This window comes from Platichthys flesus, chromosome 14, assembly GCF_949316205.1.
Source record: "Platichthys flesus chromosome 14, fPlaFle2.1, whole genome shotgun sequence".
NCBI classification, from domain to species: Eukaryota; Metazoa; Chordata; class Actinopteri; order Pleuronectiformes; family Pleuronectidae; genus Platichthys; species Platichthys flesus.
Window position 1 is genome coordinate 17677846 of NC_084958.1, and position 288358 is coordinate 17966203.

Consider the following 288358-nt stretch of genomic DNA (forward strand, 5'->3'; position numbering starts at 1 on the left):
TTATAATCTGGCATAAGAGAATGATAACTATATTAATATTGTAAAATTATTCAATATGCTGCAAGGGCCAACACGTGTGTGCCCCATACAACAAGAGGGTTCATGTTAGTGTTGACACCTTGAAACGTGTGATCCGCTGGAACGTATTTTGACTCAAAGTCAGAATCGACCTGGAATCAAGAGTTGTGGCACCCCGCTGCCTTGGTGACAGACTGACAATTCATTTTCTTTCAATCAATTAATTAAGGAGTAATGATAATTCTTGAAAAATAAGTTAAAAGTAAAGTGGCAAAACATTTTTATCTTAACCCAGTTATCACATTATTATTCATACCATAATGCTCTTGATGATATGATGGCAATACAATAGAGGAGGATGCCATGTTTTTTTGTAAACATTTAAAAGTATGGGCATATTGGACACACACATCATCATACAGTTCTACTCAGAAGTATCATCATGAAGTAGTGCTTAAATCCATTGGTAGACACACACGTACATGGAGGCGCACAAACACACACACACACACACACACACACACACACACACACACACACACACACACTCACACACACACACACACAGAGAATACATATCCAGACTTGTGGCAATCATCCTGCAGCGAACGTGCAATCCACTCTGACAAAAGCCCGAGATGAGACCGAACCTTCAGCCAAGCAGCAGCAGCAGCAGCGGCAATCATACTTTCCCACACATAAATGAAGGTATAGGGAGTTTATGGGGCTTGGAAAAATGCAATAAAAAGCCTTTCCGTGAATGCAGCCATCTGTGGAAGTTTTAAAGAACTTCCTGTAAACAAGACTGAAGAGAACAAATCCTCTCACACTCTTCCAACACTCCACTACGGCTGGAATCACCCTTTCATCTTTGTTTTCATCCATCTCTTTTTTTTTTTTAGCTCTCTGCCTCAGATCTTTGACTCTCAGCTTTCCCTCCCTCCGCTGGTCTCTCCGTCTCTTCTCCCAGTCTGTGTCAGTGTCGCTCTGCCTTCCTTCTCTCTCTCCCGGACTTGTTCTCACAGCACCTTGCTGAAGTAAATGTCTTAAATCAAATGACCTAATGCCAGGATGTAGATTTTACTTTTTTATTTACGTGAAATTGAAAAGTTAGAGAAGCTGTCATTGCCTGTTATTTTGAAAATAAGTTCCAGCTTTGTATACATTATATTATATTTAACAGGATATGACAGATAGAAATCAAAAATTACTGAGCACTGAGGGCGCTGACATGAATTTATACAGATTTCTTGCTTATTATTCATTTATGTCAATCCAGTAAATCTACTGTTGGTTTTAGTTTTTGGTATAAAAGTATATTTCCCATAGTTTTTCAAGCTGTTCTTTATAAATCACAAACTACACAATTCGTGAAACAGCCTCATGACGTATCTGATTTACGAGAATTTGCCCAGTTTCCTCTGTGCCCATTAAATACCAGGCTTGATATAATTCAATGAGCCGGGCCTGGACGATGTCTCGGTGCACCTCCTCTGATGTGTTGTATTTTATTAGATTCCAAGATGATGTAAAGCAGTTTTAATGAACAGTACGCTGCAGACAAACTTATAGTGAAGTTCAATCACTATGAATTTGTTTATTTAACATTTATTTGCTTTTATTTTCTCTCTCTGTGACGATGAAGCAGAAATCCCCCCCCCCCCCCCCCGCTGGAATAAAAAAAAAAGAAAAGAGAGGAAATTTAAAACGGAAATTTGATGTTTCTGCTAAGATAAATCCTGTGAAGAAAAGCTGCAGACACGTTTGAGTACAACGACTTTTCATGTCAGCAGTAATTTGTCACAGTGAGTCACTGCTGCTGCTCCCAGCCCTTTGTTCAGTTTGTTAGAGAAGTTAAACCGAGTCTGGACTGTCACACACTCCCCTCCCCCCCCCGACATATAGGCTGAGACAGGTGTGTTTTTACAGTCCGAGTTCTGTGTGTGTGTGTGTGTGTGTGTGTGTCTCCAGTTTTCTGGACAGTATCAGCTTGATTTTTACTGCTAAATGAGGAAACCCAGATAGACTCGAAAAGCTAAATGGGCAGGCAGTGAATCGGGGGGGGGGGGGGGGGGGGGGGACTGGTGCTAGTGTGTGTGTGTGTGTGTGAGTGTGCGCTTGTGTGAAAGAAAAGTGATGTCAGGTGAATGAGACTGGCCACTTCCTACATCTGTGCCAAGTCTCAACGTGCGGAGGAAGGAAGACAGAGTGAGGACGACTGAGAGCAGAGAAGCCACATGTTGCAAGTGATCTTTCTTTGGATGTTTTCTTCCTGAATTAACCGAAACTCCGAACGAACATATCCCTCCAGTTAAAGTCGCGGTGAGGCATGATCGGCCTCCACTGACACTGAACGTGAGATTCATCCTGAAGAAAGGGAATCCGACTTTTTGAAAAATAACATCTGTTAATTGGCGAGGAGAGCGGAGGAAGGCCGGAGACCCGATGAATGGAGAAGCTAATTATGCTCCCGGGTCCCGGAAGACAAAGGAAACTTTTCCAGTTTTTGCAAACGAAACAAAAAAAAGGAATCGTAACTGAGCCCAAAGTAATCACGAGTCTGAAACTGATTGGAAAGTTAAAAAAAACTAAATTTGCTAGTTTTAAAGTGGTGAGAGTTGAACTTTCTCAAAGCCGCCACGTACAACACTGAACTGATCACTATTTTCTCATCTACAAACATCGGAATGAGTTCACGCTTCCACGTCATCGGAGTTTCTAACAATTTAAGCAAACTTTCTGATCAGGAAATCTGTTTGGAAGTGTGAAAAACTCATGTTTACAACTATTGATGCTCATTTGTTACTTCTTTTGTTTCGTCATGTTTTAATTTCTCTTATGCAAGCCTCAACCCCTAAAGTCATTTCACGTGCGTGTTCCCTTATGAAACAGCGACTGTGTAACAAAAGACAAATCTTTAAATATAAAAAAGACAAAAAATTAAAGATAATGTATCAAGGGATGTAATATTCATAATTGGAAAACATAAAAAGGACAACATTCTTGCTTTACCTCAAACTTTGAAAACTATTCCGCTAAATAAAGTCAACAAAAAAGACAGTTTTATTAAAGTTCCCACTTCCTTAAAACTTCCTCAACTTTCATTTTCACCTGAACAACAGCCACCACCTGCAAACTTCACTCACCTCTGAAATGCCAGTCGAGCTGAAGTTATTCTTATACTCACACGTCTTAGAGTGAAGGCTGTAAAAAAGAGAAGAAGAAAAAAGAAAAAAGAAAGAAAGTGTGTAGCAATAAAAAAAAAAGAAGCCTCTTCAGGCTTTAACTGACGAGATCCAAAAGTCACAGAGTGCAGCGGAGAGACAGCTCAGGTCACAGCCTACGAACACGCTGCCTCCAAAAGCCTCCGAGCTCAAGACCGAGCTCAAAGTGTGCTCCGAGCGCTCCCTCCGCCCCACCTCCTCCAAACTCCTCTTTTAGCTGAAGGGTGTGGATTGATTCAAAAAGCTATGACTGTGGGGAGAGTCCACATCATTCACCCGAGTTTGCCTCTTGCAAAAAAACCACACCCAGTGAGAGAGAGAGAGAGAGAGGGAGAGAGAGAGAGAGAGAGAGAGACAGAGAGAGAGAGACAGAGAGAGACAGAGAGAGAGCAGTGAGGGAAACACAAGTTGTCCTTAAATAACAACAGAGGAGGAGTGAGGAAACTTCTGGTTTCAGGGTCACCCAGAGCCCTGAAATAACCAGGGCTCTGTTATGAAAAAGAAAATTAGGACGCGGGGCAGCGGCCATCTCAGGATGTTTACGTTACTCAGCCGAAGCTCTGCACTTTTTGAAAAAGGGGGCGGCAGTGGGAGAGCGGCGGGTCCTGACGTTAAACAGCAGATTACCCAGATAAAAGGGATAAGGTCTGTGAGTGCGTGTGTTCGTGCCTCCACATGCTCCCGTGCGCCTGCACATCCGGCTGCACGGGCTTGTATAGTGTATATTTTTTTGCGGAACATGTGCATACGTTGATGTGTGTTTGAGAAGGCCCGGCTGCGGCCTGCAGTGGCTCCACGCTGATGGCTAACAGCTGCCATCTCTTTCCTGTCTGAGTGGGTATACAATCCATGCTATAATGCAGTAATCATACAGTACGAGCGACATCTGTTTGGCGTTAACCAAAACACGTGCGATCCCCGAGCAGTTCCTCTGGCCCCCGCCGTCTATTTGATCTCGCTTTATTATAGCGTAACATATAAGGGACCCTCAGCCGATTGGAGGCCTTAACAATGCCGTGAGAGCAAAGTGTGGCCTGGCGGGAATCCGACTCCTCAGCACCTCATTGTACCTTTTAGTTTCCCAGCTATGGATTAACATCGTCAAAAGTTAACAATCGTTTTAAAAAAGAGGGCTGAATACCAGGTACTCTGACTGTTTTCCTTTTGGAGGATAACTTTGACGTTCTTTCAAAACTAAGAGACGCTACTTTCTTTTTCTGTATTTTACTACTTCCCTTCTCGGCCTGTAAGAGCCAGTTGTTCCTCGACTAAAGATTGTTTGACATATATCTCATGTTTAAAAAGATACAGCCGGGCACTGTCATATTTAGCAAACATGACTAAAACACAATAAACATACTATTTCCTGTCGAGGATTTGTTGTCACTCCAGTGAGGAGTAAGTTGATTTGACGGGAACATGTCGCAAAGTGCAAAGTTGTGGCTCAGAGGTGTTTTTGATTTTTTTTTTACATTGAACAGGGAATGTCCTTTTCCTCATGAGGTCTAACCCCAACATGGATACTTAAGATCTGTGCCACAAGAAAGTAGAATCATTTTCTTTTGCATAAACAAAGAGAAACTGCAGAATTGTAATAATAATAATTTGTTAACAACACTGGAAAACCTAAATTGTTGGACCAAATAAAAAAAAATACTTTAACTGTACAAATACATGAAGTTAGTTTATTCAACTTACTTCGACTTAGAGTTAACAAGTTATTAACTCATATGATAACTCTTTTCATTTGTCTGGTACCAAGCTGACCACCTTAATGTACGTATTTTATTTCCTGATGAATTCATTTTTTTATAAATGATAACTCAAAGGATTAATAATGCTGACTCCTTCATATTTAATCTGCAACAGGGATAAATATAGAAATACATTGAATCATAAGGTTTGAATTTCTATTGTGTTAACCTCTCACTGTGTGATCTGATCCTCCTTCATGTATAATATGAAATAAACCAAATTAGATGTTTCAATTAAGCCCAGATGTTATTTATTAGTGTTAAATCAAAGCAAAAACATAATATTTAATACAAAAAATGACAGCGACTCCAGACTGATGACCTTGTAGCTCCAGTGTGAAAACAAACAACCGATTCCTCAACTGTTTAGTATTTCCTTTTCACTGAGTCCCATAGTATGGCACAGTTCATAAAGCCGCTGCGCTTCACGAGCAATCATTCATAAAAATGGCCGTGGAAGCCTAGAGGCGGGGTCTGGAAGGTGGCCGAGCATGGCCAATGTTTGTCCATTAGTTTCTATTTGCGGCCAAATATTATGTTGCTAGGGAACGGTCGGCCCTATGGTTATTATCAAATTAACATAAGCAGCTCGGCAAGTGGCAGCAAAGCACACGTCACATCTCCGAGGCCGTGACGCCTCGAGGAACTCAAACAAACGTATCAGGGAAGAGGACATGGAAATCTGCCACTGGTAGTTCGGCTGACCACCAGCAGTGACACAGCAACCGCACCACTCCGCGTTAACGCTGTTTATTTGTCTGGCCGGCGTAATTTAGTGTGACTTAATGGAGGTTGAAACATTGACAGAGCCTTTTCCACGGAGCCGTGGAAAGTGCTATCTCACAGGGGAGGGCTCTAGAAACAGAGTGTAAAGAGAAGTCTGAGGCTATTTGGTCTGGCACGGTGCCTGGATGGCAAATGAAAACAAAGCACGCCTACACACGCACACGCACACACACACACACACACACACACACACACGATCAGTGACGAGAGACGGCCAGACAGGCAATCCCACCAGGAGCACTTTCACCTGCGCCGCAGACAAACCCGAGAAAAAAATCAACGTGATATTTCCTTTGACGTTTCCATTAAACGTTTCCTCGCGGTTCTGCGCGGTTGCACTTCTTCACCTTGCCCGACTCAAGTCTTGAAGAGAGTTTAATGTGTGTGAACAGTTTATGCCTATAAGCGCATTTGTGTGTGTGTTCCTTGTTTCCTGTGTGTGTGTGTGTGTGTGTGTGTGAGAATGAGTCATCCCGGAGTGACCCCACCCTGCGTGGGCGGTTGATTTGGCGGGCCGGGAGTATTTGGCCTCTGTCAGTCTGCCTGTCCCAGAAAGAACAGCTCACATAACTGGCCTCTTTGTTCCTAATGTCACTCCCCTCACAGGAAGAGAGGAGATCCCGTCGCTGCGTCTCGTGCCCTCTGCTCGTGTCTTTCCCCGCTGCCGCCACGACTCGGCCTTGAACCCACGCCGTGTGTTACTGAGGCCCGCCCGTCACCCGGGTGCAATACCCGACTTGAACCAACAGCATCAGTTGTTCATTTCAGGTTGAATAAGACCGTCTCTGGGCCTTATTAACCTTCACAGAGATCTATCACTAGTGAGGAATTATTGCACTTTAGGTCCTCTGCTTCCTTCTGTAATAATGTGCTGCTCATTTCTTTTGATGCACTTCGGGCACATGATGAAACTCGAGCTTTCGAGGCAGCGATTTGAAGTAGGTTTTTGTTTTGAACCACTTTTAGCTGCGACTCATGTAAATGTCAAATGAAACACAAGTGTTGTACTCGAGTCGAGGAGAAGCAGGTTATTTTACTCTAATGCTCGGGTGTCACACTGGTTCAGAAGCACTCTCATGTGGTTTGACATCAGATTATAACATCAGATAACCTTGTGCAGCATCAGATCCGCATTTACAATTTGTTCTCTCCCGGTTAGAGAGTGAGCGCAGCGCTGTGGTGGTTCATTTACACCACCTCATCTAAAACAAGTGAATTTTCCTTTTCACTCAGGACCCGTTTGCAACAGTAACAGGAACGTTGCGTCCTCAGATTCTTTGTGGATGGTCATGGACGATAATTATTGTAATGATGTTCTTCCATTCAAAATAATGAAATCAGAAGAATTCATCATGGTAATATATTGTATTTGCCTCTACTAATGAAAGGGCTGTGTTTCCACCCCTGTCAGTTTGTTGGTTTGTTGGTTATAAAGCAAAAAACAGCCGTGAAGCATTGTGAAAGGATTTGGCTCTGGTCAGGATCTTTTTAACACTTTATTTTACATTGCAAAATATATTTTCATTGATTTCCCAGGTAATGAGTCATGGTCCTTTAATAATAAATTCACTTTCAGGGACCTGATGTGAGTGTGTAAAAGTTTGTTCAGCTTGTTCAGCCTGATTGAATTTAATTGGACTGTTGGGCCTTGGCAGAGGTGTGTGCTCTGCTGACTCCTACTTTAGGTTGTGGGTGACGGTTTATTATGTCACTTACACAAACACATTTTTATGTGAACGTTTTTCTCAAATGTTATTTTCTCCCCTGCTCAACTTTGTCAGAGGTCAGCTCTATGCCTCGTGGTTCTATTCTGCTTCCTCGGCGTCAATGAGCGGGACCTGAGTGGACTCACGTCTCTGAAGCTTTTTGTTTTCAGAGCAATGCACATGAAAAATCCAGTCTCTTAATTATGCAACAGCAACGGCGATTGAAAGCAGAGATCAACACATTAATACATGCGACTAATATAAGCTATTAGTGGCCCGGGTGAATAAAATGTTTTGGCAAATGGTTCGATCAGATGCAGATGCTGCCGTCACCATCCCGCAAAGTCAGCTTATTAGGAAAAGGTGACACTCCGGTCTGTTGTGTGTTTCTGGTCTAATTGAGCACACTCGAGCAGAAGCAGGGGCCACTTTGCACCGACTCTCACCACAACAGCTGCACTTTTTTCCAGCGTAGTTAAAGACGATTTACTGCATCGGGTCAATTATTTCCTTTCATTTCCGTGGCAATAACTTAAGTAAAGTTTGTGTCAGAGCTTCTTAGGAAGGAGGTTTACTGCAGCTGAACAGATTAGAACAAGGTTGGGTTCCTGTCCTTATCAAAACCATAAAGAGGAAGGGTTAGAGGTAAGTGTTCTGGCTTTTGTGACTAAGTCCTCAGTCACAAAAGGCACGCCCCAGTAACACAGAGATGAAGATTAATTTGGTTGTTCTTGTTCCTCACCATGAAAGAGAACAAGGCTGCAGAACAGGTGTGACCATCAACGTCTGAATAATCATCCAATATTTCAACACAGTGATTCAGAATCAAAATGATCAAGAAGGCTGGAAAGATGTTGCACAAGTAAATGAAGAAAAAGATTTAAAAAATCATGAACTAAATGTAGTATATTCGTCTTCAAAGAACTGCATTAAGGTAGGTTTCTGTTTAAAATAGGGCCAGGAAATAACAAATGGTGAGTGTGTATGGCAGCAAGAATTTATAAGAAACCCAGTAAAAATCAGAGCGCATGGGTTTTTCCTGGGACATTTGTAAAAATGTTTAAAAAAAAAAACCCTAAAAAAATGCAAGGGAGTAAAACAGATAACAAGTTACTGAGCAATATTTGGATAGGGGAGTGTGCTGAGTGATCACATTTGTAATTGGTTAAAAGAAAGACAAGGCAATGATTTAAATAATGTATCTGCCGATTAAACTTTTCATATTTCAAATCAGGAAAAACTGTTTTGCTGCTTTGCTTTGCTATTTTTTTTTTTTTTTCGCTGATGGTTCAGTTACATTTTGTCTGTCAAGAGCTGCCCCAGTTTCACTTGTGCTCATGTCATATCATGCCTTTTAATTAAGATTTAACAGGGAATACAGCAATGCATGTCAACATGAGGTCATAAGCCGGTGTCCTGTTACACTGACATGTTAACAAGGCAGGTGTTAACCCGTGAACGTCCGACAAAACCCTGACTTCTGCTCTGAGAATCTGTCAGTGTTGGTCCAGATCTACTGTTCACTGCAGCTTTTAAGGGTTTTTTTCTTTCACAAATGACTTAGTGTATTTCGTGCTGTGACAACCAGTGAACATGCCGTGTTATCTCAGCACGTGTCCGAGCCCCACTCGACCGAGCCGCCCTCTGCTTGTGGTTTGCAGGCTGAATGCATCGCGGCCTAATCGTCGTCCCGTCATCGGGCGTCTTTGCGCTCAGCAGTTCGCTGCAGCTGCACTTTCTGCTGCATGAGGGCCTTGTCTATTGAAATCCTCCCGCTTCAGCTTGGCACCATCTGTTTCTCGAGGGGGAGCCGTTTTCAATGTGTCAGCGCATCTAACTATCACCGCTGTAAGAAAACACAGGGAAAAAGTCTCAGACGCACAACAAGCTGCTGCGGGAGCCGCGTGGCTCCAGCTCGTCCTGCTCCCAGTTATGAGTGTGTGCTGCTCGTGCTCTGCGTCCTCGTCTTTGATGTTTCATGCGAGCACAGAGGGTGAAGCCCAGAGCTGCTGGCCTGCAACCAGATCAAGTAAGTGTGCGGCCATGTGGGCCTCTTAATGTCCCTTTAATGCCCACAGTTAGGTTTCAGCCTTGAGCGTAATGCCTGCAGCTACCCTGGGGCAAACAACATTTAAGTGAAATGTTTACTGGAGCAGCTACCAGAAACTACTGCATAATGTTTTTTAAATGTGCTGTTTATTCCTAATATTCACCCCCTCTGTCCATTTGTGCATCACTCATTCTAATTGGCAAACTTGCTTTTTGTCTGGGTTTAAGGCCCAAAAACCATGTTGATACCGTTCCAACAATACTGAAACAATATGTATATGAGAAATCCTCAAAGGACTCCATAAACAACACAGCTGGAAGCACAGAAAAGTCAATAAATCACCAAGATCAGACCTGCCCATTGAAAGTCACAAGCACAGTAATATTCTGGCAGCATGTGCATTGAAAGAATGGTGCTGTGTTATTTTATCTGTGTTCTAGTGCCAGGGAACATTAAGCTTTCCTAGTATTTAATGGCACGTGAGCTAGCGAGGCAGAGAGGTCAAATGTACAATTTAAAGGCAATCTGGAAATATGGAAACACTTAAATGGGGGCGGGTCTGCTCCATTAGTCCTGTGCTGTGTGTACAGCCGCCGAGCCGAAGCAGCAATCGTCTCACTGATCAGATTCTAGGGAGGCAAATTGTCTTTGACACCCTCACTGGATTAAATCTTTTAAAAGCAAAAGAAATGGCCAAAAATAGTCAACACCATGGTTGGAGGAGTGGATGAATGTAAAGAGTCTGGAGAAAATCATTTATATTAACCAGTAGAGTGTAAAACAAGGCTCATGTTTCATGTATTTTCTCTACGCAACCCTCTGCAGACAATGTTTTAATTATTCATTACATTTATTTATGTATTTATTAGTTATTGATCATTTATTCAGTTGAGGGAGTTATGACTACTCACTTTATTTTTTATAAGGACACTTTCTTCTTTTGTTCTAAGTGTTTGCAATCTAAAGAGATTCGATATCAACTGCAGGATAAAAAGCAATAAGGCCAATTGGCTGAATCGGACAATCTCAACCAATATGCTGATGACTGGGCGCTCTGGGTCTGTGCTGGCCAGTCACACCTGACGCCTCCTTCCACTCGTCCTCTTCACTGAGGGCTCCAGTACAGACAAGAACGTGGTGGAAACCGTCCACTGCATGTGAGAAATGAATACGCCCATTCACTCGCGGTGAATCTCCCAGAGAATCTTCTGCCGTGTTCTCACATCGACTCGAGTTTTTACAAGGCTCTCACGCAACCATTTTACAGGATGTACGGAGATTACCCAGAGTTCAGTGCAAGGCTGAAAGCAGCTACAGAAAGGTGGTGTCACGTGTATCTCCATGTGCATGAGAGCAACAAAATGTGTAGCTGCAGACGTTCTCTTGCTGCAGTGAAGGCACTTTGTTTTTTCAATGGAGACAGACAATTATGCAATTAAGCCAATTGAGCTCAATGTGGTTCAAACAATAAGCCGATGACTGTGCTAAGTCTGTGTGAACTGACCAGTCACACCCAACGCCCACTTTCACTCGTCCTTTTCACTCTGTGCTCCAGTACAGACAAGAATGTGATGGAAAACATAAACAGCGTGAGCTACATCAGGGTTCATGTCGGGCTGAAAAGCTTTATGGGAACAAGCAGCGGCAGCATGATGGTTTAGTGACTCACAAATTGGAGCCATTTACTCTCCACTTTTGTTTATAATGCCCACATTGTACGTCCTGCTGCCCGCTGACAGATGCGTGTCAGGTCCCAGGTGTCCAGGTGACTAATCCTCAACTGAAGCACAGCGGCTTTAGATCAATCATTTGAGGAAATGTCATCCAGTGCTGCGCTCCGGAGAACCACCACTCAGGAAAAGTCATGTCCTTTAAGAGATAACACGGGTCATCCGGTTCGTGTACACAAAATGCACATTATGATTCAGGATTGCTTTCCCCTCCCATGGTGTGATGATCCATTCTGAAATGGTAATTACCTCTTCAAGCACAATGATTAGTTTCTTCCCTGTTCTGATTAATTACAAATGCTGAATCATTTGAAGGGCCTTGCACATTTCTGATTATATCTATCTTCCTGGTCCATGTTCTCCAGATGTACGGAAGTGTCTTTGATATTCTATTTCATGAAGCCCCACCCATAGTCGTCTATCTTTATATACTCATTTATACAGTTTCATGTGTGGTGCCCCTTACTTTCCCCAAACTTCAATCACAATCACTACGATCTTTGCATAATGAAGTGTCGTCACCCGTCTACCACACAACCACATTGACAAATAACCCATTATCTTTCCTGCAGAATTGTTGATTTGCATGATTTGTCGCTATTTTCATATTTTGTTCTGGCAACCACTCTACATTCCTCACATCTGCATCCTGTTCATGAAGCCACAGTGCGTAGTCTGTGACCTCCTCCCTGTTCAGGCTACAACTCTTGTCATTCCAGTTTAAACAAACCGAATAACTGAATGAACGGCCGCCGTGTCGACTTTGTTTAATCACTGACAGTTTTATGTTCCGTCTTGTTCACCTATCGTGCCTCATAAATAACTAAAATGGATTTTGACAGATGCTGTGTTCTTTGGCCGACCTCAGCATACTATTATTCACCCAGGGTACAAAGTGATAGATGGAAACTTTACATGCAACAGGAAAAAAAATCTAAAATAAAGCTATTTCATGAATGAACAACGCAGCAGGTGGTTATCGGTTCAGACACTTAAATTTAAAATGGTGTAGCAGGTAGAGCCAGGATGTAACGCATTCATTCTGCGGCGGAGATCACATCACATCACCGGGATCGGCCCTTATCACTACTAACTCCCTCAACATCTTAGTTGGTATCTTCTACGTTTGAGATGTTAGAAGCATCATCAACTGGCTCAAGGTGATTCCTCCAGGCGAGCTGCTGATGTTTCCTTTACGAGGAGCCAGGCAGAGGAAGTCTCTCTCTCTTTTGAATTCTCACATACTAGTGAATGTCTAAAAGTAGCTTTTGAGTCAAAATGCAGAGAAATTAGTAAAAACCCTGTTAAATCTGCACTTCCTAAAGACCAGATCTTCATCCTCATTCCTTGAATCAACTTTTATAAGCAGATGGTGAAAGTTCCAGTTTGGTGGATCTTGTTTTGTTTGTTATTGTTTTGTTTTAACAATAATTTACTGGCAGTACACCACAGTATATTAAGATATTTCTGATGGAAACCAACATCTGCACCAGTTCTCAAATTTCTAAATGTTTTCCTTCCCTCCGAAACACTGGAAAGAACATAATTCATCCTGAGACCAAATGACAGGCTGCAGAGTAAACAATTAGAAGCCATGATTCCTCGTACTGTACACGGCTGGTATCTGGAAGTGTGTGTGTGTGTGGGGGGGTGTTTTAGATCTTGTTTTGGTTCTTGAGTATTGTAAACACAAGACGTTGACGTAAAAATCACCACTGGAAAATCACACCTGAATCCTTTGTGTAGACTTCTGGGAACACACACACACCCACACACACACACCAACAGAGCGGGGTCTGTCGCATTGAGCCATGTGTTTGTGGATATCTGTTGGCATCTGGCTCCTATTTCCTTTCCTCCATGTCACAGGCGCAAAGGCTTTGAGCATGAGTCACAACCCTCAGACCTCCGGGGCATCCAGGCTTGCCGCTAAAGACACAATACACCATCACACAAAATGTCACCACCATTTTGCCAGACTGCAGTAACACAAGAATCCGACTCAACGCTTACAAAACGTCACTGTGGGTTAATTTACCCCCACGATTTGACACCTTCCTCCTTGTCTTCTGTCTTTTTTGCTTCTGTTCTACAGCTTTGATTTGTATGATTTCCCCCACTCTTCGTTAGTTTCAAAGATGCAACAATCCGCCCCCCCTTCCCATGAAGTATTTGTCTCCCCGGCAGATCACGAATGTGGATTTCGTGTCTGCCTCGCAGCCGTGATGAGCGGGATGTTTTTTTAATTTTTTTTTATTTTGTGGCTCACAGGATCTGCCCTGATTGCACAAGATGTCAGTGAACAGTAACACAGGAAAGTAAACGCATAAACAGAATCCAAAAGAATTTAAAAGCAGCTCTAAGAACGGCTAACGGGTCTGGATCCAAACAACGCTGGATCTAATGTTCCAGGGAGAATAGAAAAATGGGCTTCATATGATGTGTTAACGCCATCCCACATTGAGTTTTACTCAGTTCTCTAAATTTATCCTGATCTCACTGTTTGGATTACTCCTCATTATTACAAACAGATTTTTCCACAAATATCGTTTTCTGATGCAGACATGCGAGCCTCTGTGTTTTGGACGCTGTGATTAGTAGTGGAAGTGGTGGAACAACACCGGGGCCAGAGGCCATGCTTTGTTCTGCTGCTCCGCTCCAGTCCAGTCCCGCCTGGAGGGACCATTCTGAGGAAGGTGGCCAAAACAATGAAGCGCCGACTTGACTGTGAGTTGCACATGCAGGCGATCAGCCCAACGTATTCACATCTGCAGCGTGAAGAGGATTGAGGCAGATAGCAGAGAGGCCATCGAGGCTGTGGCGCTGGCAGGCGTTCTGAGTTGATGGGTTGATGAGGATGTTTGAGTTCACTGTGTTTCACTGACTCTGCTCTTATCTCATCCAGGTCTGAAAATGTAGCCACAGACCTGAGAGCTGCAAAAGTCAAAAGTCTCACGTGAAGACACAGTAACTTTCTGTCTGTTGTGTCCAGTGGTGGAGGAAGTACAGAAACATTTTACTCAAGTAAAATTACGAATAAATGGACAAGCAGTAGTACTACATTGATTATTCTACTTGAGTATAAGTAAGTACTTGCTTTTAAAAACACTTGAATTATGAAAAGTGAAAGTACGTGCTGAATGTAGCCTCTTCCACATATGCAACACTATACTACATCATTATGGCCGATATATAACAATTTACTTAAGTGCAGTAATAGTGTAAATGTACCTGTTGAATCCCACCGCTGGTTGTGTTTCAAATGAATTGTACAATGTGATCTATTTTCCAAGATCTATGTTTTCACAGGGAAAAACTGACGGATATTATTAAAAACAACTACATCACATAAGAAGAATGGTAATTATTTAGCAGGTGCAAGTGGAGCTAATTTAAAATTACAGTACGGTCATATATATATTATTTTTTAATTTTTTTATTTTTATTAATTATTATATAATTAATTTTATTTAAATCTTAATTTTCTAGATAAAATCTCATAACATGAACTTTTAAATCCAACATCTGATTGAAGAAATTAAGAAAATTTAGAAAAGTGCACTCACATATAACATAGTTTATTTATGGTCAATGTTCAGTAAAACATGTCTCTTATTGAAGTTTTGCACATACAAAAATATATAGAATATACATATTTTAAAAAGTATTTTAAAAGTAAGAATGAATCATCCTCAAATGACAAAAAGAAAATATTTGTATAAGTATATTGTAGAAAAAATATGCCATTTTTTCCACACTACACAAATGCACAGAATGACTGAATCCAAAGAAACAGGAAAACAGTGTTTTCTCCCGCTGGGGTCAGAAGCAGTAGGAACCTGCCTCCGTCTGCTCTGCTACAACTGTACCGTTGTCCAGTCAGCCAGCTGGTCCCGACTGTCAGCAGGACCTCGACTGGAGCAGCTGATGGCAGCCAGATGGTGAGATGCAGAAACACACACACACATCCACACACACACACACACAAAACAAGATGCGTGAGTATTACATCCTCCACTGCGAACGACTCGCAGCTACCTCACTTGAACCCCGGCTACATGCTGCTTTTATTTCACAGGCATGAGGAAGAGCTCAGAGGGAGGAACATGAACTGTGGCTCAGATGTGTACAGTAATGTGTAGCGTCAGTAAAACACTGTTCCAGATTAGAGAGAAGTCACAATAGCAGCACTACGCTCATGAAACAGGTCAAAGCAGTTCTACACTCAGCAAAACTCAAGCTCACATTTCATCTTTTTTAAGGATTTTATTTTCCTTATTCAAATTCAAGGTCTAACAATGTGGGATAGAGCCAAACATTTTATTTTTGATAAGATAAGAAAATCCTATATTAGTTCCACAATGGCAACATTTCCAATATTACAGCAGCCAGAGTCCAAAATAGGCTTCAGTAAGTACTAGTTAGTAACATGCACTACTTAACTGTAAGGAAATATAACAAAATACAGAAAATATAAATGGAATGAAAACTAACACATACAGTGTGAAAAAAAGTAAATACTGATAATTATATATATAACAAACCTGATGTTATGTGTTGTATTTCATCACTTTGCTCATATTGCCATTTATGAACATTTGTATTGTGATAATCATTATCGTGTTATCACCCGGTCCAGCTTTTTATAGATATTCACTCTACTTTTTTTGTGTGTTTTGCTTGATTAATCACACCTTCAATGGTATTAAGAAATATACCTGAATGATCACTAAACATAAAATCTTAGTTTAAGTACATATAGAAAGAAAAAAAGAAAAAAGAGGAAACTTTGCAGCTGTCACCACAACTTTTTCATTTTGGATTCAAGCTCTTTCTCGAGATCACACTAAGTTTTTATTTTTATATTCTTACCCAACTGACTAGTATTATTGTGGAGGCTATGGCAGCAACATAAAGCTGGTAGGTGTGTGTTACTAGTTTCTCCTCTGTAAAAGTTTTAAAGTTAAAGTTTTAGTTTTTTTAACATAGTTTTTTTAAATATACATGGCAATAAAAAGTTTAGTAACTAGCATAAACTAATACCTGAAAAAAGTAGCATTTGCTCATAATACAATTTATGATGATAATTTATCCACTTTAAGGATTTGGTCTAAAATGGTTGAACCTAACTTTGCAAATAAGAAAAAGAACTAGAAACACACAGTTCGAGTTTTAAGCAGATGTTTGATTCAGCTCAGATGTTACACTGTTAAGTCTGAAACCTCCGACAGGCTGTGAGTCATGTTTGTCTTTTCTTTGTCATCGCTTCATATTTACCGTCGTTAGTCACGTTAGTAAGAGGTTCGGACAGTTCCCTTTCACTGGGATGTTTGAGCAGCTGAAACGTTGCGTTTGTTCCCCGACAAACGGCTTTAACCTTTAAACCACGTGTATGGATGAGAATAAAAGATCAAATTGTTCTTGGTGCATTCTATTATTGTCATTTGTTCTACCGGGGGGGGGACATAAAAATAGTCTTAAATTCTGATGTGTGGTGAGTTAAAAGAACCTGAACTCGAATCAAATCAGGTTTCTTTGTTCACTGTGTTGTTGTTTTTTTTACTTTCTACAGGAAAATCTCAGAACCTTCTCTTCTTCTTCTGCTGAGGAAGGTGAAGCCTCCGGTGAAGTGGACTGGCAGAGAGCGGCGTGTTCATCTCCAACCATCTGGTGGAGGCTCGAAACATATATAAAAAACCTCTCCCCTACTACGTGCTTCTAACTCCCTGGAAGTGTTTCAGAGCGTGTTTCTCAATACTTAACTGTTTTCAAGCAAATAAAAGAAGTTAAAAAAACATGTGCGATTAGTTTCTGCCTCCTCATACGATGTGGGGGGGTGGGGGGGGCGGACACACAGGACTCGAACCCCAACAGAGAGAAAGAGGAGCTGGTTTCATCCCGTCATCATTTCTTTCATTAGGTTCTTGTTGATATTAGGTAACAATGAACGTCACATTAATCTCATGAGAAACCTGAACTTTTTATAGGAATAATAGAACAATTATAAATCTCTGCTTTGTGCAGTAACAGTAACCACACTGGGGTTTTGTGGTAATCGCGTAGGCTGAAATCACAATATGAAGTAACAATATTTAGTGAGCAATTATTGTTATTGTTACATTCTTGTTATTGCCAAAAAAAGAATCATTAAGGCCATGAAATTAAAAGCCAAGAACTGGTCTCTTTAGACTGTCTGGTTTTTTCAATCCTGTCTGAGACATGAGACCAAAGTCTGTTCCTTCTTTTGTTTTGTTACCTCTGCCAAGGACATTATGGTTTCGCCCCATGTGTGTCTGTTTGTTGGTTTATTTGTTTGTGGACAAGAATACGCAAAAACTCCACCCAACTTGGCAGAAAGTCCATTAAATGAAGGTGCAGATCACTTGCTTCAAAGGTGCAGCAATCTTTTTCGATTTTGCTTTGACAGTTTGTGGCCGTGAAGCTCGACTAACCCAGAATCGGCGGATTGCATTTGCCGTTGTCACGAACGCTCTGTCATTGATCGACAACGTTGATGAGTCCCTGCCGCTGCTGCCGCAGAGCAAGTTTATTAATATCGAACGTATCAAAGGTCCACAAATCCAACTAAATCTGACTCGGTTCTTCCTTTAGCCCTTAACAACACGCACGCCAGAGTGTGAAGTTGGTGAGATGTTGTCGAGACATGTGAGCCACAGAAAGAGATGCTTGGAACTACTACATCTATTTATTGAAATCGCTGCTCACTGTAGATTTACCCATTACATTACTCAAACATGATAACAGGCCTATCTGGTGTGTTTTCTGGAGGGACTATTTTCCTCGGCAGATGAATACATATTTGATGTGGTAGTGAGTAGGGACGGCACCTGTGTAATTATGTGGGATTGACTCATAATAAAATGTGTTAGTCATGGTGTCAAAACAAATGTTCCTACCGACTGAGACGGAGACGGGTCACAGATCTGCAGCTTTATTAAAATGTGTAGACGAGCGGTTCCCTGAATCACGGCTCCTGAGTCGAGCGTCACTTTAACAGACTAGCTGGTGCGTTTGTTTTCAGTTCTCTCGTCTAGATTAAAAAGCACAGCAGTGTGTGTCTGTGACTGACACAAAATGAAGTGCGGTGCCCACGTCCTTTGTGATAAAGGAACATGTCCCCCTGTGAAACACTGAAGATAATTGATGTGTATGTAATCGTTTCCTGACAGCCCATGATGCAGAGGAATAAAGCGTTATATCCAGATTACAAAATCCTCTTAAATAAAAACTGAACCTGGAGTTCCCCCGGTTGTACAAAGCACTGAATAACCGGGGGAATAACTGTCCCTCTGATATCTCTGAATGAAAGCAGTGTTTCATATTGTTCACTTTAGTTCACTACTGGTTAACTGTCCCCTCTGGACACACCCTGGACGTCTTTCCTAAACCTTTGCAGAATTAAAGTGAAATGAAATCTCCTCCCAGTCGTCTCTGGAGAGGGATCCTCTATAAAAGGGCTTCACAGTGGGGACCACCGTCCGTGCTCGTCATCCTGACAGTCTCTGTTTGTTATTCCAGGCAACTGCGCTGCCAGTGGGCTTCCAGCGCCCACTGGCAGTCTGCTTCAAAACGCGTCTCTCTGATTCCCCGCCACAAACTGTTCCCTGAGACTTAATCTGTCCGTTCTCTGCACCGCCATCCCCACCCCATCCCCTTGCTCATTTACCCGTGAGTCATCGCTGTGGTTTGGGCCGGGGATCAAGCGAGCGCAGACGGATGAATGTGTCTAGGAAACAGAAATGCAGTTGGACCCGAGGGTTTGAGGGAAGCCGGGATACAAACCGCGACAAAGTTTCTCGTCTTAATCGTGTGCCAAAGTTACCGTCCAGTCATTTCTTATTCGGCGGTTGAGGAGAAAGTGAAAAACCAGGATGTATCATTTTTTAATGTGTGTGTGTGTGTGTGTGTGTGTGTGTGGGGGGGGGGGGTTACTATGTGAGGCTCAGAATTAAAGAGGCAAAGTGAATATTTGATTCTGGTTTAGTGCTGAAAAACAAGGTTCAGAGTGGGTATCAAGTCCGACCGCAGTGGGGGAAAAAGTACTTATTGTCACAGCAGCAACAAATACACAACTCATCATGAGTAGTATATAGAAACGAGCAGTAAAAGAACAAATGTGAGTGACTTGAGTCATTGTTTACAATGTGAGATGAAATCTGCAATATGAAGAAAAACCAAATGCACTGTGGATTAGTCTTGAGCTAAAACGTTAAACTAAATATTTAGTTGCTCTGCGTAATGGGCCTTGTTATGAAGTCTTAAGTTGCAAATGATTTCTTTATATTGACTTAGTTCTCAGCTCAAAAATGTTAAATCACTACTTATAGCGAACTGAACCAGACGTTCAACCGTGTTTCAGTTTGAATCTTTTATTCCAAAGTCCGATCAACTGCTAAGAGAACGAATCTTCTGATGATGTGATTACATTCGTGTGATTCAGAGCCCTGAAAAAGATTTACCCATCAGTACACTATATATATGTATATGCATTCTGGAATTTATTACAATCATTGTGTCCCTGTCATTGTCCTTCTACCTTCTACCCTTTGCATGTTAGATTATGGCATAAATTACGTCTATATGAGTATAATTATGTCCAACAATCCTGCATCTAATTGTGCATCACAATCGGTGTGTGTTAAATGTGTATGATATATGTGCATATCAAAATGTAAGATTTTAATCCCACTTCTTCATGTACTTTTGTTTATTTATTGCTTGTGTTATTTTGTTTGTTTATTTGTTTGTTTTATAAGTGGGTATAAATCTGTAGTTTTGAGAAGAACTCACTACAACACAACTAAACTCCAGTTTCACCACAGTTACTTAGAAAAGAAAACAAACACAAATGTAAAAATTATTACAGGAACAGCTGGAAACATCTGTTGATTTTATAGTTTTTCCTACAAAATCAATATTTGCAGTGTAATGAAGTTTTCACAAACACTCATGCTCAAATTTTGGCTCTGGAAAATAATATGGTAAACTTAACAACCATTTTTATGGTTCCTGAATGATCTGGTCATTAACCCTTCGGCAGTGGGTTGAGGTGAGGGAACACCACCAATAACAGCCCTTTTTTTTTATGGCTAATTGCTGGTGCTCTGAGTTTGAGCTTTTACTTAAGTCTCAAGTTATTTAGAAATGAATTTCATTTTAGAAGAATCCATCACTATGTGTCTCGCGCTGGTTCGGGTTCAGACTGAGTGGTTTCTGGACGCCTGCTGATCGTGATGCCAGCGCACTGTGGTGTTCTGGCAGTGAGATTTACAGGCCTCGTGCTTCACGTCTTGTTGGGCTGCGGAGCTGAGGGTGAACTTTAAAGTAGAGTTTACAAGCCACAAGTGGCAAAATGCTTCTCATTATTCATTTAAGCGTCATATTCAGCTTTGTTTGCTTCTGGCTCGTCGTAAATCTGCAACGCCAGGTTGGGTGACATCTCAAAATTAGCTGTCAGACTGTTATACCTCGAAATCCAAGGCTCTCACTCACACGGAACTAGACGACTTGGACACACTAACTCGTTTTAACACTAATAAGGTTTCCCTCCTGGAGACATCCGTCTATTCTCCTGTAATTGGGTGTAGTTTTCATGGCCGTCCATTCAATTCTGCCTAATTGGTGTATTTTTCACGAACGGACTTGACAAACCGGCCGAATCAAATAACCACCCTCCCTTTAGTCCCATGTCAAAATATTGAATCTTTATCTGGAGCACGTGAAGTTGCAGGGGGTTAACGTAAGCCAGATCGTAGTTAATCTCAGCTTGAGTCAGGCCTCATTATAAGGCAACGGGGGAGAGATGCTGCAGGCCCGAGCCCCGGCTTGCAGCCCTGTCGTCTGCATATATTCCTGGATGTGGGAACATTAGTACTGACAGGGACATATATTGTTACGGCTGAAATTGCTGTGTAGCACAGACTACCTTTGTTTTGGTGTTGTTTACCATCACAAAACCAAAAGGAACCTGGAGAAAAGAAGCCAGTTATAACTTGTATACGGATACTTACCTGCTATGTTTCATTCTTTTGATATATTTTCCACTTATTTTACCCCCCCCCCCAAAAAAAAAATGTAGAAACATGAGGCCATATCATGTTGCACAATTTTGCTGTGTACAAGAGGATATCATTTTCTTCTCACGCTCTTTTTTACAATCCAATCCGAGATCCAACCCTTGAGCCGACTGAGATCCCAACCTCGTGCAACCCCCCTGAGGTTTGAATTCATTACACTATGAGGGGGTTGACATATTTTTATATCTGTAAGCCTCCAATTATTTTAGTTTGTGGCAGTGGGTGTGTTATAGATCTCGTTAGCTTTGCTCGATAAAGAGGAGGTTTTCTTTTATGGACCACTGCCGTGCTGGAGAGGCTCAGTCAGGGTGTTCCAGTGGTAAACTGCAGAAGCTACTGCAGATGAATCCCAAACACTTACACCCTTAATATACTTTCTGTTCATTGTCATGTTTCAACTTTGGACAGAAACACTTTTTCTCACACAAAGCAATGCAATCTTGCGTCTGCACAGTAAACGTAGCCAAATGGGTAGATTGAGCAAACTATATAGATTAAACAATACTATAAAATGTCAAAAATACCTTAGTTCATGGATCTTTTTATTCTTTGGACAGGCTACCTGTTTCCTAACTGTTGGTAAGTAAATGAATATTTCCCAAAATGCCTCACTAAGAAAGAAGTACCAAAAGGGTAAAATATAAACCTGTTGTATTGAGGCGTCAAAATGCAGTCATACATTTTACAATTTGCCACAAAAAGTGCACAAGGCCTAGAACACTATCAATTTCATGATCACAAGTTTCATTTTGTTCACCACAACTGAATAAAAGCAACAAATCAATCTTCTTTCTTTATTTGTACTGCCAGCGTGGCATTAAAAGTCTATTTAAATCGTCCACACCCTCTTTCGGATTTTCTCTCTCGGTGGAAATAAGGGAAGTGTGCCATCCGGTTACTGGAAGTGCCAGCCGGCCATGTGGAAAGTCTGCTTCAGAGTGGTGTTTAAAAGAAAAAAAAACTGTGCATGTACTCTCATTCTTTCGTGTGTGTCTCAGTGTGTGTGTGTGTGTTTGTGTAGACTTTTGGAGGTAAATCTTTCTAACTTGAGTCACTGATCTCATTCTGCTCAGGGCCTGTAACTCTGCCCTGTTGCACGTTTGAAAAAAAGCATCTGAAATCGGTCCATTATTGATTTTAAGCCGAGCGAATTTTTAGGGGAAGCTAATAAGCTCAACGGCCAAGCACCAAAACAGCACCTCTGCGTCAAATTAAACATGATCATTTGTGAATATGATAACTTACAGCTAATAAAGGCTCCGTGTGTGGAGTGTGTCAAGCTGCAGGACTCCTGCTAATGGATGTAACATTAAGAAATAAATTGAATTAACCTCATTATAAACGATTGAAATTGGGGCTGCTGCTTTTACTGGAAAGTAACTTGTGTCTCAATGGAAATAAAAGAAAGAAAAGATCCAATAAAGAGCATTAACTCCACAGAGCAGAGGGATATTGCTGCAATTCATGCAACAAATGTAGCGGTGGTTTATTAATCTCCATGTGCGTTAACAGATTTCCATTTTGTGATAAAAAGGACACATTTCTTTAAGATTTTCCAGATCACTGTTCATTAATCTACGTGGAAAATACTAAACTATTTGTGATTCGAGTTGAAATACTTGCGGTACAGTTTGGGCAGCATTTATTTACAATAAGTTGGTCGACATACACAGGGCCCCTGGTAGAAGGATGGGGGGGGGGGGGGCAATAGCTTGCTTTGATTATCCTGTTGCAGCGCCCCGGATCTTAATTATCTATCCAAACACCAAAAAGGTGAATTTGTGAATGAAAGCATGATTCCAGCCAAATTATTCCATTCTATTCACTTTTGGTAAATGATTGATTTTTTGGGGGGGCATTTGCATTATGTTTTCCCCATGTGTGTGTGTGTGGGGTGTGTGGGGGATGGGGGGGGGGGGGTGGATGGGAGAGAAATACATTGAGATTTCACATCAAATCACTCACAGACACACACTTGTATTTAAACATATCCATGCGATCAAATTACATCGGTAAAAACACACTTTCAAATGAAGCTGATGACACATTGAAGACGCATGTGGAGAACGCTGTGTTTGAACCCCCATCTGTTTTCCATGAGGTACCTCTCTGCTGAGAGGAACTTGGAGAGAAGCTATAAAACGGAAATATATGACATAATTTCTATCAGATGTGTATCTCGTGTGGATTATCATTTCCAAAGAAGCTTGAGTCAACTCCTCTTGTAGGAGATCTTCAGTCCTTTTTAAGGTGAAACACCGATTGACTCGCGTTAGACTCCACGTTCCTCTCATAGCCTTTTTATTTTTTGTAATGGTGCCGTCAACATTCAATAAAAATCAGCGCTCCTTTCAAGGTCAATGGGATTCTCCACCTGCAGGAACCTGAAAGCCTGAGTCTGACTGGGGACCCTCGGCGAACCTATTCATATTTAACAGTGTAGAGTTGTGTTATTGAGATGCAAATGCATGGAAATTAAAGCTGCACAAAGTGAGTAACGCAGCAAAATATGTGACCGTGAGGAAAGTGAAAGGCGGTTTTATGCAGAGTAGGGAGGATATTGAGGGATTTGCTGTGCAGCCAGAACTGTGTAACGCAACAAATCAACGTTTATGAATTCAATCCACACATTGCTTTTTTTGGAAGTCAAAGCATCCACTTCACTGAAATACTCTAAATCCTGGGTTTTAAAATATAGAGGGTGGATCACTTGAACCGTAAAGTGACACTCAGGAGAATTACGTCCCCATTGGTTTGACAAGTGTCACTAAATGTTGCTGCTTCAGTAATTTACAATAAACTGAAAATCGGGATTTCAGCAGCAGCCATTAGCACGTTCAACTCTTGCTCAACGCTGATTTATGTTTGTTTTTGAAATGTGGATTGGCTACAAAGAGGCGATTGACTCCTTTCCCCATTGGCAGTGGCAGAGTTTACCTTTTTCTGTTTTGTGTTTCCAGTGTGATCATGTTGGTTGGCACGAACGCACTGGACAAAACTGCTTCTCACTACGTTGTCTTGCCAAATGTGCCAATCACCCAGTTGTCATGTTTCCATCACTGCGGATCAGAGCAGAGCCAATAGAATGTGGGTTTACTGCACAGTCCCCTGACCCGGGAGAGAATGCTGATTATATCCATTTCCATGGCAGACAAAAAAAGAAATGTTGATGACGTTTATAGATTTTTTTAAACGAGACCCATCAGCTAGAGAGAAAAACAACAAGCTTAATGCCTTAATGACTTAATGCCAAGCTAAGCTAACTTGCTGCTTGTTGCAAACATGCCCCAGTCGTCTCAGCTAAGATAGCTGTCAAAACATTTCTTTACTTAGTGTAAAATACTTATAAATATTGCTGAATGATATAATAGATACAAAAAATAACTAGTTAAACTATATCACAAAAGAAAAATGACCACATTTTATTCATCTGAGAAGTTGTTGAGTGAGAGCGTTCCAGTGTGAAGTGATGGTGTCTTTAGAGAAACCACAAATGTCCAGATCTCTCTGTGAGAGCGTAGTGCAGGAAATGAAATGCCAAAAACTGTGTGTGTGCGAGTGTGTGTGTGCGTGCGTGTGTGTGTGTGTGTGCGTGCGTGTGTGTGTGTGAGAGAGAGACAGACAGAAGGAGAGACAAAAAAAAGGGGAACTGGTTGAGTGACTGCTAGGTGTGTGTGTGGGGTGTGACCCTGGTGACTCAGCCACCAGCAATGTTCTTCTTCAAGGTGAATGAGTCACAGCCTCCCTCATACGTTTCTCTTTCCAACGGATATTTACTTCTCCCACAAATATCTGCCCCGCTGCCGGTGCAGCATTTGAACACAGGCTGTCGAGAGACATGTATCAGAGTTTAAAATAAATGTGTCTTGTGAAATTACATAGGAAATTGTGTGATTTCTAACCCTGAAGGTAAACAAGGAGCCAATCAGGAGCCAACTTCAAATTACCATTATTATGAGGGGTTTTTTATGAACCAAAAGGTCGTCCCAGTTCATCCAAAACTGAAAGGTAGTAGCAGTCACCTGGTCGCATGGAAAAAGATGATGACCATGATAAGTAGTAAAATCTGCTTAATTTTCACTTTATATTCTCAAATTGCCTTTTTGTGTCATAAACTCTATAAAGTATAAACTGCTGTCAGCAAAGAAAAAGTAGGTTTATATACCGTACACTGCATTCCTGCTGGGCTTACTGAAAATCATCAGATCCAATGACTCATGTTGGGATTCTTTTCAGGGAAATGAGCAATTCAGTTTACTCCACCTCTCTCCATTTATTCATCTCTCCTTCTCTCTTTCCTGGCTTCTCTCCTACTCAGCTCTATTCTCGAATTTAAAGTAAAAGGGCTTTGCAGTCTGAGCGTTACTCCAGCTCAGCCATCGCCACTACACCTTTAAAAAGTTCACCTCCACCTCACCACCATCGATCGTCGTTAAAGAGTTCTCATCTGTTCTACATGACATTCGCCCCGAAAGGTAGAAATGGAATTCATTTCTTGCTCTTCCTCGTCAGCTCGATATCTGGAGTACGTGCAGAAAGCACCATTTGTGTTTGTTTGCGTCTCAACCTCCATTTAGAGCAGGATGTGTGTTTCAACACATCAGGCTGGTGCCGCTCCAGCGGCTAAATGAGCCGCTGAGAGTACCACAATGCTGCCCTGCGAAACACAGGAAGAGAGCAAACAAAGAACAACGAGCAGCGGACCTGGATTTCTGGGGTCGGCATTTGGCAAGAGGTCACACGGGAGGCTAGTGTGATCGATGGCCTGGTGGCCTCCCTTTGTCCTTAATGGGCTGAGGGATGGACAAGATGAGGAGGGAGGAAGGAGAGATGCTCCAGCCCAAGAAAGACTGAAAGGGAGGATTTTGTAGTTTTTCTTCTGTTTTATGTAAATATATGAAGGTCCTGCAACTCATGTCGATCTTTCAACAAGATAGATTTGATTTTGGACATGTCTCATTTTCAAGCCTCTGGGTAAACGTTTCACATCACAGCGATTGACTGACTACTTTGCTGGACGTCATCGACTATAGATCATGATACACCATGTTTTATTTAAACATGGTGTATCATAAGAGTTTAACACACAGCAATTAGGGATGACGAACTACATGAATGCACTTGTCCATCTTACAGTGAAAAATGCTGCAAAGTCACAAAGATATTTGTCTAAAAGCAATATAAGTTCGGTCAAACTGGTGGAGCTGTTTTATTCTAGTCTCTTCGTATTTTGTCTTTATCCATGTGCTTTCTTCAAGTGTGTAGCATTGTGCTCTCTGTGTCACTGTAGTTTTGTACTATTAAAAAACATAAAAATACACATTTTTTCCCAACAAAAACATTGACCATTACTGTTTCAGAGTACAGTACAATACCATGGTATACAATTTGGAAAAACACGTGCTGTTGAGTCTGAGCTCAACTTCAAATTTGGAAGCTAGCAACTAATGCTAATGAGCATCCACTCAAAATTAGGTTAACCTAGCTTGCTGATGTTAGCGCTTAATACGGCTGTCTATCTCTAATGTGTCCAGTTGCTTTGACTAATCACAACAATTTGTCGTCCACACTCGCCTTTATGTTGGTCCCGGACTCAAATTATAACACAGGTAACTTTTCGCTTATAAGCAAACAATGGATAAAGCTGACGATGTTTTAGCTCCATTTGTTCGGGATAACCAAAAATCAATTCTCTTGGACATAACATCAACATTCAGGGCTTTAAATACTAAAATAATTGATTTAATTTTAATAAAATCGCATATTATTTATAATTTTAGCTTATTTTTTACTTTAAAAAGCTTACTTCAGTTCATTTTTGTGTTTGCTTGTCTCCTAAATACATCTTGGTGTTTTCTTTATGGCAGTGGCACATCATGCAGTGTCTTAAAAAAAAAAGGAAACGGTTAAAAACGAAGAGAAACTCCAAGAAAGGAAAAGGAAAGATGAGAAGCGATGTGGATGACGATTTAAGGGATACTTAAAGGGAAGCAATTATAAGGACAACGAAACAGGGCGAGAGAGAACAAACCGCCTGCCCTCTCTAGCCGCTGCACATATTGAACTATCTGGTAATTTGGTTTGCATGTGGCTCATAGCCACACTGGAGCTTTACAGGTAATTAATGTTACTATTACCTCCCAACAGTGGCTTTGATCAGAGTCCTTCTAATTGGGCTTTTGACTTTGCCTCGTATTGCTTTCTTGGCACCTGAAGTGATGGAGGCTGGAGTCACTCGTAGAGAGAAAGGCGGCACTATTGGTTCTGACTGAACAAGCCCGAGGCAGATCGATGACGTGAGAGTGAGAAAGTTTTGAGCTTAAACGCAGCTGACTCTCTGTCGACTGTGGGGAGTCAGTGTTTGCTTTTAGTAAAAAATAATTGCTCGACTTGTTTTATTAAAAACGACTGCAAAGGGATGTGGTTTTCTCTGCTGCTAATGAACCAAACTCCCAGATCAGCTTGTGAGGAACAACAACTCTTTGTAAAACTCTTAAATCATCATCAGTTTGTAGTGACTTTACTTAATACCAATTATGATTATTCGTCCTTTGATGTAGTTATGGACAGACACGCTGCACATTCAGTTTTCCCAGTATTTCATTCTCATAATGTTAATGTCATCACACACTTATTTGTTTAGTCAGGCCCTTGAGAACAATAAAGATTAGGTGTTTATTAGCTGACTAACTGTTAACACTCTCTCATACATTCACATCACCCTGTTGAATGTGGATCTTCTGTTTGTTATGCAAACTCCATTTATACAAAGTCCCGTATTTTGGTCCTTTGCCTTCCTCCTGCGTCAGCCTTAGTTAATCAAAATCATTTGTGTCTGCTCCCTGCGGAGGTTTTTCTGACTCACAGAATCCTAAACTCTGATACAATGGTGACTTTCTAAAGCTGATCATAATGTTTAATGTATTTCACAGCATGAACTTGTTGTTTCCATGTCTTCTGGAAATCTCCCAACAGGAAAAGTCATTTCAGGGCACGCTCTGAGGAATGACACCTGGGCGACCTGTTGTGTGTGTGTGTGTGAACTGCACAGTCAAAACAGAAGTGCACTATTACCAAAAACCACACGGACACACACATGTATGCCAAACTTGTTCCATTCACGTGGATGTGTGGGTTGTGTTTAGCATGGTTGCTGGTTGTTATTATCTTCAGGTTCAAGTTAAAACAGACGATGGCTGTTTTAAGGGTCAGTTCAGCCAGAATATGATTCCCTCCATTTGCTCATCTGTCCGTTCAGATATTGTGTTTCCCTCTTCGAGGTCTGGGACTCCAGTCGCTGCTCTGCATAAATTAAACAAATGTTAAGGAAACAACGTCTATAACGTCTAAAATAGTATTTATATATTGTAGCTTGATTCGATTTACTAACAAAAATTGCTCTACAATTAAAAGTTATACAAAATATATTGAACTTTAACACAGCGACAGATTTTACTGATATGTCAAAGGTTCTTTCTTTAACATGAATTATCATCAAGTGTTTTTAGGGTACTATTGTTTCCAAATATATTTTGTACTGGTTGGAAAGCAGATATCAAATATATATATAAGTATATCCATCAAACAGCATTGATCCAAATCACAGGGTTTGGCTATAAAATTGTAAAATTATTTTTTTGCCATTTGGTTGAACTCACCCTTTGCCGTCTGTATTCTAACAGAAAGTGCATTAGATTTGTTAGTGAGCATTTTTTTTTTATATATATAATCTGATCACTGTCTTGAAAAAGAAACACCATTATCATTATCCTCCCTCCGAACTCTGGCAGCTCCACAGAAACGCCATCTGTCTGAAAATCAATACTGATCTTTGTGCTGCACCAGGGACACAAGTGAATTTATCAACTTTATATTTAGACCTCTGTGCTGCTCCTTACACTGAGCGACTGTGTACAAATATGACTAATGTGGTTGTTGGCAGACTCAGAAAACTGAATGTTGCCTGAAAACCCCGGTGAGTATTTTCTCATAGTTTATTCAGATGATTAACAGCCATCTGTTGTGTAGATGAGGAAAAAACATTTGAGTAGATAAATGAAAAAATGTCTAGTTGAGTTGACACATGTTGACAACAATGTAGAGGAGGATGTTTCAGTCGTTTTGACCATTTTCAGCAAACTTTGAAAAGTTCACTTCTTTGACATGTTTTGTGATATTTTGTTACGCTTTACCTGAGCATTACATTTCAGTATTTTTGTGTATAATTGATTCTGAAGCTTTTTGTCAGTGGGCAGCATTTTATTGAAAACCCTGATGTCACAGAGCACAAACACTTTCACAGTTGTTTATTAATAAATAAAATAAATCAATAAATTGAAATGGAAGAAAACTTCCTGACACATTTTGTAATACTTCATGTAACATCTCCTGTAATTAGATTTAGATACAAAATTAGTTCTAGCTATTAATTAATATAAAAAATAGTTGTTAAAAGTAAAAAATAACAAATTTAATTAATTATCAAAAATATATAAGTGTCTGCAACTAAAAACTGATTAATTATTTTAATGAAAGTACGCTGTTGAATTTATTTCAATTGTTACTTAACTTTTTTTTTTTTAATTCAACAAAAATGTAAACTCCCCAAACTGTTTTGCCACAGAATTTTTTTTTAATTTTTAGAAGACTACAAACAGGCATATACACAAACATACAATAAAGCAAAGAAGAATTGACAATACATTACATTTATACACAAAACAAGAAATCGCGGATACACAACAACAAACTACTGCTGCTGATCAAATCGTGAATGAAAATGTGTCTCCGACACCAGAGGCTCGTGTGTGAACCCGTCCTTCCTTTAATCCTCTTCCCTGACAAAAGAAAAGAGATGAATCCTCAGCTCAGTCTCAGTTCTACAGGAAAGTCGACACCTCGGCTGCACAACACACGCGGTGCATTGTGTGATGAAAAATGAAACAGTGTATCAGGTTGATGGCATCTACACAAATGAGGCAATTATCAGGACCACCCTGGATTACACAGCGGATGGAAAAACACGCAAAACAAACGCGTGTAGTCATAGAAGCACGATATTTCATGTATGTTCTGCTCGAGTGAAAGTGACAGGAAGTTCAGGTGATACAACCCAGAAGGTCCTGACACCTGAACCAATAGGTGATTCATCCTGCGTTTCATCACCTTGTGTTTCGTCAGCTCCGCACATTTTAACACTTTATGTTGACGTGGACACAGAGACGTGTTTGCAGTGGAAAACGTAGATGTGGTCCTGCCAAAAAAAACCTAAAAACTAAATCCTACTGTCGCTAGTAAATGTTTGCCCCTGTTGGCTGAATTCTGCGCCTCACAATTTCCATAAATTTCATCCGTCTGCTTTGTGTTGCGGGCGGAGAGAAAACAGTGGAGGTGACTGGAGTGGCCACTCAGCATCTCTAATAGGAGATAAAACACAAAACGCACAATGTTGGGTTGAACCCGAGAGGTCTGAATTACCTGAGCTTTGACAGGCTTTCATGGAGGTGTAATCACACACACACACACACACACACGCACACACACACACACACTCTCCCTCTCTAATCTCTGCCCAGACAGGCGTGTTTATACTAGACAGAGTGGCTGCATTTTAAGTGTCTCTTGGCACCAATCATTAATGATACCTGCCCTGCTCCAGGTGGCTTGGCATGCTCCCCTAAACACACACACATACACGCACACACACACACACACACACTCACACAGACACACACAACATATATATATATATATATATATAAGCATACACAGACATTTGTGCAGACAGTGAATACACAAGTCCTGAGCGCTGTAAGTCAACTTAATCGCAGCTTAAGGAGTGACGTGGAGGTTACCTGCTTAGCTCAGGACGCCCAGAGGGATCCCAGGTAGGAATCTCAGTGGTAATGGGTCATAACTGACATTGCCTCTGTCACATCAGTGAGATTTACGCCTCCAGCCGCGTGCACATCTGTGTGTGTGTGTGTGTGTGTGTGTGTGTGTGTGTGTGTGTGTGTCTGTGTGCGTGTGTATGTATATCGAAAGCCGCAAAATATGAAACAAATGCGAGTCATGCTAATCCCTGTCATCTCCACCTCGGGTCTCACACAACGAGAATGTAACGAGTGTCACTCACACTTATTCATTTATTAAAACTCAGCCAAACACAGCAGGTACGTTCCTTTAGCTTTTAATGAGAAGTGGTGCAGGAAAAGTTCACAGTCGTCGGGAGACGAACAAGAAGGTTAGACACCGAATGTAGTTAAAGAAGATTCCATCTAGAGGAGTGAGTTCAGAGGCAAGTGGGGTCTGAACTTTATTTTCTTTCAATTAAACTAAAGAATGTGGATGAAAATTAGTTTGAGTGTTTTTTTTTATTATTCTTTAATGTCATTGCTTTTTTATTTTGTCACTCTGTATTTATAACTGTTCACTGGCAACACTGTTAGTTCTTAAGTATATGACACATATAGACTAAACTGCAAATTTTACCTAAAATATTAAAAGAAAAAAGGATAATCGATAAAATTGGATAAAATAAAGAATTGCAGTTTAAATAGACAGACACAAGTTTGGGTGTGTAAACATTTTTTTATATGTTATGCCAGTGTTAGAACTCAGAAGTGGATGTGGAGGCAGCAGAAATCAACGGACTCATCAAACTCATAACGAGCCCACTAATAATAACCTCAGAGCAGGAACCAGGGAATTAACAGCCAATAGAGACGATGATTAAAGGGAGGAAATGATTCTGATTTTAATTATTTATTTTGTTCAATCAGTGTTTTCCTAAATATCCATTGTGATGATGTGGAAGTCTGGTGAAAGGTGGATGTCTCAAAACCTGAATGAAACAATACAAAAAGTATTTTGATGCACATCGAAGGAAATGAGACTTCACTGAAGTATTTCCACTGAATGTTTACAATAGAAGAAACCTCTTTTTAATTAAACTTTCATGTATGTTACATGTATGAAGTCTACGAGGCAGAACACGTCCTGAACAGTCGGCTTTGCACCAAATGCTACATCCTAGTGAATGATCTGTCTTTACTTCCATGCTCCAGCATCTTCCACAACTATGACGCTAGAAAGATTTTATTCACATTCAATTTTTCATTCCTGAACCTTTGTCTTGAAAACTCCGTCAGAGAAGGAGAAATGGTATTAATACTCACTTTCCATGAGTCATTAGCAATTATTATACTTTACAAACAAACACACACACACACAGAGACACACACACACTCTTAGAATAACACAAGGATATGAAGGAAGAGAATGCAGCTCTAAGGTTTCAGTTTAATTACTCACGCCCAGTCTACCATTTAATTGCCTTTACAGCGGAGAGTCGATGGTTTGCGTAGTTTCCGTAATCGAACCGGCGTCACCCCTTTACATGCAGCTGAGCACCTCTTGATATTACCTCACCTTGTTGAGTGTGTTGTGTGTGTGTGTGTGTGTGTGTGTGTGTGTGTGTGTTTGTGTGTGTGTGTGTGTGTATGTGTAGGTGTGTGTGCCATAATTGAGGCAGCATGGGGATACAATATTCATTTTCAGCTCAAATAAACCAGGGAAATGAATACAGCTCTCTCGCACCTCTCCTCCGCACCAATGAGTCTATACATCACTCACATCACATCACACACAACCACACACAACCACACACACACACACACACACACACACACACACACCTACACACACACACACCTACTACGTTGTGTTTATGTGCTTGTTGCTCCTTTTATTTTTAGACCAGAGGCAGGATATTGGGTTTCATTAAATGTCCCAGACCCCCTTCTGTTCCTCTTTTCCCTCCTTCCCCTTCCATTCCTCCACCTCTTTGTCTCCCTCCCTCCCTCACACACACACGCACCCACACCCTCTCACACACACTCAGTCCCAGGGGCAAGGTGGTGGTGGTGCGGTTTCCTGCTTGTGTTGTGACGTGAGGCAGTCGGGCTCGCTCGCAGAAAGGCCCCTTTGTGCCCGACCGGCTCTGCCTTTCTCCACTTTCCACCGCTGACAATTATTTTCCCCTCCAACCCTCAGCTGACGATTTGGTGCGCTCGGCCGCTGTCGTCATTCTTCATCGGACGGAGTGAAGGAATCAAAGAAACAAAGGGGGGGGGGGGCAGGAACAACTGCAGATTTGTATTTCAGCTGCTGCACCTGCACGTGTGGTGACGGCTCACGGGCTGGAAAATGCGTGAAATAGTCAAGGCTGAGGCTTTTTGTGTTTTGTCTTTACCAGGCCAGACCACCCAGAGCTACACAACTCTCATTTTACCTGTTGTCATTTCATATTTATCAGGACAAATACCACAAGGGCATGCCCACACAACAAGGGAAACATTTAGCTTGTTAGGCCCCGATTTTGAATCACCAGTCGTTTTTTTTTTTTACAATATGCACTAGAGCGTCCGAGGCGTAAAACCTTTCAGCCGACTCCAGTTGCTCCATTACACATCGCCAGCCCCTCGTCTCCTGGGGCCTCCAGCATCATCTGAAGTGGTTTCTGGGTCCAGAGCACAATCTGTGGTGTCAACAGCCGTACTTGTGTTTCTGCTGCAGTTTGAGCAGAGACTAGTTTTTTCCAATCTGTCCTCGCAAACAAACTTGACTCACATGCACGGCAGCTCTGCACCACAGAACGTGCACCGCTGCCAAGAAACACTGCCACAGATCATTAGGGCCCCTCCGCCAGACGTCCTTTGTTTCCAGTTTTACTCCGAGTGATTTTGTCAATAGTTTCCCCCAGTGACTCTGGCTCTCTGTCTCCCTCTTCAGGAGCCACGACTCGTCAGCTCTCAGGAGATCAAACCTCTGTCTCTCTTTTCTAAGTGGTGCTTCTCTCTGCTTAAATCTTGTAATTTGCTCTGATTCACTGCTGTGTATCCATCAGCTGCTGCAGAGCCGAGGAGCAACACGGGTAGAGAAACTCTCCGGTTAAACCCCTTGTTTCAAAATGAGCTCAGCCAAAGCACCGGCACGCTCACCACAGTGGCAGGAACCAGACAAGAGATCTGCAGCCAATGGAACACAGGCGGCTCTCCAGAATCCCACAGCGACACGGACTCTGGCTCGTGTGACACGGAGCTCGGCTGCAGCTCGTGACTTTGAGTGACTTCCATTGATTCGGACTTTGCTTCACAGCAGGATGCAAATAGTGAATTGTCTTGCAGCTGCACACTTGGTCGCCGAGCTGCATGTGATGTTGCCGGCTGTGGTTTGTCCCCGGCTGGAGTCAGATTCCATTCAGATGTAGGATTAATTCAAACAGTTCCAGAGAACCAGTCAGAGGAAATGCATTTGAATGTTTGTTTTTCTTATTTGAGATAAACAGCTGCTGGTCGGGGGATTCAACCATAGACTGTATCAATATAAAGATGGCAGACAAGGTGACAGCTAATCATCATCTTGATGGCCCCCTGGTGGCTGGCTGGAGTAAAGGTCATAAACCCTGCCTTTTCCATGTTACTAGATGGGATATTTCATGTAATATAGACCATGTTATATGTTTCTTCTTGAGGTGGTTTGTGTAATGTTTGAGACTTGTATCACAATGTTCAAGTTTTAATTGAAGTGATGCGATGAAATGGCCGAAACAGCGATCTCCCGGTTTTAATGTAGCTACACACATCACTACGCAAAAGACTACACACACACATATCTGGATATTGTAGATACGCGTCATCCATCAATCTTTGCAGTTTACAGGTGCAACAGATTGTCCTTATAAAAAGAGCAACAATCAAACCTCAAAGAGTGGAAATGTTCTTTAAAAGTTGTTTTGAGGAGTGTTACTCTCGTGACTGCGCTTCATATCTGGTGATTTTGTTTGGCACTACTCTACGTTGGGGCAGAAATTTATCACAGGTGCATCATGTGTGTCATAGCATCTTCGCTGGATCTGTTTCCAGAGCAGGTTGTTGCCTTTCTGCTAATAAACATTTTATTTCCGTCGTTTTACTCTTTTCCTCACATTTCAACGGATGATTTTTCTTTTTTTCTTACCCAAATTAAAAATACACATGAAATCATATGGATGGAAACTTCCAGGCCTAAAATGAATCAAATGAGTGATGTCTAGGAGTGAGTGGGAAACCATTATTGGACATGTCAACAGATGAAATTGCTTTTGGCAGTAATTTCCTGGTAACTGCTTTGCACTTTACTCTGAGGGAAACACTCGATTCCTGAAGGGGTTCTTCTTCACAGACAAATTGATGTTTCATTTCTCGTCCTTCTCCCTTCTCCAGGTCTGAGACTGTGATATCGGGACAGTTACACTCAGACACAATGAGAGTTTGAACGTTCATTGATTGCCCCTCACTTCACTCTGTGATTGATGAATTACTCTGTTGACGCACTCATAAAATGAAAACTCATTCAGGCTTAAACACAGCTGCATTAACCAGCAGGCGCTCTCAGGGGAGTGATGGCTGTGTGTGAACGACATTAAAAAAATTGTTTTAATTCTCTATTACATCCCCAGTTGATTGTCAAGTGGCGAGGATTTCAACAGGATGGCAAATAAGAGCCTGTGCCTCTCTCCCCTGGCTTTACTGCAAAACAATTTTGTAATCATCTTTGTTATATTTTCTAATCTGAAGGTTAATTTCCTGTGGGAGCCGAGCGCCCTGCCAGGTGAGATTATTAATCACGTAGTCACAGTTTGTGTTATGTCTGAGGGACAGCACAAGAGCTTCCTGAAACCTCCAAAGTCTCTCAGACAAAAGCCAAACACTTCATTTGGACTTCATTCCCCACAGAGTGACACATACATCTTTAGATCAACATGATTATGTTTGCGTCCGGCTCCTTTCAATAACTGAGAACACTAGCGGAGATGCCTCAGTCCATAGAAACAGGAGAGGGGCTTGAGAGGGCACATAACAAGTGCGGGCAGGTTGAGGAGGGACAGCAGGGATGTTGATGGATGATCATCTGTCGGGAAGGTGAGAGTCTGTGGATATCAGTGTCATGTTGTAGCCCCCCCCCCCCCCCACGTCACAACAGCAGAGACAAACATCGACAACCTCACTCGTTAAGCAGTAGTGTCATAATTCTCTTTTAATTAAATTTTGAAACAAAGCTAAAAAGATACAAATATTTATTTATTATAATTCATTTATTCTTATGACAAGAAAGATCTTTGAAGCTTGTTAAAGAAGGACACAAAAGTATGACAATATATATTTCAGATGTAAAATCGATCTGCCGTTGTACCTGCCTCCATTTATTATACAATTACAGATTATCTTTTGAGGATAATCCCAGTTGCCGTTGGATAAAACCCTTGTCAGTGCATTGCAGGGCCAGCACACAAACAGATACTCAGTTACACCTGAGGGAGGAGGCCAGAGATAAAAATGCAAACTGGGAATCGAACCAGGAACCTTATCTCCACCCTACAATCCTACATCCACCCATTCAACCCATATTTATCTGGTTTATACTCGTTTTTGGGGGGTTTGGAGGGGTGCGAGTGCCAATCCCAGCTGATATCTGAGCTCGTCCAATAAATCTAGCCAACAAAGAACCAATCACACATCATACAAGTGCTTTTGAGCATTTTTAAGACTGGAGTATCCCGAAAAAAAATGTATAGGGTAAAGATGCAAACATTACTGAGCTAAATTGGGATTTGAACCATCTTGCCAAGAGGCGACAGGATGAACCAACCACACCACCATGCCGCCCTGCATTCTAACAAATGCCGCAAATACAGATTTTTTAGTATCATTTGTAATGTACCACTAACATGTTAGCTTTTCCGGAGACACCAACTCAATAAAAGCTGCAAAAGGAGCCAAACGGATGAGTTGCTTCAACCTTGGTAAACAACATGAACGCTATATATTTGCACAGGTGACACCATCGATGACTGAGAGAACTAGTTCAGTCATTGTGTTGCTCTCTGTTCATTTATCTTACAGAGGCCCGTTTTTGTCCCCCCAGTGTGCTGACTTAATGTCCTTCCTTGACAAGATGAAATGGTTCAAACAAGAGAGGATGGCTTGTATGCCGAAAAAGTACAAATGGAAGGTTGTATAACGGCTAAATGAAACGATGGAGCTTTTTAAAATTGGAGGCAAAGACGTAGCGCCGGAAAAGCAGAGATGTTTTCTCCTCTTTTCATTCGTTCAGTGAGTGATATATAACCGTTGGTGGAAATAGGCAGCATCACACATCAGCAGCACAGTGAGGGATGAGAGTTTTAATGAAGGCAGTCATGCAGCAGTAATCAGACAAACAAGCCCCGTCATTGGACCGTAACGTGTGGATATCAAGCTGCTGGTGGTTAATGTTGGGGACGTGCTGTTTGTTGGTGAACACTCACGGGGGGTGAGGATTATTCTGCTCCTCTTCATTTTGAGTGAATGGACTGAACCACTTAGTTAATGAGGAATGACTGGTGGCATGGGGTTATACCCACAATGTTAAAGTTATCAGAGTGATAACATGATGAAGCATGCAGTTTGCACAAGTTGCATCATATTTATTGTCAAAATTCAAAGCAACAGACAGTGTAAATGGACAATTAAGAACAACAACACAAAAGGGACCAGCAGTTGTTGCACTGGGTCAGAACTCTACAATAATAGATCTACACAGGGCTGTGGACACAGAATTGACATATCTAAACTGCAATGATGTTTAAAAAAAAGTGTAATTAAAATTATGTTAATGACCTGTATTACATATTTTTTGTATAATTAAAACAATTGCTCAAAAAAGAATCACATTTTTTGGTCTGTGTTGCTATTTAATTATAATTATAATTGCATGTTTGCACACTCTCTTCAAAAAAACAGCTCAGTGGATTAATTTTGAAGTGAAAAAGTTTCACAGGAGACAAATCACTGCATTGTCTCCTGTGAAACAGAAATTGAATACAAAGGCTCAGCTCTTCCAGCCTTCACAGCTCAACGGTCCCTCGACATCTGATTTGCAGACTTTAAAGGAGCGAAATGATTAAAAACTATAAAACAGACTGAATATGACTAACGTGGATTTTTTATCTCAGCAATTAGGACGATGAATACATCTTCAAAGCCTGACGCTGCTGCTGCTGCGTTCAGGAAAGCCTCAGCTTCCACACGAAGAGAATCTGTACGAGGCGAATGCATCATGGCTGACATCACAAACATGTGTCACAGACGCAAGGCTGCAATACGACTGGCTTCGAGCATTTCGGTGAATCAACCCTCCCACATTCTCACTGGTCATCTCTTCCTGCCGGCTTTATTTAGCTCGACCAGGCCCAGTGATGTAAAAGCCTCATTAACTGAACATGTTAACAGTGGAGTGGAGTTTCCAAGGTCACCAATGGGACGGTGTGGGCAGATCCATTGCCCGGCATCGATGAGTCACGGTTGTTGGAGCGTTTTGTCGGAAAATCAACAACGAAACGAATTGTGCGGTTTTCCATTAGGTGCCGTAGGAGGGCTTTATTGTGCGCGTATGACACAGGGACAGAGGACACACACTGAAGGAAACAACGCACACATGTCCCTCACCGCAACATCAGGGTCAGTCCCTGACATTTAAAGATAAAGCTTTTCTTTATTTACTGTGGAGCCGTCCTCGCTGAGCAGCTTACGGCCAAATCCCACTGAGCTGACAAGATATTAATATTACCTCTATGCCTCTATGAAAAAAAGTTTACACATAAACAACTGAATGGATTTTCCGTGAAGCCTGGTGGAGGGATGTTCTGTGGGTCAGGGTCCCATCCATCTACTGACAGCTGCATTTCATTGTACAAAAACTCAACTGTACATATCGTTAAACAGGCGTTGGTAAGAGTCACAATATCAGGATACGTGTAGTAGCAAGAAAACACTGGATTTTTAAGCAGAAAAAGTACATATCATTGATAACTTTGGTCCTAATAGATGTAAAGCACATGGCATCATGGGGGGGAAATGCAGCACAATAATTAGCATACATTAAAAAGTAATTAGCAAAGTAATTAGCATTTCATTAAACATGTTATGTTTCACAGCAACACTCGGTTAAAATGATATGACCCTGCAGAAAAGTTCAACCCATGGAATTCATTATCGCCGCCGAGGAGGTTATGTTTTCACCTCTGTACATTTGTTTGTTTGTTAATTGGTTTGTTCTTTGGAAAGCAAGATTACACAAAAACAACAGATTTCACTTGATGGCGGAATGGGTCAGAAAAGAACCCATTACATTTTGGTGCAGTTTGGGATCACTGGGCAGAGCCTGTCCTTGTTTTTTTCACTTTCTTTACCGTCACGAAACAGGGATGTTTTCAATGTCTCAGGGAATAATTCATGGTTCCTAGTTTGAATAATCAGGTATAGTAAGGATACTGATATTTTTGTGTGTGCAATGTGGTGCAGCTTTATTGAACTGAAGGGGGCTCTCTACTGAGGGACAGTCTTGTTTCATGAATGAATTTCAGGAGAGTCAATCTCCTCATCTCTCTTCATATCTGATGTTTTCGCCCGCCTGTCTTTTCACTGGGGCAGAAACTTAAACATCATTTCCACTTCTCATCTTCAGGCTTTTTTTTTTTTCTTCCAAAATGTTCACAAACATTATTTTTACAGAAATACACTTGAACTTATATGGACTGAAACTTTCAGTGTTTGTAAAGGGGCCCTGCAACAAACACTGTGACATACCAATGATATTTACGCATGTGGGTAAGTTGCAGCAGATCCAAATGAAATCCAAAGTCAGATCACGCTGGGTGACGTTTTCTCTTATAAACCTACAGAGTCTGTTGTGCGCATTAGTCCACCGCTCTGTGTGCAAAGTAGGGCCAAATGTTTTCTTGATGAATCCCAATCCTGTAGCCCCGCTCTGCTGCTTATTCAAGGTTAATTAAGGAGCACTGGTTTTCCTCTCGAGACACTTTGATGCCATTCAACTTGAGACCTGATGAATGCAAGTCCTGCCGTAATCTACAATTCAAATAGGTTTTGCATTAGCACCGCTTTGGAAATTGGAGTTTTGAATTTTTGAAAATGTCCAATGTGAGTGGGATGGACAGAAAAAAGAACTGAATCTGAATGGTGGAGAGCTTTTCAGGGACTCTGCAGATTAACTAACAATGATCTGCTGTTTTCCATTACCAGACGGCTGAACAGGTCTCTCAACAACACTGAAAAGGCCAATGTAGACCTTTAAAAATACAGTGGACAGGTCCGTCACAACAGGGCCCAGGCCACGCCAGGTTGCCTGCTTTGGACTTGACTCCCCCTGACAAGATTGCACCGGGGTACACATGTGGCGACTGGTTCCAGTAAACAACACCTGGATGTGCCAAGGCCCGGTTCCTCCAGTAATGAGTGATTGTGCGAGCAAAAGAAAAGAAAGGTAAACACGGTGTATGCTTCACCTGCTGCAACAGCTGCCTGAACGTGGTGTAAAAAGAAGGAGACGATGAAGTGGAGGATGATGAGGAAGAGGAGGAGGAAGGAAAAGATCATCTTTTCTAAATCTTTCAGATGTATTTGCACTTTAACAGCGAGATACAGAGATGGATTTTCAAAGCGTAGTTTGACATTTTGGCTTGTGCCACAGAGTTGGAGAAGAAGATGGAGAATACTCACAGATATGTGTCCTTCTTTTTCACATCAGGAGAGACTTATGGTCAAGATGGAGAGTTAGGAGGAGTTAATTTTTCGGTCCAACTCATTAAAAAAATCTCATAAAACAACGAGCAACATTAAAGTTTACTTCTCAGTGGTTTGAAAAAGTAGAGAGAGAGAGGTAGAGCCAATTGTGGGCCGAGCCGCACATAGTGTGAATGGATGAATGTGACTTAGACAGAGACAGGCTAGCTGTTACCCCTTGAATCCAGTGTTTGTGCTAAGCTAAGCTATCACTCTCCAGGCTCTGACTTCATATGTAATGCTGAGACATGAGAGTGGTATCAATCTTACCCTTACACATGACAGGAAGTGAATTAGGTAATTTCCCCAAGTGATACAGTTTTTAAATAATATGAATTACAGATTATTTATGTGTCCCCCGTTGAATTATTGTATGACAGAAGCAACCACATACGTTTATAAAAATAGCATGTCCATGGGCATCTATTCTAGAATATTAATAATTAATTCAAAAATGTACATTTAGTGTTCAGAAACTCTCTGTAGTCATCATTCGTCCAAATGCTGGACACTTGACAAGCTGCTGACATGCTTCCATTTCACAGGAACTGGGAATCTTTTCTCCACGTTTCCAACCCACCTTCCCTTTTTCTTCCACAGACATGAACGTCTGTCCTCGGTTACGTGCCGGAGGTGTTTGGCAGCTCATTGGAGGACACGTCGTGCCAAAGCCGCCCGGCCTTGGCAGTGGAGGTGCTGGCATATTGTGCCAAAGCGTATTATGAGTCTGTGTTTCTCCACATCGGTTCGTATTCATGAACATAAATAAAATGTGTCTGCCAGACGTCTCAGTCATGTTCCTTTCGAAATCAGTCTTTTCTCCATCAGAACATCAACACAATGGTCTGGAGGCTGATGCTTATCATCTCTGTCTTTGTCTCCCTGCAGCGACGGCTCTGGACAAAAGCAGTAATCTCATTCCTCCTATCTTTAATGGTCGTTTTCAATTCACTGCGTTGTTATTGTTGCCTTCCTCCGCCGCAACGAACTTGATCTCGGCGTTGCCGGTCCTTGACGCCATGCTGCTATCTCTGACTTTGTGCTTGAACAGGAAGGGGAAGGTTTTCCTGAAGGACTTCTGGAAGCTGGCTCCCATGAATCCGTAAACGATGGGGTTGACGGAGGAGTTGGCGTACGACATGCAGTTGGCCCACGTCTTGATCTTGTAGGTGACGTAGTTTGGTCGGTAGTTTGGATTGAACGACTGGAAAAGGACAAAGATCTGGATGGGTCCCCAGCAGATGGCGAAGAGGAAGACAATCACAACCACCATCTTGGACACTTTGCTCCTGATACTTAACGTTCTCTCAGACAGGAGGTTTACCTGAGGAGCAGAAGGAAGGAACGCTTTTACACATAAAACCATTTCGATTTGCTTTAACCCCTTGTAGATGAATGTCGCGAATTTGCCTCAAACCCAATTCCGGTCTTAATGCCGCCGGGGTGACGATTGTGACAGATGGTGCAAATACTACACATACCAAGGAAGGTATTGGAAGCACTCTGCCACTATCTAGTGGTCGGAGTGAAAAATACATACTAGCCCCTTGGGACTGTGCAGCAAAGTTAATTTGAGGTATTAAACTGTATTTGAAATACTCTGATAATGGACCAGCAATGATTGTACAGAAACATATGTTGTTATTCAATTTCAAGCAAAAGCAGCAATAATCTACATACCAAAGACTGGAAAATTTGTTAAATTAAGGTCATGCCCCATTATGCCTGATGTCGCTAATTTGCTTCATACCTTAATTTTATAACGACTGCGTAGTTTTTATTGAAATTAACAATCTCCACTGAATTTTTATATAATTGGAAATTAATTCAGGCAGTAAGGGGTTAACTCTTTTTAGCCAAATGGGGCACAAAAAAAAATTGTATTGTTTAAAGGAAACAATGGACTATAGCTGCAGAGAGGTGCTTCGCCTTTATGTTCACAGACAGTCGACATCAAAAGCAGAAAAAGAAGACGGACAGGTACCACCCTTCAAAGAAAAACTTTTAATTAGCTCACAATCAGCACCGCTCAGCCATATCCTCAACTCCATTAATTAGACACAAAACAAACCTTTACCTGGTAGTTGTTGTCCACCGGCTCCACCGTGGGCTGACCCACCCTCTTCACCATCAGGGTGTAGCAGAAGGAGATGGTGAGGACGGGCAGCAGGTAGGCGGCAATGAACTGGTAGAGGATGAAAGCCCTCTCGTGGGTTTTAGAGGGAAATCTCTCCATGCAGTACTGTCTGGGACCGTACCAGTAACCCTCCTCTATGCGCTGGTACATCAAAATGGGGGTGGACAGGATGAAGGAGCCTGGGACAGGACGAGGACCGCGTTAGTTGAAGGTGGAGAAACAATGCATGTATATTAATTTTGTATCTATCGGACGAGCAGGACTGACCGATCCAAATGCAGACGCTGACGATCATGGCTACTCTCGGGGTGCGGTGGCGGAGGGATTTCAGAGGGTAGATGGTGATGTAACAGCGGTCTCCACTCATGGCAGTCAGGGTGATACAAGTGGCCTGGACCGTCACCTAAGAAACACACATATATTATAGGTATACATAATGTATAGTGTACTTTAACGGATTCTCAAAAGCGATGAATCATGTGCTAGCGTCAGACTTTAGTTATCCACATTTTCTCATGGTCTAAGAACATCTACACACTGTAAAAGAAAGAAATGCGCAGTAATAACACATCATGAATAAAAACAGTGTGACAGAATAATATCTCAGAGTAACTATGGCCCGGTAGTTGTCATATTTATCAAACTGACAGTTGGTTGACATCTGACCGATATGTTTTTTCTTCCATCCCCTGACCAACGTAATGGAATATTGTCGAATCAGAAAAGTGTAGTGGATTTCTATGGACATTGGATATTAGATAAATAGATATGACATTTTTATTCAGATTTGAGACAACACCAAAAATGACTTGGTTTGTCTATATTACATATTAATAAATGTGTTATCTTTATGCTTCTCTTATTTGTTACCAACACATTTTTTTACAGCTGACAGAGCACATCATTTTCCTGTGAGCTAATGGATTTATCCATGGAAGAAGTTACGCTACACAATCAGAGCAGAACAGTTTTCTGTTGAGATCAGGCGATTACAGAGTCACTTATAGTTGCTGTGACCAGACAAGTCATTGGATGGAGTGGATAGCTTTCCCGAGGAGACAGTGTCTTGTGGGGATTACTCTTTTCAACATCTTTAATCGAGGAGTCAACGTCATATAGAACATTTGATCGTCACTTTTGTCCCACTATGACGAACCATCCATTCATCACACAGAGAGAAACAAGCATTCACACTTACGGACAGTTCTGAGTCTCCAGTTGACCCTAACCCCAATCTGCATGTCTTTGGCCTGGAGGATGGAGAACCCAGAGAAAACCCATGCAAACAGAGGGAGATCATGCATCTGACAACCTTCATGGTTTACTGTCTTGCCCAGCACGGATTTTTGTTGCTAGTCTGTCAGCTGCTTCCCTATCAGACTTAAAAAACACCCTAAAAAACTGCCTCTACTAAAAAAACACGTGCAAAAAAATATGAAAACAGGGTTTTATTTATCATTGAATGCTGAATTTCCTGATTTGAACCTCCTGGTGCAAATTGCATTCTCCAAAAGTCCATCACAAACTTTTAGGAACTTCTAAACTCTGCTCTAATGGTGTCCCTGCGTCCCTTATAATTAATCGTACCCTTATCACAAAACAAAGAAGAAGAGTTTGTTTGTGCTCGTTCAGCCTGCTTCATTCCAGCCTCTCTCCCAACTGGTGTGAGGCTTTTGCTAATGATTCTCTGGGGCCATTAAAGTGACAAGCGTGCAGCGGGAAGAGAAACGTCGAAGGAGGAAATGGAGAAAGCTGCGTGTGTGATAATGGTTTTCAATTAAGATGTGAATAAATCACTCAATACAATTCTAATGGGTTTCAATAGGGCTTGATTCAATTAAAGGCTGCCACATCGGAGGGAATGCTAATTCGAAATAATTTGAAAATAAAAAATTATACTATAATAAATATTTCCCAGAGAGAATGTTTCTTATCATGTTTTTCTTTTCTTTTCTTTTCTTTTCCATACGATGAAGCAGACAGGCCTCCCACTTCTTTTCATCCTCCTCTGAAAAACAGTTTGTTCACTTCAAACCGCTTCAAACACACGGACCACTGAGGTCTCCTCTGTGTTGTATGTATAGGTAAGATGAAGCATATTGCTTTGAAAGGTTTGCAGCAGGGTGAAAAATGAGGGGTCTGAAGGTATCCCTGTGCTCTTTTCCAAATAGCATCTAATTGTGTCCCTCTTTTGTACTTTATCCGCCTCTCTCTCGCTCTCCTCCTCCTCCTCTTCCTCCTCTCAGCGACTGTGAAGCCAGCATCCATTAGCCTCCAGAGGTTTTGAGGAGCGCATCAGGGTTTCAAAGGATATGATGGGAGCGACACAGAGGGGTCAGGTGGAGTTCAGAATCAAAGTGGATTCTGCGTTCCCTCAATTTTCGAGAAATACCTGGAGTGTTGTTATCTTTGGGCCTTAAATGGATAGTTCACAAAAAGAGTCAACATTTTTTTTGGGGGGGGACACATCCACCTCAGACGTAATAAAACAACATAACAGAAACATAACATGCTTCCATTCTGCTCCTGTGATGTCATCCAAGTGTCCATAAGCCCCGACTTTCATATTCGACTGGAAACATGGTCATTTACACCGTGTTTTAAGTTTAAAGTTATTATTTAATCTGTCCAATCCTTTTTATTTACCTATATGGATTTTATTGATTGATTTTCTCTGCTCAAGTTCCATTGTTTTATTCCTGTTGTTTGTCCACTGTAAAGTGAAATTTGCTTTACACCTAAAGATTATATAAAATAATGATAAACTTTTACCAGGAATGAATGAAAAGCAGCTTTTGGGCTGAATTTGAGAAACAACTTGTGTAGCTGATGGTTCTCAGTGAAACCATCTCACCATCTGATCATCTTTCCACAGGGGTTGATTCTTGGTCTGTTGCTGTTTACATTCCACACAAATAACCTGATTACGTTCATCCTCATCAACATCCAGCGGTTAATCCCTCTGTAAATGAGCTCATTACAGCTGAAGAATATCACGCTCATTTCCTGTAACGCACCATGGGTTCAATCTCCCTACAGGCGTCTCACGTTATTCATTTCAATTTTTAAGCTCTAACTTCATAAATCAAAGCTTCCAAACAACCTCTCGTCTCTCCTCTCATTTTAAATCTAGTATCTAATCCAGCTACTTTATCCCTCATGTCTCGCACTGATGTTTTAATTTGATTTCAGGAGCTGTGCAACGTTTTAATCATTTTACCGAACTTCGAATTATCCCAAAACTAGTCTCACATCTTTCCTGGCAGATTTTTAAACTTGATATTCACATGTTTATTTCATTTACTTCTGTTTCGGAGATGATATCTCAAAAGTTGCCGGGAACCAAAGCTGCACAAAACTGTCATACGAGTTCTCTGTGGCTTTGAGACGAATAAAAACTACTGGTATAAAGCCGGGTGAATAAATTATAAAGCTTTGTTTTAGTTTGTCTTATCAACACTGGCTGCGGCCGCTGCAGGGAACAGGATTAACGAGAGCTCTGAGACCGAGCTGACGCTTTGGGCCCTAGGAAACGAAGGAGCTGAAATGATTCATAGATGTAGAAGTCTCCATTGATCACACAGAACCATTGACTTTAAAGCTGAACGTTGAAGGGATGAATCATGTCGGCTCTGCTCCAGTCTCCTGTCATTCTTCATCCGTCCACCACCTTTCCCCCGTCACCGCAGTGTTTATATACCAGACGTCTTCCCTCAGGAGTGTACCACCTTGATTTGTATCATTCATCGCCTGCATGTTGTAATTACCTTAATGGCCAAGGAGGTTAGGTTCTCATGGCTTTTCATCGTTTTCATTGAAAACTACTTGTTGGAAGGAGGCTTTATGGGTCAGGAAGGACACATTTTATTTTGGTAAGGACATTAAACATAGAAGGATATGTTTTTTTTACTTTTACATTTACACTGTTTGTTCTTTCCGTCCTGTGTCCTGTTTTGTTCCTTTGACCTTTTCCTGTCAATAGCCTGAACTGTCCCCGTCTCCTCTGTTAAAATCAATGGAGGACTCCTGTCATCTCTCTAAGTGTCGTACAAACCTACAAACATTTCTCCGAGGTTTTCAAATACCTCTTGGTGAGAGAACATTAACCAAGTTTCCTCCACTGTTGAGCTATAAAGTGTTTGAAAGTAAGTGGAAAACGATTTATATATTCTGAAGAGTACAGGCGTTACCGGCAGCTCCTCAAGCAGCAGTCGCTCCATTAGTATCGATCACCAAACTTATCAAAGCCTCGGTTCACGACACCGGTTGTTTCCCCACCAGTGTTTTTTATTGAACTGTAGAAATTAAGAGGAAATTCTCAGGTCCATGTTTCCTTGAAAACAGAGCAGCCAGTTCCCCCCGACTCGTGATAATCAATAACATAAACCTAATCACCCTTCTCTCAAGTACACAGAGTAATAAATGGCGAAAAGGTTTCCCTTCAGAGAAATGATTTAAAACATTTTAAAACGCGGAGCAGCGGCAGAGAAAGTAATGGGAGTCTCTGAGTCTCCATGTGCCGATGAATGAGGTGAATCGCGTTTTTGTGATTTCAATTTAAAAATGCTCTTAGCCTCTCTTCCTGCCTGCGAACGCTCCCGTCCTGAGACTTACTGACGGGTTCGATCTTTTATGCTCAAATTAGCCTCGTACATCTCGTCTGCCTCCGTCTTCATTCATGAGCCTGACTCGTTGTCTCCTCCTCCTCCTCCCTCCTGGCTTCCTTGTGATGGAGGTACACTTACAGCTCACTCTCCAAACAAAAGCTCACTTACATTTACAGCATATCTCAGCCAAGCTCAGTTTTCTTTGAAGGAAAGTTGCTTCTCATTTTGCGTCAGTTTAGCTTTTAGCGGGCAGGTTGCGTATTATCGAAACAGGAGCTGCGGTTTTCTGCCTTTTCGTTTCGACCCTCAGTGACTGTGTTGTTTTTTTAATAATAGTCATTAGTGCATGGCATTTTAAATAACCTTTCTAAATAAGCTACATGGAGCCAGATGGTGCATTTGTGCACAGAGAGAGAATACTCTGTCCTTGACAAAGTGCAGGAGCTAGATGTTGTTTCTGCGGCAGAGGGCAGAACCCCCGTCAAGAGCGAGGAAGGTTTTTTTTAAAGCTGCACAAATTGATGTGTTTGCAGACAGGAGTTACCACTCTCTCATCAAACTGAGGCACCAAGACAACAGAGAGGCAACATTAGGGAGCGTAGATGGAGAACAGGGAGAATACAGATGTGGGCCACTTCATGCAGTGATGGGGTGCTTCTGTTCTACTTGTGGCCCAGAACAAATGGATGTGAGCCCATTTAAACAGCACCTGGTCCTATTTTGGCAAACGTGAGGTGCTCTGGTCGAGGTGTTATATGGATGGATCATTCAACACTGTATGTGGGCCGGATGCCTGTGTTGGGCAGTCATCAGAAAATGTGTGGTTTGACTTTGAACCTTGGAACAATAATCTTTAATTCCAGATGCACAAATCAATATTTTCACAATGGCTGAAATTAATTCATGTGTGAGGGAGGATGCTCTGGTTAATACATTTCTAGACAAAGAAATCGCGCTGCAACTTGGAGAAAACTTTATATACGATGAATGACATGACAGCTTCCCAAAGGCGAAAGCAGATTCTTCTTGCTCACCCCCTGGTGGCCGGCTTCGGTATAGTTGCTAAACCCAACTTCCTCCATGTTAACTGATGGGGACATGGACCGAAACTAGAAAGTCCCAGTAGCTAACTACTCCTGCTTTCTTCAACCGATTTCTACTGTTCGAACAGGAAATCGTTCAGCGCGCTCATTCCGTTTTTCTGCTCTAATTTTTCATGGGCGATGGGTTTACCTGCTGTAGGAAGGCGACAAACTTGCACATGAAGTTGCCAAAGATCCATCCAGGGAGAGGGTAGAGGGTGGCAGTGAAGGGGACGCAGCACACCAGGAAGATGATGTCAGTGGCAGCCAGGTTTGCTGCACAAACACAAAACAACAACCACAGTAAGGAGTGATTCATGCAGCACAGTCTGCTGCAGAGTGATTTACAGACGGTGGGAGTCGGGTTCTTATCACGTTGATTCTTTCAAAAGGCCTGGGGATAAAAGAGACAAAGAAACATCAAACCACAATCACATTCATTCACCGCTGTGATAAACCGGCCTGGAAGTGAATATAGAGTTTTTACTTGTTTTCGCTCTGAGCGAATACGCTGATAATTATCTGGTTCCAGGTTCTCAAATGTGACTTATTTAAACATTTAAATCCATCGATCCATCCATCGATCCATCCATTCATTATGTATAGCCTCCTAAAATAAAACGTTAATGTAGAACTGAAGGAATATTGTGTGCGATCTGTGAAATCGGATGAGATTTGGTGCATTTCTCTTTGGTAACTGTTGTCTCCCTGCAGGTGATGATGTTCCCTTTTTCATCCAACTCGTTGACTGAAGCAATGATTTTGTTTCCACTTCAGGATTGTGTCCATTTGCGTTTGGATTGTTTACTTGCTGTAGGTGGTTTAAGGAAATCAAGCAGCTGATTGACAACAGGTCGAGCAGAACACCTACAGGCACACACACAAACACACACACACACACATACTTAATTCAAATTCACGGTGGCTGCCCAGTATCTTCATACGAATGCACACTCACAAAAAACTCAATTTCATGTTTGGATAGCGCACCACTCAGAGATCAGGGAGACGTGCAGTCAGATCTGGTTCCCCCCCCCTCTCCATCAGATCTGTCATTGTGACACACGATGTCCTGTTTGCTTTACCTGCAGATCTAATCACATCACAGCAGCAGGGCCATTATGTTGAAAGGACGGGTGCAGATGGTGCAGGCGCTAATCTAATGCTACTGCATATTAAACAGTTTCCATACTGCAGCCTGGAAATATCATAAAAAATGGAAACCTAGTCACATGCACGCCGCGCTGTGCGAACGCAGAAACACGTAATCATACAATTAGCTAATTTACATACATGTAGTGTCCGTGTGACAGTTTGACAGGTGACATCTCATTTTCTCTGGACTTGACCCTCATTAACCGGTCACATTTTAAATTCTCCACACTTCACAGGTGGCGCCACAGATCCGTCAGATGTGCTGTGATTGACTTGATCGGCAAAAATCAATCACACACGTTTTCTTGGCACCGAGGGGGACGTACGACGGGTGCAGGATGAATGTCCTTCTTTGATTTCTCTCATCTTGTCGACACGTGGACGATTAATGCATTCCTCTTTCCAAATACTAATGGTATGGATTTTTACGTCTTTAAAAAAGTAAACACTTCCACTGGACTCATGAGACAAAAACTTGCAGTAGATGAAAACGGCAGATCTGTGGAGCGATGAGAAGCCGGTGATGTTTCTAAAATGAATATAAGAAACAAACATAAAAACGTAATTTTCACAACATTTTCTTCACTTTTTCGGCGTTTTGAGGCTGAAACTCTTTGACTTATATCATCTCGCTGTTTCCTCCTACTCTTTAATGGTGTATGGAATAAGCACCGTGACAAACCAGCTTTAAAACACCAGTGGATGGAAAGGCACATTCATTTGCATTTGCTGATTTTCTGGATATTCTGCCAAAATGTGCACAATTTGGATGAAAGCCTAACCTTCATCTCTCATACTTCCAGCCTTAATATTTCTCCTATTACGCATCAAAGATGCAATCTTATTAGAAACGTTATTATTGATGACTTTAATATCTTTAATGCCCTTGGCTTTATGTGCAGAGGTGCGAGACATTATCGAATATGCACAAACACATGAAACAAGCTTGAGACCTGAGCACTTATAAACGATAAAAACATCCCTCCTGAGCAATCCAATAATCCCATATTATGTCAGCAACACCTGCTCAACACCTCCAGCAGATCATTATTATACCTGCTTCCTCATTAGGGAAAGTAAAAACCTGTAATGAACATGGCCATTGATGCTAGCTGGTTTCTAATTGGATAAAACAAGAGTGTCTCCTCGTGCACCCCCGACAGTCTTTTGAACCCACCATATGCGAGGGAGGTTCACGGGGCAGATGAAAGAGATGCACATCATAAGATCTGAAGCATTAGATGCACAGAAGATGAATTTGAAGCTGAGTCCGTGCTCCGCTGTGCATCCTCTCCCACTGAGAAGAAACTCAGTCCTCTCACGGAGCTTCTTCTGCAAACAACCAAAACACAAACTTACACACACACACACACACGTGCTTCTCCTCTCACTCACCGATGTAGAAGTTAGTCGCCGTCCTCATCTGCCTGTGCTTGGAGATGACGTAGATGATCAGCGAGTTGCCCACCAGTCCCACCAGCATGATGAGGGAGAACAAGAGGGGCACCAGCCAGGCGTCCGTGAGGAAGGGGTGCTGATCCCCGTCCCCCTCCTCCTCGTCGCTCCCGTGTCCTCCCAGAGAGAAGTTCACCCTCTCCGTGCCGTTGAGCCAGACCTGCTCGGTGGAGTTCCACGGCTCCTCGGAGGAGAACATTCCGACAGGATGGATGCGAGGGATGGTGTGAGAGAATGAGTGCTGGGGAGGAGGAGTGGGGTGCGAGAGGAGTGGAGGAAAGGGCTTGTACTTAGGAGGGAGAGAGGGCAGAAGGTGCACACTAAGTCCTGTCTGCCCCTCGGGCTAAGAAAAGGAGAGTGCTGGATATTGGTGGAAACAAATCAAAACAGAAAGACACATGAGGGAGAAATGTAGAGAAAAGTGCAGCTGAGAGGAGGAACGGACAGAGAGACGACTGAGGAGAGAGGTGAAGATGTGAATGAAATAAAAGAAGGAGTGGAGGAAAAACAGTTACGTGTGAAGTGGGAAAACTTAGGAGAGATGAAGAGGAGGTGGAAGGGCGGACGAGGAAAAAGGTTCCTGAAGTTGCGGAGTGTTCATTTCATCTTTCATTCCCATCCCAGCTCACAGAGACAATTCAGATCAGGAGAAGCAGAAAGGAGAGGAGGAGGAGAAATTGCTTTTTTTTCTTCAGGCTGAATGAAAACTAACCCCCCCCCACCACCACCACCACCCCCCCCCCCTCGCTGGCACCACATCAGCCCTCAGAGCTCTGAGGCGCGCTGCGTCTCTGCTGGTTATTTGTGGAGTGGACGCTGAGAGGCAGACGGATATGCCTCCTGCAAGCTTGACCATCAAACACCCCAGAGTAAAACAACCCAGAGGGCACTGGCAGCTTCCCCTCCTCTCACCTCCCTCTGTTCCGCCGCCCGTGGTGATGTTCCAGCATGTCTCCGCTCCGTCTCAATCTTCCGCCCAGGTCTTTTGTTCTGGAGGAACTTGATTCACAGAAGACGTGTGATGTGTAGGAGGCGATATTTGCTCTGTAACCTTGACAAACGCACGCTCGCCAAATAGCTTGGTATTAATGAAAAATCTGAGGTATCATCCGCTGTTCATCCTCCAGGCACAACTGGCTTAACTGGGATTCATGTTTCGGCAACAGCAGCCTTGACTAAGAGAGAGATAGATAGAGAGAGAGAGAGAGAGAGAGAGAGAGGGGGAGAAGAGCGAGGGAGATGCTGATGGCTTTATAGTACGAGCCGGAGCAAGGACACACAGACGCAGTGGGAAGAGCAGCCACACACACACACACACACACACACACACACGCACACACACACACACACACACACACACACACACACAATTCAGCTTCAGCATGATTCCGGGATAATAGCTGATTTCAGGGGGGTCTCCTAGCAACGTTATCTATCTTGTTTGGAACTTTTTGCCCCAAAAACTCGCTCACCTCTTTCTCTCTCTCTTTCTGTTGTCTCCATTCATTCTGCTCCACAGGTAATTTGAATGAAAGTCACTGAAGCAAACACAGGTTGCTTAAAGAGCGAGAACAGGAAATAGCAGCTGGGTCGTTGTCAGGTTAAATCTCAGGTTTACAAAAAAATGTTTAAATAACTTTGGTGAAATAAGAGTTGTTTTCCAAAACGACACTAAAAAATAATCATGCCTAAAAAGGTGATTTATGTACTTTAATTCAAATTGAAATAAATTAAAAGAATCTAAATAATATCCATCCATTATCTTTGCTGCTGATCATTCTGAGTGTTTGCAGGGGAAGCTGGAGCCAAGGACAGCTGACATTGAGCAAGAGCAAATCCCATAGACAAACAACCATCACTCCCATTCCCACTACCGACAACCTCAAGTCTCCATTTCACCGGATTCCAAAATGTCTTTGGACTGGAAGAGGAAACTGGAGAACCTGGAGAAAACCCAGGACACGGGGAGAACATGCAAACCTCACTCAGAAGAACAAACCAGCAGATCCTTTGAAGAACACATGAGTGTGTGTTTCAACATGGCTGCAGCACAAGGCAAAGAATTGTGATGTATACAGCACCAGGCCAACATGCTCAACCACACACACACACATGCTGCTTCCTCAACCCAAAGCAACAGACTCCACCATGAGCTCAGAATCAGAATCAAAGAATGTGTTTATTGCCAAGTAGGAGTAGAACATAAAAACATAAAAACACAATAAATACAACACACATAAAAAAAAAAAAAACAATATATAAAATACAAATATATAAAAGATAAAAGATGTAAAAAGTGAAATGCAAAATGCAAAATGCAAAACAGGAGAGCAAAATACAAAACAGCTGAAAGCAATGTCAATTTGCAATATGCAATGTAATGCAATATAATATAATAGAATAAAATATTAATTTAACACATCCTTGAGGCTCTAACAGTTCTCGGAACAAGATAATAGGAACAGCAGCGTTTCTCTGATCTCGCATAAGTAATTAAATATTCAGATTCTCTTTGGCAGGGGGAGTCAAATGAATTGTTTAACACGCCACAGTTCCTGCAGCAGAGATGAAGGCTGTCAGGAGTTTCACTAGCAAACATTTTTTGACATGAGATGTGCTGATGACAAACGTCTGCTGAACACGCATCCAGCTAACGGAGCCGTTCATGCGAAAGTGCTCTGAGAATAAAAACAAAGACTGGACTGTGCAAGGTCAAACCCATTCACGTCATTGTTCTGCAAAACTGCTGGGCACTTTGGATACAGTACAGACGTGCTCCATGCTTTTATTTCTCTCCTATTTCTGAGACAAATGAAAATATAAGACCTTTTATGACACTAGACTGGCACTCAGATGAGGCCATGTGCAGGGGAGCCGTTGAGGGAGATGGAAACAAACCCACACACACATGCACCCCCGCTACAATTGGACGATGGGACTCGAAAACTAACACAAAGAGAAACAAACTGTCCACAAATCCCCGAAAAAGACGACACACAAGATGAAGACAATTCATGATAAATGGATGAAAACATTAAGAGACACAGTAGAACTATAAAGTGACCACACACAATGTTTCTTTCCAGGGGAGCTTGGTCCCTTGTTTAGGGGATGAGGGCCCTTCACTATAGGGCGTCATTGTGCAAAGTTACATTTTGCTTTTTAGTTTAAGATCTCTGCACAATTACACAATGTTCCTACTTCAGAACAAAGCTTTCATTGTGTATTGATTGATTTTTTGGGCCAATATGAAACCTTGTTATTTTATACATTCTCCGATGCGTCACTGTAAATAAAAGGTTTGTTTTAAGCACCCTGCTTTCAGGGATACACAAAGGCAATCCTGTTAGAGTGGCTGTTGTCTATTGTAGGGATAATGAGACCTGACAATCATTGATGAAGTGGAGCCTCTTGTAAGATCAGGTGGGTGTTTTGTATTTTGTGTATTGTTGATAACGGGAGAACGGAACATACTGTCCCATATTTCAACTATTGCAGTTAGTGCAATAATATGAATATCTAATAATAAACCTTATTTGTGCTTGACGATAAACAGACAACAAATCAATGAAAGAGACAAAAGTAAAATAAACTAAAAGGCTTTCTGGTAGAAGTTGACTTTTTATCAAGCTACAAATAATAATGTTATTATTACTAGAAGTATTACTAGCAGTAGTAGTAATAGTGGTAGTAGTAGTAGTAGAAATCGAAGTCATAGTAATGCATCTTAAATGTTGAGGATTAAGAGGTTGTAATTGTATCAGTCTAGTTTCCTGTAATCCCCTTATAAAGCAAGGGGGGGGGGGCAGGGGCATGTGGAATCTTTTATATTCTGTACATGTACAAGAATATGTACAGAAGGGGGGGGGGATGTGGAATCTTGTACATTATGTACATGCACAAGAACATGTGACAGAAACATATGGAATCGATGGGAGGAATTTTTGCTGAAGCGTCTGTGCAAGCAACGTGATTTAAAATCTAAAGCAAACCAGTCAGTCAGATGTAAAGACATGAGGGGAAAAAATACCTGGATAGACTTACATGTGCATTTTGAAAGTAAAGTGTGATTCCCACAGCTGACGATTCCACCGGGACGTGTTTCCCTTTGGCCTCCGAGTGGTTTGAAGAGATCAGTCGATCTGACCAGGGAGAATTTAATAGGTTTGAATGAGTTTGACAGCTTCCTCACAGGAAAGGCTGTGGCTCCCAGTGGCTCTCAGATATCGTTCTGCATTCAGATGGATAAAGGCCATCATTAATAATCATGATCAATCATTGATGGGCCGTTGGGAAAGTAAGAATCAAGATGAGAGTAAGAGGGAAAGAGAGACTACTACCATTCACATAATGTTTTATTAATTAACTGACATAATCTAATCATAACCTACTTTGGATTTCTAAAATGATTATATATACAGATGACATGTAGCTCTCATTTCTATTATTTAAAGAATGAAAATGAAAAAGAAACTACATTCGTGGTCATTTTTTTATTTCTCAAAGGTGGATTTCAGTATTTGCCTCACAAAGTCAGTACCGGCCAGGCTCAAAGTGCTCGGATTTAGACTTGTGACATGTGTAGGCATTAAAAGCCAACACTAGACTGAATATATCGATCTCTGGTGTTCTGTGGAGGGTCCGCGATGGCACAGCTTTGGACACTGTTTGGCATTCTGAGGGCCGAGGCCTTGAACTTTAGGATCCATCAATAGACGACGCAGAGGCAGAAGTGGAAAGGGAATGAGTAAACAGAGACAGTGGGGAAGAGACAATAGTGAGAAGGGGAGTAGAGGCAAACAGGGAGGCTGAATGGAGGGAGACAGACGAGGGGGTAGTTGCACTGGAGAAAAGTGGATAACTTTTAAAGCGGTGGTTGGCTTGTGGGCAGAGAAACACCAGCAGCCTGCAAATATAGTTGAGTGCTGTGTATAGTTAGAGTTGCCCGGCCTCCGAGGCAATCGACGAGTATGACTGCGGAGGGGTTCACATTTAAATCAGTGTTTCTACTTTGTATCAGAGTCAAGGGGAAAATAAATCTACTCAATTAACCGAATCATAAAGTTAAGGATTTAGGGGAAGAAGGAAGCAAACAGTGTTTTCAGTGCCTTTCAGCTCCTTTGTTTTGGTTTCATGATCCACACCTGAAAAAAAGACACACACCATTCATTCACAATTCTTTCTCACTTTCCCAACCTCCTCTCATCAGCTGATTGTTGGGTGTTGACAGTAAAGCAATCGGATTGTGCCAGGATCTCGATCGGCCAATCATGTCGTTGCTTTTCAAACTTTAAATCGATTTCTCCTCTCTGTCGCTGTCATTTCATTGATTTGCTCCTTCTCCTGCCCAATCACCTCCTGTCTCCATATCAGCGGGGGGGGATTTTTCAATTGAGGTCGCTCCTGATTGAAATAAAGTTTGTTTAATGGCCTTATTCTATGCGTAGATTTTACACATGTTGTACTCACTGAGAGAGGAGCTAGCAATTTCACCCCAGTCTGGTGTAAATCGTTTTACCCTCACCCCAGGACAGGAGTGAATGAAGTTCAATTGGGTTGAGTACCTGGATCAGGAGCATTGTCCTTACGGCCCCAATTTGTCCAGAGATAGCCGTGCTGAGCAGGCTGAGCTAACTGTCTTCTCAAAGCTTCCCTTTCTCTGAGCTCATCTATGAAAGGGAAGTATTTTCACATATATCCATCCGAGAGAGCGCTGCCGGATCTCATGTACACACATGCGTTGTTCGGCATGAATGATCAAAAAACGTTGTGTGGGGAATTTTAAGTTGATGACATTGAGTGAAGTGTCTCGTGCGGGTTGTGATGACCTTTTGCAACCAATCCCAGAGGACTGTTCCTGATGTTAAATGAAGGAGCGGGGTGATGCAGAAGGTCCTTCTATGTATGAGGATACAGAATAAATAGATATTACCTTGTGTGTTTGTGTATGTGTGTGTGTAAGTGTGTGTGTGGAGGAGAGAGTGAGAGATGTGACATGCATGGTAAATGGGCCTGTGCGGGTCGGACCAGTAACAACATCCTCAAACAACAAGTATCTCCACCGTTTCCCTGTAATGACTCACCGCACTGTTGTTTTCACCTGTGCTGAACACGCTGAAGCATCTCAAGTGCAAACGCGGGGGGGGAACCTTGTCTCTATCAAAGTCCCTTTCATCCTGAATAACATCCTTTTTGCTAAATTATTTAAAAGTGAATTTGCTACAGGTGGAACTGCATCTCTTTGCTGAGGCACCTGATGTCAGAAGATTGTCAGGATGATGCTACTCACGACCGATACTCCAGGTTCTCCAGGGCTGCTTGGTGGAGCATCCTCTCTCTGGAGCTCCGACCCCAGGCAGGGGTTTCAGGGGATAGAACACCTCACCAAACCAAAGTTAAGACAGTTGGTTCGACTGAGCCGTGTTGGTAGCATGGCTGAACAATCCACTCACCTTCATTTTTAGGCTCGTTTTCTACATGTGTTCAGGGTGTTTCTCTCAGATTGACGTTTTTACAAAATGTTGCACAAAGACCTGCTTTATATTCCAAAAAGCCAAAAGATACCTTTTGTGATTAATAGACAGACACGTCGGTTGCTACCCCGTGACAAAGCAGAGACGCTCAGTCTCTGTCTGGACTTGGACTAGAGATTTAATTATTTTTCCAGCGGCAGCAATCGCCATTCATCGAGCATCTGCACTCTGTATTCACCTCTGTTGAAAGATGACTTCTGTCTTGTTTTTCTTCATCTTTCTTTTTTATACCTCATTTTAAAACCCAGTTTCATAATGTGAACGGCATGACTCACTGTGAATCAAGCACTTTGATACTATCAGAGCTAATAGCACCTGGGCCTGTTTTATAATCCTAAAAGTCATAGAAAGCCCGATTCCCGGGCGGCACAGAGGCGCAGTGGTTGACACTGTTATCTGACAGCACAAAGGTTCTGGGCTCAAACTTTCTTTCCGAGGTTTTTCTCAGCGGTTTGTGTATTCTCCCTGTGTCTGTGTCTCCAAATACATACCAACCAATCCCAGAAGTAATGGGACTGGTTGGTATGTAACCAATCATCCATTCAGAATGGTTGTTGATCCATCTGGCCCGGTCTCAGCTGGGACTGGCTCCAGCCACTGAGCAACTTATTTCCTGGAGTAACGTTAATAGGTTCAACAAAATGATATCATCTCCTGCCTGAGATCCCTTAATTCAAACTTTAAATACAAACTAATCTGCCCCAACCCGCTCTTTGATTCCAAACCAGATTCTTGCCATTTAGAGTCAAGGTCTTAGAACTCAGACAGTCTGGTTGCAACAGAGCGCTGCTCTCATGTGCTTTACATTTCCATCCACTCACGGCCGTCCACCTGTAATTGTTGATTCAGGTCTTGTGGGCAGTCGCCACGAAGTGATTCCTCTGCCTTTCAAATGTACATTTTTTAAGGAAGAGCTTCAACTCACAGCCTCCAGCGCCTCACTAGAGGCTTCAGTGTGAGTCAGCCATAGCCAGGTGATTGTCTGAGTCTCAAGCTGTTTCATCCACCACTGTCTCCACACCATTCTCCGTTTGAAGGTTTGTACCGTTACTCTCATTTCAACCATTAGTTGTGCCTGGCCTCTGTTTTTCACATAAGGCCAATTTTGCCCCTGGCTGCTCAGAACAGGGATAGTATTAGCCCCCCCCCCCATCCAAAATGAATTTCTACGTCAGACACAAAAAAACAATTTTTGATAAGCAACAATATTTCCTGTACTATATGATAATTGTTTCTTAAACAGCATGAAGGCTCTATGATATCAGTTTCTACCACTCAACAGCACTAATGGGAGGCTTTTCCTTATAGTGACTAATGCTGCAGGATACATGTTAATAGTTAATTAAGGATTTGGCAATTTTTCTTCTTAAAGAACAGAGGCAGTAAATGATTGGCCCTAAGTTATCAGCAGCAGACTTTCTGCCCCTCATCAGCCGCTGAGCGCTTGACTTTGGCTCATCAAGCCCATTTAAATCAATTAGGAGTGAGCGGGTGCGTTGCTGCCTGCTGACACAGCGCAGGAAGGAGGGGGGGCAGACAATAGATTCAATCTAGTCATTTTCTCATTGTGTGCCATTAAGGCTTTTTCCTTTATATCTCAAATTTTTTTTTATTTTAAAAACTCTCAAGTTCCTACATTCAGGCATTTTTCTTCAAAGCATTTAGTGTCACAGTGATTTGCTTTATTAAATCTGACTGAGGTGATGTTACATGAGTGATGTCAGGATGCAGAACAAACACGTGTGAAGGGGCAGGTGACAAACACACGTGCAGGGCTTCATCGAGACAAATGAGCCCCGTAAGACCGACTGTGATTTGTGAATACGGGCTGTACAAATAAAATTTGATTGATTCATGACACACACCAAACATAAAATATTACACATAGATGAACAAAATCATCTATAGATACAAGATATAAGGAGTAACAGCATCCAAGCTGAATATATACATATGCATCCTTGATTAAACCATCAATGTGGTAATATTAATAAATTATACACAGAGATTTGGGTATTTGAGGTCGCAGTATATGGTGGTTGATTATACAAATATTACTTCATGTATCAAGTGTAAGTACCATCCTTTTATTGTCCAGGGTTGCACTGAAGACTGCATTAAGAAAGGATGTCATGTATTTAATAATTCATGCTCTTGAAACCATCAATAATACCGACTTTTGATTATCTAGAGAGCTCATTTCTATATTTAATACAGAAATGAAGGCACAAAGGCCTTCATTAGCTCAGCCATATTCAAACATAATACTAATGTTATAACAGATTATGTAAAGAAATGGCAGATAAGGCCTGCATGAGATCATTTGAACTTGAGAGGAGAAATGGTGTAGATAAAAGATGCATGGATAAGATTATGAAATGGCTAAATGAATAGAATCTCTCTGAACATCTATTTTCTTATGAACCTGTCACGACCATATTGACCCTCTGTGTGATAAGGTTTAAAGCAGTTTTGTTGTGTTTCCCTGACGTCTTTTGCCCTGGATTCAACCTCACAGGTTACAGTACATACAGGCGGCTCTCCCATAGAGAGGTTTGCTTTATTGCAGTTAAAAAAAGACAAGCCCCGTGCTCTTTATTGCAAAGATGAAACTTCTTTGCCTTTAAACAACCATGCTCCTGTCCCCTCCTCCCGGTGCTGCATTTTTCATGCAGGTATATATTTTCAATAGTGCGACATGTAACAAGCAAACATTGTACAACGTAGCTTTATAGAAATCACCTTCAGAATCATGAGACACAAGAAATGCGAGGGACCAACGCAGGCGACGAACCCAAGCAGAAATGTGTTGATCTCATAATAAAGATGCTGCTGCAGGTTTGACCTCTTCAGATCATTTTCACATTTCATGTACAAACGTGAGGAAGCAGCACAGCACGGAATTATTGTTTTCTCCCGACATTTTGTTATGACAATTTTTTTATCGAAATAACAACACATTTAAACAAATTGACTGTTTCCTGCTCACATTGTAAAGGTTAAAAAGTGTGTGGGTTTTATTTGTGATTTTACTGGGTCTTTACTTGTAACTGCTCAGGAGGACCTAGATGTGGCAGGGGCTACAGATTTGGTTTCTCTTGTAATCTAAGAATAAACTAAGATTGTTGCAGTTGCCCCATTTGATAACTTTGCAGCCACTGTCATCATGTCCCTGCTGCTGGCTGAGGCGATCGACGGGACCCACTGCAAATTGTTTTGTACCTTGATTTCCCATTATTACCCCCCCCCCCACTCTCCACCCATCCATGAAAACAGACTGTTCAGAGTCGGGTTTGTTTTCCTGATCAGAGCCAGGAAGCGGCAAAACAAAAGAGCCCGAGCTGAACAGAACGATATGACCCATACCCACATGAGCACAGTTGATAAGCAGGTAACTAATGCACAAGCCTTTTTTTGCCTTTGAAACTCAATGTACTTTTCCAAGGATAGTTAATTTGTGTGGCTCAGGGCAGGACGGACTGATTACTGGATATGCAAAAGGGGGGGGCTGCATCTGTAGCATCCACACACAAAATGATAGACTCACTGATGTCAATGAGTGATGATTACACACACAGAAACGAGTCTGGGGAAATTTCATGTACACACCGCTGTTTGAGTGGAAGCTGACATCCTTAGTAAACCTCATTTTACAACCGGCCATGTTATTTTCCTTATTTAGGAAAAAAATAAAAAATAATAATCGCCCGTGTTCATGTGAGGAGGAGAGGAAAAGCTATTATATGCATGTTTACGTTCCTTTTCTAGTGCATCACTGTGATGTTTTTCATAATCAACTATCCCAGAGAACCACATGCATGCAAACACAATCACTTTAGGTTTGTTGATGGCCCTGATGGCTGTGAATGGAAAATGTTCTCTCTGTCTCGTCTCTTTTATTAACCCTTTGGCATTTGTCAGCATCTTAAGGAGACATTTGTATTTAGAGGGGGAAGACGGTGGAGACATTTAAATAAAACACGTGGGAACACTGTGTGCTTCCTGTTAATAGGATGTGAAGAGAACCGTCTGTGCACGTTGCATTTGTGAATAAATGGTGCATTAATAATTGGGACCATGTTCCCACCTGACAAAAGAAACAGAGAAAAGGAGAAAAGAGAGAATGTGTTTTCACGCAAACAATTTCTTCATCTTCAGGACACTTAATGTCATTTTAAAAGCTGTTGTTTAGATCACACAACACACTGTCTCAGTGTTTCTGAAATTAGAGCACAGAAGAACAATTTGACATTAAATAAATAATTCTAATCTATTTTTGTACATATTAATCAGCTGAACTTACTTGATGTTCTGTCGGAAATGGAAATCAAACACTGTTCAGAAAATAAGTCCCAATCCTGTTTCAAATCAAATTAATGTTTTTATTTGTAAAGTCCAATTCCACATTTTTTCCTTATAGGGTTTGAAAAATCTGTGCATGGTGTGAAATTCTCTGTTTTTAACCCTTGACTCGAAAAAAGCCAGAAACCTCTGGGAGATTCAAATCTGTTTCATATCGCTTCACTCGCAGTTTTAGGTCTTTAACCTTTTCTGGAGCTGTGTTTGTGCCAAACCATGAAAAAAAGTCTTTACCCCAAAGAGTAATTTAACCATTTGGTGATTATGAGTGTTTCATATGGAGGAAAAGTCATTTTTAAACTGTCAGCAGTTCAAAGTTATGGATTCAATTTCAGTAAAAAAAAAAAAAGGTTGAATGTGGTTTCCAAAACTCCTGATGAGTATTTTGAAAGTATATATTTCAAAATGATAAGTGTACATTTCATATTTAAGATCACAGTTGTGAATATATTCAAAAACAAAAGGCGATAATATCAACAAAATGTGTGTATAACTTTAGGCACTGATACACATGTGCACGTCATCCTGTATATTAAGTTATTTTTGTATATATAGTATTGTACATGATCTGTTTCCATGACACCCATCCATAATTCTATTTACACAATGTGTTTCAGGGCATGATGATGCATTAAACAGAGCAATATGAATAGGAGCTGCATTTGGTTTACAGAATACTGTGTGCATGTAAACACATTCATACACACAAACCCTCCGGGGCCACTGATATGTGCAGACGTGCCTTGAATAAGTACAGGTCATTTTGGACAATATGGCGTTTTTAAACTGCATTGCATTAACATTAGAGCTGATGGGGTCAGTTATAAAAGGAAAATAATGATCTGTTTTTATGTAATGCGCAGTCAGGCATGCACAGGCATAGTTTTGGGTTGTCTTTGGATGGAAACGGAGATTCAATAGGTTTTTCGTTACAGATAAGTTGGGAAAGAATCTACTCACTGTTGGTGTCTGCTGCACTACATGGCCAAAAGTTTGTGGACATCTTGAGGTTCCCACATCAGTGTGGAATCAGGGAATCTCCGCTGAGGTCGGTGATAAGGTCCGGTTCAGTTTGAGGCTTAAGTCCTTGAACTTTGCACCAAAACATGAAAAGCACCCGACACTGAAAGTAAAGAAAAGTATTTATCCACACTTACTTCAGCCATGGTGCGAATATGATGGTTGGTGTTTCATATTCAGGAAAAATCCTGAAGAAATGTGTGGGAGCAGGACACAGTCACACCTGTGAGTGTGAGGTGAATATCGCAGGTCAAAGTTCACCAAAGTTGAACTCTATTCAAATCCATTCTGCGTTTCCCGCCTGCTGCCACAGACTGGAAGTGAACAGGAGGCAATGGTTCGCCACTGCTACGTTTTCTTAATTGTGACTGTGCCCTAACTCTGTGTTAATGTTAGACTTTCTCAGAGCAAGGACCCAATCAAAGACCAAGATGCACATTTTTTTTCTTTATTTCAAAAATAGGTAAACCAAGGATCCAAAAAGGAAAAAAAAATGACAAGAGCAAAAAACTGAAAATCCAATTCAATAATTTGGCAAAACAGAGTTCCAAAAAGGGAAAAACAAAGAGGCTCAAAAATCAAAGTCAAAAAACATAACAGAGCTAAAAAATTGTAGTATCCTGGAATGGCTTCTTCACAGTCAAAAATGATACAATCCGACAGGGGACAACAGAAAGACTGGGCTTAAATAGAAGGGGGAACAAAGACAAGACACAGGTGAACAAATCAGGCAAACACTCAGAACAACAGAACACACATGGCCTGACAACATAAACACAACAAGCACATGACAACATAAATAAACAGGGGGAAAGACATGACGTTAGAAAACACAAGCAGGAACCACAAGCGAAAATGTCTTAAATCACCAGGGTCTTAACGGTTAATCTTTAAACATGCCCACCGCTCCATTGCTGGTGCTGTCGTCAAAACAACGACAATCACAATTGCATGCTTGGTAAACGTTACAGAGCTTTCTTGGCAATGTGCCATTGGAGCTTTCAGTCCAGAGCTACAGAGAAATAAAGGATATAAATAATAAAATCCATGACCTGATGAACACAGGGTCACCAGCTGCCTCTTCCTCCTCCGGCATTGATGTGATGTGATTGGCTGGTGCCTCCGTTGTCGCGCAAAAACGTTACCTTTGCTCCACATCTAATGTGCCCAGGAACCACACTGCAGCTCAGCCATGCAGGTTGTCACCCAATTCAAAGTGAATGAGCAGCGTTTGATCACTCCAACTCTCACAGGAGAGCTCCTTGTGTAAAGTTGATATAGGAAGGATTTCATTTTTATAGCCTACACACCAATATGGAAACCATGGGTAACTGATTGGTTATCTCTTTCCAGCCACAGATCAATTTCCAATAAAAGTTAAAATCCCATTGCCGTCAAACACAATCAACAGAAAAGGACATCACGGTCACCGTTCAATACCAATATCGTCTCAGAAACCACTGGATGCAACTAACCTTTCCAATCCGCTGAGGACTGACGCAGGCTTCTGATTGTTGGAACAGCTGAGTTCAAATACCAATGTTCCGATTAGAAAAACAGAAGTTTAGACGAGCGTCATGTTGTTTCATTTTGTGGCCGAAACCTTTTAGAAATGCCCGAATGTTGCTCAAGGTTAAGACCCAATTAAACGGTTAGAGTTGAGCAGCAGGTGAGAATAAAAAGAGAAGCCACAGAAGGACGGGCTGAAAGAGACCTAGGTCAAACTGACCCCGGAGGCGGTGGAGCAGAATGTTACCTGGAGGTATGAACAGATTGATTCAGGGAATAGACAGCAGAGGGGCTGATTTAAGTTTAATCAAGCACACACACATATAGTTGAGTAAAGAATCATGCAGACGTATATAAGCAGCTTCCCTGGTTCTTGTGGTGCATACCCTGGATAATTAATGAACAATACGGTGTCGCAGCATAAACAGAAGTGCAGCTGGGGGTGATTTTTCAAAGGCTTGGCGACGGGGCACCGATTAATTCAAAATTAGATGAATTTTTAATCGTTTTAGACGTGCGTGTGCTGAGGAAGAAATCAGGGAAATCTATCATCTAATATATTAGAAATGTTGCTTCAAGTGTTAGTTTTAGCTCCAGCTCTAGTTTGTAAAACACTGTCAGTGTCTCCTTTCGAATACAGACACGTTTTCATTCCAGTAGTTACTTGATTAAGCAACCTGAATATTTCACAGTTGTAATAAGCAAATACTGACGTAAGATATGTGGCGTATTCTGACCTTAATCACATTATGACGTCGTTTTGGAATTACCAACAGCTTGAAGACGCATGCCCTGAGTTCCAGTGTAAACAAGAGAGTAAAAAAGACTGAAAAATAAAATCAGTTGAAGCTGTAGATGTAAAACACTGTGGGCACCCTGACTTTTTCTGGACATCGATAAGATGTTTTCTGTCTTTTCAAACTTTGATATAATTTTAATCTTTTTTGAGACTGAAATATAAAAGATGTTTCATTGATGTCCACTCTTCTTGAAATTGATTCCTATGGATAACATTTGCTCTGTGGACATTTAGTTAAAGTTATTAACGTCAACACAAGCAGATAAATTAACCAAACTGTTGGAAGGAGCTTGATTCTTTTTTCCAATAAAGTTTTGGGATTGAACATAAATGATTCAACGCACAAATGAAACATTTATGAGAAACTTCACAAAATATAGGCAAATATAAAGTCTTGAAATGTGTTTTTTTGTTTTTCTACAAGCAGAACTCCTGACAGCGCTATGCAGACCGACAGGCTGGGCAGAGAACAGGGAGCCTTTTGGCTTGGAGAAAAACAGCCTCAGGTTAGATGCAAAACAAAATTCAACAGTTGTAAATAAAACCCAGAATGTACTACATTCACAATTTCCACAGATGTTAATAAACATGCAGGGCTTCTGAGTGCACAGCAGCTGCATACTAATGGAGGGGAGGTTCTTGACTCCATTCCAAACCCTCTGGTTTAGAATGGACGGCTGAGAATAACAGAAAGTGTTTGGTATGATTGCGGCTGCCTCTTCTCTCGGTCAATTTCGATTCAGTCTCACAAGCACCAGAAGAGCGAAGCATTCAAATCCACAGTGGACTTCTGAATGAGGAGGAGCACAGCTAGAGGTCGAAAGATGAAAGAGGAATTCTGAATTCAATGAGCAATCAGAGAATCCACAGCGCCTCATTACATAAAAAAAACATTTTCATAGAAATATAAGACAATATTCTTTTCTCCACTGCTGCAAGTGTTTCCTATCACACTTGACCCTCAGGCACGTTGCAGCTCCCTGAGCAGAGTAGAAATAGTTTTCTTCTTGTGATATTTTCTTCTGTCCAGCGTCATTCAATCCGCATGTGTATGATCTTGGATTTGGATCCTTTTGTTTTTATTTGTACAGCGACCAAACCACCATCTCTTTACCTCGCCAGGTCGAGACTCGAGACCTCACAATATTATAGAGAAAACCAACAGTTAGTGCACAAAGCCAACACCAAGCAATCCTGTAGAGTGAAAAATCATCAGAACAGGACTCAGTGTGAACATCTAGGTAGATGACTCAGTGTGTGTCATCTACCTCCACTGGTTAGGGTAAGAGGAGAGATAGGAGGCAGAGACACAAACATAAAAAACAATAATTATCTTATTATTATTGTTGTTGCAGTTTTTTGCTCTGAAGGAAAGAAAGAAAGAAAGAAAGAAAGAAAGAAAGAAAGAAAGAAAGAAGAAAGAAAGCAAGAAATGACGCATACAACCTCGTGTGACTGCTCATAAGTTAACGACCAAGCTGATCAACAGTGACATCTAGTGACCACTATCCGCTATCGGTGTGGAATGCGTTGATCCACGGACCAGGGAAATTCAGGATGAGGTAGACAAGAAAAATTGATAAAGAGTATATTTATATATACTAGTATACTTATTATTATATTTAAAAAAGGCAATAGAATAAAAATAAATACAATTTTCAATGTGTATATAATGTAAAACACTTTGAAATCTGAATTTGAAGACTGCTCAGTAAATATGAATACTTAGGTAATAGGTAAGTAATATATAAAGTACTCGAATCTGCGTTGAGTACAGTACTTGAGTAAATGTCCTTAGTTACTTTGAGTCCTTGTTATGTATGGTGAGTAACCTTCGTGGTTTCCTTGTTAGGACGCGCACGATCCTCAGAAGGGAACGCGGCCCCGGTCACATGCTCGTGTGTGAGGATCAGCTGACAGACTCTCCTCTTCCTCCTCCATCAGACTGACAGCTCCTCCTCACACACTCGGGTTCCTCTCCACCTTCCCGTCTCTGGCGTCTCGTCTGTCCCCTGAGTCCAGCGTCCCCCCCGCCGCCGATCCAGCAGCCTGGGATAGATGTTGTTGGAGTGGATGATGAACGGACACGCCATTCTTTACACGGGGGTCACTGTGGCCTTCTGGACCACCATACTCGTCGTCGGTAAGATCGCAGTTCCCCCCGGAAAAATGAGTCAGGATGTGGAATAAAATGAATGCACACGTTTAATCCCTGGACATGTGAAGCAGTTATTATACAGTCGCTTTTTGTGTCTTCGTGGAAACGTGTGTTTTTATCAGCATCTGACAGGGAAGATTAGGGACCAGGCTAAACCATGGAACCACAGCGGCTGCGGCTGTTTCCGTTTTTATTAGCTAGCATCCGCTGGCAAGTGGATTTAGCGGCTAGCTAGACAAGGTTATATTTGCACAGTGTGCCGTGGGCACGTGACACAAGTGACAACACGTTACTGTCGTCGTTTTGTATGTTATCATTTGGTGCAAGCTTATTTATCTTGCGTGCTAGTTAGCATTTCGCTAGCAGTAGCGTAATGTTAAGCCACTGTTAGCTCGCTAGCTAGCGTCTGGCTAATGGCTAACCGCTAGCATCCTCAGCCTCAAGCAATGAACAACAGTGTTAGAAATGGACGATGATGAATTCTCCTATTTGTCGTTATATATTGCTATATACATTATTTCCCCCCCGCATGTTTGATGAAGCTAAGCTAGCGCTAGCTGGTTTGCAGCTCGCACACACAGCTGACCGGATCCCGATACAGGAACTGCAGCGGTTTTCACGTGAGAGTGAACAATCACACTGAAGCTGCAACTTCTCTGCAGGACTTCAACACGTTCATGTGACTCTGCCTCACACACTGTGCAGAGGAAAGGTTCCTTTATACAGTCAACACACAGTAAATAGATGAACTGGAGTAATGACGAGCTTTTAGTTCAGTGTACTTGTGCTGTCTGATCCTTTTTTTATTTACATGTCACATGTGAATTAAGAAGTTCTCTGTTTCCTCAGGCCTCTGCTACACCATATTTGACCTTGGTTTCCGCTTCGATGTGGCATGGTGAGTAGTGTGGGCACAAACCCACAAAGTAAAAGATGTGTAAGAGTGTATTTGTCTGATAGCCCCATCTTTTAATTCACAGTCTTAAACAATGATAAATGCTTCATTCAAGAGTGTAAACCCTGAAACAATATGTGACACACCAATCCTCTTAGTGTTGTATGGTTCAATAGATTTTTGGACAAAACGATACAAACTGGACTTAAAAAATTGCCAAACATGACAATTCACTCTTAAATGCATGTTATTCTGTCATCTCACAACTTATAAGTGTGAGTGTCTGTTGATTTACTACTGACTGCTACCCTGACTCTATGGCAATGGCAAAATTATGCCAACTTTTCCCAAATTGCGCAACTTTCTTCACACTGTTAAAATGTTGCCTTTACACTGATGTGACAGATTCAACCCCCCCTTCCCCTTTGATAGTTTGATAAAGCAGCACTAAACCTGTTTACACAAGACTGATTTACAAGTCATCTTTTTCAATTACACTGCAAATAACCAAAAATATGAAGATATAGTAACATTTTGGTTGTAAATATTGTTTGTAAAATTGCAAAAAGGAGTGTGTTACTGACCAGCTTCAATATACAACCTAAGACAGTTATGCGTTAAATCTGACACTTAAATGTGAAACAAATTGTGCTGCATTGTAAAATAAATGGCTGTACTTTTTTTTTCCACATCGGCATGTAGCTCTAAATATGACACTAACTTTTGCTGCTTGCATGTGTTGATTATTCAATATACTGTGAACTGGCTGTGTTTCCTAATTATTCAGATTCCAACCGCTCTACTTCTTTCCTCGCAGGTTCCTCACGGAGACCTCTCCCTTCATGTGGGCCAATCTGGGAATTGGTTTGGCCATTTCTCTGTCAGTGGTAGGAGCTGCCTGGTGAGTAGTTAACATAAATCATGGTTTAAAGTGTGTGTATGCTGCAGACTTCTGTCAGGTCATTTCAATGTGTAAGGCAGATGTTGTTGTGCTTTAAAGTCCTTTTTATCATTTCCTCTTTCTTGAATCACTCAGGAAAAACCTTGTGTGTAAGAGAGGAAGTGGAAAATCTCAAATTTAGTCACATGGGAACTTTTGTGTTCTCTTCTGAATATTTGGACAGTTAAAACTTGATGCTCACTTTTGTCTGATGCATTTGACTGAAGTGAAGCACAGATTGCTCCCGTATCATGAACTAAAACCAGTATGTGACTTCCATCAAAAGCCATACATGACCAAGCAGAACCATCACCAGCTGTGTATTGAACTGAATACTAATATTTGTTTCCTTTTGTACTACACACGTCTGTTTCCATTGTTTTGAGGTTGAATAGTCCAGAGAACTGGGCCAGATCCTTTTTGTATGTTGTTATGATATGAATTTTACTTCTTTCTTTAGTAAGTTGTTTATTTTTGCCAGAATAGATTCTCTCTATACCTTCCCTATTCAAACTGACTGAAAACTCCACCTCAATTGAAAATGGCTTTTAATCCTCAGTCAACTCTTAGAAACACTGCGCGTTACTCCAAAGAACAGTGCAGAGAGATTAACAAATACTACCCAACCTGTTTGTATCGGATTTAACAGTCTCATTTTAAACTTGGAATCCAAATTGAGAATTGGTTTTGTGAATTTTAAGTAGAAAAGATAAATAAACCTTTGCCTTTGCTGTCAGCCCATTGGTGAGAGCTCGTGGAAGAAGATTAGTCAGAAATGTTCTGTTTCCAGAACAGTAGATCTTTGATGAGGCTTCATCCTCCACCTCCTCATCACCTGGTAGTTTTCTGTGATGTTCAATATGTCTTTCTTGTTGGTGTTGTGTTTCAGGGGGATTTACATCACAGGCTCAAGCATCCTTGGTGGTGGTGTCAAGGCTCCACGAATCAAGACCAAGAATTTAGTCAGGTAGGTTTAATTTAGAACAGAACCGGTTTCAGTTTCTTTTTGTAAACACCAGCAAACAATGTTGTAACATTAGTAGGAACATCTCCGATTATGACTGCAGCGTTTTACTGTTTGTTTTGAATATCACACTGTTAAGGGATTCCCAAACAAATGTATTTTCAAATTTGTTAAATAAAATCCCAAGTTATTAGCAAAACTAACAATTAGCTGCCATTGAATGAGAATCCCTGAGTCCCTGTCAGGTTAGACAGTGAGTTACAGTTCTACCTTGCTTCCATGATTGCAGTTTGATTGTTAATCCACAGCAGTGCTGTGTAGAATTAGCTGCATGATTTAAAAACAAAACATTTATTTCTGATTGTGTTTTTTTTATTCTCCCTCCAGCATCATCTTCTGTGAAGCTGTTGCGATCTATGGGATCATCATGGCCATTGTTATCAGCAACATGGCTGAGGTGAGCAATGAGCGTCTTCATCGTTAATGTTCATAAAACAGCCAAGTTATCCATTTTGTGTCTCCAGGGGAATTTCAGGCAGCAGAACTGTACAGGAGAAAGTACTTCCATAACCTACTGCATTGTACACATGGGATGTGAGGGAAGCTGCACAGCAGAACAATGATAGTTGGTTGCTTCTAAAAATACATCTTTTGATTCTATAGAATTTCAGTGGAACAACCCCCGAGACCATCGGAGCGAGGAACTATCAAGCCGGTAAGAAACGGACATAAAGTTGCTGAGTGAAGCCGTAAAAGAAATATCCACCACTTAGTTTTAGTACGTTTTCAAATGCCTTTTATGAATTTGTGAATATCGCTGACTCGTTTGATCTCTGTTCTACAAGGTTACTCCATGTTTGGAGCCGGTCTGACTGTGGGCTTTTCCAACCTCTTCTGTGGCATCTGTGTCGGCATCGTGGGCAGCGGAGCGGCTTTGGCAGACGCCCAGAACGGCAGCCTCTTCGTCAAGATCCTCATCGTGGAGATCTTCGGCAGCGCCATTGGCCTGTTCGGAGTTATTGTAGCCATTCTGCAGGTGAGTGTGTCCGGCTGAGTCGTTTTGTCTTCACTGTTCTTTTTTCCTTTGGAGAGGAATCTATGAGAAATGTCGGTGCTAAGTAGAGTGTGGATACCCAACCGGATGCCAGGCTGTGTTTAGACAAACATTTCAAATTGTTCGTGTTCAGGTCGCGTTAGCTGGGCTTTACTTAATTGACCCCCCTCCCCCAGGCTGGAGCTACACTCTAAACAACTATTTTTTCCACAAATGTCTACATAGATGTATATTCCTGAAACAGGGACTCAAGCTGTGTTTGCTTTTCCAATTCTTTAATAATTTGTATATTTGTTTTTGTTTTCCCCCCCCCATAGACGTCGAAAGTAAAGATGGGCGACTAGAGGGCTTTCACACACTGAGAAGATGAAATGACACTGCTGGAAAACAAAAAAGATGGATTATTGTGTATATACATCGTAAATTATTTAAATGTCTCTATTTGCCTCGTTATCTTTAACCATTATTCATTCAAGAGTGGTTGGTGCATCGGTTTGAAGTTGAAGCAAGAAAATGTCAATTAGTGTAAAGAAAAACCTACATTACCTGAAGGATTGTACATTAAGATCATCATAAACATTTTCTGACCACTCTTGGACGAATGAGGAGTTAAAAATTACACTAGACTATTTGAAAATATTTGTGTGTGTGGCTGTGTGTGTGTGCGCGTGTGTGTACACTGGATACGTGATTTCTTTTTTTCTATTTTCCTGTGAAGCATGAGTGTTTCCCTTTGTGTTTGTAGCTTGGTCTGTCATTTTTCTTTTTGTTGTTGCATCTGTTTTTTTGCGTATGAGCAAGTGGCCCTTACTTCACATCGTGGCCCAAACCCAGTATTTGCCAGCTCTCTTACTTTAGTATTCAGACAGAATCTGAGGGGTTTGAATTAAAAATCATTATAGAGAGGTAAGAGGACGGATCCCAGCAGCAGATCTGCTCTGAATATGTTCTCCTGTCATTCACTTCATTACTTGCTGAAACTTTTCTTCATTTGAAATCCACGAGATTCTTGAACGTCAGCCACAACTCCCGTTTTTTCCCCAGAGTGTCCTCGACTTTTTGAGTTCAGTTGATGTTAAGAGGGAAATAAAGATGGCCGCGCTTGAAGATGGCTTTAGAAAACCTGATCGGTCACAAGAACAAACAAACAAACTTCTGTCCTCTCTTCTCTGTAGATTTGTCAACCTTATCTGTTCTTAGACTGGAAAGGAGAATCATTTATTTTTATATAGCTTAACCTTGGTTGTAAGTGCATGAAGTCTTTCAGAAATTAATACTGTATAGGTGCACGAGTCCCCTGACTTGTAATTTTAGCAATCTCAGGTGCTCTGGTTGCCAAGACTCTGGGTAAAAACTATCACCTTGACTTCCTCTTCATGTTACACTAAAATCCACTGCTGACATTAATATCAAATGTAAACTGTTCACATCTGTTTTCCTTTGTTTTCTAACATTCCTTTGTTCGTGTAAATCGGAGTTGTGTGAGTGGAGTCCACATTGACGATAAGAACCCCCTGGTACATTACAACAAAGCTGTACACTCTTGATGTTATTATCAACTGGCTGCTGTACAGTATTTCAGGTGTAATTATTTTATGTCAACTTATAAATCTGGATAAATAAGTTATGTTTCCTGAGGTTCCTGAACCTTGGGCAGCCAGCTGACGTCATAGAATAGAGTGGATGTGGACTCTGAGTGCAGAATGCTGCAATATTCAGTCTCATGTTTGTTGGTGACACACATTTTGTTCTTTAGGCATCATTCCACATGGATGACAGACCACAGCTCATTGTGACTTGTCTGATATCTTTCTTTGACCCTTCTTGTGAAGCTCTGAAAGTGAATAGTGAACATTGAATCTAACAATGGGGGGGGGGGGGGGGACTGAGTAGACTCAAGAATATGTAGACCCCAAGATGAAACTCCACCAGGCTCTGTGCCACACCCCTGGCTTTCAGTGACTGTAGTTGGTACTGTGTGTTTACTTTGTTGATGTGATGGTGATGAGATAATAACTGATGTTTTTGACGTTGTGTATAATAAGAAAAACAGATCATCCTTCTGGCTTCATAAATGTCCTTGAGAAAAATAAAAAAGGTCCAATCAAGATCTCTGATTCAACTCCTCTTGCGTGGTCCTGCTCTGTTTGATCTGTCGCGATTTCATTGCGTCCATGCAGTCCACGTGCGTTTCTTCTGATCTCCACTAGATGGAGCAGTACACCGCAACATCTGTAGTACTTAATCAAACTGGTACTGTACATACATACATTTCCAATTTAAAGACCAAACAAATAATGATGTTGATTTAAAAGATGAAATGATAAAAGTAATCAGTCAAATTAATTAGACTGAGAACAAAGAAACTGTTAAAATAAACCTTTCAAAAGTGTTATTTAGACAAATTTAATGAAAACCAAGAGGTCATATCTTCTCGATGGTTATTTTGTGATGTATAGTTAAAATAGCTTATTTCAAATTTCAGAGATATTATTCTTAACATACAACATAGTTAATATACAAAGTTGAAATTTATTTCTATACAAACAAGAACAATTTGGTTGGCTCCACATAATATTGTATTTTACATTTTTTTGTGCAGATTAAAGCTTAGATAAACGTTTAAACAGGGGACCAAATCATTTGCTGTGAAGCCAGAGTAAACAAATAAGGTAGAAGTATTCAAAGTCAATTCAACACAACTTTATTTGTCCCTGGGGAGAGCAATTCTAAGGCAAATAGGGCGTGTGATCGTTGGAGTGTAGATAAATACTGAATGATTGAAGAGAAAGGAGTGCAGGCATAAATTATGTACAGTTAAGTGATATATGTACAGGGTATATGAAGAAATCGAATTATTTACAAACACTTTGATATTTTGTCACCGCCTTGTGAGGTTTGTTATGAAACGCAATGTAAATAACATATATATGTATTATTATTATTGTGATTTTTTACGGGATCATAATAATAATGGGTCATCAAATCTCCCCCTCTCTGATGATATCAAAATAACAAAAAGGCGAAGGGGCGTGTGGCCCCTCCCAGCTTCCGTCGGCAGCCGGAGTGAAAGGACCTGCCTCGGAGCATCCTTCCTCCTCGCTTTCTTCCTAATCCTCACCCAAACACAGCGGGATGACGGAGGCATCGTGAGGATGGCGTCTCTCCTCTCTGCGGTTTGCTGTAGCACGTCGTTGCGGGTGATGTTAGCCGCTGTGCTAACGTAACATCACGCTTTCCTCCACCAGCGGCGGCGGCGGCAGCAGCGAGGACGAGCAGACATCACCGGGAACGAGGAGAACTGGACTGAGCCTTTTAGCTTCTCTGATTTATTTTATTTTGTTTACTCCATCGTTGCAACATTTTACGCCTTTGACACTTTATTGCCGCCCCCACCACCCCCCGCTCCACCTCCTCCACCTGAACGCAACCAGCTCCAGGAAAACACCAGAGTCCGCCTGACAACATCGAGGTAGGTGCATCGTTGGGTTCTGCATCGCATCCTCGCTTTCTTTCTTTCTTTGTTTCCACGCGTCTATCTCTCCATCCTGCACAGCTCCAGCCTCCATTGAAGACGTGGCTACTACAGAAATGTGTTTGCATCGCTCTGCCCTCCTTTTGTTATCATGCACACACACAACCACAAACACACACACACCGATCAGCATCCTTTCTCTTTTTCTTTATCTCTTTTTTTTTTGTACACACGCCATACTAGGCTTCACCCTCCACAGTAGATGATCCCCTCACGCTGTTGGGAGGTTTCATTCAAAGAAGATCTGCCTCTGTTTGCAACAATCTCCTCCATCTTTTTATTTTTTTAGATAAAGGGAAGGATGCTGAGGAATACAGCATCTCAGTTACATTACAGTGAGACCACCAGGATGTGCATTACACTGGAGGAGTAAGAGAGGAGGAGGAGGAGGAGGAGGAGGAGGCTTCCACATCATGAACTAACCAGGCGTTTACACAGAAGCTCTGCACCTAGACCGTAATCCAACCTGACATCTCTCCCATTTATGACAAAGTATCCCTCTACAGGAGCAAGTGGACTGGAACTACCTTTGCTCTCAGCATCAACTAAGTTGCAGAGCAGCTTCAGGCAGGAGTCTCCAATGTTCCCTTCGACGCACAAAACATACTCTTATCGTGTCCAGGCCCTACTTTTATTTTGAAGTGATATTTGGTTGTTTTTTTAAATTGTAAGTCAGTGAAAGAGCAACGTGTGTGTTCATAGGTTTGTGTAGAAGTGGTACATGGTTATTATCACTGTTTATTTGTAGTTGATTGGCTGATGGTTTCCTTGGTTGATCATTCTATTTGTTATATACATGTTAGAAAACAGTGAGACACGTCCGTCACTGTGTCTTCAAGCCCAGGATGATGTGTTGTTTAACCAACAACACAAAACCTTCAATACTAAGAAGCTGGAGCTAGGTTTGGAAATGATGATGGGGCTTTTTATTCAATTAAAAGTTTATATATTTCCTGTACTGCGCTGACTGATTCGATCAGATTCTGTTGTAGATAATGTATCCTGTGAGATTAACAACATTATTTCTTTAGTAGTTAGTTATTTTGAAACAAAATGTTATTCTGTCCAAAACCAAGTTACCACTTTTGGTAGTTTTGAAAACAATGTTTTAATTACGAATTTGACTAATAATCAAAATAATCAAAAGATTGATAAACAATTTAAATAATTTTCAGTTGCACTCTTGCGATTATCATGTTGTCAAATGAATGAATACCAGTTTTCATTCACTGATGATGTAATCTGTACATTATGTACCCTTTTGTATTTCATATAGCCTCCATGAAAGTTTCTCAAAGTTCTCATCAGCAGATTGTATTTCCATGGATTGATAGAGCATGATACAGAAGTAAGAAGGTGCATAACATCACTGCCACATTTAATTCAACTGCTCAAGTTTCCGGGTCCTGGTACAGCGCACGTCGCCTCTCGCTGGGACACCTGAACAGAACGTGATGAGCAGGTGGACCTTGAGTTGAAATGATTTCCTCGGCTGTTGGATTAAGCTCTCGCTGCTCCAGCATTTCCACGCACACTCGTCTGCAGAAGGGTCGTCCGGCCATCTGCTGTGGAAACCTGCGCTGTCTGTGACTTAACTCCAGGCTCCTCAGATGGAGCACAGAAATGGCTGTGGCGTCAGGCTGTTGAATTACCGGTGGCAGGGTGGTGTCTGGGTCTGTGGTTAATCAGGCTGATCTGGAGCCAGAAGGTCACAGTCTCGCTCGCACTGTAAGTGACGTTAAGTTCTTGGTAACCGTTAACTAGTTTCAAACTAGTGATGTACGTAATCAACTAACACCGATTATCCATTGAACAATAGTCTAGTAAAGACTGAAAGACTGTGCTAAGCTTTTATTTTGGAAACCTTTTAGCACCTTCCAATCAACTAACTAACTTAAGTTTTAGTAATTTTTTTAATCGAACTTCCGATTTGTAAGAGTAGTTTTTACAATATTTGTTTACAAGGTGAGATATGTACTTCGGAGATGTTTCCGATATATTGTTTAGTCATTAAGTTAAGTATTTTTTTTGTGACATGTGGTTAAGATCTAACTGTTTACATGATCATGAAACTGAATTTTTTTTGTGTCAGGTCAAGTAATGTATGTTGACCATATTTTATCTAAACTTTAACTTTAAGTTTAAAGGGGTCTAGAATTGTTGGTAAGCTCAGTAATCTATATACCAGTTAGATTTAGCAGTTAAATAATTACTAAAGAACTGGCCTGTGTGATGCAACCTGTTTGAAGGTAGTGAGACACAAATCACACAAATCACCTCATCACAGAAGGTTTGTCTGGAGGTGAACCTGCCTCCATCTCTGGTGAAGCCCAATGATGCAAACCAGTGAGGAGCAAAGAGCATGTTGCTCACTGGTTTTTCTGCAGGTGTCTCCTCACTGGTCACTCTTTCATGTTGGGATTTGTTGTCATGGGAACTACTCGGGCCATCCCAGAGCAGCCGAAGGGGCGAGTTCAGAGAAGTACACATCTGTGTGTGTGATTGTGTGTGTTTGTGTACTTGTATCGTTTTGAGACCAGGTTTGACTTTCGGGCACCATGGACTCTGGATTTATTGTTCATTCAACAATTCACAAGTTTTTAAAGCTTTTTCATGGTTAAGATATATATATTTTTTTAAGAAGTTAAACCGGGAGTAAACAAGCTAAAAAGTGAAGTCAGTAAGTTTACTTGCAGATGGACAGTGACATGTATACGTTAGAACCTGTGAGCTGCAGAGGATCTGTACAAAGACTGGCTAGCTGGTTCCCTTTGTTTCCTGTCTCTGTGCTAAGCTAAGCTAAGATGGCTGTAGCTATGATGTGAATTATATAGATTGTTTTCGTCTCAGGACGAAACAGAATAAGCCCAAACTGTCCAAATATGTTAGATGTTGTCTTTGTATAGAGGGCTGTCCCTCCCCTGGCAAAGCAATGATAAGTAAAGTCCGTCTATTTAAAAGTAAATAAAGCAGCTGTTTGTCAAGTAGTTTTTTTTTCTGTTTTCATATATTATTGTAAAAGCAGTATTCCAATTTTTCTCTCTCTATAGTTTATCTTTTGGTTTCTATTTTCTATTAAACATGACTACAGATAACTGGGTGCATGTTGTTGTTTCCCCCTTTACACTTAAACAGATTAAACACTGCTTTTCAAACTCAATAGAGTCACAAAGAAAGATAACTGCCGAGGGCCCAAGTTGATTAAGTCGACATCCATTGAAAGCGTAATTGGACGGTAGTGGCCTTAAGCCTAAAGTCCCACAAGCCGAAAAAGGAGACTCTTGTTTTAATAAACTGTCTTTAAAACCCCTCACCAAATCCTCATTGCACTCCCTCTACCCACAATCCCCCAAGTGACGCTTCCCTTCTTCTGAAGCACTTCATTTATTTATTTGCTCCGATGCCAAATGAGCAGCTGGATTAGAGAGAGAGAGGGCGAGAGACTGAGAGGAAGAGCACACAGAGAGAGAGAGAGGCGATGAAGCTGAAGATGATAATGGTGATGATGACGTTTTTCAGTGTATGGATTGTAGCTGCAGACGGGACTTTGTTGTACTTGCATATCTCGGCCTGCGCGCTGAGAAACGGGCATTCAGCATCTGACTTACCGTGGAAACACGCTGGCATTTCATCAACAGCCTCTTCACGCCACGCCGTCTCGTTGCTTTCCCTTCGCGTTGTCACTTTCATCTGAAAAAACAAAGCGAGAGAAAGAGTGGAGCCTCGGCATCAAAGCAGGGAACTGGGCTCCACAGAGAGAGAAGCAGGAACAGCAGAGATGCAATGTGATCTCAGACTTTAAAACAGTTCAAACCTCCTTCAGATGAGAGACAGCTGAGAGGCAATTTAATATCCGCACGGACAGAGCTGAGTGGAGCCGGGTTGAACACTGGAGTTGTGTTCTGATTTGGTCGGCTTTCTACTCTCTCCTCCTCTGTTCTGCCTCTCACCGCTCGGCTCTTCTCATCTCGACTACTCTTTTCTTTTTCTTGCTCCATTCCGATTGTTTCCTGTTGTCTTTTGTTGTTGCAATGAAATCCACATAAAGCACCAGGCAAAGGTTTTTGGGCCCTAATGATCAAATGGATGGGTAGATGGATAAAAAAAGTTAAACTGAACTATGAAGTTAGATTGAAAAACGTAGATGAAGCTTTGTACCTTTCCTTTGAAATATAATTCACTTACAGAGGGTTATCCTATATAGTACAAACTTGATTGACATGTGTCTTAAACAGTCAATGGTTGTGTCAAATTTTGACATTTACTGATTTACTTAATATATAACATTTACTCTTTTTTTGTCGCTTTTCCTTTGCAGGGATTTAGCCATTTTAATTACAATGATCACCTCATTTGCAAACCCGGCAAAAGAAGTTGACCCATATTATTGCGTAAGGGCACCATCCCCTGTGACCCTGGGAATAAGAAATACAAACTATACAAACTATCAGTCCCCTAAATATACCAGATTTATTTCATCAAAATCGATTAGATGTTTTCTTGGTATTTTTTAATGAAAAAATAATAGCTGTCAATGTTAAAGAAAGTGATTAAAAAAAGATTCCTGGTCTCTATTTTCCAGATCTGCACTATGGACGAATGTGTCCTTCTTGGCCTATGTCCCCCCCGATCCACCGAGTTTCTCTCTAATCTGTTCAGTGCTGCTGAAAAAAACAACAAACAAACAGGCGGGGGTGAAAATATAACCTCTTTGGCGAAGGTAACAAGTCAGAGCATTTATTTGTCCTCTATCTCAGAGTGATGGAGAATTCTCCAGTGCTGTGAGACTCTAGTTCGAGCCATGTGAGACTGGTCCAGAGGTCAGAGGCACTCATTTCCTCTTCTGAATTGATGTCTCTAATCTTTGCAGCATACTGTGATCTTTCCTTTGGCCTCGAGTTATCAAACCCATCTGGTGGGACGAATCCGAGGTTATCACGGGACGCCTCTGTGCTGCGAGCTCCACTTTGGACTTCCCTGGTCCCAGATCCTCTGCAGATAAACATTTATCTAGTGAAGTACCAGGGCTGAGGGCAACAGTAATTGTTATTTCAGCAGCAATGCATGTCTGGGTTATCAAGTGATTTTCTTTTTCCCTGTTGAAATCAATGTTTCTTCTGATCAGTAGACAAATATTTTGACAATGCAAACATATTTACAAAAACATAAAACATGAAAATCAGCCATTTCTTACTTGTGAAAGCTGTAAAAGATTTTACATTTTTGCGAGTGATAAACAAGTTATTAAACTGGATGATAGTCCACAGAACCATGAAGCTGTGCCCCCCCCCCCCGCTGCTGCACAAAGAGCTGTTCACCTGTGTCTGGTGAAGCTTGACTCTGTAGAACTCCGATTCATGATCCACAATGTCACTTATGTTGATGAGTCCCGGCTTCACACACTCTGTGAATAATTTGTTTTCAATGTTGATTCTACCCACGAGTTGTTTGGGTTTTAAGAAGATGTTGATTTATTATTTACTCAAAGATACGTACATACAAGGTGCTCTGATTAAAAGCTTCCTTGGAAGGGGGAACAGTTTTATATTTGTATGTGTGATAGATCTCAGCCTTATAATGGCATAATTTACTTTGGCTTCAGGCTGTAATGTATAAACTGTGTACATATTTTATGATCGCACAATGGTGCAGTCGGACAGTAGGTCATTTTCACAATATGTTGTCAGTGCCATCAATGCCCTCCTTCTAAGTGACATGACCCAGATCCTTCATAATGACTGTGTAGTGTGCTGTGTCTCTGTCTCTCTCTATTAACATCCTCTCTTTCCCTTTCTCTGTCCTCTCGGTCTTTATTTTTATATCACTCACGGCTTTGAGCTTTCAGAGCAGGGATGTAATACTCAGCCAAGACCCGGGGTAACATTGGCTTTCTTCGATAATGTATCTGCGTGTTGAGAAATTAATTTAGAAATTCAACACGGAGATGATTCAGTCAAAATTGTGTCACTTTTATGAGAAAAAAATATTTTTAAAGTGTCCTCTTTTTAAATGTAGAATGACCTGCTTTGTCTAATGTACATTCCCAGTTGGGGGCTGCCTGTGCCGAACCAAACATAACTTCTGTACGTCCCACTGTGCACCAGTTGGTTTGTGGGAGATGAACTTGCCAACAGCAGGATGTGCTGGAGCCCTGACAGAGCTCCGAGGCGCCATACGATCGAGTGTAGCATGGCTTATGCATTTTTGATAAGACTGGGAGGGCTGGCTTGTAGGTTAACACACAACAGGCCCCGGGAAATGTTCTATTCTGTGACTCGTTTTTATACAATGATCATCTGTTTTATTTACTGTTTTGCTAGTTGGACTATATATGACATTCTATTATTGTTTAGCCGATAATGAAATACGTTTTTTTCTGGTCACTTGGGAGAAGCAGGAACAAGCTGTAAACATAAACTGAATTATTACCTTTTTAAATCGTGTTTCTGTCTAACTGGTCATTTGGTTTGGTTTTGGGTTTCTACCGACTCCTGTGGGAAATATCTGTCTCTTTAGCAGCTAAATGTTCCCGGTGAGATCACTACCAAGTTGCCAACTTTGTCTTTCTGCTGTTTGGTGCTGAGCATCTACAGGGCACTGGGGAATGATTATCGGCTTGGCCTTATTGGAGATGATGATCAGGAAGTCAAGGACCGTGTACAGGCTATTACCTCCGCCAAAGAGGTTATATCTTCACTCTTATTTGTGGGTTGGTTTGTGAGTAGGATTATGCAAAGATTGTTAGATGTATTCCCCTCAAAACTGTTGTTCATTTGCTTTATTATTGGCTATGTATCGCTTGATGTGTGACTTTTTCCTTTTATAGTATTGATAATTGTGAAATGGTGGTTTTTCTTCTGAAAAAAATCTTGGCACCAAATTTTCATATAGTGAAATCCCTACCCTACCCAGGGTGGGTGAAGGTAGCAGCTGTAGAGCCGGCAACCACTGGACCAGTCCTAGTGCAGCGTAGGCAGGTTACAGCTGTGGTGGAGACTGGATGCTGCAGCATGAAGGATACCAAGCTGATCATAGGGTGACACGTTGAGATGAAAACTGTGTTTATCTAACCTTGTTAACACTGTTTTCTTAGTGTGTGATTTCAGCTATAATGGTGCTAATAAAGTTGTTTTGTATTGTTGTTATGCAAACATCAATGCTGTGTGGCTTTTTGATTTAAAGATAATAAAAAACTAAAAGATCAGTTAAGCCCCCGGTTGTTGCTATTAATTGAATTAGAGATCGGACATACTGATACATGTCCCTTTACATAACTAATCTGACACTTCCGTTTTGCAGCATTGCCGACAGCAAGAGTTACACTAATGTCCCTATCTTCCTGCAATAGGTCGTTTCTTGGGCTGAAATCAGCAAATAGAAGAAAAACATAAATAAATAATCTGGTTCTATCTGCTGATGTACTCAATCAGAATACACTGGAAAGAAATCCTACTTTTTGTTTTGTGCATCTGTTTTTAGATTTCTTAACCAGAGCAACTGATTATACATAATTTTGTGTCTCAAAATAAATCCTATGGTTTCTTGTCTAGATACACAAAGGAAAGATGCACCACTCTAAACAATGTTGTTCAGAATTGATCAAAACTGCAAGACGTTGCTTTTTTTTTACATTTCTGATGGAAATAATTTATGTTGGGAAACATGTTCCCTTTGTGTTCCTGTCTCTGAGGAAATTGTGAAGCATGGCTGCACTTTTGAATATTTGACAAGTCAGGTTGTTTAGTCGGAACGAGAAGTGGTATTGCATAATCGAAGCAGAACGGTGAAGAAGGGACAGTCCACAGGACAGAATGTAGAAATCTTACATTTGCTCTTAGAGATTCAGACATTTAATGAATCTTAATAATTGCTGGTAAACGTAAGTCTCCTTTCTGATGCTTTGACTCTACTTTTTGTATCGGCTGGATAAAATCATTAATGTTGGATGTTTTGTTTTGAGTCGTCCTTTCCCATTCAACACCCTGAGTTCAGTCACAGTCCATCTCTCCTTCAAACATATGCTTGGCCTCGACTCAATGAATTATGTACCCTCACAAATTAGCAGTCTGGCCACCCGTCTGGCGACCAATTAAAATGTTAAGATGCAGATGTTGTAGACATGCGGGCGAACTTCTGAATGTTTATTTTGACGTGTCTCGGCGTTTGCGTTAAGTTTGAAAGTGAGACAAGATCAGACCTCATCAAACAACAGTGTCTCTAAGAGTTTGCTTTTAAAGTGCATATTTTCAGAAACTGAAAGAAATGCGGCGATTTCATGCCTTGATTTGACAGACAGCACCTCGTTGGGACAGATAGGTGTGAACATGCTCACACCATGACTGAATCATGAAAGTCTCTTATCGCTTTCCTTTTAATTCTAAATCCCAGTGATAAAATAATTCATCTAGTGTATTTTATTATTCTGGTCTTGCAGCATCACATCTGTAATTGTAAGTATGAACAACTCTGAAGCAAAGGCAGAAACCACTGCACTGCAACTAAGCCCCAGGGTGTTATTAAAATGTAAATTTCAGGACCTGTATCTTAGAGGGTGAACTTTGGTAAAAGTTTAGCTTTCAGCAGAGCATCGTAATCCTTCATATAAAACCTATCACTCACATGAGTTTGCTGTGAAAACAGTTGGAGATTTATCACTCTGAAGCAGCTGGTGGTCAGAGAAATATACACTTATTAAAGATAAAACTTTACAAGTTGTTAAGAAAATATTATAATATAAGCAACATAAAGGTCACAAGATTGTAACCACAAGGTGAGACCAAGGCCGGGTTCAAGGAATGAGTCTTTAGCTCTGGTCTTCCTATAAAAGACCTGAGTTTCCTAAATTGTAATAAACATGCACTTGCTAACAATGTAATTTGTTCATTGAAGTGAAGATGCTGATCAAATAATAAAGATTTCTCAGATTAGGGTGTAGAGGGGAGTAAAGGGGACCAATAGATTGAGCAACCTGGGAAGCTTTGCTATATAAAATAATGATAAGGACCGTGGTCTTATCTGCAGCTTATTGTTGGCTGTAAAAAGTCGTTAGCCATCCAGACCTTTAGGCCAGTCTGATAATTGTACAAAAAGTGCATCATTCTTATAAGAAAACAGCAGAAAATCATCAGCAAAGCAGCGTAACTTATACAAAGAAAAAGGAAAAATATTGAAAGAAAAGGGGCCAAGTCAGAAGCTTGGGGAACACCACAAAATAGAGCATCAGTTTCAGACATGTTGGTACCAGACAACACAGAAAAGCTCCTATCTGTAGAGATATGGTATGAGAATCAGTCCCTTACACTCTCATAAACCCCCACCCACTGCCTCAGCCTTTTAATCAGTATGTTGTGATCCACAGTATCGAGAACTGCACATTCACATACTTCAGAAGACACCATTATGTCATCGGAGACTCTAGGAAGAGCTGTCTTAATGGATTGCTTCTGAGGGGAGCTGATTGGAATTGATCTAAAATGTAAAGTGTGCAGTCGAGACAGTGAGCTTCTTGGCTACAGCTTCCTCTAAAACGTCTCGGATAAAATGCAGCCCTGACAATAGGTGGGCGAGGTTAGGTCAGGCAAAATAAATGCATGTTTAAGGTAAAATGGGATACGACCAGATTACAGGTACAAATTTTATAGCTTTGACGTAGGTAAGATACCTGCAGGTATGTAGGAGGGTTTCATACTGCCCACCAGATCAATGAGGTCCTGCAGGGAGATGGAGGAGAGGGACTACAAAATGTATTTCCTAGTTGGATCAGCAGAGAAGGCTGTAAGGGAGGGGATGTGCATTGCACATAGCTGTGCAATGCAACATGACGGACATTGTCTCTGGCGTCACTTACCTTATTGAGATATCACTTCTACCTCTTGATCCACTTGGGCTATACCCATTTTAGAGAATTTCCCTCTTGCAGTCTTATAATTAATCCACAACCCACTGAACAATGAGTTAGCTTGGTTGTTAACCTCTGTGAGCTGAACTTTCTATAGCTTCTCCTAGAGATTAGTCGGCTCACTAATCTCTGTGATAGGAGACCTACTGGAATGTGCTACACAATTTACAAATTGGTAAATGTCTACACTTGGACATACCTCTGGTCTAATTTTGATGAAGGTGTTGCCTTATGCAGGATTATGCAAAAACTACGAAATGGATAACCATGAAACTTGGTGGAAGGATGGGACATGGGCCGAGAAAGAATCCGTAAAATGTTGTTTTGGATCTGAACAAAGAGGGAAGATCCTGGTAGGGTTAGGGTGAGGGGAGAGTATTTTTTTCTGACATTTTTACTAATTTTCCAATAATTCATAGATCTTGATAAAACGAAAAAGAAATAGGAACAGGCATATTTAACTGTTGGGCCTCGGCAAAGGTATTAGCTCTACTGAATGCTCTCCTCGTTATCTTTTTATCTAATCGCTCTCTGACCTTCTATTACCCCTCCCCTCTTTGGCTGCCTATAACGTACTATTTGTCAGTGGTAATGATGGAGATACGGGTCATGATGAAGATGGTGGTGGTCATGATGATAATGATGATGATGATGGTGGTGGTGGTGGTGGTCATGATGATAACGATGGGGATGGCGGTGATAGAGGCTGATGATTGACGTCTCTTCCTCAGGATGTCTGGAGTGTCTAGTCTCAGGTTTGCTCATTCAGAAGAAGCCTTGAAACTTAATGGAGATGGAAACAGCTGATTATATTCCACTTCACATATTTTTATTGCATTTCTCCATAGCATTCTTGGCAGACATGCTATGATAAGGGACTGTTCTTGAATTTATTGCTGTTGTTAAAAAGACAGTTACGGGGATTGTTGAATAAAGTGGATACTTAAAGGGTCTATTCTCTCCGTCAAGCGGAGGCCATCTTTTCTTGTCTCGGCCTTTCCTTCACTTGCAACCTTCAAACTGCTCACAGTCTTGAGTCCCCGGATTTGTTGTCGAACCCTCAGCTGACATTTACATATGAAGGTCGAAGTAAACAAGTGTGCAACCCCTGTGAAATGTTGCAGATAATGAAAGAAACTCAAGGGCTCGGGAGACGTAAACAACAGATCCAGTGAAACAGAGATTTCCTGTGCACGGTTTCATTGTCTCTTGTTTTGGTTTGCTGACCTTTTAGCGAGACAAAAAAATCAAATGAAATCTCAAGATTGCAGTGGAAGTCTCGAAAAAACCCAGTTGAGCAAAATGTCAGCAAGTAAAGAGGCCGAGGTGCAGATGGATTTCGACCTCATGGACTTTGTTTTATACTTTGCACGAGAGAAAAAGCACTGACATGCATTTTATTTACATTGATATGTGAAGTCCTGCGGTGGCTGGACGTCCAGGGCAAAGCAGGTTGTTAATCCTGTCTGTGGATTTCCTTCTTCTGTTTCCCTGCTGCTGATTTTCATCAGTGCCAAACTTCCCTCTTACACGGTTTAACACATGTTGGACACAGAGGGCAGCCCACTTTGCCCCCGAGCTCTGTAGTCGAAGCGGTAAATGAGGCAAGCCTCCTCTGTCCATCTGACGGCCTGAGTATCTATCTGGCTGCCTGACTGCATGTTTGAAACATTTAGACGCGATGTATTACACGGCAGTGTGTTAAGTCGCTGAGGAACAGCACAGCTGGAAAATAAATCCTGACCTGCACAAGTATTTTGGTGTGATTGGCGTGCGGTGTCTGGGTCCTTGGGTCGAAAGAAATCCATCTCATTAACACACACACACACACACACACACACACACACACACACACACACACACACACACACACACACACACACACACACACACACACACACACACACACACGTCCCTCAAGGCTCAGTCTTTGCAGTCTTGACTTTGCTGCCCACAGACAAAAGACAGATGCAGGAAGCAGCAGCCAAATATCTGGACGGGCAGCAGCCATCAGCTCCATCACCGGACATATGTTTCAGTTTGCTGCTGGATATAATTCAATTTGTACCAGTTGTATAAATAAAATATCATACCAGGTACAAACACACATTTTAACGCTCGACATCTGTCGTGATAACAGAATGAACTTCCCAGTTATACCCAGTAATAGGTGAGGATCCAAACACAGATGATACACGAGGAGATTTTAAATCAGACTGGTGAACTACATTTGTTGCTATCTGCGATTCTGGTCTTGATGACCACTCATAGCATCTGGGTTCAGTATCTTGCCCAAGCATACTTCCGCATGCCGATGGGGAGATCGAACCGCCAACCCTCTGGTTAGAACGCAGTCGCTCTGATGTCACTCTGTTTTGTTTTTTTTATCATCTCCTTCAAACTCATCTGTTTCTTTTCTCCAACTAATTGGAAAAACAATAAAGCCGCAGAAAGCATCGCCTGTAGAAAACGCTTTTTAAACCACTTGCCTGGAAAATTGACTTGGCATGTAAGTTTGGCTGAACAGTCAGTGCTGCTTGTTTGTTTTCATCTGCAGATGCTTTTTTGTTGTTTGTTTGGTTTCTGTCGAATATCTTTCTACTGAGATCTTTTAAATTAATTTTTCTAATGCTATTCAACCATGCATTTAAAATGAGAACAAGGGCAGTGAGAACTCTTAAAATGCCACAGGAAGACCGATGATGTTTTGGTTTGATTTTGCTCAACGAATAATTCAACAAGTCACTGCACTGAAAATCATTCACAGCTATAATGAATCACCCTTCACCTGCTTTGGTTCAAGTAAGCAGTGAAAACAATAACATTTACCAGCACAAACTGTCCATTTAGTCCATTTGATAAATCTGTGTAATTAACAAACATTTCCTATTGATTAGGCCTCATCCTATCTTTTGTCTTTTATTTTCCTGCAGGTGCCTGAGACTTCCTGGTTTAAGGCGATGAGCGAAGAGGCTGATCTCAGGCCACAAGAAGGCGACTTCCTGACTGAACTGTCTGCAGGCCCACACATAACAAACTGATGAATGTTTCTCAGCACCAGTCAGACATGTGCCATCACTGGAATCACCTAATTCTTGGAAGTTTTGGAACTAGCTAATTCTTGGACTATCTCTTAACACTGGGCTACCACATGGCTGCGGCATCAACACGACACTGGGAAAGTTTCCAGCGCAACATATGATCACATGTCCTTGTCTGCATTTGGGGCCTTATGTCTTAGATCACTCTGCCATGTTGGTAATAAAATAATAATAGTTCTGGGACCAACAGAGCTGATGAAAACATTTCAGTACGTGTCATGCATGGAACCTGGGTACACATAGAACAAGCTGATTTCTCAGACTCTATCTTCCCGATTGAGCCCATGATTCCTGCAGAAGTTGGGTATCAACCAACCCCATGTGTCTAACAGAGATCTAACAGCAGCTCATATTGCCCCCACAGTCGTGGCTATGAATGCATAACCCCGCCACGCCTGCATTGTCGTGGCTGGCCGTCGCAGGACGGTCGGCTTCCTCGGCCATGCCCCGGCTGATGTTGGGCCGGACTCTGGAGCGCATCTGTAAAGGCGTCCTGCTGCTCTGCCTGCTCCACTTCCTCATCATGATGATCCTGTACTTCGACGTCTACACGCAGCGCTTCGACATCTTCAGCCGCTTCAACAATGGACGCAACGGATCCAGGAATAACATCAGCGGAGCAGCAGGGAGTGGACATCATTATTACTATTTCAACCTCTCCAGGCCAAATGCAACGTTGGCCAGCTACCTGGCCACGGGCGAGCAGCTGATGCCGAGCGCTCAGCCGGAGACCAATCAGACGCCTTCGCCCAAGCCGCTGCCGCCGTGCCCCGAGAACCCACCCGGCCTCGGTGAGTAATGATCTAATAGAGTACTCATCCACATCCGCTACCATGTACAAGGGCTTTTAATATGGTTTTGTTCTGAATGTGATCATCACAAGAATTATGATATAACAACACAGGTACTCACAAGTCATAAAGTAATTTAGATGATAACATGTTAGTCCTGTTAACTGTTAGTTGAACAGTTTCACTACACGAGCAAGTCGTCTCCCGGTCTTCAGGCGTGTGTCGGTCCTGCAGTGAATTTAACAGTCGCATCCATCAGAGTGACGGCCAGTAAAAAAACTCAGTCTGTGCTGAGACTGATTATTAAAGTGGACATCTGTGGTCTACTTGAGGCATGTGGCACTGACGGTCCTCAGACATATGGGATAACATTTTAATATTCTTACAACAGGCTTGCAGGTGGTTCAGGTCTTTTATTGTTGTAACTCATCTTTCACATGGAGTCATAAGAAATAGGAAGTTGCAGTCGCTCTCTAGTTTTTGTAAAATTGAAAACATGGCCCTTTATTTCATATTGCCCGGACCTACATTGCCTGTGATACATTTTTCTGCATCCCAATGGAAACCAGGAGGGTTTTCTCCTTGTGTCTTGTGCTTTGCGTACACTCTGTTTTGTGCTGGTGTGTAATTTTAAGCAGTTGTCTACCTTCCATTCTCTGCTGTAAATTCCTGTTGTACTTCGTTACAGTCCTTAAAAAGTCATATACAAGTATTTGATGTGCATGAATGAAGTTGAGATGAGTCTTTTCTGTCTTAATCACTTTCTGTCCTGCTGAATCACCTCATCCAATGTCCTCTTGGCTTCATTTGTTTATCCTATCGGCTCGTTGTATTTGTTTTTACAGTGTATTGTACAGCCGATAATGTAAACCAGGAGGATTTGCACATCATTGATTACTGTAATGAATAGGCGAGATGAGACCCTGATCTCAGCTCGATGCTAGAGGCTACTGTTTTATATGCAGGAAATAAATACATCTCCAGTCTTTTTCCAATTAAGGGGAGAGGAAATGTAGCTATAATTTAGTTGTCCCCCCCCTCCACCACCCCCGGTTCTGCCCACTAATAAAACGGATTTAATGTCAACGATTTACACGGCAGTGTTTCAGCCTTATGGACTCACAGCGGAGCTATTAGCAGAGATTCATGCAGCCGGACCAGTAAGCACACATTACCTGGAAAGCTCGCACACAGAAGCAGAGGAACACACCAAGGCTTCTGGAAGATTTCTATTGTGTTAACTTCTTCAGAGAAGGCAAGACATTAATTCTCTGGTTTACTATTGGAAATCATCTGCATTGAATGTATGAGCCAGCGCAGCACTTGGAAAAATTGCCTCACTTAAATGTAAGGAAGAATTTAAGCAAGGAAGAATGGAAGCAGTTTATATAGCTGTGAGAATTGATACTTGCTTTTAGACACTTGACTTTTTTGCAGCAATTTTCCCATAACTTTCTGTAATTATCTCTGTGTATATGATACGTTTATGAAGCAGAACTCCAGCACTGTGCAGTGTCTGGATGTGGTATATTCATCAGTGAAAAGCTTTTGAAATAACTAGCAGTGACAATGAACACACACACATATATACACACACACACACACATGCATCAAATATGATCGCATTATAAGTCACATACTCGGGTCATTAATAACGCTCGGGAAAAAGGTGAATCAGTACAATGTGCCATGTAGACGTGAGTGTGCACTTATGAACACACACATTCCTCATTATCATCAGTATCCATCCACCCAACAAATCAGAGGTTGATTGAGTCACACTAAGCCTGGGGTTTGCTAAATCTATAATTACACAGTGGACACACACACACACACACACACACACACACACACACACACACACACACACACACACACACACACACACACACACACACACACACACACACAATCTCCCTCTTTGCTCCCTGTCATGAATACTCCCTCATAATGGTTGCACAGAAAGGAGGAACTAACTGCTATCATTATTTCACATTAGCTAAAGTACAGGCCTGATCTGCTTCCTGTTTGTCTCGGCATTGTTATACCAGTCGACTCATCCTGATGCCAGTGAGGCAAAAATAATGATGTCTTTTGGCATTCATTGAATGAATAGGGAAAGTATTTAGTGGATTCTAATTAAGTAAAAGACAGGCTAATAGAAAAAGCTAAAATGTGCTAATCATATTTGTTCAAATATATATATCTAAGTGTGATTTCCTCTTTAATTAGTTAAATATGATATTCTGTATTACCACCATCCAGGAATCTCGGAGTACTGTATTAGCATGATGCTTATTGAGATATACACGGACAGATGACAGAGTCTAATTCTCTCATCCTTCAGTCGTTAACCGTGAATATTTTTTCTTTTATTTGTCATTCCAACATAGCCCAGTGTGTTCAAACCGTGTGGTTGTTAATATAACAGATTCACATTTCAGCAGAGACTTTTGCCGATGAAATGAAAACATGTTTCTCATTTTCTCCCACCTGTTCCATCTGTAAAATGAGCTCTGCAAACTTAATCCCGTGCGAGCGGCGCATTGTGGCAGTGTCTTTCTGGCAGTGCACTTTTTTTCTCTTTACTGATTGCTTTTCTCATTTGATAATGAGGTCTGTAACGTGCTGTGAAATCGGGAGTCGGGAGATAAAGCCGTCAGGTTGATTTGTCTGAAGCCGGGGTGTGCTGATTCCATTATTTGGCCGGGAATTGGCTGTCACTGGCTGCTCCGGATTTGGCATTCATACCAGGCACAGGTGTACTCTTGTAGCTTATCTCAGCCTTTTTTCTGTGTGATGGAGTGGCTGCCTGGGGCCTGTAATGAGCAGCAAGACAGAGAGAGGAAGACTGAGCGAGTCTGTTTTTCAGTCACAGGTGCAGAGAAAGAGGGGGAGAGAGAGAGAGAGAGAGAGAGAGAGAGAGAGAGAGAGAGAGAGAGAGAGAGAGAGAGAGGGGAGAGGGAGAGGGATATCTCATGGATGGTGGTATGATGGTTGGTATGAAGTGAGAAGGACGGAGGCGGAATGGAGTGAAGGAAGGAACAGCAGGTGGAGAGGTGAGGGAGTGTGGGAAAAAAAGAGGGGGACCTTGAATGAAGGTGCACACACACACACAGACACACACAGAGACACACATGCATGCATATAGGAAGAGAGAGAGAGAGGGAGGAAGCCCTTGGCTTTCCCAGTACACCAGCTGACAGGTGCTGCCTGTATGAGTGGCTACCATCCACAGTTTATATCCTGGCTGCATGTGTGTGTGTGTGTCGGTGTTAGTGACATGTGAGACATACAAATCAGCCGCTCATCAAAAAAACTGTGACCGAGGTATTGATGAATGTCGGCAGAAGCAATGATCCTCGTTGTTGCTTCTAGTTCACAGTGGATCGATGAGACCAACTTTAATGTTTGGTTCTGATATGCAAGTTATTATAGCCGGTGATGCTCAGACATCTGTGTGGGGGGGAGTGTAGTTTTCTGAAGCTCGAACCCTGTTATTTATTCTTGCTATTAAACACTACCTTCCACACAAATCACATGTGGATGCTTGAGAACACGCACACACACGTATACACAAAAACACTCACACACACACTCGGTGGGTGTTTAAAAGCTATTTTACAGGCCTGGTTTTAATTGGATTCTCTCCAGGGTTTGATTCCCCAATCAAATGTAATTAGCAAGAATTAACTGTCTTCTTACATTGTGTAAAAGTGCAGAGGCCTGGTGCAGAGCAGGATGCACCTGAGCCGCGCTTATCCAGACAGGCACGGAGATAATGACTGAACAGAAGTGTTTCACCGTCAATCTCTGCATCATATGCGCGGCATGTCGTAGTGCACATTCCCTTTGTTCCATCCTGAAGTCTCATTCCCTGCAGATACTATGTTAACTGTAAATCCTGAAATGTTTGCTCTTGGGAGTCCTGTTGTCAGAGGATGGAACTCAAACGCTGCACACTTCATTCTTTGTTTAATTACTTTCTTTGTCTTGACGTTGTCATTTTCTTGCTCCTCTTTTTCCAACGCTCTACCTCAGCCTCCGTCCCTGCAGGATTGAATTTCACAGCCGGCCGTCACTCGACCAATTCACGCTTCAAATAAGTTCTTGATTTTCTTATCCTTGTCGTGAAAACCAGCTGGAAACTGTAATTCCTTCAGTGTGATGTCCCTGGGGGTTACCTTCCCAATATGTAAGGAAACGAACAGCGGCTCAATATTGAAATGCTGCTGCATCACAGAGCAGCTCATCTATCAAGTGGTGTGAGAGAGTCTGAGATCTCACTCCAGAGAATCTCGTCTTTGCTGCTTCTGCCTCTTTCATGCAATCCTCGTCAAACGAGTGCAGAGTCTCTGAGGTTCGGAACAAAGGTATGATAAACTGAGAGCTTTGCTTCATACCCTCGATGTTGCTTTAAACCTTCCCTTATAATTTATGTCATTAGACTTGTATCAGTTACTCTTATATACTCATACTAATGTGAGTGATGATAGAATACGGTGAATATATTCCAGATACTAAAGGAAGGAGTGGGATGAGAGGGATGATTGTCACTTTCTCCTCCTTGGGAATCATTGAGACTGGTCTACGACATGAGAGCTTGGTACTGTGGCTGGAAAACACTGAGCCTCTGACAGAAACTGGATTAATACACAATCCTGTGACTTTCACATTGTTGAACTTACATAGGCCCTGGTGAGATATGTATTTATAGCCTCCCACATTCAGGAATCAGCTGGGATTATTTGAGAGCTGGAAGGTGTGCTAACCTTCACTGAAGCTTTCCTGTGAAGACGGTCGAGCCCACAGGGTCAAGGTAGTTGTTTGTGGTTTTAAATTGTTACTTGTTTTTGTTTGTTTGTCAGTAAGAATATGCAAAAAACAACTAAACTGGTTTCCATAACACTTTGAGGACGGATGGGACATGGATCTTGATGAAGGGTCCGATATGTTTTGACATTTTCCAAGGGAATGATTAATGGTTTAATTTCATTTTTTTTTTTTTTTTTTTATAATAATAATTTAGAGGACTGATATCTATGACTTTGTGCAATTTGGTCCAGGTCAGTTAAATATAAGGGACTGTTGGGCCTTGTTGGAGGTTGGCTCTCTCATGACTGTGATCATTTGATGTAATCTTTTTGACTTGCCGACATATGGACATGCTTGTAACCATGGTCACCATATGATATTTGGGCACAGTATGCATCTCTCATACACATTAAGACATCACATACCAGACAGGTGAGAAATGGCCGTGAAATCCCCGGCGGGGCCAAATTCATGACAGTAGCTGTGCTTTTGAATTCCTGCAGAAATCACAGAATATCCTGTGGCTGTTCTGCTTCACATCACAGATAAAGCTGAAGAGTCAGATTTGAGCTGAACCGAACTGAAAGCCACATTTTCAAGCTGGATGCATCTGGTTGTTTAGTCCTCGCCAGAGGTTGAACATTACCTCTGACACCAGTGTGAATAAAACAGTGTGAAAAACACCCTTAATGTGTTGTTTTTCATGATAAAAACAAGAATCACCTGACGCACTAAGATGCTTCTAATATTCTTCAATGGTGTTATGTTATGAAAGGAAGTTGTCCAAAGGCATGATCACTTTTTCATTTGATAAACTTAAACTAATCATATATTGTGTATTCGAGTCTTATTTTCAGGAACTGCTGTTGGTACAGTACATCCATATCTTCCTGTGCAGCCCATAATATACCAGTGCTTACAAGTTTCTGCTCAGAGCTGACCAGTAAATCACGCTTGGGATGAAGTTATTCACGTAGACTATTTATAAAAATGACCTGGAGACGAACAGAAGTGTAGAAGCTCAGGATTCCCACCTATCGCTGTGTTTATTAGATGGGAACTAACATCAGTCCAGTCAGTGAGAAAGGAAATCTGCCTATTTCCCTCACAGCTTTCAATCAAGCCACTAAACAAGGCCTTTCCCTTCGCCTTGCACGCCCACACAGCGAGGAAACCAATGCAGCCATGACTGCTGAGGCAAAGGGCTCTTGACAACATGATGGCTGCCATAACTTCATTAAAACATCCCTGCTTCCTTTGTTCATTGACGTTCGCTTGTTTCTACAGGCTGTGCTGTGGATGAGAGTTTCCATCTGTGAGTTTGAGCGTCCATCAGTCTCTAAAGATATCTGGCTATTACGCGTTTGTTTGTGTTATCTGTCCTTTCTTCGAGATTTATTCGCTAATCGTTATCCTCTCCACTCTGAATACAAACAAGAGATTGTGCAGCATCAGCGACGTCTGTGCTTTCACACAGCGAAATATGAGCTGCGACTCAGCACCAGTGCGTCGCTGTGAGACTCCTCTGGAGCCACCGTCCCGGCGACTTCATCACCTTGACTGATCTCTGTGGCAGACGGCAGAATTAGTCCCTTTGCCAACACTGTGTGGAGTCAGGGAATTTGATGCGGCGCTACAGAGAGAGAGAGAGAGAGAGAGTTCACCTTCAGGATTCTGAGTTTGTTCTTGAATGGGCTCGAACTGATGTTTGTTACAGCCGAGTTTGTGCGTGTGTGTGTGTGTTTGTTTTATTAACCTCCCTGCGATGAAGCTTTCCACCTGCACCAAGCTTTTTTGGAGCTTGAAATCTGTTGGACAACCGTTGCGATGAGATATTGTTGTTAAGTTCTGACTTTTCTGTCTCCACTGCTGCTTCACATTCACTTTTTGTATTTTTTCTCTGATCTTCCTTTGCCCTTCACTTGTGCTGCTCCCTTTATTCCACTCAACACATTGTCGGACGGTTTTCTAAGTGTGTGTGAACACGAGCGCAGTCTGAGAGAGCAGTAACCGGGAATGTCTTGAAATTTGGTAAAGACATTTATTAAGTGTGTGTGTGTTTGGTCTTGAAGGAGCAATAAAATGCCTCCTCTCATTCCAGTTCTCTCGGTGCAGAGTGCCTATTAAGATGTGTGTGCTCTAACTAATAAGCTCTTCAAATGATAAATGGCATTACACACACATGCTTCCTTACACTGTGGGTCTCTCTCTCTCTCTCTTTGTCTCTCTCTCTCTCTCTCTGTCTCTGTCTATCTCTCTCTCTCTCACACACACTGCTCTCTCTCTCAGATATTGGATGTTTTTTTTCTTGCTCACAAATATAACAAATATTGAGATGTCGAAAAGATTCGCAGAAAAAGCAACTGCTGTGGTTTTAAATTGAAAACACAACAACACGGCAGGAAGCAAGTGAACAAAAAGATAACATTTCTGAAAACGGAACAAAAAACCAACACATTTCCATAGATAGAATCTGAATGTGAAGATAACATGGACCTGGACATGGTCTCTAACAGAACATATTCATACTCTACATAGTTTTTACATATTATTACATTACATTACATAACATGTCATTTAGTTTTTGTCCAAAGCGACTTACATTTTTAGTACACTCAACATTTATGAGGGGCCATTCAGGGGTTCAGTATCTTGCCAAGGACACTTCGGCATGCAGATGGGGAAGAGTGGGGATTGAACCGGCAACCTTCATGTTGGAGAACGCCCGCTCTAGTACACATATATATATGTGTACTTTAGCTTTTTAAAATCATATTAAAATAAAATAATATAGACGATACTAAAACGCAGCCTCTGCTGCAGATGGGGAGCTCCTGTGTCAGCCTGGCAGACAAATTCAAGTGTCGACTCATCAGCCCAGTTTATTTTGTCATGTCCTTTTCCCTCATTTTTATTGCACTTTATTGCCTTTTGAGTTTGGGATGCTCTTAACCCATTGAGACCTGAGGCGCTGTCTTTAAAAGGATCCTAAAACCCAAGCATTAAAAAACAACCTCCTTAATCCTGAGGGTTTCCTGAAAAAACTTAACGTTCTCTAAAGTCTTGACTCCTCAGCCTCTGAAGCAGATAGAAACATGGGATTCAAAAAACATCTGAAAGCTTTTATTGTAAACTGCCCTCATTGTTGAGTTTACTGTGGTCACTTGGACTTGAGGATAAATTGGAATCGATTTTCTTGGTCATAGGTAAAAGTCGCTCAGATGTAGTAACACATGTTTCGGTCTTTTCATTTTCACAATTTATTATACATTTTTAAAAAGGATAGAGTAATACGGTGAAAGGTCAAGTACCATTCTAGTTTGCCTCCATTTTTCCTCCATAGAAATCAATCTTCTGTATTAATTCGATCCTCAGTATAAGTATAAGCGTTGAGGGATCACATGGATGTGTGGCCACGTTCGTTTAATTGTGTCTTTGTGTAATTTACGTGTGCATATATGTCGCGCTAACAGCGGATGGCTTGAAATGATCAGAGGGATTTGCTGACATCCATATGGGATAATCCCTCAACCTGGTAATACAGTAGGTTTATCTGACCGGTCATGGTGAGAGGAGAAGGGCGCCATTGTTTGACGATTCGATCATGACCCAAGCTGCAACACAGCACGCTCCAGTACCTCAGCACTACGCCACCTTTGTTCGACTTTCTGTCATGACAAGAGAAAGTGGGCGGTTCACAGGTTGGACACAGTGAATTAAGAATACAAGGTGCCCAAGGTCAGGCGACTGTCTTTGAGCACAAGGACACATGCAGAGAGGATTCTGTTGAGTCTGAAATAGAGCTAAATAAATATAAAGCTATTGATTCAAACAGTCAATCGATTTTTGTTCTGTGCTGTGGCTCAGCATGATTATGTGTGAAATGTGTATCTGCACTGCAATGTGAGATAATAGTGTCTGCATTTGAATTGCAAATGATCTCATTATCTATTGAGGGACTTCTCTTTTCTAATGTTTAAGTGTCTAAGTGTTTTCAAAGCCACCCGATCGCCCCCTGAAGTACAGGTCATAAACCCCACCTCCTCCATGGTAGTGAATGGGACATTGTTTCTGGGATATGGTTTCTGTCACTAAGGTTTTTCTTTATCTCTTTGATTGTTTGTCCATGTCATAATTTTTCTGGTCACTTTGGTTTTATTTGAAGCCCAAAAAATGATTGGCATCTGAGACTGACTCGGGATTTGTTGAGTTTGTGTACCGGCGGGACCTCGATACCGGGGCTACATCCCCCGATCACTACTGCTCCAAATGCTCAAGATACTGCTGTTCGTATTCTAGAAAAGTCTAGATTCATTTCTGGATATGGGGAGGAAGTGAAGACTACAGTCTGTCGTCCATACTGAAATAGGACAACAACTAACTGAAAAGACCTAAATGGCGGAGTTTGCTGAACAAGAGGCTCAACCTCTCTCCAGGTCACATGTATGATGCAATGCATATAAATGTGAATTTAATCTTATACTGTGTCACCTATGAACTGAAGTATGTTAAACATTATACCTGCTCACCAGTAGTGTATCAGCATTGTCTTTGTGAGCATGGCAGCATTGCGGAGTGCAGCCTCACAGAGCAGCTCGTTGTATCATCATTAAAACCCTTCAGGTTTGTTTAACGCTTTGACATGTGACTATGAAATACAACAAAGTGTAGCTACAGGCATTGTGTGATTGATGACAAATAGCAGGCATGAACCTGTTGTATATGCCTCTGCCTCACGGAGGATATTACAAAACACACGTTCTGATATATGCATGTGCTCAACCTGGTTTGATCAACGTGATCTGAGGGAGCAGGCTCAGCATCAGAGCTCCAGCGGGGGATAAGGGAGCAGTTTCCAAAAGTCAAAACTCGTGTTTGGATCAATCTCGTCAGGTTGCTGAATCCCTCGCGCACTCCTGTCGTTACAGGAGAGACGATGAATCCACGAGTGGGCCGACGTTTTGTCATATTTTGTCGTAAGTGGGCGGATCCTGGTGCCTTCGACGAGGGATCCACTGCGTCTAGAAACGAGCGCACAAGGCGGAATCTGTGCATGTATTCACTCGCAGCTGTATGATGCAGTCGCTGTTCCAATGTAAGGTCCCACAGAAACAACTGCCTGGATGAGTTTCATGGAGAGGTGGTAAAGAACTGCAGGGCACTAGTTATGTAACCTTGAAAAGGCATGAGAAGTTGATCAATATTTCTATCTCTAGGTCTATAATATGATAGAGATCTGAGCTTGTGAGGAGGTTACATCATCACATTAAAGACTCGAGGGAATGAGGTTGGACAGAGCAGGCAGACTCTGAGGATGTGGGTGTTGGTGTAGACAGGTGGGTTTCTTTCTTTAACAAGCTGCATTCTGTATCTTAAAGCTTCACGGATTTCATTACAGCTGAAATAAGACATGCTTAAGAAGACGTTTTCTTTTCTTCAATTCAGCGTGTATTTTAATGTCCCTTTATTATAAAAGCAGAGAAAAGCAAAAAACAGAACATTCACATATTGGCTGAATTGTTAGCTGTTTGGATTTGTTGACAAACTTTAAACTTCTTAGGTTGATGTTTTTGACCGTTGTTAGGAAATGATGGTAATTATTAGTGCAGGTCAAGAACATCAGGAAAAGCATCTGATAGCATCTATCAGGTGTTAATAAAGTGGTCAACACACCCCATTACATATATTGTGTTTTATTTATTGTGTGTAACTTTTTAATTCTCCTCCCTTTCTACGATCAGATTATCTTTCTCTTGTTTAAACTGCTGTTCTATTTAAACGTTTTCTTTGTTAAGCCTTTTGTAGCTTTGTTCAGAAAAGTGCTGTGAAAATACAGTGAACTATTAATCTAGCTAATTAACTTCCCTACTCTGTTTCATCCTGTTATCTCATCCATTTAAGTCGTATAGAATGTTTCTGTTCATGTTTGATAATACATGTTTAATTCAAGTGTCTTGAAGACTGAATCGCATCCTTTTTAATTTGACAGGTTGTAATTTTCTGTCTTCCTCATTCTCGGTCACATCACGCTTGTCTTCTCCATAATGCACAACTGCAGCGTGTCCTTTCCCCTTGTGTGAACGTGTGAACGTGTGAACACCCAGCACGTGAATAGATGAACCTTTTGGCCGGCAATTCAACAAATTACCATCACAATTTAATAATGCATGCCGGAGCACAGATGAACGGCTGCCGTGGACCTTCATGCCTGACCGATTAGCATTGTAAGAGATTTGATGTGGATTAGTTAAAAGGATTATTACTAGTTGTCGTTTCACCAGTGGACTACAAATAAGGCTTTTGGTTATATTTGGAATGTGTGTGAATGGGATGAACCTGGAGAATTCACGTTTGAATAGAAATTTCACCTCGTCCTGCTGTCTCTATTTCTGTCATCTGTGGTGTGATGTTTCATTGTGCTTTTGCTGCCTACTGCAAAACACGCAGCTCTCTTAAATTCCCTCTGGACATGTACTACCTTCTCTTCTAATTTCGTTAAACACGTCTCTAAAATGAACTATAAAGTGGATTGAATAGGTCTTATGAGGCGACTGAAATCTGGCACAAAGGCTCATATCTGTCGGCTGTTATTCGCTCAATTGGCCATTCTGTACAGACATCCCCTTACGTCCTGTAGCGCCACCATGAGGTTGACCTCTGTGGTGAGCGAATCGTCTATTTGTTGTTATGTTTGTGTTCCTGCCTTCATCGTCCAACACTTTTGTGTCCAAATAACTGCACAACAAGATAAATTCCCACCAGCCTCGGCTGTATTTTGTGTTTAGCATTGATTTGATTCCAGTGTCTCGCTGCTAGCATCCCTGCAGACTCTTCTGGAACTTTTGCTTTTGTTTTTGTAGTTATGAATGTCAGTCCATTTAACCACCAGGTTGCGATTATAATAGGCTTCACTTCTTATGCGAAAAATATTAAATTTATTTGACGTGTACTTTATTTTAACTTTTTTCAATGTCCCATCAACTAACATGGAGAGGGCATGTTGGTAGAAGAGTTATGTAGATGGGTTATGTGGCTGGCTATACTGCAGTCAGCCACTAGGGGTGATCCAGATGTTTTGGCCTAACTTTTAAGGACCTTTCACTGTGTTACCATAATTGCAATGATCACCTGTATGACAAAAGTAATAAATTGGCATATTTCAAAGTAACTCTCACCATAGAAATATCAATGGATACTGTTGAAGATATAAAATCAAAAGTTGACAACTTCTTACGACTCGAACATTTGTAAATGTTGTGCTGCCATATTTAGTCTCGAGCTGCAGTGAACCTACACAATAACAGGACCTGATATATGAGATCAGATAATACATCATATCTTTTGGTGCTTCATGTTTCATGTTAGGTGCGAGGAAGTCTTCCAGGTTAATAATGTGCGACGGAGGAGAAGGAGACAGAACAAATGAGAACGGGGAGCAGAAAATGAGCGGGGAAATGAAAAGATAAGTAGAGGGAGGGCTGGAATAGAAAGATGAGCTGATGATGAAGAGATTAAAGATAAATAGAGGAGTCGGTGTGGAGGACGAGAAGGGTGGGGGTGGTGAGAAGAAGGCGGAAAAGATGAAGAATCAGGGTGGATTGAAGAAGAAGAGTTTAGTATGCCAGAGGCAGCGGCGTTGGGGAGAAGCCACATCCTCTCTGGGGTGAATAGGTCCATTTAGTTGGTTCGGTGGACACACACTCACACGCACACACACACATTGAGGATATTATATTCTAAAATTTGCATAATCCATCCTGTATGGAGAAGAATCTTTGACATCATAATAAGAACACATTTTAACATAGAGACATTCATTTTGCAGCTCATCTAATCTTCTTCTTGAATTTTTAGTTAAAAAGTTTCAGTAACATTTTCCCATGTTTGGAATACTTCAGTATTTTACCTGTTATGCCTTCTGATGAATCATCTTAATAGAGCCGTCGAATGCATTAGCTAACACCTCTATTCAGGCTTTTAGGTGACTCACACAAATGTCCACGTGAGGGGGAAGAGTGTGAAAGTTGATTTATTTCACTATTTAAATTGTTCTGTGTCGCAGGACATAGTTTGATGCGTCATCTCCGGGGTTTGAGGGTTCGAAAAGCACTCAACAGGTCACCAGACGTCTGGTAAATTAGTTGAATAGCAGACAAAGTGGCTGCAAGAGTCAAAAAACCAAGATGCAGGCGCTGAACAAACTCAAGGCTTCAAACAGCTGCTCATGAACCAGTGGGCGACGTCGAGGTGGGTTGCCTCTTGCCCTTAATTCAGCTAAGTCACCAGCAATAAGTTGGAAAGATAAACTTGGAAAAGGGAGGAAACAGGAGCTGGACTTCTGTTATCAAATTCTTATTAGTAATAGGTGTCATTTAGAGTTTGAGTGGCCGTCAAGGCTAAAAAAGCTCTATGTAAATACAGACAATTTTTATTTTACATTGGTTCTGATTCTTTTTATCAGTTGCAGTTCTTTGCAATGGAGCATAAACCAAAATAAACCTATCACCTTCATTTCCATCAGTTGAAGGCTAAACGATTAATTTGTCTTTAAAGGCTAGATTCCATTTAGTAAAAACAAAAAGTCAATCAGGTCAGGTTGGAGGTTGCAGCGGGCCTCAGGTACGAGCTGTAAAAGGCACAAAATGTCTATTGTTTTTTTCAAACCCATTATAATTTGCTGGTGCACATTAGCGATGACTGATAGCCAAGCTGATCCTGGAGGATATGTCATCAGCTCTGATCCGGCAGCGTGTCAATCATCTCAGAAGCAAGATGAGTTTTTTTATGAGGGGAAGCCGATGAAATCTGTTCCATCAATTCTTAAAAGCTATTGATCCTCGTTTTGACAGTGGCTGTCTTTTGACCGGTCACAAATCAAGCTGCTCTGTCGCGTCCAATCCATTTTGTGTCAGTTTAAAAAAAAAGTATTCTGAGATGCTTATTCGTCTTCTGATACATTTTCTGTTGACTGATTGATAGAGCAATTAATCCACTGATCATTTCTGTATTGATTGAACGATCAGTCTGCTGGATCGATATCAACTCTCTTACTGACCTTTTTAACGATGTTTGCAGTTTTTTCAGGTGTCCACTTTAAATACAGTTTCTCTGTCAGTGTCATAAAAAAAAAATCTGAATTTCTGCCATCAGTACCATTTTTTTTTCCCGAGCTGCTGACTCAGTTCCTAGTGTCACAGCGATCCCCTGACCTCATGTTGCTGTATCCGCAAATACGCTGAGTCAAGGTAACGGCTGGGACTGTTTTCCCAGAGAGAAAACCGTCGGATTGGTGCCTTCGTAAATCAGAAGCAGTTTTAGCATTTTTTCACTCGGCTGGAGGAGTGTGTTGCATACTGTATGAATTTATGTGTCGGTTTAAAAGCAAACGACGCGGCGGCAGTAAGGGGGCGATGCCACAGATTGACAATAAACGATTATGTCGTGATGATAAAACTGACAAACTGTGAGTTGCATAAAGTTAATGACACATTTTACTCCTTCATTTGAAACGGCACCGCTCAGTTAAAGTGCATGTTTTCATTTAAAGAGTGATATTTTCCCCTTTCTTCTTATTCACAGCCCCTCATTCACTGACGGCCAAATGTATTTGGATGAGACTGAAATTGTGGGCGCAGGTAGAAGTTATTAAAATGTGTGAAGAACTCTGGCCGTGCAGTGACGTGCAACCGGCCGATAAACACCACTTCCCTCCTCATATCTCCGCTTATCTCTCAATTTCCTCCGCCAGCCGCAGTATTTCTTCATCCGGCTTCCTTCGCGACTCCCTGTGGTGCTAAATTATTGTTGGGGAGTGATTAGTTGAGGTGATGTTAAACACGTCAGGCTTGCTCCCAGGCTCCGTGCTGCTGGGAGAAGACACTTTAAAGGTCCGTGTGCCTTGGACGAAATTGCCGTTCATTTCAGAAATATTAATCTTATATTTAATGTCTAATGAGTGAGGCCATTATTTAAACTGTCATCTTTATCGCCGGCGAGATGACACGTGTCGGGGATGGACTCAATCAGGTCAGTAGTTAACTGATTGATCAAACTTATGGTACGTTTGCTTTGCAGTAATGACTCATCGTAATGTAAGGAGATTAGTGACACTGTAATGATTAATCAAGTGCATATTAAAACGTATTGAAACAGACAGAGGGAGAGTCAGAGATGTGGCTACCTTGATTTATAGGAAGAGGTCTGTTTCATATTCTACACAAAGAAATATACGCCTGGAGAAAATACAACCTTTATTGCGTCTCTTTCTTCCAATGAAGGCCAAATGCTCCTCAACAATATCCCCCCCAAAAAAGGCTGAACCCTTTAGTCATGATTTATTCATTTAGTTATTTAGTCTGTCTCCATAACAATATGTTGTTGTTTTAATCGATCCACATTTGCCACCTCAACCCAGCATAAAACATTTAGTAATGCTGGCTTCAGGTTCGTTTTTTTCCATTAGCTTTTTTAGTTTTCACTCAGATCTCCATGCTCATACTGAAAAGACTCATATTGTGCTTCCGTGAACGTCAGTCTCTGCGGTGAAAGAGGCCCAGGTGTCTCTTTCACAGATATATTGGTATCTGCATTTTCTGATATGAAAACGATAGAGAAAAGATGTGCGTTCATGTTTACCGAAAAGGTCATACGTCTAGAGCGGTGTAGTGAAACCATCCATGTGCAGAGAAGATGATGCTGCTGCAGCCAAAGAGGGTTTCGATCCAGCAGCAACACGAGAGATGCTGCTCGACTGCTTCCGACTTGTCTCAAACCAAAGTCACCTGTTCACTGTGGCTGCCACTTCTCATCCCACGCTCCCTCTCAATATTTCAAACTGTCGTGTTCTCCACGGATCCGATGTGATCTTCATTCCATGTCAAGCTTTACGTAGTCAACAGTGATCATTGTCACTGATAGAATTCGGCACAAGTGCCTTTCACTGCACAGTCTCCACAAAGAAGTACTTCATGTAAGTGCACAGTCGCTGCGTCCTCTGGAGACCGGAGGCTCATTGACCTCACTGTCAGTCAGGCCCAGACACACTCAACACACATACACACATGCACACACACAGACACACACAAGGTTTTATGTCAGTTCACATAAATATAGAATAGAGGTATTTTGGTGCTGTTCAATTGCTAGACAAAAAACAAAAGCTCTGAGCACAGACCCAACAGAGACTTTTACCCTTTAACGTGTGTGTGTGTGTGTGTGTGTGTGTGTGTGTGTGTGTGTGTGTGTGTGTGTGTGTGTGTGTGTGTGTGTGTGTGTGTGTGTGTGTGTGTGTGTGTGTGTGTGTGTGTGTGTGTGTGTGTGTGTGTGTGTGTGTGTGTGTGTGTGTGTGTGTGTGTGTGTGTGTGTGTGTGTGTGTGTGTGTGTGTGTGTGTGTGTGTGTGTGTGTGACTCACACAGACTCCCTCAGACAGTAAGAAATCACTGCACTGAACAATCCTGGTACTTCCTTGGAGTTAGTGTAGGCTGTCAGTTAGGTGGATGTTATTTAAAGGTTCGGCCTCTTGGTTTTCCTTCATTTCTTTATTTATTTACTTCCTTTTAGCTGCAGCTACTCTGGGACTTCTTCTCCGACTTTGTGCATCTAGGTGCTTGCCATCGATTTGATTGATCGCGCCTTGACGTGAAAGGAAAAGCCACCAAAGAAAAAAAAAACAGCCGCAACACAGCCTTTTATTTATTTCGGGTGGATGTTAAAGATCCATTTCTCTCGCTGTCATCTCATCATCTCATCCTAAGATCTCCTCGCGGAGGAAATCTAAGCTGCCTCGCCCTTTCTTCAGGCTTCGGTTCGGGAAGACGATTTGCATCGGGAGCATTTCATCATCGTGGCATCATCTGACCGCTCTCGGTTTCGAATGTGTCAGAGTCAGTTAAAGCTCACGGAACCAACCAGTGATCTCCGAGATGGAATCTTTGATCAGTTGTCTGTCATTGATAGCAGCCGTCACGTGCACTTGCCTGTGCTGCGATGTTTTAATGTTTCATCCACATTTAAGATGAGATTGCACTGCATGCAAATTAATTTATGCTTTAAAGTTCTGATGTTGCTTATGTGGCTCCGTTGCCAGCTCGCAGTCCTCTCCCAGCTGTCAGAAAATAGCTATCTAGAGGGATTGTGTCCCAACTGTCTCTTAAACCTCTTATGCCTCCTGTCCCCCTGCTGGTGGAGTTCAGTTCCCCTCCCGCTGTGCCCCGTGTCTAGTTTATTTTGTAAAGCCTTCACGTTCCCTGTGGATGATCAGCCACTGTCTCTTGACAGTAGCCTCTGACATGTGCAACATTATTTAATCTGAAATTAGCCTGTACATGCTTGACAGCCGGGGGTTGTTTTTGTCATTTTGAAATGTTCAGCATGGGGAGCAGAGCAGCTCTGGTCTGTGTGAGGCAGCAGGTCCAGTCAGCCTGGCATTTGAGCTGATTAGACCTGATGCAGCTGAAAGCGTGCGACGTGGAAACAGCATTTACAAGTCTTCGATGACAGCAGAAATTGGACTTTAATTTAATTTCTTTTTAATTTGATGTATTTAGTGTGCAGGATATTGGAAAGGGACAAACATTTGATGAGTAATGAGGCAGCAACATCCACCGAAAAATCCACAAGCAGATAGGAAACACAAAGTGCATAAAAATACAAGGCACACGTACATAGCAGGAAACTTAGGACTGCACACTGGAAGAGCCTATAGGATCGAACCAATGACCTTGTGGGTAGTGGATGACCCCCTCTACCGCTTGAGCCAGTATAGAGCTGTACATCTTTAATCTTAACTCCACTCTACAGGGTTGCCCACTCATCCTTTCTTCTATCTAACCATTATTTTTCTGTTTGTTCTTTATGGGTCGCGAGGGGGACGGAACACAATTCCAGATGGTTGAGAGGCGAGTTAGACCTTGGACAGGTCACAAGGCTGATAAGAGACGACCATTAATATTTGTTACTCAGTTTAGAGGACTTTTGTGTCAGTGACTGCAGCTTCCAGCAAGCTGGGCCTAGAAGGCACATTCAATTAACTCTGCAAACAATGAATTTCCTTGATTAAAATGTTAAAAAAGTGAAATGTGTCAATCACAACCAGCCAAAACTTTAGCTGACATCTTTAAATCATTTGCCTTTTCCTACAAAAAGCCATAGTTTCCCAGTTTACTGACATCAACCATATATAGAAAAGAAAACTGCAAATATTTGGCATTTAGCTTAGCAGGTTAACTTGGCTCAGCCTTCCAGATACATGATGAGGAGCTTAGATACCCTGCTAGAGCTGCTGGAGTAGAGCTGCTCCTTCTTCATGTCTGGGTGAGGGGGATGTGCAGGCACATCCCATTGGTCAAACACCCAGAGGGGATCGACCCAGAACACGCTGGAGAGATCATATTTATTTCATTTGGCCTGGAGATGCCTCAGGATGCTGCAGGAGCTCGGGGCTGGAAAAGGTTGCTGTGGAGACGGACCGATGGACTAGTTTGCTTGACCTGCTGCTTCTGCAAACCCGACCGCAGATAAGCGAGACAAAGTGTGTAAAAGGTTGTGAGATTAAATATGAAGGTTTGTGTGTACTGCCGCCTCGAAAGGTCTGCGGCTCCCTGGAAGTGGCCCACTTTCTCTGGTGTGTAATCCAGCCTGGGTTATCTCCTGCCTGGATCACGGAAGGATTGAAAAGTGTCTGCTGTTGTTACCTGGACAATGAGGAGGCAGGGATGTTTGTGTGAGTTGGCTCCTCAATTCATCCCTCCACAGACAGCAGAGCTCATTGATTAAAACCCTTAATTTAAACATATATATATATATATATATATATATATATATATATATATATATATATATTTAAATGTTGCTGATGCACTGGGCAACTGTTAAACTAAGCAAATTTAAAGGATTTGTTGGCACCCTCCAGGCATCCCGTCTCTTTTCATGAGCCCTTTGAAATTCAGCTGACTGATGGATGAGTGTGTGTTTGTGTGGGTCAGAGGAATAAAGTGAGGAAACGGCTTTGTAAGCGATCCATCGGAGATGTCGAGGACTATCGGTTTAATCATCGTGTTCCTTTATTTTCCAATATCTTTGGTGTTCACTAATTGCATTTGAGCAACAATTTCTTCTTGATGGACGTCAAAATATCTAAAACTGTGGACTGTTCAGTTTATCTGAGAAAGCGGTTCTACTAAAAGTTTCCTGGAATTCACAAACCAAATAACTGACAGAAAAATATGAGATTCCCCCCCCCCCCCCCGGGCTTACAAAGACCGGGAGCGTTTGTGTTTATTTGCACACTTGTTTTAGAGTCAGATGCTGCAAAACAACATTTTGGGTAAACGGCCACCTTCCTTTTCACTTTCATTTAATTCAAAGTGGAGCATAGATTGAAAAAGACACACACATGCACACAGAGAGGATGTGCGGTGCCTCGTAGCTGTGGCTTGCCACATCTGGTTAATTTCATCTCCAGCTCACCAGTCATGAGGTAATTATTTATAGTTAAAGGGCTCCGCTGGTGAGGGTTCTCTTCTGTGTGTGTGCTCGTAGTAACTTATTCTACTTCTACAGTGTGTAAAGTTGCTCGATCGCCTCTCTGCTTGTCACTCCACTAGATAGCAGAGTTAATACGTTGGTGGGGGGTGTATAATAACACCACAATGGTGAAGATACAATTGGGTTTAGGTGCAAAAATTACTTGGTTGAGGTTCAGAAAGTCTCATGGTGGAGTATAAGCTTGAAACAGAAAGTGAGCGGCCGCTCGTAAATCTCTTTAAGGTTTTACTAACTCATTAATCCACCTTTTAAACTCTCTCTTTGCAGACAGTGGACAGTGTGTGATCTGACCACAGACTGTAAATAAAGATGGACGACATTAACGCCCCTCAAAAGTGAAGCCAAATAAATCCTGTCTTCTCCATGTTAGTGAAGGGACATGGAGCTAACTTAAAAGTCAAAGTACACTTAAGTAAAATGTTCCTAAAGTGTTAATTTAGTTATATGATGTTGATCACACAATATCACACAGCATTAATTGGTTCTCCATTAATACATATACATATGTTTCCTGTTGTGCCTCTGACCGACTTGGAGGAATTTGGTAAAAAAATAAGATGAAGCTTGATTTTCTTCATAGTCAAAATTAGAGGACGATTTATGTCCAATTTGCTTTCTTGTGATATTTTGCACAACAAAGGGAAAGACGGAGTTGAATGGACAGATCTGCAGGAATAAATCCACTGACACTTACAGTCATTTTTAAATGATATGTCATGCTTATGCCAGTTTTACCTGCTGATAAAATTCAAGGTATTTCCTACATGTGGCCATGTTCTCCTCGTTGTGCTGTGTGGGCCGACAGCAGAAGCCTAAGTTGTGGTTCATCACCTCATCCTCTCTGCTTTGTGCTCGTTATCTCTGTCTATTGACAGAGGGGCTGGCAGATGTAGTGCTGACCAACAACATGTTGTAATTCAGGATATATGGCTGTAATATTCACTTAATACATTTTTTATCATTTGACCTAAATGAATGTTCTTTTCTGCCTTAATTTCTGAATAGACATTCTGCAAAGTGTTAAACATTGTTCAGTTTAGTGTGTTTGGAGAAAAGGCAGCCGGTGCAAAGTACACCAGGAAACATACAAGAGTGAAGGGAAGAAAGGAAACGGCTCCGAATGTGGTTTATTTCAATGGCTCCTGAGAGGAGATCCAGTATGGTACATTAACATGGTACCTGAATTTAGGTCACCGCTTTGAACTGTAGAATGCTTTTATCTTTACCTCTTCCACACTCACACAGACACACTTACACAGACACACTCGCTTGTGCACGCCTACCCTGCACAAATGCAAAGTATGCATACACTTACACATGTATTGGGTCCATGCCACAGGGGGAAAACTCCTGAACAATTAGCAGTTACAGTAATCGGTAGCAGCAGACATGAGGGGGAAGCTGTATGAAGCGGTTGGAAGCGTATCCATCACATTCAAAACCTTCAATAGCACAATGTCTACTTCTTTAGTATTTTGCTGTTGGTTCCTGTTGAGCCTTCATGAACTACAGTTTAGAAATAGAGTTTGTCAATGTATATTTTTTCACATTTTCAAGTATTGTCTGAATAACCAAAGCCTGATTTACAGTATTTTATTCTTCTTTTCCATGTATTGCAGTATTGTAAATACTCAAAACTAAATGATTCAGTTGCCCGAAAATGGTCAGTTGCTGCAAACACTACAAATGTGTATTAATCTGCTTCTGAAAATAGTTCCCTATAATAACCAATCTCCTCCTCGTTGAGTTGATAAAACCGCAGAACCCAGCTGTAGTAGGAAATCGCAGCAAATAGCATAGTTTTATAAACAGATCTGTGTTTCTCACCTTCACCAAGAGATTTTCAGCCTCAGAGAGTTTAAAGTCTCAATAGGGATTTGAGATTTGGCCAAAAATATTGATAGTTATCACGATAAATTACACATTATTATTTCTTTCAAATTTAAAGACTGATTGTTTTCTCCTGAGTGAAGGTAGTGGTTTTAAATGTGCCTTTACTTTGATTGAAGAATGAAAAACACTTGATAAACAACACAAAACATTTCACATCTGAGAGCGATTTGCAATAGTTTTTACCTCCTAAATGTGCGGCACAATACTTAAACAATATATTGATCTCTGTTAATGAAAACTATATTGCAATTATGAATTCTTGCCCAGCTGTTATTTAGTATGGTGTATTTTGACATAATAAAATGTAAGGACAATGTCAGGCTGGTTCGTCCGTGCAGCCTTGTCCAAGTGGTCCAGTGAATCTGTTAGTGGCAAGAGATTAACACGAGGAGCAATTAAGTGTTAACTGAATTAAGTTTGTTTTAATTAATGATATTTAGCTGAGGACATTAAGAGACTGAGGAGACCAGACTTTTGGTTCTGGTCCACACTTGGGCTAAAACCGTCTGGTTTGGAAATGATCCTTCTTTCCTCTGCTCCAATTAGGCAGAGATCCTGGATCAGCCTCACAGCATTTGGAGTGGGACCCGGCCATCTGTGTGTTCAGCTCCGTTGTTCCCGTGCCACGACTTTTTCTCTTTCAGAGGCTGCACGCGTGCTGTCGGCTCTGCTGTATTGTGTTTTGGGGTTTTGTGTTTCCCTGTGTTCTCCCACATCCAGAACACACAGAGCTTTAATCAAGTTCTTACAAGATCCTACTTCACATCATTTGTCCCGTTTAGTCTCAAATTATTAAAATCATCTCATCTCCGGCACCAGCACTTGTTTGCTTTGATTCAATTTGACTAAGTGTTGCAACTACTGAAGCAACGAAATGGAGCTGCAGTAATAACTCCACCAAAGGAGAATCAATCTGCAACTGTTTAATATTTAATTAGCAATTTGTGTAATTTAAAAAATAAAGTAAAGTTTCACGTTCTCCCTGTACCTGCGTGTGGTTGTTCCAGCCTCCTCCCACAGTCCACAGATATGTTGGGTCGATTGGTGTTTCCAAAGGTGTGAGTGTGAACTGGTTTGTCTCCATGTGTTGGCCCTGTGACGCACTGGTGAACCTTTCCGAGTGTTACTCACCTCTCGCCCAGCGTGAGCTGCGATTGGCTCCTTCCCCCCCGCGACCCTGAGCGGGTTCAGCGACTAGTTGGATGGAAGAGGGAAATCAAACTACTATTGCTACAAAAAGCTAAAATAAGACCTCTAATCAGTTTATGTATCGAGCTATTCAGGTCTGTTTACACTCGTAATCTCTTTCTCTCCGCGTTCCCTCGTTTCCCTCCTACTATTCACCCTTTGCCGCTATTTCCCTCTCTGTCAGTTTCACTTCCCTCCCATCCGTCCATCCATCGTGTGTGTGTCTGCCACGCGGCTTATCGGGTCTCGCAGAGCTCGAACTATGCTAATGTGGTGCTTGTGCTGACATAAACAGTCTGTGTTCCCTGTTTGCATGGCTTAGCAGACAAAGACTGATGCCCCTTTACCAACCCTGCACTTGTCTGGCATCTGTTCTCCTCAAACCTCCGGCTCTGGGTTTTGTTGTTGTTGTTTTTTGTTTTTTTTTTCTGCGGCTACATTTCCATCCCACACGCAGACGTTTCGCTGCTTATTGTTTCCAAAGTGGTGAAACCCTCCCTGGTGTGTTTGTTGTGCTTTTGTTAGCGGCTCCAGATACAGTATTTCATATCTGTATCTAAAACCTGCTCGACTGAATTTTCATGTATTGTGCTTCAGCCGACTCCCGTTCAACATGAGGCCACACTGACACAAAACGCCAAGTTACACAACAGCCACACTGTTAAAGAAAAAACACACTACAACATTTTGCAGAGTGATGAATTCCAGCAGCGGGGGGGGGTGTATGTGGTAGACTGGCATTTGAATATCGGCTCAAAACACCTGCATCAGCAAATGTCTGGCAAAACATCACATTCAAATTGTCCTTTTCTTCATATTGCTTTCATGCAGCTGCCAGAAATGTTTCATACAGCAATGAAAACTCATTTTTCCTGGAGACCAGTTGGCATAATGAGAATAAGATTACACTTATTTATGTTTTTACTGTACTTTTTGCGTCTGGCTTTCTTCTCTCTGTGCAGTCAGGACCTGGTTTATTCAGAAGTCTCCATGTCTTGCTCAGCCCGTCTGTCATTTCTGTGGCAAATGCTGCATCATGCTGCCTCAAAAATGCCGAATGCGTTTTTGCTGAGAGAATTATTAGATGGAGGAAAGTACAAGAAACAATATTAATAATTCATTCAAATTATGGGAGGAGGAAAGAAGTAACCAGAGGAGTAAAGTCTGGGATAAACAAACCGTCACGTCGTGTATCGGGGCCCAGGTTATGTTCAAACAAGAGAGGCCGAGACCCGAAGGCTTCTGTAGTCGAGAGGAGCCACTGTAGCCGGCGTCAGGGGGCGGGAAGATCGGTTTACCTGGAGATGTCATTAACCCTCCTCTTCTCCTCCCCTCTCAATATTTAGCTCTTTTTCTCACATCTTTCATCTCTCCTCCTCGCCCCGCCTTCCGTCTCTCTCTCCACAAAGCGGCAACGCAGGGATGATAAATGTTTTACACGTAAATTCGGAGCGATTTCTTGCTTGTTGCAGTTTTTGGTTATTTTTGTATTCATCGCCAAAATGCCTTTTGCAGAAATGCACCCTCTTTATTAGCCTGAAACACAGAGCAGCCACAGAGGAGCTGATTCTAACTCCACAGATCTGGACATTTGTGGACATGAATATCTGTATAAATATATGTGGGAGTTGTGAACCCCCTGACCGTTATCGACTGCTCCCATCCCAACACAGAGTTTCACCTCCTTTTAAGCTTATTGTTTTGGTTTGGAGGCTTGCTTTACTATAGGAACTCAGGAAGGTGTGACTTATTGCGCTGACCCTTGAACTGTGTCTGTGTTAGCAAGTGTTAAAAAGTGGAATTTCACTAATTCCAGAAAGTCAAACTAAGCATGAATGCATAATTCAATGCATTATTTAATATTTACTTACTAATTTTTTTCTTACTTTTGCAAACTGTTCCCTCTCCTCTCGAAGTTTGTTGTGAGCAATGTAGTTCACTTGTTTCCCATCGCCGCCGGTATGATAAACAGAGTTAAAGTCGTGCTTTGGCAACTCAAACCAGAGAATGAGGCTCGGTTGAACATTTGACCTCAACACTAACTTTATCAATATTCCACCCAAACTGTTTTCCTGACCTCAAGCACTTGTTTTTAGGAGCCTTCATCGTGTGGGATGGTTTGAACCCTAGACATCCGCTCGACCTCCCCCCCACATCCTCTCCAAGAAGGAGATCCATGATCTGAACAGAAGCTCCAGGACAGTGTGATCCAGGCAGCTTTTAGAAACTCTGAGGTGTCTGAGTTACATTGCTTTGCATTATGGGAGTAACAGGAACTCTTCAGATAATATCTAATCCCAGGAAACATCTTCTATTTTAATTTCAAGAAGATAAAACGTCTTTTCCTCCTTATTTCTTTTCTTCCTGTATACATTTTCATTTTCTTAACACCATGCATTTCGGTGTGCAGGGACGTTTCAATGGACTTTGGGGCCTCCTGGATAAAGGGGTGTAGGGGGGCCCTACACATTACCTGCCTGGCCCCATTTCAATGCCCCTGCCAATATCGTATGTTGTTGCATTAAACACAGGAGCATTGGGTACAACATGTGCTTCATTCAAATGGTGACCACAAGAGTTTCAATGGATGAGGGATAGCTTCCTCTCCTCCTCTCCTCCCTCTATTTATCTCTGCACTGCTGGAGATGAAAGAGCATGTTGAACAGGGGGGGGGGGGCAGCTGCCGATGAGGAGGAAACAAAAGAAGCCTTCTGTCCTTCCTCTGTCCTCCTCTTCCTCCTCCTCTGTGCATGCATTCCCCATCTCCCTCTATCTCTGTCACCATAGTGCGGCCTCTCCCTCGTCCATTCATTCAATTCTCTCTCTCTCTCTCTCTCTCTCTCTCTCTCTCTCTCTCTCTCTCTGCCGCTCTGTACTTTGCGTTCTCCCTCTCGTTTACTAGACATCTCTCCCTCAGCTCATTGTTCTCTCCCACTTTCAGCAAAGCTCTCTATTTCTCCTCCTTTCACCTCTCCCACCTCTCCCGCCTCCCCCCTGCAGAGTTCTCCTCATCCCTCTCTTCTTTCAGAGCACGGTGTTGAAATCAGATCTGTCACTGTGTCTTTGGAGACAGATCGCGTTGCCAAGGGCTTCAAACCAGCGGGAAAGCAAAACTGTGGCTACATCAGTTAAATTGGCTGTTAGAGCCACAGCCAAACTTTGAACTTGGTGTGTGTGTGTGTGTGTGTGTGTGTGTTGTCCATGGATCCCAATACTGTATTATAGCCTACTTTTTTTAGATCTAGCACAAAATACAGTTGAGGTTGGTTCGACTGCCATTTATTGGTATTTGGTCAATAACCAAAGTTTCGGACTACTACAATTTTGACCCAATGATGATAAAGATGCAAAAATGTAAAGCTCATTTAAGTTCCAAATGTAATTGTCGCTGCCCACACGCTTCCATGTGTCTCTTACGTTGGCAATACATCAACGAGAGATGTCAAGAGGATTCACTCCCTGCGGACCGTGATTGTCAAAGATCAGAAAATCAGCTGGCAATCCCCTGCTAACGTTTAACTTCACGCGTTCCGCTGTAACCTGGAAACGTGGCACATATTCAAAGAGGTCTGCATTTTTTTTTCTTCTTGAACCTAAACAAGAAACCGACAATCGAGGAAAAAGCCCATTAGTTTTAATGAAGAAGGAATAGACCGGGAGTAAAAAGGTTAATTTTGAGATACCATAATTGCATGAAGTGTGTCCACCATTAGCTGACACAGTACAACAGTTTCCACACTAATAATCAGCTACTCAGTTTCATAATGGCTAAGTAATTACTCCTCGAAAGACTTTTTTTTACCATTAATTAAAGAAGACCATTTTTTTTTACTTCAGAGCCGTGAAATTAATGAAATGTGGCTTTCACATTATAATTGTTGTTACACTTCAAATGTTGCTGCACAATATGCTCGACTGCTGTTGGAAAATATCTCGCTTTTCCCCCTTAGTTTGCATCAATGCCTGTTTCTACATTCATTAATGAACTATTGGAGTATTTCTCCCTCACGCGGTGAAGAAGCCGATGTGGCTGGTGGTTGTTTCAAAACACCCCCCCCCCCCCTCATTTCTGAATTCAGTTCTTGATTCGGTGACTGCTGCTGTTCAGGGCACAACATGAAAAGAACCAGAGGTGAAAAGAGCTGATTTGTTATGAAGGCAAGGATTTATTGTTTATTGAGCCTGCTGTGGCAGTGCAGTGTGTAGTGTGTAATTGAATTGGCAAAGGTGTGTTTATTGTGAATTGCCAAACCTTGAATGGAATCGTGGTTAACTGACTGTTCCCATTCCCGCAGATAGATATCATTGTCAGCTGCCGTCAGCACACACTAACACCCACACACACAAATCATGTGTGGTGTGTGTGTGTGAGCGCCTATTACTCATGTAGTGGGGACATAAACTGGCCATTATGGTTGGGCCGTGCTTGTGCCAGAGACTGTAAATAAAAACGGGCAGCGCGCTTCTACTTTTCCTACCATCCAGAAACGAAGCCAGAAAATATCCCATGTGTGATCGCTGCCATCTTGTGCATTTCAAGCCAGAGTCGGGGGGGGGGGGTTGGAGTCAATTCACAAGCTCGACCAATTACGACTCGGCCTCAGTCGTCAATTATGCCATCTTACCTAGTTTTTAAAGCATCAAACAACATAATTTACGTTTTAAAACTAAACACTTGGAGAAACAGAAAACATCCAGTAACATGGAGGAAGCTCAGTTTTATAACCTGGTCTGCAGCCAGCCACCAATTGGCAATCAAAATGTCGTCCATCTCCAATAGTCAAAACCGACATGTCCAAACCTGACCGGAATATCATTTCAAAATTTGTGTCCAAACTCCTCCCGCATCATCGGGTACCAATGGGTCCTGACAGCCTCGAAACCATGTGTGTGTGTGTGTGTGTGTGTGTGTGGGTGGGTGTGTGTATTTTGTAATTGTTCCTGCAGTTGGAGAAATGCAATCTGAGACTTCGAGGCCAGAAGAGAAAAGGTTTAAAAACAAGTATTATCTTTCGTTCTTTTGTTTGAAAAACTCAACAGAAGACTTGACAGCATGAGTTTGAAGAAAATATAGAAATTCAGAGTCGCTGCAACAAACAAAGAGTCTGATTTTGCTGGCACAGTGAAAAAAATTGGCTTTTAACAGCAGCTGCTGATTCAAGCCACAGCTCGCAGCATAAATCATTAACCTGTGCAGGCTCGCTGCAGCGGAGGTTACTGAATAAGAGAAATGTACCTTTATGTTTTTTCATCTGGGCTGAGGAGCAGGTCTGATCTTTGAAGTCAGATTTCTAAAAGGAGAGGGGGGGGGGGGGGGGGGTGTCCGCAGCAGCCTGTCAGGGCGTCCGGCTGAGCAAACACCGGGCGGCTGGACAGACTGAAAACATTCCCCTCCCTCCTCTGCTCTGTGTCTGTGATGCTCCGGCCGTCCCTTCATAATTGAGGGTGTTATGAGCCTGAAGCTACAGACGGAGCCGGAGACTTCCTGTCTGTCTTCTACCTGCAGAGCCACGGAAACAACATCTCCTGAGGGGAGCGATGACTCACTTCATTATCCTCTGTTCATCATAATGAACTTGTTTCCCCTTCACATCCATATTTGATTTTTAACCACCTCATGCTCTTATCTTATTTCAACCGACCTCTCACAACAAAGTGTGCGGATTAAAAAGCAGTTGTTTACGTGATCCTATTATTGGATTACTCTGCCACCTGTGGCACTTTATGGGATTTTTTGCCACCACAAAAAACCTTTTGCCTGTTTAGCTTCAACAGATCACCTTTGATGCTGTGGTCAATGTGATAATACTTTTATAAATAAAAATCAGAAATTCAAAATATCCCATATAATAAAAACGCAGCAGGACAGTTTCCATCTCCTTCTGTTGATATGACTTCTCTTGTGCATGAATATCAGTCAACTGGTCACGATGGACCTCCCACCACTCTTCTTATTTCTGCTATTTACAAGGGTCTGACTTATCGGGCAGCTTTTGATTCATTGTGCCCCCCCCCCCACCCCGGCAGTTGCTTTTGAGTCTGGAGACAGGCACGGACGACTTCACTCCTAGTTTTTCTGTGCTTATTTCCCCTAATTGAGCTAAGTCAAAGAAAAAAACAAAACAAGAAGCCATATGGTGCAGCGCTTTCCAAACTGCCTCTGTTGTGTTCATATCTTGTAGCTGCAAGGCACTCGACCTAAAACACATAGCCTGCTTTTTACCCTCACAGTCATTAAGTCATTTTACACCCAGTCTAATTGCAATGGAGTGAAAAATCATTAGACAACGAGTCGCAGTGCAAACACTCTGCGAGGTTAAATTAAGCTATTTGCAGGAGAGAAAGACTTTTTATGTTGCAGGGATGATTTAATGGAGGATTATGTTCAATCGGAGGATTCGGCTGCAGCGTATTTACGAGGATCTGTTTTTGAGACGTGGACTTATTCGGTTCTTCCAAAGTAGTAAAGTACATCTTCATCTCCGTGTCCCTCTATGAGCTGAGTCCCTCGTTCGTTTCCATCTCCTTCTGTTTTTGCATCACTCATCTTGCTCCATCCCGTCTCCAGCTTGTCCAGAAACATGATGCAAGGCTTTTAATGAGCTCAAAAGACAAGATCCTATTAGGCTGGTTCTTGCAGTAGCCACATGATTTTTTTCTCTCCTGTTCTAAATCACTGAATGCATCCTTTGCGTTTCTGAACTCCTGCCATCATCAACTTCAGATCCCCTAACTAAAGGCTCCTTCCTGTTTCCACCTCCAGGATTCATCAGCAGCCACTAAACCTCACTTAGATTCCTTCCTCTCACTCTGTGGATGCTTTTAAGATTCCACTTCATTTGTTGGAGTTTCTTTCATGAAATTCAGGTTCACCAGGGTGTGTCTCTGGTGTCCGTGTGTGTGTGTCTGCTATCGGTCTCCACACACAGTTGGACGTAGGTGAACGACTTCCAGTGGTGACGAACAGAGAAAAAGGAAAACGCAGGGAGAAGAGAAAGAGAGGAGATTAAAGCAGAGGGAGATCAATACAGATGTGAACAGAGGGACACTGATACTCTCAGTGTGAAGGTGACTTTGTGTTTGTGAGAGTGTGAGAGTGTGGAGTATGTGTGTGAGTGTGTGCAAATACAAACAAGCATGTGCATAATTTCTAAATGTCATATCTGTGCATATGTTCTCAGTAAAAAAAAACATGTACTCAACTTGAACAGTATTTTTCTTTCTCCATTTAAACAGCTGCTAAAAAAATATCTGTTAATTATCCACATGCTGGTAAATTCATGTTTGTCTTATTTATAGTTGATCCAATCATCCGGATTGACCCACAAGTAGCCTCCTGCAAATCTTATTAGGATTTCGAGTTCTGATCTTAAGGTTTTATGAGAATAATTCACAGTTTGTGTTCAAATTGCTGAAAACAGCTATTGAAATGAGTGGTCTCATATTATGGGGGGTCAGACCGGATTGCCAGCAGACGTATGATACTGTTAATGTGACGCTGATTCAATGAGTTCTGCCTGAGGCAGGTCTGAGGCCTGAAAGTATTTTTTTAAATATTAACCAAGCAGCTAAGATGAGTGTAACTCAGCTTGGCTTCAGCTTTTAAAATCAAGAGCTTTGAGTTCTTATTATTAACTGACATTTTATTTTATTCACACTTTGCCTTCATCATTAACAAAGTCAGTCTGAGTGAACATGACTGAGATGCAGTTTGATCTTCACACGAGCCCATTTGACGGACAGTATTTCTTTCTCGGTCTGTCTGTCTGGCTTGGCTCGAGACAAATCAAGACGATTTTCAGTTCAGTTCCGATTTATAAAACTCTGATGATATGGATGCTAATCCTCTGGCAGCTCCCTGCATCATTTCATCTCTGACCACAGCCTCCTCGTGGAGCCCTGGCAGCGTCGTGACCTTGGAGCCGGAACGCGCTTGGCAGCAGTTGTTTGAGGAAACTGATTCTTCTGAGAAATGTGTTATTTATATTTTTGGGGGTATTGGTGTGTGTGTTGGCAGCAAACGTGCCAACATCCACATCTGTATGCCAGCTGGACAGTGGGAGTGAGACCTGTAGCTGTGCCACCAAACAGGCAGACACACTCACATGCACACACTTACACATGCTGTCGTGCCTGCGCTGCTTCTTCTGCCAGTCGGGCAGATTTGATATCATGTAAGAGGGAGTCCACAGTCCACATCACACCAACAAAAAATGCATCTAGGGAAACGCACACATTTGAATTGCTGGTGGAGCCAGATCACATCTCGGCTCCTCTGTGGCTGATGTCCCTCGATTACTTGGGAAAGGTTAATTCCAGATTAATAGGATGATGATAATCTGGGATTACATTCACATAATTGTCTGTTTTCTCTAAATTGAACAACAATTCATGGGATTAAAAACAACACTGGATTATTGTCCCTGCCTCTTCCTCCTCCTCATATAATGTATTTATGATGGAGCTGACACAATTGCTGCGGCTGTTGCGAGGCTACTGCACATTTAAATGTGTGTTATGATGTTCTTTGTCTTTTAATCACACATTTGTGTATCATTATCATGATTATTATCCTTATTATATATAATTATACTATAGCAATTCCAAATAACCTGTTAAATAATAAATTAAATGTCTGACATTATTCACTACTTGAATAACCTCTTATTCATATATAAATATCACAACCTCCAATTTAAGAGAGTATTGCTTCACTCTTGGGAAGCAGCCATGTTGTTCGTCTTTATTTAAAGTTTATGTAAAATCTTTAAAACTGAACATGAAACTATCTCCACTGCACTTACCTGCATTCTTTGTGTGTTTGGGTCCTTGAGCACAACACAACTTAAATAAATTAACACAATACATGAGTAAATGTTAGCATAAACTAGAATAATTCATTCTTTCAGTGGCTCATCCATCCATGAATGTTCTCTGTATCATGATCCGGGTCATGTACAGCTCAAGTGCATTATTATCTCCACTGGCTTTGCATCATTCTGTGGTTGGCGCGGCCTTCAAACAGGTATAAACTTAATAACTATTCAAATGACCCCTGACCCTGACCTGGTAAGGGCTTTGCTGATACAGTAAACACAGCTGGTGTGAACCACTGTGTTAAATTCAAGTGGTAATTGAGCCAAATCCACTCTTTTATCATTAGTACTGCTCTGTGTGTGTGTGTGTGTGTGTGTGTCTGTGCGTGTGTGTGTGTACCTGTCACATCTACATTAACTCTCTGGCTAGTTACATGGATGACAGCCTGTAATAAAAGAAAAACCTGATAATCACAGTAAAGAGCCGCGTAGTGAAACAGCTCTTTCATTTCGCCGGAGTTATGTTGCCATGGAATTTGGCTCACACACCCAGCCCATCTGTCACCGGCTTCACTTTGTCTCTCCATTGTTTTCTTCCTGTTTCCTCAGCTCTTTTGTTCTCTCTCTCTCTCTCTCTCTCTCTCTCTCTCCTGCTGCCGTCTTGTCTGTATCTCAAATCTATATCCGACTCCTTTTCCCTTCTGCCACGCTCCTAACTTTTTGATATTTCAGATATTGTCTTCGTCCACCATCTTCACACGCTTTTTGCCAGGATACATTGTGTTCCGCTCCTTCCTCCATCTGTTTCTCGCCCTCTACCTCCAACCTTCTTCCGTCTCCGAACAGAAACACACCGGTGAACATACTGCGCTCATGGATCGGAGCCCCTGAGTGCTTTTGGCCTTGCTTGTTTGGGTAATGATCCGCAACACTGGTATTGAATAGAGGATTGAGCAGCACGTCAATAAATGCTGACAGAAGTACTGTTACTTGATGCGAGGAGAGCACTACAACGAAAGACAACTCCACAATGAAGGTCTCTCGCTCTGCAATCACCTTCATCCGCCTGATTATGAATTCACACTCGTTAAAGAGATTCGTTGTTTGTTGTAATTCTCCGTCTTCCTGCCTGCGAACCCGTCTCAACCTGGGAACAGAACAGATCTGAGGGAAAGGGCCAGTGGCAGAGTTGTAGTCTTTCAATTAAAAAAAATTACTAAACTTAAAGTGGATTTTTCGATGAGAAGCAAAACAAACACCCCAAATAAAATCCTTTTATGAAGTGAGTTTATTCACTGGAGGGATTTCAAAAAACAATAGGCCCTTTGAAACAGATGAGGAAAAGCTCCACTCCAACTCTCCCAGGAGCGTTCACTCACAAAAGAGTTTGGCCGGAAATGCAAACTTTATGTATTTAAATTAGATATAAAATGTTCATGTTACTTTAGTACATAAAGGATCGCATTTAATGAACAGGTTTCTATTATGTGAATATATCAAATAAATTGAATGTGATATGATTAAATAAAGTCACACATGAGAAAAATATATTTAAATATAATATAATTAAATTTTTTATTACAACATCTCTTTGTGATCCCTTACTGGAATGATCTAACTTTAAAGTCTTTGAATTTCTGTTGTTGTTTTAAATCTTTTTGTTGTGGCAGTTTTTTGTCTCTGTAGTTGTTGTGTTTCTCTTCATGGTTGTTTTGCATCACTTTGTTATTGTTTTGCCTTTTTTGTGGTTGTTGAGTGTCTATTTAGTTCTTTTTTGTTTTGGTTGTTGCTGAGAGTTTCTTTTTGTAATTGTTTTAGATCTGACTTCCCTTTGTCACAACTTTAAATCTCTTTGTAGTAATTTGATGGTCTAAACTTCAACCCAGTCTGCCACTGGGTCTATCCCAGTAGCCACATTCAGTAATGTAGCTGTGACTGTAGTTAAAGACCATATGAAGCATTTAGCACAAAACACTAATGCTTACTCAAGACAGCTGATCAGTGTGAATCAGTCCCATTCAGACAGGACTCAATATTTACTTTATTTTCATTTTAATCCCATTCTCACTGGTTTCCTCCTTCACAGAGATGAAAAGTTTATTATTCTCGAAGCGGGATCCTCATACTTTATCATCTCAGCAGTTCATGTGATGTAACACAATTTATTATTCATGTTTTGCCCGTTACTTGTGGAATATTTCCGCTTAATTTTGGAGACGGCTGCGTTTCTTTGTCAGTTTGGCGAATGACTGTATACACACTACATCACCCGAGAGCCTCAACCGCTGTTTCTGCATCAGAGAAGGAAGAAATCAAAGCAGATTTCAAACGTGAATTGATTTAAACAGCTGATATTTACCGTATGTTTACCAAGAGTGAGTCGTGGCTCATCTCATGCAACCGAACGTCCAGCTGTGTGTTTCTTACAGAGAAGGCACCTTGGGAGTCGTAATTCCCCTTAAATCTGTAAGTACGCAGTTTTTCATCATTTACTTATCAAAGAACAGGATTTTTTTTAACTTTTTAATCTTGATAGTTCAATGTGGAGAGGTTCAAGCCCATCGAAGGGCTCCACCGACACTTTCAGCGACGAAAGCTCCTTAACTTCAAACTCTGTGGCTTTTGATCTGTCATCCAAAACCTCTTCAAACACACCATAACTTTTTCCTTATCTTTCAGGATTTCTGTCCATTTCAGAAATCCTCAAGTGTAACCTTCTTTGAGAATTCAATCCTCATGGGACTATTTTTTAAATATATATCTGTTATAAATATATATATATATATATATATGCTCTCCAGTAAAGTGGCTTGTGGTGTTTGAAGATACGGCTGCAGTTTTTCACATTAATCCTTTTCGTAAAAGTCATGTTTCCTTTTTGTCGTCAGGATTTCATTTTCCAGTAAAATGGCCTGCGACAACCAAGCTTTCTGTTTGTGGATGTTGCTGCTTGTGATTACTGCGCACACACAACTGTTAACTCCTCATCTCCTTAGCACGCAGACACACACACACACACAAACACACACACACTGGCTGTTGAGCATAAATACCCACCCCCGTGAACAGATGACTGGGTGTTTTGCATGTCGAGGAGATTCTTAGATACAGATAATCCTCTGATCCAGTGAATTCACACGGAAACACACATACTTACATGCAGATTGAAAAACACAGTCTTACACACACAAACTCCCACTAACAGGGATCCGTACAGTGGAACATGGTCTTTGCTGCTAATGATCTCCACACTGGAGACTATTTAAAAGGCGTTGTGACAATATAAGGAGAAAAAGAAACGATAAAATAAAAGATAAGTGTATAAGCAGAGGTTCTCACAGTGTCCTTTCTTCACTTGAAGCCTTTTTTCCTCCACTTTCTCCCCCTCTCTTCATCTCACACACGTCTCCCTCCCTCTCATCTCCTCCTTCCTTCACATATTCTGCCTCCCCAGCCCTCTCTGTCTTCTCTCTTCCTCCATCTCTCTTCTTCTCCCCAGAGGCACTTGTAAATGATAGAATGAGAGGAGAAGAAGAGGGTAGACAGGGAAATACGTTTCAGAGCTGAAAGTCTCTATTGTCACCTAGTATGTCAGTAGAAGGCGGGAGGAGAGGAGCCATCTCATCTTTCTTTCTTTCTCCATCCTTTCACTCTCCATTCACTCCTTTTTTCTGTCCATTCATTCACTCTCTCCCCTCATCCTGAGGCCGAGGAGCCAAACTCCATTATGAGGTGAAATCTGACCGTGGCACCGCTTCACGTGTCACTTAGGTAACACGGAGGCAGGAGGTGTCTCGGAACAGGACGGCCGGTTAACAACCAGTCTGTCGCGTGGTGTCTCTGCTCAGATGGCCTGACCAGTGGCTCTGCTAGGGCAGAACAAGTCATGGGGAAGTGAACACGGAGCCAGACTTCACAGGAAAGAGAAAGTTGGAAAGAACATTTTCTTTTTATTGTCACTTCAGAATTTGTACTTTTTGTTTTGCATTGATCCGTGCATAACAGTTTCAGACAAAGTAGTGAATATAGTATTTTACTATTGTTGGTTTAGCATTTTTAAATGTGTTGATTTGCTTCCTTTGGACAACTTTGTCACATTATAAATAAATTGATATATTAGCTGATCACTAAACCAAATGAAATACAAAACTACTCACAAGTCAAAGCACTGCAACACAGATTTTTCAGTGAAATTAATGTTTTTTTAATGATTAAACCAGTAATTTGTGCTGTGGATCAATACGACCCTCTGCCCTTAAAGAGCCATGGTAGAGAGGATGGATAAGATAAGTTTTTACCGATCCAAATTGGACACATGGAAAATCCAGGTTCTAAAAATAGATCTAGTGCCAATTTTCTGTTAAAGAGTTAACGTGCAGTTCACACTCTGAATCTAATCTCCTAAAAAGAGCATGTAATTCTACTGAGGTGATTGACGCACTGTGTAATCAGATCTGACGGAGATATTGACACACAGCCCCCCCCCCCCCCAGTGTTTCCAGTTGGCTCCATTAAAACCAAATGAATCTCATGTTCAATCTCTGAAGCATTTCTTTTGTTCAGCTTTGATTCACGAGTCATGTGCTGAGAAGGGAAACAGCACGAGACAGGAAACAAGAAACAGAAGCAAAGAACTCACACAATCTGTGAACGAACAACACATCACACAAAAAAAAACTTATAGACAACAAAACACACGAGTGTTCCCATTTTTCATCCAATGTATGTTATCAAGTCGGACCCAGTCTGAATCACAGCCTCAGATAGGCCCACTCGCTCTGTGAGTGTGTCTGTGAGTGTGTCTGTGAGTGTGTCTGTGAGTGTGTCTGTGTGAGATTTGCACTCATACTAACTACTTCAGGTCTTTCAGTGTGTTGTGTACACGTGCTGCTATTCTAATAGCTCAGAGATTTGGTTCATTATTGTGGGGAAATGTGTGTGTGTGTGCGTGTGCTTGTGTGTGCGCATGTACAGTATCTATTTGCAGACAAAGCAGTGATGTATCCCCCAAAGTGCAGTGGGTGTCCCAGATAGAGCGATCAAGCAGCATGATTATAATGTATGCCTCTAATATCAGCACATAAGCATGAGATATTACGTGTGTGTGCGCTTGTGTGATAATTGTGCTGCCATCAACAACACATTACAACTCTCACTTATCATTTCTCTCTCTACCAGCATTGGCTCAAAACCACATTCTAGCTTGTTTTTCTCACGTGTTCATTATTTATGTTTCCTCACATTTTCTCACACACTTGGTTTTCTTCTATCATTTGCATCTATCTACTCAAATCCTCAAACTAATAATTTCAACAGAATCAAAATTTTCCAACTAAAATTTGAATGAAAATAGAACTTTGTGGTTCCAGACATCCTAACATTTAACAACATTATAGTTTATAGATTTGAATATCCCTTCAACAAACCTAATGTATATTTAATATGTGGCTTTAATAATGACATCACTCAAAGGCATCTGAACTAATTAAACGAGTTTTGGTATCTTGTGATATAAAAAAAACACGACACATATTTCTTTTTGCCGGAGCTTTTCTTCTCGTCCTATTTCTTTTGTTATTGTGTCTTTCATGTATCGCCCAGGAGCTAAGTAGGAGCTCGCTGAGACGAAATGAAAACACCATGTTCCACTCACTGTCTCATTAGTGTGAGCGAGGAGGAAGAGAAACGGAGAGGATGATGGGCAGCGGTGGTCAGGAGGAGAGGGCTGTGGGGACTATTTGCATGCAGCTGGTGTGCGATGGTAAAGAGGTGCGTGATGAACACAAAACCTTGTTGGGATCGATCACGCTACTTTGCCAGTGCGGTGTCGATTTTGAGGAGACCTCTCGACACAGAACCCCGTCAATGCTAAGTGGATTATCAGCTCATGTACCTGTACGGGCCTCGTCTCTCTGTCTTCATCTCCTCTTGTCCCCTCTGCTCTGCAGGGCAGCAGATGTACTGAGTTTATACTCATGTGTAGCACCAAACTTTTCTATATATCCAAAACCATGTCTCTAGGAACTGGGAACTCTGACAGTTTTTGTAACTTTGCAAAACGACGAGCAAACATGTGATAATCGTCCAGATGTGTGGGGCTGAAAAGGGAAGCAGGGTTTCAACATCTTATTAACACTCATTTTCGTTTATCCAAAGTGTATTATCGGAAGTTGCAGACGCCATGAATGCCTCTGAGGACACCGTAGGGAATATGTGCCGTTTCCCCACTTTGCCTTTTTCTTATCCTAATGTATTTTCTCACATCTTCCCTTGTGAATTAAAATGTATCGCAAAGGCGACTAATGTTTATGTAAAAATAATACATTATGCTCATATTAAGGTTCATCATTTTTAGTTGGGTGATTACTTGAAAAGGTTCCATGCTTTAATGTTTGGAAAAACGCATCACTTTCCTCACACTGTCCATTGCTGCTGCTCCTCTCCTGAGCCTCTGTCTGAAACACTTGGTTTTAGCTCCTGTCTCTTTAAGGCCGACTTGCCGCCGGTCATCATGCAAATGGGGGTCATCATGTTGTGTTGACATCAGGGTGTTGGAGTATTGGCCAGATTACAGGAGAGGTTTCTTTCTGTGGGGGGGAGGAGGAAATACATAATTTCATGTATGTGATATTGATTCAATGACGCTTTCACAGACATGATCCTGTTAAGTGTTATTAATGATTAATATGAAACAATAGGGTTTTTCTTTCTTTTGAACACGTGACACTGACACTGAGGGAGAACGTTCACTAATGAGTGACATTTTGGATTTTCCTACAGCCAGGCTCTCAAACTCTGACTTGTGTTAAAAGGAGGTTGTGGTTAGAGGGTTGTTTTGTTGGAGCCCAAACAGCGAAGCCTGCTCCTGTGTTTTAATGATCCCGGCTCCCAGGACGACAGGGTTGTATTTATCGTCCGGGGCCGGAGATTTAAAACCAAACGTTCTTTTAAATTAGTCTGAGCCGGCAATTTCACCCACACACACACACACACACACACACACACACACACACACACACACACACACACACACACACACACACATTTAGATATGATTTGATGCATTTGATCCCTCGGTACTCAAGGGGGGATAGATAGATTTGAGATGATATCACATATGGCGTGGCTTGATCACTGAGCAGCGTAATTACCTTTCATGTTGTGTTTACACTGACTGACTTCAAAGTCTTTGTTTATTTTTTTAAGAATATATGTTTTCTGAGGCCTGTGCATCTTATTAAATGCTGCATTATGCAGAGCGGCTCCCTTGAAACCGTTATTGCTTTGATACACGTACAGAATTGCTTTGAAGCTAAAAGCTCTCCCTGTCCCTCGATCCCATCGTCTGTTTCTCTTTTTCTTTTCTCATCCTGTCTTTTTTCCATTATCCTCTCAATGATGCTAACTGGTCTTCCCTCTGTCCTCTCTCCTCAGTGGGCCGCTTGTTGATCGAGTTCAGCTCCCAGATGACGATGGAGCGAGTGCAGAAAGAGAACCCCAACGTGACGGAGGGAGGCCGCTACACCCCTCCCGACTGTCGGCCTAGATGGAAGGTCTGTAACACACACACACACGGACACACACACACACACATTCTTCACACATCAGTTTTATTTAATGGGCACTTATTGTAGGAGAAAACTATTAAAGAGTATATGTCTACTATCTTTAAATTAACACCTACTCTGAATTTGCATTATTTGAGGTCGATCTATATAAAGGTAGGACCACCCCCTCGCCCTGATGATCCTATCTTGCTCTTTGTAACTCTAGTGAGCGCGTACGATCGCGAGAAGTTTGTAGCTGACTGATGGTCATCAACACTTTATTGACCACATTCAGTCCCAGCAACTTCAACAGTAGTGCTGGGACTGAAGTAGCTTAATGTAGTAATTTCCCATCATGACCAGTTCTCCCTGGCAGAAGAGATATTGTATCCCAGTGGGAGCTTCCTGGTTTAATAAAGTACAAACACAAATAGATAGTGTAGAAAGTGGCAATTTCCTGACACACAGTTAAACGCATTTCTTTTGGGAGAAAATATGAATTACTTCCCTTATTATCTTGACTTATTTGTGTCCCACACTCTGAAATATTGATTGGAGTCAAATATATATTTTTTCTACAGGCTCATCTAGGGTCATTAAAACAAGCTTTATTCCCCCCCATTAAGGCCTCATCACAGAAAAGGGCATTAACGCTGATAGATGCTGTATTCAATGGAGTGATTCAATAAAAAAGATACTGTGTGCAGTGTGGCAAATGAGACACAATTAATTACATATCATGAAAAGTACGTTTCATTATTCACAGATTGGTGGCGAGGAAGTGCTTAAAGTTTCCAAATATATTTATATTCTCACTAGTTAACAGACATTAAAAATGAAAATGGCCAAATTATGCAAAATCACTTTGTCGTATTCATCACATCTCCGAGGCTTTGGTGATAGAGATCTCCAATATTCACATGATGTGAGTTCCCAGTGCTTTCGATGTCACCTGCTTTCAGGGGTGCTGCACGTATATTCCGAATCTATATAGAAATTTATAGAAATTAAAAACGGGATGAATAATTTACATTTTGGAAAATGATTAGCAGCCTATACAACATGGACGTGTAAGTACATACAGATTGTTTAGGAGAGTGACAATGTGTGAATGAAGACCGTTATGTATTTGAGTCGTGATTTACAATATTACCATTATTATTTAAATAACAAACAATGTTTATGTGAAATTTGATGGGAAATTTTTATTCCCCCAAAATTCTTTAGGATTTTTTAAATAACTAGAAAGACATTTTGTCCTAATAATTAGATTTGGCTTGGTGGGTCATGGTGTATTTTTAGTTTCTTCTATGTTTCCCAATCAAGCATTTTCCCTCATCTTCTAAAAATGTATCCCAAACCTAATCCCTCTGCCGAAATAGGATTATAAATTCTGCATTTATCTCATGACCTTTGATATTTTCCAGTGGATCATGTCTGTGTGTCACTGCTCAGAAAGTAAAAACCTCCCCAGCATCAGGAAACATTAGGTATTTATAGTACCTACCCCAATAATTGAGAGTAAACGATTAATAAATACAGTAGGTCTACATTCAGTTTAATTTTCTAATATTATTAATGATGCTGTCATTTCGGTTTCAATCTTCTACACACAGAAGTGTAAATAAATGAGCGGTCACTGAGGCCGGCAGACAGTCATGGTGAGTCTATAAAGAAACCAAGGTCAATTTGCTGCCAATCTTCATCAGAGCACAAAATTACCATGAACCTACAATTACAGTTCAACCTTGAACTGTTGGGACAGCTGCGAGTGACTCACTGCCTCACGCCACTGAGAGAAGCTTCGTTCATAATGAACATGAAGCCACTCCACGGACGCAGGGACATTAACCAGGAGGAGGATTTTCTACGGAAATGATTTTGTGGTTGGAGAACATTTCAGCGTCTGATGAAACAAAGCTCATTTTAAAATAATCAGTCAAACGAACAGCACTTAGTGCTCTGACAGAGAAACACACACTCTTATTCTCTCTGTTTCTACCTACACAGCTGCTTCAGATACAGCAGCTATGCAGATTATGCTCGTGTCTCGTTTGTCAACTCAACCAGCACTAATTAAAAAGTTGAAACCATTGATTACAGCATCTGCCAATAGTTCTCTTGATTAATCAGTTGGTCTTTATAACATATAAACCAGTAATGAAAAATACTTGTGAATGCCAATGGTTATTTACCAGGGGGAATTCATTTTTGATCACTTGTTTTGTTTTGTCCTGGCAGCATCAATGAGTGTATTGATGTTTGAATGAGCAGAACAGTCTCGTTAAATTGTATATTGACTAATCACTGGCCAATCGCTGAAGCTCGTTTAGAGAAGACGTCGATTGTGTTTTATAATAACTGGAACTGTTATTGTGTTGCGTAGGTGGCCATCATCATCCCGTTCCGTCACAGAGAAAACCACCTGAAGTACTGGCTCCACTACCTCCACCCCATCCTCCGACGGCAGAAGATCGACTACGGCATCTACATCATCAACCAGGTCGGTCAGCTGAGGTCGTTGGATTAACGATTAATCCGCGGATTGTTTTTCCAATTAACTGTCGCAAAATGACTGACAGTTGTGTAATTATTAGTATCGAGGCGATTGTCGCTTGTTAGCAAACAGCTTGTGAGTTTGTTTGAAACAAAAGGAAAACGATGGCTGACTGGCTCACGTTGTTGGAGATATTGAGGACCTCAGCGGTGCAGCTCAGTGGAACTCGTTGAAAGACGATCTTGTTTAAGTTTTGTGGATGATCCAAAACTTAACAAAATGTGTGGGTCGTCAATTTATCTGGTCTAACCCTAACCCGGTTACAGACACAGGGACAAACTGGTTAAATGATAAACTCCTCTAACTACCAGCCAGGAGCAGAGGGGAAAGTGATCATGTGAGCTTGATGGTCTGAGACTATAACTCAATTTAATGAATATGATTAAATATTCATCACATCACAAGCTTTGTTATGAATTTAATAAAAACTTAAACAGTAGCAAGCAAATTCTTATACACATAAGAAATACACATATGAAAACCTGGAAACACCAGACTTGAGGATTATTGTCTGATTTGAGATATATCTGTTTACCCAGTGATCAAACTCTTGGGGATTCATATTTGTTTTGGTTAACTAATCAATGAAAAACAGGTTCTTATCCTCAGTAGAATTTTAAATTTTCACGTCGCCACCATTCAAAGTCAAAATCCTCAGATTTCAGTTTAAAGAAAAAACTCTCCGGTCAGAGTTTTGATTTTAATTTGGTAACGGGTTTGCAAAGTATAACCTCTGCATCTTCTATCTTGTGATAAACAAGAGTTAAAGGCCAAGTTAGAAGCTGCAGGAACATTTTATTCCAACTTAAAATGATGACATAAAGTTGACGTGAGCTAGATCTGTCGGCTTATGTCAGGTTAGTAACTTTTCACAGGAATAATTAGAACACTAAGGCCATCGTCAGGTATTGACTCATATGGTAGAAAATGAAGAACATTCCAATTTGTATTTATTTAATCACGTGACACAGCTGCTTCACATCTCTGGTATATATATATATATATATATATATATATATATATATATATTTCTGAGCAATCTTGTGAGATGGTCTCTTCCACGGTGTGGTTGGGTGGGAGATCTTCCTCTCCCACATTATGGGTAATGAGCTCTCCTTTCTGCCCTCTCTCCCCCGTGGGCCTCGTGCGACACCTTAATCACTCCCCATGTGGAACAGACCTTTGGTTCCACATGCCCTGCCGTGCTCCGCTCTTGATATGGCGACGGTTCCAGTGTCGTGCTCTCGCTCCTCTCCCTCACACTCATAAACACACATATTCTCTAAGCAGCCGAATCATTCCTGACTCAAATAAGAAGCAGTTCCAGAGGCCAAGGGGGAATCGAGCTGTGAGAGGCCACAGCATTCAGAGCACTTCTTAACCTGACTGTCTCTTCTTTCATTTATTTTTAGAATGGGGTTTTTGAGTCATTTCTCCACAATTGTATTATTTTATCCTGAGGCAGTTTTAATGTGACTGTAAAATAAAGTTAGAAAGTGTTTTATTTTGTGAAAAACACAATTTTTTGTTTTGTAATTAGTTTACTTGAAGCAAATGAAAGTGTAGAGAATGAAATAAAAATAAAATGAGAGGATTAAAAACTGCTAAGTAAACGGGCAGTACACAAAAAATATTGAAATTCATTAATTGTAATAACTTGAATCGATCCAAGTAACACAAGGTCCGGTTTCGCATAAGATGCATCACACAGTGAGATTTAGTGCCTTGCTCAAGGGCAGTCGCACAGGACGTTGAACCCTCTCATTGTACAGTTGAATCCAGACACTGAATCCTGTGTCATAAATTTCTCGAGCTGCAGCTGCGGCTTCAAACCGTTCACCTGCACTTCAAACACCCACTCATCCTCTCACTCACACGCTCAGCAAAACTGTAAAGCTTGCTCCACTCCATGAGATAGAATTTCAGGCTAACGTTTGAATGAGATGGAAATTGCCCACATGCATTTTTTTTAAATACATTTAACTCCTTGGAGAAACTTAGTCTCTCCTAAAAACTGTTATCATTCATCATCAGCAACTGCTAAAGGGTAACATTTGTTGTTTTCTTATTTTTTTTATTAAATTCAAATCGATTTTTTGTTATTTATCAGAAAAGAAAGGTATTTAGTTTAAGGAAATGTAAAAAGTCCCCTTATTTTCTCAAGAAAAACATTTACAAGTTTCACTTTATCTGTAGACTGTTTTTTTGTGGATCTTTTTAAATGTATATGTGCATAAAAGCTCTCATTCACTGATATTTGCATTTCAAAGTGAAACCTTAAACGTGTCTGAGTTTCGTTCAGGGAGGTCACTGCGGACATGTGGACACTCGTGTTGCCAACAACCTGACATGAAGCGGTGAAATCAGACACCGAGGCAGGTAGAGGCAGGTAGATTGAGAGAAACCCAAGTCAAACCGACAGAGGTGGCATTTTGACGACAAGACGTCCTGATGTATCCGACACGATGGGCCGATGGAACCGTTACACCCGCCGCCGCTCTCCGGGCGCGTGGTGGAGAGCACTTTGCTATCGTGCTCGCTCGAGTGTTAAATGAGTGAAAGTCTGGAACCTTTTAACACTGAGCCACTGGAGGAGGGGAGGGGGGGAGCAGTGATAATTTCACCCCTGCAGTCTCCTTGCTAACGGATAATGGCTGTCATGTCCTCAGAGTAGAAAAACAGGCGTTTTGTGGAAAGAAAAGTGGCCACTGGAGATTAAAAAGAAAGCCCAAGGTGCACCTGCACTTCAGACTGAGGCACGCAAGGACACACACACATGAACACACACTAACATGTACAAGGGAAGGTCAGTGTGTCTGTAGTCTTTTACATAGTGTATATAAGTTAAAAGATTAAATTATTTTATATTATATTAACTAATAAGTGATGTCAGAGTGAAGATGTCAAACAATATCATGTTATGCATTTTCGAAAAATTGCATCGCAAAAGACTGTATCTTTAGCTTATATATGAATATAAGTATAATATACAGTATAATTTAGAATGTATCTTCTGAGAGCAGCTGAAAAGAGTATATATTTATATCTTGTAAAGTATATAGTGATGCTGAATATTTCAAACGTGCGTGAGTACTTAAGTGGTTTAAGATTTGAGTTTGCTTACTCCCCGGTTCATCCTTGACTTTAGACACCTTTCTTTGATTCAAATGTTCCAAAGAAAAAGTTTCTCTGGAGCTTTGAACCCTGATATTTCTTTAGCTCAACAGTCTCAGTGTCTATCTATATATCCTTCAGGCTCAGAAACTGCTCCTCTGCTACTGGTAAACCTGCATGAATCCCTGTGAACATTCCGTCAGGTGGGAGTTTAGTTTATCTTTCGGCTGCACCGTCCTTCCCCCCGTGTTTTCACCTCGGACGGACATTTTGAAGGAGCCTTCGTCTGGCTGTGAGAAAACGCTGCTGCTGGTGCTGGTGCTGGTGCTGGTGCTGGTGGTGGTGGTGGTGCTGCTGGTGCTGCTGGTGCTGCTGGTGAGGTACGGTGAGGAGGCGTTGCAGAGGGATCATGCAGAAAGTGATATTTCAACCTCGCTGTTCTGCCCTGCTGCTCCGTGTCCTCGCTTGCCGGCCGAGGACCGGGGCCAATGTTTGGGCTCTCTGAGGAGAAGGAGAAGAAATACAAGAACACAAAGTTGAGCTTGACACATTGTGTTGAATGTGTTTCAATAAGGTGTTATAATGAAACTGAAACTACATGACAGTCTGCTTTAATTGAAACATTTAACCGTTTAAAGTGTTGTCAAGTAGTAGAAGTGTTAAGTGATAGTTGTGTGACATTTAAAAGGCAGACATATAATCGCTAATTTCATGTGTAAAGAGGTAGACAAGTTCTTGGGAGTCTGAAAGCCCTGGGTACATTTGATCCTTTGCACAGGCATCCAAACCGATCCCCCCCCCCCCCCCCTTTTCATCCTAAGTAGCTTATTTAAAAAAAAATTTACTCCTTAAGATGTACCTCAAATGTTCTGAGATGCTTTTGAGTCTCCTAATCTCAATTGTGGTGCCATTTGAGCACCAGTGGAAAATCGAGAGGACACAAAGGAAAGCGGGATGAAACGCGACATGCTGACATCTGGCCTCAGCACACACACAACACTCTGCTAAGCTTCTGCCGGGCGCCTTGCTCCGCTAATCCACCAGGATATGACCCGGCACCTCCTTTCACCCTCTGCCACCTCTGTCCCTCTCACACACACACACAGACACACACACACACACTCAGCCAGTAACTCCTCTGCATCTGTCCAGAGTCTCAGGTTGTGTTGAATCTCTGGTCGGCCTTCACACCGCTTGTGTTTCTTATTCATCTCGGCAGTGGAGCTCCAGCAGTGTCCGGCACTGAGTGGACACCAGAGGATCAGGAGGGATTAAGCTCTGTGTGTCTCTGCTGGCATTTGTTTGGGGTTTATGGTGAAGGTCACATCAAGGTGGCCCAGGCGGTTCATCGGTCCACGAACGTCCAGACAGTGTGTGTGTGTGTGTGTGTGTGTGTGTGTGTGAGCGAAGGAAACTAAAGTTGGTGTTATCATATTGAGCCTTCTTTTTAAATGAAATAAAATCTGCAGTAATTAGTGAATTGATATGATTTTGACATCAAACGCAACCACTAATTGTAACATACGATTAACTCATGTTGATTTTTAGTCCCTGTTTGCTTAAAATGATTCATGTGGACACCAGATATAAAGATAATGACACCAGTAAATATAAGCGTAACAGAGGACATGCGGCTTCTGTCAGGTGTCACAAACCAAATGACCTCACAGCCACACCACTGTACGTCTGTCTGTGTGAACACGGTGCAGTTACACCTCGGTGTATAGAAACTGTGACGGCACGAGCGTAGAATATTCAGTCCACGCTTCTCTTTATCTGTAGTGAGCATTAGCATTTATAATTCAGGTGATAGACGGAACAAAACCTATTGAATTATAACATTCATTATTCTCTTATCTGCTTGGAAAAGGGTGCAGGCCTGGGCGAGATATTTAGACTTAAACCTCTTAGAATAAAAAGCCTTTTTCTCTCTCTCTCTCTCTCTCTCTCTCTCTCTCTCTCTCTCTCTCTCTCTCTCTCTCTCTCTCTCTTCACCACTCTACATCATGCATGCTTAATGCTCTCTCTATCTTCCTCTGCTAGAAATTTACAATGTTAAAGAAAGGGCTAAAGTCGAGGGACGTTTTGTGCAGTTGACTGTGGAATAGGATATTGATCTGATGAGCATCACGTTGCTTCCTCCCTCCGTCTTCTCCTTCTCCTCTTCCTCGTTCTAGTGATGTGCTGCAGCCTCGTTACTGTTTTCTGAAGTACAGTAAAATGATGTTCTCATTTTCAACACACTCATTAACCCTGTTCAGTCCCGGGTGAAAGGTGCTTGGTGTGATTGCACCAGTATGAGCTGTGAAGGATGATGGATTTATCTGATTTAGCCTCTCCCATCCTCTCCTCTTTTCCTGTAACGTCCTCTCGTCTCTTGTCTCTCGTCTCCCCTCCCCTCCTGATTAAAAAAGATATTGATTAACACATTAATTAACATGCAGTTCAATCACGACCTGTCCTCATTTGATACCTGCATGTTTTTGGCATTTTCCTTCCATCTCATCTCAAGTTAAGGTTTTATGAACATGATATTTTTAGAAATATATCATTTTTTAATCGTATCTTGTCTTAAATCGCTCGCTAAAATGTTTAAATTCAGATAAACAAAAAGGACTAATTATAAACTTGTTTCTAAATTTCTACACCAGAATATTTCAAGGTTTTCATGGGCTTTTCTTTTCATTGAAAATTTAAACTGTAACTTTATCAGCTGATCAGTCGTGTTCCATTTATCAGTGAACCACCTAAGAGCCGTCAAACACACACACACCTGCTTCATCTTAATAAGCTGCTGCTCTTTGCATTAAACTTCAAACCATAAGCTGCCTGTTTACTGCAGATAAAGATAAAGAGCACCAACATGATTCAAAGCACGGCGCAATGGAGAATTGACATTTCAGCTTTTTAGTGATGCATAATTTAACGTTCCCTGTTCTCCCTCCTACAACTTCCCTTTCAATCAAGCGTCCATTATGGCCGAGCTGTTGAGGCAGCAGGAGGAGAGACAGAGACGCTCCCTGTTTCGCACATTTCACGACTCAATAGCACAGCGCGCGTTGGTTGGCTGCTATTCTTCTCCTGATGGTGTGTCTCACTTTCTCACACGCTTCAGGTTCAAGTCAACTTTATTGTCTTCAACGGGCGACGGGAGCTTCGGCGAGCATGAAAAATTAAATGCGCAGCTCTCCGCCTGGACCCGAGAGTGAACGGGTACAAGACGTACAAACATAAAACCGGGAGGAACTGGCACAAATCAATATTTAGTGTATGGAACAACTTTTCTGAGGCAGGTCACGATTGTATAAAGGTAAACACTCGGCAGGAGGTGTAAAACGGACAAGCTGTCCTGCTGCTGTTGACGCTGAACGATTCTAATCTGACAAACTGCAACGTTAATTAAAACCCCCACAGTGACGACTCACACAACATCTGCTGGTGGTGGATGCACATTTAGAAGGACGAGCCATTCAAGCTGCTCCGGATATTTATCAGTGACAATCAAGGATGAAGGGATGTTTTTTTCTAAATGTGGAATAAATATTGCAAAGAAAATATCGGCAGTTCAAAGCCTTATAAATGATGCATTTAGTCCACGATACAGAAGGCAACACACTAAATTGAATCTTCTGTACATTTGTAATATTTCATTCATGAGAGGCTTCAGTGGTAAAATGACTCAATGCCATTTCATTATTAGGTGGATTTCTTCATTGTTCATGGCTTAGCAGGTTTTTATTAATTCACTTTTATTTCCTTCTCTGCAAAACAAGCAGACCAGTTAATTAAAACGGGTAAAAACACTGAATAAAGTAGTTTCAACTAATGAAATCAGTGTTTAATCTGACACAGCACACGAGGAGCTTGTTTCTTTATAACGTCCGGCAACTGAATCTTTTATCAGGTTAGGTTATGGTTGTAGAGTCAAGGTGATGCAACATGAAAGCGTTGGAAAGTATTTGCCTGGAAACATTGGAATGTTGATCTTACTTCCTTCGCTGTGCCTCCACTCAGGGCCGCGGCGCTGGGTTGTTTGGACAGCAGCCACTCACTCTTGATGTTTTTCATCCTGTGCTTTCAGCCAAACAGCCAAACCTGATGACCTCGCTATTCACAGAGCTGCATCGTGTGTGTGTGTGTGTGTGTGTATTTATGAAACCTTCTAACCACCTCGACAACCTCTCATTAAAACGGCCTGGAAATGTCACTCTGATTCAAACCCGTTCTTTTCGTGGCTGCCTACCCCCCCACCAGCACTCACCTCCTCTTCTCTCTCTCTTTCTCCGAAGCTCGGCTGTTTCCCTCCTCCTCGCTGATCCGGCAGAAAAGACCCGACAAATAAATATGTTCTTTCCCTCCTGCTCACCGAGATTACAGGAGAAGATTAATTATGAGTGCGCTCTCCTACTTTATTGATGATTGAATAGATTTCGGCGTGTTAGCCTGTAGCCTTGCGTGGTCGGTTTAATATTGCTGATAATCAGCAGAAAATCACATTCGCACTGAGAGATTACTGCAGATGTTGCAGTTGCAGATTTTTTTGAAATATTGACAGCGTTGACAGGTTCAAAGAGGTTTTTTCCCTTTGGGAGTTTGCATGTTTTTTTCTGAAGGACACACGCAGGTCATTCAGTTCTGCAACAGACTGGGAAACCACGACGGAGCCCAACTTACCCAGTGTGCAGCCGTATATGCAACCTCCACAGCAGAGACAAGCATATATACAAATTTGGAACTTTACGTGACCAATGATTTTGCAAACAATAGTGTTAACAAAAATGTGATGCATAATCAAAACAGTTTTCCTGGGCTTTAGGGGATCATGGAAGATTTGGCTTCTAACTGGCTGTTCAGGTTGAAAATAAAACTAAATAGAATGCATGTAAAGAAAAATAGTGTCTTCGTTGTTGCTTCAGAACCCGATGGGACAATTAATCCAAGAAGATTCAAGATCCAAGGCAGCTTTGAGTAATCCTTGATCCTGAAGGTTTATCTGACGCTCTGCCGTGGTTTACAATGCAATGAAACAAGATTTTACGACTCCTGGAAGTAGTCGCTGCCGTAATCATGTTTACACTCTATATCATCAGGGCTGCAAGGTAAGCAGTAGATTTACCCCGCTCACATCTAGTTGGTAATCTATACAAAAATACGTATAGCTTTTGCTTGGATTTGATTGACCAGCAAAAGTTGAGCCAAGTTAAACTTTTTTCTGCAGAGGATCCTCAGCCTGCACTGCTGTAGCCTCATCGAAGTGAATGAGCGGTTATCAACCGTCTGTCTGAACAACGCCTAAAAGCTATTCTTCCTTTCATTGTGCCTTTGATAATAACATCCTGCAGTAATCCTCCGTGTCACGGACTTTTATTTCATGAACTTTATACAGCAGATCCATTTCCTGAGTGCAGGTCGTCTCTGTAGGGTTTAAACGATACTGCTCTTGTGGTGGAGACATTAGGGGCATTCAGATTTCAGTCTGGACACAGGAAATCAATGTTAGTGTGGAGTAGGAATATTATAATAGCTTGACAGACTGTGGCACACATGCTAATTTAAGGTAGGTGTCCTGAGATGTGGGGGGGGGGCTGGGGGGGGGGATGAAAGTGAACAGATGGAAACAGAGAAAATCTTTCAGTGAGAATTGAGCTTTGCATTTCTAAAGAAAGAACTCATTGTAAACTTCCCACGTGTTTTTAATATTCTGCATCCCATGCCATCCGATTCACTTTGTCATAAAGGCAAACAACACTTTAATGTTATCGCTCTCTTTCATTTGTGTCTCATTCTTCTCTGCTCCTATATTCCGTCACTTGAGTCCCCTACTGGCAAGACCAGAAGAGCTGAAGAGAGGTTATAATAATTTCAGCAGTATTGGAGATTATCTGCAGGGATGGGATCATTGTGTCGAGCCGACTGTGGTGAGCTTTAAAGCACAAAAGTGGGACGGATAAAATACTGTTAGTCGTAATTGTTGAGAAAATTGGCCCCAAATTGCTTCTCATTTATCGTCGTTTCCTTCTAATGGCTGCAGAGAGGGAACCCAGAGCGAGAAGGGAATAACTGAGACGTCCTGTAACTTCCAACGCTCTCCGAGGGCCGCCTTGATGTTTGTTACCTCTTGTTTCAAAACAAACCTTTGTCAGCACTGTCTCTGTTTCCGTGTGGGTGTGTGTGTGTGTATGTGTGTGTCTGTGTGTGCGTGGGTGAATCACAGCGTGTCATCTGTACGATAGTGTTGTGCGAGATGAGGCTTCACAAGACCACAACCGAGTTATGATACATGTGGCTATTTATCATGAATATGTTTATATTAGTTTAATCAGCCTCCTCTATAAAGAAACGTCAATCATTATATATGAAATATAATCACATGGGATTATGAGAACTCCCAACAATGTGATATTTATTCACTCCACTCTCTGAGTCGTCTGCAAATGAATATGTTTGCACAGAAGTAAACATATAACTATCAAGATGAAGTAAATTAAGAACTTCCATCTTTTTGTTTTGAGTCACTCTTGAGAAATTTAGCAAAACAAACGTTCTCATCTACGTTTCTCTCTCGTCCACATGCAAACACAATTTAATTCACAAGGCAGAGATTTGATGGTTTGCACTGTTGCTTTTTGTTATGAACATAAGCCGCCATAAACAACATCAGCAATGGCGGTAATATATCGGTTCTTCTGTTTGGTTAGCACTGCTCGGTCTAATGGCAGCTAGATTCAGGGTCCCTGTATTACCTGCATTCATCACCACACTGTTCGAGCGGCTGTGTCTCAGGGGGAGAGCGGGTGTTTGTCCTTCGTCTTTTCGATCCCAGTCTCTCCCATGTCCTCGGGCAAGATACTGAACCAGAAATAACCACATGCACAGTATGAAGATTTGTGGGAATGGGTGAATGGTAAAATGCATTGTAAAGCGCTTTGAGGGTCGTCAAGATTAGAGAAGGGCAGTTTAGCATAAACTATTCATTATCCCAGATTTATTTTGACCAGAGAGTTGTTCTCTAGTATTTGATGGATCGTAGATGTTGACGCCTACTGCTGGAGCATTGTTATTTTGTGTGTTCTCACCTGGACCGAGGTATTTTGTAAAGCGAAGGTCGTGCGGATGAAGGGGAAAACATCAATTCGAAAAAGTATTCACAGGAGTGTTGACAAGGCCTCAGATTAATACATGAGAGTTTTCCCAAGCTATTCCAAGTGTCGGTTTCAACATAACTCCAGTGAGTTCATCCTTTATGACTTAGTGTACATTTTAAATTGTCATTCCTCCTTGACAAAAGGTTTCATTATCAAGGGCAGGTCTGTTCCCGGTGTTGATGATGGTCAGTGATGTAGCGTTTGCATGATGGGATGTGGTGTGATGGCAGGTGTCATCGTGGCGTATATATATATATATCGAGCCTTCCCTTGGAGCGGACTGACCTTCAACTGGTTTATCTCTGCGGAATGAGGAAAGGTATTCGACACCTTGATGAGGGAACTCAGGAGGATATGAGTGAGGATAAGGCCCCGTATTAAATCTTGGAAGGAGAAAGAAAAGAAAGTTATCTGTCGACAGCAGCTAACACATCTTTGAAAGTAATGCATATTGATTTTCCAAAATGGATCAGATATTGTTCTCCTCAAGGTCTCAGCGGGAGAGAGCTGTTATAGTCAGAGCGGCGGCGGCCAAGCCAAAGCCTCCTTTTGGAAAATCAGACAAAGAGGGGCATTGTACCGCATGTGGGGAGAGAAGAGATATCTGACGTGGCCTCGGTTCTGTGGAAGACGCCATTATGTCACTTTCTTTCCCGCTATTCTGCATCCTGGTTTTTTCTTAGTGGTTTGGTTTCTAATAAACAGGGTTGGAGAAGAGATGCTAGAGATGGAAACCGGGAAGGAGAAATTGAGGACTGTCGAGTAAAGACTAAACTACGTTTTTTATTCTGCTTTAGGTTAGTGCATGAACAAATGTATAGAGTAGTTTCATTCTGGCTATTTGTGGTTTGAACAGGACCACAGTTCCCCTGAGATGGATACATGAAAATATGCTTCACACCAAATACACATGTTTTTGATGTTTTTAAGTATTAAAGCAGATTTTGCTGCTCACCTATAGGCGTTAACTTCAAATTGATAGTGTGATATCACTGTTTTCACAATCATTTTTATGTTTTCTTTAATTTGCTATTGTTAAAGTAACTCTACTCCCCCCATTCTGCCAGGACTTGAGCAGGTAATAGCAGAGTCCTTGTTGGCAGCTTTGCATGATGGGAAGTTTTCCAACAACGCTCTTCGTCCTCACCTCTACCTCGCACACACCAGTGACACCATTGGTGTGAAACACTGTTCAAGTGGCAAACATACTGTATATGAACAGAGCGAGTGTGTGTTGGGATCTGTTATGATAGAGAAGCATAATTCGGGTTAGACAAGGTTGCATGAGATCAGTTTTAAAACGATGGAGATTCTAAACAAAAGTAAACAACGTCCGGCTGGGGAGGCTTCCCGTTCCGCTAGCTCTCATTGGCTATCACTTTCATACGTGTAAGAATAACCTTTCAAACTTAGTGGACAATACGACCACGAGCATCCTGGTGTCACAAGATACAGTTGACATTTGACAGACCAATAAGAGGAGTGGAAGTGTGTGAGGACTAATGGGGATTAAATCAGAGTCAACATCTTGACCTCGCCGTCACCGTGTCATTCAGTTGCCCAATCACAAAGGAGCGCTGCCGACTGAAAGGCGATGTTCCCCGAGACCATTGTATCGGCAGAGAAAAAGAAACATCTTTATGCATAAGACGGGTTAGCTCTATTGTGTGTGTGTGTGTGTGTGTGTGAGAGGGTGCATGTGAAAGAGGCTGTTTATTCCAGAGAGCTGCAGAGGAAGCAGGCGTTCAACCCTGACTAGTGTGTGACGGGTTAGTGTGTCTCTGTCTGGTCTTGTTTCCCCTCTTCCTCCTGCCCCTCGTCCTTTCTTCCTGTACATTTCTCTCCATACTCTGTCTCATACATTCTCCCTGTCCTCCTTCCTCCTTCCTCCCCTCGTCGTTCACCTCACTCTCTCCACCACATGGCATCTCCCAGAGGATGAGAGAGAGAGATGTGTGTGTTTTTGTGCTTTATGTGTGACTTAAATGTCGCACTATCCCCCAGAAATAAGGTTTGTGGTACACGTTATCCTGTCCTCGGCTCGTGTGCAATGTTAGCAGAAATGATGTCGAGCAAAAAGAACACATTTGTCTTTCAAGCCTGAACATTTTCCTGGTTGTAACACTGCGGTCAGCACAACCTCAGGTCACGATAGGTCCTCTGTGCTAATTACCACTGGGACAACCTACACCCACTGTGAAACCGTGACAACACCTATACCAGTCTCTTGGTATGTCAATGTTTTTCCTTGCAAGCAAACCGTTCCAGTTTCGAACTCTCTAAAAAGGAAAATGCCTATCAACTGTTCTGGTCAAAACTGTGGCTACACAGAGGTTAACAGTCTTTTCTGTTTCATGTCTGGAGTTTCATTCAATCTTGGGGTTTAAATCCAGCTTTTGCTACATATCTGAAGAAAGGAAACCAAGCACTTGTCTGAGTTGAGATCAGGGAGAACTTAATATAAGAGGATAACTGCTTGGTGTTGCTTTTTTCCCCGAGCTGTCCCCGCCACACACTTCACTTTCCCCTGAACGATCTTAATTCAAGGTAAATATGCACCGGATAGCTTCATTGTATTCCCTCGCCCTCCGCTCCAATCATATGTTTGACCTTTTAAAGCGGTGCAGAATGGAGGGCAGCCGTTGTCAGGGTGTAATTATAAACTGACCCGAGGTCATATCATACCGCAGAGGGCTCTCGCATATTATTAAAGGATTTTTAGTCCAATGACGCCATGTTGCCAGGTTACTGCCAGAAGACAGATGACAAAGCAAAACAGCAAAGACGAAAAAGGACAGAAGTGAATTTAGGTCTAAAGTCCTTCAGTTCGGGGCCAGTTCAACAAATGTGATAATGTGTTGAGGAGCATCTCAGCTTTAAACCTGTGGGCAATATTGAAATCCATAGAAGGTTCTACTACAAAGAAGAAGTAATTCTCTCTAATCCTCTTATGATCAAACCAATTCCGATCCTCTAAATCCAAAACAAAGATATTAAATCAAATCCATTCTAATCCACTGCGGTGAACTTTCTGCAAACAGCACGTCAGGGTCTGTTTTTAAAAGAGGTTTCGACTCAGTTGTGATTGAATTTCATCTGGAGATTGGTTTTCATTATGATTATCATGGCTGAAGTTAATTGGATTTTTAATTTAAAGTTTCAGAAGTTTCTGCGGTGATAAAGCACAATGCTACATTGTGTCTTGTACAGTGCTGTTTATCTGAGAACACTCAATACATTTCATACAAGGTATGTATAGAATAAAAGGTTTGAACCTATAAGCCCGGTGTGATAGATGAAATTTAGTTTATTGCTCACTCCCTGTTCATGTTGTACTCATCGCTCTGTTCCTGTTTGGGATTTCTTTGAGCGAGTTCAGTTTCCTCCTTACACGTTTTTTGAACATATTGAGACACGAGCAGGCAGATGGTCGTAAACTCATTTCTCGTGGCGTCCTGATCATATTCCAAGACTGGAACCCCCAGTGGAACCGGTGCTCTAATTTCCTACCTCGAGTCTAATAACACGAGCCTCCTCTACAACCACTTATCAGGTGTAGAACTAGCTGGAAAACATGGGGGGGCGACCGACCCTAATGACATGCCTGTGAATTATTAACTGCACAACGTGTTTGGTGCATTTACATATCAAACTGCAGAGCTCAGGAATGTATCGAGGCCTGTGAGGCGGCGAGCAGTATTTCAATCAGAGCTTCTGTATTGATCACCTTCAGGATTCGATTCCCAGCCAGTTACATCAGTTATGTTCTATTTAATACTTCCCTGCTGGGTACTTACAGCTAGATAGTAAAACTCTGAATATCTGCAGCACTTTGTTCAGCATGGCAGCTTCCTGCCTGTTTCCTCTTGGTGCCATTAGACCAGGTAATGTAGACCACATCTCTCTAATCAACAGGAAGTAGAGTGACTTTCAAAATAACCTTTTAGTCAAATGGTCGTCAGCATCTCACAGCGGTGGCTCGGTACTGCTCAGCTTATCGTGCAGGGGGGTTATAATGGAGGCGGCGTATAAAAAAAACACACAATACACCAGTGGCATTGAAGCAGCCGCTCTCTGTTTATGACAAAGGCAAAGCAGGATGGGTGCAAGGAGAAAGGTTTCTCATAATAACATTAAATATCACTTTGCTGTATCCAAACTATTAACCAATTTCTAAACCAATATCCTCTGTGAATTTAAAGCGCTTTACATTTTTGAAAGTAAAGCGACAGATTTACATCCTACTGAATTGTGACAAGCAGCTTGGAACGTCTTCTGCTGTTTCCCCTGGAACTTGACATGTCAGTGACTGGCTTTTGTATTCTTAGCCACAAATTATGCGGATTAAAAACGTTATAGATAATCAGCTCTCTAAGCTTTGCTCCCATATTTTCTTCTCTTCCTCCTTTCTTTTTCTTTCTTTTCCACCTAAACTCCCTCCCTTCCTCCTGCGAAGCTTTATGTTCCCATATCTTTAAGCATTTGGTTCCAACCTCGGTCTCCTGCACTGGCTTGGTGAGCTGGTGCTGGGAAGCTTGAGTTCAACCTCCAGCTGATTTCATCCTCTCATGTGGAGTCGTTGCAGAAACACAAAACATTGAAGTACAGTGAGTCAATGCTGACAACCCGGATGAAGGGGAGGAGCCACTCACTTTTTCAAGCAGCATCACGTCACTCCAAGGCAGAAGAGATGTGCTCGCCGGTCACGGAATAAAATACATCCAGCCCCACCCGTGTGCAGCGTGGAGCAGCTGGATGTAGTGGGTCACAGTTCAGCAGACCTATTTAGGATTAAACCATCCTGTGGGTTGATTATATTTCCATCCTGCTCTATGAATCTGCCTCGACAGTGTGTGTGTGTATGGGGGGGGCGTGGAGGACAATGACAACTACTCAATTCAACATGCACCGAGACAACCGCCCTGCAATAATGACTTTGGGCCGAGACAGTGGCAGAGAAGTGTTAATTGAACGCAGTAGATCGTTTGATCGAATGCATTTGCTCCCCGTTTTCCTGTTATAGTTTGTCTCTGTTAAAAAATAAATTATGATTTTCATCTTTCATAATAGCATTTAGTCTGGAAATACTCCGAATGTGATGATCGTCAGTGTTTGTGTTTGTGCTTGTACGGCTCCTGTGTTTGTCTTTCCGTGGGATTATGATTTTGTCTCAGCTGCGTTTGAAACTGTCAGTGTATCATTACAGACTTTGCAATCAAGCCTCAGTGCTCCAGAGTCGGAACGGAAATTAAACCGATGCGCATTTTGCTCCTATGTGATTTGTAAAGTGTAATCAGGGAGTTGTGTGCGTTCAAAGCGCAAAGAAATTCCAGACTTTATATGTCAAGTAAGATCAAGTCATCGCTTTACTGAGCAGCATTTCTCTGAAAAATAGGATGAAGATAGTGCAGTAAATAAAGTGCTTGTGTGAGAGTTGCATCAATGCCAACGGAAAGAGAAAAACGAAAAAAAGTATACTTTGGCCAATTCTTCACTTTTTCTTGAGAAAACAGAAAGACAGAAAAAATACAGCGAAGTAAAAGTGAAAGAGTTTGTAGGAACCGGTTTGTTGGTTTGAGGACAGAGTCAATATTCTAGGAGTGACTTGATTCTTCACAAATTGCAGGAGGAGAACGTTTTATTCATCATCTCTCTCAACCTATTTATTACGTATAAAACAATATAACACAGAGACAAACCATTTGTTGTGTCTTAGTTCAATTTCTCGAAATTAATCCCAGTTGAAATGACGACAGCATGTGGATATTGTCTTCAAATCCTTCAGCTGAGTGAAAGTGAAGCCGCGAGCCAATCAGATCAGTGCAGTACACAGAAGCAGTGGAGATGGACGGCGGCAGCCTCCTTAACCTTAAAGACACGAGGTCCTCTTAAACATAAAGTGGTTTTGGTTAACAGCTAGTGCCTTGAATAATACCATTAATGTAATAACCAGCTGAATCACATCATGTGAAATGACCTCACATGACATCCACACATTAGCTCCACAGGGCGTTTCAATTGATTTTAATATGCATTTCCTCTCATGTAAAACAGCCTCTGAATCAGTGGTTTCTCATCCCAGACGTCGTCCTTGAACCAACTCTCCTCTCTGGAACCCGGCTTCTCGTGTTCAAGTTGCCGCCGAAGCTCGTTTCAACCTCAGTCGCGTGTTTAAACCATCAAAACCTCTTTGAAGTATTTAATTCCTCCGTCCGCTGCCAGTTTTGAACATCTGCTTTACCACCATGAAAACACATCTTTAAGGAAATCTGGTCAATATTCTGTGATCATCTGTAGTAAAAGGATCTCATAAACTCATGAAGCTATTCATTTGACATCTACTGGTTATTTGCTTTGCACAGGATGTGAAGTCTAATCTCTCTCTCCCCCTCCCTTCTCTCTCTCTCCCTCTACTCTCTCTCTCTCTCTCTCTCATTGTGTTTCATTGTGTGCCAATCATAAAAGTTGATTATCATCATCGCTGCCGTTAAATCGCCCGCTCTCTAAATCGGCAGATGATATAAGCTGATTATGGAAAGTTGAAAATAAAAGTGTGGTAATTCCTTTGAGCACATGGAAAAGCAGAAATGCAATTAAAGCAAATATCTAGGCGCCTATTTAGAGGGCAGGAGGATTATAGTACCAAGAGTCACATAAAGAAAAAACCTTGTGGCTGATAGAAACGTTGTTTGGCACATATATTATGATCATGTAATATTCTTAAATGTATTGCTGTATTGACATGATTTGCAGAAAATACAGTTGCAACTTGAAACAACGTCTTGCAGGAGAATAGTGTACGAGTTGTCACCAGAAGCATCCGGAGTCGCTTTGATGTTGCTGTATTCAGACGCTCGGGTTGCATCAGTAAAGATTTTGTATATTTGTCGTTGACAGTTATTCTTCCTCCAGCTCACGTCTCCAGCTTTATGCCAGGTGTAAAACTAAAGAGGCTCTGGAGGAAGTATTTTTGAATTAAACCGCCTCGATGGATGTTTTTAGTGCTGCAAGTTATATTTATCCCTCTCGTCCCTTTGTTTAATTGCTTGAACAAGTGTTTTTTTTTTTTTAGTAGTGTTGGTTCTGATTTCTAGGAAGACACTCGATGCAAATCTGTTCAGGCAGAAAGACGGAGAATGTTCATTCTGCAGGGGAATTGAATTACGAATAAAGCTTTGCAGTTGTAAACGGTCCACTGCAGCATTTGAGTCAGACTGGAGATCTGTGTTGCTTTGCTGGGAAATGAGAAAACCATATTTGGTAGAAGCCAGGAACGTGAGTGTTTTATAGGAGAAATGCAACCTTGTGTATGTCTGGGTTTTCTCTGGGTTCTCCTGTTCTCTCATACAGTCCAAAGACATGCAGGTTAGATTAGGTGGAGGTGGTCTGCCTGTTTTTTGTAACTGGATATCAGAGATTAAATAAAAGTGATTTCTGTGTTTTCAGGCTGAAATTTTTGTGGCATATTCTCAAAGATTCACCTAAAACCAAACACTCAAAAATAATAACTTTCTTTCTGAATCACAGAGATTTGAGAGAAACTAATACCCACATGGAGATGTTTTTTTGTGTCTAGATTCTGATGAGAGAATAGTGACTTGTTCCTTTTCCCGTTGCCCAGATTGTATTTTTTTTATCCAAATTCAATTGAAATCGAGCACACAAATAAAAGGCTGGAGATACAAATAGCATGAGATGCCAATTATCGTCCAGTGAGATGTGAGCCCCGGGGTTTCTAATTAGCACAATCAATTGATTTGCTTTTTGTATTCCTTATAATGAGGAAGGAATTTTAAATGTAGGCATATTATTTAAAAGCCTCTTGTGTCTGATTAATATTTTAGCAGATCTGTGTCACAACTGAATTCACAGCATCATAAGTTGAATTGTTAAAGCTATTATTTAAAAGACTATATATTTATTCTCATCCTTTTCCATTTAGGATTTTCTCCCCTTGTGTCAATGTTGTGGTTTCTGGTGTGTTATTACTCTTATTCTAAAACGATGGAAGCCTGCTCTTCTTATTTTCACTGCATCATACACAACCACAGACACAAATACACAGACACACACACACCACCCCTGCTGCTCAGTAAGCTGACTGGCCACATTCTGGGTTTATACGGACCAACTGGGGCTCTGTACCCTCGCAGAGCTCAGACTGAGAACTCCTCATCTCCGCTCACCCTCCTCTCTCAGCGCTGTGCAGGCTTATGACAAGGGCAAATCGTGGGCATATTCTTTTATTGGACGGCAGTACAACATGCCTCCATCCAGTTATGAGTCAAAGGTTGTGGCCCGTGATTCACTACATCACATCAAACCAGATTACGCCTCACCGCTTTCCTCTCACCGCAAATGCAACCGAGGTGTTTTCTTTAAACGTGAAAAGAAGCTTGTTAGGTCACTGTGAGTAAAGAGAGTCTTCTGTACAGAGCGGAGCCACAGGTCAAGGTTGAGCCCGAAGTCTGTGACGTCTGTAACGACGATGACATTTACCTCCAACCGAGGAGGCTACGCTTTCATTGCATCCTCCTTCTCAGCTTATGCCGTATCGGTGATCAAGTGGACAATCAGCCTTGGCGGAAGTGTGTGTTCTTCAACTGCAATTTTCCAGTTTGTACATCCAGCGCCGGGCGGTAAACCTTGAAACCCTTTGAGTGCTGTGATGTAATTCTCATGACCTTGTTCCAGACTGAAAGAGTTATAGTAGAGTTCTGCACAGAAGGTCGTGGTCCCCAGAGGATGAAGCACACAGACTTTGGTGATCGCTGTTTCTCTGTGAGCTGTCTCGGTCCACACCAAAATTTATTATGCACTTTCTTTTTCCGTGATTTTTCAAAAAATAAAGATGAATTGTTTGTTCAACAAAAAAGTCTCCAGCGAAGTTGTGGTATGAACCGGTGGAGGGTTTCTCTGAGGAGTGGACTTCAAAGACTAGAATGAAACAAAATAACACAAACTGCAGCAGCTTTATACTCGTGTGTAATCTAAAAAATTCATCGTCCAGCATGAATCCTCCACTCATAAGCAATACATGGCCAAGCAGTGTCCTGAGGCCCGGCTTACAGATCAGTACCAGAGAAGTCTTTTTTTACGACGGAGGGCCGTAACGATTCATCGAGAGCGATACAGCGCTTCTTACTCTCTGAATGGCCACGCTGCTGACCACAGTCATACATGGCTATGAATCATATGGACCAGCTTTAACATCCCGATAGATCACACGGCCTATCTCCTCGGAGAACAGCTACTGCACATTTGTTTTAAAAAGTCTGATTTATGTCTCTGCGCCTCTTGAGGAGTTTATCTGCGATCCAACGACGTGCAGCTTGTCAGCGAAATGAGTGGAAACCCTGGATCTGGATCTGGATCTGGATCTGGATCTGGATCTGGATCTGGATCTGGAGGAGGAGGAGGAGGAGGAGGAGGAGGAGGAGGAGGAGGAGGAGGAGGAGGAGGAGGAGGAGGAGGAGGAGGAGGAGGAGGAGGAGGAGGAGGAGGAGGAGGAGGAGGAGGAGGAGGAGGAGGAGGAGGAGGAGGAGGAGGGAACCAGCATGCGAGGAAGCTCCTGATGGCTGCGGTGACTTCAATTATTTTAATTAGGGCTGATTGGTATTCATATTACAGTGCGGTCATGTTACCAGGAAACCTTGACAACTCCCCGACTTCCCACGCTTCCTTCCTCTCACACCAACATGCTAATTAATAAATCCTCCCTGGGCAGCTATCGGCTCTGATTAGATCTTCGTTGTTGTCCTTACACCCTCATGATGGAAAAACAGCCCGTGCAAGCTCTTTTTAATTTCAAGTGCAGCGACTCGCACCGGCCTCAAGTTTAATAACAAAATACTTAACTTAATTGTTTTTGAAAGATTGTCAAAGGTGGGCTGAGACTTAGGAGCTGACGGGAATGACAAACAGTTTAAATCTGTTAGATTGAAAACTGCAGCGAGGGACAAAGTAACGACTGCAAGTAAAAAATACATGTAGATGTCTGCAGTGTAATCAACAAGGCACAGACAAATGTATCTGATGAAGCATTGTTATTATTATCATTAACGAATCTGTGTTAGGGAAGTTTTAAGAGACAACGAAGGACAGAAAAAGAAAATGTGAATTTGGAAAGCAGGTACTGAGGAAGAAGGAGATATGAACATATGACGTCAGGAAATGAGGCAAAAAGAAGGAAAGGAAGTAAAAACAGAGGAAAGAATAGAAAGAAAGAACATAATGTTATTGCCATTTGGTGTTTATCTGTTTGGATTCTTTGTGTATTAAGTGGTTCCTCACACTTTAAGATGGATCTTAAGAAATAGGTCAAAACGTGGCTTTCTTATCATTCTCAGGTGAAATAACATCACATCACATGCCTGTAGTTTCCGAACTCAAAGCTCTTCCTCTGATAACATTTTCTTTCTCATGTTTTACGGTCGTCTCTATGGAACTATTGGCTACACTGCCCCCCCCCCCCCCCCCCCCCCCATTCATGTTCCTATACAAATCTAATGTTGAGCATGGATGTGCCTTCGTATCTGAAGGTGGTTTGACGTAATTTAGTGACTGATGAACCTTCAGAGTTCCGTCAGCAGATACACTTAAATTCTTTCATTTCCTTTCTGTGTTCATCTGCATTGAACTGAGGGAAACTTCTGTGAATCAGGTGACGATGCTGCTGAGACCGTCAGGGAAAGAATCATGAAGTCATTATTAGCTTGTCATCTTATTACATATACACACCATATGTGAGGAATGTCTCCAGATTCCTCCGGCAAGATTGGGGAATAACTCATTGGTAATTTGCTTGAGTTCGAACTCACACACACTCTCTTGCACACACACACACACACACACACACACACACACACGCAGGTCGAGCAATATCTCATACTGATGGAGGGGAAATTGGAGAAGGCTCCGTCACTATTAGGGCGAGGCAGATGGTGTCCCATATTGGTCCTGATGGGAAACGGGCACGGATGAGTCATCTGACTATGGAGCTGTAGGTTTGACGTGCTGTGTGTAGCCGTGTGTTCGTCCCTGCTCCCGACACAGAGAGGAGGCGGAGCCAAGACGGCACAGCAGAGGAGAGGCGGGATGGTACCGCTGATGATGTTGTCACGATATCGATCTGGAAGAGACGCCCGTGTTCCAAGCGAATCGTCGAGATTGTGACATTTTCTGACACTTACACTCAGTCTACCTTAACGACATGAGTCCACGGCATGTTGGCCAACCCCCACAGCGGTTTCCTACTAGATGCTTGTGCTGATTGGCTGCATTACTTCAGGCCTCCACCGTGGGGTCTCATTCAGGTGTTTGAGAAACAGTTCAATGGGAGCTAGCATCGCAGTGGGTGAGGAACTGTAGTCTTGATGTGAATGCTTTACTGCTGTACTACAGATTCAAGATGGATTCAAAAAGCCTCTTTCTTCCAGCTTTTATGGCCTCGTATCCGTTTTGACTGGATATCGTTTCCTGCCGCTGCCCAAAACATATTTCTGAATTATCCTGATTAATTCCTGGCTTTTCAAGTTTCCTTTTCGATGTAGAAATAGTATGAATTGATGGTACAAGATTGTTTTTTCCCATGGCCTACCTTTTTCTTCTTCAGTGCTGCCATCACTTTCTTAAATATTACTTTGTTCATAATAAAACTCCAGGCTGCTCCATCTTGTCTGCATTCCCTTTTGTGTTTAGTGTTTTCTTTTTGGTATTTTTATCTGGACTTTTTTTTTGGCCGTGGTGAGCTCAGGTGTGAGAAATGAGTCAGTGCTGCTCGGAGCCTGATGTCTAACCCGGCAGCAGCAGAAGCAGCGGCGGTTTACTTTGCAGGAATATAGTTTCCAGCCGAGAGTGTGTTGGAGTTTGTGTGTGTCGGAGTGTCCTTGATGCTGGAGAGGTTAGATGTGAGGAGGCACGCTACGGCTGCGTTGCCAGATAGAGAGCGAGGGAGAGAGAGAATCCTGTCTCTGCGGAGGGCCAACCCCTCTTTTGGGGTTTCACGGCATCCCAGTTGTTGTTGTTGTCCCATCCAGAGCCCCATATGTCTGTGAGAGCAGGTCGGGTCAGAGCAACAAGCCTCCGCAGCCATCTGGCTCCACATTTGTCAGAATGTCAGGTGGGTTGGATTCTCTGCCCTTCACCTCCATGCCACTTCCCTTTGGCACGCCGGTCCCTCTGTCTGCACATGTCAGGTGGCTGTGTGTGTGTTTGTGTGTTTGTGTGTCTGTGTGCTTTATGAATCTGCTGTTTCTGAGTGACACATGCCGGCCAGCTCCTGCAGGGCAGCTCCAACCTTTCCTGTCATTTCATTTCTGGCAGCTCCTCTGACATTATTATGACCGTCACCTTTCTTTATGTCTTTCTCTCTTCACCTCCCTTTTGTTTTTGTCCATCTGTCTCTCTCTCTCTCTCTCTCTCTCTCTCTGTCTCTCTCTCCGTCCGTCTGTCTTCCTCTCTCTCACCCTGACCCTCCTCCTCCTCTGTGGCTCACGTGTCACGTTGATGCATCTGGCTCCATGCGAGTCACTCCTCTTTCCTCCTGCTCTCTCTGACGTGTGCTGTCTTGTCAGCGTGCTGCTAACTGAACTCTGCCGTGTCTCGCCCTGTGTTCCTTCCAGCGCCACAGTTTCTGTTTTCATGCATCAGTTACATCCAGCTCGGGCCAATCCACATGGTGTCGGGACTCCGCAGCCGATATATTCAAGGTTTTTGCAGCTTTTAAGGTCTCGAAAATGCCCAGAATACAGAACATGTGAGGCTGATCTGTAGTGAAATGTGTAACAAGCTGATGCAGCGTATGCAATATCCTCAGACAGTGGTGAATACGGTGAGAGCCAGTAGCTGAAGGCCTTTTTACTCTGAGGCTGTTTACTCGTCCATCCATTCTTGTGAATGCAATATCTAAAGAGGGCCTCAAGGGGATTTCTTAATATTTTTTATGTCTTGCGAACGCAATCTGTCAGGGAACAACTTGAAGAAATTGATTTATATTTACTGGTAAGATATTTTTTTTTGCTCATATTCTAGTGAATGTGATATATCAGGAACCCCCAGTGGGAGTTTCTTTACATTTGACACAAACATTCACATGGATTTAAGAATGACCTGATTAGGATGGGAAACCAAAAATGCTAAGTATAATTTGTGGAGTTGTTCAAATATTGCAGAAATGGGACTTTCCCACATGGAATAAAATGTATTTAAACGCTATAATTATTTTGTGTTGCTGGTTTAATCTGGCTGCGCGATGAATCATGCTGGGGTTTTAATTTCCAATGCCGTGTCAGCTTTTGGCCCCTTGAGAATATTTTGGCCTTTTGGAAGAACCTTTCAAATCTTTATAACCGTTAATTAGGAATAAAACCATTACATTTGCAGTGTGTGTCCGAGTCTCATATAGAGGGCAGAACAATTGTGATTTCCTTAACTCTTTTTTTTTCAAATGAAATTAAATGTATCTCACATTTTGAATCCTCCACACAATATCTCAGAGAGACAGTGGACTGTTCCGCAGCTCCACTCGTTATTTCCAGGGGGACGTCTCGGTCCAGTTTTCTGCAATAAAGCGCAAGTTCCTCTTTCCGTTTGAGAGGGGTCCCGTTTTTTTATTTACCAACAACAAATTACTTGCTCCGTTGTTGCAGCGGAGGAGCACGTCATCGCCGGTTGTTGTGGTGTCGGTGTTGCCTTGATCTGCGTCTGTAGCGACGACACGGAGAGAGAGAGAGGGCAGTAATTGAATTGCCTGTCGTGGCCTTTCGCTTTATGTGGGAGCTCCTCTGTGTCCGGACTGCCAGGAAGTCATTACAGCAAATTAGTTACTCTGGCCCCACGCCAACTCCGTCACACTCCTCACTCCTCGGTGCCAGGCTCCAAAGCTGCGCACACGCTGCTGCGACTATGATTGAAGACTGTAAGGTTATGAATTAGAAATACACAGACCAGCATTTGTGTGTGTGTGTGTGTGTGTGTGTGTGTGCATGCTTGACTGCGGTATCTAATCAAGCTTTGATGAGCCTCCTGTTTCCCAGGTGGCCGGGGGAATGAAGGGGATCATCATCTTTTATTAAGAACGCATGGCCGACTGCATTGAGTCACAAATGCTCATCGAGGCTCTAATGAACACAGCAGCTCTCCGTCCCCCTTTTCTTCGATCACATGCACTCTTCTTTACACCGCGCTCTTGCTTCAGTTCCTGCCGCAAAGTTCTGATTTCAAATGGTGGCTCGGGAGGAGGAGGAGGAGGTCAGCTTAACCAGAAGGTCGGCAGTTCGAATCCCCGGCTCGTCCAGAGCCTTGGGCAGGAAACCGAACCCTAGATCACCTCTGATGGCTGTGTCGTGGTTCAGTAGAGAAAGCACATGACTGTTGAGAGGTGCTGTGAATGGTTGTTATAGAATCTGAGGCTCCTGGTACATATGCTGTTTATTGTTAGCTTGTTAATTAAGCTCCATGAATTTGTACTTTCCAGAGTTTTGAATGTTTTCAGCAGATGTGATTTGAAACCAAGCTGCTGTGGAAAGGGGCGAGACTAGAGAAACACTTCAGAACGTTGCAGCGAGTCGACCTTTGTGTTGACGGCCAGATTTACCACCTGGGGCGAGCATTTGTTATTAGGCCCCTGTATTGACCCCTCCACTGTACATGAACGTTTCACTATTTCCCCTGGCGCCGTGGAACCAACCGGCACCGGAGCTCAAACAATAAGTGCGACGGTTGTTTTTCACGACACAAAGGCAGACATGGACACGGTCATTAAAAGTGAATAAATAATGAGTTGTTAAGGGATGAAGGTAGAGAGAGGAAGCAGAGTGTGAGGTGGATGGAATGAGTAGTTGGCCGGATGCTCTGGCGTCCTGTGGCAGGTGAGTGGGTGTGCGGCGTCATGAGAGGAGCGGCCTGGCAGGGGATCTGGCACCGGCGTCCAAAGGCACCGGAAATAACCAGCGAGCGGCAGGGGAGAGAACACAAGGAAATTAACAAGTGGACAGGGGACTGGATGCCGCTGAGCAGGCGTGACAATCTGGTGATGAAGGTACTTGAGCTGAGCTGGATGAGATGTGAGGCAGGTGCAGATGGATGAGCCAGGAGAGACACAGACAGGGGAGGAGACACATGTAGTAACGGGTAAAACTAATTAACTAACAGAAAATGAATTGGCAACAGTGAATATTTGCATTTGAAAGCAGATTTCTAAATTTCCCTGGTATCAGCTTCTGAAATCCAAACATCTCCCTATTTTTTTCTAGTATTCCGCCGACTGTGCAATCCCTCGACCAATCGCAAGTCGGTTTCAGCCGTCAATCATGACGTCTCGCCCTGTTTCTATAGCATCAAATAACTAATAACACCAAACTTACAGGACAGACATTGTAGGACCATCTTTATATACAGTCTAGGGTCGTAGACACCCTGGGGTTGATGCACCTGCTGTGGCTATTTACAGTTGCTAAGCTATGACTGGACTTGGGAGAGGTCAGCTCATTTTTCTTCCTTGCACATGAGCTCACAAACACACACACACACGCACACACAGGCACGCATTCAGCTCGGTCTCCATTAGGAAAGATAAGGTGAAATCTCTCTTCGTCTCCTGCTGTCTCGCTGCCCCTGCACTGACCGGCCGGCCAGATATCCCCCCCCCCCCACCGCCGTCTGTCTGCAGGAGACTGATAAATCACGTCACACAAACGTGGACACTAAAAATTTGTACACAGACCCCCCCACACACACGCAAACACACATTGCATTCAAATGCACACACTGACTCTCTGTTTGGTGACAATCATTCAGGCAGAGTACAGGCCGGTCCTTAATCTGTCTCCATGGCAACTCTCCAGGTGTGTTATTTGTGTGTATGTGTGTGTGTACGCGGTGACCACACTTTGAAGAAAGTTATATTCCCGGGCCTCATCACACATACAGACACACACACACACACACACTCTTACTGGGAGCAGCAATGGATTTATCTGCTGATGCTCAGATAGGGCTGATAGGGTTAATTGGTTTTCATAGGGCATGTAGAGGGAGAGAGACACTGAGCAGATTACAACAGAGAGAACTGCCAGGCACAGGAAGAGCAGGAGGCACAAGAGGAGCAGAAGAAAAGCCGGTGAAGCAAGTGCAGAGGAGGATTTACCTTCTAGTTTCAGAGATGAGCCGACTTCATAGAGTGAAATGTCTTTCTTTGCTTTCTTTTTATATTGTGTACAGAGGAGGGTTTGGGGTTAGAGAGCCTAAAGGGTCTGAATTAGAGCCTGAGTGATGCATCGGCCCTTGTGCAAGAACATTTTTGTTCTGGTTTGGTCTGGACCTTCAAATGTTTCACTTTAGTCTTAACCAAATTACCAGGAGGGAAAAGTTGTCTTCACCACCGAAAGGAAATCTAGTCCGATCTGGATCAAAGAAACAAAATTTAGCCAAACTGTTCACGTCTTTGCTTGGCTGTGAAAAATGCTGAGTAAACGCTGATGAGGAAAAAAGTTTCAAGAGCACATTTAGCTTTCAACAGATACTCGCTGGTTTGAGATTTGTTCACAGTTTTATCTTAGATTGTTAATTATCAATTTCATTAAAGTTGCTTGACTCCACGTGGATCAAATCTCATCACTGAAGGATCCGACACAAACCTGAAGAAGGTCGGTTGCACTTTCTCTGATTATTTATCAACGTTTGTATCATTTCCCCGATTTTCCTCACGCACTCTTTTCCCATCAGGATTGAATGCCACACACACATACACACCTACAAACACACATACACAAACAAATACACACTGCACACAATACAGGCTGCCGCTGCCAACAACCACAACAAGGAGCATTACAACCACAGTTTCCTGCTGTCAGTCACTGATCCGCTGCAGTGGAGCCACTGGACAACTCATTGGCAGATGATGAGCGTTTTCCATTCAATTACCACTCCCATATTTTCCCAGACAGGCAGGGGGTGATTTATCTGAGCGGTTTTCCAGTCAGAGGTCTGAACTCCCAGCCGCTGCCCACGCTTCATCCCAGTGATCAACCATCTGCTCTGGGGCCAAAGTTTGTGGGATCTTGAAAAGAGAGAATAGATTCCTCTAAAACAAAGGACATTTGCTTTAGATGAGTTGTAGGTGAACGGACACACTTAAATATATATTTCTATATTATTAATAATAATATATTCTCTTTTCTATCACGATTTTCAAGTCACGCCAGACAAAAGCTTCTGCCAGTGTGATTTCATGTAAAAAATAAATATCAGCTTTATTATTTATAAATGCCAGTTGCTGCATAATCAACTAGTCTGTGGTTTGTAGACTGTTGTCTGTATTGAATCAGTCGTGGCCCATTTAATTTGAAGAGAACCCCTACAGGGAGAGGCGGCTCGGTGATGCTGGATCCGTCACTGTGATCTACCTGTTCAGGTTTTTAAATGAGTTGTGTGACAAATGCAGGCGAGCAGCTGCAGAGAGAAAGAACCCACGCAGCAAACTCATCTGAAGGCTGAGGTGTTGGATCTTTTCAAACATGGAGTGCTGGTGCCGTGCGAATGTCTGTCAAGATCACATGATCTAATTATTACCACCGGGGACAGAGTAATATCAAGATGGTGTCTAGTTTTCATTATGTTTCCTCTTAATAACAGTGTGAGCCTCAAGAGGTCTGGGCTGAACTGAGGGAAACAATATTTGTGACACACACACATAAGTTGTTGTCGTCTGTAAACCCATTTGCACAATGTTCAGAGTGCACACTCGCATACATATGCACGCTGCATTATGTCTAGCCTGATCAAAAAATAATGGAGCAGAAATGTCCCAGAAAGTCAAAAAGATGCCTGTGAAATTGAAAATTAAAGAAGCCAAAAAGTTTCCTCTGTTAAATTGAAGCAGCCTCTCTCCCCCCTGTCAACATCTAATTTCTAGATTTGTCAAATATTCACACTTGAACAGTTTTACCGGTCCCTTTGGGCCCCTGTCGGCAAACTGTGGCCGAGCAGTTTGTTCCAGTGCAGTCTGGGTGAGAAGAAAATGGAGGCGGCTTTTGGTCAGGAAACAACAGCCTGAAGTAATAGGGAGGGAGGAAGAGAAAACTGCAGCTGGCAGCAGAGCGAAATGCAGAGTCCACAGAAAACACTGTGCCAACAGAATGAAATAACTCGTGCTGAGGAAAAAGCACCACAATAGAGTGGTTGGAATTAGTTTGAACACGGAGGAGGAATCTGTTCTCCTTCTCCTTTCGGTGGCTTGCCCGGTTGTGTTGTTGGATAAATTGTTTGATTCTAAGAAATACAGAAATAGGATATGCACGTTCATGACAGCCTGGAAACCTCTGTGTCCGTGCCACTGAGATATCCCCACTACTTACAGTAAATGGCCTGTCAACTTTAATGGGTGTCAGTTTGATGTCAACTCGCTTATGGCAGGAAGTGATTAGGAAAAGATGTAGAGCGTCATAAAGCCGAGACGCCCCAGAGGTTCTCACACAGATGTCTTATTAGAACAATAAACATGACCACAATATTGCTTTGTGAGGTAAGGGGCTCAAAAAATAGGCACTTGTGCTCATCTGCTGCAAGACAGGAACACGACAGAGGATCTGTTGTCTCTGACTTACACCGATACAGAAATACGACGAGGAAGAAAGATATCTAAAAACATTTATAAATTATATAAATGTTGTGAGATCCATACAAAGACGGGCGATTTGCAGATATATACGATTCAATTATTAGGTGCAACACTGAATTAGATTCTATCTGCAGCACTAGTTGGTGTCTGTGGGGGGGGTCAGGGGGAGAAGGGTTGATGAGGTGTTTGTGAGAGAGATGGCGATAGAGGGAGAGAAAGAGAGAGAGAGAGAGAGCAGCAGCACCGCAACGAGCACTGGTGCGAAAAGGACTTTAAATCGTTTGTGTTATAATGAGAAGTGTCAATACATCCTCGGATGATTATGAAACGGTGACGGGACAAATTAGACTGAGGCAGGCCATCGGAGTCTAAGTGATGAATGTAATGAAACTGTATAGACCTACTTACAGGAGTGGAACTGAGACTCGGAGGCGTATTGAAACGTTCAAACAAAGGCAGTTTATTGCAGAGTTTGTGATGTGCATCTTAATCGATGGAGCGCGGCAATTGCAAAATACAGGAAAACTGAGCCTGGCCGGGCAATGGAGTGAAGCAGGCGTTGGTCCGATACTTCAGTCAAACCAGCAGAGAGGTGAGGTGCTGAGCGTGGAAGGCAAACCCGCAGATCACCACTATGGACCTGAAGCACACGGAAAACAAAGGATTAGACAGAGCGGCACAAAACAAGAGGAAGATACTGAGAGCCGACAGAGCTGATCGAAGTGTTTCTACGACCTGGTGAAGTGTGGAGAGAAGGATGAGGATTTAAATAGGGCAGGCGCGGGCTGAATTGATGAGAAGAAAGGAAAGGAACATGAGAAACCACTGAACTGTAACACCAATACAACAGAAGTCCCGTATTTATCCATGTATCCCAACCGCTCATCCTATACGGGTTGTGCAGGGGGCGGGGACAGGAGCCGATGTCTCGCTCTGTAGCATCCCAATCGGTGCTTCTACTTCTAGATTCAGATCAGGGGACCATGGAGGCCTCGAAAGGTTCACTGGAAAATCACTGGCATGTCCCCTAAAACCAGTTTGAGAGACGACTTCTGCTTTGTGTTCATTATCAGGCTGGAAGGGGCCATTAAGAGACGCACATGGGCAGCAGCAACACTCAGATAAGCCGCGGCGTTCAAACCACGATTGATTGGTATTAAGTGGCCTAAAGTGTGCCAGAGAAATCATTCCCCACATCATTACACCAGCAGCAGCAGCGGCAGCCTGGACTGTTGACACCCGGCTCGTTGGGTCCATGGATTCATGCTGTTGATGCCAGATTCTGACCCGACCATCTGCAGCCTCAGCACAAATCCACATTCATCCGACCAGGCTAGGTTGTTTCGCCCACTGCGGCGAAACTCTGCGTGGTCGTCTGTTCCATCCCATCTGCCTCAAAGTTCGACTTCTCAAATTCTTTTCTGAACACAACACATGAGACGTGGGGCTGCATGAGCGGCCGTCGTCTCTCTGTCGAGCTTCAACCCGTCTCTCATCAACGAGACAGAACTGCCACTCACAGGATGTGTGATGTTGTGTTTTTTGTTTGTTTTTGTCGACATTCCGACTTAACATGCTGTCGCTGTTGTGCATGGAAATCCCAGGAGATCTGCAGATTCCTAAATACACACAACGATCATTCCATGGTCTCACTCACTGACATCACGTGTTTCACCCCATTCTAATGTCAGGCTTCGCTCGGCTGCCACCTGATTGGTCTGATAGATAATTGCGTGAATAAGGAGGTGTTCCTAATTCTTCCCTCCCTTTAAATTTGGAACACGTTGGGAGAAACATTAGAGACACCACAGATTAGAATGTTCAGGACAATCATTTCACCCTCGTATTGCATTAGAATTCACATTTGGTTTTAAATCATTGTTTTTGCCAGTTGATTTAGAACTTGATCTCTTTACGGCCTTGTCTACACTACAGCGCATATTTTGTTGAACAGATATTTTCCCCTCTTTCTAAACAGCTTAGTTTTTCATAATATCTCTAACGAGAAGGACTGCAAAGCTCAAACAAGCCTCTAGGTGGCGTTAAAGTCAACATCAAGGATCCGTCTAACACTAGAGAGGAAGATCGTGAGCCTGCTCAGTGACTTCAATCTCCCTTCAATCGATTTACAGCTCCCGTTGTTGTTGTTGTTTCTGATGCATGTGGATGAGCGGCCGAAACGCAGCGGGAAAAATTAGTTTTGCTAAATATCCACGTTTGCCTGGACAGGGGCGTTGGACAGAGTTTTGAAACTCTTCTATTATCAATGTCACGTCTGATCGCTTTCAGTTGAAGTAAAAATAAAAAAACAGCTGGAAAAGAGAGCTGCTACGAATCGTGTCAGACCTCATTGAAGAATATTGTATTGTTAAATCCAGAATCTTTTGGAAGGTTTGGCCGACATCAGTGGTGTTTCTCTCCCCTCACCCCCCATGATGCTGCTCCAACCTACTGAACCCAGCGTCATTTAAAAAGAAAAAAAAAAGGGGGCAGAAGCTGATATTTGAGGCCTGGTGGATTTGTGACAATGGATTTCTTTGTTACCTGCACAGGGGATTACGCGCTCAAATCTCAGGTATTAGCGGGTTTACCAGAGGGATTACACATTGTACTTGATTCACAGTCACTCTGAACTGATAATGGACCAGTATGGAAGCAAGTGTGAATGTAAAAAATATTAAAAAAGGAAAAGAAAAGTGTCCTGAACAGAAAAATGAGCAGCAGATGCATTAATTATCTTGGAGATTCTCTTGTGCTGTCAAGAATGAGTGGTTTTCTCTAATGGCCTATAGGAATATGTGACTGCGGCATATCTGTACCAGTGGTTCGCTGCTCTTGTCGCGTGCTGTAGATACTGATGAATTCTTTCAACTGGGAAGTCCTTTTCTACGATGTGAGAAATGAAGCTCCGCACTGGGACCCAGTCTCATTACCATAAACGTGTAATCTTGTCATGTGGGGCCCCTCACATCTCACACACTCTGCCAATAGGACTTAACTGGGCTACACCAGTCAGATTCTCATGAAACTATAATAGTCATGATAATTCAGAAAGCTCATTACCCAGAGTAAATAGTCCGACTCTTTGCAGCTGAACCGAGGCTGTGATTGTGAGAGTATATCAGGAGCTGTAACATGCACAGATTAGAATGAATGAATGGAAGTTTTTTCTTTTTGTGTCACAAGGAAAGCAAAGCTCACAATGAAGAAGGGAAAAACGTCAGCCAATGATCACAACCCCAAAGATAAATAGCAATTATCAATAAGATGTTTTTAATTTAATGTTGGTCTACTTCAACTATGTGTTGGTAGTTGTTCTGCTTTCAATTTAAATGTTTCTCTCGTTGAGATTTGTTTTGTCTTTGTTGCTTGATTCTTAAATTTATAATCTTATGTGTGACAAATGACACAAATAAATATCATTATGAAAAGATTAACTGATTATTATATGATATGTTATGAGCTTCACATCTTTGAAAAAATTCTCAGTCGGCCACAGTCAGGACAATAACCATCGGCTGCCGATATATTAATTCAGGTGGGGGCATGTAGGTGTATGCATGTGTGAGTGTGTGCCATGGAGCAATATCAGAAATATGCAAGATAGATCTGAAATATTTTGGGTTTGAATCAGACATTAGCTGATACTATGATGATTGAACTCTCTGAGGGACTTGAGGCTGTTTGTACCTGAACCAATGGAGCAGTTGAACCATTAGTGATCGATGCCATTCCCTGAGGAGAGACATCCTTACGACTGTCTGTTAGCACCGGGCGAGTACAAAGGCTCTCGGCACCGGACACCATATCACTGTCTCTCTATCCCCCTCGGCGGCTTCATCAGTGTCACGAAAGTTGGAATGAATTCAGAAAAATATTCCGGGAGAATCAGCTGTTATCAAGCGACAGAAAGGTTCCTGCCAAAGAACCTTTGTGCTCGCTGACATCTCTGCAGCTCGACAAGGACTCCAACACCCGGGCTGTTGCACGAGAACGCCCACAAAAAGAGAGATATGCAGCACACTGTACGTTATTGAATTTATAATGCGCTACTTCCATAAAGACTCCATTTATCTTCAGCCAAAGTGTTGAACCCAGGCCATGCACCGGCTGAAAAATAGATGCAACTCACTGCTGGGGTCAGCTCTCTGGAGGTCAATACACAATACATCAGCTCATACTGCATGCAGAGATGAACACACAGCAGCACTACACACACTTCATTTCTACATTTAGTACAAACTACTACATGTTCAGGCCTCTGTACCAGCGATCGCCGGTGGCTGCAGACCTCCTGTTTAGGGCTTGTCCGTCCTCATATCCCATGTGAATAAGATGGAAGGAAGAACTGATACATGTTTGGAGCTCGAGCTATTATATCAGCTCTTCTCACTCTATATGTAAACAATCTTTCTTGTGTTTTTACCCGCAGTTGGGTGAGGAAACCTTCAACCGTGCCAAACTGTTGAACGTGGGCTACACGGAGACCCTGAAGGAGGCCGAGTACGACTGCTTCATCTTCAGCGACGTGGACCTGATCCCGATGGACGACCGCAACCTCTACCACTGCTACGACCAGCCGAGGCACTTTGCCATCGCCATGGACAAGTTTGGCTTCAGGTGAGGTGACAGCCATCGACACGGCTTGCTCCTTATTAAGTTTGTCACACACCATCTTAAAGCAAGACCGTACAACTTGTTCTACCTCAATTTAGCAGCTTAATATATTTTTTATAATACACTGACTTGGACTAGGGAGAATGGTGCTGTTCACATTTCCAAGCTTAAAGGATGTGTTTTCTGATTGGCCCTCCACCTCCCTGCCTGTTCAAATCATTACTGTAGATCCCTTTCACACTTTACCACACTTAGTTTGTAAATTGGAAATTTATACAATTTAAGTTTGCAACTGGCTTCCCAACAAAACATTGAAGAAATGGCCCCCAGTCTTTGTTATGACAGGCAGTTGACAGAGCGGTATTTAATTTGACTAAACCGTATTATACTTTGAAATCCCTGTCTGTGGTATAAATTGGCATGAAAATGCATCACAGTCCACCGCTGCCAATTCTGATTTGCTCATATTTCTGTAGTCCTAACAAGAGCGGATGACACAAAGCGTAACTAACGAGTTCGGACTACAGAGGTGAAAAGACCCTTATTAACTTTGAGGTGAAGTGTGTGTGTGTAGCAGGTCGGAGCCAAGACAATTTGTCACGGCTTAGTTCGCCATGTGCATGTTTTGTTGTGCACAAAAAGTCTTTTAATTGATTTAGGGTTAGGGTTATTCAAATAATCACTTATTCTAACAATAATGTGATATTCTGTTTTTTCAAAGCAAAAATACATAACATCAAATATTAGATAACTAATTTCATGAATTCTTCAATCAATCATCAATTCAGAATATCTTTTATATTATGATTACTTTGATTCAGTGCTACAAAACAATCAAACATTAAAACCTTACTGTGTCCCCCTGTTGAAGTTGTGGCGTTTGCATAATGACACCACACGCGCCCTCAATTTTCCTAAAAGCTGTGGAAGCATTGATTAACAGCCTAAACGTGGCCGGAGAATGTGGCGCCCCCGTCCGAGAGCTGTCACTCCACAGGAGTTATGTCACTGGATACTCCTCGCAGGGTCACAGCAGCTCGCTGATCCTAGTGCTCAATAAGCTCAAGCTATCTCGCAACTAATACAGAACCATGTGTTTAGCGGTGCTGCAGTTCTTATTTACAATTAAGCAGTAAAGACTTCAAATTGTTTCAACAAAGTAAAAGCTCGACGGTTTGAGTGGGTGGAAGGTCCCAACATCGACTGTGGTTCATTTGCTGATGTAAAGATCTGATCATTGTGAAGAATCGGTTCCCTGAGGTTAAAGTGGTCTGAAGCAGAATGTCTTTGGACTCTGCATATAAATGTGAGTCAAGTAAAATAATAAAGCTATGGAGGAATTAGGCACATAAATTGACTGGCGTTTACATTGGACTTCTTCTTCTTCTTCTTCTTCTTCTTCTTCTTCTTCTTCTTCTTCTTCTTCTTCTTCTTCTTCTTCTTCTTCTTCTTCTTCTTCTTCTTCTGCTTCTGCTTCTGCTTCTTTCTTCTTTATTCTTTCTTCTTTCCCAAACAGCCCTTATTGTTCAATTTGTTCCATTAACAAGCAAACACACACTTACACATTCATATACATAAAGACACGCTTCACCATATTGTTGCTGGGAAAAGTTGTGCAGAAACATAAGGTCTCATTCATTTCCTCTTGTCAAGAAGCTGCAATACATTTGACATCACATATTGTTCAAAACACAGACACACACACGCACACACACACACACACACACACACACGGAGGTAAGTCTCCATGTGGCTCACTAACTCTCCCAGCTGACGTCTATCCCGCTACACTAGTCTCACAAATGTTGAGGGAAGAATAAAAATCTAAATGCTATAATATAAATATTATACGGTTGATACTTTCCCAAAGAGGACCCTGACCCTCTCCCATTATTTTGCCAATCTTTATCACCATCTCTCTTTCCTCATGTTCATTTGAGTTTTCCTTCCTTCTGTATTTCTTTTCCTCTACTCCTCTGTTTTTATATCTCATTCTCTCTTATTACGAGTTCATTCTCCTCTCGTCTGATTTGTTTTCTCAACTTACTCATCAAGGGGCACTTAAGTACTTAAATTAATTTAAACAGGAGTCATTAAAGACTGCAGAGTAAAGTTTTACTGGTTCATTTATGATGATTGATGAAGTTACGATGAACTCATTTGATGTGTTGAGACTAATGTGGCTCCATAAGAACACAACCTGGATGGAGACTGTGTTTGTCTGTTGTCTGCTATGGTCCATGTTTATGTTTACTTTGTCATTTCATGTGTCATAAGTGGATTTTTTATGGTTATTGATTATACACTTAATGTAAAACTGCACCCAGAAGAATCATTAAGAGATGTCCTAGTTCTCCTAAACAACATACAACATGACAAAGACACTGCTGTGCCCTCAGATCCTTTTCTTCCAATGGCCCCCGCCCTGCAAGGACAGTCACATGTGTCCAATAGAGACAAAGCTTCCAGCCTGCCAGATATCGCACAATGGAAGAAAAGCTGATAGGCTCTGAAGGATATGACACAATTTAACTTTGAATATTGAGACCTCAGGAGGAATGGAAACAGTTTGAACCTGCTTGTCGTAGGTGGAGGGAAATATACAAACAAAAAGACAGAACCTCTCATGGTATTTAATCAATTGCGATCAAATGTAGAATTAATTAAGGAAAGAAACTGATGTTCCTTCAATCAATTATAATAACAAAACTAATGATATATTATCACTTGTCCTCAACTGCTTCCTTATAACTTCTCTCCCCTCTCTCCCTCCATCCATCCAATCCTTCTTCCTCCTTCCTCCCCCCCTGCAGGCTGCCATACGCAGGCTACTTTGGAGGAGTTTCGGGCCTCAGCAAAAAACAGTTCCTGAAGATCAACGGCTTCCCCAACGAGTACTGGGGCTGGGGAGGGGAGGACGACGACATTTACAACAGGTAAGAGTGGAAACATGAGCTGACTGATTTCTTCATTAGGGCGGTAAAGTTTGAAGAACCAAAAAACTGAACTATAAGTCCCCACGTCCCTGAACTGTAAGTGATGCTGACGTTCTTTGTGGTTGATTTAGTATAATTGTTCAGAGAAGGAGAATGACTCAAAAATAAATTAACCATTTGAAGCGTTTGAGTCGGCTTTGAATGACTCGCTCGACTTCCCTATAATGATATTACTGTGGAAGAGTTGTCTGCATGATGGGAAGAGGGAAAGATGACTTCAGACCGTTAAATGCATTTCAGGGCCATTAGTTTACTTTATCGTTTCTTCTCCGATGTTTGTCTGGATTGAAGATTGTTTAATTTTCTGGTGGACTTATCCCCCAACTATTAAACAAATAACTGCCTCAAAGCACAGTCATTCATCTGTGCCATGGAAAAGCATGGAAATACTGCAGCTATAGATTGTATATAAAAATGGGCCGAGACTCCAGGTGTGGAGAGTGAAGACAACGCAGAAGGGCCGGAAACTTGCATTCTCTTGAATGACCACCAGGGGCCGACTCCACTGTTGCAAAAACTAGTCAATTTCTATAGAAGTTTATGAGGAAATTACTTAAGTAACGTTTTCCAAAGGAGTTTCAAGAATCGTCTACAGCGTGAGGTAGCTAGTGGATTTTTCCCAGGTCCATTTATATTCATTGATATTAGCTCATGATATCCACTTTCAAAATTGCATAAAGATTTTCACAATTGAAGAAATTAGTTTAGACAGAAAATGTATTTCAGTCACATGAACAGATTAATTATTATTCAGAGACTGAGGTCTGGACTGGATCAATTATGAGTACACACAATCAGCTACACACACTAAAAGTTGAACTGTACAACACGGGGAAAAAAATAACATTTGAAAATTGCTGCTTTTGAGAATGGACTATCAACACAGTATTCAGGAGGGATTACACTTGTTTGGCAGCGTCGGGCAAGATGTGATCGAAAAGATCTGTGTGTAACAGTCGTGTTGCGTGTGTGTCTGTGTGCGCGTGTGTGTGTGCGAGCAATTACGTGCCTAAGGATGACAGATAAAGTTAAACCTCAAACTTTTCAGTGGGTGATGGCTGCACTCGTCCATTAGATGCTGGAAGTTTCCCTCAAGATACTTCCTCCTCTCCGACTGCCATGAAATGTGGAGTGACACGCAGGAGCATCATTAAAATCCCAGTATTTAAAAAAAATAATCTAATGTACCGTAACTTTCAAAATTCCTCCTCAGACAGAAACTGTAGATCTCAAAAGAGACTCTTTAATAAATAAGCTTCTTTGTGGTATTTACCTTCCGTTGTAGTATTTTAAACTTCAAGACAGTGTAATAGAACTTTCACTTAACATCAACAACAACAGGATGATGGCAAATTATATTAATTTTTCCAGACTTTACATTTTATCTGCTGTCGGTTGCTTTGATAATAACAGTGAGGGAACCGTTGGAGTGGAAGTTTAAAATGTCCCATAATCTGATCAGTTGAATGAGTCACCTTCAAAACTTGAATTGCAATAAATACCTCCGTGCTCATACAATTAAAAGATTAGCAGCGATGACATTCTGCAAATGGAATACACATTGATATATTACTTTGTATGTTTTTGATTTATTAGTGCATTAGCTGTGGCACGATCAAACAACATGTTTACAACATTATTATTATTATTAATTTAACAACTCTCTAATGGATGTTTCTGATTCGCAGGCTATGCATTCTAACGACTCGCTGATGTTATTATGTTTCAACTAGTTCCACCATTAGAGTTGATATTTGTGTTTGTAAGTAAGTTGTCTCAGCAAACCCTTAGATGGAATCGCCATCAAATCTGATGGACATTCATTTCCCCTTCAGGATCGATTGTGAGGTTTTATCTCTTTACCTCCTATATAGAACCTCGTCTGGTCCACTACTTTTTCTTTATGGGAAAACACGCGATAACGTTTCATTGTACTTTAGTGCTCCTTAGCAATATGCTAACTTGCCCCGGGGGTCTTGAACTTGTATGATCTGTGTCTCCAGCTTACAGGCGAGTGGGCTCCGTCAGCGGTTGAGAGCAGCGGTTGAGATCGCAGTGTTTTGATCCCTTGATATCTGCCCTCTGTTGTTAAAAGGCACCAGGGTCTCAGGTTGCGAGCAGCCTGGTGTCCAGAAGTACCCCCCCCCCCCCCCCCCCTCTGATGACTTTCTGATAACCTCTCGAGAAAAAAGGAGCATCGACTAAATGACTGAATCGCTCTTTCATACTCCACCAGAGCACCTGCTCCCTGCAACCCTCCGTCCCTCTGCGTGCTTCCCACTCTTGCTCCCCTCCAGCGATTTCCCTTTTTATGCTGGTTTTGATGCCACAGACCCTGACATGGCCACTGCCTGAAATGGGTCCTGCTAGCTTACTGCCCGCCCGAGGGAACGAGCTGTTCCCGCTGCCCGAGCCTGCGGTGGAGAGGACACATTCCACTTAGATGACTCCCACTGCCACTTACCCATGACCCATTCCCCCGTCTAAATCTAAAACGATATTAAAGAGAGAGTAGAGGAGAGGTGAGGGCTTTTTTTTCCTCGCTCTATTCTCACCTCCCTGAACACGCAGTAGCCTTGGGTAGAGGCTGCACATCCCCCCAGGGCTTCCCCCGCTGACCAGCCTTCAATGCACACTCCCGTCTGTCCTCGCCCTCCTCCCACTAAACCTCCCACCAGTGGCTTTCAACATAAGCCTGAGCCAGCAACATGCACACACGCAGCCACAAGGAAGGCACATGCTCCCATGTTGCCTTGACTGTGATGTATGTGTCATGATATTTCTTGTATTAACACTTGCAAGCCTTTGACAACACTTTGTTGTTTTTGGATGTATCTGCCAGCCCAGAGTTGCTTGTTATTGTATTAATAAACTCATGAATATAGATTCATTCATTCAAATAGAATAAACCTATTTTTGTCCCCCAGACTCCAGTTAAGTCTAGAACATCCAGTTCATCCTATGAGATGATATATGACAACTCCATGTCTGCTGGCTGGACAGTTTCAGCTACACAATGTCACTTTATATTCATTCTTTCTGGACATCTCTGACCTATATAATGCGTAATAGGAATTTAAAGGCTTTACATGCCAGATGAAGGAATTATAACAGATTATAACAATGAAAGTTGGGCAGAGACTCAGGAGGTGACCTTTGAAGTGTCAGCGCTCATCAGTTAAACTTTCTATATGGAAAAATAGAAATTTGAAAACCCTATTTAATTTTCCAGTTTTCATTTAGAAGTTGTATATTGTGTGTTGCATAGTCCCACAATCCCCTTACATTGTTTTATCATGATATTTCAAATATTGATAATTGCAGGTTGATGCTGCTTCTTCTTCGTCTTCGTCTTCATCTTCTTCTTCTTCTTCTGGTTTATTGAGGGGTGGCAACTCACATCAGGTGCATTACCACCATACTGCTCTTCTCTCTCCCTTTGCATTTGTATTGATGGTTTAACTCTTAGGAAATGACTCTTTATTTCGCTCATAACACAACGGAGTACCAAGCTGCCTGGTCCTTTCTCGGAAACATCCTTGAAGCTAATGTTCCAGAAATCATGAGGAGAATTTAGCAGAAAATTGGCTGGAATTACAGCGACCATAAAACACAGCATATTTGTGCAAGAGACCATAAATTTAGGCCTTAAATGTATATTCTGTAGCTAAATTCAGTCCCCCAGTTCCTCCTCTGGGTCTCTGTACTTTTCTAATATTGCACTGATTTTATTTTATTAGCTTTTCAGGCTGATTTAGAGGTAGTAGCTTATCAATCTTACATCACTGCTCAGATCTCAGACAAATAATTTCCTTTAAAAAAAATTGCTACATTATTTAATATCCCTACTTGGAAAGTGTGCAATCTTTGATTTTGTGTAAAAAAAAAAGAAAACAAGCTGAAGGTTTCAAATCTGTCCTCTTTCTCCTCTTCACTCCCACATGCAGCACTTTTCCATTACTTTCTGTCTCTGCTGTGCATCCTTCAACCCACACCACCTCCTCTTCCTCCTCCTCCTCCCCCTCCTCCTCTTCCACTCTCTCATCTCATTTGTGGAGGAAGAGGGAACCGAGGCAGGACGTCAGACTTAACTCCCAATTCTCCTTCACTCCATTGCTCTAATGCAATTAACTCCACTGGTGGGAACAAGAGAGGAGAGCCTGAGAAAATTCCTGATTAATTCAATCAAGTAGATCCTCGTTGTGTGTGTGTGTTAGTGGGGGGGGGGGGGGGCGTGTTTGTCTGGACCACTTACCCAGAAGACACACAAACGCATGCAAACTCATGCACTCCTTCTTTGCCTTAGGCTGCAAATAAAACTTTTCATGGTGGGTCATATAATCAGGCAGAGATTTCTCCAAGGAGAGAGAAGCACTGGACTCTTCTCTCCACTTCACAAGATTAGGAGCTTCTCAAACGGACAAGGTGCTGCTGTTAGTTACGCCGTTTATACTATTGAATGGATTCACTCCACACTGCCCCTATATGGAGCCTTTAATAACCAGGGTAGCAGCTCAAACATGATAAAAATGTCTTATTTAAAATGTTTACTGTTTTAATTTCAGTACACAGAGCTTTTCTGTGACTGCCGGAGAATAGAAGGTGAATCATGTTTGATGCTTTTAATGGGAGGAAAAATGGAATTACACTCGTTCCTGTGAACCCTCTTGGGTAAAAAATGTATATATCCACACACGTCTGGACTAACACAAACCTCAACTCCGACTCAAGGATAAAGTGAACACATTGAGGTGGTTAAAGGTCGCTCTGACCTCACAAAACGTGTGTAGCCATAACTCTTCTTCTTGCATTCATGTACCTCCTCCATGTAAGTGGATAGGACAGTGACTAAAATAAAAGGTGCATATCAAATTAATTTAGTCAAAGATGGTGTCTCTCATTGTATGTAGATCTTCACACTGATGTAGGTTTGGTTTTAATTAGTTGTATAGCTATAGATATGTTAGCTTCATAGTGGGATAGTGGGAGGTAGTGGAGAAGCTTCTTTATGTGCAGTCTGGACAGACATGGGTGTAGGCTGTAACTTGACTGGTAAGAGGAGGTGAACAACCTCGGTTTAGAGGCTGTTGCTTTACTCTTACTGTGGCACAAATGTTCTTATTTAATACTGATCCAGTCTCTCTCTCGTCATTTCCACCTGTCTCCTGAAAAAAGTGCACAGAGGACCCGCCGACTTCGGGGAGCCGCCACCCACCCGCTGTGTTTCTGTGGAGGTGGCTGTCGAATGGTTCGGCTCAGGATAGTGTTCATCACACAGGAGACAGTGAAGAATCCCATCCTGCTTCTTCCCTGTGTCCTCAACGCTGTTGCATAATAATCACACTAGGCTGTCACGCAATGTTACTGCCTACTGCTGTCACAGCAGCTAGAAATAATCACTCCACCAATGTGGTGTGGTGTTGGAATGTGTGTATGCGTACGTGTGTGTGTGCGTGCGTGTGTGTGTGAGTGCGTGTGTGTGTGCACGCTTCTGCTCCAGTTGAAGTTTTGTTTTGGTCAAGGGCAGAAATCTCTGCTGTCGACAAGGAGGAGGAGAAGATAGTTGATTAGTTTCTACACAACACATTACAGCACACGCATGCATCCACACTCACACACACAACCCTGCAAGGTCACAGCTGAAGTGGGTGATTCTTTCACACATTATATTGCACCAACTTCATACATTACCTCTGAAACCACACACAACCTACTTCACAATCGTATGTGTGTGTGTGAGTGAGTGTCATTTTTATTACGAAGTGTCTCAGACCAGCATTTATATCGACAGACGCGGCCCACGCTCTGTATGAGACTCACAGAGTTTGTTGAACGCTGCAGGAGAAGTTAAGAGATATAGGATGAAACAAAAGTTACATATTTCCAAGAGGCACTGGTAATATTTATCCTCAGGCAAACACACTCTGACCAACCAACCTGTGTTCGAGAAGCCCCAAACAAACGGCTTCTATCGGAGGATTATTTTTATTTTGCTGTTGCCCACGTTGGACAAACAGAGAGGATGCCTCAGTATCTCACAGTCCAGTTAACTATCGCCTCCAACGCTTGAACATTTCCCACATCCCACAAGAGCTGAGCACAATGAGTTCCACTCCTTCTAATTATGCGAAAACACAGTTTAATTTGTTTCGTCCTTTCAGCAGATACACAGCAACAGTATCGCTCCTTTGGAGTTGTGTTTCTGTCCGTGTGATGAATTTCAGTCTAATTTCTTCTTTTCATTTCTGCTTATGTTTGCTGCTGCTTATTAAAAGTTTGATGAGAGACTGAACCATTTAAGATTTCGACCCAAAAACCCCAAACAGTGACTCTGGAGTGTCGAAGGCAGCTGCAAACTTCCAGTGCCTGTGCAGCCTCACTTTTCAGAAGCTTCCACGCATCTTAAGTCTGGTCCTCCGTAGATCTGTAATTTTCTTCAAACGTCTGCACACTTTCACATTTCCATTTCCTGAGAGTGATGAATTAGATTTAAACGGACAACCGCACATTGCCAATTAATAAAAAAAAACCTCACAGGCCTCAGTTAATATTTACTATTGCAGTCTGAGTTGCTCAGAATCACTGCCACCATTGAAATGATTTGATGTGGATGTTTGGCTCTGATGTAATTTGTGCTGTATCTGACGCTGAGAACTTTATTTATACTTTGAGTCAAAGAAAACTAATCATCAGAACTGCAGTTTTCTTTTAGTTATTTCTCCCTATAATAACCACAGTTTTAACGGTTGATAAGAGGAGAGAAAGAAGAGCATTTTAAGATGCAGAACCTCACATAACTTAATGTATAACTAAGCTTACTGAAAAGTTAAGGAAGTGGAGTCTTGCTCACCCTCACACTATTTGCACCATAATAAATCTGTAAATTATGCAAATGCATGCATGCTAACATGTGCATGCACACACGCGCACACACACACACACACACACACACACACACACACACACACACAGACAAAGGCAGTCATCTATGCAGTCGTGCCAATTCAGCAAAGAGAAGGAGAGAGAGGCAGAAGGTTTATTATTTAGTTTCTCAGTGAATTTATTTACGGGAGGGTTGTTTCATTGGAGTTTGAGTTTTGCATCTCTCGCTGGTAACTGTGCTTTTGAGAGGACAGGAGAAGAAGGAAGGGGAAATAAGCAAAGCCGTGAAGAGAAAAGCTCCTAGCAGGAGAGAAGAGGTGGAAAGAACAGAGGAGAGGATACAGGGAAGGAATACAGGAGGAGATGGACTGAGAAGGGGGGGGGGGATAAAGGGAAGGAAACTGTAGCAATAAACAACACAGCCTAGTTTAACATAAACACTAGTGGCAGGGAGAAACAGCTGGCGTATGGTGGCTCTGTCCAAAGTTCAAAAGTATTTACACCCTCGCCTCTAAAACTCATTAATTACTCTGCACATCCGTTCATCCATTATCTATACCACTTATCCTTTGAGGGTGGCAGGGGAGCTGGAACCAATCCCAGCTAACGACGGGTGAGAGGTGGGGTACAACCCAGATCGGTCGCCAGCTCGTTGCAGCGCGACACACAGAGACAAACAACCCTCTCACATTAACTCTCATGGGCAATTTGAGTGTCCAGCTCTGATAGGCTGTATGTCTTTGGCCTGTGAGTGAACCCGGAGGAAACAGACACAGGAAGAACATGTGAACTCCACAGAATGACTCTGTCCAGCTCACATGTTCGAACCCAGACTCATCTAACCAGTGCACCACCTTGCATGTCACATCAAAATTGTGTTACATGAGTGTCTGGCAATGGAGTCAGCTGTTTCCCTCTCTTTCCTCTCTTAACACTCAGATAAACCGAGCATTCCTGACTCTAGCTTCATATTTCAATCTTCTCGTGCAATCTTCTTGCAAAAAAATGAACAATTTCCCCAATGATCCGTAAATATCTGAAGAAAGCCGAAGTTAGTCATTCTTCAACAAAATAAAACATGATAATCATATTTTTGTTCTGCGTGATGTATAGACGATTGTTAGCAACCTCTCTGAACCTTTAATAAACTGTAAAGCCTCAAAAGCCCATTCATTCAAAAGAGAGATGAAATGAAATTTAAGAGGGGGAAGGGGGGAACGATTAAACAAGGGGGTAGAGAAGGAAGCAAGGAAACAAGAAATGTAAGATGTGAGAAGAAGAGAGGATGGACAATAAGCCAGAAGGGGGTCAGGCGTTCTGACGGAAGAGCAGGCATTTGAACGGTAGAGAAGAGTTGCTGAGGAGCAATATCAGGCCTGAATGCTTTCTGAGACCGAGTCTGCATCGGAGCGTCGCGGGCGGCGGATGAGAATTGCTCATTCCGTACAGACACACAATCCTCTATATGATTGCAAGTATGAATATCAATGTCTCCGTCAACCCCTGGGTTTAAACCAGGCTTTGTGTGGAACAGATCTGTAGTTCGTGTTAGCCCCGTTCTCCATTTGTTGTTGCATTAGATACAAATCTCTGTGCAGGTTTGCCCTTGTGTTGCATCTGGGCGATAATGCGACGCAACCACTCTGTGTCTCAAAGTCTCACACTTTGTTTTAACTGAAACTCGCTGTAAATCTCCGGCTTCTCTCCCAGCTGGTGTCCGTGAAGTTCACCGCTCCTGTTCTCTCTGTGTAGGTTTTACAGTAAAAGCTGTCAATGTCTGTTTTGTTTGGTGGTTTGTTGTGGTTTACAATGTTTGCCATATGGCTGCAATTTTCTCGAGGGGCTGTAAGTGAGACTTTTCCTGCAAGCCTTTCAGTAAAATGTCTGTAAAATGTCCGAGTGAGCCCATGTGAGAATACAGCAGGAGTTATTCTAGAAAATGTACCGCAAGCGAGTGGTGGTGTTGATGTAGTTTCAAACACACGACTTGAAACTGGAAGAATACAAATATCCCCCGATGAAAGGGAGGAGCCTACAAATAGACAAAGCCAATGAAGATGTCAACTTGGAAAGACAATCAGATTCGAGGGCTTTAGCGGTAAGACCCAATTTTCTGGACATTTTCCAGAGTTCATGTCTGAAAATGGCTCAGGAAAGAGTGATGGCAACTAAGGATTTGGGATTGTGGATATCTTTTGACATAGTTATGACTCGCTGTAATCTGTCATTGTTATTGCAGTGCAGATACGTGTATGCAGATTGTGGAGGTCAGCATGTTTGGGGTCAAAGATAAATAAGTTGAACTTGATCATCAGCGTGGCACTCGTTGTTCTGACTCCCTCAGCTGACCGAGCGACTGCAGCTACTGTGCAGTTACTGAGAAGTAATGGATTTGGTCTGAGTCGACAAAGAGATCCTATTTCAGTAATGGCTTTGGCACGAGATAAAATAAATTTGAAGCTGTGAAAAAAAGATATGTTTGAAAGTTCAGCTATTTAAGAGGCTTCTATAGTTTGAGTTAAATTAATGGGGTCTCTATCCTGGCAGGTATCAGTGGGGCTTGTTTTACTGGTGTTTTGTAAAAACAAAAAGTTTCCACGAGGAAACTGTGAAGAAAGATCTAATCCATCACTCCGCTCTTTCTACGCTTCCGCACTGGTGACAGACAGTGGCATTATGTTTTCAGTTTGTCCATCTGTTGGACCAGCTGTCCGTTTGTCTTCTTGTGAACACTAATACCTCAAGAACGCCTTTCTTCCTTTCTTTCTTTCTTTCTTTCGTTCTTTCTATCGTTCTTTCTTTTTTTCTTTCTTTCGTTCTTTCTTTCTATCTTTCTTTCTTTCTTCTAATTTGGTGCAAATGTTCAGTTTGACTCAGGGATGAACTGATTCAATTAATATATCTCTTAATATCTTAAGATGCCTAAAGAGGATCCTTGGCACGAATGTTCACGTATGGATTTATTACTATACAGAGATATGGATTCATTGGTTGGATTTTCACCTCAGGTCTGCCTTTGGGGAATTTTTTCAAATTGACTTGAACTCAAAGATGATATTGTTCGATTTCAGTGGTCAAAGGTGAGAGGTCACATAATTCCATGTTATTGTGAATGCAGAATGTCAGGAACACATGGACGGACCATAACCGCACTGGTGGGAGGAGGCACACAACCACAGGGCGGCTCTTCTAACTTATCTTCTAGTCTCCCTCTTTGCCTCTGTGTTTGTTTCCCTCTCTCTCCCTCTAATAGATGTGGTCTCTGGTTGTGTTGCAGGATCACTCTGAACGGGATGAAGGTGTCCAGGCCAGACGTTCGCATCGGCCGCTACAGAATGATTAAACACGAGAGAGACAAACACAACGAGCCCAACCCACAGAGGTACTGCATCACTGTCCAAGCTGCTTCTATGGCTTTGCATCGGGATCGACCCCACCGCCGCTTCTGTTCCACAGCTACACACTCTGCAAGCCTCGAACTTTTTCACAACTGTTTGAGAGAATTAGGAATGTGCGGCGCTGCGAATGGCACACTATGAATAACACGTCCTGATAATTAGTGTTAGCTACAGAGCAATATCACTGCTCAGAATGCATGAGCACAAGAAACAATGGGGGTCCAGCTGGGAGAGATGATAACACACTATCACGACTCGGTTCAATGTTGTATCGGATTTCATTCTGTCCATTTTTCCTAGTTAATCTGAGATGCTTCAAACGAGAAGACTTTCCTTTTGTTTTGCACTAAAATTGTAATTCACGTTAACATTTCTATGCTGCTTGGTTCTTTGCAATTAAGAATCTATTCTGAACCAGAGCTTTTCAGACCAATCAGCCTTCGATGGAGGAGGAGCTACTGGCAGCTCAGGGCAGGTCTCATGTGATCAGTTATATCAAAACAGGAAAGAATATATTCAATGAAATAAGATCAAAGAAAATAACACTGAAGACTCTTCTTGATGGTTTTTGTCTTTTTCCAACTGGCTTCTGCAAACACAGACAGATGGTTCTTTCAATCACCTGCTGAGGATTTTTTGAAAAAACCTATTCCTCTATTGGCTTCAAACAAAGCCTCCTCAGATGGCTCTGCATCGGGTTCAGGATTTGAGAGACATTCTTCTGTAATGATATAACATCATCACTCCTAACAGGATGCTTAAAGAGACAAGAAGCCGCTGAGGTGTGGACACATGCTGAATAAATAACATTTGTGGATTTCAAACATTTCTGGTTCTTTAAATTCATAGACAGTAAAACTGACTGTAGAGTCTAATTTGCTGCAAAGTCAGTGCGGTGGAAACAGCTGCATCCTCACACGGGGTCATCAGATAGACTAAGCACCAAATGATGAAGCAAAATAAAAGTAAAAAACTTCCTCTGCAGACTTGGACTTGGCCTTTCTGGTCAGTGACAGATCTGAAGATTTTGCAAAAACATTTTTCCAATAAAACAAAAATTGCTTTTCAGAGATATGGCCGCGGGGTTTATATGTTGCTCTTCTGGCTTCGTCCCTTCGAATTGCTGTTCAGACAAATGTGGAAAACTGCTTTCCCATATAAATGTGTTAGGGTTTGATGAATGAGAACCAATATGCTGAGATGAGCCCTTCTAGTCCCATTTATCACCAGGAGTATAGCACCTCATATTAAGCTGCTTAAACATGGATTATCGCTGTTAATTCTCCTCTAGAAAAGCCCTGTTTTCATGGCTGAATTGGCCGGTGCAGCGATGCCTCTCAACACAAGAATCGATAGCTGCTGCAGCTCAGGCACAATGAAGACATAGTGAACCCTGTTCTCTCCTCCAATATTGTTTTAGTTAGATTTCTTGTGAAATTATTTTGTGACAGTGTTTTGACAGGACTGCACCGCCTCGTGGTTTTAGCTGTGGCTCTTAAATTGGTTTATAAGATGATTAAAAAATTTCTGGCAGCGAAAGTCATGTGAGAGAGAAGTGACCGTTTTTGCTCATGCAGTAAACACAGATAAACAAATTGTGTCAGGTTTGCTTTGACTTTCTGATTTGCAGTTAAAAAAAAGGAATTCAAAGTTTGATTATTTTTCATTATTCATAAATAATTACATCTATATGGTACAAAGTACTGGGAAGCACCAAATCATATGGAGAGTTACATCCAGAGATCTCACTGTATTTTTCACATAAGTTGTTTTCCTGTTTTCCTGGCATTACACATTTTACAGCTAAATTAATCATGAGCTTTTTTCAGAAGTGAAAACGGAACTTTTGACTGTGGGAGTTAAACTACTTATATGAAGTAAAATAAGTTTCTTACCTTAACTGAAAACAGTCCCTGAAAAATACAACACCTACTGAGTGAGAATTTCAAAAATACTGAAAATGGTTTAGGTGAAATTGACACACAAAAAATAACTGAAATTATCTCACCTTCTTTTAAGAAATCTAAAGATAGATTTACTCAATGCTTATGCAAATAAGTAGCCAATGACTTATTAAGGAAAATGTGTTTTGTAACAAAAGTTGTTGATAAAATTAACATAGAAAACCTTACACTTCCCTCTGGCTTCACATTTATTGGTAGTTTATTGTTTTGGTATTTTGTCAAATTTCCATGTATTCAGCAGAATCTGATGTCTGTGAGAACTGCAACTTAGCCAAAGGTCAAGTCTGCTGCATCAACAGAAGAGAAATGAGACTTTCTTAGAGACATCAACATGTTTTGCTGCTGGAATAAGTGAAACGTCAGAACTTCATCTAGAAGGGGATTAACTTTCAAACTAGCAATCGATACTGTAAAACGGCCACAATATCTTCAATATGAAGAAGTCTGAAATAACCAGACCTGCACAATACGTCATCCATCATTGTTTTAAATGAGAGAGAGAGAGAGACAGAGAGATTCAACGATCCCTCAAAATTGCCCACTGAATGGACACCATAGAGATGGGAGCCGGCTAGGTCAGACCAGTCCAGTTGCCTTCATCAAAGTCAATAAATCATGTGTGCGTGTGTGTGTGCGTGCATGCGTGCTTGCAATGCGCACATGCATTTTACTTCCCCTTTTCCTCCTCCTCTCGCTCGCTCTACGCTCTTCTCTCCCTCTCTGGTCTGTGGACCAGACTTCCTCAACAAGAGGTGACCCCATCAGGGACACTATTTATCTGAAGCCGATACATTATTCATCACGGTAGCGAGGGGCGGAAAGTAACGGACCCATTAGTCGGCACATCCTCATTCCTGCAGCCCTTCTGGACACTCATTATACAGTCTCGGAAATTTCTGCTTAAAGGATATTTTTGAAAAGAAGTGGGATTTAGACTTGAATACAGCACAGTGGCTTGGAAGCATCAGGACGGTGTTAAAGGAGGGATGACCATCTCATGGCAGTGTTCAGGCAGTGTAGGCGAAGAGGGACAGTTTTTTTTTTTTTTTTTTTTTTTCTCAGTTGCTCTCGCTGTGTCTCTCTTCTGGCCTGAAATTGTATTCATCACTTTTTATCTCCTGAAGATAAGAAAAGATTTAAGTTCTTATTTAAAGCAGAGTGTTAATCTCGCAGTCCATCAACCATCTGGTATTTTCTTTGACTTCTTTGCACTCGTAGGAAACAGTTGAGCTTTTTAAAGTGTTTACTTCTTTCATTACCTTAATCTAGTGACTGAAGATGTTTCCTTCAATCAGCACTAAACACAAATTACAGCCTTGAAAAGGAAATATTGGGCAAATAGAAAATTTTACCTGAGGATAAGCTTGTAACTCATCAAAGTTATTACAGTTCATCCTCTGAGGGTCAGGAAGGTCTGTACCAGATTTATTGCAATCAACCTCAATAGGTATACAAATATTAAATCATTAGAAAGTCGTATAGTAAGTAAGTATATGAGTATATCTTCCAGGACCTTTGGGGATTTTTTTATGATTTCCCTATTTCTGAAAAAGTTGCATTTCCAATCCGTTTCCACCACTTTCTTTACCTCATGGAGCTTTACACACACAGGTCTGTTTTTTGCCTGGATACTCAACGTTATTTTAAGATGATCCTCATGACAGAGTAGATACGTGTAGAGTCATAGGTTCCTGGAAACGTCACGTTCACTTACCACACCAACAACCTCCAACATCAATTTGTCTTTTGGAAATATCTTAAAGCCCTGAGGCTGTACACGCAGAGGTCTGTCATTCATTACACAGATAAGCCGAGCGTCTGTCTCCGCTCAGTCTTCAGGTGCCGAGTTACCTCTGTTTTGATTCAGATTAACGATAGAGCATTTTGGGAGTGTTTTTCTGGAGTACCTGCATAATGTCCAGCGTTTAAGGGAAGCATCGTCTCGACTGCTTGATTAATGTTTACCGTCTCCCCCTACACACACACACACACACACACACACACACGTTTGCTCAAATATGCACACACTCTCACACAGGAGTCCATTCTCTCAGCCCTTTGAGGTGGTGGTTAAGCATAGAAATGAGACACTGGGCCGGCAGAAGGAAGAACGAGACATTCATCACCAGCAGCGAGTATCAGTTAGCATGCACACACACACACACACACACAGACACACACACAGACACACACCAACACACACAGTCCAAAGACAGTAACATATGAATGGAATATTGAACAGTGTTATTCATTCATCAGATCTTTATGCATAAGACGGGTTAGCTCCAGTGTGTGTGTGTGTGTGTGTGTGTGTGTGTGTGTGTGTGTGTGTGTGTGTGTGTGTGTGTGTGTGTGTGTGTGTGTGTGTGTGTGTGTGTGTGTGTGTGTGTGTGTGTGTGTGTGTGTGTGTGTGTGTGTGTGTGTGTGTGTGTGTGTGAGTGAGACTGTCCCTTGTAGAATCTGTTAAGGGCCATTTCAATTTTTACAACATCCTTTGTGGGCCATACACATTTATTGACAACAAATATTATACAACAGTTTACACTAAAGAGTTTTTATTACTGTTTTTTAATTTGAATCTTTGCTGTTTTTGATATTGTTTTGAATTGTGTATTTTTATTGATGCCTGGATTTGCTTCTCCATGGTGATGCGCTTGATGTCAGATGGTAGTGATGATGGATTTTGTCAAATTAAATATGCTTAATTACTCTCTTTCCAAGAGTTTGATGAAAAGATGCCGCTCTCAGGTCTGCATGCAAACAAGTAAGATAGAGCAAAGAGACTAGCTTAGCTTAGCATCAAGACTGAAAACGTGCTAAAAACGGCTAGCCTGATTGTGTCCATGCTTAACAACATCTTGTTATTTGGTATTTTTTCAAGACTTTTATGGTCTCAGGTTTATTTTCTTTGTTTTTCTCTGGATGGACTCAGGCTCGATATTATAGCAAACGAAGCAAATAAGCATATTTCCTTAAATGTCAAACATGTCCCCTGAGATGTTTCTCTACTTAACAGTGATGGAATATATGCCACTGGGGCAAAATAACCCCAGACGCTGGCTTGATAGGCTATTGTTGAGATCCTAAACCAGAAATGTTTTCCTGTGAGACCGTTAGTGGAATTTAAAATAGAGCTTTACTTAGCCCAGTTAGGAAATCAGACTAATGAATATAAAAGGAGGGCTGCCTTTGTCTTGTCCTCTAACTCTAAAATAAAACTGAAACCAGAAAGATGAACATGATACCGAACATACAGAAATGCACATGTGTTTGATTCTCTCTGTATTTATACAGGGATTAGTTTATTCCTTATAATCTCGGCTGTTACAGATTGATCCAAAGAATTTCCTCTCTCCCTCCGTTCTGATTCACTTTATTTTTAATATCAGTATATCCCGCTGTCTCCATCTGTCACTGTCTCTCTTTGTCTCTCTCTCTCTGTGATTTATATTTATCTCCCTGCCTATCTGTCCTCCAGCCGTCATATCGCTTGTAGCCGCCTGATGTTTCTCCTCTCGTTTGCTTTCTGCCTCTTGAACTCACTCTCTCCCCTCTGAGATCGAAGCACCATTCCTTAGTGGACGTCAGTACGCGTAATTCTATTTATACCTTGTTGTATTATAACGTTCAAGGGAAAGGATGCTCGACATCTTCCAGCTTCCATTGATGGTAGCAAAGCTCGTTTTGATTCGATTTGAGAGCGACAGAAGAAGGAGGCGATGCAGACAGACGAGAGAGACGCTCAAGAGTCACTTCTGACAAGGACTCGTAGACTCAGTGGTCCATGTCGGACTGAAGTGTCAACTCCAGTTGTACGTCCACGCATATCAATAGGACGACGTGTCATGTTGGACTCCATCACTGTTTTCTTTTGAAACGTGAACGTACGGATGTTCTCAGATATCAAAAAGCCTCTTTAAGATTGTACACACACTGTGGCCTCATTTCCAATCCTCCTGCTATTATTGTTGTGAGGGTGGAGGGAGGTTTTGTGTTAGGAATCTAGTGAGGCCAGAGGTTGCATCACACACACACACACACACACACACACACACAGTTCAGTGTGTTACCGTCTGACAGTGTGTGAATTGTTTTTTCATCTTTAATAAGAAAACACTGAAATCAGAGCGGACTCTGATGTAACTGCTGAAGCTCAGCCAATGGGGAAGCACATACCAGCATAGCTCAGGCAAACCGAGGCAGACATGATGGATGATGCCGTTCCCTGGGTACTTGAATGAGGCCATAGCACCACCTGTTGGTCATGAGGAGCATTGCAAAAGAAAACCACTTCACCCTCAGTTGGAACAATTTAGCAGAATGGTTATCACCTTACCATCGATGTCTATGCTGTAAATTAAGTTTAGGATGTTTGTGATTATTTTATAGCACTTTATCCATTATTTTCTCTAACGTATAATTTACAAAAGCTTTGACAGACTTTTGTTGGCTAACTCAAGTTTTTGTGATGTGTTAATGCCATCTTATGTTATTGTGTAGAGCTATGGGCCCTGAATGTTAACTGAGCATTTTTATTTTTTTAAATAATGCCATTTGTAGTTTTATTTTATTTCATCTTCAAACACTATTATGTTCTTTAACGAATCAAATTCTTTCTCTCTCTCTCTCTCTCTCTCTCTCTCTTTCTCTCTCTGTCTCTCTGTCAGATTCAATAAAATCCAGAACACAAAGAACACGATGAAGAAGGATGGCATCAGCTCGCTGACCTACAGAGTGGTCCGGGTCAAGAAGTTTGCCCTCTACACAAACATCTCCGTGGAGATCGGCAAGGCACCGCCTCGGCCTATCAAGGGCTAGAGAGAGAGAGAGAGAGAGAGAGACGATGGGACGAGAGGGAGATGAGGGGGTGATGCAATTTAACTGGGTGGAAAAATGGAAAGAGGAGAGATTAAATGAAGGGATGTGAAGAGAACACACACTGTATGTGGAGAGAACCTGGGGAGTCGGAGGGAAGCGTTGTCAGGAGCACATCACAGTCTCTTGATCTCTCCTCACCCTCTGTCTGTTTTTTGAGATTTCAGCTTCTCGTGTCTGTTTCCAGGACTCAGGCTCTCCCCGATGTGTTTTTTTTTTTTGTTTTTTTCAAGCGGCCAGTGGCTTCACACCTCCTACATTAACCAATCAGTGACTTCATGATAGTGGACCAAAGTATCGGTGGCAGACTGGAGGTTGGCATCAAACTCAATGTCTTTCTGTTCACAACCTTTGCAAACTGGAGGGCATCCAATGGCATATCTACAGAGGCCGCTGACAGCAGATGTGGTTGGTTGATTAAAAGATGGGACACTAGTATCGTGGAACGCTTTGGAAAGTGTTTCATGTCATGTTCTGGAAATGATGGACAGCTTCCAGAGGGACTTCTTGGAATATATTGATTGAGGTGATATAAACCAATGATTGAAAAACAGGCCGTCAACATAGAAACTCAATCGGACCGAGAAATGGAAGGACACAAAATGTCCTGCCTGCTGGATGGGACATTTTAGGAAAAATAAACCTGGCTAAGAGTTCACTTCCTCAGCATTAACAGTGAGAGAGGAGCGAGGAGCGCCCCCTGGAGGAAGTTGTAAAGTAAACATGACGTGCAGTGTTGGACAATGGAACTGCATCGTGACGGTTTGCATATCAGAGGTAGCGGCTGGCGCTCAATGGACACGTGACAATTTCATATTGACATTTTTCATCAGGGAGTGTCCTGTTTGGAACTAATAACTCACTCGAACCCTCCAATATCAATTATTGAATGTGTATTGTGCCTGCATCTACAGCAGAAGACTCAGAACTGGAGCTGATACAACGTGTTTGTCTTCGGCAACAGACACCGGAGAACTCTCTTTATGTTCTCAATGTTTTTTTTTTTATATATGAGCTCAAACTTTGGAAACCGACTCTGACTTATTGGAGGTTTTGAAACGAAAGTGAAAACATTGACGATGTGGAAATTTTTCTCTTGGGTCTGAAGGCAACATGGTGAAACTACCCCGGGAAGGCATTGTGAAATAAAATGGAGGAACAGGGCAGAAATATATATATATATATACTGACAGCTTAGATAAGATATTAACCCCTGTAGCCCATACTGGAGATCTTTTCAGATTTAGTTTGGTAATTTCTGCATTAAAAGATAAAGTTTTCTTTCTCTTTAAGAAGGAATTCATTCGAGGAACATCAATAGTCAATAACACGGTGGTTATTTTTCTATGAGGCTCAAATGCTTTAGTTCACAGAATAAAGTCGATCTGCTGTGATCCAGGTTTATTAATACAAAGGATCTGACAAACTCTGCTTTCTAATTAATCAGCTAATGAAAAGTCAATGGACAAACATCGACAGGGACATGGGACCATGTTTCTAGGTTAAACTACTTAGCTGTTTGTTCATTAGCCACCAAAAGACAGCAGCTTATGTTAGCATTCAACCACTTCCTGGCTAGCATCACTTTCATGAACTGGGATCAAGCTCTAAATGCTGAATCCTCCATCCAGAAGAAAGATCCAGAACGCAACGAACTTCTGAACATCACATAGGAATATGTTCCAGTGAAAAAACTGACTTCACCAGAATATTTCTGAGGTCGAGGGAATGGCTGACTGCTAATGTGAGCTGTTGTCTGATGATCCTGTATCCCTCCAGTTTGAAAATCTGTCAGATTCCTTGTGTTTATATGTTTTATAACCTGGATCACAGAAATACAGCATGATTCTGTTGACAAACACTTCCCACCCTGAGCATGACGTCACAGGTAAAATCCGCTGTGTGGATTTGGTCTATATTTGTCTAAGTACAGACTTAATTTGGTCATGCTGTACGTTTATTTGTTTTCATCTTTCCTAAACATACTTGGGTTTTAATATCAGAAATGAGCTGTCAGGATATATTCATGACTCATGACTCATGTTCGACAGGAAACATCATGGTGACTGTTGTAGCTTTCACTCTGGCTCCACAGACTAGAGATTAACTGAGATATAATCGACTTTTGTTTTTTTTTATTTTATTTTAGCCTGTGATGTAACCTGAAAGTCAGAATTTCTTTTAATTATTGCAAATCATTCGAACTCTATTGCTACTATTACTATGCCATTTTCTCTCTCTCTATTTTTTCTTTTTATCGTTAAGAAAAAAAGAGAATCATATCCGGACAGAGGAAATTATAAGGTCCTAGTCTTCCGCTGTTGGAAATTGTGAATTTTAAAGCAGTCCTTTTTATCGATTTAGCCGTTTGACTGACGTCTCAGCTTCTACTTCAGATTTTATCGGCGTCACTTCTTTATTTGAATCCATTTCATCATGCTGTCAGATCCCAGACGTGATGAGCTACATGAATCAAACTTACACTTTTTCTACTGAAGCGGTTATATTTTAATTCCAACAGATGAACAAACGAAACTGGATTTCCTCCATCATCATATCGAAAGCCTTTGACGGTTTTATACTTTGACGCGATGCTCCCATCCTTTTTGTTGTTTGTTTGTTTCTCCTCATCTCTACTGTTGACGCCTGAACACCAAACTGATGCCTTCGGAAATGACACAGAGAAGCATTGAAGGTCATTATTTTAGAGGTAATACTTTATCACTAAAGTAAAATGTGTATAAATGTGCGTTGTAAGACGGATGAAACTGATTTGAACACATATTTGTTGCAGCTTAATCCCTGTGAAAAGTAGATTGGATCTCTCTTCAGCATTCACACATGGATCCACGCCCTCTTCTCCTCTTTCTTCTCTGCATCGTCTCTACTCTTTCTTTGCGTTCTCTTTCTTCCTCTGCCAGTCCAGGCTCTGTGTGTCAATGCACAGTGTTGTGCTTTGTGGCGAGTCCACTGCAGACTCTGCTGCGTCTCACAGGAGCTCTTCTTCCTCTTTCAGTAGATATCGACAGGGCTCCTCTTTGTGTCTCTGAGTCAGAGCCACTTACTGTATCTTCATTTGATCTAGACTCTCTCTCTATGTACTTATTCCCTTCTGTCTCTCCCCCTTTCATCATCGTCCTTTCTTCCACTTTCTTCCCTCGTAATTCACCCTCACTCTTTTCTGTCTTTTCATCCTTTGTTGGTCAGAGTGCAGTTTGCTCTCCTGGTGAGTTCCAGTGTCCTTGGTAGACAGACAACACATGGAGAGGTCAATGAAGTCCTTCCTCTCTGCTGTTTACAGTTCACCCTGTGCAATATTCTTGTTTTTATCATATCCTGCTTTAAATCACTGTTTTTTATGAGGTTTGGTTTTTTATGTCCAAAAAATTCTTCACGTTTTTACCTCTTATTCACCTTTTAATTTGAAAACCGTATTATCAGCACACAACAGACAGTCACAGCTATTCCTTTGATTGGATTTTAAAGCATTAATGTGGCAGCAATTCAAGTTCTGAGAGTTTGATGACTTGACAAGTAAAAACAAGAAAAAAGTCAAATCATATTACTTATACTCCAGCTTGGACTGACGTGAAACTCGCTGGAGTATAAGAAAATATTTGCTTCTTCAATTTTCAGATTAAAAGCCAGTTTGGCTAATCAGAATCAGTGGAAGCGTAATGAAGTGCTCCACAGATCAATGACACCTTTGAAAACAGACAGGTTCTAAAACGTTCAAACTAAAGACATTCTGTTGATATTTGTGCTATGATAATAACAACAAGAAAATGTTTGTGAAGAAGAAACATCCATCGTTTGCCTTAAAACTTAGTTATGTTCAGTGCTGATAGTTAAAACTACAAATTACACTATTCTGAAATCAGATTTTTAACACCGGTGGTTTTGATTCACTCGCTTTTGCCTTTTTAGGTCAGTTGCGCGTGATTGAACCAACAATTGTGTAAATCATGTTGAAGTTTCTCTACTGGTGGCCATAACATACACCTTAGGTTTCTAAAATAGAAATATGTTTGATGCTTCCCACCTCACAATCACCCAAATACCCACTTCTTTCAATCCTTCCACCTGCTCACACAGACTGAGTTGTATAAAATGGGTGAAGTGTCCCGAGCTTCATCGAGGCTCCTGTGATAAATTACTGGAAAAACATTTATGAGGTCAGTTAAACAAAGAGAGTACGAGCTGAGAAAGGGAAGGAGGTAGCAAGACAGACGTGGCCACAGGGTGTATAAACAGTGACATGGATATTTAGATGTAAGCAACAGCGAAACCTGAGCAAAAATCCTGTTTGAAACGTTTCCTGTTACTCGAGAACAAGGGGGAACCACGAGGGGCGCTTGATGCTTCCTGATGGACGTTAGATTTTTAAAGCCGTTCCACTCGTCGAGCACGCCTCGGGTGTTCAAGCCCTCGAAAAGCTTCTTCAAACACTTCTTCTTTTCTGCCGCAGAGAGCAGACGGAACTTTCAGGCCTTTGGGGCGTTTTTAAAAATGTACCGTGTCTCCAGCTATGGGTCTTTTTTGTACATTGAATGTTGAAAATGTTATATCTTATATAGAATGCATTATGTCATAACAAACCTACTTTTTCTATACAATCAATAAATCTGATGTTAAAGATTGTAGGGTGGTGTTGTCTCTTTTTTATTGCGTGGGTGTAAATGGGCCTGCTTCTTTTTCTCAGGTTACACAGGCATGTCACCTGCAGACCGAGGTTTCCCCCGGAGCTGTGATATCTGCCGATTTTTGGCAAACCATATTTCCTGTTGTCATGACAACCTTCATAAGCCTGTTACCGGTGTTGGTGTGTGGTCGGCACCGACTGTGAAGTAAAGTGCTGCGTACCACCCTGAGGCATCTGGCTTCTTTAGTTTGTATTTTCACCTCCATCTTACATTATCAACACATCTGTAAACCTCTCTGTCTTTCTCTCCTTTATTTTCTTATTCTTTACATATATTTGTTTATTGTTTATTATAAGTTTACATTTTTTCAAAACGGCAAATTGTTCTTCTGATGTAGAAATTATGGACTGAAGAGAAGACGCAAAGTGAGCGGTAATTAATGGACATGAAAAGGTGTTTTAATTTGAAATACTTTACAGGATGTAGGCATATTACCAGTAGGACACATTACATTGTTTGGGGGGGGGGGGGCAGTTCCCTTTGGTTTCAGGCGATGGATTCAAACCTGTACTTAAAGGAAAGGGAAATACACAGTGAACATGTCAATAGGCCTGTTAGCTCAGTTTAGTGTAAAGGTACAGTGGTGTCGTACTTCTCATCTAATCAAGAACACAGATTTTGTGTATTTTCCTGAATGTTCAACTCTTCCTTTACCCATAAATGAGCATGATGCTACGATAGAACAGCTCCTGTGTCTCATTCTTACACATTTCTGACAAGTTATCATTTTGGAGATGTTCACAATCCTAAAAGTTTGCACTTCATTCCAAACCTTGCTTTAAAACAATGGAGATTTAAGGCTGAGGAACTCATCAGTCGTAACGTTACACAACCTTAAAAAAGAAGCTCTTTTGGTGTCTTAGATATATAAAAAACAGGCTCCATCACTGCACACAGACACTTACGATTAATTTTGGTTTTCATTTAAATGTCCCTCTCGATAAAAATAATTGCAAAATCCTTGTAGAACGACCGGCTGCTTACAAAACTATAAAATGACAATATATATATATACTTCATGCTACATTTCATTTTACAATGATTCTGAAGACAGTAAATGATCGTGTTAACCTGACATGTTATTAACAAGGACTAAAGCACTAAATTATCTTTTCTTTTCCTGCTCTACAGTTTACAAGCACATATCAAAGTCCATTCAAATGAAACCCTGTTGTCTACGACTACTGTACAGTTATGTTAGGCTATAGCAAAGTCTCTCATACATCTCTCTCAATGTCTCAGGACACAGTCTCATCCATTGTGTTTCAGTTAGAACGGAAATGAAACTTTGTAATTTATGGAACAGTTTCAAATGGTCTATTGCCTCACTGAGCCATTCACTCGTCTAAATTGCATCACAGCTGTGCAAACGTTTTAAGTGCTGCATCAAGTCGTGACAGGTCAATTACAAATCCTGTTCAGGGTAATCTCATTGCATTTTGTTATATGGCTGCTATTTACCACAGTACGTCTGGAAATTTACAAAAACAACACCCTCTGGGTTTTTACCTTCAAAATTATAAAAACATATTGATCCACTGGAGTCAATCTTTTTTTAAATCTAAAGGCAGAAAACTTGAGTCAGTTTTGTTTGTAGTTCCTATCAGATTTATTTAAATCTTTACATTTTCAGTAGAAGCCATAATGCTGCAAAAGGGGGCTGGTGTTTGAGGTCCCTTATTCTTGCTTTTTTTTTACCACACTGTCCCTTGTTGTCACCCCTGTTCATTTGTTGGTGGGTTAGTTTGTTTGTTAGCATGAAAGCTTGGTGGAGGGATGTGGTATAAGTTATTTAGTACCCGTCAACCTTCGGTGCGGATCTGGATGTGGGGGCAGAACCTGGTTTTTATTATGTTATTTTAATTAATATAGGGAGATATGGGTTCTTTTCAGTGTTGTTGGGCCTTGGCGAAGGTTGTCTAGTATTTGAATGAAGACATTTATTCCTGTTTTCCTGCGTCTGCTGTCTAGTTTAGAACCATGAAATCGAATCTGCCCGTCTTTACATAACAGTGCGGTGGGAGCATGAGGCTGGCAGAGGCCAAGAGGTGAAACAATTAGCCGTCGGGCTCATATTGATGGAGCCAGTACGCCTGTGGTTGCCCTGAGGTTTCTGTGGGTCAGTTCCTTTTTGGTAACTAATTAAAACGCAGAGAATAACGTAGAATAACAGCAACAAATCAGGGTCACAACTTCAGATGATAGTTTTGGATTTGAATTTCAGCCATGTTTGTGCAGAACAGATAAGGAAACACAAAGATCCACTCTTGTCCACCAAAGTGACAAATTCATGGGGTCTTGTCAGTGATATAAAAAATGTTGGATGGATTATCCTTGACACGGCAGCTGAGCTTAAAGTCTTTGGTTGCCGTTCCCAAAGATTTCTGTGGCTGCCGATGAACCGTTAAGTCTGACATTTAAGATGACATTTTGTTTTAGCTGCAGAGAAGGGTTCAGCATCGTCTTAGTCACGGCAGGTTTGCAGCTGATCGGACCCTCGAGGAATGTGTATTTTAAGACGACAGCTGACTCTCTGCTGCTGACAGGCCCCGGATCAGTTGTGCTGGGCGGACGGCTGTTCAGGTGTGCAGTTCTTGAGGCGGGAACAGGTGGCGAGACGGTTTCCCTCCCAGTAGCCGGCGTCCTGGCCGTCATGACAGCGACACTTGGTGCAGGAGTCGACCCACACGGGCTCTCCTGCAGGAATCACCTGATGGCGGGAGGCGTCAGTGTAGCAGTTGGGACCTGGGGAGACGAGCAACAGCGAGGTCAGTGTGTTGGGCTGCTTGGGTGGATGGTGTTGGGTGTAGTATGCACCCACCCACCACTGCATGCAAAGGCTAAACTGAATAAAGATCTCAGGGTGGTGCCTGCTACATCTATGAGAAGCTTTCAGGGCTTTTTAACACAGTTCTTTCTCGAGCTTACCGTCCTTGCATTCAGGGCAGCACTTTCCAGGCTCGTAGATGGGGTTGACGCACGGTGGGGGGGCGCAGTCTGCAACCAGACAGCGGGCGATGCCGTCACTGTCACAAGTGCACTGCTCACATTCTGACGGCTGGGAAAGAACTGGAAGTTAATCATTAGTGAGCTGACACAGTTTGTTCCCCAGGCACTCCTCGTGCCTTCTCGATAGGGGGCGCCATTTACCTCCAATTCCCTGCTCCATACACTCGAGTAAGACCCAAATAGAAATCATATGGTTCAGAGTTTTTTTGGAAGGAATTACGATCGTGTCCTCATTTATTTTTAACACACATGTTAAGTAAAATTATAGATACGTATATATTTGAATGACAAGGAACAGTGGTTACAGTAGCTACATTTTTAGCAAAGTGAAAATATTTATAACAAATTATTATTATATATATATATATGTTATATATTTAAAACAAATATCTTAAAAACATTTTTATTTAACAGTGTTGGACTTGGCAGCCTCCTTTAATTCTGTTCCCAGTCACAAACGCTCACATTTGCACAGTCACATTAGGACTGTGCTGTTAAATGTTTAACATACAATCCTGTTACACTGTTCCGCTCACAATATTCTGTTAAAATTACATATTCTGTACTGCATATATTATTTCTATTTAAAAATAGTTATATGTATTTTCTTGTGTTTGTGTTGCATGTTTAAGAATTTATTACCGTTACTGTGTGTATTTAACCGTCCTTGCTGGTGCCTCCCCATTGTGGAACTAATGGGGATTGTCTTATCTTATCTTATCTCTTCTTTGCATTGACTTCCATTCGACACTTTTAACCAAAGCCTTTCCCCAATTTAAACCAAGGCTCATTCAGGCCTGATCCATACTCAACCAACCACAATTCACATGTGACTCTCAGAAAGTAACTTCAGCCTTAGTCCCCGTGAGGTCCCGACAAGGTCAGCGTTTATGCTGGAAAAGGCCTTTACAAAAACCAGTATATGTATAATATAATCCTTTATTGGTCCCACGATGGGGGAATTTGCAGTATTGCAGCAGCAACAGTCAAAAAGACATCAGCAAGATAAAAAGTAACATGCTGCAATACTTAGGACTAAGGAATATAAAATAATGTATAGATATATAAACAAATCTGAATGTTATTAAGCCAGTATATCCAGTTTAGACTTTCTTAAGGCCCTTTAGTCACAGTGGTGTATTTAATGGGGATCATGTGTCATCACTACCTGGAAGCTTTGTCCCAGCTCGTACACCACAGCTCGGTATTCGCAGCCGATCTTCTCGCACCTGGGGCAGCAGTCGGTGGGGTAGTGGCTGACATGGATGCACGCCGCCGGCAGAGTGGTGCACTCGGTGCGGGCGCACGCGGACCCCTCGGCCGTGCACTCGCACTGGGTGCAGTGGTCCGAGTCCAGAAAGTACCACTCCCCGACGTAGTACAGGCTGCCGTTGGCCTCGCAGGTGCTGTCCTGCTGCCCGGCGACGGAGAACCCAAACCCGGCCTGCGCACACAGCACCAGTGCCAACAGCCCCGCGCGTATCCTGCGCGCCACCGAGAGACGCTCCCTGGAAACTTGTGCCATCATTGATCTCACTTAGTCCAGAACAAGGCAGAAGTTAACGATGAGGCGAGGGGGAAACCTCCACAGCAGCTGGGATCAGTGGGTAAAAGTTCCCTCCATTGTTGGATGAAGCTCGGTCCGTGCGTCCTCCCTCCAGCAGCGCTGTGCCCGGGCTGCGCTCACTGCCGCGCGGAGCCCGGAAGGGGGGGGCTGGAGGTCTGAGGGATATAGAGGGAGAGTTATAATCACTGGTTCTTTCAGAGTTCAGCAGTCTCAGCTCATGTCCCCCCCCCCCCCCCCCCCCCCCCCCCCGAGGTCAAAACCTCTAAATAGACATCTGCAGGAGCTCAGGTGTGATGGAAGCGGATGACTCATTTCAAACATGCAAACATCAATATTTATTTTAACACAACTTTAAAACCGTTAATCGCTGTGAAAACAAATGTTTAACCTCGAGAGAAATTCAATGATCTCGCGATATCTCCCCCTCAGCAACCGGATTGTTTACCCTGGTTGCCACCCTCTTACTAGCTGCTAACAACAAGACACAAGCTGAGGTGAGCGGATGTTCTTTTACTTTACCGAAGCTTTTACACATTAAGTTTCACTATTAAATCTTTAAAGTGTTAAATAAACGCTCCGTGAAGTCTTCATGCTGTTTAACCAGCTGGATGGCTTGTCCTGGGAAGAGGCTGTTAATGGGGGATTCAAGATTCAAGAGTTTATTGTCATATGTACAAGGATTACATTAAGCAGTCGCTTGCAATGAAATGCTCGGGTCACAGGCTATCTTATAGCAATGCTCAGAATATTACAAGCAGTCAAAAAAAATATATATATATCGAGTTAGAAACCTTCCTAAAGTCAGGGTGCCTACGGTCATGGAAAACCTGGAAAAGTCCTGGAAAAAAATAAAATTCCAAGAGTTTTGGAAAAGTCATTGAAATTTGTTATATATATATTTTCAAGTCGTTCATTTACGCTGAGTTTTAAATAATTCATATGCTTGTAAAGAAATACGCTCAAAATATTCAAGGTGTACTGTATGCCTTGGAATTGTCATCGTTAGTTAAAATACTACATTTTGTCACTTTTTCGAGTATACACACCGATATTTCACAAAATGTTCGGTCATGGAAATTTGGTTTAAAGTTATTGAAAAGTCATGGAAATCCATTGGTCAAAATGTGTATGAACCCTGTAAAGTGAAAGTACAAATAAATAGACCCAGTACAAGTACCACATTCCCCTTTGTGCTCGAGTCAAAGTGAGTAAGTACCTGCTTTTAAATACACTTAAAAGTACTTGAGTGCAGGCTGTTGATTTACTGCATCGTTAACTGTGCCCACTGTGGATTGTAAGAACAGTAGAGACTCATATTAATGAAGAGCGCTGCAGATGAAGAAACTGAAAACACTTGAATAGTCAATTTAATTAATGGCTGAGTCTATATCCTATTGTATAACTGCTTGAATTACCCTCTTGTTATTGATTAGTTTAAGAAATATAAGTTAAGATGTTAAATAGGGCATTGTTAAAATGTAGCAGAGTAAAAAAGTGAAGATATTTGCTGATGTAGAGGATTAAATGACTCGGGTACAGATGCATGAGATGTGCTTTGTTGCATCCCACCACTGCTACCAGCCAACCACATCCATGCTGTACATTTCTGTATATTTATAGTTTTACCACTTGCCAGAGGAGATCCTTATATATAAGTATATATCCTTAGAATTTGACGTCTCTCCAAACTAAAAGCAGTATTTCAGTAAATGCACCATATGTTTCCCTCTTTATTTCACTGTATTTAACTTTACTGTCTGTTCCCTCAGGGTTAGACGGCCATTTGTATGCAGTCCCCTGATGAGAGGCTCTGGTGCCGTGGCCCGTCCCTGTGGAGCCTGATCTCTGAACATGTTCCCGGGTCGGAGTTGTCAAAGATCCGCATGGCACTGGGCCACTTCCTGGTTGACATGTACACAGAAGTGCATACTGAGGTGAGAGCTTCTTTTTTTTAACAACTGAAGTGTTTTTTATTCCTCCTGCCAGTCTGTAGCTCGGTAGCACTTGGCTTTTTAAAGCTGTAACATTTCTCTTTGGCAGATTCATCGTTCATGTTTTTTCACACTTTATCCCTTCAAAGAATCCAGATACTGGGTTTGTTTAGAGTAGGATCGCTGCAGAATACCACCACAGCATCTGCAAGAATTTCCACTTGAGCTGGTTGCATAAAAAAAATTGCTCAGCTAAGCATTCCTGGCCAAATAGCTCTAGAAGCTTCATTTAGGGTTTTGTTAGTAGGTTAGTTTGGCTGCATACGCTCATTTATTACAATGACCAGTCTCCCCAATAAAAGTGAAATGTGGGTTAACTGGCGGGGTGTCGCTGTGAAGTTCAATTGGGAGTAGGGCAGCTATCAATATTTACGCGAGGCCAAGTAAACTATTTGAAGTGACCTCACTCTACAGACATACACTCTCAATAAGAGACAAAAGTACACATGGCCAAGGTGGAGTGGAACACATCTCACTAAAAAGGCCACGTCAAGTGAAAAGACTGAGATTCTAAACTGAGAGAAGAGAGAAGTATTTTTAGAGATGTCTTTTTAATATATAGCTATGTCAGAAAATATGTTGATCACAGCCCTGAATGATTTCCTCAAACTGTCTTCTTTTCTTCTCACATGGTGCATAAACCCCACATTTTGACCCCGATCCCTCTTTCATGTCTGCCAACCTCTCTCTTTTTATTTTTCTTTCTTCTTAAATCCATCCATCTGTAGATATTATCATCTCTCTTCCCGCAGTGTACCAACAGGCCAGAAAAAACACACTCAGTCCGTCTCAGCTCTCAAGCTGTTCCCTGTACACACTGACCACATGTTGTTTTAGTGTATAGGCCACATGTGGCAACTACAGAACAGAAAATCTGCTTTTTCACACAGAAACATGCAAGATTCCCTCAAATGAACTTACACACTGCCCTGTACATACAACCTCAGGGATCAATCAGGTTCAAGTCCCAATTAGATCATCACATTTTAGGTCATATTTACATCACAATACAATGTTTAAAGCAGAATTCAAAGAAAAAAATCACAGAATAATTCAACTCATATATAGACACTCTCTTCTTCAATGAAACACATACAGAGAGAGAGAGAGAGAAAGAGGGAGAGAGAGGCCCACTAATCTTAATGAGTCAGGGGGTCGGTATAACAGGGTTAAAGAGGCTAATCCTCAACTGTTGATAAGACTGTTAGCACATAACACGTATCAAGTGTGTGTGTGCATGTGTGTAACAGTGAGATAGATAAAGGGAGTATGCATCAGCATGTGTGTGTGTGTGTGTGTGTGTGTGTGTGTGTGTGTGTGTGTGTGTGTGTGTGTGTGTGTGTGTGCGTGTGCGTGTGTGTGTCCGTGTGCGTGTGTGCGTGTGTGTGTTCTTGTACAGTGATCTGTGTGAGGACCATTTTGAGCCTAGAACTTTGCTGCTCCTCTCTTTCAATGGGATATTTAAGTTTCAAGATTTGCTTATAGGGCTACAGATATAATTATGAACATAGGTTAGAGAGGGAGACATTATGCCAATGGATGTCTTCACTGAGATACAAGCACAACGTATATCCACCTACAGCTGTGTATGCAGCATGTGGTGGCTGACTGTTTAAACCCTAGATGGAAGGAAAGTTTTAGCCATTTGAGACATTTCAAGGGAAAAGTGAACACACTCACAAAGCACTTTATCAGATATACTGGCTAGTTCCTCCTTCTGCTCTCAAAATAGCCTCCGTTCTTAGTGGCATGAATTCAGGAAGCTGGTGGAAATGTTCCGTTGAGATTCTATCTCATGTTGATGTGATTAAATCCCATCCTCTCTGCAGATTGGTCAGATGCACGACCATGCTGCTCAGCCACATCCCAAATGTGTGCTAATGGATTCAGATCCGGTTCTCTCTGGGTGTTTCTTTTTTTAGTTTTTTAGCCCTATTCTCTAAAGACTGTTTTGCATGAAAATCCCAAGAGATCAGCAGTATCAATGTAACTAAGATCACATTTTTCCATCCATCCATTTTCTTTTCTTCATCTGAGGTCCAGTTTATGTAATACCTACTTGGAGTTCTACGTTTACCTTGGGGCTCCCTCCCAGTTTGGCATGCCCGGAAAATCCCCTATGGAAAGAGGTATCATGATAAGATACCCAGACCAACCCCCACTTTCCCTTACAAAAGAAGCAACAACTCCTCTTCCACTTTTCTTCAAATGTCTGAACTCCTCACCCGCTAGCTAAGGCTGAGCCCACTGTTCTACAGAGGAACCCACTTCGGTTGCTTGTATCTCAGAGCCTATGACCACAGTTGGATGGTTAGAACATATATTAATTGGTAAATGAAAAGCTTTGCCTTAAGGTTCTTCTCCTGCTTCACATCCATGGTCCAGTACAACAACCGCTGCACTGATCCTTCTGTCCATCACCAGCTCCATCTCCCCCTCACCTGTTAAAAAGACCCTGAAACTCCTTCACTTGGACAGAGCAATCCATTGTTTTCTGGCAGAGAGGAGTCAGGAGGAGTTCGGCCCCACTCTAATGTTTGATGTGGACGTTCAATGAAGCTCCTGACCTGTATCTGCACGAGTGTGTACATTGCACTGCCGCAACATGATTGGCTGGTTGGGTAATTGTATGAATAAGCAGTTGTTCAGGTTCTCTTTATACAGCGGTGGGTGAGTGAACATTTACTGTCAGGTGGACCATTGCCCCCTCTCTCTCTTTTACCCCCTGTCCTCCATCTGTCTCCGTTCCTCATTTTTTTCTCCTCTCCTCCGTCCCATGTAATGAAATCCATCCCTCAGTAAGCCACTGTGAAAAGTAATATTGGATTTGCCGGCTACTCCTTCATTCCTTGGCACGGCCATTCCTCTCTCCATCAAGGTCACCATTGTCTCCGGCGCTGAGATCAAAAGGAATATTTGCCTCCCTCTTCAAGTCTGCCCACGGGCCATGCTCCCGTACCTGCCCCTAAAATCTTCCTCTCTCCACTGAATGAAAAGGAGCTGTTTTGGGTAAATGTTCTCTAAAACTCAATTAAAAATAATTTCGAGTGGTAGCTCTCTATAGTTGTTTTTTTTTATTTTCTAACTGACAGGTTTCAAAAGCGTTCCCTTAAAATAGCTCCTGGATGAGATCAACCGTATCATAGCAGCGGGAGGGGAGGGGGAATTCCAGGAACAACTCGTTAGCTAGTGGGGCCTCGAATCCTGTAACATAAACACCTCGACACCCAGAGACAGGCGCAGGAGAACCTGTGAGTGGAAAGGGCTGTGTGTGTGTGTGTGTGTGTGTGTGTGTGTAGTGGTGGGTTCAGTGTCCTCAAGTGGTGTTTTAAAAACTTGACAGCATTGATTGACAGGCAAGCAAGTATTGAATCCTTCATTTTCACAAAGATATTTCAGATTTTCTTTTCTTTTCATTTCCTTAGGCATTATGATGAAATATGGTTAAATAGCTCTAGATTAAAGGTGTGTGTTCGGATGCAGAGTACAAACTGCAAAGACTGGTCCTGGGCACTCAGCCCTTCTCCCAGCTTAGCAGGAAGTCACGCATAAAGACTAACTTTTTCACTCTTTTCCTACAAATCCTTCGTCTGCAGTAATCCGAGTAAAAATACACAGAGTGAAAATCGGCATGGTCGTGCAGCACACAAGACTGTTTGTCTGGCGAAAGGGCCGACCACAAAATGACTGCGCTCAGCCACATGCAGTTAGTGTTCCTCGCTTGCAGACATAATATAGTGTGAAAGCAGCTTTACAATGTGTGACACTGTTTTCAGAAAGTTTAAAAAGTCGCATTGTGTCCTGTTTCAAGAACACTGTTCACAACAGTTTACAGTGAACAGGGTCAAGGAAATGGTGAAGAAAAAACTCAGACTTTTGAAATTTAGTAATAGAAAATTAGGGGTTTTACCTTCTATGTAACACATTTAAAAGCTTAGCCTCTTTGTTGTAATTTAGTAATAACACAACAGGGACATGTTGTTGTCCACTCTGCTGCAATGCTTCTTTTTGAGTCATAATATTTTTATTATTTTTAAAATCATATGTCAGGTGTTTGTGTAAAGCCTCTGGTCATCGTCACTAACTGTGGTACTTCTTGAAGGCGGAGGTTTGGTACACGATGTTGCAGGAGAGCCAGCGAGGCGGAGGCCATGGCAGCAGGGCAGGGACCCCGCTCCCAGGTCAGCAGGGCTCCCCCCTGGCTGACCCCCCCGCCGTCAAAGAGCTGCTGAGGGCCGAGGTCAAGATGCTACTACAGATGCTCAGGCAAAGAGCCGGCAGGGAGGGAAGGTAGGTGCACGTTCTCCCACACTTAAATCTACTGTACATAACAAGTCAATTGTATGGAAATGTTAGTTATATTTTTTTCCTTTTGACATATTCTCCAAAAATATAATGGGTTAAATACATTTTTATTTGTAGGGTAATACTGCTAAATCCAGTGATGATAACATACGGAATTTTATGTAAATTATAAGAAACACACTTCATCCTTCCTGCAAGTTTTGTAGAAATCCATCCAGTAGAAGAGTAATCTTGCTTAAAAACAAACCAACCAAGAAACAAACAGACAGGGATGAAAGCTGTGGGAGTTATATTTATACTGGAAATATATTTATACTGGGAAAATGGTTCAGACACTGAGACAGATGACAGAAAGTACAGCCGTAGCTTTAACATACTCCACATGTCCCCAGTTTCACAGAACAGCATTAAACATTCATATTACGAGACAATCATTTATTTCTCAGACATTAATTGAGCTTAATGAATTCTGACAAAAATGGCAGGAATTGGGCTTTTTATTTACTTTTTATAGTAGAATTCAGATGGAAAATTTGATACGTACTTTTTTAAGGCAGTTTAGGTCCAGATGTACAAAACAGCCGTTAAAGTCAACTTCTGCTTGATCTATTTCTCTAACATTCAATACACGGATAACTCTCTTGCTCTTATTTGTCAGTGTGAGACACTTTTCTAAAACTGGAAACGCAAGCACTTTATTTATGGATTTTTCTCATGCAATGCGATGGGACGGGGCAAGTAGGTTAAGACCCTGCTCTATGTCTTTTTTGCCCGAACAAAGACAGCCATAAAATACTATATTGTGTTCCCTTGTCAGTAACGAAAGGGATGGGAAACCAGTGGAACAAAGGGGGTTTTGGTGTAGAAATGCTGCAAACTAATTTGGGAAAAGTCGAACAATAAGACAATTATAGGAGGGAGACCTCCATGCCTCCCACGCCAACAAATACTAGATTTCAGAAATTTCAGATTAAAGGCATGTTTAAACCTTACCACTGGGAAGCCTGCTACTTTGTGTGTCACTTTTATGAAGAAGTCTTCCGTGAGGTATAAGAAGTGTGGTGATAAAACTTTCTAATTGCTGCAGCTAATCACACAACTCAGATCAGAGATGAGCTTGTAGCAATTTCTAATTTAATGACTTGTGTTAAAATATCCTGAAGAATGTCGTAAAAACTTTTGGCAGGATAATATCAGTTAGTAAAACTGCCTTGCCCAACACACCCTCACATTACAGTTTAATGGCCTAAGCGATGTGTCACAATGCGTGTGTGTGTGTGTGTGTGTGTGTGTGTGTGTGTGTGTGAGTGAGTGTGTGCAGTCGTGTGAGCTGGTAACTATCCCAGCAACTGGCTCGCTGCTGCCAGGAATGTTGCCCCATGACACCTCTCTGGTTTCACTGAGGCCTTTTATGAAAAGCACAGATGGACTGTTCTCCGTTTTTGTGACAAACCATTTATTGCCTGTCAATTTGTCGCCTTCCTTTTTATTGTGATTTTGTCTGTGTCCCTGTATGATGTGGTTTTAAGCTGAAGGCAGCAGGAGACTCTACGGCGATGTGGGGTTTTGTCTTTGTGTGTGTGTGTGTGTGTTAACAGGTTTGTGCCAGGTTGACTTAAAAAATTCAATGACCTGTCTATCGTCCCGGTGGGATCATTTGTATTACAGACAACGGTATCCACACAAACCTCAGCTGAACACAAAAGATGGACATTACACAGAGTATAAAGACGTTTAATAACATAAACGTCATCATGATTCACGAGATATTCTCCTGAGAAATTAATGAAACTGTTGTTAAACAACCCATACAATGGCAAAAATAAGTGAAAATGGAATAAGTTCTGTCCTGACTCATACCACATCTCTCCACCAAGTGGTCTGTTTGTCTGCTCCCAGACAAACAGACGGACAGACAAACAAACACAGATTAAAACCTTGGCGTAGGTAACAAAAGCTGACAAAAATATTCCCTCATTTTAATCTCCTGCACAATTAGAAGAATTTTAGAATATAAACCGTAACACTGGTGTTTGTTGAGAGGGACAGCAGCACGGCCTGAAGTTTGAGTTGACGATCAAGTCACCATGAGGCCACTGAGGCACCGTAACTTATTGAAGCGCCCTTGAGCAAGACACAGACCGGGGGCCGGATCCGCTCACACATCACAAGTCACTGTTGTAAAGTGCTGCGGCTCGGATGTAAATGGATTATGATAAGTGCCATTCAGAGGGAGAAATGTAGCCCTTTGTTATTGGCTGCATGGGAACAACGCCAGAAAAGTATCGGTGCTGCACAAGGCAGCGCCAGCACAAACCGCTTTTGGTCTTTGAAGTTGGCTTTAGTATACTTGTTGATTTTGAGGCATGGTACTGAGTGTGTATGTGTGTGTGTGTGTGTGTGTGTGTGTGTGTGTGTGTGTGCGTTTCAGGCCTTTGATCACACAATTAATTAGGCTAAGTCCCACGTGTATATCAGGGATAAAACGGTTCACACTTTAATCGCACTTTCACTTAATATTGCTCCTCAACCAACTTTTTTCTCCTTTTATTTGAATTTCTATTATGCCTTGTTGGCATGGAAATTTGAGAAAGTATTTCCAAAGCATCAGCAGAGAAATTATTATTTAACTTATTTCATCAGACCTGCTGGACAAAGACACTGAACTGGATTTGCAGCAAAGACCTAAGGCAACTTATCTGTGCGAATTCACATAAACAGGAGCAGCCGAGTGCCGAGGAGGAAAACATTCGGACCCACACCAACATTTCTCCTGTGATTTGAATCATTTGTTTGAGGGTGTGGGTGTGTACCTTGTAAAAGTCACTGATTTATCTTATTGGCCTCCTCCTGTGTGGCCCTGATGCCCCAGCCATCCACCCACACCTTAATGTCATTGTCTGAGCAGCCGGAGAGAAGGCATTCCCCCTCAGTCAAAGGCTATAAAATGAAGCAGAAGCAGCTGCCTGCACCAGGAGTTGGTTTCTTTTTCTCCCATCATCAGAGATCATTCTGAAAATCCAGCATTTTGCTTTCTACCCATGGAATCTTGTAAATACACATGTTGAATAGCTTTTATTCAGCTCAAAGCACCAACAGATCAACCTGCAGAGAGCAACAGCTTGACTTCTATTCAGAATCGGTTCAGCTACTCAATTAAGTACTTTACAACTGAAAGGCAAGCTGATAAAAAGACCAAACTACAGACTGTTGCACATGAAAAATAGAGATCATAAACGTGAAATAATGAAACCAATAAAAGTGATGTACGGCAATAAGAATAGATTTGAACTATCTACAGTAAAACATCAAGTTTCAAGATTGTAACACTGACTGAGGTTTCATCTCTGTCTGTGCTGCTGCTGCTATAGAGCCGGCGAGGAGCTCCTGTTTCGGTACAGACCTGAGACTGTAAACTACGCCCTCGGTCACATCGACAGACGGTACAGTGACTGTATGAGCCCTGGAGAGACTGAGAACGGAAGCAGGTTTGTCACACTTGTTTAAAAAGACTTCACTGATATGATGCAGTGCTTCTCATCGTGTTGAAACATCTGTTGATATCCCCTCCTCTCCCTCAGACCCAGCTCCGGCTGCTCAGTCCAGTCCAGCGCTGAAGATGAGATATGGGCAGTGAGAGACAAGCTGAACGTCACTGACATTGACCGAGTGGTGGACCGCCTCAGGTAAGTGGCGCACAGCAGCAGTTCCAAAAACACTTTTATGGGAGCTGTCATGTCGTCCATCTTCATATACAGTCTATGGTCCCAACCCGTAGGTTAGGAACCACTGGCTTAGAGGGTCCAGCCATGACGCCAGTAAATATCATTTCATGTAAATGAACATCATGGTCTTCTCTGATTTGTAACACTACTGAGAAGACACACACCACTTGTGTTTACTGGGTCTTTTTCTATGTGGTATGAGTTTTTCATAAAAGACATTCACATGTGCTCAGTTAGTGAGTTCTTCTGAGCCCCCCTCCCCCCCCCCCCCCCAGCTCTCCTCTGTGCCCTCCATTACACTCCATCCCTCCTTCCCTTCCTCTACGTCCCTTTCTTTGAGGCCCACGGGGCAGGGCAGTCGCTGGGGCTACCTTGGAAGGGAGCCTCTCTCTCTCTTTCTCTGTCTCTCTCTCTCTCTCTCTCCCTCCTCCTCCTCTCTGACTCTCACTCTCTTTCTCTTTCGCCCTCTCGACCATTTCCTGAGGAACCAGAACAAAAGGCCCCATTGTCGGAAAATGGATCCCAGACAGGACGCGAGCGAGCAGATTCTTTTTCATTTAAAAGTGAATACAGTCTATGGTTATGTAACCAGAGAAAGGGGAAATTGGGGAGAGAGGGAGGGAAAAGAAAGATAGGACACTGTTACCTCGGAACAGTAAGAAAACCACAGAGACTTTACTTTGGACAGACGTCAGGTCTGAGCCTTTTTGCTTATACATATACAGCCATTACATTTCATATGCTACTTTAATAAATGTATTTAATAAATGTTATGTTATCCTAATCATTTAAGTCCTGGTTGGGTTGGTAACACCTTTCGCAAATGTAGTGTAATAATGCAGGACACATATGTTGTTATTGTCGTATTGTGTTACTTCATTCAGTGATGGTTAGTGCTTTAGTTTTTGTGACACTGAAACACAAAGTTTCCACTTTGACGCAGTTTATAATTTTGGTCTCAGCTGTTTATTTAATGAAAATCAAGCTTGCTGATGATAAACATCAGCTCTATTTTCTTTCTATCTATGTCTCTGTCTGTCTGTGTAGGGCTGTGCTAATGGAGGAATGTGAAACGTTGAAGAGACTGGTGAAGGATTTGAAGGTAAGACGAACGTGATGGAAAACAAATTCATCTTTATCTGTCAGCTGCCAGAATAATAATTTATCTAAATTCTAAAAGTAGTATAGGAAACCGGGCCGCAATCAAAGAACTGACTGATGTGCTGTTGTTAGACAATTTATTTCAGAATTACAACCTTGAAAGGATCCTGATTTATGAAACCATCCTTGACCTTGTAATTCTACAGCCTATTCATATTACAATATATGTACATTATGATCATTCTTCAGACATCTCTGAGTCCCTTGCAATTGCACACTGTGAAATTTTAATAGAATGTAACACAACCGTTTTAGGATTTGATCAATTTTTATCCAGTTATATTAGTTTGATGCAACTTGTTAAATGATTAATTTATACATAAATATAAAATCATTTCTGATTATCCTACAGAATTCATTCAGTCTGTGGCAGTAGTGCGGTTGCAGCTGATCGCACACACCTTTCATTCTCATGTGCAACAAAGCCTGAGTCACAGGCAAAAGACCAGAGAGTAGAAGTTGTGGTGAGAGAGCTGCATTGAATGCCACTGGCAGCTACACACAGCTGCAGCTGGAACTGAGGTGTGGCTGTCTGCGTGGACAGTAAAAACTTTATGAACAGTATTGCAAGTGTGTGAGAAGAAGAGACCAAGTGAGCATGAGGCAAATAGTGCAGCTGACTGATCTTACAAGGAAAGTGTACATTTTTGGGGTTCGTTATGAAAACTGTGGCAGGCCAAATTAGAATATGGCGGGTCGCCACAGTCTACATTCCTAATGGGAGACACTGACTGTATTACTTTGGAGATTATTTCCATTAAAGATGTATTGATTTCCCCAACCAGGGGCACTCCTTTCCACAAATTAAAACTTTAAACTCTAAAGTTTGAGTCACTCCTTGGACTCCCATAGGTAGCTCTTTTAAATCTTGTTGTGTATTCATTAGACTAAAACATGTTGGTATGTGTGCTTAAAAGATAATGACAGGCTTAGATTGATGATGCCTGCCTTTTGGACTCTTAGTCATTCTCAGAGAGTCCTCAAAATGGTTATCTTATTTACTCCGTAACTTTTGGGTATGACCTTTGACCTAGGGAATTGTTTCTGACCAGCTGATGTATGGATTCAGAGGGAATGTTTTTGAGTAACTTATCTTCGTCCTCAGACACAAAAATGTGCTATGCCTAGTCAGAAATCCCATGTGACCTGAAGTCATGGGTGGAACCAAACTCCCTATATATGTGTGCTTTCGACCACTGCAAGTCAGATTTCACTATTGGCTGTGTGTCTCTGGGTATCTAGATGCCCGTCCCGACCTGTAATTTCTTGTAATAAACTTTGTTACACTGAAAGTACTGGGTCCTCGGAATCCTTCCTTCATCATCAACAACTTCTACAACATCATCGACCTCTCGGGTGCATCAAATATACGATAATCTCTTTTGCCACTGAAATACTACCAAGGTATCCATTTACACACACACACACACACACACACACACACACACCAGATTAACACAAAGTCAAACTTGCACACACACACACACATTTGAGGCCTGCAAGGGCTCGGTCTAAAAGCTTGTTTTTCCATCTGTCTGGCCAAGAGCTTTGCAGTACTGAGTAAGATCAGTCTCCTTCCAGTCACTTAAATGCGTAACTGCATACATATACATACATGTAGACACACACATGCATGTGCGCCTTCAATCTGGTTACACTGTCATGCATGTTTGGCGTTATGAAAGAAACAGGGAGGGAGATAGTTCCAGGCCAGATGTCAGACTTTTCTGCAGAGCAGATGTGAAGTGTGGAGCTGTCCCACATGTGTGTGACTGTCTGGAAGTATTACATCGCCACTTCGTCTGCAAACAAAGCAAAGCTGAACAATTGGGATTTGCACATGGAGGAAAAATGACCTGTCAATAACATGACAAAGTCAGATTTTCAGGTGTTTATGCCAAAAATCTTCAAAGGTTAAATAAAAAATGGCAGCGATGTGAAGATGAACCAAGCAGCACAGATGATGTTGGTAGAACACGTCATACAGGAATTTTTACCATAAGCAAAATAATAATGATAATAATTTAATAAAATTTTAATTAAAAAGACAACTTATTATTGTTAACCAATGTGTTAATTGATGTGTTGTACCCAGTTCAATGCTTCATGTAGACACACCTGCTGAGACTATGATACAGGAAGTGGAGTAGAGGAGCTAGTGAGCATTAAAGCAGTGGTTTGCAATTCTCACTTTTCTCACCTTTTTTCTTTATCTGCTGCAAAGACAAATCAAACTAGAGGCATTCTCCTTCTTACTTGATTTTTTTGCTTTAGTTACCAAACAATAACGTCTCAAATATTCCTTTAGTCAAAGAACCTGATTCAAATTCTCAGCACGTGAAACATGTTGGAAGGAGAGAAGGAATTTGGTGCCTGGTCCAAATGTGAAGATTTAACACGTGTGAAGACACAAGCAGGAAAACATTTTAACTTTTCCAACTCAAATCACAGAGCATGATTGTGAACATCTGTTCTGTGTTTAGCACAATTAGCCGGATCTTTCTCGGCGTTTATTGTCTGTGCTGGTAATTAACTTGAAATGAGAAGAAAATGTGTTAAAGGTCTAAAATAATTCTGTCGGTGTTTGTCAGTGAGCTGTAAACAAGGTACCTGATTAATATGGAGATAAGTGCCGTGTCTGATGAGCGCCAGCAGCTTCTCATCCACCCCCATCGTGTTTGATCGGAGATTGCCAGTGATGTCGTGTTATTGCATGAAGGTAAATGATCTAGTTTTTGTAGCAGCTTTTCACCGGAGCATTGACTTACGATCAAATTGTCTTTGTCATCACGTAGCGGCAACTGTTTCTAAAAAACAACACTGATGACTCATTGTTTCCTAGACAACAAGACTTGTTAAACCAAGTCTTAACAACTATGGTAGTTATAGACTGTTCATAGAGCCCATTGAATGTAAAACCATCTGGAAACTATTTAGAAAACCTGTACCGCCAAAGTTAGGGTGGCCTTATTACGTGGTTTTGTTTTTAGCTCTGTCTATTTACTTGTTGGTTGGTTTGTTTGTTTGTGAGAAAGATAACACAATAAGGGGAGGATCCAGGAATTGTGTGTTTTGATGAAAAAGAAAATCAGGCACATTTAGGGAACTGATATCTTTGAGTGTGTGTTATTTAGTGCGGTTTGATTGAATTTAAAAGGACTGTTGGGCATTGGCAGAGGTGTGGGCTCTATTGAGGGCCATTGTAGTTAAATTATGATATTCTTGCTTTCAGTTTTTACTGTATTATTCAAACATTGTGATATCGTTTAGCTTTTGCTGGTCTAGAGACACTGCATCTCCCAGTTAACTTCCTCATACCAACCTGCGCACCAGACGCCGCAGAGGTCGACCTATAATCTTCAATAATCGAGCCGTTGCAACTTGCATATCCATGTGAGGAAACCAGCGTAGAGCAGCCCGTTCCCAGGATACAACAGAAAATGATCACGTAAGAGGATGAAAACATGGCCTCCACCACCAGCAGCTGGTTTCAGATGGATTTTGTAGCAGGAGTGGTGATCCAGGTTCTTCTGTTTCTGTTTTTGCATGAGCTGAAGGGGGAAGTTCTGTGTGTGTACGCTGTGTCGTGGGCGGATTCTGGTTATAGAATCTCATGTAAGGGAGAATGACAGGAACATAGACTCTCTCCAAAAATATCAGCAAGTCAGTGCCTTGGTAATGGATTCAAACCCCACATGGACCACAAAGCCTATTTTCATTTTGTTTATGTATGTATGTGTGTGTGTGTGTGTGTGTGTGTGTGTCTGTGTGTGTGTGAGTGTGTGTGAGAGGGAGAGAGAGAGAGTGTGTTTTATGGCTGCTTGGGATTTCAGTCACTTTGCTGTCAGAGACACCACACATACTTCAACTGCTGCTCTGAAAGACAGCACCAGGAGGTTTGGGTTTGAATCCCACCGGGAAAATAGACCAAAAATATATATTTTATCTGTCAGTCTACAGGCCTGCGGGCGTGTGCGTGTGTGCGTGAGTGTGTGCGTGTGTGCGCGTTCATGCCTGCATGTGTGTGTGTGCGTGCACATGCTTGTTTGTGTAATGTATTATTCAGTCTGCGGTTGCTATAAAGACTCTCTATTAGCATTTATGCAAGTGTAAAATGAGGAGAGGAGGCTGGCAGTCATTCAGACTGACTTTACAATCAGGTCTTTGGTTTTGCAAGCGATGGACACACACACACACACACACACACACACACACACACACACACACTCACACTCACACAGAGACGAAAAAGAAAGAGAGCGAGAGAGTGAGCTATGGTTTTTGTTGCTGTCGATGTAGATTTTTTAGGCCAAATTATGATGGAACACTGCTGCTCAATCGTTTAGTGGTCACACACACACACACACACACACACACACACACACACACACACACCAAACATTCCTTTCCTCTTTCTCCCAGTGTTATTTTTATAATTTTTCCTTATGCCTTATTTTAGTGTTTCGCGAACATGTTTAAAACATTGACCCCGTGCACTCCTGATTAACACAAACTCTTTCTCTGTCCCTGTGTCTTGCAGCAAAATATTAAACACAAGTTCAGGGGTAGAAGTGAATTTGAGAAATCAGAACCTTCACTCACAGGTGAGTCCAGATAATGATATGTTGGTGTTTGCTGCCATCTGGTGGCACAGTAGTGTTTAACATGTTGATCAGCAAATAGATTTACAAATGTAAAATGAATTCTGATATTATTGCCCACCCACTTGCCATGCTTTGTCATATCTCATATCTGTTGTGTTTGTGTATGTGTGTGTGTGTGTGCAGAGTTGAGAGAGTTAAGAGGTGAAATCCAAATGGACATGGAGCTTTACCCCTCTTCACTTGGCGCTTCATCCCCGGCCTCGCCCTCTCTCCCTGTGAAGGAACTGAAAACCAGGTTCAGGTTTGTATGTTTTGTTGTTAACCATCGCTATGAAAAGGCTCAGTTTAATAAGAAAAACTTGTAAGCACCTTTGTCTTGACAATGTAACCATGTCAGTAAAAAAACAAATTCAAATAAATATGATAAATAAAAGATTCTCAAGGAGATACAATCAAACAAGTCCATGAAAAGACACTTTTAATTTAATTGCCACATTTCTAGCTGTTGTTTAAATTGTGCAGATTGTAAAATGACATGACACCAAATACACTTGCTTGCAAATAAGTCAGAACTGTGAGAAGAGCCTCTTTGCTGACCCAAGTGTACTCGTTTGTATGTATCCGCTCAGCAGTTCACAGATGTAACCATGAATCAGGGCAGGATCAAATAAAGGCATGAATATCCTTTTCTAATTCAACAGCAGACAAATTGCCTGATTTCAGAGATGCTTCTTATTTCATAAGTACAGAGGAAAAACCCAAACTATTTTGCTTTCAAAGTTCAGATCTTTTTAGGGGATGTTAAAATTATTCAAACTCTTGTGGAGTATAGCAGAGAAAAAGCAGTTTAAAACAAATTGAATACAACCTCAAAATGTATTCGATTGAAATAAAAAGGAAGGGAGTTCATGCAGGCCAGCCACAAAATGGATTGTAACCTAAACCAAAATTAGAATGAAAGCCTGGAAAAGGTCGGTTTCATCAGCCCAAACAAATGAGTATCTCTAATTTCCAATCTGATTCCTCTCCTCCAGACGGTCAACAGGACGAAAGGCCTGTGATGAGACTCTACAAGCGTTCCACTCTGCATCAGTCCCAAGACCACATCCACCTGCCTCACTGTGCCAGCCCAGGCCCCCAGCCGGACCTCCTCCCAGTAAGACTTCTGCGTCCAGGACTCATGGAAGCACATCAGCCTCCAATGTGTCAAGCAGGTCACCTATCTGCCTCAAAATCACGACTTCCAAGCACGTGAACAGTCACTTCAGAAGCGACGTGACAACAATTAGGAGCGACCACCACCCCCATCTTTCTCTAGAGCAGCACAGTGCTGGTGTCCACTGCAGGCCCCCGACTTCTAGTCCTAGTTTCAGAATAAAAGCTGAGCGGAACTTCCCTGTGCATGAAGTCCAACTTCCATCCCATCGCAGCCTGAGCAGAGAAGATGATTTACCACAGAAAGAGAGGAGGAGCAGCTCAAGACACATCAGTGTTACCCCCTCACACATTCCAGCACTCAGCCCTGTGAGTGATGCAGGTAGTCACCACAACAGCAGGACTGACCAGGCTGGGTCAACATTGGGGAAATCAGAGACTCAAAACGGGCAAAGGAAAAGTACCTGTGGGGGTGGTGTAGTGTCAGCAGATGATGGAGAGAGAAGGGAGAGGACTCCTGGGAGTTTCTATTCTTCAGTCATGTCTGAAACTGGGAGCCGTCCGGCAAGAAACGGCGACAGAAAGAGCAACAGTCGAATTGACAGATATAAAATCAGTAATCTTGAGAAGGGAATCACGCTTGGTAACCATCATTTGACAGCTCACTCCTCAAGTCATTCAGAAAGCAACTGTGAACAAGGACAGATCAGAGCAGCCATTCAGCCGGCGTCTGTACAGCTAGAGGGAAAAATCTTTACTTTCCCCAAAAGACCACTCGGAGGCGCCGCAAGTCAACCGGCGAGTGTGGAGGAGCCACAGACAGAGCCGGTTATCAACAGGTTCCACCAGCCAGCGCCTCCTTCAAGAGTGTCTACATGAAGTCAACACCAGACCAAAGAGAAAGTGTTTAGTGTTGTCTTTCATCAAATACAAACTTGGAAGCATGATGTGAGGGTTTTTAGTAGTTTTTCCTTACTCTTGTTGAGGGTTAAGGACAGAGGATGTCACACCATGTTAAAGCCCTTTGAGACAAATTGTGATTTGTGAATATGGGCTATACAAATAAAATTTGATTGATTGATTAATTGATGTGTTGATGTTGATTTGCATACTTGCTGTATGTGGAGAAATTTAATAATTTCTCAGTTATACCTGTTATTTATTTTATTAAAAGGTTTCAGTTTAGGTCAAGATTTTATTTCAGTTCTTGTTGTGTCCACATATTTGATGGAAAAACATTGGTTGTTAAAACAGGGAAAAGTGCAAAAATACTTCATTTCATAGGAAACATTTGAATTTTGAGAGGGAAGGAAAACTGCAGGTGAAGCTAACAATTTTGAGTTTTGGTTTTTATTGACACGTGTTCTTTTCCTACTTTGTCAGTCCAAATGTCTTTTGTACCATTGGCCTGTTGTCAGCGCTTTATCAGAGGCAATTTTAATGAACGTGTTGACATAGATTATCACTGTGATAAATATGTGAAGTGTGGTGCAATAAAAATAAAACATTGATTAATTCAGTTAAAAAACAGACCATCATGGAGTCCTGCTTCAACATCGTTTATTCAGGTGTCACCGTCTTTTGTGAAGTCAGGTAGGTTAAGGAGCATGTTCTAATCAAATTAAGTGAAATCTGCAGTGAATAGAATTATCTGTAAATTAAGCTTGAAGAATGTAGACAATCGGCCATGAACATAATTTAAAAAAGATAGAAATAAATAATTTAGAAAACCTTGGATAATGATTATGAAAATTCACCAATTATAATTATGAAGGTTAGTCAGAGACAAATGTAGTGATGATGTATTTAGGATTAATTTATTTTAATCAGTTTAAAACTAATGGTTTTTACTGTGAAGTGGATCCAGGAAGTGTTGACGTGTTGATTGAACTGATTTCTTTTCAGGTGGGTAATCCTCAGGAGGTAATCCTGATTAATGAGGGAATTTAGATTTTGCCGCCATCTTGTCTTAGAAGGAAACAATAACACTTATAAACATTAGTATAACTGTCCCAGGCTAGTTTTTTAGCTAAGCTAGTCGACACAGTTAGCAAAGCTAGCTATGTTTTACTGAGCCAGTCTTTTAGCATTAACATAAAATGTTAGCTAGCTGTAGGAACAGTCCACGTTAACAAGGCCCCAAGGTCAGTGTGCTCATCTTCAAGTATAATTATGAATTCTGTGTTTCTTTTAAAGCCTTTGAAAGAAATTTGAATAATGGTTGGAAACTCATTCAAGCTAATGTTAGCTAAAGTTAATGTCTTGGTTTGGATGCTACTTGCACTGTGGCGGCATATTGTTGTTAGCACATGGGTGTGTGTTTCATTCAGATGTGGTTAGTGATTTATTATAGATTTGATTTGATGTGTTTAGTTATTTTGAATATTTTTTTGAAAAACCAAACATAAAATATATTTGTAGAAACTACAATGAATGATAAACAGACTTTCAATGAGAAACATAGATTCACAAATGATTTCTTAAAAGGAGAAGGGAGAAGCAACACTGCTGGTCCAGCCTTAAACCACTAATCTATATCAATACATTCATAATTAAAATCATCCCTTCGGTGGATTATAGTTCATATTTCTAGCCTTTGAGCTGAGGTAAGGAAAAAGTCGAATTTACTCTCTCTTAGAGAAGAAGCTGTATATGTCTCTCTCTCTCTCTCTCTCTCTCTCTCTCTCTCTCTCTCTCTCTCTCTCTCTCTCTCTCAGTCTTTGTTTCTGCACCATGACTCTGCTGTTCCTGACAAATGGCGTACGTCAGTATTTTTGTGTGTATGTTTGTGCCCCAGTGTTGTTAAATAGTAGACATAATGACTTATTATACGTGTGCATTGCTCTAAACATGCCCTGTTTGGAACGGGCTGTCTCTGAACCCAACCCTGAAACCGCATCACCCACTGCTGCACAAAGGCAAAGTTCAACAGCTTTTATGGCGATCAGATGCTGTTTATTGGACAGCCCATTTCCAGGTGTGCAGGTATCTGGAGGCATCAGGGTGCAGCAGATGAAACCTGAGACGCTGTGATCAACACAACCGTGAACTACAATCTTATTCCCTTTCCAGTTTCTGTTGGAGAGTGGAGGAAATGACAGCAGCAACAGTTTCCGTTGAACGCAACCAGTTCTGTTGTTCCGTGTGCCTGGACATTTTGAAAGACCCGGTGACAATCCCCTGTGGACACAGCTATTGTCTGGGCTGTATTGATAGGCACTGGAACACGACAGAGCAGATAAGCAAGTACAGCTGCCCTCAGTGCCGGCATGTGTTTAATCTCAGACCTTTGCTGCGTAGAAACATGGTTCTGGCTGAACTGGTGGAACAGTTTCAGCAAAGCAGATCTGACGCCTCAGTCCGAACTTTGGCCAACCCAGGTGATGTGAATTGCAGCGTTTGTACAGGCGGAAAGAGCAAAGCTGTGAAGTCCTGCCTGGTTTGCTCTCAGTCGTTCTGTGTGGCTCACCTGAGAGTCCACGATGAACGCTTCCATGGAAAGGCTCATAAAGTGATCCCAGCTTCAGATCAGCTGAGGGAGAAGGTGCTCCCACCAGCTGGGAAGGAGGCTGAAGTGTCTGTGGCAGGTGAGAAAACAAAACCACAGGTGTGTTCTGAAATTACTTCGTCGTTCATTTTAATTTAAGGGACTTAAAATATGTTTATGAAGCTTCATTAACTGTTAAGATCAGAATTCCCTTTATTCTAATAATTTATTAGTCATTCACTATAAAACTGTGCTTCAAAATTCAGATAGAAAGCATATTCATTTTAAAGGGACATTCCTCTCATTATTATATGTCAAAGTCAGTATAAAATTGGATCCTAATTGAACATGAAGCCGTAGACCTCTGTAAAACACAGTGTTCATTTAATCTACGATTTCCATGACTCCTTTTCTACAGTTTCCATTAATAACCTATTCTGTTTGGTTTCACTTTCATAGGTTTTGTTTTCTTATAAACCAAACCCTACTCAAGAGAATGAGTAAATGAGTATATGTGCTGCATAAAACCTTTCAACACTGGCAGATATACAGGGATGCTGATTAATGCTGGTTGTCCTTCAGTCATATACTCCCTCTGAATTGACTGTTCCAGTCAAACGCATTTAATTTCTCACTTGGTAACTCATAGAGTATGAATTATATCATGTTTATAACATGTTTTCTATAATTTGATTATCATTTTTTATCCCACTGGATAATGGCACTATCTTCAGTTTGCAATGAGGGCAGCATTGTAGATAGAATTTTATAATATATTGATTTATATGATATTGACTGTATATATTTATTTAATTTGCCATATTGTTATTTCAGACTGAATGTAAATAAATTATTATTCTCTCAATGTCTTTTTTTAGATGGATCAAATATTCAACCTACTGAAACAGGTCAGACTCGAGTCGTACTACAATCAGTTCCTTCAGCTGGGTGTAAAAGATGTCAGAGATTTGCTGGATGTGTGACAGATGAAGATCTACATAACTTAGGTAAGAGTGTTGAAAGGGTTAAGTTTTCAGTTTCATATGATGCTTGGTTAGAAAATGAAAGTTATAAATATGCAAACCTATGTAAATATATGTTTGCGTGAAAGGGGAACTGTAGCCTCCTGGAACACTTAAGTACTCATCTGACTTGTTTTTCTTGTCTGACTTCATCATTACATCACATTACATGTCATTTGGCTGACGCTTTTGTCCAAAGCGACTTACTATTAGTACACTCGACATTTATGAGGGGCCATTGAGGGGGTTCAGTATCTTGCCAAGGATACTTCGGCATGCAGATGGGGAAGAGTGGGGATTGAACCCCCGACCTTCTTGTTGGAGAATGACCACTCTACCCCCTAGGCCACACCCCCTAGGCCACACCATCATACAACCACCGATGAGCTGTTAAAGACATGTTGTCACCAGTCAATGGAAAATAACTTTAGTTAAATTATATTTCTTGTCCTAATTTGTATTTTACTGGCAATTCCACAACTCGACAATTTAAGAGGAAGATAAGTTAGAAGTGTAAGTCCTGAGGTGTTTTTCCATGTACACAAAAGAAGAAGGGCAACACCATAATAAGGTACAGCCTCACAGTCACAACCAATTAAACTCTTCTCAGTAATATTGAAAGGCTGTATGTTGCCCTGCATTGCATTACAATGGTATAAAGAGAAACAAGGTTTTTGTTTGAAAAATACTTACAATACATATGTCGGGGCTAAGCAGAAATAAGTAAACATAATCATTTAGAGCTAAATTGTTTATTGATGCTATGGAAACATCCGTATCTTCTTGGGCTGGGCAAAATGATATCAATAATCATTGCCACTGCACTTAGGTCAAACCTCATGCACACAATAACCTTGGTTGGCTGCAGCAATAGACTTATGTACATCACATGTATATGGCCCAAACAAGGAAAGAAAACAAATTGTTGGAAATGTAAGAAGGCCTCAGACAGCTGTGTAAGATAAATACTGTAACATGTGTAAGACTTTTTGAAAGTTGCAGGGGAAAATGTTTTCTCTATTTTTACAGGTTTGAGTCGCGTGGAAAATAATCGTTTTGTGGCGTTGAAAAACAACATTGAAAGACCCCAAGCTTCTAATAGCCAAGTTCAAACTGTGGCATCTGTGCAAAAACCAAGGGAGGCATTCTTCCTTTAGTACAAGTACCCTAAATGTCCTAAACCAAAACGTATTACAGGTAAGAGGAACAAACCTTGTAATGCATTTTTATTATTTGTATTATTTATTTTGTTAATTTCATTTACTTATCTACAGTGTACAGTATAGGCACAACTTACTTACAACTGTTTTGTGATTTTGAGCAGAGAGCTGCTTCCAAGCCTAGTCCTGAATAGGCCACTCTAAAGCAGCACAATTTAATAGTTTTTTACATTTTTTTATTCAGATATGGGTCCAACTCAAAACACTGTTGAAGATCTCATGTTGAGGATCTGTCATCTTGAAAACGTGGGCAGCAACACAGGAGTCTGTCTCTACACGATTGACGGGATGCCCTTGACAGATGATCCTTTCTTCAACACGTGTGAGCAGCCATTTTACATTTGAAGTAGCTAGGTGACAGGGTGGTGTACCTCAATTTCTTTTGATCAGATTGAAAACTTTCTGTTATGTTCTGTGTACAAACATACAGTGTGGAAACTGCTTACAGTGATCACGTTTTTACAAACTAAACCGATCACTATAAGGGGTTATTTACTGTAACCGCATTACGCAGCATCTGCATGGTAGTCCCAGCACTTCAGGGTAAATACTTACACACTACTTTTTTCTCTCTCTCTCTCTCTGTCTCTCTCGCTCTCTCATTTGGGGTCAAACAAGTAGAACCACAGTGCAGGACACAAGAAAACTTGTACTGTGCTTCAGTACAATCTTTTTATTGTCTCTTCTTACAGGGTCTCTGAAAGAGAGATACATTCAAAGTGGAGATATGATCTATGCCATTTTTACACCAAAGGAAAACCTGAAATATGCTCCTCAGACACTCAGAGGGGAGTTTGTCAAAACACCTGGAGAGGAGGTTATCCGATGCCACATCATGCTCAGGGTGCGTCTTGCTTGTGATACAAGTAATTTTAAGTGATATTCTTAAAGAAATTACTAAGTGATTTGATAATGAAACACTAGTCAACTCAATCACTAACCATAGCTCAGTTTAAGGTTATGATTGCTGGTGCCAGATGGGCTGGTGCTTGATAGGTCAGAGGACAACCAAAAGAACACATAGAAATACATTAGGTTCCATATTTTCTCTGGAAAATGGAAAATTACTTCTGTTGTAATTAACACTCCGAAATAGGACATGGTGATAATGTAAACAAGTTTGAGTGTACATGAAATTATTAACTTAAAGTAGATTTGGTGTTAATTTACTCTAAAACAATGTTATGTGTAAGTCAGAAAAGCAAATGTCCCAGGTGACAAACCAAGCAACCCCCCCCCCCCTTCCTTCATCAATTTAATCAATGTAATATCAATAACATATAGGGTTTATAAATTGAATGGAGTTGAATCTGTATTTTGCATATGTTTTGTTGACTTGTTTAGGGAGATTTCGACGTGATGGTGAACTTAAAAAACGACACCATAACCAGTCTTAGACTCAAGTTGGCAAATGCAAGTGGAATTCCAGCACACGTCCTTCAATACAAGTAATTCAGAATTACCTCCATAACCATTGAAGTGTTTCTTTTATCGTGAAGAACTTGGTACTCAGGCACTACCTCTGTTCTCTGTTGTGCTTATTTTACTTGCAGAGGTCAACGTGACGGATGTGACAAACTGGAAAGCTGTGGAATCTCTGAGGGGTCAACTGTTGCCTTCTCTTTATACACAGATGATGAGATGTCATTCAATGATTCTTTCTTCATTAATGATGTTGTGCCTTCAGTCCAGCAAACCAAGAAAGGAATCAGTGTGTTCCTGTCCTCACTTTACGTTGTTGTAAGCAGTGTTGATATTATATTGTTTCCATGCTCCTGCTATCATGACCGTCTTTACTTTAGTATCGATTGCCCTGTTCAGACCTGGTGTTAACGTCCATCCTGGGGGATCACAAGTCACATCTCTTAGTACGTGTATCCACACCTGACATTCAAATAGATCCTGAATGGGTCTCCTTTGACCGCTTGGGATCGGAACTGGCAAATATATAATTTGTGTCACGAAGAGCAAATTCTTTAGTTTTAACCCGGTCTGAGTTTACAGATGTGCCTGTATGTCAATAAATGTGTACAAACAGCAAAAAAGGACCAGTCGCAAAACCACCTCCAAATGTGGACTAAGCGACCAGATTTTGGGACTCATTCAGGATGTGTGAGTTCAGACCTGTATCACTAACACCCTAAAGATGGATGTTGATAATCTTATTTTGGTACACAGACACACACACCTCCTTCTACAACAAAGTGGAGGCTATTGGCTGACCCTGAATAGTCCATAAAAAACAGCTGATAATCAAATCAGGAGGTTGCTCTAGATTTGGCACGTTGCCTTTGTCCTAAATTAATTCAAACTAATCTGAAAGGTTGGCTTATCTAACAATACTGATGGTTCATTTTGTAGGTTCCTTCTCCAATGTTCTTCACACTGATTTTAAGTGCATCTGTTTTTTAACTTTTAGAAAAGGTATCATCCAACAATACAAAATAAATTGATTGGCTACATCCGGAGACTGACTGGATGTAACCCTCTTGCCCAAAGTTTGCATCAGCTACTCAGCAGGAATGAAAGGATGACAAGGAATCAAAAGGTATGACAGTAAACAGTATGAGGCGGTATTGTTTTAGCAATAACAAAATTGTACTTGGTTTTGTACCTAAAGTCAATATTTTGAAATGTAATCCTGATTACTTCACACATACTTGTTGCATTGCTGCAGATTTCAATAGTTGAAGGCTTGTACGTGCTCTTCAGAGAGCTTTTGCCCCAACTTGGCTTGGAACGAGGGGAGAAAGTCATCAAGGACGTGCATGTCTTTGAGAATTCATTGTTCTGCTGGGCACATCTCATCTCAAGATCACAGGTATGATGATTGTGGGGTTTGAGGTAACTGGGCTTCTGTAATTTCTAATTGAAACTTTATATATTTTGTGTAGATATCAATATCTTTTTACACAATCGGGGAGGTTGAGATTATCCTGAGCTTTTGGTTGTTACTGTACTGTACTTGATTGTATTCCCCAATGTGTCCTAAATCGGATTCCCAGGTAATCACTAATGTGTTTTCCTATTTGAATAGCAACAAATATCAGACTTTGAGAACTACGCAGAAGTCTCGCTCACATCTCAAGACAACAAACGTTTCCGTGAACCAGTGAGAGTGCCTGGAGTGCCAGTTGCCTTTGAACGAGCATTCATTCTCCAGAAAATCAAAGGTAAAACTGAAATATATAAATTATTCCTTGGGATACTGGTGATAATAAAAAGTTTAAAGCACTCAAGTGCCATCATTTATTGGTTCCTTCTTAGCCCATGCCACATCTTTTCATTAAGTCTTGTGGAAATCAGTAATGTGGTTTTTGCCTCATCCTGCTGACAACAAACATGCCAGGGTGAAAACAGTAAAAACTATGAAAAGTCATAATACCACCAAACTATTGTAACTGCAGTACATTTAAGTTTCTGTTTGTCTGTCCCATCCTCTGAATGCAATATCTCAAGAATGCCTTGAGATATCGCATTCATGAGTATGAAAACTTTCACTTGAACTTGGATTTCATCTAGGTAGCCAAAGGTCATAATGGCCTCACAAAGTATGTTTATGTTGTTCTTGACAGAATATCTTAAAACTTGGTAAAAACTTCCACTTGCACTCAAAGATGAACTGATTAGATTTTGGTGCCTGTGGGTCAAAGGGCAAAGTCACAGAGACCTCATGTTACTGTGAATGTGACATGTTAGGACAGCCCATAGGGAATTACATTACATCTGGCACAATTCACTTGGACTCACTGCGAAATTGATTTCATTGATATGGTCGAAGGTCAAGGTCACGGTGGCTTCAAAAAACTTGCTTATTGAAAGCATGTGTTTTATTTTTTGCTTGATTTCATGTTCTGTCTTTGTTTATTAGATGGGGTGAAAATCCCAAACTGCACAGAAGAGATTTTGCGAGAGACCTCATTACAGAGAGCCACTGACATTGAGAAAATCCTGCTCAGCTTGCCTCCCCTCATCAAGACCTATCATCTCTGGATTAGTAATGAAAAGATAACCGGTCAGAAGTATGTACCATCAAGTTTTACTTTCCATTAAACTACTGAAATTAAACTTTATTTTATTTTTGTTCATTTTGTATTTTTATACATATAAATACTAACTGGAAAGCCTCCTATTAAGTATTTCAGTGCTTTGTTTTTAAAATACATTTAAAAAATGTTTTAGTTAAGACATATGGTTATGCTTCATTCTTTAATCTCTACAATAAGCAATCACATGACAGCTTTCAGGTCCATGAACAGTTGACTTTTGGAGAAATGGTTGAAAGATTGAAGTCTTTCCCTCATCTCAATGTGACCCCACCCCTACATCTGAAGAAGCTTGGAGAGAATAAGGTCTGCCTTGTTCTGCTGAGTGAAGGTACCCAATTAAATCAGTCTGTAGCACCCTCCCTTCAGCATGTTTCAAAAAGGTTTCATGCTCTTGATGTGCTTCTTTCTCTTTGCAGATAACCTTGGTGTTTATCTTTATAAAAGCAAAGGATCCACAGATATGATCATGGTGCACAACTGTCTGGATGGCAAGAGCATTGAAGTGGATGTGAATGTACTGGCGGCCAAGTAAGCATCCGAATTACAGTGCATAAAAACAACCATAATGAAATCAGTATGCAATATTCATTTAGCTGACGCTTTTTATCCAAAGAGACTTACAATAAGCATTCAACCATGAGGGTACCAACACAGAATAACAATAATCTTGAAAGTACAATTTCTTCAAAAATGCATATCTAAAAGTGCTTTAAGTAAGTGCCATTTAAGTGCTACTAAATTGTTAGTTTACATTTTTATTCAAGGTTTACTTATATTTTTTTGGGTAATCTGTCCATCCCATTCCTGTGAACTCAATATGTCAAGAATGCCTTGAGGGAATTTCCTAAAATTTTCCTCAAACATTCACTCAAAGATGAACAGATTCGATTTTGGTGCCTGGACATCAACGGTCAAGGTCACAGTGACCTCAAACATTTTTTCTGCCTCTTCAATGTGATATCTCAAACTTTTGATCAGTTGTCACTTGGACTCAATGATGAAGTGATTGTGTTTCAGTTGTCAAAGGCAAAGTCTATTGGGACCTATTATATGAATCTGTAAAAAGAGTATGTAAAAATATACAAAGGAACTACACTGGTTGGTGGAGGCATACGTGCTGTAATTCTAGTCCTTTAAGATAACACAACATGAGTTTCTAATTGACTTATACATTGCAGCTTCCAAAACCTTTCACAACACTTCATTGCTGTATATTTAAATCAACTGTCATCCAAAGTATTAGTATTTCTGTCTATCCTGTATGAAACTGACAATCTAAATGTAAAAATGTTTAACCCCCTTTTTTATTTTTACTTTTTTGGACATCGAACACAGCACTGGTGACCATAGAGAAGATGGATCATTTGTCACAACTAGGACTCCAAATGAAGCCATACTGGTATAACACTGCCTGGCTAAGTTTTGACTTAAAGGACACTGGAACAGAGAAAAATTCAAATTCACTTGAGACAATACAAAACACATTGTCAATATCTGTTTATTATGTGAATTTGTTTTGTTATTTTCATCAGGTCCTAATAGATACAAGCTCATCCATGGAAGAGGAGTGCTATGGAAATGCAGGGATAAAGAAAATGAATGCTGTGAAGGAGCTCTTCGACAACTTTGCATCAAGAAGCATGGCTTATGATTTCCATCATGTCATTGGTCTCGTGAGTTTTGACTCAATGGTGAAAACTCTGAAAACCTGGAAAAGTTCAAGGTAAAGAAATCAGAGGCAAAGGAGGGTTCTTTCTGGGAATAGTTGCATCTAATTTTTGATGTTGTGTACCCAGTAACAAAAGTTCAACGATTAAGAGTTTTTCTTTTCATTTGAAGGAGTTCATCCGTGTCCTTCAACCGAATGGATGCACTCTGCTGTATGATGCCCTACGACGCGGCTTGTCCGAGCTGGAAAAGGTCAAGACAAAGTTTCCAAAATGTCGACTTCGCATCATCTGCCTCACTGATGGAAATGATTCTGGGTAATAGTCCTTCTATGTTCTAATGTAATACACTACCACCTTTTACATATACTACAAAAATACATATGAAATGCTTACCATGCCTTTAGTTGAGCAGGCGTTGACTGATGCTAATTTGTAATTGCCAGGCAGCTAATAAGATTGTTGATTCTGTAATCTCTCATAGTTTCTGAATGGTTAGGGGCTAGGATCAACCATTCTAATACATGTATTTCACAGAATAACTTTTAAGTAAAGCTGTTCATAAATGTTGTCATCGGTTCATCTTATTGTCTTAAACTGTATACTGAACGTTTTCCTCTTCCCACAGATCCTCGATGGATCCAGTTGCCATTACAGCCAAGCTGTTAAAATCTGACATCGTTGTGGATTCAATCCTTCTTGGAAATGTGGAGAACAATATGCTCCATGGAATCAGCAATGCAACAGGCAGGCGTTCATACTCAGCTGAGTATTGTTGTCAAATCTATCTACAAATTACAAAAATTGGTCCGCCTGTGGCTCCCACTTCTCCAGAATCGTTCAAACTATCAGCTTGACGCTTGAGGGCCTGAGGAAGCCCTAAATTACAGACAGTCATCACCTCCTCAGTGAAGCCAACAATAATTAATAGTCACATTTTCTAAACCGCACACCACTGCAAGTCCTAGCTTTAACACTCAATCAGATATTCACTGCATCTTTATACCACACGTGCATTTTGCCTCCAGGCGGCTGCTGTTTCAAACCACAGACAACCAAAGAGGGTTTGAAGCTCTTCGAGATCGAGACAGTCCTGTCTTTGGATCAGAGGAAACCAAAGAAAAAACTTGATGCGTCGTCTGTCAGTGAGGTCAGTGGCAGTATGAAAAATACTCTTAATTAAACAAATCAACCTTGTCATTGTTTGTTCATTGATTTTAAACCTGTTATTCCCTGTTATAGCCTACTTTAATGAGTATCTTTGAAACCACCGGATATGATGAGTATCCAGATACATCCTTGCCAACCCAGCTAAGCAACAAAGTGACCGGGACAGAGAGGTGAGAGATGGACACAAACATCCTCTGGATACTAATAATAAAACTGATCAAGTGAAGATATTGTTACCTTTCTTGATTAGTATAATAAATACAAAACATAAAGATTGACCTGCTACAATCCTAGAACGGTGAAATATCCTAACCCCACTTTCCTAGAGCTGAAAAATGTATACATTTATAGTTTTGTCAAGTGAAATCAAATGCTTAACTAACTTGCACAGACACACTTTGTTGTTGATCATTTGCAAACAAAATGTAAACCAAAGCCTAACATGGCCCTCTGAACCTTGTGATATGTTAACATTAACAATGATGTAAGACTTTTTAAGATAGAAGCATTACGTTTGAAGTATTAATTCTTCAAAACAGTGCTTTGAAAAAGAAGCTTCGGGAGGCGAAGGATAAGCGCTTAATGGAAAAGGACAGACGTATCATGGAGGAGCTGAAGAGCCTGCACTGTGACCCTCATCCCTTCTTCAGAGTCTTCACATCAGAGTCAGACTTCGGTAGGTGGCGCTGTCTCTTGTTTGTTTCCACAAAGCAGGATATTTAACTGGCATATCTTGTGTTGATGTTGACCCTAATTTTGCTCATCAAAGCTAACATGTTAATTGCTGGACAGGATAATGTTCAGTCTGTAAAGTCATGAAGGGACCACCTATGATTCCAATGTAAAGTGAAGTATTTTTCTATAATTGTTTCTATCTCTTCAGCATTCTGGAGTATTCTCATGCAGGGCCCTCCTGACACGCCCTATGAGAAAGGAGTGTTTGAGCTGTACTGCCAGTTTGGTCCTGAATACCCAGTGAAGCCTCCACTTGTTCGATTTGTCACAAGAGTATCCTGCCAAAACACAAACAACTGAAAAGGGATTACAGGCTTCCACAGCATAGCTGTTTTCAGCTGTGGGTGTATGTGTGTGTGTGTGTGTGTGTGTTTGCGTGTCTCATTTTATGACGGCGATTGAAGTGATGTATACACTGTACACGTTTTGCTTGCAAGATTTCCTTAACAGGATGGCAGGTGTACCATTGCAACATCAACAGCGTGGGCCGCATCTGCCACAGCATTTTTGACCGCAGCTACAATGCTCACATTACCATCAGAGACATCTTTGATGCTGTGTATGGACTGCTCATCATCCCTGAGCCTGATGATCCACTGGACAGGTGAGTTATTCAAATTGATAAACTAGAAAGGTGCTCAGAGATTTGAGGTAACTGATGTGATATCGAACGTCTTTTTGAAGCATTTTGGCTGAAGAGTTCCTGACGAACCGTGAGAAGTATCTGCTGGAAGCAAAGAAATACACTGAGCTTAATGCAGGAAAGTCGCTGGATGACATGGAGAAGGTGAGAGAACTAAGATATTCAAAGTTTTGGAGTATTCCTACTTTTCATATAACATCAACATACATGGTTTCTTGACACACTCTTTAATGTCTTGTCTCTTTCTTTTATTCGAAAGAAATTGGTGAATCATGTGCAGCAGTTCATACCCCAACATCTAATCTGTCCACTCACCAAGAAGATGTTTATTGATCCCGTGAAAACTGTGTACGGCACCGTGTATGAACGCATAGCCATCGAGGAACACCTCAAACGGTGAGTTAATCTACTACTGATGGCAATAGTTACCTGCACCAATGTTTTCAATCGTGTGTTTGTTTATTGGTTGGTTTGGTTGGTTTTATCACTACTGAGTGATATTCTAGTTAAAAGTGAGCAATAGCTACTAACAGGAATCATAACCACTTTATCAACATTATGTTTTTAAAGGAGCCCAACTGATTGCTTTTTGCGTTTTTTAATCTATTATATATTAATAAAATTTAGAACGACATAACTACCATCTCCCCACAATAAATCTCAACTCTCAATCTCTGCTGCTGTATTGCCATGTACTGTATTTTCACAGTTGATTGTACACACTCTTGCAGACACCAGTATGACCCGATGGCTGGCCCAGGACACGACCTTGATCTTTGCTACGTGAGAGCCGACTGGGACATGAAGAAAATGGTGATGGATCATCGATCTCGTCAAATTCAGTGAAACTGTCAATCATCATTATCACAGTAGTTCGACCTGTGTTGAATATACATGAGAACTTATTGATGATAGATTTTCACTCAAATTGTTCAGGACTTAAAAGGAAAAAAGGGTCGGTATGTGTGCACAAGATAATCTCTTAAAATCCCCTTAAAATGACCTGATAGAGTTTCTTATAAAGTTTTCAATAGTTTGAATTGACATAATTGGATAAGTGGTTGCAGTTCTAGAAACATATATACCAGACTAATAAATGTAATGTAGCTTCTAAGTGTTTCTTAGTGACTATAAAGTGAATCTTCAGTTGTTGCAGTTATAGTAATGTTGTTCTAACTAAGCATTTTATGGACAATCATAGTCATGTTATAGTTCCTCTGCTGTCAGATGTTTGTTCTCCAGTTTGCTAGTTGCTCCTATACTCTGTGACAATGCTGAAAATGTTACCTTTTAGAGTGGTGAATAAAAGTTTGTTAAGTTTGTCTCGATGGTGATTACACAACAATAAAACAAAGAAAAAGGACATGGCCTTTCTCCTTTTTTACAGTAAAGATATTTTCATTTAACTTTTATATACAGATATCTTAAGACATTTTAACATGCTACTTATGGTTCTCACAACCAGGATTTCTGTTAATACAAGTAGCGTGAACTCAGCAGAACTAATATGAACTGAAAAACGTTTACTGTTGGACCATCAATATCTAGTTTTAATACAATAATTGTAATATTTGTGTTGACACATGAAGCTTACTTTTGAATATTTTCAGTCCTGACTGATTTTAGAAGAAAAATGGGATTTTTTTGCAATATATCTAATATTTATAATACCCTTAAAGCAAAGACAAAATGAAGACCATTAAACCTTGACTTATAAAACCACTATTAGATCATTATCTGTGCATTAAAAGGTTTCCTGCAATAAACTCTGAAGTAATGGAGATTTACACTTTACATGACTTTTACTGGTAGATTATAATGGGTGAGTAAACAGCCAATCATAGCCAAGAATTTTGTCAACGTCACGTCCTGATAACAAGAAGAGACTCAGTCGCCTTCAGAACAAATGTCCTCATATTTAACACTTAAAAAAGAACACTCAGTAGACTCACTCGTGATCTGAAATGGCCAATGCTGGAATACATTTTATACAATAATAATCCTACTTTTTAAATTTTGTTTTTTATTGGATGTTGAAAACGCCAGTTCTTGATAAATATAATGGAATACATATTTATTTTGAAAACCGTATCCGGAAGAATACTGGTTAAACTTTACCCCGGTATGGAGAGTGAGCGGAGGAGTGTGTTCTGGTGTGTGTAGCTGTGGGGGATTGTATATGTGTGTGTCTCTGTGTGTGTGTGGACAGACTCCGCGAGTTCGACTAGAAACAGCAGGAATCCGCAGGTGAGAGTTCGTGGATTTAAGTATTCACTCTTAATTTCAGCTTGTTTACGTCAGTTACGTAAAGTCAGAGGGGAAACTGCAGCTCCAACAGGTGACTTCACTTCAGACCTGCGAATCACTTACGTCTGAAATTAAATGAACGAGGCATCGACTCCTGTCAAAGACCTTCTAGTTGATGTTTACCTCTCAAACTTTGTTCAGAGGTTTAAGCAGTTTGAACAGAGTTTGAACTAGAGCCTGATGATCCTGTAGAACCTGTTTATTCCTTCACGTGTGTTTTTTAAATAGATCCTGAAAAGTCACTGATACTCATCAGGTTGGTCTGGAGCGTCACTTCATGTTGGAAAGAATCAGCTCCAGAAAGAACCGCAGGATGCAAGTGGTTCAGAACTACTTCGTACTTTCTGTAAGAAATACTGACTTAAATACACCAAACAAAAATACTCCTGACGAGTATCACTGGTTTTGGTGAAACAACACAAACCTGACCACAAATATTAATCACCATGGTTTCATTTGCTACCACTGTCTTATATGCGGCTTTAAAGCTGTTACCTATATATTTAATAATAATACTACACTTTATTCATACAGCACCGTTCAGAAGACTGTTAGCTTTACAATTTTTAAATGAAAAATAAGAAACCCTTCTCAAAGCAATTTGAAGATAAAGAAGCAATATGGCACAGATACAGATTAAAAAAAGTTACAGATGAGGAAATATAATAAAAATCAATGATTAAAATAGATGATAAGAGCTGAACTAGGAGCGCACCTATAAACATGAGACTGTAAGAGAGAGCTGAAAGAGGAGAAGGAGTTTCTGGTGATAATTTATTTTTATTGAAGAAATGGAAAACATAAATACAAACAAATACAAAAAACTTGAATTAAGAATATATATGTTTTAATGTAATTTGAATACACACATTTTCTGCATCATTTATTCTACAAAACAGGTTTTCATATCGGCAAATAAAGAAAAAAACTCGGGTACCAATATGTCTGTGTACTTATTCCCATCAATAGGATGGAATATCATGAGAGTGGCACATAGATGACGTCCCTCACACATCCCAGTAACCCCACTGCTTCCTCTGCTGGTTTATGTCCTCTCACAGGGATGTGGTGGTTGCTCTGGGTGCTCGGCGCCCTGCTGGCTCTCTTCAGCAGCCTGGATGTGTGGTACTTCCTGCGAGCGGCGGCTGTGATCGCCCGGGCCTGGTTCCAGCCCACGATCTGGGACGTCACAGCTGAGCAGGTGCTGACAGGCCGGGTCACTTCCAATGACATCGACATGTGCCACATGAACAATGCTCGCTACCTCCGCGAGTGCGACTTCGCCCGCTTCTCTCTCTACACGCGCAACGGCGTGTTCAAGGCCGTGCGAGCCCTCAGAGCTTCGATGGTGGTGGGGGCCACCACCATCCGCTACCGAAGGGCTCTGTGTATCGGTGAGGGCTACGAGCTGCGGAGTCGGATCGTTACTTGGGACGACAAAGCCTTTTTCCTGGAGCAGAGGTTTGTGTCAAAGAAAGACGGCCTGGTGTGTGCCGCCATGTACTGCAAGCAGAGTGTGATCCGCTGCAGCCCCGACAAGATCATGCAGCATCTTTGCAAGAGGAAGGTAGGGGAGGAGGCCTCAATACAAATGCAAACTGAACACTGGTAATGTTTGAATCAATCTTTTGCTCATTGAAGGATGTCTGCTCGTTGCAGGTGCAGTGCCCTGAGTTTCCAGAGGACCTTCAACACTGGGTCAACTTCATCACAGCCAGCAGCCAGGCCCTCAGGGCAGAGAGCGGACTGGAGGACAAGAACAAATAAAGCTGTGAACAGATTGGTGTTCTGTGGGGCAGCTTATAAACAGGATTCAAAGTCTTCCGAGAGAAATAATTGCTGCTGTTGGCTACTTGACTGTAACACGCTTGTGCCTACTTCACTCTTAATATAGAGCTTGACAACACTAAAAGAAACAAGTTACCTCTAAAGAGAAGTAACATGAGTATATGTATTCATGTACCATATTAGCATTAAAAGCCATAGAAGCATTCAAACTAGTTAGAACTCCCACTGGTCCACGTTTATGATCTCACTATACACTTAGGTGCAGACTTCCTCACCCACTTTCAGTGAGAAACAAGACAGGGTTTAGATTGAGTTTTTTTCTGTACAGCAAAATAAATAACGGTACAAATCTGAAATTGATTCAATACAACTGTTGTGAATTTTTACAAAATAAAGTTGTTGAGTAACAATCAAATCAAAGTCGGTGTCACTCTGTGCCATGTAGAAACCAGGTGTACAGCAATTTATCTTTTAAACCGATTCTACAAGAGCAATAAAAGGCATCACATTAACAGTAGCTGAAGAATAAATGAACAGTGAGCTATAATAGGCAGTGAGTCAGGTTGAATATAGCTATCAGTATTTTCCTGCTAACTGGTATAAAGAAAGGCTGACACTTTCAGCCACTGGCAGGAGGAATACTACAGACTGAGCTGTTCACGTACTGTACGTATATAAAACGTCACTTTTCATTGTGCCTATGTGTAACTATCCCAGTTGCTATTTGTCCAAACTCAAGCTGACACTGATGCATCATGGGGATGTGATGTATTCAGTAAAACAAATCCATCACACAAACTGTAGTTCATTCATTCATTGCAAATAATCAAATACAGAACAAACAAAATCTATCAGGTTGATTCTTGTTTAAATCTTTTTATAGATTCTGTGAATATGTATGTTTTGTTGAGCCCTGTTAAAAGGAGAATATCTGTCAGTTTTGGACAGACAATGAAAGTATATCTGTTTCTATGTCTGTCTATCCTTCTGTCTTTGTGTGTCTGTATATCTGTCTGTGTGTCTATCCATCTATCTCTATAGCTGTCTGTCCATCTATCTGTTTGTCTGTCTGTCTATCTATCCCTCTATCTGGCTGTCTTCCTGTATATCTATCTGTCTGCCTACAGTTCCACCCAGTGGCTGATAAAAGGCAGGGAAACAAAATAAAATAAGATCTTTAGAATTTTGGGAGTATTAATATATATTAAGATTGAATACGTACTTAACAATTATTTTATAAATACCAGCAAATGAAAATATACCAAACAGTAATAATAATAACAGTTATAATTAAGATGAGACTGAGGATGATGATGACTTCGTAACCATGCCGACCCCGGCAACCAATGAGATTTCACGTCGTCACAGACCACCCGGAAGTCGCGCACCCTCATTCTACCGGTTTCTTCAAGTTGCAGCAGCCTCGCATCTCATGGTCGCTGTGAGTCTGGGGCGCACGGTAGGTTCCACCGCCACATCCACACACCCTGTCGTGTCCGTGGCCAGCGCCCGAATCCCCCGCGTCGATAGAAGCAGAATACTCGAACCCGGACGTGGTCTCGCCGAGGCCACGGTCCGCTCGCGGCTAGCGGCTAAGCTAGCAGATTTGCCTGTGACAGCAGGTTGAATGGAGCAGCGCTAGCTCCGCGGTCCTCAAGGTTGAAGTGAATCCTCACACAGGGCTGATGCTTCCGGGGTTTTTCACCCATAATATTCGGTTTGGAAGCGAATCCTCGTGTTTTTATTCGCATCTACATCATCATTGATTCATTGATTTAATATTTTTAGGTCGTGAATTTAGAAACAGAAGCGAGGAGTTCCTATGACAAGGCAAAGTAAAGTTTATTCAGGATAACAAGGGGATGTAGAGTAATCTACATACGATGTACATGGGATTAGCATAATAGATGGTTTACTGAATGGGCCTAAATTGTAATGACACACAAAGATAACATTTATAATACAACCACAGAGAGACACACACACATGGCTGTTGAGATGCTTAACATGAAGAGACAGACACAGGACTCTAAAGATGGACAACATTAGGTCACAGTGAAGCAGGACATGTCCATAAGAGAGAGAACATGTTTACAGAGTGATACAAGAGCAAGATGTCACGAGGAGAAACAAATCAACTGCAAACAACATGGCTGCACGGTTTGTAGTCACTGTGTCCTGCTCCAGGAACCAGAGGGCTTCATTAAGCCATAATAGACAAACAAATAAGATAAATTAGGTTCTGACATATTAAACTGTAGATCAAACCTTTTACTACAGTGCAAGATATTATTAAAATCTATCAATTCTCAGTAACTCAGACCTTGTTTTCTAGAAGTTGCCTCCACATATATGATTGCTTTAGTTCCGACTGTGGGAACAGAAATGCGACCGTCCATCCTGTCGAGCAGTGAGACGGCAGCTGGGTCAATAGCTTAGCTGCCGTACTTTTTCTTGTTGACTCTGTTTGCACACGTTGGGCTTTCATAGGTTCAGTATGATTGCGAACTTGCATCCTCGAATGTATGTAGTTTCGCTGTATTGTGTTTGCCTTTCGTTATATTAAGTTATTTTCTACTTGGTTTTATTTGAATGTATTTATTGCCCCCTTTGCACTGCTGTGCTGACCTGGCTTTTTGGTCCACCACGTCGTTTCACAGTTGACTCTGTGTTAACTTACATATAACAAGTTCAACTTCATTATATGAGCTGTTTAGACAGTTCATAACTGAGCAGCATACCTGAACATGTATTTTGGCCGCAAAACATCCAGTAGCAGTCGCAGCCTCATCAACTCTTCGGTCAAAAGATGTAAATAAAGCGTAATGTAATGTGATCCACTTTGAATACTTTGATCACAAGCTATGCAAACCCCCAAGACACACCCACAACTCCAGCTTGATCATGGAGAACATAGTCTATCACCTCAGCATCAGAGGATAAAGAAAAATCTAAAGCATATCAATAAGTATATACTGTTATAAAGCATTGATTTGTCAAAGTTTATATGTTGACCCTCAGGTCTGTTTATAGTTTATATCTGTCTTGTTTCAGAGAGATGATGCTGCTGGTGTTTGGAGCCCTCCTCCTGCTCTTCTGTACTCTGGATGTATGGTACTTCCTGCGCGGGGTCAAGGTCTTTATACAGGCATGGTTCCAGCCCAGAATATGGGACATTCTAGCAGAGCAAAGCATTGATGGCATGGTCCTTCCGCATGACTTGGACTACATGGGCCACATGAACAACTCTCGATACCTGAGGGAGTGCGACTTTGCTCGCTTTCACCATTACATGCGAAACGGGCTGTTCATGGCCTCGTGCAGGATGGGGGCCAAAATGGTGGTAGGGGCTTCCACCATCCGGTACCGGCGCTCCTTGGCCTTCCGCGAGGCTTTTGAGATTCGGACCAAAGTATTGGGATGGGACGAGAAGGCCTTTTACTTGGAGCAGCGCTTCGTGTCCAAGAAAGACGGCTTTGTGTCTGCGGTCATGCTCTGCAGGCAGAATGTGGTGCGCTGCAGCCCGGAGAGTGTTATAGAATTTGTATGCAAAAGGAAGGTGAGTAAAGGCAGAAGATGGAGTAAAGTATCAGTAAACAGCTGTAGTTCTGCAACCAACCATATTTTTCTTAAATACTTTTGTTTGGTCTTTTATAGAAGTTTTCAAAATAGATAGTGGGTCTTCATATGGGGGCTTCAGTTAAATGCAGGGAAGGTTCTATGAATAGAAGTAAAACAATTACTGTAGTTATGTCAACCAAGGACTTACCTATTTAGAATTTCTGCTTGAAAAATCAATACAGTTCTGGTTTGGTCAACAAAATGTCAAAATGTTTGTTCATTAAGCCAAAAAGCTGACCCAGATAGAAATCCGATACAGTATCAATATTAGGAAGTAAAGATTTTCCAATACTGATACATTTGCTGATATATATATTAAAAAAACAATTAAAAAAAGAAATTGGCCATTTTTCCTATTCCTATTATAAGACAAAGAAATGTTATCGAGGCTTGATATTTCACAGTTTAATGAAGAAAATAAACATGATTTGTTTAAAGCAACATGTTTACATAAATGCAGTTCTGTTCTGAATTTTTTATCCTATAAAATTACAGTTTTCATATCAGTGAACATAAACATGGACACCGATATGTCTGTGATGGGCTAATATATGGGTCAGACTCTACTGTAAATGTGCTGTTTGATTTACGATCACTGAGGATTAAGAAAAAAATCCTAAAAACTGAAAAGGCTCTGCATCTTTCCATGAAAATCGAATTGTTTCCATTAAGTGTGCAAACGATAGACCTTTGTCTTCAGTCTCGATCAGCACTCAGCTAACGTTTCTGTGTGTGTGTGCAGATCGAGTGTCCCAAGTTTCCAGAGGACCTCCAGCACTGGATCAGCTTCATTACAGCCAGCAGCCAGGCCCTGAGAGCGGAGAGCGGACTGGAGGAGAAGAACAAGTGAAGCCACACCATGACACCATCACCCATCATGAGTGTAGACTCGCATATCATTTGCATTGCACGCACACATATACAGTAAACATCCATACACACATGCACACACACGGTTAAACATCATAGACAGTTTTACTTGACTTATAATATTCCACTGATTTGTTCTGGGTCAATCCTACCTGCTGTGTATTTTTGTAGGAAGTGAACCAAAAAGAAACTGCTGAATACGCAAAACTTGAACCGTAGGTTTTACATGTTTTAAAATGCACGTACGCACTGGGATCATAATTGAAGTTTCTCTCTGATAAAAGGGAAACAATAGCTTTATCCTTGCAGCTTTTTCAGTAGTGGACTGTGAGTAGACTGGCTTTAGAAATCATCGTTCTCATTTAGCAAACTCCTCTAACGTCAAATAAAGCATGTAGAGGAAAAGTTAATCTTCCGCTGACATAGATGCATGTTTCGAAAAAAACAGAATATATTTTTTGTGCCTGTTCCTTTCCATTAGTGGTAGTCTGCAGTTATGATTTCAGAGAAATATAACTTTTTATGAATAGCATACAGTATGCGTGAAGAAATGCTTGAATAGACATAATGTAACAGCAACTAGTTTAAATCTCCCCATCAGCACTTTGCACAAGATAATACAAGTGAGTAAACAAACTGTGTCTTTCTGGGTCAAATCGTCACACTTCTGGGCCGATCACAGAAACGTATGGATCTTTTTCAGATCTAAATTAAGAAAGATAAGAGCTAACGGATTCCAAACTTTTTGCATTCGCACCTGCATCATGAATTTGAATGTCGGGGGTTACAGACACTTGGATGACACCACAGAAAAGTGTTTGTGGAATCGAACAGTTCACGCACCCCTCCATCGGCCTAGTGGTGAGTAGACAGAGTCAATTTTCATCTTTGAGGGAGCTTTCCTAGGTCATAGGTTTGGTTCTCATATCGTTTCATGACTCTTTTCCAGCCTCGTATTTATCTTAACATGTCCACAATATAGAAACTCGCAGTATTATGAGTAATTATAACAATTCAAATGTATAAAGTCATCAAGACCTCCGCAAAGTTTGAGTTTTGAGTCGTTGCAGAGATATCGATTTCTAAAGTTGCATCCCATGACCAACTCTTCACAATGTGTTGGAACAGCAGTTAGTGATCTGTGCATGCTCGGGCACATGTGTGATGAAGCAGCCCCTGAGTGTGAGGATTTGACACAGAATGACTTGAGAGGGAATCTTGTTCTATTTTATTTTTTGAGGGATCCTTTTACCAGTTCACTTTTGTTCCTTGACCAGATTTGTAATCCATGCATTTAAGGCGGGGGTTTCTTGAATTTTGTGTTCTGTTTGATCTTAGGCGAACATGTGTGATCCAGATTGACAGACGTGACAAACAGTTGTTGATATGGTAACGAGGTTGCTGCCAACTTTTCCAAACTTGCGACGCACAAGAAACACCGAATGTTTGGATGATGCTTGGTTTTTATTGAGGCAGCCTTATGACAATCTGGAACCTTTTCCTTTAATGTTTAAGTTTGTGACCAAAGTAATGTATTGTTCTGTATGAAGAGGAAACTGAATTCATTTTTAAAGATGCACTGTCTAACCTTTTATTTATGTTGCCCATGCACAATACTCATATTTAATTCCTTTTAATTTGAAGAAAAGTGTTGTCCTTTTTGTTTTCCACTCGTCATTATTTATCATTTACTGAAATGGATACACTGTACCAGAATACATATACTGTGTTTGTCAATTATTTAACAGCATTTTTAATAAAAAAATGCATTGGAAACCATTTTAATGTGTGGGTTTGCTTTGGTATAAGTTATTGTATTTGAGCATTCACCTGAGCTCCTGATGTGTTATTGATTTTTGGTCCTATTGAAAATTGGTCTGCAGGCAAATAACTATTTTGATATTTAATAAGGTGATTTTAGAGCAGAAAGATTTTCTGTCCTGCACAATGAAGATATCCAACTTTAACCTGTTAAATATTAATGTAAAGGATTTTTTACAGTTGGTCGGATCACAAGACATCTGAGGATGTTACCTTCAACTTTTAGAAACTTAATAATTTCTCAGTAATTGAGGAAGTGCAGAGTGCACTGACAACTAGAGATGCTATAACAACACATACACACTGCTGGAAAGAAATTTTATTATTTTACTCAAGTACTGTAGTTTTTTTACTCATTTCATTTTATGCTATTTTATAATTCACTACATTGCTTTTTACTCCAATCAGTTGTATTTACAATTTTTTTGTTTACTGTATCATATTATTTAATGAAACGTTTTATTATTAAATATTATTTAGATATTTTAGTTATTTAAAAATAAAGCTACTACTCAGCTCTTATTCACAGTCACACGTTTTACTCTGGTTAGGGTTATTTTATGCTGCTTAATACTTCTACTTAACTAAATAGGTTTTTTCTCTAAAATGTTGCTCTCATGGTGTTTCTGTGTCAGAGATGGAGCTTATTGTTTTTGTACAATCTATTGTTGTTCGAGGGCTACGCTAGAGTGTAGTGGTCAAGATTACACCTTTTTCAAGCAGGCGGTTAGACCCGCTCAGTATCCCTTTCTCTCTCCCTCTCTCTAACCAGCCAGTCTGTCTCCCTCTTATGAAAAACTCTTATGAAAACTTGTTAGCTTCACAGAATCTGTCAGACCCCCCCATCACCCCTCCATTCGCTCTAATGCTATTTTCAACAAGAAATTATTGAATGGGACTCAATGGGAGGCTTCAGTGTTCATAGATCAGAGAAACCTTTGAAACTCTTACAGTTGCACAGGTGAAAGATTTGACCTTTTTTAAGGGAGCCTCTCTCTCTCTCTCTCTCACTCACTCTCACTCTCAAACTGAAACCGTCTGGACCTGGCAGGACGCACGCCGCACATATTCAACATTTCTAGGGAGGAATTCTCTAGATACTGTTTTTGGTTATAATAATAATAAATCTAATTAAATTGGGTTCTTTTTTTTAAATGTTGTGATTTCAATTGTTAAACCCCCTTATTTCCGCTTCCGGCCACGCCCCTTTGTTTCTGGACTTCCTGTAAACAAAGCGTCATCCCCTGTCCTCTCCAGCTTTCTGCAGCTGTCCTGTGTTTTCTACGGGTTTCGCTCTCTTCCCTTGTTTTTCTCCGGGTTTCGCTTTCGTCCCGTGTTGTCCCCGGTCCTCCTGGGTTTTCTCCGGGGTTCTCCCTCTTTCTTGTGATTACTGTCGGTACTGCTCGATGGCTCAGGCCGGGGTGGTGCTGGACCGGGACCAGTTCAACTGCTCAATATGTCTGGACGTGCTGAAGGACCCGGTGACGATCCCCTGCGGACACAGCTACTGCTCCAGGTGCATCCGGGACTACTGGGACCAGGAGGACTACCTGGGGGTCTTCATGTGTCCGCAGTGCCGACATAACTTCAACCCGAGGCCGTCCCTGGCCCGGAACACGATGCTGGCCGACGTGGTGGAGAAGTTCCGGAAGACCGGACTCCAGGAGGCCGCGACGCCCGAGACCCAGAGCTTCGCGGAGGGCGACGACGTGGAGTGCGACGTGTGTACCGGGAGGAAGAACCGGGCGGTCCGGTCGTGTCTGGTGTGTTTGGCCTCCTACTGCGACGTCCACGTCCGACCCCACTACGAGTCCGCCGCCTTCAAGAAGCACCGGCTGGTGTGGGCCTCCAGGAAGCTGCAGGAGACCATCTGTCCCCGGCACGACAAGCTGCTGGAGGTGTTCTGCCGCACCGACAAACAGTGCATCTGCTACCTGTGTCTGACGGACGAGCACAAGGGACACGACACGGTGCTGGCTGAGGTGGAGGTCCAGGATCGACAGGTAACCATTGATCGAGTCACAGCTGATCACACACACACCACTCACATGCTGATCTGATCACGTGTTTAGACTGATGCTCTGGGCTCTGATCAAACTTCTAATAATTATAAAAAAAACAGTAAAGATCCTTCACTTGTATTCTTCTTCACAAGCTTAAAGATACAAAGCTATGTTGTTAGTTTCTTAAGAGTTTATACACTGGTTTATTAACTGTGAATACATTGTTTACTGGTTATTGATTGATCCTCCTCCAGGACTTATCTGGTCTTTTTTATCAGTTCTTTGATTTATTAGGGAAATGTTTGACAAATCATTTGATAAAGTAAACAACTGCAGACTTGGACTTTAAAACCTGTTATCAGTGATCAGTGATTAAATTAAAGTCATACAAAGAAAAGTTGAATCGTTTACGGGCATTTTATTATTATAACTCCAATAGAAACACAAAGCTGTGTTATCATCAAAGCATCTGATCCAAACAGGCTAAAAAGTACTTGGAAGTACCTGAAACAAACGTCTATTGCCAAACACAAAGAAAGGGTGTTGTGGTTTTTGTGTCAGTGCCTCCGGGCAACCACAGCACCCACATCTTAGAGGTGTGACTTAATATTCATGTTTTTCTTTCTCAGAGGCAGGTCGGCGACATGAAGCAGAGCTCACAGCTGCGAATTCAGCTCAGAGAGATGGAGGTTCAGGAGCTGAGACAGGCCATTTGCTCTGTTTCGGTAAGAGCTAAGTCCCAGTTCGGTTAGATAGATGTTAAAATGTCTCTATTCTTCTTTATTGTGTAAGAAACTATTATTTATTCATTTATTTCTATTGTTGGGCACCAGTCTTTTGTGGCAAGTGAATCACGTGAGAATCTTTGCTCTCTGCGTCCCCCTGCCAGCGCTCTGCTCGGGCCACAGCTGAAGAAAGCGACGCCCTCTTCACCGAGCTGATTCGGTCGATCGAGCTGAAGCGCTTCGAGGTGAGGGAGCTGATCCATGCTCAGGAGAGGACGGCCGTCAGTCAGGCTGAGCAGCTGCTGGACAAGATCCAGAAGGAGATCGCCGAGCTGAAGAAGAACGAGGCCGAGCTGGACAAGCTTTCCCACGCCGCCGACCACATCCACTTCCTCCAGGTAACTGCACTCAGATTTATTCTCTCCTTCAGATCCTCAGGACAGGAACTCTGTGACTTGAACCCACACGTCAGACTTCATTTCCCTCCTGCTCTCTTTGTTTGTGATGGCAGAGCTGTCAGTCTCTTCACACTCCACCTGTGCTGTCGGCTTTGCCTCCAGTCACCGCCGACGCCAACATCACCTTCGGCCCAGTGATGACGGCTGTGTCCGACTTTAAAGGACTGTTGCAGGAGGTCTGCCAGGGAGGATTTGTCAGCATCTACGAGAGAGGTAGATGCACAAAGGCTGGTGCCAGATCTGTGTTTTTATCTGGAACATATTGTTCCTGTTATCATCTCTGTTCATGTGATTTTGTGTTTCTGTGATTTGCAGTGAGAGAAGTGGTGATCGTAGGTTCTTCAGATCCGGCTGCACAGACAGACACCACAGAGTCTAGTGATGCTGTGTTTAACGGACTAATGGAAGCTACAGCAGGTGAATCGATAAACCAGTTCATGCTCAGCTACACAATACGTTGGACGTCAATTAATAAAAGAATTAAAAACAACACAGTGTCAATGTAAAAGCATCTTTAAAGACTGTTTGTTAGATTTTGTTATGACACACTTGTCATTCTTACTGTTTTAATGGTTTTGGATGTCAGGTGTTTTATGTTATACACAATGTAAAAGACTTTAGGCAAATTTAAGATTTGTATCCTTCCACAAGTTTGGTTGTTATCTGTTCTGTAGATTTTGCATAATCCTGCTAAGTAACAGACAGAGAGACAAATACAGACATAAACATAACGTCCTTCAGAGATAATTATGGTTATAAAATGAATATAATGGAATATATATATATATCTTTAAATTGTTGGACTTAGTCAAATATTTACTCCTGTAGAAATCGTTTGCTTGTGTTTCCACCTCCAACCACATTATCATGCTGTACAAAGACCTTATTCAGCTGGTTGTTTAAAGGGTATTTGCTGAATCTGCACTGGTAGAGGACGAGAGTGGTGTTCCTGCTGTAACCTGACACTTTGGACAGCTGAGACAACTGTCTTTGTTCTTTTTGTGTTTGCAGCGATCTCCTCGCCTGGGCTGGACCAAAGTCCTGTGAGTCCTCTCAACCCCTTCCTCCCTCAGGGATCCGCCGTGCCCACGTTTGGCATCTTGTCATTTGGTAAATAGAGACATTATCAGAAGTAACGTGTTTCAATGAGCGTGCTAATTTAGAACATGATGCCAATTGTCATAAATATAACTTTAGTGACAGAAAGAGGGGGAAAATTCAGCATATGTAAAATATCTTGGCTGTGGTTTTAGGAAAACTATTAGAGTTGTAAAATAAAAAATTTAAGTTGTAATATTCCAAGAAAAAAAAATTCAATTTACTGCTCCATTCTTGCAAATTTATGGCTGAAGATGTTATATCACAAGAATAAAATCGTAAAAGTAAAATAATGAAGTTGTAACAAGAGAAGAAGGTGGTAAATTTACAAGAAAAAAGTCACAATACTACGACATTATTCTAGTTTTTTTTCTTTAAATGGCCCCAATACTCCGTCATAGTATGTAGAGTATGAGTTTTATCAATAACGGCATAATTAAGTACTGACTCAGCAACACATGGCATATTAGGAAAAGCAGTTTGTGTTTACCAGCTCTCCTTATAGTCCGGCACAGGAGCATAATGTGAGCTCTGCTCTTATCAGTTCACCACAGTCCTGATGTTCTCTCTGTGGCCTCCTGCTGCTGTTGACTATTAATGACCCGTCTCTCTGCTCAGGCACCAAACTGTCCTCCGGAACCAGACCGAGGCACCTTCAGCGACGCGCTCACCCCAGGAGGAAATAGACTTCTATCAGCATTTCACGGCCTGAACGCCCCTGGACTTGACTGCCCTTCCTCTCCTCTCTAAAACCTGTACCGCCATATACGAAGTGTAAAGCTGATTGTTTGGTTTTGACCAATCAGCTGTACTTGCATCTCGTAGTTAAGTGCAGGTGGGAAAGCGACGAGGAAGGAAGAGCTGCTGAAAACCACACAGACGAATCATCTACCGCTTTAGTATTGAAGGTTGTGTGTAGAATTTAGTGACAACAAAAATCAAGTAATAGAGAAGAATACCCCTCAACCTACCCTCCTGATGTAAATATAAAGTATTTAAAATATAAAGGGCTCTTTCTCGGGGTAGAGAAAACCACAATTTCTACATTTTAGATGATTATAGACTAGTGAAAATATCACTAGCATTATTTTATCCCTTTCATCTAAATCTGACCGGTGGACCTTTCATCCCTTTCATCTAAATCTGACCGGTGGACCTTTCAAGCGGCGAGAAGCAGAACTGAATTCACCATCTCATTTCTTCATTTGCAGGAAAATGTCTGGAAATTGACTTCAGTTTTTATTTAAATGATGATTTTATAAACTCATTTTCGTTTTTTTTTACTGAAAGCTATAACACTAAATATTCTGCCTTACATAATCTACGTGTAATAATGTATTGTGATGTATGATGTGCTGACATAAAATTAAAAAAACACGCTTGTTTTATCAAGGTGGTGCTTATTTCCACATGGGCTGGTTTATTTATTTAATTGTATTGTCAGCATGTTCTTGGTTTTGTGTGTGTTCACGAGATGGAAGTGGACAAACGGGTTTTACTGTGCACACAAAAACATCGCAGCTCTTTAATGAAAAAGGTTTTGTCTCCAATTTCATACGTCGATGCATTTTGTGAATTTCCCTCCGTATGTAAAGTCAGCGGCTGTTGGTTCAGCAGGTTGTTCTTTGCTGTGTTTACTGGTTCCTGGTGTTTACTGGTTCCTGGTGTGCAGCTGTGATTGGAGGCGTCAAGGCCTCAGCGCGTGAAACCCTAGAAGCTGACGTCAACTTACCTGGATACCACGCCCATCTTTGTCCCTTTCCAGTTTCTGTTGGGAGTGCTGGGGGGGAAATGGCAGCGGCAACTATTTCTATAGAGCAGGACCAGTTCTGTTGTTCCGTGTGCCTGGAGGTTCTGAGGGACCCGGTGACGATCCCCTGTGGACACAGCTACTGTCTGGACTGCATCGAGGACTACTGGAGCGGGACCCGGCAGAAGGGCCAGTACAGCTGCCCCCAGTGCCGGCAGGTGTTCAATCCCAGACCTCTGCTGAGCAGGAACACGGTTCTGGGGGAAGTGGTGGAGCAGTTCAAGCGAAGCGGATTCGAAGCTTCGGCCAAACCGGACGACGTGAAGTGCAGCGCCTGCTCGGGGAGGAAGAGCAAAGCTGTGAAGTCCTGTCCGGTTTGCTCGCAGTCGTTCTGCGCGTCTCACCTGAGAGGCCACGAGGAGCGCTTCCACGGGAAGGCTCACAAAGTGGGGCCAGCTCCAGAGCAGCCGAGGGGGGAGAAGCTGTGTCCGCAGCACGACAAGCCTCTGCGTCTGTACTGCCGCACCGACCAACACGGTGTGTGCACTCAGTGCGTGAGAGACAGACACAAGGGCCACGACACAGTCCCAGTGGCGGAGGAGAGATCTGCACAACAGGTGGGTTCCTTCCAACTGTCACGATGTTGAATTCCGTCAAATATATATTTATAAACACAATAATTTACTGTAATACAACTGAGACTAGTATTAACTTTGTTGGAGCACTTGTCTCGCATTCATACAGTATATTAATCTTTATTGGAACTTTCAGTCGGACTCAGATGAACTGATTCGATGATGGGGCCCGGAGGTTAAAGGTCAATGTGACCATTAATGTGTACTCATGAATGAACTGATTAGGATTTGTTGTTCAAACACGTTTCCCTTTGTGAATGTAATATCACCACAAGCCAGCTCGTTCAAATTTGGCGCTAACATTCACTTGGACTCATGGATTAACTTCAATGACCCTGTATGACTCTGGATTTTTTGTTTGTAGACTATACCTTTGAATAAAAAAAAAAAACTTTTTAACACTTTAGTAGCACCTAAATGTAACTAATTATATTATTATAATTTTACTTTATTTTGAAGAAATTGTACTTTTTTGATTCTTGTCCTCCTGGGCATGTACCCTCGGGGTTAAATGCACTTAATGTGAGTCACTTTGGATAAAAATCATTTGTTTGCAGCACCTTCACCAATTATCTGGAAGTGAATCTCTAAATAAGACCTAACTTAGCCAAACTTAAAGACAAATTGATGAACAGACCTTTAATTTGTAAATCTAGAGTCTGAAATGAAGGACATCGAAAGCTTCAGCTTCCCTTCAACACAGGGAAAGTGAAATGTGCCCTGGTCCTGCGGCCACATGTTATGAGTCCAAAGCTGTGATTTGTAAAATCAAAACATCCATCTTGAAAGTCAAGCGTGGAAAGTACATCTGAGCGAGCAGCCTGAGGGGCGGCACTGTGTGATATCCATCCATCCTCTGCATTCTCCCAGAAAAAACTCCAGGAAACCGGTTTGAAGTCTGTGCAGAAGTTGAAGGACACGGAGAAAGAACTTCGATATATAATCGGATACATTAAGGTGAGTGAGATTCACCCATGTGTACAAACTGTAGAATTTAAAGAAATGTTTGGTGTGTGTGTGTGACTCCTGGAGATCAAGCCAATAAGGACGAGTTGATCCTCTGCAGCACTCCACAGAGGCGGCGGTGGATGAGAGCCAGAGGATTTTCTCCAGGCTGATCCGCTCCATAGAGAAACAAGGCCTGGAGGTGAAGGAGCTGATCCGAGGCCAGGAGAGAGCGGCTGTCACTCAGGCTGCGGAGCTGCTGGAGAAGCTGCAGAGGGAGATGGTCGAGCTGAGGAGGGCCGACGCCGAGCTGGAGAAGCTCTGCCGCTCGGACGACCACGTCTACTTCCTGCAGGTAGGAAACTAAAGCAGAGGCTTGGCCAAGTGCTTTCACTTCCTGAAACTTTGACTATTGAAACATCCTCATTACACCTGCTGTCAACCTCAGGAACTGTTATCACCTCTGCTAAGGAGGTTATGTTTTCACCCTGTTTATTTTTAAGCAGGATTATAGCAAAACTTTGAGGGAGGCAGTGTTGGAAGAACTGGTGCAGATACAAAATCAGATCCAATAATTTTTTCCATTTGGAGAAACTACGTTTTTAAAATACGATTTTCAGTTTTCTCTGGGAATAATAAATATAGGGCACATGTAGGGGACAAGTATGAGTGAAATTTGTAGGAGCTTGATGGACGTGAAGGAAAATGTTCTGCCTCAGCCTTCTAGTTATTCAATCATTCTGATGCTAGAGGAGCCAGAAAAAAAGAAAAAGGTTTAATTTGTATATTGACAATAAAGTCATTGTTGAAATAAGATATTTTGAGAAGAAAATTTTACTAAATCAGAGAGATGTTATTTTGGGGATATAGTGAATGTTAAATCGACTTGAAAGGTCAAGATTTAAATTGAACCTTTCAAGAACACACCAAACTTTTAAGGTTTAGCTTATGACAGCCTCAAAATATTGACTAGTGTATAGATGCAGTCGTCAAATTGACTTTCATACAGGAAGCTGATAATAAGCATTTGTAATGGATCTTCTCCTTCTGAAGCACTTTTTCTACTTGGAATTTCAAACAATAATTCTCCTTTGCTGTCCTCTTATTTGTTTGATGCGTGACTGCAGAGGTCCAAGTCTTTTCAGTTCCCTACCAAGACGGTGGAGCTGCCCAGCACAGACGCACTTCAATACACAATGTACAAAACCACGAGAGGAGCCCTGGCTGATCTGAAGGACAGTCTGGATGAAACATTCCAAAAAGAATTAAGCAGAATCTCTGAGAAAGGTTTGTCTTTGTTTTCAACAAACATCCAATAAGAAATGTTTTAGGAAATTATGAAGTGCATTTTCTAAGGATTTTTTTTTTCTCTGCATTTAGTGATTTCACTGAAGGAAACCAGCAATCAAGTCACCTCAGACAAAACTAAAGGTACAAGCTTTTTTCTTTTTATGGTGAAATTAAGTTATTCAATAATTCCATGTTTAACTCTTCCAACAGCAAAACATGCAGAAGTATCGTTCAACACCGAACCGAAGACGAGGGCTGATTTCCTACAATGTGAGTACAATTATTTAGTTTTGCTTCTGAAATAAAAATTCGTTGTGGACACAAATTGACCCAAATATAAATCAATACTGGTTAGAATATCATAAGATGGTCTATTAAATATGGAATTCTGTATCACACATTTATTATTTTTCTTCCCTGTCCAGATTACAATGATTTAACCCTGGATCCAAACACAGCCAATCCTTATTTATGCTTCTCTGATGGTCGGCGAGTGTTGACCACGCGTCCGGAGCCGCAGCCCTACCCCGACCACCCGGACCGCTTCACCAACTGGGCCCAGGTGCTGTGCAGAGCCGGTATGGCCGGACGCTGCTACTGGGAGGTGGAGTGGTCTGGCAAGGGAGGGGTTTCCGTCGGCGTCTGCTACAAGAACATGAGTAGAGCTGGAGGAGGGAGCGACAGCAAGCTGGGGCACAACACCAAATCCTGGAGCCTGGACTGCTCCAGCTCCGCCTGTTCGTTTCAGCACAACAAGGAGAGCCTGACCATCGCGGCTCTCGGCTGCAGCAGGATCGGAGTGTATCTGGACCTCAGGGCCGGGACCTTGTCTTTCTACAATGTTTCTGAAACTATGGGGTTGCTTCATAAAGTGAAGACGACATTCACTCAGCCTGTGTACCCAGGATTCTGGGTGGGATTGGGGTCAACTCTGAAGCTGTGTTCTCCTTAAACTTGAACAGTGGAAATGACCCTAACATTTCACAGAGATTAAAAACCAAACAGAGAGAGATGTTTGTGCTCAAAGCTTTAATAACCGTGTCAGCGAGGAGCAGCAGCAGCAACACTTTGGTGGAGCAAAGGAAGAGCAGGTGGAGCTTAGATCTTATTGAAGGCAGCTACATCTACACTTTGGACCTGCAGAAGAAGAACAACAAACAGGTCAAGGTGTGTGTCTGAAGGTATTTATGTTTCTGTGTTGTAGTGATTTGTTGTTCATCCAAGTTGTTTAATTTAAAAACAAATAAAGCATCAAGTGTGATATACACTAATATTTTTTTTAATTTTAACACGTCTGTACCACTCTCACCACTGTCCATTTGATCTCCTGATGCTTTAGTAGCCTACATGTTAAACATCCGGTGGATTAGACCCTTCAACATCCGAGTTTCTTTTAGGGAGACACACAAATGAAAGTTGACCGTTACTTACTAAGTCCTCAAACTTGGTGATCTCCTCCTCGAGGATGTCGGTTCCAACCTTGTCGTCCTCGACCACACAGCCGATCTGCAGCTTCTTGATGCCGTAGCCCACCGGCACCAGTTTGGATGCTCCCCACAGGAGCCCGTCTATCTGCACCGTGCGCACACACTCCTCCAGCTTCGCCATGTCCGTCTCATCGTCCCACTGAGGAGGAATGACCTCAACGTTAAATTTGATGATGTTGTAAAGACACAATTTCTATGGCAGGACTCTGCTTGACAATTTCCCAATCAGCCTATAATGTACCGCCTGCAGATGCAATACTTTGCAACCAATGTAAGACCATGATTTCCTTTATCTAATATAAACGCTGTGCTACTCACAGGTTTGACGTCCAACAGGATCGATGACTTGGCAATGAGCGTGGGTTTCTTGGCCTTCTTGGCTGCATAGGCAGCAATGCGCTCCTGCTTGAGGCGTTCTGTCTCCTCATCATCTTCATCACTGCCGAACAAGTCCATGTCATCATCTTCGTCATCACTGTCTTCCACCTTGGCTGGAGCAGCCTGGGAAAAATACAAAAGTCATTTGAGCCGTTTATTTTTCCAACAAGGTTGTTCACTCTTTTCTTTTTCCAGCACCAATAAATTTGAATTAAGTTATTAACCTTAGCAGATGGGACAGCTGCTGTTGCTGCTGTTGCAGGGGTCTTTTCCAGCAAAGCTACTCTGGACTCTAACTTCAGCATGGTTGCTTTCATGTGCTCCACCACTGAAGAAGCAGAAACACGACACGCGTCAATTCTGTTAATACTATTAATACTGTGAAACCATAACATGTGGGCAAAAGCAGTCTGGCAAACACACACACACCTTTGTGCAGCGTCTGGTTCTCCAGCTCCAGGCTCTTCATGCGTGTTACCAGCTCCTGGTCTGCTCCTGCATGTGAGGATGACTGTGGAAAGATTAACACAGATCAATTATCCCGGTGCCATGTCTCAGATCAGGGTTGAAATTGCAAAGCAGGTGAATTATCATCCAGGCTGAGATCCAACCAGGTCTGATGTGAAGCAGCAAGCCACAAAAATCAATTATGATGTGCAAAGACGTGCAGGTTAAATCAAACGTGAGCTGGGGGGATGGGGAGAGAACCTGCCTCCACGTAAAGGGTATAAAACAAAAAATAAATGTAGTTGTTTGCATGGATTAAAATCAGCGTGATCTAAATTGTTAAGCAGTGAGATCTTCACAGGCTTTAGTGGGTGGATGTTCTTTTTTCCAGTTCAAGGTTGGATGTTTCCAGTTGCACAAAATGATACGACTGTAGTGTTGATCTTTTGGTGAAACTCTTGGCAGTGGTACAAATTTCCCATTTGTCAGACTATTCCTGCAAGTTTTATCAATGAATAACCATCTCATTCAGACAGTTTATGAGATGTCCTTTGTGAGTAAAGATAAGTGTTACAACCACAATAAATTAGCATTTGAATTATATTTGATAATCACCGCATTATCCTCAAATAAACATGAAATTATGCAACATGAAACCAGTTAGTGTTTGTGCAGGATGTTTGGTGAGATGCTGATCCAGGGTCAGACATCTTCGTGCTGTGATAAAGACGCAGCCAACACACTCAGCGGTCCGTCTCAGGCTCGCAGCGTTCTCAGGTCTGAACACAGCAAAGCTCAACGTGCACCACTTACATTTCTGTGCTGGCGTTTCTGGTTGCGCCCTTTGGCCGGCTGCGGGGCCGTTTTCACCTGCACCCGCTGACGTACAGCGTTACAAGTAAGGGAGGAAACAAAGAAAAGACAAGAAGAGAGGAACAGTCGTTGGCTGAAGTAGAGAGTCGGCTGCTACACACGGATCATCAGAGCCATCAAACCTCACAAGATAGAAACGGATGTGAACTCGTTGAAACGTTTATTTCAAACTATATTCAGGAACTTTTTGAATAGACTTTAAAGAAAAGAGCACATCCCCAAATCTATCTGGATTATTAGAAATCCCAGAGTACATGAGAAGATGTGCCCTTTTTTTAATTAAGGGAAACTAGCCTTTAAGAAATAGAAGCGATTCCACTATAATCTCTATTGTTACAGGGCCTGTGTAGTGAGAACACTTAAGAGCTGCAGCCCCGGGACAGCCCGACAGGCAGAGGCAGCTGCCAAACCACCTGACCCTCCTCTGAAGGACGAGTCACTTCTAAATCGAGGGGCTTAACCCGCATGCACGCGGCTGCTCCGAGCGCCATTACCGACGATGATGCAACTAGTGCTTTGGACCAACAGACTGACAGACAGCTGTGCAGGAGGAAGACAGGAAGAGAGAAAGCGCCACAGGTGCAGGTTTGACACTCAAAAGTTGTCTAAAAAAAAGACATGCATGTAGAACATACAGCCCTGATGACCAGGTCTCTGGGTCTGTGGCTGGAGATGAAGTGTTTGTGGTACCTGCCCGTTGGCTCCCTCGTAGAAGCGCGTCTCTGCCTCATCGTAGCGCTGTTTGTCGAACCAGATGTTCTCGGAGGCGAGGCACTGGAGTCCACTCATCTTGGTACTGAGGAGGTAGGGGGAGAAATTCAGGAGAAATTCAGACAGTGTAAAAAAACAAATCTTCATTTGAACTTCGGACAGTTCATCTAAGAGTCGTGACCGGGTGTTAAAGCGCTGCAGTCGGCACAATCAGACACAGGGAAGGAGCAACAGGTTAACAAGACGCTGGTTTCCATGTTACGACAACATGCTGAGTCACAGATGACACGAAGGTGGGGCAGGGAGACACAAATCAAACCATGAGACAGACATTTTCTTTAAAACAACCAGCAAGCCGACATAAAAGAAACGGTGGAATCACAGTGTGTGAAATAACAGACATGAAAATATAAAAAAACTAAATGTTATAATAACTTGACATCTTTGTTTCACTTCCAGTTCGAGTTGAACTGGTGGGTTAACAGCAGCAGACTGGTGTCTGCACATTCCTCAGCCAGTGAGAGTTGCCTGCTCTGCAGAGTCTGGATTATAGAACAAAACACTGCTCACCACCAAATCAACAACCACCCCCCCCCCCCCAGTGATAGCAGAAACCTACTCATCAAAACACAGAGGCAATTTACTACACATGACTGAATATCACTACAAGTTGTACATTGATTCTCATGTAACATTGATACATTCATGCATGCGAATCCTGCAACAACACAAACTAGGGCTTCGTTGCAGCACTGACGGGCCGAGCACACGCATTTGAAGCCTGTTGCGGTTAGTGGAGAGAGCGATCAATGACCAAGCGCACGTCTCTCCGCATTGCATGCGTTTTGCGCAATGTGGCAAGGACAACCACTTCACTTCCTGTGTCTGTCATGCACCGCTGGACCACGATCACACTGATGAAAACTCGAAATTCAAGGTTGTTTATATTTCCATCTTGTTGTGACGACACTCGTGTCCATATGAAGTTGATCCAAAATGGCAGGCTTCCTGTTGCGTTTTCCCATTGCAACTCTAGACTTATTTCTTGTCTAGTCACGATTTTTGTGTAGATCGGTGAAAGCTAACTGAGGGTTTTTTCCTTTCCTCAAAATGTGTCTTCAGCAAGAAACTACAGTTTAAATAAATCTGCCTATCAAAAATATTACCAGGGCTTGAACGATATACAGTCTAGAAAAGCCTCAGAACATCTGTAATGGTTCGTCTTCCGATGTATGAATACATCCGAAACAAATTATGTTTCGCGTAAAATTTGTTAAAACCTGAATTTGGAAAAACTGAAGATCCTTTAATACACAATACATAAGTTAGCATAACGAAAATGCAGACGGACAACAACTGAAAACCAATCATCATAGTTAAAAAACAACTGAAAACACACAGCAAGTCTCTCCCATTCCTTATGCGAGGGGTCATACTTGTCCCATTTGGGTCGGCTTTGCGTCTCCGAGTGGAGCCTCTTCCTGTGGTAAGGCCCCCTGCTTCCCTTGCCGCCCTGCTCGTTCTCAGAGGAGGTGCGGTGGCGGCCTCTACTGGACTGACGGTGAGGGGTACCGGACGCCTTCACGACGGGGACGGGCTCCTGCTGCTTATTGCTGGCGTTTCTGGAGCGGAAGGTCAAGTGGCCTTTGGTGCCTGGGCTCCGTGGAGAGGACGCCAGCGGTCCGTTGCTATTGGCGGCCAGTCGGCGATAGTGGTTGCTCTCAGCCTGCTCATGGGCACTGCGGTTGTGCCAAATAGCTTCTGCCTGACTGCCCTGCTGACTGTTGGGCGAGGACTGATCCATTTCTCTATTAAGGGGTTAACTGATCTGAAAGGTTAGTTTTGATAGACAAGTAAGTTAATTGAGCAATTACTTTATTGATCGTCACTAGATTTAACTGAAGACAGTTCGATGATCAATTGCGGTCTAGGTTTTCGTAGCAAGGGGGGCCAAATGTTTGTCCATTCCAAATGTGATTGAGTACTTTTTTTGTATATTGCAATTGATTTAACTGTAACAGTGACGATCATTTTATATTCTTTTTAATAACAATCACTCCTTGATTAATGGAGAACATAGGTTGATTAATCAAAAGCAGATTAATCAATGGAAGGACAAGCCTTCATTTTGTATACAAGTTAGTATGATAGCCACATCCTAGCCATACTTTTCCATGCTATTAAAAGGATTGCACAAACTGCCCCCTCAAAAAAACTCATCTACACCGGTCTGAAGAAGTGGAAAGACGAGAAAAACACCAGACATTTGTCTTTGTGGAGGACTAACTGCAGAGCTGTGGGGCTGGATGTACCTGGTGCAACAAGTTCCAACCTTTCCAAAACAGCCATCCAGAGTATGTTGTGAGGAGCACCCCAACATTAAAACTCACCTTTGGCTACTGTAATGAGAAGCTGATACGCAAACAGAGAATAGATAGAAAATACAAAACCCTTTACAGTCCATCGTGGAAGCAACAAGTGCTGAAGATGAAATGAACGCAGAACAATTCCGAACAGCTGGTGACTTCAGACGTTAGCTCTGAGAAGTGTGCATTTCATGTTTAATATGCGCCTTGTTGCTTCAAGTTACTAGGGTTGTCAAAAAAACTCAGATACTAAAATAGATGCTTATTTGCAGCAGTATCGATGCCAACAGGGGCGGTGTGGCCTAGTGGTTAGAGTGGTGGTTCTTCAACAAGAAGGTTGCCGGTTCAAACTCCACTCTCTCCCATCTGCATGCCAAAGTGTCCTTGGCCCCTCATGAATGTTGAGTGTACTAATTGTAAGTCGCTTTGGACAAAAGCGTCAGCCAAATAACATGTAATGTAACAGAGACGCCTCCAGTCGACACACAGCCCCTCCCCTGGCTCGCAGCTGAACACATAGTTAAAGGTTCAGTGTGTAGAATCTAGTGACATCTAGTGGTGAAGTTGCACGTTGCAGCCAACGGTTGTCATAAAAGCCTGTGGCAGCCTTCAGTGGTCATAAAAAGGTTTTTAGTTTGTCCAGTCTGGGCTACTGTAAAAAAAAACAAAAAAACATGGCAGCCTCCTTGGAGTGGACCCACTCCTGATGTAAATATAAAGTATTCAAACGTAAAGGGCCCATTCTAGAATAAAGGAAAGAACAATTTGTACAGTTTAGATGAAACACTAGTTTAGACATCACTGGGGTTATTTTATAGTCAATTACTGCCATTAAATCCCTTTCACCTAAATCTTACACACTGGACCTATAACAACACGGAGCTTCTGCTGCTGAAGCGGGTTCGCGTCCCGTGTTAGTTTGGCAGCGTGTTGCATATCAGGCAAAGAACCAGGCAACGACTGAGGATGATGATAAATAAACAATGGGACCAAGTTCGAGCAGCACACCAGACGCCCCCGGGCCTCTGTGAGACCAGTAAAGCTCCAGTTCCAACAACATAGAAGTATTCAAACAGTTTAGCCCGATTAACAGTGTGTTGAGTTATCAATGAGCTAAAGACGGTCCTGTCCGACTGTAACGGTTACAAGTTAACATTTAACAAGATAACACAATTACATTGTTTCTGTCAAAGTCCCAGACTGAAGCTGAGAAAACTCACAACTGCACCTAAACCAGTGATGTTGGTGTAAAGGTCCGTATTGTTCTGATCTCAACTCAAAGCACGTGTTATGAATCTTCATGTTTTATAAAAGGTATCGAGTTTGACATTCTAGCTTCGTGACAAGTTTACACGGCAACTTTTTTTTTTTTTTGACAGCCGCCTCCAACTCGTAGTTCACTTTGACCACGTGGCGCTGAAAAAGTCCCACAAGCACAACATGTCCGTCTCTTCACAAACAGCTGCCGACCCAGGAACGAGTCCTCTGCGGGGACATGAGACTTCTCGGGACTTACTGTGGGTTTGGTTCGGCGTTCGGCGGCTCGGTGTCGGGGCTGTCGCGTGCTGCCTCGCCTGTAATCCGACGGTGGAAGAGAACTCGCGGTGCCGGGACGCGCGTATTCAGCAGTGACGGAGAGGGGGGGGCGGACATTGGCTGTTCGACTACTTCATTCATCAAGTATTTACACTTTTAATTAACCTCCTTTAAAAACTAATTGATATTAAACTGACTGAAAAAACTGTACTAGACTATAAATTCTTAAAATAAAGAACTCATCTGTGTTTTGCCTGCTATTTGCGTTGGACTTTATGATTGGTATGATCCACTTTACCAAAGACTACATTTCCCATAATCCTAAGGGAACGGCAGTTGACGGGCAGCTGTAAACTCGATTTACACTGATGTCAAAAAATATTATAAATTCCCTGTCCTTACAAGTCCAGCTATTTTAATTATATTAATTTAACTAAATTGAATAATACAGTGTTGATTTTGATAAACATTTACAAACAATACACAATACAACAATACTTTTATCTCCCTTTTCCTGCAGAGGGCAGACTTGTCAATTTAAACAGAATATTAGTACTGTATATAAACTACAGCCGTTAGGTATCCTGTGTATTATCAATAATGTTTTGTATAAACAAGTCGACAGACTAGAGAATTGATATAGCCTTATTTGTATTTTAAATTTATTACTTTTTGCTATTTTTGAATAATACATTTTCCTTATGTTGGACTGTCATAAGATGACTACAGCTAATTTCTCCAGAAGTCAGACGCCTAAAAGTTCATGAATAAATAATCAATTCTAATCAAGTTTGTCCCTGGTTAGACAATAAGTGTTTAAATACAGAATCTAAACAATTCTAACCTCTCGCCTCAGGTATTTCAGCTCAATAAGAGTAGACATAAACTTGAGTATTAGTGTGCATCTTACCTCAACAATGTCTGGCCTAAAATGCTTTGTCTAGACATTAATACTGAATTATTAGTGGAAGGCAGATCTCAGTTCAGTCTGTGCACTTTTAAGAACAGGAGTTAAAAAACCTTGAAGCTTTCTGGCTCTAAAATGATCTGCCCCGCTGATGGAGGATGGAGGGCTCACGTTCTGGAGCCTCACTGTTGAGTTGTCAAACCAGATAACGTCACATTCTAGTGTCGCTAACAGGTCTGAACCAGGGTGTTAACATAATTTGGCCCCGAGAAATTAGACGCAAGGCATTTTATGGCTCAGTAAAGTGAGCAGAGGCTCATGTAACACTCCACTGACATGGCAAATGAATTGTTAACACTTGAGCCTTGACTAGTGTTTCAGCATTAATGATAATCCTTGTGGATTTCAGACCTCCAGAGGCCTCAAATGTTTACTCCACTTCATTTGGATAAACATAATTTGATAAATCACGTATGCGAACCACTTTATTTGAGTCCAACATCCTGTTTTCCTTTCAGAGGGACTCCAAATCTAGTTAGAAGACCTAGACCGTTTATTCTGTATTGAAGACATTTGATTTAGCAAATTGTTTTAACATTTTCTGTAAAGTAATATTGACAGAGAAAATCCTGGACAAGGTCGTATTTGTCTTTTCATAGAAATACTTTAAGGCTCCAACAAACACTGACTGTTTTTTTTTGTACAAATAGCTAAAATATTCTAGCTGCTTCTTTTTTTGCTTAAAAAAATGACAAATGTTATGTTTGTGGAAAATGTTTTTCATGAGAAATCAGTGCCGGGGATATTCTGGTAAAAATTATTGCCAAAAAGTTGTCTGTTGATTAATAAATCAACTGATTACATCAGGTTTTAAGTGCTGCTTGGTGTCACACAGTCTTTAAATATTGCAGTGCACTCTGAGGTCAGTCGAATCTGTTTAGCTCCAGGGCTGCTCAGGGGTTTGTCTGGTCATGCTGACAGCCCTCAGGATTTAAGGACCAATCACGAGCTGCAAGGTCCCAGGATTTAACCAAAACAGGACTGTTGCATGCGCTCGCCTCTCTCTGTCGTTCCTATAACTCACTGTCATGTCCCTGTGTGTGATTTTGATCCATGAAGGCATTTAAATGGCCAGAAGTAAATGCAGGAGTTGGCTTTCAGTTCTTTTCATTTCCCCTCTGTCTAATTATGTAAACAGTTATCAGAGCCCAGTGCGGCCGGTGTCGGGGCCATCGAGGTTTGTGTCAATCCTCAAATCTATGTGGGTGAAGTGTGGGTGAGGCAGATACAAAGCTTTAATTTAACATTTAAAAGCCATTCACTTTTCATAAAGGGGAAGTCATGAATGAAACTTATCAACAAACAGAACAAACTCAAACTCTTCAGCTTCAGATCTTGTTGCCCCTCTCCCCTTCTGTTTGTCTTTCATCATTTAAAACAAACCAGTCGTGTGAGCTGGTAAACATGAGCATCCTCAAGCACTTTACAGCCATTAGACAGCTGCTTGTTGACATTCATATGGTTGAAATTCATTCTGCGTCTGGTTGAAGCTCCCGAGGTGTGAAATTACTATTTTGCACAAGAATACAGATCAAAACTTAATCAATTACCCGATCAACTGATCTGTACTATTCTGATAGTAAACCATGATAATTTCGGTAATATTAAAAATATCTTTAGAAAAATGTCACTATAAGGGCCCAAGACACTTGTGATGAACTTCTGTGTTGCTATTTTCTGGTATTGTATTCACAAATAATCAGGAAAATAACTACCAGAAAAAGGAAAACAACTTGTATTCTCAACCACTGGCTTCTATGGAGGACCATACATGACATAAGTAAAAATAAATAAATAAATAAATGTATAAATAAATACAGAAATAAATAAATAAATGAATAAATAAAAATGGAAATAAATAAATAAATACAGAAATAAATAAATAAATATGTTAATACCAAAAGAAATGTCAAAAGAAATGTCTTAAATATATTTTAACATTTATTTTTTCCCTGATACATTTCCTTTGCATTTGCAGTGTCCTTATGCTAATGAGAAAGGAGGGCCTAACCGCAGTCTCATGCAGGATTGGTCACAGGAGTGTAATGATCCAGCCCTACTACTTCTGCCTTTCAATGCTGGTGTCCAGTAGCTGTTTGGGACGTTGAGCCAGTTCACACTTAAAATGAACTAGTTCAAGTTCAGAGGGTTAGTTAAGGTTATTTTTTATTGGGATGATTTAGGTGTCAGTAGTCCTGACTGTGAGCGACACGTCTCGTGTTGTACTGAGCACAATGAGCGAGCCGAGAGGAGGAGGAGGAAACAGAAACTCCAGCTCGGTACAAACCACCTGCCGCCTCTGCTCTGAACATGAAGCCGCTGATCTCTGAGCAGATGTGACCAGAGAAGCTCTGTGTTTTCACTGTTTCCACTGTTCCACAGAGTCACTAACTGGCTCAAGTGCTTAAGTCTCAGTCACTGCCCGTGTCTCTGAGCGAGTGTGTGACGGAGCGCAGGGGCTGTGTGTGTGTAGCTCAGTTGACCAATCCTGCTCGAGACTGAGGTTAGGCCCGCCTTTCTCATTAGCATAAGGACACTGAAATGTGGAAATAAATAAACGTGGAAATAAATAAAAGTTGCAATAAAAGTGGAAATAAATAAATAAATGTGGAAATAAGTTTAAGACATTGATTTATTTAATTCTGCATTTATTTCCATATTTATTTATTTATTTCCACATTTATTCCAACTTTTATTTTTCGATTTCAGTGTCCTTATGCTAATGAGAAAGGCGGGCCTAACCTCAGTCTCGAGCAGGATTGGTCAACTGAGCTACACACACACACAGCCCCTGCGCTCCGCCACACACTCGCTCAGAGACACGGGCAGTGACTGAGATTGAGCTCTTCACCGTGAAACAGCCAGTTAGTGACTCTGTGGAAACAGTGAAAACACAGAGCTTCTCTGGTCACATCTGCTCAGAGATCAGCGGCTTCATGTTCAGAGCAGAGGCTGCAGGTGGTTTGTACCGAGCTGGAGTTTCTGTTTCCTCCTCCTCCTCTCAGCTCGCTCATTGTGCTCAGTACAACACGAGACGTGACGCTCACAGTCAGGACTACTGACACCTAAATCATCCCAATAAAAAATAACCTTAACTAACCCTGTGAACTTGAACTACTTCATTTTAAGTGTGAACTGGCTCAACGTCCCAAACAGCTACTGGACACCAGCATTGAAAGGCAGAAGTAGTAGGGCTGGATCATTACACTCCTGTGACCAATCCTGCATGAGACTGCGGTTAGGCCCGCCTTTCTCATTAGCATAAGGACACTGCAAATGCAAAGGAAATGTATCAGGGAAAAAATAAATGTTAAAATATATTTAAGGCATTTCTTTTGACATTTCTTTTGGTATTAACATATTTATTTATTTATTTCTGTATTTATTTATTTATTTCCATTTTTATTTATTCATTTATTTATTTATTTCTGTATTTATTTATACATTTATTTATTTATTTATTTTTACTTATGTCATGTATGGTCCTCCATAGGCTTCATCTGTTCAGTGTTCCTCCCAACTTCAGCTGTCATATTTAAATTTTAAGCACATCTTATTCAAAGGATGCTCACATAGCTCTGGCTTGTGAAGATGGTTGAATTTGACACATTCTCTGCTGTGGGGATCAAACACTTTCTTCAGTCTCCGTCCAGCAGAAACATGACCCAGACTGCTGCACAAAACTGAAACCAGTGTTTGCAAAAATAGGAAAGTTTAATATAATATATGATAAAATAGGACAATATAATAATAATAATATAATAATCAAATAAAATAGGACAAATGCCAGCGGGCCTTATTTGTATCCTGCAGACATTTCATTCGCGGATATTTATAAAAGTGCGACAGTGTTTTATTATTATATTGATAGGAACCAAATAAGGAAGTAATGTGAGTGGGCTGATAACATGACACCTTTTACCGTAAGGTTTGTTTTTAATTATTTTAAGCCACAGGGACACATGTTCACGTCCCGGGGGAATGACCAGCACTTCAACAGTCTGCTGCTGTTTGTACCTGAAGTAAAATGTTCCCGTAAATTAAAGAGTGGCTGAAGGTTGAATCCCATGTTCTTGCTCTTTCAGGAACTGCTTGTGTTTTATGTTTGAAACTGCTCCGACCCACATTCACACTTGGAAACAGCCTGATAGGACCACATTTTCAACTATAATATCAAAGTGCAAAACACCACCACGGCCCAACAGTTATAAAATCACATTTCAATTCCCCATGGCCCCAGATCTTCATATGGATCTGCACCATTTGCCCACACCCACACATGTCATGCAGATAAACTTGTGATTTCTTTTGATCAAGATCAATAAATTATTATCTGAGAATAATAAGGAACATTTTGAAATTGCCATATCTACGCAATGTTAAAGAAATGTAAAGAAAAGTCCCTTGATCCCTGACCTATAACAAATCCTTTCATCAATTTTCATGGTAATCTGCCCAGAAGTTTTTGTGAAATCTTGCAAACAAACAGACCAACAAACCAACAAACCAACAAACACAGCATCAAACAAACGTCAGCATCGAAAACACAACCTCCTTGTCGAATTTAATTAAGAACCACAAACCACCACCAGTGGAGCAACATGGAAATACTCTCCTTGTCAAAACTAATACAATGGTAGCAGATGAGGGTTTGTGTCAGTCAAAAACATTCTCCAGGACATGGAAGGTCAGCTCTCCTTCAAGAGACAACCCTGTTCGGCAGCCTCCAGGCTCTTGTGTCCTCCGTGTCCTCCGACTGCTCGTTACCCAGACGGCCTGTGTGGGAGAATTAAATGAAAAACATCCATTTGTTCGGGTCCACAAACATTCAGAGCATCAGAAGGTTTTCAAGTTTTTGATGATTAGAGATGACAGCCCATTCATCTTTTTCATTTCATGGACATATAAATGTCCTTTTTAATCCACTGTGATATAATGTAAGATATACAAACCTCTCACATTGTTGATGCTTATCCAATCAAATGTGTCTCTGTTGATCGACGAATCTCTTATTCAAATACAGAGATTGGCAAAGATGCAAACTACGTAAGGTCATATATTAAAGTACTATACCTTTACAGATTTGAAGTACCAGAACTACATTCTAGGGGCTTACTACAGATTCAGAGTATCAAAGCAAAATATGATGAACGAATATACGTTTTATTTATAATTTGTTAAGTTGCCGGCAGTATAAACTTATCACATTTTTGAGTTGAGGGTTCACATTTATTATTCATTCTACATGATGTGTACATATGGATATTAGAAAATTGACTACGCCTGCTTTTACATCGGAATACAGGATTTCTCATCCATCCTAATAGACTGTTGAACAGAATGTTTCCTTCTGTTACCTCACAAACAGGTACAAACAGGTTCTTGTCATAAACAGATGTTCACGATTGCAAAGCTTTAGCAACTTGAAATTGGGAAACTAGGCCACTCACTCTATGTGTTATCTCCCTCACTGAGAAAGGAGGGCTGATGTTCATTCACCTGATTTTTGGTCTGCCTTGAGAGAGGGGGGAGAGAGGGAGCGAGAGAGAGAGAGAGAGAGAGAGAAAGAGAGAGAGAGAGAGAGAGAGATGCACGACAGCAACCAGCAGCCATCATCATCATCATCATCATCAGTCATGCAAGTTTGCAGCTCGCAGTGGGGGGAATAGGGACTCGTCTATTTTGGGCAGACCGAGTGTATTCTCATACCGAGGAGGTTCATGAACAAGGAGCGAGTCTCGGAGCCGCGCCGGAGGAACAGAAGCTCCAGGATCTGATCGCTCTGCGGCCGAGGAGGGATTCTTTTTTACCGACAGGATAAGATTAGCGATGCCCAGTGAGAGGAGGCTGCCGGGACGACCGGAGAAATTCACGCTCCTCATCCTCTGTCTGCAGCTGTGGCATGGGCCCATGGTGAGTGGCACGGCGTGTCCGCTCCGTGCGTGATGTCACTGTCATCCCGCGAGGAAGCGGCTCAAAGTGCGGCAAAAAGTTGTAGATCACAGGAGTGCTTTGTTCTACCGTAATGATATTTGTACTGCGACGTGCATGAGAATACCGACGCAATACAAATGTTATCAAGGTGCTATTCTCGTGCGCTTTTCGACGCGCACTCCACTGTCCTCATTTTGCCGCCAGCGCTGATTATCCACCACCTCCCTCCTCCTGCTACCAGCCAATCAATCAGCCAATCAGCCAATCAATCAATCAATCAATCAATCAATCAATCAATCAATTAATCAACCAATCAATAGAAACAAGATGAATATAAATGTCTGCCTGCTCCAGATGTTGATCTGCAAGAGGCTGTGTTTGTATTTTCTGTCTCCAAAAAGTCGACTCGAATTCAATTTGTGGAGGAATTCAAAGACTCTTTCATTTGGTTTCGACTTTCAGCATTTCCAGCCGTCTTCTGAGACTTTTTATTTATGACCCGAGGAGCCAGTCTGTGGGAAATGACGCGTGTCTGTTTGTGATGTTTGTTTACTTGACTGATGTACATTTTTAAATCTTCCGTCACCGCAGCACCCACTCACGCGTCATTACTCCCCAGAGAGAGAGAGAGAGAGAGAGAGAGAGAGCGAACCGAGGAGCGCCGTGTGTGTGTGTGTGTGTGTGTGTGTGTGTGTGTGTGTGTGTGTGTGTGTGTGTGTGTGTGTGTGTGTGTGTGTGTGTGTGTGTGTGTGTTTGCGTGCGAGCTTCACAGTAGATAACTTTGGTGTGTGTCGTGTTTGTTCAGGCTGAAGCGATTCACCCGGACTGCGCCATCATCCAGCAGCACCTGAGGGCTCGGGAGATCTGCAGCCAGGCGAGGAGGAGCGAGGCGCAAAACCAGAGCGACCACAGCGGTGGGTTCATGTGTGATGCTGCTGGGTGTGTGTGTGTGTGTGTGTGTGTGTGTGTGTGTCTGCAAAATAGTTGTTATACCCCCAGAGGGTTCAGACGATACATTTCACCATGGAGGCCGAATGATGTGTCTTAAAGTTTCTGTTCTGACCTTTCACCTCATTTATTGTGGTGGTTTCTTCTACGTGGAATGATACTTGCATGAGAAGACCTCATGTTTAACTTAGTTCATTTGATGATCCACTGATGCATGTGATGCATGTGACTTCATGTGAGAGGCCGAAAGCTGTTAAAACGCAGTCACAATGTTGACGACTCCACACTCTAAAAAGTGGGACTGGGGTTAATTAATATTTAATAAATAAATAATAGTAACCTTTATATAATAAAAATGACTTTGTGCAGTTTTGAATCAAAGTGAGCTGAATTCAACAAATAAGATTTTTTTATTAATTGAATTTTACTAATTTGTGACAGAGTAAAATCAGCTCTGAATTGCTTAGTAGAATTTAATTGTAATTTTTAGGAAAGTCAAAAGTTCCAGATATTTGATCAATTTTACTCATTGTGAGGCCTTAGGTTTTAATAATGTTACACTTCCGCCAAAGGCATTTTGAGCCACATCAGTTGTGATCTGCCGCATACAGGGACTGCCGTTTTCTTTTCAATTATTTGTGATGTGTAACCAAGTTGCTGCAGCAGTTAAAAATTGTTTTGCGGTATTGAGTTATCAAACATGTAGAGGTGCAACATGGTCTAATGAAACGGTTCGTAAGATTTCTTATGAAAAGTTATGTACAAATTTCAAGAGTCATGAGGCTGGGGACACGTGACCTATGCAGGCGTACTTGTCATTGTGTGAATTTCGTGGACGACTCTGCATCGATGCCACTTCTGTCTGCGTCAGAGTCTCTGTCGGAGTGTGTTCCCTCCTCACTCCCCCTCTCACCTGCGCTTACTTCATACTTGTACAATATACACCATCACTTATCACAATTTATTAGGAAAAGAACAGGACTGATGTTTACTTTCTTTGTTTGAGATCAGTTCTAAGTTTGAGTGATTAAAAACATCAGAGGAGCATGAGAGAGAGAGAGAGAGAGAGAGAGAGGTGAGCACATGATTCAGTGTGTGTTGGAGCACCTGGTCTGATGGATCTGATTCGACACCTTCGACAGGAGAACTCTGATTGGCTGCTGGCATTTTGACCACTTGGCTTCAACTCAGCTCAGCCTCTTTCATCTGCATCTGAGGTAAGTGATGTATCACTCTATATGGAGGTTTAGCCAGCATGCTAACTTATATACTTCAGACTCATAATTTAAGTTTAAAATTAAAATAGTGTAACATGATAAGTTAGCTGCTGTTACCTGCTGCTGCTTAATGTGTAAATACTGTTGCTGGCTTGCCTTGTGTTTTCTGCTAGTTATATTTGATTCCAGTGGTATTCTTGTCATTATATATTGGCATTTAAATGAATGAGTGAGAAGCTAGCTGATGCTAAGTAGCATTAGCTCGCCTCGGTAGAGCAGGCCAGTGTGAAAAACCAAGGACTATTTTCGCATCTAAGTCGGCGAACTAAGGGTTCAACAATACCCGACGTCAGTGTGGGTGGTTAATGAAACAGTTTGGGCTTGGTGAATTTTATTTAGTTTCTGCGGAGTTTGAGAAATAGTTGGCCGGGAAGCTAAGCTAACGCACACATTTCATTAGCCACGTAGCTCCCTTCACCGGAGGTTTCTGCTGTGTGAGTGGGCGTGCGAGAGAGAGGGAGCCTGTCCCGTTGAATACACGTTACTCCCCCAGATGCATGCCAAGTTTCAGCGCCGTGCTGAGGAAAGCAAGCTAGCCCCAAGGTCTGTTGGTTTTGCATATTTAGCTCTTACATACAAAATGTATGTTTTGTGTTAGGTGGCTTCTTGCTTTTAAAAATGTTGAAGAATAATATGTACACTTGTAATATTTTAGGCTTTAAAGCTGGTTTCATAATTTGTCTTCTAGATTGAGGACGAGTTTCAAAGAATCACAAGGGTGCACCTGGAATCAAAGTTCATGTCCAAGCTGGATGAATATACTCCCAAGCTTCTGAACCTCTTCCAGTCCAAGGGAGGAACCATGGGGTTGAGGTTGCAGGCTATTCTACTCAAGGTATCCTTCAATTAGTATAATATTTGCTGATATTCTATTTTAGGCATTTTGAGATTAAACTGCTGGTTTCATTTGCTTATTACTTAAATCTACAGGAGGAAATGTTTGTCTGGGATTCTCTACAATAAGAATATTAAATAACTGCATACCTTTTGAAGTATACAATCAACGGCAACTTTATTAGATACTGAATTTTTCAAGTTTATAATCAGTTGTTGTTGACATTGTTGGAAAAATGTACATTCAATTATATGTTGATTAATTAGGTCAGAGGTGTGTGGTGCTCTATTGAGCTGCATTGATCTAAAAGTTGTTTCTAATTCTTTGTAGTCCATTTAGATTCATGTGGGGGTCAGGAAAAGACGGTCTGCTGTGATCATTCACAAATAAAGTGCTACATATGTGTGTTTACATCTAGACTGTATGTCCCTCCTGTGTCTTATCTGGTTCACAACACCAGCTTAAACCAGAAAAGGGGGGGAAACAGTCTGGCTCTGTCCAAAGGTGACACAATTTGCCTGCCAACATATCTAAAGCTCACTGAATAACATTTTATGTCATGTTTGTTTAATCCATAAAAAAAGCAAGCTCTAAAATGTTGACTATGATTCTTAAACCATGAACTTGAATAGTGTTTATTTTTGTCATTTCAGGCTCCAAGCAATCCTAGCATCAACGTATCCAGAGATGTTCCCATTCGTTGTTTGATTTACCTCGGGGAATCAACAGATCAAATCTTAAAAGAGTATGATGTAAGTTGAAGAACACATCAAATATAAAGATGGTGATCACTATTTCTTTCATCTCTCCCCCTTTGTATGTCTTGGGAAGGTCAAAATACAATCACAAGTAACTCCCAGTAATTATTTGCAAGCTACTAAGGTTTGTGAAGTCATGCAGGTAATCATTGTGCATTGTACATTTGTTTTCCATTAGGGAATTTTAAAGTACTAAATCCTCCCCATCCATCTGTTTCACCAGCTGGCAGAATTCAAAAGTTATCAGTAACTTATTGTCTTTATAATGTAGCCCTAAACGTTCCTAGCTAGGAGTTTCTTCCTAAGAACTATTCACAAAGCAGTTGAGAGAGACCTTTATAGAGATACAGAAGGAGCAGGGTTGATTCAGTTGCTGTGGTCGACTTCAAGAATCAATAATGAGCTAACAGTGCTTTATAAAGATTGGTTGACATGTGACCAACCTTTGTAAGTCAATGTAAAATAAGATAAATATCAAAACATGCGTATCCATTGATTTCATTTTAGAATTGAATTTACAAATATCTACAGTTCAGATCATCATCTCTGGTGTCATTGAATTTGTATAATTTGTTGGTCAGCTGGTTTAATCCTTTTAAAGTTATCTGGGATGGCAATATACTTTTGCAATAACATGATCTCAGATTTTTTTTTTTATAAATGGTTAAATAGGCTTTGACAGCCCATTTCAATAGATTTTATTGTCCAAAGGGTTTGATGCACTTGGGGAGATGTTCAATTAGGACATTCACATTTGGCTGTATAGTCTGAGAAACAATATTTTTGCTCTTTCAGGATGCTGATGAAGACAGTGTGTCGCAGGATCTTGCTGACCAAAAGATGAAGATCTTCAAGATTAAAACGTCAGAGGGTGTCGAAAAAGTTGGAATTGTGGTGGAAAGCGTAACAGTTCTGATTGGACTGACAAATTTTCCAAGGGCTTGCTCCATGCTCGTTGGACTGACATATGCAGTGAATCTTGCCTATCCTAAGGAGCTCAGGTACAGTTTCGAAGCCTTCCAGAAACTCTTCCTGGAACTGGATTGTTCAAAGCTGTCCCCAAAAGTGAACAGCCTCAAGAACAAGCTACTAGATAAAAAATGAAGGGAAGTTTGTTAGGTCAATGGCAAAACATCAACAGTTTCTCCTTTCATTTGAAAGGGTCCCTCTTCAAGTTTAATGTTTTTTAACTTCTTTTTATGTTTTGCTTCAAAGCTTTGTTAAATCTTACAGTTTCTGTGTTGAGAGATTGTCCTTACTCAACCATATTCATTTGAGGGGAGGGGCATTATGTTTTTTACGATGCAACGGTTCTTAAACTTTGTCCACTGTGCACACTAGGGATGCAAATTTGAAATTTTTTACTGAGAAATTTTACCAGTGAAAAAGTATCCAAGACCTTATCCTAGAGAAACTTGAAGAAAAGGGACCATTTCAAAATGGAGGGAAGTTTTTTAGGTCAATGGCAAAACATCAACAGTTTAGACATTGACAAAACAAATCTCCTTTCATTTGAATGGGTCCCTATTCAAGTTTAACGTTACTTGTTATGTTTTGCTTCAAGGCTTTGTTAAATCCCACAGTTTCTGTGTTGAGAGATTGTCCTTACCCAACCATACTCATTTGAGGGGAGGGGCATTATGTTTTTTACCATGCAACTGTTCTTAAACTTTGTCCACTGTGAACACTAGGGATACAAATTAGAATTTTTTTACTGAGAAATTTTAAGTGAGTCCAATTTTTGCAGTGAAAAAGTATCCAAGACCTTATCCCAGATTAGCGGTATAAATTGTATCCCTATTGTACATATACATGTTTTGCATAATGTTTTTCTCTAGATTTTATTGTATTTTTGAATTTGCACTTAAAAAATGTTGAATGAACATGTTTAAGCAAAGTTGCACAAATAAATGTTTTTTATCTGCTGTTCTTGTTATGCATGGTGATCTGTTGATCCTACTGAAGTAAATTGTGCCATCATAAGTAATGGTATTGAATGGATTAGACATAGACAAATTATGGCAACAAAGTGACATCCAATATTATTGAATATATTGATTTAAAGTATTGTGAAGCAATTTAATACTTGAATTAAATTTACGTAGATATAAATAAGAATACCAGTGTAATTGTGTTGAACAATATGCTAAAATTAGTTGATATAGTTTATATTAAGTGAATCCAAATCATTTATATCCCGATATTTAGTAAGGTTATACACATTTTATTCAGTAAATATAAATAAAAATTCATGAAATATTCAGTAAATATAAATAAATTTACACCAGATTTTCAGTAAAAATTAATAAATTTTCACAGTTTATTCAGTAAATATAAATACATTTACACCAGATTTTCAGTAAATATTAATCAATTTACAGCAGATTTTAAGTTAATATAAATACATTTACACCAGATTTTCAGTAAAAATGAATCAATTTCCACCGAATATTCAGTAAATGTTGATCAATTTCCAACAGATTTTCAGTAAATATTAATCAACTTACAGAAGATTTTAAGTAAATATAAATAAATTTACAGCAGATTATCAGTAAGAATGTATCAATTTCCACCGAATATTCAGTAAATGTAAAACATTTTACAGCAGATTTTCAGTAAATATAAATCAATTTACAGCAAATTTTCAGTTAATATAAATACATTTCCACTGGAAATTCAGTAAATATAAATCATTTTTTATGTTTAAATGTAGTTAAATTATTCAATACTTTTTAATCAAAGTTGTAGTAATTAAAATCTACTCAATTATATCACTTGTCACTTTGTTGCCACAATTTTTTTGAGTAACCATTGGTCACATTTTTTAGGGTGCATTTGACAGAATCAAATTATTGCCAGAGAATTTAACTTGAACTAATATGAGTATTCAGTTTCATTATATAAGATGTAACATGTTGTACTTTATTTCCAATTTGGAAATACTTCACTCGAGTGTTTAAGGGTAAAGTTATTAGTAAAGTTTCAGATAAAACATATAATAAGTTAAAATAACCAAAACTACTGTGATAAAAACAACAAAAAAACTGTGATTTCCAATATGTGCCTTTTAATATCTAACAAGAAACCAGACCGTTGTCGTATTTCTGAAGCCGTTGTCAGACATGTACTCCAGAAAATATCTAGAAGGTTGAGTCCAGACGAATTTCAAACATTTAAAGGACAAATGTTTTTGAATCAAACCTTCATAACAACAGTAAAACATCCAGAAGATTTAGGTGAGACGTGGCCCCTGAGCAGAGCCTGACATAGCGAGAAATTCCACTTCGGCCTTTATAACCAAAAAGCTCACGAATGTCCTCTTCTTTCCAAGGTGACATCTTCATCTTTACATGTATGGCTCCTTTATTTCATCTTTTCATGGCTGGATTCTGGTTGCATTCTCACATTGTCTCACTTTGACAGGTGAAAAGTTCAGGACAATATCTGGAGCATCTGACTCTGACATTTGGGCTGTCACATACATTGTTGTCGGCCCTCTGGATAATTTCAGGAAGATGTCATGAGTTCAGTGCATGCCTGAAATCAGCGTCTTAGTTGTCAGCTTAACGAAAAAACATTAGTGTGAACATTTAGCAATACTAGTTTTATTTGAATATAATTTTGAATGCATGACTTGTTATGGAGTATATGTTCTCTGTGGTTTGGGGAACACTTCCTTCAGACTGGCGTTGTTGACTGGTCTGCCAATTATTTTCCCATTTCATCACTCCGTTGATTTGTATACTATAAAATGCCATGACCATCAAAATTCCCCGGATCCCGAGGGGGAATGTTCTTCTGTTGTTAAGCCAAACCTCCTAAATCCCACAATAGGCTGTTTATTTTCCAATATGACAAAGAACAGCAGCAGATACCAAACACCACCGAGCAGCGGGAGCCAGAGAAAATGTGACATTTATACAACAGATGAATGGATTATCAGAGCAGTTGCAGCTTAATTTCCTGTCAGCTGAGACTTTGACTTATTGACAAATAATTTCAGCTCCGAGGCAGCTCTTCTGTTTTGAAATCTGAATCTATAAATACACACAATACATGTTTATGTTCATGTAATGTAACTTTTCATAGCAGTAGCAGTCAGTGCCCGTGTATACAAGAGATGGTAACAGCAACAGAAAAGATCTGGTGTATGGACAATAAGAGAGTAATTTCAGTACAGACACTAAACGTGTGTCCATATTTGGAGGATATTTTTGTTATAAACATTTTCTAATGGTTTTGTTTGCACATAAAAATCCATAATCTACCGTGCCAGTGTGCAGACATCTTTGAACTCGTTGAGTGTTTTTACACTGGAACTTTACTGACTGAGTATTCTGATATTGTACTTAGATCATGTATTTTGGGTTCACGTGTGAGACAATAATTTTTTTTTTATATCTTTTCTTATCTGACTGAGTGTGTGCACGGCCACAGGGACGGTACACCATGTTATCTTCACCGTACACACACTGACACCTGTGCCTCCTCCTGGTGAGGCCTCACCTGCATGTCCTTCCAATCCGACTCGTTGACCTAATTAAACTCTAACGAACATGGCGTGTGTCTCCACACCGCTCTGCACCTGTGACGCCGCTCCGCTCGCCACTTCATCAGAAACCACTCCGGAATACCATCACCCCCCCCCCCCCGAAATTCATTAATCTTGATGAAAAGACAAATCTGACATATGTAGAAGATCGATTTGGTGCAGCTTGGTTGAATTTAAACAGACTGTTGGTGGAGATGTGATGACAAATTGTATTAAGCCAAAATTTACATTAAGCATAAAAATGGAATCCCATTAAGACGTAAGAAGCCACTTAGAAAAGTGAACGAATGTCGCTTAATAAATGATCATCCACTTCCTTCCTCACTCGGGCTCTGGAAGCACTCACTCGGTGTCCACAGTCATTTGGAACGTCAGCTCTAATCCAGGATGAGGTGACATGTAAGTGGCTTCTTCCAGAGCTGCCTTTTAATAAAAGCCCGGGAATAGGGTCCTGTTGATCGGTGGCAAAAAACTTTTGAATGAAAAGAAACGCTTGAAATTAATCATCAGCCTCTCGACACGACTGTCAATTGTGAACAGTGGCAGACGCACCAGGGAATACGACCTTATGGTTTTTACCCTACGTGGTTAACTCAAATACAAAGATGTCGATCCCAGTGAAACCGTGGACGTTTCCATAATTCATGCGTTCATTGTCATTTTTGTTATATGGATGAATGAGGACATAGATCAAATGATTGTGTCTCTTTCTTTGATGACTCTAATCTCATACTAACAAGGACATCTTTGCATAAGCAGGACATCAAGGTCCTTCACGTCACCCTCAGTTGAATGAATGACTCCAATAAATCCGAACGAAAGCATCTGGAGGTGGGAACTCCCTGATGGGAATATTGTTCCACCACTGAACAAGTCGATAGTGATACCATGAAATGTCCACGATTCTCGATACCCAGTTCGAAAACCCGTCAAATAATCAAACAATAAAACCTATTCACCTTAACACAAACTAATTCATATAAAATATATTAAAACATTGGCTATAGCCTTTAAGTGATAAATACAAAGAAAAGACTATAAACATTATAGAACAGAAAAGTGGCATGTAGGAAAATGTCTACACAAACCTATTTTTCACCTAGAGCTTTGCTGACTTGGCAAAAATTAGGCCATTGACAATATCAGCAAGAACATTTGTATGATTTAAGTTTCAGTCATTTAATGAATAAAGTGTCATTTTGCTTCTTCTTTTTTTTTACAATAGCGAACACGTTGCAACCAGTACGTTTGGGGTTTTCTCAAATTTCAGAGCTCCGATGTCAAAAGAGGATACGTGATAGGACTCCGTTTGAAGGCAGCAGCGTATTTCAGCATTTGTAGCAGGAGCAGAAACTTACATATAGCTTTGAAGGGATCACCAATTAAAAATGCTCCAGTAGGGGAACATGAACGTCAATAGGATTTCTTCCATTCATGGTTATATTTCTCCCAAAACCAGTGAGGTGTCACAGGAATAGTTGAGTATCTTCTGGGAATCAGGAATGTCTTCTATTCGACGTGTCAACATCCCATCCTGTAGATCTTCTAAAGTGGAGGAGCAGCAACCCGACGGACCACAAGGTCAGAAAATGTACAAAAATACAAAACCTGCCTCAAAACACCAACCATCTGTTTTGTATGTGAGTCGTGTAGATGTGCATCCGCTCTAGAAAACGCTTCTTACCTTTTATACATTTCTAAAGATGCTAAAACTTTGATGAATTCATTCCTTCTCCGTTGCCCTTTGCTCCACCACGACTTAATGCATCCTAACAGCCTGCCACATTCAATTTATAGAGACGCATCTGAAGTTCGCTAATTGAATCAGGTCGACCATCAGCCCTCCTGTTCGTCATGTCATTAGTGAGGCAGGGTCTGTGTGCGATTGGTTTTGTTGGTTCGTCCCCGGCAAAGTGCCCATAAACGTTCCTCTGTCTCTGTCGTGAAATCTGAAATACTACTTGGAAGCTGCCTCTTGTTTTTTTTTTTCTTTCTGTTAGGATTTGATTAAATTAAGATCGGAGGCGCATCTCGAAACCTCCCACACACAGTACGCTGAGACGCTTCTCACCAAATGTAGAGTTTAGAGAGACCAACATCTGTTCAGCATTAACCACAGTGGAATGAGCACAACATCCCTTAATCCCTGGTGCCAATTGTGTTAGCACAGCCATTTAGCCCTTGTGAGAAGATACTGTAAAATAATCTGCTAATCCCTAACCGACAACACAGTTAACTGACAGTGTCCAACCGTACCCCTTTATTTGGAGCGCGGTACTTCACGGCCAGTTTTAATTGTCGTGAATGAATTTCCTCCCCTCACACGAAGATGCACTTGACCAAGGGCGCTATAGCGTCCGTTTTCCTATAAAAGGCCGCTAAGAGGCTTAAGTGGGCTCCAGGCTGTTACGCGTCGTACAATGAATCCAAGTCCGGTGATGAATATAGTTTGAGCATTTTATTGCTGCAGACCGAATGACAATTGATGAATGAAAACATGGTTGTTTGACGATGAAGACGACGATGATAACGACGGTAAACAGAAAATATAATCAGGTGCGCCACTAACCCCCTTTCCCCCCCCCCCCCCCTCCGCTGATCTGACTGCCAGGTATATAGATTAAGCCACACCCATGTGTCAATCAAACGGAAGTGACATGATCCAAAACAGTGTGACTAACCTTTCAAAATAAACAATAAACAAACAGACCAAATATGCATTTTGGCCCCTACAGGCGGTTTGAAAATATTGTTTTTTGGGGTGTGATTAATTCTGGATTAACGTGGATTGAAGCCCACAGCACAGAGGGAAGACGTGTTTTATAAAACCAGGCAGTTTATTGTGGACACGCAATATGACATAAAACATCATATTTCACTTCAGACACTTAATAGTTGTAGAAAGTGTAATTCACTTTCCATGTCCCAGGAACCCAATGAGCATTGTCTGTAGACTGATTTGCCTTACTATATATGATGCAGCCATTGTTTATGTTATTTAATACAACTGGGATTTTCCATGTCAGAAATTCAGGTTCTCTGAGGGTCCAAGCTTTCCAGGATCCCAGATCTGCCTTAACTAAAATGTATTGTGGCCCTGCAGATATCTATCTATTAATATTTCATGCTTCAATTTCAAACTGCTCTGGTTCCCCAAATCAAATCATTTATATTTGACCTGTATGATACAGCAATGCAATTTCACAGGGTTAGGGCTAGGGTTAGGGTTTCAATTCTTTATTTGTGCAGAATTGAAACCAAATGATCTTCCTTGACAGTTTTGGGGGCAAACAAAGTACTGGTGATATTAGGTTGTAGCTGGTTGGAGCTACTGGTGTCACTCAACATTAAACACAATGACATGTATATAAATAATCAAATAAAACCCAACCCTGCCGGCTTACGTAACACAATTTGCATCAAGTAATGGAATAAACACTGGAGAACATCCAGGAATCATCACCCGACCTCATTATCATGAGTTAAAACAATGTCAACCTCATTAGCATTTTTCATATAGAGAAAAACTTTAAATTATACAGATCAACTAGGGACTTTGTATTTAATCATGTATTCTATATGTAGGCTCAATAAGCACATCATTAGGAACACCTGAGCACCTGCTTTTCATGCAAACAGCCAATCACGTGGCAGCACAAAATCATGCAGATGCAGGTCAGGAGCTTGATGCTCACATCAAACATTTAGGATGTAGAAAAAAAATGTGATCAGGATTTTAATCAGTTGGATTCCGGAGAGGCCTTTACTTGGGAGCAGTGGAGATCTGAAGGGGAGAAACAATGGCGGGCGAGGCGGGTGTGACACAGTGAGCCTGAGATGAAGAGTGTATATGAAAACAGTCAATGACCCAAATGCAAGTTTTAATGTGGGTTAAGAGTGTTTACAAACTGGCTTTTCTCTCAGCTCGAGCCACCTTGGCATGGAGACCTCTGGGAAATGGCCGTATGGTGGACGACAAGTGGCTCCGACCTTTAATAAGAAAAATGAAAAGGAACATGATAGACTTTTGGAAACTGGAAAAGCCCAGTATGCTTTCTATGCTTCCACATCTTCTTTTCCCACACACTGATTGAGAATAATGCATGAACAAATGTGATAAGATATACGACAGCCTCGGCACAGAGCGGCATCCTGCTGAGTTAAGAGCAGGGATCCTGGTTTCAGCCGGAGACCGACTGCACTGATGTTTTTACTGAGAAATCTCTCCTGGTTCTTTGAAACTACTTTACATTCCTGGAAACTTCTAGTGCCTGAGGAGGTTCCACTTTTCATTTTTATTTCTTTTTAAAGGAAGACATTTATTTTGGTCTCACTTCAGCCTTGAGGATAAATGAAAAGGAAAACCTCCTAGCGTTGCTTTTTCCTATTCACTTCATCACTGCTGTTTACATCTGTCCACCCCGGATGAAGATGGCTCCAGATATCCGCACTGACACGTTTATCACCGTGATTAATGAGTTTCAGATGTGAGTCACTTCTGCCACCTTATCTCCTGAGACCACGTCCGAGACACAAAGCAACACTGCTGATATGCAAATGACAGAATCTGAAAAAATGTGGGACAAAAGACGGAAATATCTGGTGTGTGGGACATTGAGCAAAAAAAGCGTTTACCGTAATCCATTTACAGGAACATGACAAGGCGAAGTTAGCGCTGCTGGACTCTGGATAAAACCTGTCAGCTGGTTCCATGCACTTGAATAGATTTATTATGTCGAGATTAATATAAATATCCTCATTTTGGTTACAGGAGAAGAAGAAGGTAACCAGGTCGCCTGTATGGCGTGATGGAAGAAGTACTCAAAATGTTTTTTACCTAAGTAAAAGCACATTTAAAGGGGACATATTATGCCCATTTTACCACAGTTGATATGGCTCCTTGGGGTCTTAATGAAATGTCTGTAGCATTTTTTTAATAAAAATACCACAAGGGTCATTTCAAACAGAACCCTTTTGACCCTGTCTAAAACAGCCCTCCTCAGATTGACCTGTTTTTAGTGCCCCCCCCCCCCCCCCTCAATGCCAGATACCCAAATTAACGTGTAGAAGCACTACAAAGTGGAATTTTCATAATATGTCCCCTTTAAATGAGCTAAATGTGCTCAAGTCAATGTAAAAAAAAAAACTCATACATTTTTCTTGTGACATTTAAAGAGACAAAGTAAATGCGCTTCTCTCCAGTGGTTTGAGAGGCTGCAGATTGTTCTCTATAGATTTAACAGCAGGACGTATGGGAGGCTGTGAGGAGCTCATTCATTGTGATACTATTTAGAGACATTTAATTGACAGGCTGCTTCCTCTGTCTGTGTCCGTAGGGTGTAAAACGGAGTGGGACGAGATCGGATGTTGGCTGAGAGCTGACGTCGGGCAGGTGGTCAACGTTTCCTGCTCGGAAGTTTTTCAACACTTTTCCAGCAGTCAAGGTTTGTCTTCCTGAGACTGAGCTGACATGGAAACACAGAAAAGAACATGTAGTTCCCAAATTATTCATCAATCTGATCGTTAATATACAGAAATATACTTTTTTTCTCCACGACAAAGTACATTTATATGTTCTGTGAAGTCTTCAGCACTGATGCAGACTCTAATGAGGGAGCATGCATTTTTCATGTAAGTTTCAATAGTCACCTATATGTGCTCTGGGAGATTTCTGGCAGAAGAAATTGTTTGAAATCTTCTCCACAGGGTTCACAGGTCACAATTTGACGACCTGTTAGGCTGCTGCTCTTCTCAAAGTTACAATACTAGACTCATGAGAATTATTTTACATTTAGATTTAACATCTTTTTTAAAACAGGCGGCTTGAGGGAACAGGTACATTTTGTGTGAATTTATTCTTTGCCTATGGTTTTAATTGTGTTCATAGGACAGGAGGTACATTTCCAACATATAGAAACCCTCTGTCTTCCCCACCTTCTCAAGACATGCGGACATTATAAATAAATCAAATACATTTCAGTTTGTGCTGAATGACCCTATAACAGGATTGTCATTGTAACAGGATCATTAAGGCAGGTTAGGCTGGGATCATTAAGGAATAATGTTCTTTCCTCCTGATGGAAATCCTGGCTCATTATGATGTGAGTTGCAGATCAACTCAAACACAACAGAGTCTGAACTCTGCACATTTCTGTTTGCTCAGTTCATAGCAAACACAAAAAGACCACTGCTGTGCATTTGTTTCTGATCATGCCTGCGTTGGTTAGGTATCGTGTCAAGGGACTTTAGGGACTTTAGGGCAAAAGGGTCCTGGGGCCCCGACATCGAACCTAATCGACCCCCCCTGCTTGTTAAGTGCAAACACCAACCATCATCCCAGGAACATCACACACACACACATTTATTTGATTTATTCTAGCCTTTAACCGAACCTCTAATGAAAGCACTCACACCAAACGCAAAACCAAACGATTCCAGAGATTCCAAACAAAATCGATTCAAAAATACAGGTAGACATTAATCTCACCAGACAATGATAGACACAGAGAATTGGGAGGCAATGTCGCAAAAGCCAATTAGCATTGAGAATGAAACGGGTTCTGGCACCGACCCAAGTTAGCACGTCATCAAACTAGCAATGGAAACGACTTCAATCCATTCAAGGCTTTTCTGCTTTGGCTCCTTCTGCGTTTCCACAACAGGTACAACGCAGAGTTTATCGTCACTTTAACAAGTAACTCTAAGTCTCCTCTTTTCCGGAGGAGAATGGGCGAATATTCGTGGATTGTAGATTTAAATATGCCTCCCGTTTGGTGTGAACACAGCACAAGATTATGAAGCTTTGCCACGGGGCGTTGTTCGAGCGTCTCTCATCATTTTGTCACCGCAGTCTCCTTCACGTAGCTGATCATAGAATTTGAGGAGATTCTAACAAACATGTGAGTGGGCTGGGTTGTGATCTGACATTTCTCGGCGGGTGGCCTTCTTTGCCTGTAGCCTGTCACGATGCCCGTAGACAGAGCAGGGCACACGCCGATCCGGCAGGCGAGCGCCTCCTGACACCTGCTGTTTCCAAGTGGACGTTAACCAGGAGCAAGTGTCAGCAGACATGAACGAGGACATGGACGCCTCAGAGGTTTTCTGACTGAGAGCTCTAATGGAGTGAAACGGTCCAAGAGAGGAAACGTCAGCGAGGTGAATATTCAAGTGGACAGAAATGACAACTTTCCATCGCAGCATAGCCGTGGTGTGTGAAAGGAAAGCATTTGGGGGGGGGGGGGGGGGGGGGGATCTGTCTTATAGATGAGAAGATAAACGTTATAAGACGGAACATAAGGCAGCTTGAAGCGTTGACATGAGCTTGTTTTGTGTGTTTTTCAGATCCCAAATAGTTTTTTGTAAAGAGGGGTCAGGGCTTTCTATCAGACTGTGACTCCTGTTTCCTAAAGTGAGGCCACACAGGGACTTTCTATCCTTTATTGAGCTAATAGACCGAAAGACTTATTGCGCTTTTCCATTCATCCCACTTTTTAGGAATCCAGTAAACCTTTAGGAACCGAAGGAACTGTGGCTTTCATTCTTTCATTCTCAGCTTTTTAACACCAGGATTTCCAGCAGCATTTCCCACAGAGGAGATTAATCACAGGGAAACTATGAGACAATGAGATCAAACAATGTCAAGTCATTTAATGCCTCTTTTAGGGGGCGCTATCACACCTACCTCATTTGGTCCCGACCTTTAGACTCCTCAGTTTAGTCTGAGCCAAAATAACAGGTGAAGACCAGTGGACCTAAATTTTGTCCGACAAAAAAAGGAGGTCTTGATCCAGATCTAACAGGAGCCATGGACCAGTGTGTTTGCAGTGTAAAGACACTTTTTTGGAGATAGTTTAGATTCACGGATCTATTGCAGGAAGTTGAGAAGGAAGCCTTAATGACAAGAACATTTATTATCTTTTTTTTCTGGTAATTTAACATCTACATTAAACGTGTCTTTGTGCTCTGTCGGCCTCAGTCATCCTTTTTATGATACTCAGATAAAGTTCAAGAGGTTTAAGAAATTTGGTGCAATATTTAGTCAAAGAACTGTGCTGGTTAGGAGTTAAAATATATGTGCCGATGTAAAAACTGAAATTGCACCTTGTCTGAAGAAAAGCAGATTGATTGCCCCTGTATTTAGACTGCACGCTGGAGAAGGAAACTCTGCAGCGGTGAGATAGTGTGAGGGTCTCACCGTCTCCTCCCTGTCTGCTCCCACACCAGGCTATGTTTACAGGAACTGCACCGCGGACGGCTGGTCCGAAATGTATCCACCCTACGAGGAGGCCTGCGCCTTCACTGAAGAGCCCGAATCGGAGGTACGCCGACACGGCCGCTGTAATCACGCCAATCAGTTAAGCTTATTCATATTGTTCCTGCTTCCTCTCCGCTCTTCCTCCCGAGCTGCTTCCGTTGCTCACAACCCCATTTGTAGGATTAGTGGAAGGACGAAGCAAAAAAAAAACAAAAAAAGGAATCGGGATGAATCAAATGTCTGTCTCCGTTTCTCTGTCTCCAGATGAGCTACCTCTCAACGTTCAGACAGGTTTACACTGTGGGTTACGCCACGTCCCTCATCTCCCTCATCACAGCCATAGTGGTGTTGACGGCCTTCAGGTGAGACCAGAAAAAGCACACACTGTCCTAGATACACACTCAGAGGACAATAAATAGGCTAAACAACTAGAACGCTCCCTTGTCCTGAATTAATGCAACTATGCTCCACAGCATGTGTGTTAACTGTGGTGGAAACTGTATCTTACAATTAATGTAAAAACCGCTATAGTCCATTGTAGAAATTTTAGATCAATAAAGAGAGATTCAGGTTTATTAATCCACCTTCATCATGTGATTGTATCGTGAAATATTGATCTACAACAAACTAGAATGTCACTCAGTAAAGTGCAAACCTCCGCCAAGCCCTAACAGTCCATAATGTATTTGTTCTCTTCTGACACTTCCACTAAGTTTCATGATAATCCCTCAGGCAGCTTCTGTGTAATCTTGTTTACAAACAAACAAACACACAAACAATACAGATACAGATACAACAAACAGAAAAGGTAAAAATGAAAAGCGTTTAGGAGGGAATGTCGTGTGAGAAGCTGTGCAGCAACCTCAGGATTAGTGTGCATCTCCAAGCCTTGTGTGAAATCTATTGAAAAATGTCCCGATATTATAAATAGGAATGGAGATTTGCTTATCGGTAAAAGATGGAGGAGACGTGAAGCTTGCTCCTGTTCCAGGTGACATGTCCCTGACACCGTGAAGAATGTAGATGAGACAAAAGTCGGTGAAACTTGCAGCTTCATACAAATGAGAGCAGAACTTGTCTGCAGGCTCTGCAGCGACCGAAGAAGTTCAGTCTTCACATGAAGGAGGAGAAAATCATTACTGCTGTTTCTCCAGATTTTGGACGGAGAGAGAAGAAAATACAGAATTTAAAATCCAAATAAAAATCCAGATTAAATGAATTTACACGTGGTTTCATGAGGGGACTGTCCTCGGAGGATGTTCGAGCACTATTGAGTGACATGCTCGTTGTAGTAGTGGAGCTCAAAGACCTTAAATTATTATATGAATGTAGCTGTTCACATCCATCGAGGCATCAATAGTGAATCTTAAAGAAGCTGGTTGTTAAGTGTTACTGTATGTGACCTCTTTTCAGAAAGTTCCGCTGCACCAGGAACTACATCCACATCAACCTCTTCTCCTCGTTTGTCCTGAGAGCCAGCGCCGTCTTCATTAAGGACACGGTGCTGTTCGCCGACGAGACGCTGGACCACTGCTCCGTGTCCACGGTGAGCTGATCATCTGTTTCCGTCCCGAGGGACACGTCCACATCTGGAGCGTGATTGAGTTATCGGTGGAAATAGAGGAGTGAAAGAAAGGGACTGCCTCTGTCTGCGAAGCCACCTCATCAGTGGAAAAGACTGATGGAGCCTCATGCATAAGTTACAACACGATTTAAAGATGTTTCTTTATAACAGAATGTAAAGGAAATCTCAATTTAAATCAAAATGAAACTAATTGTAGCTCTACTTGTTGTCGTCCTCTTCATAAGAGAACAAGTTGTGTAATGATTCACCTGCCAGATTGTGTAATGACTCACAGTCACTGCACAGATTGTCTCATTGTACAAGTAACTTTGCTTTCCTCCGTGTCCTCTCCAGGTCGCGTGCAAGTCGGCCGTGGCCTTCTTCCAGTTTAGCATCCTGGCCAATTACTTCTGGCTGCTGGTGGAGGGCATGTATCTGCAGACCCTGCTCGCCCTGACCTTCGTCTCCCAGAGGAAATACTTCTGGTGGTACATTCTGATTGGATGGGGTGAGTGGAGGGGGGGGCTCTGGATGGCAGGCTCACAGCAGGCCTCCCGAGCAGCGCATGGTCGGATGTGTGAAAAAATAATGAAATAAAAGAAAGAAAAACTTCCATCAAAAGTTCGATAAACTATTTTACAACAAAATCGCCTCATGACCCAGAGAACAAAACCTGTTCTGTTCTGTCTTTTGGTAAAAATGGGCTTGCCACTAAAATGCAAGTTAACACAACACATAATCTCTGTTATAAGGAGAGATACCCGGTATCCTTTTTTAAATATTTCTTGTGAGCCATCCATTCAGCAAAAGATGTTTCTTCCATTGACATCATAAAAGCTCAGTCTGGGATTCAGATGAGGCGACGTCAGATTCACAGTCTCAGATACAAACACCAGAGGCGATTGAATGTAGCTTTTAACACGAGATATTTTAATGTTGTTGCTTTTGTCGAAGTTAAATAAAGGTTTTGTTGAACAGTTATTTAGCAACACACACACAAAAAAAGATGATGCAACAGAACCAGTCACTTGTATGGCATAACGCTTTTCTTCTTTGTCAAAACCCGGTGCCTACATTGCCCAAAATGCAACTTGACGGCCAGTTGGAGATTGTGTTGCGTTAGCGTTGAAGGAACACGTCAGTTCACCCAGACAGTGATGCAGTGCGTTTTGGAAATCAAGATGAATATTCCTGGTTTTGTCCTTTTGTGCATTAGTCACATGTTCCCTGATTGTTGTATTAAATTATTGTTGTATTTCAGTAAATTCACGTGTTCACCCATTGTCTTGTCTCTCGTTGATAGATTATCACATGTGGGTTGAAGATCTGTTTCTAGACTAAACTTCTCTCGTTTCCTCATCACTTCCTTTGTTTTTCCTGACGTCTTTTGTTCCACGAATATTTCAAGTGGTTTCTATTTGTGTTATATATAGTGTTGCTCAGTTTTCCACCGGCTTCCCATTCCCGTCCCGTTTACTTTTTCCCGTCTGTGACGTGTTCCCCTGTTGGCCGGTCCTCTTGAGCCACTGAGGCACCTACCAGCTCTGTCAAGTGCAGCAGTGTAGGTGAGAAGCGGTGCCACGACTGTTGTGTTGTTGTGAAGTCGGGACATGTGCGGTTTACAAAGCTGCAGTAAAGGTCTCTACAAGCTGAGGTCACGGCGTCAGAATCAATAAGATCCTCCAGTGCGCTGCCATTTCTGAGGCAAGTGCTGCATTCACAAGCAAACGTGAAAACATCAGGATTTATTATCAGGAGATAGTCGGACCTCAAACGAGATGTGACAGCAGGACTTCAGCTTGAATCAGATTGTGTCACACAGCCCAACCTGGAGGGTAAAAAGCAGCTGCTGGAGTTGGCAGCACTCTCATTAGAGAATAGCTGGTTCCTCGGCTTTCAGGCTGACATGATCCTTCCAGTAAAGACGGGTCGGGAGTTTTGTGCATCTATCTAATAATTGACTCTACAGTTTGGAGTCGTGTGTACTGAGTTGAGCTTAATCGAACTTTGAATGAACAGGTGATCGGCCGCATCAGGGTTCTGCAAAGTGAGTCCAGCAGCCGGACAAGGTTCTTCATTTCTCAGGGGATTATTTATTGATGTATTAATGCAATTTGGTGTAGAGACAAATACAAATCCAGATTGCTTGTGGGTTCACAACATGAGAACTGTTTGACTCTATTGAGAGACACTCTAGTGCAAACATATAACTGAGATAAATCTGTAAATAAACACTGTGCTGAGTATCTCTCTGTGTTGCAGTGTGAGTGTGTGTGAGTGGATATATCAGTGGTGTTCACTCAGTATCCAGAGTGGCTCTGATGTTTTCTTATCAGCATCTTTTCCGGTCTCTCTCTCTCTCTCTCTCTCTCTCTCTCTCTCTCTCTCTCTCTCTCTCTCTCTCTCTCTCTCTCTCTCTCTCTCTCTCTCTCTCTCTCTCGTCTCCTGCTTTTATCCTGTGTCTGTTTCTTTCTTCTTTTGGCTTCGAGACGCAAGTGGGACACAGATCAAATTGATTCACACAGTTGTATACGTGCCTCACAACATTTTCATAAAATATGCAGTACACATGTGAGTGGGCCGGGTTGTTGTTAAGATTAATTTTACTCGACAAATGCAGAACGGATGAATAATGTATCTGTGTTCTTACGTCTCAGGGCTTCCGTCAATCGTTCTCGTACTTTGGGTGTTGACCAGATTCTTCTACGATGACAGAGGGTACGATATATGACGTTATTATGTTTCATTTTTTACTGTAAAAAATTAAAAACACGAGAACTTTTCACGTGATGAACTACATGTTAAACAGAACTTTATACTTCTTGCAGTGCTCAGACTTTAATTTGATCGCAGCATTATTCAAATGAAAGTCTCATCTGCCTTTAATTGCAGCTGCTGGGATGACACAGACAGTGTCGGTATTTGGTGGATTATTAAAGGACCAATAACAGCCTCGCTTCTGGTGAGTAATTAAATATTCTACCTGACTGACAGTCTTGTTATCTCAACCCCAAGATATGAGTTAACCCCTGCTTTTATTTCTCTTATACATAAATTAAAATCATTTTAACATATATGGTACCAGGTTTTGTCTTAGTATGTGTGTGTGTGTGTGTGTGTGTGTGTGTGTGTGTGTGTGTGTGTGTGTGTGTAGGAGTGTTGGGAGGTAGTTATCATTTGTGTAATTGTGCGTGTATCACTACCAGGTCAACATAGTCATATTCGTCAATGTGATCCGAATTCTGGTCCAGAAGCTGAAATCATCAACCATGGCCGGGAACAGCGACACTGGACATTTTATGTGAGTCACAACAAACGTTTCTGGACATTAAAGTTTGCAGAGGTAATAACTTGGATTTATATGGCTCCTTTCAGGGAAACCAAGTCTGCTTTACAGAGTAAGTAAAAAGGAAAGACAAAGAAAAGCAATATATAAAACCATTAAAGTATATTATCCTGTCATGTTGGTAAAAGGCCATTTAAGCTCTTTCAAAAAATAGAAATATAATTAACTTAAGTTGATTGGTTAAGATAAAGGACGAAAGTTGAGGGATTCATTTGACCCCTTGATCTGTTAAAAGAGAACATAAGACTCTGATTGGAGAAGATCAGCACTCGCAACACAATACTGACGTGAAACCATCAGCTAACAGGAATATACACTTTTTTATTTAAATGATAAAACTTTTTTTGCTGGTGACCATCATTGGGGCAAATGAGTTCAATGATCAGAATTAAATATATAATATATAAGAAATCAAATTTGGAAATGATTGCATCACAAATGGACAGCAGTTTATTTTCAGAGTTTAATTACTATGGAGAGGAAGTTACCTAATTATGAATTATTTTGAGTTTAAGAGAAAAACATTGTATGTATGAATTTTCAATGCTGAGCCCAGAAATCCGACTTCTCCTGAAAGAACTCCACCTGCATTTCTGAACTTTGGCTGCTGCAGATTCCAGCATTGCTGAATTATTTCACCGCAAAGGGACTCAAAAATAGCAGCTGATTCCAGAAATAGATGTCTCCTCCGTCACCCTGGGACGGGATTATTCTACCGGTCCAATGAATCTTTCACCCTTTCAAAAACTACATCCGTGTCTTACAGACCTCAATCAGTTTCGGGCGGATCTGTGATGGTAACACAAAAGCACAAATCCCAGGTCTGACAAAAGACAAGATCAATCCTATTACAGGCTTTAAAGTAAGCCTCAGGTTTTTTCGTTTCTCTAAACTTTGAGCTGCCAAGGCTGTGATGTTATTTCTGATCAAAGTGGTTATTTTGGTTTTTTTAAAACTCAGACGCCAGACAAGTATATCGTCAAGTCCTACAAGGTTCAGATTGACTTAGCGGCTTTGAATCTGATCTGAGCGTCAGGGAACCAAAGAAAATGTCAGGAGGTAGATTTACTGCTGTTTATCGACCTTTGATAAAGTGACTCATGTTCTCCATTTATTTAGATATATGATATCTATACTAAGCTAGTTTAAAATGTCAGAGACGTATGCTTTAGGTTTTATTTTCTTCCACATGACAATATATATATATATAAAAGGGGGTTAAATTAAGGAGATTTTTCTTAAAATCAAACATTCATTGGATCTTATGGACAATCGATAAAATTAGTTTAAATTAAAAATGTTTATGGGCAGATATCTCCATATATTGGACCCTACGTGAACAGGGGGGGGGATACGTGTTCATGATGTCACCAAAAAAACTCAGTGGAGACATATTGGGACATCACTGATCTTTTTAAACTAAGCTCTGAAGCACAATTGTGCATTTTGAAAATGTTGTTCCGCTACCCTGACTGGCCTGATTGAGAAATGGTGCATTTTGCTGTGTTTTTATTTTGTCTGACACTCAAGACTTTGTAATCACTTTCTATAATTAATGGCAAAGTGATGTCTTTTCTGGTCTCTACGTTCTTTCTTTCATTCTGCTGTTCTGTTGCTCTCCTCAGGAGGCTGGCTAAATCCACCCTGTTCCTCATCCCCCTGTTCGGGATGCACTACACCGTGTTCGCCTTCCTGCCCGAGAACACTGGCGTCGCTGCCAGGCTCTACATCGAGCTGGGACTGGGCTCCTTTCAGGTAACACACAAAAGGAAGAAGGAGCAGAATAAAAGAGCCCAGGTGCACAAATCACGGAGAGTGTGTATTACTTACAGGCGGATGCTCTCAGGATAGGCATCTTCTTCACAGCAGGCATTTTGACTTGTCGAACTGGGTGAAGCGGGTGTCTCTAATAACATCGATAGGGGCTTTGTTCTGTTCAGGTGTGACACTGAGCCAGCACACAATAATAAGCCATCATTATTTCTATCTCTCACATCTGTGCTTTTCCTCCTGTGAAAGGACCAGATGAAAATAATAGTCCTCGTCAGAAAGAAAATGCATTACTCGAGGGAGTGGTGGGGGTTTGTGGTCTGCATCTTGAATGTAGTTTATTTGTATAGCGCATTATTATAATATACACCATCTCAAGGCAAGATCTAAAAAATTACAGAGAAACCCAAATGTTCCCACAATGCACTTTGTTGAGAAAAGCTCCCTCATTAACCGGAAGGAACCTTTGGCAGAACCAGACTCAGTGAGGGCGGCCATCTGCCTCGACCGGACGGGGTGAGCGGAGAAAAATGGGTTGAGCGGAGAGATGGGTGGAAAAGAGGGGAGAAAAGAGAGAGAGAGATGGAGAGAGAGAGAGGGAGAGAGACTAGGAGCAGTTGTGCACCATCTGGTTGTCTCTAAACACAACCTGTCTGCCTGGTCTTCAGCCACGTGTCTCCCCCTGGTCTTCAGCCAGGCAGACATGTTGTTTTTATTACAGTCCTGATTTATTAATGTGTGTGTCTCAGAAACAACTTAACAACCTTTAAGCTGGCAATACTTATAACTTCCCAAAAATTTGTATAAGCAACCATTTATAGTTTCGGGAAAAGTCGCTGCAGTGTGCCGACTGGCTAATAGAAATGAGACAGACCATATATAGAAGTGAAAGTAACCATTTAGGCTATTTGTTTCTGTTTACAAATTTACAAGCAAGAGTTTTTTGTTCTTCCAATAAAACACATTTTACACACATTTCATGTCTCAACCTTAATATTCCCTTAAAATGTTACTGAATGTATTACCTTTTATTTCAGTTCATTAATTTCTTGCCTTTGTTTTTTAGAAGCACGTTGTAACCTTGTTTTGATTAGTGCTATAGAAATAAAGTTAGTTTTTCTCTTTTGGTTAAATACATAATTTTACCGTCCCTGTCTCTCGTGTTGCAGGGGTTCGTGGTGGCGCTCCTTTACTGCTTCATGAATGGAGAGGTAGGTGGATGTTTGTGACACAAAATCCATCAAACATTTATCATAGCTGATTTTTAAGAAAGTTCACCTTAGACAAATATATTGATTATAAATATACAGTATATTTAACTCTTATTATTTCCCCCGTCTTCATCTTCAGGTCCAGGCAGAGCTGCGGAGGTGGCTGTGGAAGTGTCACAGTCAGAATCATCTGACTCCAGCCAAAAGAAGCATCACTCAGATCACAATCCGAACCCAGAGGGGGCTCGGGGAGCCTCCTTCTTGTGGCAACATCTCCTCTGTATGACTTCAGAGACTGTCCATAAGAAAAAAAAATACAGAAAGGCAGAGACTCAAGCTGTAACTGCTGTTGACATCAACTCAAAAACGCCTCTCTGAGAACACTGGACTATAACTAACCCTGCTGAGCGACTGGAGACACGTGTCAGGAGGCTTTTCATCAGCTGACGCTGTGGGGACGGTACACCACATGCTCCTACACTGTGGGCTCTCCAACAATAACCCAACAAATGGGAACACTGGTGCTTGATCTGGATCTGAGTCACTGTAGAATCCACAGTGGAAACGGAGGTGACGGAAAAAACCTTTCACGTGGTTTTGTTTACGGTTTGAACTACATGGGTACGGTACGAACAAATGTGGAGCGATAGCTGAGGAAACAACGCATGTTTGAGCTCGGCTGGATTACGTGAAACGAGCTTGACTTGCCCAATGGACTTGTCTTATTGTTACAGGAGCGGTTACGTTATCTTTGTGCAGAATGAAAGGATGTGTCTGACTTCTTCTTACTTACATTTGAATTGATTTTTGTGTAGCTCTATGAGAGAAATCTCCCAACACAAAGATTCAGAGGAACTGTATTGAAGTGTGAAGCTGCAGTTCGTTGGTACATTGTGTCTTAAAACACTTCTTATTCGTAGGAGTTGTCTGATTTGCTGAGCCATCATGGAAGAGTGTGTGTGAACATTTATGGCATTGTCGGTTTTTAATAATATGTTTTCATTTCTATTTGTTGCACTAGAGGTGAGTGGTACGGTGGTACAGTGGTTAGCCCTGCTGTCTCCCAGCAGGAACGTGCAGAGTTTGAACCTGCTGGAAAGACGGGACCTTTCTGGGCGGAGCCTCCGGGTACTCCAGGCTCCTCCCACAGTCTGATGACATGCAGAGCTTTTCCACTGATGCAACGACAGCATCTTCACTGGTTTTTAAAGTTCATGATTTGTGGCACTTTTGTGTTGCCAGGGTTGATGAATCAAAGATTTAAAGCAAAACAAGTCACAAGAATATCTGTCTTATGATTGAAGTTCTGTGAACACAGGTTGGACTTTTGAACAGTGTTTATTTGGGATGAGAAATAGCAGAAGTTGTAGCCTCTGTGTGTTCATTTTGTTTTAAATTTCTACTTTGAACATTGATATTTATACTAACAGTCTTTTTTGAATGGAGTGAGATTCATGCCGTGATATTGTAAACACTTTCAAGGACTCATTGGTAATAAGTAATAAGCAGAGCTTAACGAATTGATTAATACCACTTCAAAATGAATCTTCACATGATAAACTGCCGTAGCCTCATATTTACCATAAATACTTGAGTTGTACTTCTCTTCTGATACACTTAGAAAGAAACCACTTTCTCTAAAATCCATAACCAAATTTACTTTGACAAAATGCACTTGCAAGTGGTCTTATGTGTATTTAGAGTTAGCCTCGAATTATGTGGTGTGGTGTTGAGTACTGTAAAGATACTTGTATAAAGTTTAGGTTACTTTAGATGGAATCACTGGAAAACATAATCATGATTTGTTTTATAGTCATGGCTGATATTGACCTTATTAGGATTTAAAACAAAATTAAAAAAAGTATACATAGTTTTTATGGTTTCTTGTTGAACACATGATATTTACCAAAAGTTTACTTCAACAGTACGATTTTACAATTTAGCAACAACAAAAAAAATATAACTGCTCTCAGAGTTCAGATTGCTGCTTCCTCAGATTTTTTTTTGTTAACTATGAATATTGCACTGTTGTGTAACTTTAAGCACTTTGACTGTCGTCAGTGCGCAATATGTTTTAATTTTGCACTTTATTTTACATTAAACTCTTTGTCTTTGTCATTGTGCTTCTCGTGGAGCTGGTGAAGGTTGGTGCATTGAAATAAATGATGAATTTCATTTCACAAACGATAACTGCTCTGTTGTTTTGAGTCTCATCCACTTGGTTCTCAGAGGGTGAAGTGGGACCGAGAGAGAAAACGATCCGGAGTTATCATAACAAATGTTTATATTGATTTTGGAATTTGAATTAGAACAATGAAAGGATGAAAAAAGGAAAAGACAGCAGAAGCCTCATCAGCTAATCAACATTTGACCGTCAATAGGTCCCCGAATATTTCACAGAGGGTGATTCCCTCTTCTGATGAAAAGTTGAGATAATAACTATAATGGAAAAATGAAATATAATCCTCACAAGGTACAACTAACCACAGACAGATTTATTTTGCAGTCAAATATACACAAACTGGGACATGAATGTCTGACACCTAAACACATGTTTACACACAACAAAAGTTGGATGAAATTGTATATTTTCGTTCACATTTAAGTTAGCCTACTTTTATCCTTGTGAATACTTGCCATTACGTAGACATGCATACAGAATACAATCCAACTTTTAAACATACTCAGACGCACACCCGCACACGCACCCGCACACACACCCACAGTCATACACACACACAGGCTCTGAAAACTGGTACATAAACATCTACAAAAACACGGTCACAAACATTACAGGTCATCAAGAGGTTCACCTGTGTGCCAAAAATATACATATACAGTGTATCGTAGATATGATCAAGAAAAGACATCATTTGTACACTATGGCAAATTCATAGCAGGCGACATTTAAGAGCAGCAGAGCAACGACGGTACATTCAAAAATTCATTTGCAGTCAAAACTACTTGCACTCGAACTCAGCACTGAATAAAAGTGGCTCAATGGGCACAAAGTAACACAGAGATGAGGCCCCTTAGAGATTTATTACATTTGAATCAAACGTTTGGGAAATTCGTTTTTTTGAAAAGATTTACATGAGAAGATTAAAATCACCAAGGGGAAATCAAAATGTACTAATTTCAGTTCACTCAAAAACAATTTAGATGGTTTTCACGAATCTTAAATATGATTTCTTAATGTTTTTGTGGCTGAACATCGGCAGGAACATTAAAATGGGTTTTCCTGTGTGGTATGTTTACGGTAAGTTGAGTGCGAAATTCCGTCGGGCTTCTATCTCGGACTTCTATCGTTTCATCCATCATACTCTCTATTGTTGATCCAATGCAAAGGAAATGTTGTAATTAATACAAATTCGGAATACGGAATAGGAAAATAGGGACTCCCAGTTTCCAGCCCTTGTGTTGAGCTAAGCTAACAAGCATCAACCTTCTCATGTAACTCTCAGCAAAAGATTAAAGAGCATAATTACCCAAAAAGGTCAAACCAAGGAAATGATCAAAGGCTTTTTCTTAGACCTTATTCAGAATCCAATTTACACCGATGGCTTCTTTGCTGATAAGTGCAGAAAAAAAATAAACAAATATGTTGTGTGACGGATGTTAACAATGGGTCATAAACGCATGTTAAAGCCTCACTCTACACCGGCTCCAAAATCCAAGGTTCAAAAAGCAAAATCAGTGCTGGTCAAAACCTTCCCCTCCGCATTAAACGGACAAAGTAACCCTCCAACGCTGTGCTGCCATCTTGTGGTTAATAAGTATACAGCACTGACAATGGTCAAGTCAGGAGTCTTTCTCCTCTTGATTTTTTTTTCTCGGACAGTAACAGCTTTGAGACATGGTCGTTTCCATCTGAGCCGAGTCGGACTCAGAGTGACGGCTGGTGATTCAACACGTAAGCAGCAGCAGAGTGTTCGGTCCAGGAGCAGTGGAGACGAGGCCTTCTACAGGTTGTGATGACATTCCATCTCTCCTATCATCCTCTGCAGCTTTGGACAGCAATTTACTGTGAGTGTTGTCGTTTTTTCTTTAAAGTCAGAATGGCACAACATGTACACGCGTGTGGCACTTTGACCCCGGGAGAGTCAACATGGATCCGTGTAATGAAAATAGCACGAGTCTTAAAAGTTATTCCACAGTGAAAAGCGGGTGCACTGTACATCGAGATCTGCACATCAGATGGCACTGGGCGATGGGAAATAAACATACATCATTACGATATCACCGGTTCATTGTTTAAAGTCGATACATTTGTTTAATTCCACTCAAAAGACAGTACAAAAAAAAACAACCAAATAAATAACGTGAATAAATATGGAGAAAAATTCCCTCTGTACAAATGATTTTCCCCCTTAATCCTAACAAATGGTTTGCCCCACCCGGACAGGTATTGTTTGTCGAGACTGAAAAGAGAAAATGAGCAAAACGCAGCGATTGTCAAGAGCTGTCACATTAAAGCATTTTGTGATGACTGTGTGTTTTCTCCACGATGAAGCTGTTGAAATCGTTTTACTAACAAACAAGCAAAACACAATCCACCGATACCCCCCCCCCCCTGTACATTCTTTCCAGCAGATGAGCGGTTGCACTGTAAATAAAAGCGACGGCAGTTGTTTGTGACTAACTAGGCACTTTTGGAACATGAGTGTGGGAGATGGAGTTCATCTCAGAAGTCAAAAAAATGAAGAGCGGTTTTAAAATATGGCACGATAGGTTGAAAGAGTCCTGTCATCGCAAAGAGCATGTCGAGGGTTTGATTACCACCAGCTACAAAAAAATACTGCACAGAAAAAAACTTATGGCACTATGAGAAGCTTCGGAGAAAAGCCACAACGAAAATGGCACATGTACTATTTATGTTTCACAGTCTGCATTAAAAACACGTCTGATAAGTGTGCGAAAGAGAAAAAACCCACTGGAGGAATCTACTCCTGTGCAGGTCGAGACCCCGACAGCGACACAGGTTGAGTTTCAGTGTATTTTTCCTTTTTAAATACATATTTAAAATCCCTTTGTGTACTTTTACCTCCTCTACAGCGATGGTTTCAACGTTTCTTTTGTGTCTGAGTCCATTCACTGTCCCTCATCAGGCAAATAAGGAATTTAGCTTCACAGCTTGTTTATAGTCTACAAGAAAAGAATCAAACACAATAGTTTTATGGAGCAGAAAATATGTTCTTCCTTAATTTAATTCAGCTCCGAGGTTTGGGAAACACTGTTCTTCATTTATTTTGGCACTATATTCCTACATAGACTGTTCTATAGGATTTAGGATATGGGATGACGTCTACAGATCTGGGCTCCAGCTCCTTTTGTTTGTTTCTAAAAGGTCGTTACATCACTGTGTTATGCCAAGAGAAAGAGATGAGACACTGAACGTCACTATTTACAAAGTCCATGAGTTGCTGTTTTTGTTTTTAAATATATCTTTTGACATAGTCTGTACTTATGGCTGATTGTAGAAAAATGTTCAGATTCAAGATGAAACATTTAAACTGGGAGCATTTGTACAAGCAAGGCGAACATTTGGTTGATATTTCCCTTTGGACTGTTCTGAGGTCAGATCCAGTCTGGTGACCACTTTGAGTCACATGTATTTTACACCAA

At 41.5% G+C, this 288358-nt stretch overlaps 14 protein-coding genes and 1 long non-coding RNA gene across 24 annotated transcripts in view; 11 read left to right on the forward strand and 4 right to left on the reverse strand.

Moving 5' to 3' along the window:
• The first annotated feature begins 14943 nt into the window (after positions 1 to 14943).
• Positions 14944 to 17035, forward strand: LOC133968729 (uncharacterized). Its single transcript, XR_009924127.1, has 3 exons — positions 14944 to 15209; positions 15347 to 15399; positions 16841 to 17035. It is a non-coding gene; the product is annotated as an uncharacterized LOC133968729 (long non-coding RNA).
• A 24901-nt stretch (positions 17036 to 41936) lies between these two features.
• On the reverse strand, positions 41937 to 51817 carry kiss1ra (KISS1 receptor a). Its single transcript, XM_062403500.1, has 5 exons — positions 51406 to 51817; positions 49007 to 49131; positions 43434 to 43569; positions 43107 to 43345; positions 41937 to 42353 (listed from the first exon to the last, which is right to left on the reverse strand). The coding sequence occupies exons 1-5, from the start codon at positions 51662 to 51664 to the stop codon at positions 41973 to 41975; spliced, it is 1140 nt and encodes a 379-aa protein (XP_062259484.1). The 5' UTR covers positions 51665 to 51817; the 3' UTR covers positions 41937 to 41972.
• Positions 51818 to 67583: 15766 nt separating this feature from the next.
• atp6v0b (ATPase H+ transporting V0 subunit b) lies at positions 67584 to 73818 on the forward strand. Its single transcript, XM_062404505.1, has 8 exons — positions 67584 to 67828; positions 68693 to 68741; positions 69556 to 69639; positions 70568 to 70645; positions 71030 to 71099; positions 71306 to 71357; positions 71488 to 71678; positions 72014 to 73818. Exons 1-8 carry the CDS (start codon positions 67744 to 67746, stop codon positions 72038 to 72040), a joined length of 636 nt encoding a protein of 211 aa, XP_062260489.1. The 5' UTR covers positions 67584 to 67743; the 3' UTR covers positions 72041 to 73818.
• Positions 73819 to 74783: 965 nt separating this feature from the next.
• b4galt2 (UDP-Gal:betaGlcNAc beta 1,4- galactosyltransferase, polypeptide 2) lies at positions 74784 to 188636 on the forward strand. The gene is made up of 8 exons (XM_062405328.1): positions 74784 to 75168; positions 88063 to 89021; positions 127713 to 127831; positions 130212 to 130328; positions 163696 to 163883; positions 166694 to 166816; positions 177036 to 177140; positions 183788 to 188636. The coding sequence occupies exons 2-8, from the start codon at positions 88607 to 88609 to the stop codon at positions 183936 to 183938; spliced, it is 1218 nt and encodes a 405-aa protein (XP_062261312.1). The 5' UTR covers positions 74784 to 75168; positions 88063 to 88606; the 3' UTR covers positions 183939 to 188636.
• A 372-nt stretch (positions 188637 to 189008) lies between these two features.
• Positions 189009 to 193388, reverse strand: zgc:113531 (uncharacterized protein LOC541359 homolog). The gene is made up of 3 exons (XM_062403529.1): positions 192876 to 193388; positions 191627 to 191756; positions 189009 to 191443 (listed from the first exon to the last, which is right to left on the reverse strand). The coding sequence occupies exons 1-3, from the start codon at positions 193233 to 193235 to the stop codon at positions 191253 to 191255; spliced, it is 681 nt and encodes a 226-aa protein (XP_062259513.1). The 5' UTR covers positions 193236 to 193388; the 3' UTR covers positions 189009 to 191252.
• Positions 193389 to 195049: 1661 nt separating this feature from the next.
• Positions 195050 to 204454, forward strand: ccdc24 (coiled-coil domain containing 24). The gene is made up of 5 exons (XM_062403705.1): positions 195050 to 195208; positions 199368 to 199555; positions 202942 to 203058; positions 203152 to 203256; positions 204343 to 204454. The coding sequence occupies exons 1-5, from the start codon at positions 195062 to 195064 to the stop codon at positions 204410 to 204412; spliced, it is 627 nt and encodes a 208-aa protein (XP_062259689.1). The 5' UTR covers positions 195050 to 195061; the 3' UTR covers positions 204413 to 204454.
• Positions 204455 to 207920: 3466 nt separating this feature from the next.
• On the forward strand, positions 207921 to 211112 carry LOC133968377 (ecdysone-induced protein 75B-like). The gene is made up of 4 exons (XM_062404373.1): positions 207921 to 207980; positions 208997 to 209060; positions 209244 to 209361; positions 210095 to 211112. Exons 1-4 carry the CDS (start codon positions 207921 to 207923, stop codon positions 211092 to 211094), a joined length of 1242 nt encoding a protein of 413 aa, XP_062260357.1. The 3' UTR covers positions 211095 to 211112.
• Positions 211113 to 215810: 4698 nt separating this feature from the next.
• LOC133968687 (uncharacterized) lies at positions 215811 to 225571 on the forward strand. Of its 3 annotated transcripts, XR_009924122.1 has the most exons (16): positions 215811 to 215921; positions 216129 to 216266; positions 216637 to 216788; positions 217289 to 217392; positions 217498 to 217684; positions 218364 to 218492; positions 218622 to 218765; positions 218982 to 219117; positions 219816 to 219966; positions 220185 to 220321; positions 220410 to 220521; positions 221329 to 221392; positions 221526 to 221716; positions 221833 to 221978; positions 222289 to 222407; positions 222689 to 222810. XR_009924122.1 is itself a non-coding variant. In XM_062404861.1 (10 exons), exons 2-10 carry the CDS (start codon positions 222296 to 222298, stop codon positions 225052 to 225054), a joined length of 1095 nt encoding a protein of 364 aa, XP_062260845.1. In that variant the 5' UTR covers positions 221858 to 221978; positions 222289 to 222295; the 3' UTR covers positions 225055 to 225571. The 3 variants fall into 3 exon arrangements, 1 of the variants encoding a protein (XP_062260845.1); XR_009924123.1 differs by lacking the exons at positions 215811 to 215921; positions 216129 to 216266; positions 216637 to 216788; positions 217289 to 217392 and having other exon boundaries at positions 217544 to 218492; XM_062404861.1 differs by lacking the exons at positions 215811 to 215921; positions 216129 to 216266; positions 216637 to 216788; ... (8 more) ...; positions 221329 to 221392; positions 221526 to 221716 and adding exons at positions 222903 to 223000; positions 223370 to 223506; positions 223714 to 223838; ... (2 more) ...; positions 224468 to 224604; positions 224940 to 225571 and having other exon boundaries at positions 221858 to 221978.
• A 727-nt stretch (positions 225572 to 226298) lies between these two features.
• On the forward strand, positions 226299 to 228723 carry LOC133968886 (protein THEM6-like). Its single transcript, XM_062405127.1, has 3 exons — positions 226299 to 226455; positions 227577 to 228082; positions 228175 to 228723. Exons 2-3 carry the CDS (start codon positions 227579 to 227581, stop codon positions 228280 to 228282), a joined length of 612 nt encoding a protein of 203 aa, XP_062261111.1. The 5' UTR covers positions 226299 to 226455; positions 227577 to 227578; the 3' UTR covers positions 228283 to 228723.
• A 952-nt stretch (positions 228724 to 229675) lies between these two features.
• LOC133967966 (protein THEM6-like) lies at positions 229676 to 233009 on the forward strand. The gene is made up of 3 exons (XM_062403703.1): positions 229676 to 229762; positions 231358 to 231862; positions 232667 to 233009. Exons 2-3 carry the CDS (start codon positions 231362 to 231364, stop codon positions 232772 to 232774), a joined length of 609 nt encoding a protein of 202 aa, XP_062259687.1. The 5' UTR covers positions 229676 to 229762; positions 231358 to 231361; the 3' UTR covers positions 232775 to 233009.
• A 2828-nt stretch (positions 233010 to 235837) lies between these two features.
• ftr67 (finTRIM family, member 67) lies at positions 235838 to 240308 on the forward strand. The gene is made up of 7 exons (XM_062403699.1): positions 235838 to 236618; positions 237248 to 237343; positions 237508 to 237741; positions 237855 to 238014; positions 238117 to 238218; positions 238813 to 238911; positions 239518 to 240308. The coding sequence occupies exons 1-7, from the start codon at positions 236022 to 236024 to the stop codon at positions 239583 to 239585; spliced, it is 1356 nt and encodes a 451-aa protein (XP_062259683.1). The 5' UTR covers positions 235838 to 236021; the 3' UTR covers positions 239586 to 240308.
• Positions 240309 to 240421: 113 nt separating this feature from the next.
• Positions 240422 to 244790, forward strand: LOC133967962 (tripartite motif-containing protein 16-like protein). Its single transcript, XM_062403698.1, has 7 exons — positions 240422 to 241266; positions 242155 to 242241; positions 242351 to 242584; positions 243357 to 243516; positions 243610 to 243660; positions 243730 to 243789; positions 243945 to 244790. Exons 1-7 carry the CDS (start codon positions 240691 to 240693, stop codon positions 244469 to 244471), a joined length of 1695 nt encoding a protein of 564 aa, XP_062259682.1. The 5' UTR covers positions 240422 to 240690; the 3' UTR covers positions 244472 to 244790.
• On the reverse strand, positions 244534 to 251421 carry eef1da (eukaryotic translation elongation factor 1 delta a (guanine nucleotide exchange protein)). Of its 3 annotated transcripts, none has more exons than XM_062403702.1 (8): positions 251298 to 251421; positions 247395 to 247500; positions 246645 to 246710; positions 245814 to 245895; positions 245609 to 245712; positions 245325 to 245507; positions 244951 to 245145; positions 244534 to 244656 (listed from the first exon to the last, which is right to left on the reverse strand). In XM_062403702.1, exons 2-8 carry the CDS (start codon positions 247491 to 247493, stop codon positions 244618 to 244620), a joined length of 768 nt encoding a protein of 255 aa, XP_062259686.1. In that variant the 5' UTR covers positions 247494 to 247500; positions 251298 to 251421; the 3' UTR covers positions 244534 to 244617. The 3 variants fall into 3 exon arrangements, with proteins under 3 accessions (XP_062259686.1, XP_062259684.1, XP_062259685.1); XM_062403700.1 differs by lacking the exon at positions 251298 to 251421 and adding an exon at positions 248852 to 249234; XM_062403701.1 differs by lacking the exons at positions 246645 to 246710; positions 251298 to 251421 and adding an exon at positions 248852 to 249234.
• Positions 251422 to 268090: 16669 nt separating this feature from the next.
• On the forward strand, positions 268091 to 284884 carry LOC133968378 (pituitary adenylate cyclase-activating polypeptide type I receptor-like). The gene is made up of 12 exons (XM_062404374.1): positions 268091 to 268169; positions 271925 to 272032; positions 274812 to 274906; positions 275107 to 275204; positions 276256 to 276388; positions 276761 to 276914; positions 279064 to 279124; positions 279299 to 279368; positions 279613 to 279707; positions 281378 to 281507; positions 282692 to 282733; positions 282873 to 284884. Exons 1-12 carry the CDS (start codon positions 268091 to 268093, stop codon positions 283017 to 283019), a joined length of 1212 nt encoding a protein of 403 aa, XP_062260358.1. The 3' UTR covers positions 283020 to 284884.
• A 323-nt stretch (positions 284885 to 285207) lies between these two features.
• LOC133968856 (pituitary adenylate cyclase-activating polypeptide type I receptor-like) overlaps positions 285208 to 288358 on the reverse strand; it is a 22265-nt gene continuing 19114 nt past the window's right edge. For all 6 annotated transcript variants that reach the window (XM_062405084.1, XM_062405088.1, XM_062405087.1 and 3 more), the window contains one exon: positions 285208 to 288358. This exon is cut by the window's right edge. The gene's annotated coding sequence lies outside the window, so the exon portion shown is untranslated.

Bases quoted from the DNA above. Each gene is read 5' to 3' on its own strand.
- kiss1ra (XM_062403500.1), bottom strand. From the start codon at position 51,664: ATGTTCTCCTCCGAGGAGCCGTGGAACTCCACCGAGCAGGTCTGGCTC. The intron at 43,346-43,433 runs GTCAGTCCTGCT...GTCCTGTCCCAG, and splicing joins CAGCGTCTGCATTTGGATCG to GCTCCTTCATCCTGTCCACC. The intron at 42,354-43,106 runs GTAAAGGTTTGT...TCTGCTCCTCAG, and splicing joins CGGTGGACAACAACTACCAG to GTAAACCTCCTGTCTGAGAG.
- atp6v0b (XM_062404505.1), top strand. From the start codon at position 67,744: ATGTTGTTGGAGTGGATGATGAACGGACACGCCATTCTTTACACGGGG. The intron at 68,742-69,555 runs GTGAGTAGTGTG...CTTTCCTCGCAG, and splicing joins TTCCGCTTCGATGTGGCATG to GTTCCTCACGGAGACCTCTC. The intron at 71,100-71,305 runs GTGAGCAATGAG...TTGATTCTATAG, and splicing joins TTATCAGCAACATGGCTGAG to AATTTCAGTGGAACAACCCC.
- b4galt2 (XM_062405328.1), top strand. From the start codon at position 88,607: ATGCATAACCCCGCCACGCCTGCATTGTCGTGGCTGGCCGTCGCAGGA. The intron at 89,022-127,712 runs GTGAGTAATGAT...CTCTCTCCTCAG, and splicing joins CGAGAACCCACCCGGCCTCG to TGGGCCGCTTGTTGATCGAG. The intron at 127,832-130,211 runs GTCTGTAACACA...TGTGTTGCGTAG, and splicing joins ACTGTCGGCCTAGATGGAAG to GTGGCCATCATCATCCCGTT.
- zgc:113531 (XM_062403529.1), bottom strand. From the start codon at position 193,235: ATGATGGCACAAGTTTCCAGGGAGCGTCTCTCGGTGGCGCGCAGGATA. The intron at 191,757-192,875 runs GTAGTGATGACA...GTTCTTTCCCAG, and splicing joins AGCTGGGACAAAGCTTCCAG to CCGTCAGAATGTGAGCAGTG. The intron at 191,444-191,626 runs GTAAGCTCGAGA...TCGTCTCCCCAG, and splicing joins CTGCCCTGAATGCAAGGACG to GTCCCAACTGCTACACTGAC.
- ccdc24 (XM_062403705.1), top strand. From the start codon at position 195,062: ATGCAGTCCCCTGATGAGAGGCTCTGGTGCCGTGGCCCGTCCCTGTGG. The intron at 195,209-199,367 runs GTGAGAGCTTCT...TACTTCTTGAAG, and splicing joins ACACAGAAGTGCATACTGAG to GCGGAGGTTTGGTACACGAT. The intron at 203,059-203,151 runs GTTTGTCACACT...CCTCTCCCTCAG, and splicing joins GAGACTGAGAACGGAAGCAG to ACCCAGCTCCGGCTGCTCAG.
- LOC133968377 (XM_062404373.1), top strand. From the start codon at position 207,921: ATGGCCTCCACCACCAGCAGCTGGTTTCAGATGGATTTTGTAGCAGGA. The intron at 207,981-208,996 runs GTTCTTCTGTTT...TGTGTCTTGCAG, and splicing joins TAGCAGGAGTGGTGATCCAG to CAAAATATTAAACACAAGTT. The intron at 209,061-209,243 runs GTGAGTCCAGAT...GTGTGTGTGCAG, and splicing joins ATCAGAACCTTCACTCACAG to AGTTGAGAGAGTTAAGAGGT.
- LOC133968687 (XM_062404861.1), top strand. From the start codon at position 222,296: ATGGATCCAGTTGCCATTACAGCCAAGCTGTTAAAATCTGACATCGTT. The intron at 222,408-222,688 runs GCAGGCGTTCAT...TTTTGCCTCCAG, and splicing joins TGGAATCAGCAATGCAACAG to GCGGCTGCTGTTTCAAACCA. The intron at 224,605-224,939 runs GTGAGTTAATCT...ACACTCTTGCAG, and splicing joins ATCGAGGAACACCTCAAACG to ACACCAGTATGACCCGATGG.
- LOC133968886 (XM_062405127.1), top strand. From the start codon at position 227,579: ATGTGGTGGTTGCTCTGGGTGCTCGGCGCCCTGCTGGCTCTCTTCAGC. The intron at 228,083-228,174 runs GTAGGGGAGGAG...TGCTCGTTGCAG, and splicing joins AGCATCTTTGCAAGAGGAAG to GTGCAGTGCCCTGAGTTTCC.
- LOC133967966 (XM_062403703.1), top strand. From the start codon at position 231,362: ATGATGCTGCTGGTGTTTGGAGCCCTCCTCCTGCTCTTCTGTACTCTG. The intron at 231,863-232,666 runs GTGAGTAAAGGC...GTGTGTGTGCAG, and splicing joins AATTTGTATGCAAAAGGAAG to ATCGAGTGTCCCAAGTTTCC.
- ftr67 (XM_062403699.1), top strand. From the start codon at position 236,022: ATGGCTCAGGCCGGGGTGGTGCTGGACCGGGACCAGTTCAACTGCTCA. The intron at 238,219-238,812 runs GTGAATCGATAA...TTGTGTTTGCAG, and splicing joins ACTAATGGAAGCTACAGCAG to CGATCTCCTCGCCTGGGCTG. The intron at 238,912-239,517 runs GTAAATAGAGAC...CTCTCTGCTCAG, and splicing joins GTTTGGCATCTTGTCATTTG to GCACCAAACTGTCCTCCGGA.
- LOC133967962 (XM_062403698.1), top strand. From the start codon at position 240,691: ATGGCAGCGGCAACTATTTCTATAGAGCAGGACCAGTTCTGTTGTTCC. The intron at 242,242-242,350 runs GTGAGTGAGATT...GATCCTCTGCAG, and splicing joins ATATAATCGGATACATTAAG to CACTCCACAGAGGCGGCGGT. The intron at 243,517-243,609 runs GTTTGTCTTTGT...CTCTGCATTTAG, and splicing joins AAGCAGAATCTCTGAGAAAG to TGATTTCACTGAAGGAAACC.
- eef1da (XM_062403700.1), bottom strand. From the start codon at position 249,219: ATGGATCAGTCCTCGCCCAACAGTCAGCAGGGCAGTCAGGCAGAAGCT. The intron at 245,896-246,644 runs GTAAGTGGTGCA...ATCTTTCCACAG, and splicing joins AGAAACGCCAGCACAGAAAT to TCATCCTCACATGCAGGAGC. The intron at 245,146-245,324 runs GTGAGTAGCACA...ATTCCTCCTCAG, and splicing joins TCCTGTTGGACGTCAAACCT to TGGGACGATGAGACGGACAT.
- LOC133968378 (XM_062404374.1), top strand. From the start codon at position 268,091: ATGTCTTCTATTCGACGTGTCAACATCCCATCCTGTAGATCTTCTAAA. The intron at 276,389-276,760 runs GTGAGCTGATCA...TGTCCTCTCCAG, and splicing joins ACCACTGCTCCGTGTCCACG to GTCGCGTGCAAGTCGGCCGT. The intron at 281,508-282,691 runs GTAACACACAAA...CTCGTGTTGCAG, and splicing joins TGGGACTGGGCTCCTTTCAG to GGGTTCGTGGTGGCGCTCCT.